We start from the raw sequence: 264,651 nt of genomic DNA, 5'->3' as shown, positions 1-264,651 counted from the left end.
TTCGAGGCTCGCGGGGAACGAAATAGGTATTCCCGTTGTTCCCGTTTTCCCGACGTATAGAGTTGAAAGAGCACAGTCAGAAATATAAGAAATCAAGAAACGAAAGTTGACATTCGGATCATTCGAAAATGTCGACGTTCTAACTCGTTTCATTATCGCGCGATATTAAATCTTCACCAATCCTGAACGCTGTAATTCGGGTCGCGGATATCTTTCAGACATTTTATTTGTTCTCATTTCTTCTAGAGTCAATCGATCGAAGTCAGGCTGCGAGAAAAATCGGATAATGTGCAATATTCGCATCGAATGGTTTTAGGCCGCTTATATAATTCATTTTGACATTAAATTGCACCGAAGAAACCCGCTGATACGCGAATGCAAGGAAACTACTCGACAAATATTTTCGCAAAAATAAAAAAAAAATTTAAAAGTTTCCGCGGAAGTTTCATGTTAATTTACATGTAAATTCATGCGCAATGCATTAATGTTAACAAGCGCGGTACGAGAACAGGAACAATTTATAGAGAAAGAAAGTAAAATTGCTAATGATCGTCCTACGCAGAGATTATGTAATTTTCTCATTATCAATGAATATGTATAATATACAAAAGAAATGCATCAAAATTATTTGTCAAATCACGCGTGATGTAAATCGTAAATATTTTTCCATGAATATACACATATTTATTAATTATTAAAAATATTATATATATTAATACTTATATTTCTTAATTCTTCCTATTAATATTTATATTGAATATTTATTGTTTTCTAATCTTCGGAAAAGTATACATATACATGAGCGCAATTCCCATGCGGATATTACACTTGAATTCCACCAGCCAAATTGGCTCCCGATAAACGATTTCATATCAATTTCTCTCGAGCCAACGTCCACCGCATGCTCCAAGACGGTTCATTTGTATGTGGATTCGCTTAATGGAAGCTGCGAGCCGCGCCGGGGTCCCGACGGGGATTAATGTACGAAGGGTAGCAGATGCACCACACGAGCCGGGTTAAGTATTACATTGTACGCGTTCGCGGGAAACGCATCCATCTCAGTAAAATATGCATACCAGGGCGTCGGCGCATCCGACTTGGCTCCGAGTGAAGACCCAACAGACTGCATCTATTATCGTCAAGTCTGTTACTGTGACGGCTTTCTCGATAGTAATTACGCGTGCCTACCGATTCTCGCGTGATTTTTTTTACCCTCCTTTCTTCTCTTTTGAACAAAGTCCAACGCTCTCCCTCGTAAATTACTACATGTCCGTAGGGAACGTAGTCGCAGTTACCAAATTTAATTATTTCGAGACTTATGCGCGAGTGTTTGTGTACGAATCGCGCAGAATATGATTAATTGTTTTACGTTATTATGATTCTTGCGAAGCCGAATCGAAATTCATTGCGTAATTTTATTTGCAACAATATATAATTCAGTCCGAAATGCAAATGTTTCCCTTTGCTCTTTTATCGGTGATCAAACACGACATATACAAACCGCGAATGCAGGTTTCTCTCCCTTTCGCGGAAAACTCGCGAGTACTGTTTCCTATTTAAAACTTGAGCGCAATCTAAGATTAATCTGACAAATAACAAAGCTCTACCCTAGCATTGCGCGCGATAAAAGCAAGGATTGTTTCGGAAATATTTCGAAGCGATAATCGAGCGATCTCGTGCTTCAATGCCGCATCGGTCTTTCTCTCTCATTTCTTTTCTTCTTTTCCTCCCGTACTGATATTTATACGCAGAGTTTCGCGGGGTTTGCGTGCTTCTTTCTGCTTACGAGGGAAACAGTTTTTGGAGCCAGTGAAATTCGCCGCGGCATGCAACGCAATTTGCGAGTTCTCTTGGAATTATACAGATACGTATCCACATATGTTCGCGTCGTCGTCGTCATTGGATGGTTTCTCCGATGTAAAAGTGTGTTTTTAATTACAATATTAAATTTCACGTTTGTCAAATATATATATATATCTATTATAATGTGTGCAATATTTTTATTTTATTTTATTTATCTTGTAAGGTTTATGTTCATCAAATTGAAACGAGGACTTTGTATGTGTGTAACTAAAGATATATTAAATTCTCTTAATACCGCGCATCATTGTAATATCGCTGCCAGATTTTAGCTTTTCGGTTGCAAATCAATGCGGTATATCTGCGCCTAAATATCGGCGGAACACAAAATTTACGACACTGTTGTCGACAGGCATGCACGATAAAATTATGCGGAACCGGAAGAGATCGAACGCTACATTACGTTGTCGCATGCTAGATAGCCTAAATACCGCAACAATCACGCAAAATAATGAAACTTTCGGAAACAGAAATTCTTTGCAATTCATGTTCGAAGTTAATTATCCGCCGGAGATATGGATTTATACCTATCTAAATAGCTAATGAGAGTGATTCTAAAAAAAACCAGGAAATTTTATCATTTATTAAATCCATAAGAGAATTATAATTATAAAATCTCCTACATTAATAAAACTCCAATTTAATCTAACCGTTGTAAAATATTCCACGCGCGCGCGAGCACGATTGATATAAATCTTCTACTCTTTATTGCACACGGATTCGAAGGTAGAAAAAATTCAAGAATCACGAACAAAATAAACATTCTGCCATTTACGAGTTTCAAGGTTCAAGTCGTTTCCTTTTTCCGCTTTTTACATTAACGATCGAATAAAGTTATTGCAAACAGTAGTGTATGTAAAAAATTTGCCTCATTTAAAAATATATACGCCTGTTTGCAAAAAAACGCACACTCACATCACAACATATTTTTCTTACAAAATTTACGGCCCATTAAAATAATTATGCGTGAAAACGAACATTATATCTTCGCTTCATTTTATTCATGACGTTTCGCCAGCTCTTCTCAGCAGCTCAATTAATCCCACGTAATTATTTATTAATCGCGAAGCGACAATGCTGCGCCTTGATCCTAATCGCTTCGTCCCAATCACGTCGCGCTTCGTCGATAATGTTATTTCGCAATCGCGACTCTTCCAAGGTATCTGATCACAGACACCGACAGCACTGCGAGAGAGCTCCAGATGGCTCGTTTTCATGAATCACGTATCTTGAACGGGAATCTGGGGCAATCGGATGTTTGTGTTATATAAGAGGAGAGAAAGAGGGAGAGAGAGAGAAAAATCAATTAACGACAGCAAAGGAATGTTACACGAACTTTACATGCATACATGCATACACACACACACACACACACACACACACACACACACCTATAAGTGCACCCATTTCGTTGCAAAAGTTCATTTCTACGTAGCCATTGTGCCACGAAGTTTTGATAACGCAAAATTTACGATTTGATATCGTAAAGTATAAAATGTCGAAGTTAAAGATGGATTTTTCTTCAATAATAAGGATAAAAAAATGAGTGCGAAAATAATGATGATACGAATATAATCATCACGGTGGTGAAAAGAAAAAAACAGTAATCGATAGGTCGTTTCTTAATCGGTATGCCATCTGTTGCATTCGTCGACACAGCGCGCTCGATGCATTAATGCAAATGCATTTTGCTCACCGTTGCGCGTAGGTGCTTTTGTTTTTTTAAACACGATACAACCGCGTGCAGAGCAATATAAACAAGTCAGAGTATTGCACAAATTGCAGTGAAAAGATGCGTAACGACAGAATTCTTAATTGTGATATACGTGCTTTCTATATCTGTATTTTTTATAGAATACGGTACAGTGAATAAGTAAAGGCTATCGTTCCAGAGAATATAATTACATTAAAAACACATTATCATCGGTATATAATATTAAAATACTTATGTCAGCTGAATAGACTAATTAATTAATCCATTTGACTTTAAATAGCTTTATATCATATTGTAGATAAATTTCGCATTTCGACGACTGAAAACTATATTTTATGCTCGGCTAGAATATATGTTTATTTCAATGGAAACTTTCCGGTTTTCCACAATTATTGAAAATCTCGTTATCGAGAGAAAGTCAAAATAACTGAAAAGCATATAAAGAAGAATGTGAAACATATATAACCGGGGAAAATAGAATGAAAACACACGGCTGTCGTTACATTGTTTCTTTCTCTCAACACGCGCATTTCACAAAAGAAAATTATAGCTTAAAAATATTATAGTTAGAAATTCTACTCGGTAATGTGAGACGACAGAGGCACGCGTCTGTTTCATTAATCGGAAATTGATAGAACGAACATTTTCGAGGGCAGACGATCTCGACGCGTGCCTCCGATATAGCGCGTTTAATTAATTATATGGGCACTGCCAGGCTTGCAAAACTTTAATCAAAAGATACACTGGCCCACGGCGCCGGTGTGATTCAAAGAACCTTAAAAAAAAAATCAAATCGAGCCGCGATTCGTCGATATAAGAATATAAACGTAGACGTTAAGCGGGATCGAGCAGTTATTATATACATATAAGTAGTGAGTCTTTTTCCTATATTATGCCGGTTGTCTCTCGGAAAACAACATCAAACGCGCAGGTATACTTATAGTATTCGCAAATTTATGCGGAACAAGTCCTATGCCTTGCATTTAATCAAGGCGACCTACGCGCGAATTGCAAGAGCACGTTTATCGTTAATGCATGTTCGATCGTCATTTTCCGACAGACAGCCTGCATATTATAATATCACGAGGAAAGCCGATTCCGATCATGCTACGAGGAAGACCGCACTAAATAAGGTCACGAGCTTAATGAAAAAAAAAAATAAAAAAAAAAAGGAAATTACTAATTATGTAATAAAGAAACGAGCGCGCGTAGATAGGGGAAACGCGTCTCGTAGCAACTAATGATCGTCATACCCTAGATATGTCTAACTAAATGAACGAGTCGAAACTTCGTTAAAAGATTTTGTACGTTGACTTCGCGAGCGACCTAAAGGGGTGGTCTTCAAGGTCGCCAAGGATGGAGAAGGTGGATTATCGGAGAGAGAATACACTTCTTTTACCCTCGTATAATATATATGCGACACGCGATTCTCGAATCTCGACGCCGCGCCGAGACTAGGACGAACCGATGCCGACGTTATATATTGTATAATCGAGGCAATCATCGACGATCGATGGATTTTAACTAGTAGTTCGCGGCGGGAAAAAATCACGTGGTATAAAGAGAAATAAATACGGAGTTAATAAACTGTACTTGTAATTAGTAGCGTTTTGAAATAACACACACAAAAGCGATATACATATACATATACTCTCTCTCTCAGACACACACACACACACACGTACATATGCGTCGCGAAATACATACGAATAATAATAAGCGCGCGCAACGTAAACTATAGACAAGCTTTAGGTTAATCAAACGAGTTTCGAGTTCGCGTTGAATGGAGCTCGCAGAAATAAAATAAAATTGCGGTATGGTATCACTCGTGACTTAATTAAGGACGTTAAATAGCCGCCCGATGTTGGCATTTAGCTGGTCTAAATCGCAAAGGGTTCGTTTCTACTAATCATAAATAGTACTGTTGAGTTTAATCGATTGTGAGATACTTTATTATACATACGTGTAGGTTATATATACAGGATGTTCTGTAAAGACCGGATTAACATTTAAGGGTAGATTCCTGGGATCATTAGGAGACAATTTTTCCTCAGCGAAAATGTCGAGACACCAATAATTTTCAAGTTATAAGCGATTAAGAATAAAGGATCTTTTGCGAATTATGCCTTGTGGAAATAAAATATTAACAAAACCATATTCTTCAATTAATTTCAAGTAGAATTTACTTTAATAGAATTTTTTTAGGCTTCGTTAACAAGATATATGGCAAAAATTGGGAACATGCAAAAAGTAATGATCTTCCTTGATTTTCTAACTGAGAAAAAATCTCCAAATGATCCCAGAAATCTACCTTTAAGCATCGATCCGTTTTTTATGGGACACCCTATATATATTATATATATATATATATATATATATATATATATATATATATGTCGGGAAATCGAATTTGAAAATCGATATTTCTACCGTGACGTTTGTAAGGTGTGTGTTCGCGTATTGCGTGCGGTAGCAATCCGATCGATGTTACTTGACAGTTGTCACGTGGCGATCGACAAAACAGACACGTGATGCCTTTTGGATCCTTCTGATACGAGATCCTTATAATAATCAATGTATACGAAAATCAAAACCTGTTAGTCCCTTAATTCAAATACATCGTCTAATTAAAATACATGAAAAAGATAAAGATATATAAAGAGATAAAGAAAAGGAGAGAAGAAAGGGAAATGATAAAAATTTATAAAATACGATGAACTTGAACTAATAATATAATAAATGAATTTCTGTACTTTGCTTTTTTTCAAATCGTATCTCTGCGGTATAGTATAGATGAAGAAGCAATTACTCATCCTTTGAATGAAACGCATGCATATTAATGACGAGTGTCTTGGAAAATTTTACGTCGAGTTTCGAGATCGACTTGAGGAGTGCAAATCGCTCCTTCAGGTTGAATGCATGATGCCCCACGCGAATGCAATCTGTTCCACCGTCTCTTCTCGCCTTGAACATCTTACCTTGTCGGTCTGACCTTAATTGTAGACTAACCTAGATTATAGAAGTCAGAGGCAATTCCCCCTTCTCCCTCACGACAAGCGAACAATCTCAGAAAGGCTCCTGTGCTTTGTCATTAAGCTTTGCAGATTACCTCGTCTTGTTGCGAGTTTTCAATATTCAACCGCTGTCTCTCTCGCCTTGAAATTTTCATGTACGATAACGGAAATCTTTAATTTTCCAAATTGACCGCAAATCATGTTATCAGTGCAGTGATAATGATTTAAAGAACGCCAATCATAAGAGTAATGGAATTATAAATTAACGAAGATTTGATTAAACTTTTCATCTCTTCGTAAATTACTTTAGATTATTTCAGACTTTCTCTTAAAATAATTTCGCGTGCTTATCTACTTCACACATATATATTTTGTTCATAATTATCATTCTACAAAAAATCTGAAAAAAAATTGAGGAGACAAGATACGGTCAATTATATACGCAATGCAACAAGTAAATACTCCAAGTTGACATAAACAGGAAATTTCTCGACAATTTGCAAAGTGGCCTCCTCGTCGCATGCATATATACGCCCAATTAAACCGGTCAAATAATTTGCAGAGTCGTCCATAAAAATTCTTTAAACGCTCGTTTGCAGTTTCGAATAAAACGTAATATTCGATATTAATATTTCTTTCATCGCGATATTGTTCTCTGTCGGCGCGTGTCGATGTGTTTGCCGGAGCAAAAGCGCGCAACGCGATTAGACGGCTCAATAACCAGCGATGTATGCTTCTAGTGACCCGGTCCGCATCGATCATCCGTATTCGGCGAGATATCATTTCCTCTCTCTCTCTCTCTCTCTCTCTGAAACTTTTCTGAAAATCTCTCGTCCGCAGATAGCGGATTGGACGGGTGTCACCGATACATTTCGCGCCACCGAAAAATCTTTCGCTTATCGCTGGGACACCTGTCCCCTTCGCTTGCATCAAAACGTATGTTTTCATTCGCCCAAACTTGTCAATACATCAAAAAGTTTGCATTTTTATTTCTATCTCAATTTAATTTTACGACGTTTTCCCGATTGTTTCGGAAAAAGTTCTTCCATCGCATAGTACATTGAGTTATTATATCGATATTTTATTTACCATAAGGTTTCAAATAAAATATAACATATTTCAATCATTTACTTGAATATTCATGAGTACAAAAAAATATAAAAATATTTTTTGCACAATGTTATTTAAAAGAAACTTCTCTTTTAAAATTCCTTAAATTTCCTAAATGTTTAATATTTATTCCCTTTTTATGCCACATTTTTAATTGATTATCGAGCTGCTAGATATTGCATTTAAATTATAGCAAAAATTTTATCATTAAATATTATTGTTAAAAAGGAATTTCTGTTTTTAACTTCTTAGTTTATCGAAACGACTACAAAATGGCGTGATAGTTTGTCGTCGCCACATAAACTGCCGCATAGTCAATCGCGTTTCCCCAAAAAAGCTTTGGAAAAAAAAAAAAAAGAAAATTGTCGATGGATTGCTACTTACCGCAACGCAGGATGTTATACATGTACGATGTACAAGATTCCTGATTTTGTAAAAGCAGTAAAACATGTTATATCTAGAATAACAATAAAAGTGATATATATGAGGTTTTATAAAATTCCACACGTCTTTCATCTCCTTACATCATAGTCGCTGGAAAATTTTCCGGGACGGCAGATTCGTAACTTTTGTAAAAGTTTCTTAGGAAACGCAGTATAAAACGCCCCGGGGGTTCTTTGGCAACGTGAAGAGCCCTAGGGTGCACTACCTAAACTGACCTCTCACTTGAATTCGATTTTATTTTGATTTCAAATCGTCCGTTCATCTTATATATGAGCCTGTATAAAAACAACTAACACAAAACTTTTGATTTTTCTTTTGCCAATAATTAATTTTATTACTCCAAAACAGCAATCTTTCAATTTTTGCAGCCCAACTAAATTTTTATTTTTATCTCGCATATTTTTCTCGCGTCTCACAATGTACAAAATATTAATAAAAATTGTTAAATTGAAAGTTACAAGTGTGATGCAAAAAAAAAACATGAACAATTTCAAATAATTTCTTTTTGATAATAGTAAAATTGCGTACGTTTAAACTGTAGTAATAGCTATTTCAAATATTATAATTTTATATTAAACTTTCAGTTAAAAAATGTTATATCTAAAATCTTCGCCTCAACAGAGTTTTCGTTTAATATGTAAAAAATTAGATTATTTACTGCTATTTCAATTCTAATCTCTATTCATGACGACAGCTCTATACACGATCTTCTTTATCTTTTCCGCGTTTCTTGCGTCTTTATGGTCGCCGCATCATGTACATTACGAGCAGTAAATCTGCACGTATCGCACGAATTTCGTGGAGAATGACTGTGGCTTTTGTGGAAGCACCGTTGTAGATCTCACCAGAGTTCTCCATTCTGAAGACGAATCCCAGGAGTACTATGAAGCGTAAATCGAGTGTTCGAGTTTCCTTCAGACTGTTATTTCTCGAAACAGCCGTGCTTACCGATTACGACGGTCCTCCCTCGTCCTTTATCGGTATATTAATTAATATTACAGCTGTTCCAAATTCTTGGCGCTTAGGCAAATTTCAGCCGCATAATGCCGCTCCGACCTGTTTAATGATGCGGATCTCGTTAATCTTCGCAAAATGATTTCTCGTAACACGCAAACTTGACGTCGCAGTCCGTAAATCTGAAAAAGATATTGTTCGATCGCGGACGCGAAATATATATCCCGCCTTCCCATTCACGTCCTGTTAATAGCGGCGGCACTTGAAATTGCATACACGTCGACGATTTAAGTCCTCCGGATGTTGGCAGTATAGTGGCGTGCCCTCGGTCGATTCCCTCATAATCGAGCTGTTTTTATTCCGTTCCCGACGACCGACCCAGAGCCATTGATCGTATATACCGCCCTTTTCTTCCTCTCCTATCGATACCTATCGCCGCGACCCTTTTCCGTTCCTGATCCTACCTAATCGCAGGGGCTTGCGTCACTCTTGACGAACGACTACCTATTTGCAAGGGCGTGGCACACCCGGTATATGTATCGGATACCATCGGCTCATTGAGTTCTTGAATGAACACCGGTAACTCTCTACATCATCGAACCTAACCATCTTCGTTCGTTAAATATGCACGAGATTATCGCATATGCGTGCGTATGTAATGTGTATTTCAAGTAGTTACATATACTGACGCAAGATTTTATACTTTTCATGCAATCCTTATCTTCTTCGCGTATAATAAACTGTATTTTTGTTCAGGTGCCTTTAAATTCTGAGAAAAATGTTATATTATTTAGAATAAAACCAGAAAACGGTTCTCTCTTGCCTACCAGGATGATGGATAGGAACTTCATGTATATAGTAAAATTTTTAAAGAACTGAAGGCTATTCGCGAGAGAGTAGATAGCACGAAAAGAGGATTCATTGGTGAGGCTTGAAAAGAAATGCGCGAAAGAGAGTGCGATCTAAATCTGGCCCCTTCTCGCGAAGACCTCGATCTCTCTTTTGTTACAAGAAGTTGGTCTCGCAAGTTAAGAATTGCGAGGAGGCGAACGTTTTTTTTTTCTTTCTCTTATCTCGTGGAACGTCAGATCTTTCTGCCCCAACAATGAATACTTAACGGCGATACTCCGGTAGATCTACTTGATAGTCACCTAAATTTATCGACTCTTTATGTAGAGAGAAAAATTTTATCTTCCCAGAATTTTCAATAGATTCTCGAAGGCAGCCGTTCGGCAGCTATAAGTAGCTGCGACCTTCCGAGGTTGCGGAATATCGAAAGTTCGCCAAGTTCATTATATCCCGAACTTTGCAGCGTATTGCGGCTCGGCTACTCGGTATGTATACTTTTCAGCAGTAATCGATAGTTCGAAAGTACCCGAAGCCCCTGCTTCAATATACGCGAGCGCTGTAATTTGGATCAGGCCGGTGAGTACACATTGCTGGTAAGAAGAAAAATTCGTATATTGAAAATAATTTGTCATGAAATCATTGCATAACAGCTGCACTATACATTATACGAAAGTGCATACCGTGTTTACCTTCGATTTTATTTTTCAATATATGTATATTTTTATTTTTTATATATATGACATCTGAATCACTGAATAGTGTGATGTATATTTATGAATAGAAATAATAAAATTCAAAATGATGAATCTCGCACTTTATGGAATATAATTAAAGAAGTGGCTTTACAACAAAAAAGTTAAATTAGATTATGATAATGAATCTATGTACATTAGTTAAAATTAACTGATGTTTAATTCATAAGTGAATGACTTGAGCTCTCTTCAGTTAACTCTAAATAATGTTTACGGCAATAATGGCACTTTCGCAAACTCATGTTCTTTCATAATGAAAAAAAATGCCTTATATATTACTGTAGGATTGGGATTATTTTAGAATATAATTATATCGAGCGAATGATTTTTGTGTATAAGCGAACGATAATATTTGTCTCACTTGTTATTTGCGAGAAACAAACTCTTTACAATAATAAGGACACGAACAAGGCAAAGTGAGTCAGCTCGCATGACTTTGTTTATAAATAAGTTAGGATTACCTTGACGAGGGCAGCAGTTAGGGAACTAACTGAAAATTGAAGAACAGTCTAGAAACCGACAAGAAGGGATATAAATACAGGCAATGGGCTGTCGAGCACAGAAAGAAGTTGGACAGTCCTCGCTCGATTTCGTTACCGTGAACATCACCGAATAATTACCGAATTCTCTTGTAATTTCTATTGAATATATCTTTATTTTATAAAGACTTGAAAAATTTTCATTTGATACCGTCATTTGATACTGTCATTGATACCGTACTAATATAAAAATAAGTTGATACTGTTCGTCTAAAAAAAAAGTCCTTACAATTTTGGGGGCTCGTCCGGGATTGACGCGAGTTGACGCTGCGTGGGACTGCGAGCGGTTGCAGCTTGAAGTAGGGAATTTGGACGAGTACCGATTTTTCAATGGCGCACGCTGAGAGAGGTGCGAATAGATTTACCGTCAACGAACTAAGAGAAATACTGCGAGAGAAGGGCTTGACGATAACTGGCGCGAAGCACGAGTTGATTGCCAGACTTTTTGAAGAAGATCCAGCGGGCAGTTGGATGTTGCGAGTGACGAATGAGGAGGAGCAGGACGGGGTGAGAGAGACGATGGAGACGAGAGGGACGAAGGAGAGCGGTGAAGTGGACGAATCGAGCATACATGATACTGAGGTTGAGTATCTGCGACGGTCAATGGAACTTTGTGAAAGAGAAAAACGATTGATGGAGCGCGAGCTGCGATTGATGCGACAAGAAAACAATTTGTTGAGACGCACCCAAAATGTGAATACTGATGGAGGAGAATTGAGAAATGAGGTGGCTGCAGGGAGTCCGACGATCTCTCACGAAGCAGGCGTAACCAACATAAACGCAATTGCAAGCCTGTTGGGATATTTTGAGGGCGACAGCAGCGCATTCGAATCCTGGAAGAAGCGTGTCGAATCATTGAGAGGCGCTTACAACTTGACCGACGACCTGACGAGAATCCTGATCGGAGCACGCCTGAAGGGCAAAGCACAAGAATGGTTGCATTCTAGCCCAACGTATACCGAGATTACCGTCGACGAGCTGTTAAACGAGTTAAAAAATATGTTTTTCCATGAGCCGGGAAGAGTGCATGTGAGAAAGCAGTTTGAGCAGCGTATTTGGCGAAGAGAGGAGACATTCAATGAGTACCTACATCAGAAGGTGATTCTTGGAAATCGAATTAAAATTGAGGAAAGCGAGATGGTCGAATATGTCATCGAAGGGATTCCGGATCCAGTCTTACGAGACCAAGCACGAGTACAGCGGCTGCGTACTAGAAGGTCGCTAATTGAGGCGTTCGAGAGGGTATCGCTGCGAGGGAAAGAGCAGTCGGGAGCGCGAAGGAATGAGAGGGAACGGCGTGTCCAGGGACGTGCCGAGCGAGAAGAGTCAGGGGCGACAAGGAATGCGATGCGATGCCATAATTGCGGAGCGCAGGGACATCGTGCAGCGAATTGTCCGTCAAAAGCGAAAGGTACGCGATGTTTTGAATGTAGTGAGTTTGGACATATTGCAGCAAATTGCGAAAAAAAAACTAGAATTAACGAAATAAAAAGTATGCACGATATTACGAAAACGGAACGAAAATATTTTAAAAACGTAAAAATAAATAACGAGAATATAGTAGCTTTGATTGACACGGGAAGTGATTTATCATTAATTCGCGAAGAACAATATATAAAAATAGGGTCACCGAATTTGACCCATCAAGAAATTGTGTTTCGTGGTATAGGCACACAGAATTTTAAAACTAAAGGACGTTTTGATACCGAAGTAGAAATTGACGATGAACGTTTTTTAACCAGTCTATCGGTAGTACCGAATGAATTGCTGCAGTATGACTTACTCATAGGGACTGATTTATTAGACCGAATTAATTTGTATGTCGAAGAAGGAAAAATTACGATGCGAAAACCTCGCGCAGAGATTCGAGCGGCAGAAAAGTTACCGGAAATATTTAAAATCGAATTACAGAGCGAGTCTAGCGATATCGATTTATCACATTTAACGAGCGAGAATGAAAATAAAGTAAGCGACATGATCAATAAATATAATCCTACCAGAAAATGCGAGACGGAATATAAAATGACTATTATACTTCGTGATGACGAACCGGTTTATCAGAGGCCTAGACGTTTATCTCCGTCGGAAAAAGAAAAGGTTACCGCACACATAAACAAATGGTTAGACAAGGGTATAATTCAACCCTCACTTTCAGAATACGCGAGTCCGGTAGTTCTAGTTAAAAAGGGGACGGGAGAGACTAGGTTGTGTGTCGATTATCGACAACTAAATAAGAAAATAATAAAGGATCGTTACCCACTTCCATTAATTGACGATCAATTAGATGCATTGCAAGGGGCGTCAATATTTAGTACGATCGACTTAAAAAACGGATTTTTTCATGTGCCGATGGAAAAGGAGAGTAGAAAGTATACCTCCTTCGTAGTGCCAGACGGACAATACGAGTTTCTCTACGCGCCTTTCGGTTTGAGCAATTCTCCGGCAGTATTTCAGAGATTCATAAACCAGACCTTTCGAGAGCTAATCAGGGGCGGCGTGGTTTTGACATATGTGGATGATCTGATTATTCCATCTACGGATTTTGAAGCCGCGTTGTCGGGTCTTGAGAAAGTGTTGGGCGTTGCCGAGAGATTCGGATTAAATATCAATTGGAAAAAATGTAAATTTTTACAGACTAGAGTCGAATTTTTGGGTGTAATTATTGAAAACGGTTCGATGCGACCGACAGAACATAAGACGGAAGCGGTGATAAGATATTCACAACCGAAAACAATAAAACAAGTACAAAGTTTTTTGGGACTAACCGGATATTTTCGAAAATTTATTAACAATTATGCGCGGATAGCCAGACCTTTGAGTAATTTATTAAAAATGAATGTAAAATTCGAGTTCGGTGCGAAAGAAAAGGAGGCCTTTGATAAATTGAAACTAATATTGAGCGAGAACCCAGTGTTGAGGTTGTATAAGCAAAAAGCGGAAACAGAATTGCACACCGACGCATCAATGTACGGTTTCGGTGCTATATTATTTCAAAAATGCGATGACGATGGTGCTTTACATCCGATTTACTACGCGAGCGGAAAAACCACGGATACTGAAATGAAATATACAAGTTATGAGTTAGAAACTTTAGCGATAATAAAGGCACTGCGAAAATTCAGAGTTTATTTACTGGGAATTAAGTTTAAAATTGTTACTGATTGTCAAGCATTCGCTTTGACAATGAATAAAAAAGATCTGTGTGTTCGCGTTGCTAGATGGGCTTTGTTGTTGAAAGAGTTCGACTATTGTATTGCGCATCGTCCGGATAAAAATATGATTCATGTAGATACCTTAAGTCGAAACCCGTTACCGCATAATATGCTAATAAGCGAATCGGAGGAGAGTATGATTGTAAGAATTCGTAAAGCTCAAAAAGAGGACATAAATTTGCGAGATATTTATTCGTTAGCAAATAAAGGAGAAAGAGACGGCTATGTAGTGAGAAGCGGGCTGTTATATAAAGAAAATGAAGGAGATCTACAATTGATTGTGCCAAAAAGCTTACAAGCTCAGGTAGCTCGACAAGCACACGAAAATGGTCACTTTGCGGCAGAAAAAACTGAGGCATTAATTAGACAAAATTATTGGTTTCCTAATATGCGTAAAGTAGTTGAAAAAATAATGCGAAATTGTGTAAACTGTATTCTAGCGAATAGAAAAACAGGTAAATTGGACGGCTACCTAAATCCGATACCGAAAGGTCATGTACCTCTCGAAACATATCATATCGATCATTTGGGACCGCTTCCTTCGACAAAAAAAAGATATCATCATATTCTTGTCATTGTAGATGCATTCTCTAAATTTGTATGGTTTTTCGGAACGCGATCGACCGGCACAGCAGAAGTAATAGATAAATTAGAGAAATTAGCTGTTAACTTTGGAAACCCGAGGAAAATTATTTCGGATCGAGGAACTGCCTTTACGTCCAATGAATTTAACGAATATTGTAAAAAAGAAAATATCGAGCATATACGGATAACGACGGGCGTTCCTCGAGCGAACGGGCAAGTAGAAAGAATAAATCGAACATTGATACCGGTGTTGACAAAGTTAGCCGCTCCGAGGGCGGGCGAGTGGCATAAATATCTAAATAAAACCCAACAATATATAAATGCGGTACCAAGTCGAAGCACGGGTAAAACCCCTTTTCAATTAATGTTTGGTACGCATATAAGACTGAGAGATAATCCCCAATTGAGAGAGTTAATCGAAGGAGAAATGGAAGCGATGTTTAGCAATGATCGAGATGAGTTAAGAGAGCAGGCGCGAGAATGTATAAAACGCACACAGGAAGAAAATAAACGAAATTATAATAAGCGTCGTAAAAAAACGAAACAGTATCGCGAGGATGACTTAGTAGCAATTAAGAGAACACAGAAGGGAACAGGATTGAAATGTGCATCGAAATTTTTAGGACCTTATCAAATTATAAAAGCTTTGCGTAACGACCGATATGTAGTCAAAAAAATTGGCGACCATGAAGGACCAAACGAAACCTCAACCGCCGCCGATCATATAAAACCACGGTTAGGAAACGACGACTCTTTCACTGACGATAACAGTCGGGACGAAATCTGAGGACAGATTTAATTGTCAGAACGGCCAAATGTAGGATTGGGATTATTTTAGAATATAATTATATCGAGCGAATGATTTTTGTGTATAAGCGAACGATAATATTTGTCTCACTTGTTATTTGCGAGAGACAAACTCTTTACAATAATAAGGACACGAACAAGGCAAAGTGAGTCAGCTCGCATGACTTTGTTTATAAATAAGTTAGGATTACCTTGACGAGGGCAGCAGTTAGGGAACTAACTGAAAATTGAAGAACAGTCTAGAAACCGACAAGAAGGGATATAAATACAGGCAATGGGCTGTCGAGAATAGAAAGAAGTTGAACAGTCCTCGCTCGATTTCGTTACCGTGAACATCACCGAATAATTACCGAATTCTCTTGTAATTTCTATTGAATATATCTTTATTTTATAAAGACTTGAAAAATTTTCATTTGATACCGTCATTTGATACTGTCATTGATACCGTACTAATATAAAAATAAGTTGATACTGTTCGTCTAAAAAAAAAGTCCTTACATTACTCTATCCCATCTAACCGCTTCTTCCTGTATCTTTATGTTCCAAATCAGGAAATGATGAAGAATTCAAGGGAGCAAATAAAGGCGTGGAAAAGGTTAATGTTACCGGATTTTATGCGAAGCAGGTCATTCGTGACATAACAAGGGTGACGAAAGGAGAGGAACTCACGTCAGCTGATCGTTTTATAGTTTACAGGCGTGATGAGTACAACTTTGACCTGGATTACACTGGCATTCGCCCTGCATAACTACCGGCCGCTGTCACCCTAAGTCCTCTCTCACGTCCCATCTCCCCCGACGCCTTCGTATCGTAAGTATGCCGGTTTGCACTGTCTGCGCCTCGATCCGTGTCGTGTACCCTGCGATCACGAATACGACTCTGTACTTATATGCATTAACGTATCGCGTAACCGCGACAGAGTCGTGCTCGATTTTCTCCACCCCGTCGTCGTTGTCATCGCCAGAAATACAGGGATACGTTTTATTGGAAATAGAAAATACATTTACGTAAGCTATATACCTTTTACCGCGCTAAGTAATTAGTGTGCACTCATATTTCACATTTATAAGTTAATTAGAATTTTATTATTTCACAAATCAGAAATAATTCAGAAATAAATTAGAAATAGTTCAAATACGCGCGTTCTTGTTGGTAACTTTCTTAAGTAATTAAAATAATTATTTTATATAATTAATAAAATATTAAAGTATTATTTTCGCATAGTGCTATTTTTAAAATATTATTTTCAATTTCTAACTATTCCATTTTCGTTCTTTCTTATACCATATTTCTTGAATCCATTTTTAATTCATGTTTCATTAAATTGTGTTAATTAATTATTATTATTTTTATAAATTAGCATTAAATGATAACGTTTTGTATTTTTCTTATTATGTAATAATACTGGAAATTGAAAATGTCAGATATTATTTAAAATAAAAATTTCTGATTTAAATTCTAATTAAAATAATTCAATTTTAATCAAATTAAATTTGCTATGTAATTATTTGTTATTTATTCAGTTTTATTTCACAAAAAAATAAATGTTTAAGTAATATAATATTTAAGCGAGACACACTACTTAAATGATTATTTTCAGCAGTATGCATTCGAAATGTACTCGGTTAAAATGGTTGTCACAAATAAATCCGCACTGTAGATTGTGTCAGATTAATCTCCACGGTCCGATGGAATATCGTCTCCCCCGCGTATAGATAAATCGATCACGTAACACTACAAGTCGGTCATGTTTTTAAAGCAGTCAAGGTAATGTGTATTGCGCGCGCGACTGTCCCTTTTCGTCGAACGACCAATGTGTTCTCCTCGAGACTAGCGTACATCCACTATTCACTTAATCATGCAACTGCACCGCAAATTATACAGCCGTTGACCTACATATCGTCAGGTATAACATGCCAATTCCGTTCCGATGCGTTCGCGTAAAAACGCGGGAGTTTGTTTAGAATCAAGGTCGTATACTCAAACGAAGTATGATTTATTTTTTAATCGTTATTGTAAAAAAAAAAAAAACCTGAAAGAAAATGTCAATTTTATATAATAGAGATGACAGCAAGAACGTATGAAACATTCATCATGTTTACGCGTTTTAAAATTTTATAAAATATTTCATAATATATTGTATTATATACGTACATATATAAAATATATAATGTTTACATGTAAAATTTTATATGTTTCATATAAGTTTCATATATAAATTTCAGTCGGTATAATAAAATATCAGTAATATAAATTATATGTACGGCACAATTCAATATGTTTCTGCTTTCGAATAAAAAGGAAAGCCAGAATTATCCAATTTGAATCGCATCTTATATTTTTATCATTTATAAGAAAATCATTAATAAAATATATGGGACATTATTTATATGTATATATATATATATATATATATATATATATATATATAGTATTCATTTCTTATTCATTTATGATAATGTTATATTGTAACAGGAAATTATTCGCGACGGGAAGAACTCGAGATTGCGGAAACCTTGCGAACTCTGCGCGTCAGTATCGGAGCTCTTTGTTTGCCTCGAAGTAACACTTGCATGAGATCGACATGAAGATTATCATTCGCGATGCGCGGGGCGTCAAATATCGATTTTAGATTTTATACTGTCATATAGCTCCGATGTCGCGTGCTCTACTTTTTCAGAGAGGGCTATCCAGAACCGCCAATCGACTGTGTATGAATTATCGATCGCCGACTGCGAAATTGAAAAAATAACGACGCGTTTGAACGTAAAACAGACAATCTTCTTATAACTGTTAGTATCTTTTCATAAGGGTGAACATTTTATGTACTTATGGGATTTTGACGTTTGAATGCGATGTGTCAAATTGAGAGAAGGAGAAAAAAATGAAAAAGAGACAAATATTCTGTTTCTGTAAAACAATGCTTCTAATTTCTGACTGAATGCATAATGACTTGTAATGTGAAAACATAAAAGTATCGACAGCATTAAAAGTATATTTTACCATTACTGTAAAATTGCAATCTGTCATTATAAATATACTTTTAATGCTGTCGATACTTTTATGTTTTCATTACAAGTCATTATACATTCAGTCAGAAATTAGAAGCATTGTTTCTACTGTCTTTAGAACCTAGGATATATGTATACACCACAGAAGTATAAAATGAAATGTAACACGAAACATACGACTATACAGTTCAGAGTTTAGAATTAGTGTTTTACTGACCTGGAAAGAACGATGTACACATATTGCTACACATATATACAAAGTAAATTAAGTGTTCGAAGCAGTGCAGTAGAAGATAATAATTAACCGCTTTTCTAGCATAAATTCACGAACCAACATCGTTACGTATCATGAAAATTCTGTTTCGTTAATAACATTGTGTCATAATATATGCCAAATGCTTCAGGAATTAAACCAATTAACATCATACTGTAATTGTATATTTTTATGCTGATATCCTTTGCACTCTTTCTCTAATTACGGTCTTCATTAAATATTAATATTTATATACTATAATAATAACATTTTCTATATTTATAAAAAAAATCGCTCTTTTTAGTTAATATTTCATAACGGAAAAACGTAGCTTGCGTGAGAAAAACGTCAAAGGTGTTATCGAAATACGAAATCATAATCAGATTTTTTTCGGAATATTACATGTCATTCAGAAATACTGTGTGCATGTCACGGATCTTTCCTATATGTGCGTATCATGTTTTTTTTAATTTTGTTCTTACAACTACGCTGGAAATATTGGATGGAATTCCGTAATTTAATATTCCGCCGGGAATTGAGAATGATGTCACAAATTTTTGCAAAACGGAGTGGTCGCTCCATGTCCCGCCAGCTTTATCTCGGTACTCCCGAGCGATAATCTCTCTCGGCAAAGTGATTTTCCGCGTCCCGAGCGCGTTTTTCCCTATTCTTTTTTTTTTCATCTTGCCGCTATGCGCTTCTCGATCAAGTTACGTGACGGCGATTGTATCGCTGTAAATAATTACACCGTGAAACTTTTTCAGGTGCACTCATTGATTGTTATCCTTTTAAAATATCTTTTATTAATTCACGACCGTATATTCGGAAAATAGATATTTTTACAGTCGTTACATTAAAATAGATAATTTTGACACACCGATATATATTATACAAAATTAACGATCATGTAAATACATTACTGACAATACTCGCAATATTCGACGATCTTCTTACACGAAGAGCAAAGATTCCATAAATCACCGGTGACTATATATTATGGATCTCTCTTGTTACAGCTAATGCCTTGAATCCATATTTAATCTCTCACGTTTGGCGAAACTGTTTCGGTGGATGCATGCCAAATGCGTTCGGCCTAATTATTTTCTGAGACACCTAGCAGATCGGAATTCGCGAAACGCGAGTGGATCCTCTCGAGGGATGAGGGTTGAAGGCTTCCCCTGGTGAAGATTCACCGGCTCGGCGCGCAGAAGATCGGGCTCGCTGCCAAAGCAATTCAGCTGCAATAATATTTGCATAAACTGGATTCGCATTGTGTATGGTGCATAAATCACGCAGCGACACTCGCTCTTTCGCTTGGCAATAACGAAGAAACGCCGAAGCATATACCATGCACGTGGTTCAGGTACACCAGTATGTCATACGAGGGTAAATAAATCGATACGGTAGGAAATAGAATCGTTTATCGCGTTCGCTATTATTCATTACGATACATTTTACTCGCCCGACAAGGGTAAGCAAAGTTTTATCACCGTATTCTATTGCTCTGTCATTTGTAGAATAATTTCATTTAGATATATTACATTATATTTTTTATGTGATATTTTACAAGCGCAATTAACGATATAAATGTTTAGATAAATTATTTGTTGTTTATTATTACATAATCTTCGCGCAAAGCTCTGTGAAAAGCCAACATTTCGAACGGATTAAATAAGAAATGCCGTCGTCTTGAAACTCTGAAGAATATAAATCTCGTTTATAACTTTACTTTTACGCTGAGCTGGTTGCTGACAGCGACTTTTGTATTGTTTGCAGCAGAGATGTAAACAACGCCGCCGTTCTTACTGCAATTCCCAACCAGAATGCCGTTCAATTGGGCGTATTTTTCGTGATCGACTAGAACGGAAAGAAGTTCTCCAGCGTTTCAAGGATGCAAGGAGACGGCAAAACACTCGATGATCAAACCGTGAGTTGGCCGAAATTGAAGAATTTGGTGCAAGAAGAGTACTAGTTTTATATCAGAAACTTTTTCAGAGGCCATCAAAAATTTATTTGAAAGTTGTACGTAGTCTATGCACCAATAATAATTTGTATTTATGATTTAAAATTAGAGAGATGCGTATTTATTTTTTGCTTTAAAAAATATAATTTTACGAAAACTATATTTTTTGCGCATTTAAAAATAACTTACCTATATATTTTTCTAAGTTAAATAATCAATAATTTGGCATTGTTATATACTTTGAAATCAATTGTGATATCAAAATTAAAAAAGTTGTTGTTGTTAATTGTATTTTAGTTTATTTTTGTTAACAATATAGGCAAGTATCTTTGATTATTTTTTAAATTTTATTCCGTGCAATAAATTTGGAAAATTGAAACAATACAAATAAATTAACATTTAATTATGTCATACATCCAAATTTAATTTCTCGTAGTGAAATTGCCAGATTAAGGAAGTTTGTGATTTCCGATTATTTTTTTATTATACATGCGACTTAAAAAAGCATCGTATATAAAAATGGTATGCTTTATTATTTTGCAAATTTTGAAATATTCTGTGTACGTATATCTTTTAAGCAATATATAAGAATAAATAATGCAGAGATTTCAACCGCTGCTGAATTTTTTCAAATTCAAATTTTTATTGGTATCTGTGATATAGTATTCGCAAATCCCAGAAAGATTATCTCGAGATTAAAAGAATAATTCAACATTCACCAGCACGATCACCGGCGCAAAGACGGAATTGTAAAACAATAATCAATATATAAAATATAAAGTATATAAAGCATTGTTTAAAATAATTGTATAAAATATGATTTTATTAAATAGTTATTATAAATTTTAATTCGTTCATTTAAGTAATAACTATTCAATAAATTTGTTTTTAGATGTAAGCTCAAATATATGTATACAAAATATGATTAATAAAAAATTTGATTCTTCTATATAAAGAATCTAAAGAATTATAAATCTTAAATAATGCTAAAAATATGTATACGTATATAGAGATTATTATTAAATTTTTTATATAAATATTTTATAATAAAATTCACAATATTTAATACGCATCGTATTACATAATGATATGATGTAATTTATATATTTATACAATGATGTAAACTGAGTCATTGTCGTAAAGATAAGCGAGTAAGTTACGTTCAGTTAAATAACAAGTAATAAATCAGCAAACATATAAATTACTTACCTCATAGTTGGCACCAATGTCTCTTTGGACTTCCTCCTACTTTTCTCTTGTTTGTCATTTGCTATTCCTTCGTGACACTTACTCGCGAAAACACGGTTAATTACGATCGCGCACTTTTCATTGGAATACGACGACGTTTTAGCATTTCTGAGATTAATCGCACACAACACACTTTATTTTATATCGCGATAAAACAACATGAAAATATCATGATTGTAATTGTTATCCATCGCTTTATTCGATCGAATCGCATGATTTGATAATATTTTAGTCAAATGTAAATTAATATGTAAATCATAAAATACATGTTTCAACAAATGATCAAAGCATAAAGTTGTGCTACACGATTGATAAATATATAAAGATATAGAAGATCGATAATGAGACTTATAGTCAGGCTTAAACGCGTCGCAATAATACTCGAGACAAATCGTTTTATGTGTATTGGCAATATTCGTAATGACTGAACAAAATCTGCCATTTTAACCTCATTACTGATAGTGCGTGATACTACGAACGTAAATTGAAACTATAATTATTGTAAATGAGAAAATGAATCGATTGCGCGGTCATTGATGATTGTTAAAATAACAAGTAATAAATAAAAAACAATAATCGCGTATTGTTTAATTGGTAAAATTAATTGGTATTTCTCGATACTTTTCGCAATCGTAACTCGAGAGGTAATAGATGATACGCGGAATGTCTCGCGACACTCCCTGCTCGTTCGAGTCTCACGACTTGAATGACAAGGTCACAGATGATCCGTAACGTAACCGATAGCATGCTCGTTATTGTTCACAAGTTGCGAAAAGCAAAGGCCGCACACATAGATGTAACAATATATTGAGAACTACGAAATATTTAATGCTATAAACTGTTACACACATGTTCTTTCATTTTCAAATTAACTGTTAATAAATAATTAACGTGTTTATCATATCTTCTTGTTACTTTAAAAACTATGAAGAATTAACGATTATTAGCTTGCACAATTAATTTTCCTTCACAATTAATAATTCGTCACTTGCAAAGAATATAATATTCTACATGTACTAGTTTGTAATATGTTAAATATTTCCTGATAGATTACTAATTAACTATCGTAGAGAATTATTTCTGAATTTCTCTCACAATCAGTCATTAAAATATTGAATACAAAATGATAATGATTCGCACGTTATTGCGACGTGTTTAATTAACTACAGTCATTATTGATTCCATATTTTAATCAACTATGTATATACAATGTAATATATATACAGTTATATTACAAATTTAGCGTTTGTGCATTGGTGATCTATTGAAATACGTATTTTATGTGATTTATCGGTTGAAATTAATCTTACGAGTTAACAAGGCGGATCGTACATTCGTAATAGTAATTTTCTTTTATCGCAATATACATATGTGTGTAAAATAAATAGACTGCATGTCGTATATGTGATTAACGAGTGTTATATAAAGTTTCAATCGATCGTCATTCTAATTCTAATTAATGCGCGATCGTAATTAACCGTGTTTTCACAAGTAAATGTCATGAAAAAGCAGTAAATTAATAAAAGAAGAAATAAAAAATATACAGTAACATTGGAATAACTATAGGATAAGGAATTTATAATTTTAATTTATTATTTTTATGAAACTTTAATAACTTGCCTATTTTCGCGATTTACTTCGCATCAGGCATAATAATGCATAAAAATATTTTCGTTCTTATTTTAAAACACTTTAAATATTTAATGTAATATTTATAATTACATAAGTTTAGATTATCATCTGTTCATCAATCGTATGAGAATATCGATGATCGTTTAAAGTTGTAACCTAGCATTTCTGTCACGAGAAATTTAATTCGAATATATGACATAATTATAAATGTATAAAGAGTAAATTTAAAAATTATCAAAAATAATTCAAAAATTTTTTAATCAATTTAAAGCTTGAAAAAATAAACTTATTGTATTATCTATAAAATTGATATAATAAGAAAGTTCTAAATTAAAAAAATTGATTATGACAATGCACTTTTCATAGCTAATAAAAAAAACAATTTTATAATATACCTGTGTAAAAGGATGGCAAATGAGAAATCGATACTCTGAGTGAGCTTACAAGGGAGCTACGCCAAATCATATAATGAGATTTTTATCGGATATCTTATAAAGCGGGAAATTACACGAACTTTCTATGCATTGTTACGTTATGCGAACTAAATTGAAACACGAGATTTTCCTGATCGGAATGTCACGATTATCACAACACATCTGCATGATCGAAAAAGAATTATGTAAATTATTTTTTGTATATAAATTTTGTATAAAGTGTTCTCATCGTATATTAATGGACTGAAAAAAGCACAATCTTACACAGAATTTTAAAATAATTTTAAAATAATCACTATAATATACATATTTGTACTTAACAAAACATACAATATTTATATTTAATATATAAACTATATGATAAAACATAAAATTGTTTGAATTTAAAATCATAAGTAAATAATTAACAATTGAAATCAAGATAAAGATTGAATGGCAAATGGTATTAAACTAAAAATTTTCAAACTTTTATGCATTTTTAAGATAAAAATCAATTTATTATGTTCGCGAATTTTTTTTCTCTACTGCTCTCAATCTATTTTGTATAGCGGAATATCGTAAAAGAAAAATGCAAGTGCACATTAGAGAGTCTGCAGTTTGAATAGGCTTTATAAATCCGACAAGCTGTAAAAAGAGGAAGGAAAAAAACTAGATTTCTCTTCCGCGAAGTTTTCCACGGAATCAAAAATATTGTATAAGCGTATTCGAGTTGTAAAAATTTAACGGAGCATTCGCGGAAGGCACAGCTCACTCTTGCGAAAACTGGCGGATCTGTCGTCTCTAAACTGCTCGGGTTTCGGAAATTGCAGCGTGATGCACATTACAGAATGTTACTGGCACGGAAAAGTCTCTCGGACAAGACAATTTGTCACGAGTGAAGATGCGGAACAAAGACGCATATCGAACAACTCGCCATTCCGTAGTCGGAGGATACTCGACCGTTCCTCTTTTATACGACGTTGACAGAAGTCCGCATTCGCTGACGAAGCGGGGGCTACAAGTATTACTGCTGGAAACGGAAAATGCATATCCGTTGTAAATGCCCTCTCACTGATGACACGGTTGCTGGTAGCGGTATCTTGAAATATCGGATGGATTGTTACGAACGCGGAAATGTGATATGAAAAACGAACGAGCAGAAGCATGTAAATATTATACTTGCGATTATTTCGTTAACGAGATTTGATAACACGTAGCGGAAAAAATGAAAAAATTGACATAATTCAAAAAATCTCATTTTACGCAGATAAAATATTATTTATATAAAAAAAAGCGCAACGCAATCAAAATATATCATTTAAATTCTATTGTATTAAAAAGAATATAATTTATTCGAGCGGTTGAAAAAGTAAGATATATAACTCTAAAAGAAATACGCAAAAATATAAAACTTTCGCATTATACTTCCGTATATAATATAAAGTTTTATTTTTTTTAAGTATAAAAAAAATTTCTTTTTAGTATAATAAAAAATGCTCTAATGTAGCAAGATTTACATTAAGTACTTGAACAAAGAGTTTTGTTTTTCAGAATGTAGAAAGATATGATTTATATATCGCACTACCGCGCCACACAATAACTAATGTCCAGGATATCTTTTGTTTCCAAAGTGAAGAATATCATACTTCCATTTATTCTACGTCCTCTGTTTGAAATTCAAATTCGCTGCTCGTTATAACGTTTTAAACTGTTATAATAGTCCGTGCGGAACATGACGCGTGAAACTAACTTGGCCAAGTCAACAGAATCTGCCGTATTTAGTGAAACAACATCGCGTAACATTAAGACCGATTATCTATTTGTTTTTTTCATTATTTCTCTCTCGCTCTCCATATTTTACAATTTGTTTTGTTCGCAATTTCTCAACTATTAGAGGTTATACGAATAAATCATATATGCGTGTCACATGCGAGGTGTGCAATTATAATGTTCGCAATTTCTATCGTATTAATAATTGTTTGAAGAAAGAATATAAGAATATATATTTTTTTTGCAAAAATACTTTACGGACGAAAAAACTTGTAAAACTTCGTGGGAACGCGATTTATTGCTGGTTTTCTTTCGGCCCGCAGATTGCGGCAGATTTAGAATACAAAAAGAGTTCTCCATCTCGCCGCAGAATTTTCCATTTTAATATTGTATATTGACGCGAACAATTATCGAAAAATATCTCGAGCATCACGAACTCGAATTATGGAGTCTTCGCCGACCTTTCCAGCGTTCGCCAATGCTTCTCACATAATAATGCTAATGTGCGTTACGCGTCAGGATCGCATATAGTGCGAGGATTACTCGGTACACCCACACAATTGCATATTCATAGCACGCCGGGCGACGTGACGTTTCTACGCTGTAATCCCTTAGACGGAATGTAGTAGAAAATATAGAGGAGAGGTTGGAAAAAATGAAATGAGAGAGAGAGAGAGAAAAAAGGGAGAAAAAAATTGAGCAAAATCTGATTATGATATGCGTTCCTTTTCGCACTGCGTGACGACGTATTTATGCACACGTCCGGCCTGCATAAGTCGCACACGTCGCTTACTATCATCACTTACGCACGAGCCACTTCGGACACACGAGTGTCGATGCAGGAGTGATCGAGGATGAGGAGAATGAATAGACGTTCGACCAGACAGGAATCTTGGATGGTGTATCGACCTGTGCACAAGAATGGGTGCAAGTCAATATTCAGTTTTAGAGCTAATAAAGCGGAAATATTCCACCCTGTCAGATGACAATTTCAATAATCATCGATATAAATTTGGCGCGACACATGTGAACGTAATTATATTAATGTATATATTATCATAGGACTATATATTGTTGAATCTATTGATTTTATATCCACGTGCCTGTATATTTTAATATTTGATGAAACATTACATATATTTTTTTCAATAGAATTTCGAGATATCTAAGTTAATGCTTAACGCACGTGTGCGCCAAGCTATCGACCTTTTCCTTCAAGCTGTGTCATACTAATGGTCTTATTCTTAAATCGATGAGATTGTGGGCGTATCATTTCCATTACTACAGCTAGCTCACGTAATCCGATACAGTCTGTCAGGCTGTGAATATGTGCGTGCGCGAATAATATACATATATACGCGTCTTTTCTCGCAGAACCCTCTTTGCGAACCCAACTTCCGAGTGTGTATGTTGTTCGTAGTAGTCCACTTACACTTTTCACGTATTTCATCTTGAATGTAATTCTATGCAAATAGTATCTTCAGCCTCCCTTCGCGTCTTATCTGCTTCGTCGCCTTATCCGTTCTTTTGTAAATCCAGCAAGCGGAAAAGTACGAGTTTGATGATTTGTTACGTCGTATCTCTTATCGAATTATTCAAAGTATACAATTCCGGAGCAAAAGTAAAAAGTAGTTTGTTAAAATTTATTCGATTTTCACGTTTTTTTCGCAATTAATTAATCACTTTTAATACGTATAATTTTTTCGAATCAATTCCCCCCGATTAATAAATTCCATGTTATTTAAAATACGTCATGGAAAGAAAGTTCATTATTTTTTCATAATGTTTCTTTCTACACAAATAAAACAATTTGTGTATTATAAACATACGAGTATAGTATATAATCCTTTCATTAAAATTTTAATTATTTTGTATTAGTTAGAAAATTGTATAAAATATAATTTAAAAATTAATTATAAATACATTTTTCTCTCTTCTTCTTCCTTGTAATAAATTTATTTGATCATTATATACGTAGTTCACTTTCTATTTTTTGCTATTGATTTATGAAAACTCCCTCCTCTTCAATCCTTGTAAACTTTGTAAGTAAAGTAAAGTGGGCCATGCCAGGTGTGCACCATGGCTTTTGGTTTAACTGAGGAACTTGGTCCTGTTTGATCCTCTACTCGGCAGATAAAATAAAATCTTTGAATATTTAACCAAGCTTTAGGGAAAGGAGTAAAATTTTATTCGTCGGGATCCGTCGGAAATTTTACTACATCATAACTTTGGCTATCGAAAATTACATTTAAAACTTGAATGACGCTTCAAATGATCAGTTAGTGAGAATAAAGTGCTTATAGTAAGAGTCCTACAATCCTAAACTAATATCACAGCAAATTTAGTGGAAAACTTGATTTTATCTGAATTCAATAAGAGATATTATCTATCATATATTTCTTACATCACGTAAAACACACAGAGAAAATTTTTAAATGTAAGTTTGAGTGACATTTCCGAAACTAATCGAATATCCTGTGAAGGATCATTAAATATGATAGAAGCAATTTAGAATTAAGTGGAATTTCGACGATTCAGCGGGTAGACTTCGAAACGAGGTCAAGTGTTTCGCGAAATATTATGCTAACTTTGCACTTGTCGTAACACGAGTACAAGTAATGCTTTAGCTGCTCGCGTAGTACAAGTCATCTTTTTCTTGCACTAATTACTTCCTTTTCAAGTAATTTCTAAAATAACTATCCAAGTACGTAGATTCATAAGTGTAGATTGTTTTAGCAATATTTCTAATTAATATATGATAATATTTTATTAATAATAATAAGTATGACAGTTGAACAGAATGTAAATGACAGCTGTTTATGGTTAAAATGAAAAGAGATGAAAATTGGACGATTATATATTATAAATCCATCTGATCACTTAGCATGTTATTTCTTTTTACACCATTCACAATATGTTCAATTAGATTGATTGATTTAGCGTCACGTATTTACGAAATGTTAACTCTTAATTTATAATCAATTTAGGATGAATTGAAAATAGAAGCACGTAAAAAGTATAATTCATTCATGAGCGATATAAAGTCTCGCTCGCGTAAAATGCAATTCGCGCCTCGATTTATATTGTTTTTCTAATTAAACAGCTCGCTATTGTCGTTGAGCGAACCGATCCACCTATCCCCTTCTGTCTCGTAATTTATGCGAGAATGCGCATATCGTTATTGACACACACGCAATTGTCGGAACGACCGCGATGTTATTTTACGGCATGCGGGTCATATTCGCGCGTGATTTAATCGCGCTACGGAACACATGTAAAATGTAGATCACTGACTTCGCTTATATAAAAATCATGTGTGTATATTATGTGCGTTCGCGTTGTAAATATATATACTTACCCGGGGGAGCTTTGCTGCGTTATTGCACGACGCTGTGTATCGGCGCTAAGGTATTTCTATTGCGACCGCGAGGAAGATGTCGTCGTCACGTAGATCGCCTCGAACGACGGATGTCGTCGCGAGGAAAGGAGCTTTCGACGTTTCCACGTTCTATACGAGTGACACGAGGAAAGTCCGGGAACGGACGGCTACGTATATAAACGGAAAAGCAATCAACGAGAAACGGAGAGAGAGAGAGAGAGAAGAAATCGCCGCGCATTGAGAGTCTGCGATCGCGTCCGCGCGCTTCCTGAATCATTCATCATGGAAAGAACGTTCCTCATTGCCGATTTCGACGTCGAAATTACATCTTCGATCTTCCGCCACGGCGCTCTGCCGGTCCGCTCTTTTTAATCGATTCAAAATGAACGTTGATAAATTAAAAAAATTCCTCGGATATAAAATGCAACGTCATCACATATAATGAAACAGAATTTTTTAATCGAGGAAAATTTAACGCGTCGCCGCACTTTTGGGGTCGTAATTTATACCAATTATATGTCACATACGTACGCGTGCTGCGCATATATAATGCGCAAATTTAATGCTGCCAAATGTCAAATTTATTCGAAATGTATTTTTACAAAAATGTAAAAGAAAAGCTATAAATGTTATAAAACAAGCGCAATTAAATTAAAAATCCAATAAAAGAAAAATTATGATTTCTCTGCTCTGTTAAACCAATTAACAAATATGCATGCTTGCCAAGTCGTTCTAAAAGTAATACAATGATTATTTGATCTGTGAACAGACTTGCGTGACGTGACAGAAAATATATCAATACATCAAATCGTGATCCCTTTTCTCTCATAGTGTACTTATTTATGTGAAAGTTTCATATCACATTTAATTATCCAGACATTATTTCATATAAAGCTAAAATTTAAATTCGAATAAATTTCGAATTTATTATACAATTTAATATAAAAATTAAAACAAATACTTATCAGCGTTGCAAATGATTACAAATCATTTTTGAATTGAATGCATTTTTAATACAAACTCTTCTCTTATTTCTCAGGGGAAAATAAATATGATATACGCACGTACGTATAATATATATTACCTATTTTCTTTACAGAAATATGACACGGAAAATCACGTGTGACTTACCAAGGCTGTGCACGTTGTGTCCTCAATTGTTACTCAGTATACAGACATGCATTTATAGGTCTGCAAATATGTGGTCTAGCGACAGCGTGAATTTTTTATACCTTGCATCCTGCTATAGCATTGCATAATTGCATTGCGTTTCATGTTTTGTGACCTCGTGCGTTCGTGTCGTCACGCGTGATGATATCAATTTCGTCACGTTTCGCATCACGTTCCGAAAAAATGCGTAATTTAATGATTAACGGTAAAAAAAATTCTCCCACATCTTTATTTTAACTTAATTCTTGTGTATTTATTGGAAGATAATAAAAAAAAAATATTAAAATTTTAACCATAACGTCGATCAATTTCATATATTTTACGAAAAAATAGAGAACTTATATATCTCAATTAATATTGGTCGTGACATAAACTTATTTTTTTTTATTTTTATTATGTTTATCTCAAAGCTTTTATTCTCTAAATTATTTTGAATGCTAAATCGTGCATCTCAAACAATCAATAATAATAATTTGTTCCGATTATCTAGGATCAGATTAATTAATTTTTCGGTTGCATGAAAATTGATTTCGATGGATTTATTATGTCGATAATTAAGTCCGCATAAATACGCTCTGTTGTATCAACTTAATTACTCGCGTAATGAATGCAAACTTGATCGAATCGCAAAAATATTCATCATATTACTTTACAATCTTAATTACCATAAGTTGGAGAAATAATTGTTTTTTACATTGTCCATTACGTTTTTGATGAAGTGTTATTGCCGCAATTCAGTAATCCAATAAATTACTGGCAAACATGACGACGGAGCGATTTAGCCATTCAAAATAACGAGGAACAACGATGAGAGTTTAAATGTTTTCAAACAGATTGCGATTCGTTAATCAAAACAAAATCGAACAGGAAAATTTAAATAAAAAATTCTTTAAATCGCATCTACGATTAAAAGTTAAACAATAAAAATCGCAACGATCTGTTTCGATAAGTTGAAAGGAAAGAGGAGAAGTTAAACCGATGCAAACGCGAATATTGATCAATTAAATTTTCCGATACAATTAAATTGGGTTCACATGGCGCGGAACAAGCAACAACAAATAAAAAAAAAAATAAAAAAAGAAAAAGCACACGCGCGTACACAATAACGCAAAAGTTTCAACGCAGCTGGTTGCGTTTTAGCGATGCAACTTTCTCGCGCATAATTATCTGGCAATTCGCGAGCAATTAACGCGTAACGAAACAAGTTCAAAGCTCTGGTTACTACTAGTTTATTATCGAGCGGTTGTATTTCCACGAGAGCGGTTGAATTCCACGTGCAACGCGTTTTCACCCATTATCGCACGCCGCCTAGCATATTGTTACGATTACAGCCGCTAATCCGTGTTTCGCGAAAGTGATTAAAGAGGACGATACGCTATGACGTATCGTGCCTGTAACTAAATATACTAAATCCTTAGTCGATAATATACGCGCGCATGTATATAGCTCCTTGGCTATTAATTTAATTGTGACAGAGGGTGTGCGTAATAGTATTAAGTTACCATTGTTTTCCCGTCGCGCATTGTATCGTTTTATGAATTATTGCTCGGTATTACAATAGCGGTTTTTCGTAAACTAGGAAAATGGCGGGAAGAAGGATTGTAAATTTTCTTTTCAATGGCGGTCATAATACTTGGCCAACAATTTTTTTCGTATATTTTTTTCGCTTGAAATTTTCCCAAAGAAACTCAACTTTTTCGATTTAGCATTAATCAGATGTGTTTGCCTATAAAATAAAATCCGCAACATAATAATGCATATAATAATAAAGGTCAAATCGCGATAAAACTTATTTCCCTGCCTCATTTATTATTCTCCCTCGCGTGTTGTGTTGTACTTTTTCATACGATTTTCATTATCTCGAAAACATAAATATTCCTTCAGAAAATAAATATCGAATTAATGAATTGTATAGGAGGTTGCATTGTGTCCATAAGTTCATTTATTATTAATTATAAATCATATTCAAGGGATAGTTACACAAAATTGAAAACATTAATCTTGAAAGTTCAAGAACCATAGTCGCTCAAAACAGTTAGCAGATGACGCGTGGCCCAAACTTCCCTGGCGACTACGATTTATCTATTTATGTGAACCTCCGCTTGGCTTTGCGCTTTATATAACAAAAATATTAACTCACACTTATATGCGTACATCATCGTTTTTATCTATTGTATTTTGTAGTAACAATTTATCGAGTCGCCGTTCGCAAATCAGCGCGTGTTCCTCGATTAATATGTAAAAACGTGCGATTCGCAATTCGGGAAAGAACGGGTACACGATTATTTATAGTACAACGATATTTACAGGTGTTGCTTACAAGTGATACTTACAATGAAAACGTCTTAATACGACGACACGCATACATAACTCTCTCTTTCTCTTTCTCTCTATTTTCTCTCGCGCGCTTTAAACACTCGTAACATCTTTATATCATTTCCATCATCTACATACAAAACATTACGTTTTATTTAACGCGAAGCAACGTGTTACGGTACGTACATGCACCACTTTGTCGCCTAAAACAAGAGCGCCTGAAGTACTCAGTCATTTAATACAAATATTAATTTAAAAATTCAGTTTCGTTTAACGTGAAACTCAGGAGATTTTGAAACTATTGCACTCTAAGCCACGATTTTCTCGCTCGCTAAGTTAGCGATACGAAGAAGAATCGCGTTTTTGTTTCCCGAGTCACGACATCGTAGATTCTCACTTTCTTACAAGGATATAAATCAAAGGGAATAAACTCCCGCATTGTCGCTATTAAGCGGCAACTGTTTTGTTTCGACGAGTCTCGCGCGAAATTTGCATGACGACGAGGTTGCAAATACGTACAGTATATTTATGGACGCTTCTCGTCAATTAATATCAGGCACTCCGAACAAGGTTGCTTCAACGAGAATAGACTAATTTAATATACCGAACGAGGTAAAAGGCATAATGAAAATTTGCAAGAGTATCAGCAAAATTCACACACGAATCCCCTTATGCTGTCCCGATTGTGTGTTGGTTAATTAACGTTATTAAAGTTACAAAAAGAAGTTGATCAAGCGGAGACTTATAGTTTTCGGTGTGTCTTGCGTTTCATTAATTTTAACACTCTTATCCGCTTCAAATATATCGCCGCATGCAAAATTCCCCGATGACGTTGCACGAACGTGTAAGAGGACATTAATGGACGTAATGTATACTATAATAATAGAAAGTAGCGGCGCTAATGTGGAACAAATGTTTATTACGAGCATTTATGATAAATGCTCGGTCCACATAATCGCATTACGTTCTTCTAACATTTCGCCCATTAACAAACCATTATTACAGTATTACGCATCATTGCATATAATGCACATTTACGCGCGCAAATGTAAATTTCATTTTCCATCAAATATTACCTGCCTTTCTTTGCTTTTTTTTCTTTTTTCCCTCGCAATGCCAGTCACAATCCGCAGTGGATGAGATACATGCGTAATCCGCTGCTTTACGTTTTCCCAACAGCTGATCGATCGGTCGCCTTTCAATAAAGTGTCTTTGGTATAATTCATTCGTCCCCCTGGATAAACGTTAGATGGTATATGAGGATAAATAATACAACGCTGACTACGATATACCGCTACCGATATAATGAGAAATTTCCAAAGATATTTTTGCTACCGAGAAAAAGGTGCCAACAGACGATGAAAGGAGTTTGCAAGCAGTTCAGCTGCTTGGAAAATAGGAAGACCGCGAGGCAATAAGCGTTAGAGGTATACATAAGGTATACGTAAAGGTAGATCGTATAAGCCATCCTACCTATAATGTATTTACACGAGGCTAATTTGCATCTCAGACGACGAGGCTTGCGGCAATTTGGGATTTGCATCTTGTCATGTAGATATTGACGGAAAGAGTGTCTCGTCACCTCGTTGCTGAGCAATAGAATGCTGGAGCATAATTTTCCGGGAGAAACTATTTTTTTTTCTTTCAACGCACTCAACGAAATATTTAAAGTAAGTTTTATTTTATTTTTAGTCATCGATTTCTCTGTGGAAACGTATCGGCGATATTTTTAACGCAACTTATTAATAAAACACGCCAGTGTCTGGAAATGAAACATTATCTATCATTTATGGAACGTTTAAAGTGGTAAAGAATGATATTATTGACGTCTCGTACGAAGATAAAAGGAACAAAAATAACGGTGTAATAATAAAAAAAAAGAGGAAACGCGAGATGAAAGCAAAAGTGGCGAGTTTTCGGATTTTCGAGGCGCGCCTCGAGAAAAGTATACGTGTTACATAATGCTATTTGCATAAATACAAGACGTGCTATCCCGCTGAAATTCCGCGGGGTTCCTCACAAAAGGAAGTCCGTGGAAGCTCGCGAGAAGTGGAAGAATAATAACGAAGAAAAGAACCATTCTCTCTGATGAGGAGATTTTCTTTCGAATGGCGGTTTCTCGTACGGCTTTAGGACACGTAAACCTTAATTAATGCGGACCAATTAAAAAAGAGATGAGGAAAAAAAAAGAAGCGCACACACCTGCGAGCTTACGTAATTGCATCTCGACCGCGAAAGAATTAGTTTCCAAGTTTTTAGATCTCGTTGCGCGATGATGACATTCGGTAATTATATTTTCAGTCGACGCTCGATTACACGTTCGGTTACATCGTCGCGATCCGAGTCGTAAATTCACGGAAATTGAGTTATCTATGTTGCTCGCGATATTTCTTCCAAAGCGGTCTTTGCTGTTATTTCTCGTATGAGTTGCACAGGCCAGAAATAATAAAATTATAAAGAAATATATTAAAATAAATAAATAAATCTCTTGAAAAATATTTTTTACAAGGTGCAATAAAGATTTTATTTCAAATAAATATAATGATAAAATATAAACTTTTTTGTAACAATAGCCAGTTTGGTCGTGTATTAATAAAAATATATAAAATTTAGAGCTGTAAATTAAAGCTATATATATAAAGTATAAAAAAAAACTTATTCTTACTTTACAAAACAAAATAATTTTTTCGATGTGTGACCAGTATAGTCTTTAAAGTTAAAGTAATCGGTCTACTTATTCATATTTATTTGCATAAGAGGATTCACATAAAGAGATTTTTTAAAAAAGATAAATAAAAAGTGAGAAATGTCAAGAGAATAGTACACAGAAAAGGAAAAAAGATGTGTCGGATTAATTTAATGAATCTCTTTCTCGCGAAAGGTTTCAAAAGAAAGACACAAAAGAATAATATATATTAGTCATATATTAAAATTAGAAAAACCTCTTGCGTAAAAGAAATATTAATGTGTTTGTATAAAGAAATATGTTTAATTTTCTCGTACGAAAAGCATACTGAGATGTACGTTTAGTCTCGAAACGGACGGTCACGAAAAATCAATCAAGCGAGAATGATATATATTTATATTTTCGACGATCGCGTTTCTCGTGCGAGATGTGTCAAATTATGGCATTTGTGATGCTCGTACGACCTCGATGTGTCGTCTAATTGATGGCTTAGAGCCCTTAAAGATAACGATCAGTATGGGCATTATTACGTTAACCACTTCGCTGATGTGTCGAAAATGCGACTTCGCGTCGCCGGATACCAACGCGAAATCGATTCGTCATAACGACGACGCTCCGTGTGCGCGAGCGAGTTCGGGGGAGATTACGATTTACAAACAAACAACGAGAACGGGAGGTTTCGCTGGAGCTCGGATTTGTTGTATACCACGAGCAGTTGAGCGAAATTACATTAATGTGGCTGGTGATGGAAAGAATAATAGTGCAGTTCCGTGGTAACGCAATCTATCATATTTTCTCACGTGGCATAGAATCTTGGATTCATTTTTCTCTACGAGAAGGTAGGATATAAATTATGTTATCGCGTTCGGTAAAATCAGAATGCGTGAAGAAATGCAAATTAAAACTCTCAATGTTTTCTAGGACGAGAAGAGATATTATAAGAAGCTTTCTTGGAAAAATATTTAATTTCAGATCTAATGTTTATTAAACCTGCAACATCAACTTATCATGTATGATTCGATCATCAAATTACCCTTATACAAATTTTAGGATCAATGGTTAATCGTGAGATCACAAACAAGATTGCGTATCCACGTTGGTCGAAATCCACACTCTCTTTACATGGAAGAAAAATCCGAACTCTTTTATATCACTACCTTATCCGCGATCGTCCGCGAGGGAGAATTTCCGCAAAGCTCGACAGAGAGGCGTGCGCTTCTCTCCCGTTTTCTCGCACGATTGCAAAATCGATTGTATGGCACAAAGGGCAACCCTCAGTTACAATCTCCGACCTCTTTCTCTTTCTAAGTCTTATTACGCGCATCCCTCTCTCTCGCTTACTTATCCATATATATGTATATATATGTTATATTACATTAGACGTTCCTATTTACAACGTGATATACATACATACGTACCAATATTTCTATAAAAATCGTCTCGCGACTATGGCAGCGTAGCTTCGGTATACAAAACCGCTGTAAGTTCGTTGAGAGATTTTCTTGAGTGCGGGCGTGAGATTATACGAGTGCGGCTGCTGTTTCTACGGTCGTACTGATCGATAATTTCCAGCCATCGCACATAAACGGTGATCGGTTTAAAGAACCTTGATTAATATTGGATTCCTTTTTCCTAAGAAGATTGCGTGATAGATCTCTTAAGAGAACTGACAAAAATCTCGTTTGACATAACGACGAAATTAGACATCAAATATTACTCATAAAGTACATCAATATTACTTTCCATATCGTTGACATTCTTCAGATGAATGCCTGACCTGGTGATTTCTTTCTCGCTGACTCACAGCTGATCACCAAAAACCTAGATAAATAAAATCAAGTCCCAGAAGTCTGTCGGCAAAAACGTTGCCGGCCAGTTATCGATATGCTTCATGGAACTCAGCTTCAGTTTAGCCAGATTCTGCCGAGGGTATAAGAGTCGTGTATACAGCGAATGTAAGGTATACAGTGCGAGTTCGATCGACGAATATATAAAGGTCGGTAACACAGTCTCCGCAAGATATGTTAAACTCTATTTATATAATATTAAACAACGAAACTGAAATCCGTCGATTTGACTTAGCTTAGTAATCCAAGAAATAAATATTATCAATAACTCATGTCTATTTTCTTAGTAATTGTTTATCAATTCGGAAGAATTGCATTAATTAGAGATCATTCTTTCTCTGTCGTGGCGATTAAATGCATAATATAACATAAATGCTTGCGGTGATCCTTAAAACTATTCCGTTCAGTTCAGAGAAATTTCTCCTCTTTCCTCTCCTCGCTCGAGCATTCTTATTTATACACATTTATAAATCGATTTTTTTTTTTAACATACCGCTATCGTTCTCGTTGCAATATTGCAGCAAAACAATGTCGTAACTATGCGATTCGTTCATTCCTCTCTTACACATCACTCCTCGAGAACTTTCGCGCAAATCCCAAAAAAATGGACGACACTTTTGCGGACTTTTATACAAATTCGCGCATGTGTAAGTCTGTATTAACGGTCATCAGCGAATACTTATCGTTAAACTTAGTCACAAATCTGAGTCTCTTGCACTGTCACTACCTACCGTAATTCGGTGCAATAAATGGCACAAATTTTCTCGTGTCTTCAACATAATTTACAGCGGCTCGGTGAAGACGAAGTAAGCCCCTGCCTTTCAGTCAGTCCGAGCACGTTTTTTTCGTTCCGTCAATTAAAAGCAATATTTTCGCGTGCTCACTTCCGGTACCGGGCTCAAGGACGGGGGTCGTCCCTCGCGCGGGACAACCCCTTCCTCTTGTCAGCCGTAGTAATAGCTTTTGCTGTTGAGGCTCCGGGGATTCTCCGTGCGTAGGATCGTGTGAAGATTATCCGTCCCAACCATGTGATTCCCGAGGTCGACGCGCATCCCCGTGTTTGTCGCGTGAGGCACCGACGAGGTGTGGATGCTCGTCGGCGACAGAGGTATCCTCGTGTCGGCATAATAACGTTCGCCGTGAAGCCTCTCGGCCAACTGAGTTTCCGGCAATCTACAAGAGATGAAGGAGCATCGAGAGTTAGTCTGATACCCGGAGAGAAGCGACATTTTTCGAGGCACTCAATTTTCCTCTCTTACCAAGAGTGAGAGAAAAGAAATCTTATTTATTCAAGATTAAAATATGTATGATTTTCAATCGTGTTAAAGTCTATTTTTTACGCATCTCATTAAGTTTATCCTCATGTAAGATAACAAAGATTATTACAAATTTAAATACGCTATTTAACAGAATTATTCAAATCTTATTAATAACAAATGCTTAATAATGAAAAGATTCATTATTCTTGTGTGAAAAAATTACCTTGCGTCTTGCATAGGTACTGCGACCGGTGTGGTAAGATCGATGTCGGCATCGATTTCGGAAATATCGTCGGTGAATCCATTTGGAAGAGTCTCGTTATTCGCATGGAACTTTGCATCCCTCTTGGCGCGATGCCGGCTGACTAACAGACGGCCAATAACCAGTCCCAGAAAGAGCAAGATACCGGCGCTGACCGATACGATAATGTAGAGGTAAAATTTTTCTTGGTTGTCTGCGGAGATCACGTTAAAAACGCACATCTTAGATTTTTCTCCCCGATTTTTTATTCTCCACAAAACATCGAAAAGCAAACTCAAGCATCTTCATAAGAATGGAATAAAACAAGATATAAACATCGATAATAATTTCTATTTCTGGATGATAATTTATTTTTATTCAATTATAGATCTACATTATGTTTATGTATACAGACAAGCGTGACGCGACATTCAAAGAAAGCTCGAAACTGTGAATCAAAAGTAAAATTCATCTAACACATGCTACATTAACTACTAAACACACTGCCAAACACACAATGCATATATATTTGCCAAACGGGGATCAATATAATTATATCTATCAGTTCAACATGACTCTACATGTATCGAAAAATCAAAAAAACTAAAACGCAAACCAATGATCAATTTCAATTTTACTTCAAGTTTAAGTAAAATGAGTATAGAAAAATATTTCCATACCATTTTCGTAGCATATACTTTCGACTTAAAAATTGAACTAAATTCGATATCAATCCATGCGATATAAAAATCCTATCAAGAATGATCCCTTCCTTTTTCACGCAAGATGCTCAGACAGTTAAAATATCATTCGCCGATCTCGCCTCGTGGAAGCGATAAGAAATTACCCTGGTAATCGTATCCAACCCTGGCGTAAATCGAGGTTGATAGCAACAGCATATTTTACCAGCTGAAAGTACAACGATCAACCGATGGTGTACTCACTCGTTATAAAGGAATATGCATTGATCCACTCATTGAGGTATCCCACCACTAGGTGATCCTCCTCTTCCGGAAACGAGTAGACGACGGTAGTGCAGTTTCCGGATGCGCCGACCGCGCTCGGCGTGGTTGCAGCATTACCAACCCCCTGGTGGTCGCTCGCCATCGCAACCCCCTGGATAACCGTGGGCGGTAAAGGCGATAAGGGTAAATGTTTCGCCCCGATACCGAGCGACTTTAACATGTTCAACGCGTCCACTGTGCACGCGAAAAAACAAACGTATTCAGACGGCACGCATGAGGGTGAAAGGGAGAGGAATTTGCGTTTGCATGAGACCACGAGAGCCGGGCATTGGAAACATTATAATCTGGCCGAATTCAATTTTCGATACTATATACGCATACATATATGACAAAAAGAAACTCGCGAAAATCTCATCCGTTTTATTTCTGAAAAAGTCAAGACTTTTTTATTTGTATTTTTCTTATAGTATATCGATATTTAAACTCGCAGAAATTATATTGAATTCAATGCCGAGCGGGATTCGAGAATAAAAGCGTCAAAGTGAAATCAGTGTAAATTATGTAGCAATTTTACAGCGATGATAGATGTAGGAAAGTGTCTCGTAAAGAATGAAACATTACGTATTGTTAAATAAATGATGATATCTCAAGCGTATGTTGTCAAATACATCGCGAAATTTTCCAGTTTAAAGAATTTTATAAAAAATATATATAATACGCAATATATAATTTTCCGCATTTTAGAATAAAAGATATTATAGTTAGATAATTATTATACAAGAAAAGAGTACAAAAAAATGATTAATCACTGTGTTATTTACAACGAAAAATACGATTAATCTTTCACCAAATGCAGTATAATTTTTCCACAATATTTGAAGCAAAAATATGAATAACAAACAATTGTTTGTATCGAAAATAAAAAATAAATGTTGAAATAAGCAAACATTATGATACACATGATATGGTAGTATTTATGGTTATAATTATACCAATAATACTAACTTTAGCGTAAAACTGGCTCACTTACAATAGCTTTGAAGCGAAATTGAAATTGCAATTTGTGTTCTTTGTAAATTTAATAAATCCTACATTAATAGCAGCTACATAATTGTGCTATCTCGTATTAGATCATGCTCTTCTTTTTAAACAAGTTTAGAATATTATTATTAATTAATGTTTGCAAAAAACGTAATATCTATACTTGACGCAATTTTGTAATATGAAAATTTAAAATTAACGGAGCTCTCTTACTTAATGCTTTGTTAAGATTTAGTATAAATATACATTTTGCGCGATCCGATATGCATAATGCAAATATGTTTTTCCAGCGAACTTCCACAGGGAGAATGATTGATCACATCGTAACACTCCCTAATAGTCTGCCGAATAAATCATGGCAGCTGTTCAGTGCAGCTCTCTCGTCACACCACACAGAGTACCATTATTATTTCACGAAAATTGCAATTTAAGAAAAAGGATTAGTTACTCTCAATCGTCATTAAAATTCATGATCTTTGTCGCGCTTATCGTCCGTAATTTGAAACACGAATAAAAAAACTCGGAGAAACTCGCGACACGTCGTTGTCTTCATTCACGGAAACTTAAGAATGGCACATTGTATCCGCGAAATGTTTCACGGTTTCCCGGCTTACTTTTCGCGGTTATTTTTCAGGAAAGAACAGCATAGAGCGTCTCCAAATGCCAATGGGAAATGGAAATGTAGAAGCCGGAATAAAATATACGGACAAAGTAGTCCGTGTCTTTGCGCCGCCGAGTATTGACAGAAGTATTCGGTGCAAAAGATCACAGAAATACGCGCGATTTATCTAAACTACTTTAATTTTTAAATATTAAAATATATCTAAGCGATCTCTTAAATATTAAAATTTTATTCCAATATTATATGCAAAATTTTTTAGTGAGATATTTTCTAATGTTAATATTTTTGAAATAAATTTGTCAAGAGATAAAAAAGTCACACGATCCCTTTGAACGCTATTACAATTGCTAAATATACTAATTAGTAAAACATATTCAAGAGATTACGAGAAGAGATTTTTAATTCCACTTACTACCTTGTTCTCTCAAACCACGCACGATATAAAACTTCGTTATAAAACCACTGATCCAAGCAGACTTGAAGGTGATGAATTACTCGGGTCTCGCGAAGCAGTTTTGCTGACACGAAAAAAGCAAAGAAAGAATCAGCATATTGCAAATGCTGAGACACACTTATCCAAATAATTTGTATACTTTGTCTAATTATTATCAGAATTATGTAATTTTCCTAAATTCAAGCTGAAACAAAGTTTACAATATAAGGACTTTTATATTATCTATTACTATATTTACTATATATTATTTAGAAGATTTTCGCATTGCACATTTATTAGTTAATAATGTACTGTATATTAAATAAGGCGGAATTAGTACGTTCATATCAGGAAGTTTCCGTTTCATCGTGGGTTTAATAATGTCTTAGCTTCGAGTTATTTACATCATAATTCAAACAATATGGTCCTAGTTCTTCCAGCTGCGTTGTTCCAAGACTACTATCTCTCCCAAACGAGATAACGTTCGCAGTTCCTAGTTTTCTAATTAGTGACTTGGGAATGCTTACAATTAGCCGATGACGGAATTCGATGTCGCGGAATTTCGCGTTGCTATTCTGTCGCACAAGTTTTCTTCTGTTATTTTACGGACGAATTATATCTGCTTGTAAAATTTGCATGACGAATTTAATTAAAATTGTTCTAATATGTTATTATCATAAATATGAATTCTCATTTGAAGATAAAATAACATAATTGTCGCAATAACATCGCGTTTGGCTCTATTGACCGATATGAATATATATATATATATATATATATATATATATATATTATGTAAAATAACATAAATTAAGAAAAAGGAAAAAGATAAAAATACACGTTTAATATTATAATTTATCAACCGTAACTACATAAAATTTTTATTTTTTCCATCTTAAAAATATGCAAATTATCAGAGATTATTTTCACAAAAATATTTAATTATAGTAACACAGCATCTTCAATTACATTAATTATTTAATAAAATCTGATTAGCATTTAGAGTTCGTAAATATTGTATTAATGTTCTGGAATAAATAAGTAAAGATAAAAAATGCAAAGATCGAATTTAATAAAATATGTAGTGCTCACTCTAGCATTCTTCAATGTTGATTATGAAATAAAAACGAGATTGATTTTTTTAGTATTTTCTTACATCTTTCCGCGGAAAAATATTTTGTTAGAGATACGTACACGAAGTATTGGTTAATTGTTAGACTATATATTCTCACCGAGTGTCTTTTGATAAACTTTACTCAGCCGGCCAGATAATAGTGTCTGACGTAAGCTCTTCAAACATTAGTTACGTAATTCTATTTGCGTCTTGTAACAGGTAATGTGGATATGAAATCAGTCGGTGTTGAGTAATTATGCTGCGAAAGCAAACTAAATTACAAATTTAGAATTAATATTCATGATTATGGTAATATTGCAGCAAAAGGATTGCGATTTCGTGAATAGATGTTCTTTGAAGTGACAATGAGTTTACTAAAACAATTCAAATTATCGTTTTAATTTCGAACTTATTGTTTAATATCATAACAATTTTTACTCATTAATAATACAGTATAAATCTAACTAAAATAATTATCGATTTTATATATAATCAACTTTCAAAGTAATGTGTACTTCCTAGCGTTATTAATTTTTTTGGAGTTTAAAGCGGAGTAAAATGTAGAAAAGTAGATTAAATAAATTTCATAAAGTATGCGAAAATATTAACGGTAAATGCAATTCGTACGCTTAAACGAGGTGTAAAAAATACTGCATACGAGGAAGCGACATGAGAATACGATAGCCGACTAATTTTAAGCATTCGTTAAATTATAGGAGTATATTGGGGCAAAATCGGTGTCTCGCTCGAGATAGCAATCGATCGTCCATGAAAGTTTAATTTCAGTACCGTGCATTTCACATTTTATTCTTCATAAAGTATGCAACACGCGCACAGCAGCGCGGCATATATACATATATACATATGCAGAAGGATGTTTCGCTCGGCTGTTTTTAACGCGTTTAAGCATATTATATCGAAAATAAAATCACTCTTTTTTCATTAACTGAATATATAAACTATTTTCAGTTTATCGCCAAAAATAATCTTTGTCGCAACAAGATGATCAAAAATTGATATTCACGATAGCGTAGCGATATTATTCGATATCGCAAAACATATTGTGCATGTGTGACGTTAAACGTAATCTACATACATGGAAGATCCATACATAGTATATTGTCGACAGAAATTAATTTGTTTATTATAACACCGCTGAAACAACGAGTATCAAATTATCAAGATATATTGTTAAAATAAACTGGCACAGAATCACATATACGTTGAAAAATAAATAAAAACAATACTCCATTACTCGCTGTAAATTCTTTGAATTCGCAAAACGGAATTTTGTTTCGTACGTAAAATTAGATATTCATGTACTCGGGCAGTGCAACGCGTTAAACGCGCAACCATTATTAAAAAAAGAGAAGAAAAAGGGAACTTTTTACCTCGAGAATTCCGCAAAACGGACGGACGGACGAATGAATGAAACGTATTCGTATGCACCGGCGAACGAAACGTGACAAAGCCGAAAAGTTATCGCGGACGAAATAGGAACGCGCGAATGCCGTTGCTTTTTTATAGCGTAAACATTTTTATTCCACGGCAAAATAATTTCTGTTCTGCGTTGAGCCGTAAAAACACGTTATGCACTCCCAACGCTAACGCGAACTATGTCTCGGAGAGCTGCGGCGAAATTATTGCTCACACATCCGCGAGTCGCGCGGAACTACGTATATAATGTGACCGAAAGAATCACGCGACCGGTCTGTACCGCCACCTGTTTCACACACGTCGCGAAAAGAGCGAACATTTTACGACACCTGTAATATATAAGTGTAATACACTATGTGCAATTTCGGGGACACGCTTTATATACGATACATGTAGCACAGTAAGACTCTTCATATATTTTCACATTTTACTTGAAGAAAAATCCCCCCCAAAATGTTACATGTACCTAATAAACTTTCAATTGTCAAATTATGATCAAAGTGATAATACTGACACTATATCCCTCTTGTATATACAATACATCTTAATAATGGAAAATCTTCGCCAAAAAATTAACGTTCGATTGTAATGCACTTTTTAAATATATCACGTGAGAATTAATTTTATTCAGTTAATATTAAATGACTTGTCTATAAGGAAGAGTAATTAAGTATTGATCGCACATTAATCACTTTCCCGATCTAAGACATGCACACATATACAGCATGATTAATTAATCGCGGCTTTGAAAAAAAGAATTTAGCAATTTATTATCAAGTAATCAAACGCGCGGCTCGTAAATCTGCATGATAGAAAACGTGGGTGTAAATCCGCCACTAAAACACGTCGGAGTTTGGAGGCAATAAAGTATCGCGCCGCGTTAAGCTCGTAAAGCGGGGATTTTCTGTCATCGTGCGAGTCAACCAAAATTTCAGGGAACCCCTAATCGACATTCGATGGTTCGTCGTGGTGTCAGTATATTGACTCTGAATCGATCATTGGTGAAGCAACCCCTAGTGAAATAGTCATATCGCTCCCAGTGCTGGTACTAATGTCAACATCAATCACTAATAGCGGCTATTAATCGTGTCGCAACATTTGCCTGGAGAAATTACGTCAGCAAACGACACTTTGTAAAATCTACTCTAGGATCTTCTCATACAGCCTGAGGTATCTCGGTCTTGGATAAATTTAAATTCTTTATTTAAAGAGAGTGTTCATTCAGGAAAAACTGCTTGTAATAGATTCAGTATTTTATAAAACTACAATAAAACATATTTTACTGTAAAACTGTCATTTGTGAAAATTGTCATAATATATTTTTCCTTCATTTTTATTTGATTGATAAAATAATTTAATTCAATTGCGATTGCCTGAAAAGCAATAATTATATTTTATTTCATTTGAGTATATATAATATGATACTAAGTACAACAAATTGTACTTTGACTAATTCATTAAAATAAATGAAATTATTGCAGTTAATACAATACGCTGTTTAAATTTTATCCTCCAAGTTTGCAAAGTTGATTAACGATAAGAACTCGATCGGAGAATCAACAATTTCTCTTTACGAACATAAAAGTTTCATTTCTAAGTTCACTTGGTAGATATTGATGTCGTGACAGCTGTTCGATAATTGCTTTTGCATAGACAGCTTTTCACCTAGTTTGAAGGCAAGAGAACAATCTCAAAACTTACCAACTACTATGTATAACTTTATTAAATGATTGGCATTGACTTTGTTGACGATTTCTCCGTTATGTCACAACATTCACCGAGAAATTTACAAATTATGTATCGTTATCAAATTATGCACCATATTAAATGGTAGTGTCTTATTATAATATTTGCGTTCGTATTTCTCGACGAAGGCGTACCGCATAATAAGTAAGTATAGAGAAGATGATAAAAATAATTTTATAATTCGTTTTCATTACATTCATGTTAAACAGAAATTATAAAAATCATGTCTCTCTCACGTACATCTGCAAAATTTTTATATTGTTTTAAAGATAATTGAAATTTTATCTCGGTTTTAAAAGGTTTTGTCTTTCTTTTATTATTAATAATACTTATCATAACTGAAAACTCTTTATACAATTAAAATAACTGGCAATCCTAAAGTTATATTATAATACTAAATATATATTCTTCTTTGTCATAAAGATAGTTCTGAATAATTGTTCTGTAGAATACTTTTTACACAATGATAAAAATTAAAGAAATTAAAGTTGCGGTGTACAAAGAAGAAAGAGCTGAGTATAAAACCAAATTTTGTCCCGTTCTGATGGTACAAAAGGATCTTTATCTTAGTCCGAGTCGGAATTAACAGGTCGTGCGGGGGAGGCTAGCAAGTTAAAAATGTAAATAGAAGGGAGAGTAAAGTTCTACTTGCCTTGAAAGCTCTCATCAAGCTGTGTAACTTTTACGTAAGCGATTTTGTTCTACGTGACACTGTATTACATTTTTGTAGCTGGCCAATGCGGGCTTACAAACGAATTTAATGAGCCATAGTATATATGTATACATATGTTATATAACCTATTTCCTTTATATGTGGACATACATATATATTTTGTGTACAGAGTTATTTAATGTATTTTTCTATTTTCATTCAAGTTTCCTTGCATATATTATAACAATAATGATTGACAATAAAAAAATCGTGGGATATACAGGAAGAAAAAGTAAAGCAAAATATTTTCGCATGTCTTTTACACTTATAAATGCAAGAAAATAGCGCTCTTCCTGATGAAATGTCACTCAACGTTCGCAAAACGTTGGTAGAACGTTTCAACGTCAATCTCCGCAGATACAATATCTAGCTTTTATAGGAAGACATCCCGGTAGTACAGCGTTATCTACCATGTAGAACCGTTATATCGTATCTCGAATAGCCATTTAATAGCGCGGTTAAATTTTCAGGTATGCCTAATCTGTGTAAGATTACTACATGTATGATGGGATATGCCGCGACTATCATTATATCACAATAATGTTATGTTGCGAAAATTGTTTCCAAAATAATATACATGTCATAAAAGATATAACTAATTTATTACACTCGAGAAAATTACTTCTTTTAACGACATTATATAAATAAATTAAATAATAATATATGATATGAGCCGATAAAAATATTTCTCATTTGAAATTAAATAATGTTGCTAATGAAAAAAGCAATCTATAAGTAACATGATAAAATGGTCTTTATCTTCGGCATGGATTTATATAATTTAAAAATTGCAGTGTAATTGACGTCTCCGTTTATTACCTCTCTAATTTAATATTTCAAATGCTTGAATCTTTTATTTAATTTTGCAGATATTTTTCAGTTAAAATTTGCAGAACTAAAGAAGATTACGTAACGAAGAAACAAGAGTACGCCATCTTACAGTGAGCTAACACGATTCACTTAATTAGTTACGTCAAGGCAACGGTGAAACACGATAACTTAAGATTGTCCCTAGACATTCCACTCGATTAAAGCCATCCAATTTCAGCGCTAAGTTCTATCATTGTTTGCCGGCTAAATGTACGGGAATGGGGCTGCGGCCTAACGCGCGAAAGGTGTCATTTCTTATCTTCGTTAATGACGAAATATGCGCTGATTCTCATTTGTCCGTGTCGGTGCAGCACAATTCCGACGATCTCTTCTTCATTCGCCTAAAAGGCGACACCGCAAAAGACGCAATACAATATATGTTCACCTCTATTACATCTGTAGCGGTGGATTTCAACGATAATAATTAGTAATAATGTCACGCGATTGAACCGTTCCGAATAATTACTAGTTCTATTGTAAAATCATTAAATTGTACGCAATTAAACGCAAATTTAAGTGCGTCCGAATATTTCTATATTAATTCATGAATTTTAGCATCACGTTAACGCGCGTATTTCATAAATAATTTTCACTCGAAAATAATCTTTACGTAAAAGTGATCTTTAATTAAATGTGCTCGCATAAAATGAAAAAAATATTTAATTGTTTTATTATAATAGTGTATATATGATGGAGAATATATATTTTTTATTAAACTTTATCTTGTTAATAAAATAAAATAATTTCCAACATTTTTAAAATATTTGTTTAATATGGTATAACTCTCTGATTAAATATATATATATATATATATATATATATATATATATAATTTTTATTTATTGAGAGAAATGTTTATATATAAAAATATAAATTTTCTCCGCGATTATCCCGTAGTTTCAATTTTCCCATCATCTAAAAGATTTAATTTAAGAGGCAATTTACATTTCTGATTCTAATTGTATGCGAGTAAAAAAATCCGATTTGCTAGCGGATTAACTTGATTTTTAATATCAAATCATTCTCGCTCGATAAGGCTAACCGTATCGCTCGCTCTGCGAGGAAGGCTCAATTATTAAATCCACCGAACTAATCACCCGTGAAACATTACGAGACGATGCTACTTGTCTGCGCCTGGAACTTTACAAAAATTTGTTCCACCTGAGTCGACAAGTTGGAATCGGAAGTGTCAAATTTAGATGGCGCGCTGGCATTCTAAAGAAAGTAAGACGGAAAAGTTGAAGCAGATTTTCCTCTTCGATGTCAGACCACGATTTATATAATCTTCTCTCTCGCCAATAGTTCTTTCAATGAACATTCCCAAATTCTTCTCACAAAAGTCTTACTACATTCAATACACCTGTCTGATCCGTATATTTTTGTAACTTGACAACGTAAGTGAAGAAGAATTCCAAATTCAGTCTCGCGATTGAAGTCTCTGTATTTTGTGAATATTGAGAAAAGAGATTGACTATTTCATCGCCTAAGCTCACAGTGAATCCATTTAGTTAAATCGCCCTTTTCCCCTGAATCTTTATCGTTTCTCGCGCAATACAGTATCCGTATAACGATTCATTCGCGGACTTTAATTCGTTTCTGATCTAACCTGGTGAAAATAGACGATGCAGTCACGTCTTTAAAGGGTAGAAGATACTCGGTCATTACCTTTAATTAGTGGCGCGATAGAATCCGCAGTATCTTCGATAAAGTTCGCAAAACCAGTGAAGTAAAACATGTCGTCGACAGCGATCGACGCTGAAATTGACCTACGAGAGAAAGAGAGATAGAGGGAGAGTAAGAGACAGGGATGAAGATTACTCTGCCAGACGCAAAGTCAGGTTCACAGGTTTTTCATCGCTCACATATCGTGCCCCCATCAGATGGCGTTAACTTTATCTGAGATTTTTTTTCTCCTCGATGGTTCGACGTCCCCTTTCACCTTTAATCTCGGTCGATGCACATCCGGCGCGCCCGATATTCCGCACCGCCGGCGCGATGCGCAACCTTTTCCTCATGGACGGTCGCCATTTCAACCCTTTTTGCGTAGACGGCTAGTAGAAAGACCCCCGGACGAAATCTTGATCAAAGGAAAAACCGACCCCGGAACGGAAGTTCCAACGTCGATAAATATAGGCTGTCGTAAAATTGCGCGATACGTTTTTAATATATATCGTAGTAATAAATATAGAAAATATATGAAAATATGTACACAGCGTCCGAATTTTCATATTTTACCTGGATATTTATTTTCCACAATTCAAACTTTATAAACAAGCCTGCCAAGAAGATTTAATATCTTTCGAATGGGAAAATATATGTTGTTCTGAATTTTTTGATCGTTTTAAACATTTTTTTTCACGTTAAGAAAGTTAGTAGTTAGTGTGTGATTTTTAAATGACTTTAAATCAAGTTGTAAATATTTTAAAAGTCGAGTGTAATGGTGACACTTTGAAATAAGATCAACATGTATTTTACATATAAATCACAATACGAAAAAGTTTCCGTATGAAACTGATACATAGAACAATCTATTTACTCATTGATCTCGAACATGTAACGCGAAACTTTCTTTCGGAAAGTATAGACGAACGTTCACGTTTGGAAGACGGCGAACGCGAAAGAGAGATTGTATAGCGACCTTACAGAATTGGATAACATCCGGGAATGCGTGGGATATTGCTTTTCGGTGGCGAGCTATGTGTCGACATTTCTCTTTCTGCGCCAGTGATATAGTTTTCAGGAACGTACACATAAAGCCCCTGTCATAATGTCGAGATTTCTTTTGCACTCGAATGGGGGGTTGGAATTCAAGACCCGATTAACGAACATTGCCTTTTCGCTTATACGCGCTCGCGAAAATTATACGGTTTCGGGATAGAGCCAGAAAGCCAGGTGTGAGCGCTTTTAATTAGAAGCTTGAATTATATGCTCCAATAGCGATGCGTGTTCCATTCAGAGGCCTCGCTGCGCAAAACCTTCTACGTAATCGGTCGATTTCAGCGGAACCTCGTGTCGCTGAAATTTGGTGAATGCTCGCGTGTTGTAGTTCAAACAGATGAAAGTTGCAAATTAACCTTTCTATTGTGCGCAAATCCAACAGTATAATCCGTTTCGTTTCTCAAAAAATTGTATACATGCAACGCAAATATATTAAAAATAAAAATATATTATTATAACATATGATTTAATTCATTTGTTAAAAAATAGAATAATTGAATATCAAAACGTTTAGTTGTAATAAAATAAAACTATAAAAATTTTTAAATTAAAATTTTTACACAATAATAAAAAAGTTAATAATAAAAAAATAATTAAATGTGTAAAATAATATACGTTTTTCTGAATCTGCAAAATATAAAAACTCATGTACATCGATTAATGTCATAAAATGTCATAAAATGTCGGGCATTATACTCTAGATTCTATTTTGTATCTTCTATATTCACTCAAAGAATGAACTTACACAGATTTTTTATATTACTAATTATATATTATGCTCCATTCCATGAGGTAGTTTTAATGAAACATATTTATATTCATCCTTTCTTCGCTTTTGTAATCTTCTTTTATTTTTTTTTTTTTTTTTTTTTAGAAAGAGTTTCGTTCTCTTTCTTTCGATTTATACAGGTTAAATGAACTAAACGTCGAATGTATGCTATATATAGCCCCCTCCCCGTTGTGTTTGTACGTGCCCGTGATTCTCTTGGGAATAATGGAGATGAAAATCGACGCACACGTGTCTTGCTTAAGGATGATAAACTTGAGAACTTCTCGTAATATGTTTTGATTATATTTCGAACAAATTTCGTCTTCTAAATAATCTACGAAATACTCTTAAGCTACCTTCCGCTCATTAATTAAATTAACTTTATCAATCAATTTTCTCTTATTCAAATTTTTATACGCCGATAAAAATTAATAAGAAAGTTCGTTATGGCCGAAAGTCGCGCAATTTTTACTTCACTAGTGGATAACAGCTCTGAACTCCGGGCACACTGCAGATTAAAAAATGGAAAAAAATTACGAAAGTAGAACATATGTTACCGTTCCTAAAGTTTAAGAAAAAAAAAAAAATACTTTTAAAGATTCTGTTATACCGATCTTATTGCACATTTTAAGACGTAAAATATAAAAACAATTGAAATGGAATGCGATATATGTTAATAATTATGCATCATTAGAAATTTTTACTTTTTTTCCGATGCAAGATTCCGATTAGTTCGTGCGGGCTCATTTTATTGAACGATAACGTAATTTCGATAACATGAGACAGGCATCAAAGCGGCACACGCGGCACAGTCATTAACGTACGGAAACAATGACAGAGAGACGAAGGGTCTCTTAGTACATCGCATTATATACGCCTCGTCGACGAACTCATTAAAGTTGCTGACCGTGTCGCGTATAAATGGAACTCGAAATAATCCTTCGAAAACTGAGTGGGAAAACATGGCGTGTTTGCTCTTTTTTTTGTTTAAATGAATCACGATGAAGATTTTCATTTATGTCAAGTTCTGCGGGTTTTAATATAACGATACAATATAAAATTATAATTTTGATATAACTTTTAAAGATTAATGAATGATTAGCGAATATATATGATTTACAATAATTTTTTTCTGGATATATATCTAGCTGCATATCAGTCGAGTTAAATCATGTGCTACAGCATTTTCTGATATTAAAAATATACACTAAAGGGTTAGCAACAACATGTCAGACAAAGGTGGATATTTATAAAATTAATAGCTATGAGGTATGACTATGAAGTAAGTATGGGCATATTATAAAAAAATATTATACGGGAGAGAACTTTAAATTTGCAGTAACTCTTTTTGGCGGCTAAAAGAGACTATTTTTTATTAATACAGTCACTCATCCTACCTTTTTATTTCTTGATAAAATATTTAAAATGTGATCTATAAAAGTTCTTTTATTTTTATATTCCATCGTATTCCCTCGTTTAGAGCTTTCTCTTCTACCAATTTTATCGCCGTTAATTAATATTTCAGCGCGTCTCGAATTGGCTGTGGAATATAAATACCCGAAACCCGTTATTGCTTCGAGGTTGAGTTTCTCATTTACCCGCATATTCGCCACAATGAGATAGCAGATAATATACTATGTACATGTATATACATCAAGATGTATTTCATTACTCTATCACATATTGATGTTACACTGAATATTGTTGCAATCGAATACAATGGATTATCGATGTCACATTTAATCTGCATTCGAAACAATTTAGCATTATCGGTTTTTATCTTTTGCATTTTCATTCTTTTGAATTCCTGTTTTAACTGGACGTTCAAATATATATATATATATATATAAGCAGATAAGGATATTAAAAATACAAATTATATAAATATGAGTAATTTTAATTTTTTCCAGGCAAATATAAAAATTTTAACGTAGAAATATAAATACCTATATATATATACCATCACATATGTGTTTATATAAAAAAATTGGACGTTGAGAATGTTATGCTTAATTCAAAAGAATATACATATAATAGATGTTTCGCGTATTACTTTATATTTTCTTTCTCTAGCTTTCTCTTTACTTATCTTTATACGTCTCTCTTTATCATATTCTAATGTATACTTTTGTATGTTGCTCTTCACTTTGTGGAAATTATTGGAGTGCATAGCCAAAGGCAACAGTAAATAATTCAACGGGCCACGAAGCAAAGGTGTCAGCAAGAAGTGTTCGAGTGAATGCATATTCAATTACAGAACTGTGCCCGGTCAAGCGATCTTTGAAGCCAAACTTTCGAACCGATCGACCCACCTAATTCCGCCTGTGCTTTAATGAGTTGGCTTCACCCCTCCGATGAAACGGTCGGTTTATCCCATTAGTCAGTTGGTCTTAGTGGTGAAGTTCTATATTCAGTAGGATATGTATTTACCAAGTTGGGGAGGAGAGAGAATGACACAAAGTGAAAAAGTCTGTTGTAATAGAGCTTTAAAACGTTTAAATGCGTCTCGAGATGCATCCGACTATAAATGTCGAGATGAATCATTCAAGTGCATTGGCCTAAATACTGAGCCGCATCACTGGCATACATGACGGATCGAACGTCGAGCTATATCACTGGAACGCCGGGGCTTAATGTCGAACAAAAATATTATATATAGGATTGAAATGCGAGATGATAATAGAGGATCGTAAAATATACATTCGTTGTATTTATTCAAAGCTAATAACATTTGTTTTCGCCGAGCAAAGAACTTGGCCTATTTTAATATCGGTTTTGCTGCTTCCACATGCGCAGAATTGCATTATATCTTAAATTGTAAGAGCATCAGACACTTTAGATTTTATTGACACTCGGATCGAAAACTTGACTCTTCCGCTTAAAAAACTCTTCAATATGTTGTTTTGAAAGAAGTATAAATAAAAATGAACAAAATTATTTATGTGCAAAATACAAACCGGAAGAGACGTATTCATATAAAATATTCATGAAATAAATATAAAGCGACTGAATGTCACTATTTTTTATCTCTTCTCAGATGTGCTTTTCATCATACTGGTAAATAAATTTCATTACAAATATTATATTTCACGGTATAAAATTACACACACAATAGGATATTTCCAATACGATACGAGTACAGATTTAAGAATACTTTGCCTTGCGAATTTTTATTATGTAGGACGCAACGCAATAGAAGTAGAAAAGCCGGAAAAATGTTTCAATGCGTCAATAGTCTTTTAACTGCCGTGAAAAGAACGGAAGCATGAAAATGGATTTTAATATCCCGGCCTTTATACGCGATGAAAAATTAACACAACGAAAACAACAAGAAAATTCTGAAATTTCCATTCACAATTTTGATTGTCAAAGCGTTATTTAAATTTAATTTGTTGCGTATTAAAAATCATATTATTGTTCATGCACGAACACATTATATTTTCGGACAATGCGCAATAAACATTTATTTTTGCTTTGCTTTTACGTTATATTTCCCCTACTCTTTCATCTTTCGGATTCATAAAAATATATATGATTTTATCACGAAAAAAAAATGCGTTATGCATATCATGATAACGCAGTTGTAGACGTAGCGAAATATATATGCAGTGGATCTCCCGACGCTCTTGCGCCAAGATTAATTAGTCATGGAAATAATAATTTACCTCGTCACTCGCATGTAATTACGACACAATTATGCGGTTATTTATAAATGAGCAGAATTAATCAACTGCTCGGAGCAACGTAGAAACTTGCCGAAATAAATTTTCATAATGTGGACATAGAAGTCAGCTCTAATCGTCTTTAATACACTCACGTGTATATTATTACCTGAGTGCAACTCTTCCGCTTGATAATGTCTGCTGTACGCACGTTCGATCGGTATTTATAAATGACGCAAAACAAGCATGCAAAAATACGAATCATGCGAGAGAAAAACGTGCAATAATTTCGCATGTATGCCATTCAGATATTAAAACGTCTTCGGAGATATTGCAAAACAGAAAAACTAGTACCTTTTTCACGAGTTTGCTTGTTAAAAATATGTAACAAAACTCAATACGCAACAATAACTGTTGTTGCGTTATAAAAACAGAAAATAAATACAATACTCGTACATATATATCTATATTCCTCGCGTTCTAAACATTATAGAAAATATAGATCTTTTTTTTTTTTTTCATTTTGAGAAAACTGTTTAAAAAATTTTTAATAAAAAAAAACTTTGTATAGAAAAAAAATTAAAATTTGTATATATATATCACAGTGCAACAGTATAGTTAGATATTATATTCTTTAAAATATACATGAGCCTATGTTACTCCCTCTCGTTCTCATACATAATTGAAATGGCACAAATACATGCTGCATGCAGTTTTAAAATGCACCCTCGTCACGACGTCGTGCATTTTCCGCCAAGTATTATATAACAGAGGAGCAAACGAACCGCTAGGCGGTACTCACCGTCGTTGTTGGTCCGCGCACGAGGCGGAGACGAGCTGGCGGTCGGAAGATTTCTGGAAACATTGTCCCGAGGCTGCGGCTGCGGTCCTTCGAGATTCGGACTCGGGCTGAATTCCGTCCTGAAGTCCACTCGATCGAAGCCCTCCTCGAACTCGTGCATCAGTTGCAACTCATCCGGCTCGATCTCGCCTTCGTATTGTTCCCGTAACACCGATCTCGGAACTGAAACGGAAAAAGAGTCGAGTTTCAGAGTCTGTTCGTTGTGTAATGGACTCCATCAGCGACACATCAAATATACATAGGGGAAGAAATGCTATTCCGTACAAGATTGCCGATATAAGGAAAGAATCCGGAATCGACGACGACGACGACGACGACAGGTGAACATCGTGATAAAATCATTTCCGCATCGGTATTGATTTCAGCTAAGAGCTTGGGATTGCTAAAATTCGAAACGGAATAGCGATGCATGTTTCATGAGTAAAGAACGAAGTAGAAAAGAAAAAAAATTTCTGTAGACCAAGTGTTAAATTTCGTTCTTTGTAGCATCAAAAAGAATGCCGTTCAATCATTTGTCAACGCGAATGCACAAAAAAAAAATGCAGGATCATTTCAAAGGCATTTCGGACGTTTTCTATCTTTCAAAGGGGCGAGAGCGAAAGAGTGAAAGGGGAAGAGAAAAATTCCACAGTCTATTCTACGCATTCTACGCGTATTGCATTGCATATCGACCAAAGTCCACGCGAGTTTGTGCGGTCGCTTCAGAAGCGGGTGGATACGCAATAGAGCGCGGATAAGCGTCGATCGGATCGAAACGTAAACGTTAACGCTATGCTCACTCGCAAATAAATCCGCTTCATGGTGTGTGGGTGCATGGCGGCTAATACTTGCCAGTAATAACGTTGCATTTGCGAGCGAACGCATACGCGGTATATCGAATCGGAATGAAATGCTACCCGATCATGATACGCAATCGTTATCGTGCTTACACGCTGCTATTTTTCATTGCACGTGCGTCGCTATGCTCGCAATAAACCTCGCGCATTCCCTGCTAGGAATATGCTCGTGAATCCGCGACATGAAATAGCTGGCGGGGAGCAATCGTGAAATAACATATACGTGGTAAAATGTTCGTCAGGTTGCGAGAAACAGTGTTGGTCGATTGGAGAAACTCTCGCGGAAAGGCAATCCGACAATAGCAAATACAGGTTATGCAAATAATTCTACACAGATCATCGTCAATATAATTCTTGCAATTAATTTCTAAATTCAAATATATGCTATGTATAACTTTCCTATTATTTTCAATATTTTTTAGATAAAAAAAAACATAAAGCATATATATAAGAGTTTTAACAAGGCTCTGTAATATAAATATAAATTTAACGTATAAGACGGGCAACAAGAGCCAAATCGCGGATGACAATGCGTTATCCTAACGAAACTAAATAATTTTTCGTTAGAATTAAATACCGGTGCACAAGGCACCAAATTTTTACTTGGACACGGCCAAGATTTTAAATATGAAATAATCTCATATTTTGAGATTTAATTTCAATACCCCTTTAACCCCCCTACGGAAAATAAATAAATGAATGCAAGAGAAAAATATAGATCCGAAAATCGCTGAATCGGGAAAGCATATATACTTTTTCAATTTTGAACAAGTTGCATTAAATCTTTAAAAATAGCTAGTTTTACGTATTTCAGTATGTATACACACAGAGAATTTTTTGTTAGAATTTATTCTAAAAATCATGATAATCGTGAGACAATATGGTATTGTAAGAATTTTGTAAGAGTTTCTCTGATTATTATTTACTACAATAAAAATATTAATACCTATCTATTACAATAAGATATAAAATATGTTCGATTAATTTTACTATGTACATATTAATATTTTTTTATTGTGATAAATATATTAATCAAAAAAATTCTTAGAAAATTCTTCCAATACCATATATTGTCCTATGATTACTATGATTTTCAGGGTAAATTTTAAGAGAAAATTCTTTCCGTGTACAAACGTGAATTATTTATTAATTACAAATTGGGCTATTTAAATTTATTGTTATCCTATATTTGCATTATTATTTATTCTCTTAAAAGATGTCGGATTACAAAATTTCTTTAAATTGATTAACATTGTCTAGAGTCTTGAATGCGTTAGTCAGTGTATTAACTTGCGAGGCGTTCATCGAAAAACCTCTGAGTTTTCTCTAAAATTTTACCGGCTCGTTTTAAAATAATTTCCGCCCCATTTTGCCTGAAATTTTTCGCACGTAAGCCCCCGAAGCACGGATAGTTGAATTAAAGGCAAATGACGCGACTGTACGGGTAGCGCGCGCGATGTAGCTTGTTTACTGCAATTAATAATTGTAATTTAACACCAATTTTGTGGCAGCAGTACATGCTGCAACGGGTTATATCCAGTCTTGGCGTTCATGCGCGTTCGCGCGCACGGAATGCCCATGAACACTTTAAACCGAGCGAATACATTATGACTCGCGTCCACGTATAATGGAACGGAGAAAATGTGGAGGGTGAAGAGAGAGAGAGAGAGACAGGGAGAATGAGAAAGAGGATGCGGCTGAGATACTAGCCAGTGCAACATTATGCGCCAAGTATCGTAAAAAAAATATCATTTTTCCCTTCAGCATTATAAGCATTAAACAAAGTATCATGTCGTTAATAAGGATAAAGACACTGCAGGTTGAAAGCAATTTCAGAACCATGTAGTGTCAAAGACATTTTTTTAAATAACAAAACAGATACATCGTGGTAATTTGGTATTATGAAAAAAAATAAATATATCGATTTTAACTCTCCCGGCTGCTGTCAACCGATAGATTTTATATATAAACACAGGTTGTTTTCGCAAAAGTTTTATTTTTTAAAAATATTAGCAATTTAAATGGATTGATATCATATAGGCAAATTAATTATTTTTCTCTTTTATTTTTAGTATTTGTATTAATTAATTAGTATATGTATAATACATATAATTAATTTTTCCATCACACTCTGTTATCGATATATATATGTAGTTATATTTTATTAAAATATTTACTTAATTTTTTTTAATTATTCGAGTTTTTTTATCGGTATTAACTATTTTAAAATAATATTTTAATAAAAATATGAAAAATAACAAAATATAATTTATGAGAATAATATATGTACTAATCTTTTCAAATTGTGAATATTAAAAAAATATAAAACCTTTGCAAAGAGGCAATTTATATATTTTTATACATACATACACACACGCACACATGTACCAATACAATTCATATGCAGATATAGATCGTTTTTTGATGAAAATTTTTAATGAAAAAATAGTACCATATTTTTATATAAAGTGTATTCTATTATTTTCAATCATTTATTTTACAAACATTTTTAAAAAATTTTATCGTTTTCATATGCATAGTTTGTTTTTCTATAAGTTATTTTTTAAGTTATTTTTCATGATTAATTATGTAAATCATGTTTGTTTATTATGGGTGACAATTTTGATTAATTCGGTGTGTATGTATCATTGTTTTTCCTTAATTTCCTTAGATTGTTAATTTATATACCGATAAATTACGGATTACATATGCGCTCAGCGCAGAAACATATAATAATGACGTACACGACCAAGGTGTAGCTTACTCGCGGCAATTAATTACAGTAATTTAATACCAATTTCGCGGTACAGCTTGCCGTAAATGCGGGTTAAATTTACTTTGTGTCGGTACACCAAAGCTTTAATCTGCGTGGATATATTAGAACTTCACAAGAGCGAGAATAATGCAACAAAGGAAATATTTTGGTGGGATGCATCCATAGAATGTTATGCAAGTGTACGTAAGTTAATATATAATAATTATACTTATCGCATGATCGTATAATTATTGCAATAGACTGTACTGTTTGAGATTATGAGCTACTGAAAATTATAAGTTAATTTTTATTCAAAGAAAAATGAAGATACCTCTAGTTATTACTCTGATATCAACACGTTAGACAATATCAGAATCACCAAAGATCCTTAGAGCGTACTGTAGTTACTGTTAACTTAACACAGCTCGTCGTATAATTACGCTACAATCGTTGGGTTACAGGATAGAGAACGTTTAGCTAGCAATAATAATTACGAGAACCAGCAATTTACGATGCGAAAGGCTTTTACTAGTTTCGCCCTCTTGAGCAAATATTAATATATATATATTCAGGAATTGTCTTTCTCTCTCACTCCAAAAATATCGTATCGCTCGCGTGTTCAAGGTTAACAAAAACCAAATACAAGTTAACCACTATATTTAAAAAAAAAACTTAACAATTCTGCTTCTTAAATTTTTCAATCTTTTCAAATTTTTCATTAACATTAAACAAAGTATTAAGAAAAAGTATGATTCAACTGATAAAATAATTTAAATTCTTTAATTTTAATTTCTTTACGCAAAAGAATGAATTGAATTAATATTTAACCATCGACATAATTGGAAGATGAAAATCGAGAAAACGTGCCAAGGTCGCTAGCGGTGATCCACATATTATAGTCATTAGATTCAAGTATCGCAAGTAAGCGTCACGTCAGAGATCGTGAATCACGACGCTCATCTCGTCGAATCGAGTTCGTTCGCCGGCAGTAAAGCCTTCAATAAGTTCATTGTGGAAGGCGGCCAGGAATGAGAGCGGGAGGGTCCAGGACGACAATAATTGTTCCCCAAAGTCCCATCAGTGAGATATATATCGTGTAGACCTTGGCAAGACTGGAGGCGTCCTAAATTCTACGACTCTCTACGCCGCGATTCGCTAATAAGACTCCCGTAATGCGCAAGGAGAGATTCCACAGACCCCGAATGTAACTTGGCAAAATCGACGGAACGATGAGAGTACCTCGAAATCAATCTAAGTTCTCACACAGTCAACAGAGATTCCGCGAATATTCCAAACGACAAGATGCGAATTTATGTGTGCAGATATCTGTCACTACAAATGGATCTTTTGAATTTCGACATCGAAAAATCGTTCAATCGATCATTAGTTTCTTTTTAAATATACATATATGGCTCTCTGAATAAGTGAAAATGTTACTGAAAAGTGACAAAATTTCGTCAAAGATCACGTAAGTATTTCACTGATCTTCAGTGAAACACTCAAAGATTTTACTCAAAAATCAGCCATTATTACTAACTATTTTCTCAGTGAGATTTCAAGTTTGTATTGCTATATTTATAATTAAAACCATATTTGCTATCAATGATAATATACTTTCATTTGAGAAAGAATTTCATTTAAGAAAAGAGTAGAGTGTTCCTTGAAAACTTTATCAAATTGTAGAGAATTTCAAATAATGACGCAAAATGTACGTTTAACAAATATATAACAACAATTATATAAAATTAATTAACAATTATATAAAATAATATTTGAATAAAATAAGAAAATTAAACAATTAAAATTTCAAATTTCAAAAGTATAAAACTGCAGTATGTAAACTAATGTATTTTTGAACGATACAGAGTAAATATTTTTTTAGAAACTATTTTTTCTTTTTTTATCGAATTTTTTTTCACGCATAAAAGTCAATGTGCAGAGAAGCGTATTAAACAAAACAATAGTAACAACATTGACGTATAAAAAAAATCTATTTTTATCACAAATAAAATTCAAGAAAATTGAAACGATATATACGACATTGTTAAGTCAAAATAAATAGCTTTCTTTATGAAATTTTAATTACAACGTTGTATTAATGTAACTCTGTGTGCAATGTTTAAAATTTCAAAATTAAATATTTCAGTAATTACAGCGCTTTAATTAAATTTTTCTCAAGTTAAAGTCGATTGCAATTTAATTGAAAGCTAAGCTTTCTTTTCACTTTTGAAACTTAAATAACTCGCTAATTAAGACATCGATAAGATTTCTAATAAAAAAAACAAATATAAGACTTAAGACCTGCTATTGCTATAAACATTAAAATAATCTATGAGGCTAATAAACAAAGATGTCTGAAAGATATCCTAATCTTTTCTGCAGAAATGTGTATTCATCTCTTTCTTTTTAATTCTTCAATCTCTCTAAGTGAAGTTAGTACGTAATCATACAATAGTCGCCTTAAAACGCACACATTCTGCCGGTTCTTTACAAGCAGTAAATGCAACACTTTCATTATCGCGATGCGCCTCCAAGAGGTATTCTCTCCATTGTTTGTATCTGTTACGGACACCGAACATATTCAGGGAAATCGGATTAGTATGAGACGACACTTGGTAACGGCAGGCTCGCAGATGATCTTGAATGGCCAGCGGAGACTGAAATGTACACTTGCCGCGCCTCCAAAATTAGGAACACACATGCACGGACAAAAGGACGCTTCGCTTGCATCGGTGCTACAGTTTACTTGGATATTGCATACAAGCACGTAGCTTCGTACTTCATACCTTTATCATCCGTTCCACTGTCAGCGCCGACGCCGATGCGAAAATTACTTTAATAACTGTCTGAAACTTCGCAGAGAACAAGGAGCAATACATATATTACAATATTCTAATTCATACATTAATAAAAATATCACGATATGATGAGATATTATGAGAGTTTAAAAAAAGTAACTGTTTACAGAGATAGAATGGAAGGGAATATAATTTTTTAATATAATAATTAGTCAGTAAATTTCAGTAATTAGAGAGATTTAAATATAATTCGTATACGCGACTGTATATTTTTTGCGCGCTTTTCGAGAAAGCAAGTTGCAATATATTTTAATAACGAATTCGCTAAATTTTATTTCGTCTATCTCGCGTCGCGCATTTAAACACGTCGGCCTAGACGTGTCAGCTAAAAATCCATCAGACCTGCACAATGCCCGCCTGCGCCGTGTTTTTTAATTGCGCACAAAAACGAATTGAAATCCACGACGGGCGAGGCGCGGTCGTCCCTTCAACGTGTGCGCGAGAAGGATCCTGAATGACATATCCGATAAAATGGAATCGCGATCCTTCGGAAGCGATCACGCGAGCGCGATAAATCTTTCCCAAGACTGACAAACGAAAAAGTTAAACGCCGTAATCGAAAATGTAGTATGTAAATCCCCGTGCGTTACCCCGTGAAACACGGACCTCGACGCTCGTTTATACATCGCTATCGAAAATTTCACGCCTGGTTTTTTTTTTTTTAATTTTTTTTTTAATGCCCCGTGCGTTCCGTCGTCTCTCGTTTTGTACTGTCACTGCCGGAACAGGAGCGTTGACCGCAGGAAATGCAAAATCGTTTTGTCACGCGAAAAAGTGCTAACCAGTCGACAATGGTGACCCTGTTTCATCGACCGACCTTTCGCTCCATCGCTTCTCCCTCTCGCACAAATTATATTTACATAGAAATATAAAAGAGAAGAAAAAAAAGGGTGGAAAAGAGGGATGAGAGACAGCACGCGGATGCGGCTGCCAGGCGTGTAAACGTGCTGATGATTAATGAAGAGCGATGGATCGCTCGCTCCGCTCGCCGAAGGGCAAACGCGTACCCGGTTGCGATTATTAATTACACGCTTTGCGTGAAGCGATAAGAATAAAACATCAATTGACTGTCGGCGGAGAGAAAGAAAGAGAGAGAGAGAGAGGCGGGATAAAGAAAAGTTAATGTAAATTACGACCGGAGATTAAAAAGCGCGAGGCTCACATCTTTACCGGCGGCTTTCTCGCGCGGGATCATCATAAAAGTTCCCAGTAAATTCAAATATAACGACGCCCTTTGGAAGAATATATCATAATTCATTTTCAAATTCTTCACATATCTATTCCACGAGGTATTAAATTCCTCGCAGAATTCTGAGGGATCTAATGACTTTTCTTATCTTATTAATCGAGTCAATCATCTATCCCCATTCATCATGTCGCATAAGCATGTACCATTATATATATATATATATATATATATATATATATATATATATATCTACATATAAATAAAATAAAAGATGCATATTGCTTGAATGCGAGATGCAAATGAAATGAGAACTTTTTTTTACAAGTATCAGCGTTTCACGCTATACCATATATAAAACGTCTCATTTTATTTATATCTTTCCTTTAGCATTATCCCTTATTTCCCTCGTCTCTCTCCTTCTCAGCAAATCCTCTGCAGCGAGATAAAAGTGTTTTTGTTCCGCTTCGTCACATAAGTCTGGCATCGCGCCAGATCTTAAAAATGCGCTCAAGTCCTTTTCATTTACTTCTGGCCACTTTGTTGGCTTAACAAACTTTTATGAACGTTTAAGAGGCTCAAGTCTTTTTCTTTTCCTATATTATAAAAGTTTATGTAAAAATTTAATCGATTTATTCAACACAGAAATCATTGTTTCACAAGAAAGAAATATTGTCGTTTTAATTCATTTTTCGGTAATCTTTTTCCATTTTTGCATTTTAAAAGAAAAATATTGTAGATATATTTTTTAAATGCGGAATTCTTTTTTCAAATGCTTAAACAAATAATGTCTTCCTTCTTTCCTATTTTTAAAAATAACAAAACTATTTAGAAACATTAAATCCGATATAATCGTAACAGACATGTAGTTGTCCTATATACTAAGAAATTTTTATACATATCTCTTATATTTCTTGAAAAAAATGTATTCCAGCTAAACTTGTAAGAATTAAAAATAACTCGAATATCCGATATTTATTTGTTGATTTTTTGTTTCAGTAATGCAAACATTTCTCTGTGCACTGATTTAGAAATACCCTGAGGGAGAACGAAAAAGAGTGTAAAATAACCGAAAGCTTGAATTGCAATTTTCGCACAAAGGCCACGCGCGAGCAACAATATTGAGTAAAAACTGGACTGCAGGTTTAAATCCGGTCACGGAATGTATTACAATACATATGTAGTTCGAACGAGTATGCAAATTCATTCGCGGTTGACTGTACGCAGGCATAGCCTACTTGTCCGATCAAGCATCGAGGCTTACTACTGGCGCGCGGTCTCTATTTCTATTAAAATGTACTCAAGTAACTTTAAAGTAACAAAATAATATTATGACATTATTAAGATCTGATTATAGCATCAGATCTATAAAAAATATTTAAATTAACAATATATTTAAATTAACAATATATTAATTAATTGGATAAATTCTTATATCGTGAAAAATATAACGAATTAAATGCACAATTCAAACTAATCGGAACAAAAAAAAAGCAATTTTGTATTTTCACACTTACTGCGCCACCGCCATTTATGACACAACGATAAAAACTTCCTTGAGAGTATATTTTACATCGAAACGAGTTGTATTCATAGATAAATGAGGATTATTCCTCCACCGCTGCTCTTAGCGTGTTTCTAGCTGGATTCCCACATTGTTTTCTTTCCGTCTTTCTGCTTTTTTTTCTCAGACCCCCTTTATTCCTTTCTGTTTTCTCCTCGTACTCGAATTGTGATGTTTGCATATTGTTGTTTGCATATTCATTCCGGGTCCACTTCGTTCTACAATTACTACTGGCACGTATATATACAACTTTATACTAGTATATATGTATATATATATGTATATATATATGTACGGCTTTTCTCTCCCTCCGCCCACTACCTACGCGAAATTGAATAGAGAGAATATACGAGAAAGTAAAATGCAATTGCCTGGTGAAAAGGCCGAAGGCAGTTATTACGTGGGATGCGTTACGCGTAATAACTTTGTAATTGTCATTGCTAAAGCACAAAGTGAACGGACATTATCAGCTTAAACCTACTGCCATCGTAACACATGGTCGATTACTAGATCACGTGACTGCATCGTGATTATTTATACATACGTACGTTTGTATGTATCTTTTATTTTTCAGCGATGCGTTGTTCGTTGTAATAATATCTACTTTTCGAGGAAACGAGATGACTTTTTAATTTTATATCGAAATTTTGCAACTTTATAAAGCATAACATATCACGATAGAAAATTAAAAAAGAAATAAAAATAAAAATCTAAAAAAAAACACTCAATAATAATACAATTTATTATATTAATATAATTCCAGAAATTTATTCAGTTCGCAAGCTCTGTGTAAACGTAATATAAATTTTGTTATCAAATAAAAAAAATATAATAAAGTAACCAAAAAAAAAGATATAAAATAAAAAATACATCACTGTATAAATAGATTGACAGAATACGCTAAATATTCTCAAATATAAAAATTTTCATATAATATCTAGCATCAATGAACTAAATTGATAGTTAACTATCAGTGCTATGTGACGATTAAAAGATTTTTAAAAATTCAAGAGAGAGAAAGAGTTCAAAATACTTCTATTAACTACGCGTATAAAGTAATGTCGTCCTAGATTTGGAGACAAGTCGAAAAAATTATAGTTAAATTATTCATAATTATTACAAATTCGAAAGCTTTCTTCTGTTAGAAATACGAGAGAGAACTATAAATTATTTATGTAAATTATTTTACTCTCATCGATTATGTGGAATAAAGTCAATTTGCATTGGTTTTGCGTTTATAAATTATGTGAAATTAATAAGTTTTCATTACGCAAAATAAAACATAATATTACTGTGTGGCGGTACTCTTTTTTAGTAAACTGCAAATTATGCAAATTTGCGGAACACGTGCAGAGGACGCGGAGTCTGCACGCGAAAATGCATTAAAGATGCATTCTGTAACTGGCGGAAAACGCGGGAGAACAATTTTTCGCTTCACTTCAACCACTTAACGGCCCCAGCGTTGTAAAGTCCCGCACGAACCAGTGAGCAGTTTCCATCCCGTTTCACGTAGCTAGCGAGGGTGGCAAGCGATACACACATGTCAGTCACCACCATCGTGCCAGGTGCGTTCATTCGGTGTGTAAAGGGAGGGAAAGCTCGAGCCGTTAATAAGCCGTTGGATCTCCGCCCTGGCTAAAAGTGTACACCAGCCCGGATATAGTTGTCACTCCCGCGAATAACGACACATAGGTAATGCACTGACATAATATGTTGATTACATGCGAAACATGTTTCGTACAATAAATTGCATATATAATAAAAGTAAGTTCGAGTACGAGATTATCCGATCACTAGTGTTTTTTAATATTCCTAATTACCATACAACCATAATAATAAAAATAATAATAATAATGTAATACAGAAATAAAATTTACATTGTAAAAAAATATGTATAAAATTAATGAAATGATATACATTCATTATTTCTATAACTTTTGCATATTTTTATGTAATATATTAAAAAATATATTGTAAAATTTTATACATCTGTATCAAATATTTTTTATAATTTATTGTAGATAAGTATTATTTAAAAAAATTATTTTTAATCATAATGAAGTTGAATACAGAAAAAAAATATAAAAATTCTAATTGAAATAATCGGAATGAGAAAGTACGTCGTGGTCTCTTCTACATTTATTTTTTACAATAAAAAGCAGGCATATAGAATTTTCTTCTTTGCGATACTAATTCAGACGGAAAAGCAAAGAGAGATGTAATCCCTCTTCTCGCTTTTCTCTCTTCCTCTTTTTCCTCTCAAGATATATACTATATGCATATATCTTGAAAGCGACTACAGCCGAGCGAACCGAGGGAGCCGCCCATGAATTCATTTGCAAAGGGGCTTCGTAATCTCGGCCGGATGCGCTTTCTCAATTGGTGGTCGCCTGTGATTGAGTGAACGAAGAGGAGTGCGTAAATCGAGCGTGCATATGTCTCAATATTCGCGGACGCGTGGGATCACGTGTCTGCGTGCATTGTGCGCGCCGCACGGTTGAGCAGCAATACAGCCGCGCGGTACGAGACACCTACGTCCCTTGATCAAAGTGCTGCCTGAGAGTTGCATGCTCGCACGCATCGTTCAGGCCAGGGTAATACGCTCTCGCTTCATGGGCGTCGACACTGATTTTCGTTTCGAACGCATTAAACGCGAAGCTTCAGAAAAATCTCGTGAATCGTTTGCGTCGTGAATAAAGAAAATACGATATCGTCGATTATTCGAATTATTAATGATCCAGCGTCTAATGACGTAACGAAATTGCGAAATATGTATTCCATTTTTATACCATTCTCGTTTAGTATATAATAGTTACGTTTCGATGATTTACCTGTTGTGTTTTTTCGCGAAATGGCATAGAAAAAATTTGATGCGTCTGATTTTATTATCGGGTTTTAAAAATATTTCAGAAAAGAAATCGTATATGCATATGCATTTTTTATTTATGTATTTGTACGTAGCTTCTAGCGCGTATACCCCGATGCCATTCTTGTTTAGTATATAGTTTCGATGATTTACCTGTTGTTTTTTGTGAAATGGCACAGGAAAAATTTGGTGCGTTTGGTTTTATTATCGGGTTTAAAATATTCAGAAAAGAAACCGTATATGCATTTATTTCTGTATTTGTACGTAGCTTCTAACGCGTACCCTGACGCGATGCTTTGAACCAAATTCAAATCTATTATATTATGCATTTCGGTTGCGTCGCCACAATTCGTATATAATCCTGAAATCCGATATTAAAACGAGACGATCTATCTCGGCTGGAGTATCTCGTTATCCCGGGTCAAAGTAGCATTGGTAATGCGATGCATCGGTGGAAACGCGGAAACCTCTGAAGCGTGGCACTGCAATTATAATGCAATTGCAACGGATGGTCCTACTGCAGAGAATTTCAACAGAAGGGAGGGAGAATTTCACGTGTAGCGACCGCATTTATTTGGCAAACGCGACAATCTCGGCCGTTCCCCGAGCCTTATTCGATCAGAAGAATCTCGAAAGGTTCGCCCGAAGGTCCGTCCGCGGCGAAAAAGTTCGATGGCTGAAATTCTGTAGTTTGCAGCCCTCGGCTATACGCTGCAAAGAATTCAATTCCCGCGTCAACAGAAGCGAATTTATCGCGACCGGATAAAGGAAGGACGCGCGAGAGAGGTTTGGAGAAATTGTATGAATACAAAACTTTTCCCGGGTTACTGGCGGGATTCGTTGCTACGAGATTACTCCTCATCGCGTCTATTCGCATAATACCTGCTCCCTATTCCCGCTAGTTTGACGCAGGAAAGTCATTTCCCAGCAAATGTAACATTAAGAGTCACATGAAGAGTGCCGGGAAAACGCTTGTTCCATCAGATCCATTAGATCGCATTTCGGTGCCTAAAGGGAAGGAGTTAAAATAAGTCCATCTCGCAGAAAATTTTAATGATAAGAGAAAGAGAGAGAGAAAGAGAGACGCATTATCTCCAAAATGCAAGTTCTGACTAGGTTCTATTTTATCTTCGCTCTCCGACCTGGCGGACGGACTTCGCCGGATGAAAACTTTAAGAAAAGATAGTGGCTAGCTGAAAAATGGCACGCTCTCTTAAAAATAGGGACCGAAGTGGCCGTTTTATCTATACTGAAGGGGCTACAGCGATATTATCGCAATCGCAAATAGAGTTTTACGGCGAAAGATCTATCTTATTTAATTCCCAGAGCTCACGATCTTCACAAAACCGCTAACTGATACTTTTAGCAGAAATTAGTATTGTATATTCTTAAAATGTTATATGTATAATAAAAATATATCCCAATGACTACTAAATAAAAATATTCGTCTTCACTCAAAATGAAAATGTTCTGATTTAGTAAACAGACTATTCCTTATCCGCGTTACAAATTAGTAGTACAGCTTTTTTTCTTATTTACGTCATTAGAGTTCAACAAAAAAAATCTTATTCTCTAACAGATGACGCACTCTCGATAATTAAGTATCGTTTTTTCACGGACCGGAATAAGCGAGATGTTTTACCTTTGTTTTCTTCTAGAATGTGCCAGCAAATTTTTCCTTTTTCCTAACCGACGAATATCTCCGCGAAAGAAATCCACATATTTAATCACTGTATACTTATTTATAAATGTACAATAAGTAAATAAAAAATAAACTTTTAAATGTAAATTTCTTCTTTAACATCTAATCAGATAAACCCTAAAATATGGATTAGTTTCCGCATGAATTTATAAATAATTTACCGTGGTGTCATTTTAAAAAACGAATAATAGTGAGATTCCTGTATTTTCTATGTGAGATAAAATGCAACATGAAATGATGAAAAATGTTGGTGCCATGAAAGAAAAGCACAAACGTCGAGATGAGTTATATCTTGCTAATCTTTCTCTAACGTCGCAGTACAGTTAAAGATTGATTGAAACGAATCGTAGCTGCCGACGTGAATAGAACCTAGAAACGTGTTTATCGTGATGTGCGCATTCATATACAAAATAGTGTGTTCATGGACAGTGCGAGCTCTCGAAACTCGATGATTTTCAAGCCGCACAAACAAGATAAACGTAAATTATTTTACACAGATTTTTAAAAATAAATAAATAAATAAAATAAAAAACATCAAAAAGTCATAACTGAAAAACGCAGTATCAGTTTTGGATCACTTTAACATCGTGCAAACGAGCGTTCATAGTTCATGAATTCAATTATTAGAGTCGCACACGAACAAACACTTGATCATAGCCGGTAGCGCGTCGGTAAACGTTCAGTTTGGTATTACGCGCAATAGTGTACATCTGGTCCCTGAAGTTGATAGACATCTAGCCAAGACTCGGCCACTTGTTGAGAACTTGGTTTCGTGGCAATTTGTAAACACCGCGGCAAATTGCAATATCGCGCCTTGCAATATTTAGCGAAATCAAATCGGAGGTGAGAGAGAAGCAAGCAATAGAAGCAATTGACTGACGGCTCGAAAGGTACTTCCCTTCATTACAAATATATTTATTGTATATTTTGTTATAAAATAGGCACAGAGAGAAGTTTAACGATACATAATTATAAGAATTTTTCATTTCCTAAATATTATTTTTTTCGATCTTTTCGATCTTGTGCTTTTTTAAAAACTGCTATATTGATTCAATCAATATATATACTTTTATATAGAAAAAATTAACATATTTTTTAAATACATATTAAAAATTCAAATTAGGTGCAAAAAGTATTATGTACTGCGTGTGCATGGTATTTCCAAAAAATAAATTTTCTACAAAGATATACCTATAAAGCGTTTTATAAATATTATTTTCCATAATTATAAAATCAATAAATATAAAACAATTTTTTCATAAGAAATAAACCAGAGAAATATTCTTTTAATATTTCTTTGTCAACACATAAAAGTTGTATCTCACTTTGCAATATACATCGTTCAGATATAATTTATTTTATTAATAATAATTGTTATAAAATAGGCATAGTTTAATGATAAATAATTATAAGAATTTTTTATTTCCTAAATATTATTTTTTTCGATCTTTTTATTTGTGCTTTTTTTCAAAATTGCTATATTGATTTGAAAGTATAGAAAATTCCCGCATTTTTTAAATGCATATTATACTAGAATATTTTAAGAGTTACAGAGCAATCCCGCGAATGAAACTAATCACGGCTATTTGTTGAAAATTGCAATAAGTTAAATATATTGTTCTAGGACAATTGCAAGTAGAATAGCATTTTATAATCTTGGACAAGTCCTGAAATATTGGACAGGAAACGATGGAAATGAAACACTTAATCCCCAGGATAATTCCCTACGTTTTCGATCCCAAAAAATATTCAACCGTACCGAATTTGGTAAAGTTAACGAATTTAAAATATGCAATATCAAAATCAATGGGTTCGCCTGCGGGACCCTGTGTTCTGCTATCTTGAAATATTCAACGATCAATGTTCTATCTTTGTCTTTCGATTGCGTAATAAATTCCCGAATGTGAGTAGCTTTTCGACCAAAAAGGGATGGAAGGATCAAATGTCAAATATCGAAAGAATAAAATCCCAAAAATAGGAAATATTGAATGATCCATATAGAAATATCCGACTGAGATGTTATCTTTAAGCTTCGAAATCGGTACGCTTATCTGCATTCATTCCATCTTTGATTTCCTCTGTTTAATCTGTTCATCATTTCCGAGTTTTTTATAAGTGTATAAATTTAAATTTAAAAATTAATATTTTTTATTTAAGCTATTCGTAAATAATGTAATATATGTATTATCTTTCTCTAAACTCAAATTTAATCTCTCAATTTTTAAAAGTGTATACATACATTTATTTGTATATTGTATGTGCATGTCTAATTTAAAAAAAAATTAATATTATATATAATATATAAAATTATTAATAATTATAATCTATTAATTCACTGAGTTCATTAATTACGACAATTTATGAGTAAAAACTGCATAAAGCAGGTCAAAAATAAATCGATTTTTTTTATTTTTCTAACAATTTATACTCGAAGCAATCGATTTCATATATCTCACGAAGAATGGATCACAAATATTTCGGATTCTATGGTATGTAATGGCACGATTTACAAAAGCTTTTCATCACGTAATAATCGGACGCATATATGTATGTAGATTAAGGCATTTATTAATATGGATGTCCGAGTCGCGTGAAACCGTCACCGCGCTCGCGTGAACATTGAAAGCGATAGCGATTGATCGGCGCCGACCTGAATTGTTAAACGTAAATCGAATAATTCAAGTGTCGACAGTACACAGCGCGCAAATTAGCGCACGTCGCACTGAAAGACAAATTATCCCTGCGCTTGAACGTAGAAATCCTACTCGCCCACAATCCTATGCACGCACGATGCGTATAATGGTTAAAAGCGCTTCCGGCTACTACGTGCGCCATTACATATACATACTGTCGGAAATTGTTATAAACACACACACACATATACGCGTCAAAAAGCAAAGAGAATCGGCAAATGTCATTCGAAGAGAAGTTGAGAGTTGAGAATTAACTTTCTGCGGTGAACATTGATTGTTTAAAGTTGAATAAAATTTATTCGCGCTTATATGCGGCTGAATATGCGGTGTTTTTCTTTTATTTTGCGACTGGTCAATTAACTATACTGATAGTAGTGTATGTATAGCGCCTTGTTTTTTCCGAAGGCATCCAAGGTTGAAAATCGAGATAAAAGGTCAGCTTCGTAGGATTAGTTCATTAATCTTACATGAGGCCACCACGTGGCGCGTAATCCACTCTTTAAAATGGAAATCGAGAGAAAAAAAGAGGAAGAGAGAGGAAGATTCGTAACAAAGAACCTTGAGGGTATCGTACATTAGAATATATCTAAAGGCAGATTTGCTCACGGTTGGTTTCTTTTTCGTTCTGTGCTCCAAGTTTTAAAGTAGGCAAAAGTTTTAAATTCAGTTTTTATATATACGCTATTATTTGTCGTACATTTATAATTACAACTATTAATTATAAACTTTATATTACGTTAATAAATTGCATTCCGAATTTTTTTTATGGAATCGTAGATTAATATAATTATTCACATTCAAATGGATGCTAAATTAAATTTATTTCGTAGGGCATGTTTATGTGTACGCCTATTAAAATAGTATAATATTACGAACAGATATCGCACTTGCCGATAACATTTTTCTTTAACAGATATAATCAACAATACAAATATTTCTTCTCCCGTAAATATTTCGCGATAACAGAAAGTTCTAGAAATAACATATATTTCTAAAACATGACACACTAATAACCTCACGTGTCCCTTCGTTACTTATTAATTAAAATACGTCTCTCTGAAGCCGAAATAGATTGTGATGTATTAGCCTGCGGCAATTTTAATGAAAATATATCGCAGAACTATACAATGCCATAAATACTAAATACATCGTCGTTGATTATGAAGAAAGATAGCAGGCAGCTCTAGGGAGTTAACAAAGAATTTGTAAATTATACTCCATATATACATATATATATATATAAAACACATACACTCGACATATAAATTATCAGTCAATGTCAAATAACGAGTTCGTACCAAGCGAATTGAATTGATTATTCATTCGAAACGAGAGAGCGGATATTTTTCATTATCATGGTTCGGATTAATGGCTGAAACTCGAGGGATCATTATCTCGCGGTGAATGCTGTGATGTAAAGTAGCTATATAGTCATACGCCATCGAGTTGGTACTTCGATCCCTAATTAGCTTCGTGGCTACGCGAGCGCTTGATTTTCTATCGTTGATTGACATGGCTCTTCAGCCACGTGTCAAAATTCAATTGAGACGAATTGCCATGATGCATAGATGCTTCGTTAAGCGGCGTGAAGCGTATCAGTGACTCCTATTATTGTAAATCGAAAGGATATTATGTAAATGCGACAAAATGCCGGTTTTAATTAATTATCTCGTGGAAGATACTTCAAAAACTCTTAGGTCTTAAAAATATTTATATAAAGAAGAAAAGTAACGGAAGAAAAAATGTTCGCTAACTCGTAAATTTAAATAAAAAAGTTAATAAGTTTGTGTGAAAATGCAGAATAAATCCCATTAAAGTTTTGTCGAAAATAACTTTCGATAAAATTATCCAATTAATGTCTGAGAAATTGTTTAACTCACTTATTGCGATTATAATTAAATTAAATATTCAATAATTTAATTGTGAAGTATTTCCTAATTAAAAGATATTTCCAATAAATTTTGTATCAATAAATAACGCGTATAAAAATATAAAAATCAATCCACGAGTAATTGTCTTCGCGGAAAAACAAGGAATAATTAACCGCGACTGTGCTTGCGAGACAAAAATATATCGTGAGCTTTTTTCGATTGACCCATATCAACCGATGTACACGTCTCGTGGGATTAAGCGACGCATTCATACGCTATTAAGCGTCGACTGATTTGCTTTCGAGCATAGGCGACGTACGTATATTCACTTTGTCAAGAAGATCCCATGTGTGAAATCAAGGGGTGATTCAGTTTCTACCCGGGAAATGGATGGTGAGATCGGATGAATTCAGTTTCTATCAGAGAGATGTGGATAATAATTGATACAACGCGTATACACTAAACAGAATTCTCAAGTTACTCATCTCTAATATCATTCATAATGTCAACTAATAAACCATTGTGATTTATGATTCATGCAGCGAAATATTTTCTATGAGAGTCATGTAACATGGAGTAGAGAACATGGAGAAGAGAATCTCATTTGCATTAATCATTAGTCTCTTGTGCTTTTAGTTTGAGAAAAAAAATTAAAATAATTTTATTTTCGCTCAAATCAATTACAAACTGTTTTCTTACATAAATGAGAAAACATTTCTAATATTTTTTACATAAATATAATAAAAATTTTAACCACATAGAGATGAATCAATACACAATCAACGCCAAAGAGCCAGAATAAATTTGCGGTTGATGAAGCACAACTCTAAATAAAGTTGACAAATGAAATCAGAAATACAACTTTATGGCTGATGCCTTGTTTTGCATACAATGATTTATAAAAGTTCGCATATCATCAGAAATGCTTTAAATATTTTTCCTCCTGAAGTTTGCTTTACTTTATCCCTGGCGGCACAGTTCTTTAATAGCTTCTGCTGTAAATAACTTTTGCTTGAAAGAGCGACTTTTAAGTTTTAACTTCACGGATATTACTTTGCGGAAAAATATGTGTTTAACGTAGATAGATTAATCTGTGACAATTAAAACTTTTATATCTACATACATATATATCAAAAGAGCAAAATAGAGTATTTCATTCTTGACTTTATATTCACATAATAGCTACAAATAATTCTCACAGATATTTTTATTATCTTCAATATATATTTCATTTAATTTCATACTTATACATATATAAAATATAAATTACATGTATATATATATATATATATATATATATATATATATATTATATATACATTGTATATAAGTAAATTATATTTTATTATGCATAGAAAAATGAAGAAATATATATACAGAATTAGAAAAATTAAATGTTGCAAGATAATTTTGATTTTTGTTCAAAAGAAATAAAATATTTCGTAAATATGCGATAACAATTTATATTCATATTATTCTTAAAATATGTATAAGTAAAATAAGACAAACACATAAACCGTATAACAGAGAACATCTATTTTTGACAAGTCTAGAACAATAATGCATATTGCATATCCCCTATTTTCTGCTCTCCAGCAATTATGTCACACAACAGTAGCAATATTATCCTTAGGCGTATTCGATGTATTGAAACTGATTAGCATATTTCCAATGTCAATGATCGATCGAGATTCGGTCAGAGCCAGCGGATTTGCAGAGCTTCACTTCCAGCACGACTGTCTGCGTTCGTGTCGGGTCAGAAGGAGGGACTTTGATGTACATTGATAATTCATGCGAATCCAATTACACTCTGAGATCACCCGATAATTGTTCCGGGTCAATGCTCCAGTGTAGAGAATTCAGCGAAGAAGCCAACGAACACGCTTTGCAGATATAATACGAATAGAGTGGGAAGTACGTTTGATTTCGTTCTGGATATCGTCATCCGATTGAACGAAAATGTAGTGGAAAGAATGTTTCCGGCGCCGCCCATCCGCTATACGATTAATTTTATACACGAATACTCGCGATTGTTTCCGCATATTTATATATCATATCAATTATATTAATATTAAATTAATTATCTTAATTGTTCTGTTTTATTAATTTTATATAACGTGCATGGATAATAAATAAAAAAATATAAAATACAAATGAAAAATCTTGTGTTATTTTGAACGCGAATATGAATGCGGTAGTCCGTCTAATTTGCGTCTATATCACTGAAAAGTATATAAAATTAAATATTGTTAGTTTTGTTAATTTTATATAACGTAGATAATAAATAAAAAAATATAACATATAAATCAAAAACCAGGATCATTTTTAACGCGAATATAAATGCGGTGGTCCGTCTAATTTGCGTCTATATCACTGAAAAGTATATAAAATTTAATATAATGAATGTAGCTTACGGAATGTAATAACAAATCAATATTCTTACTTTTTTATATCGTGTACATTTAGTAACAATCTTATTGAAAAAATGTTGCGACGAGTAAAATAATTTTCGAACGATCTACTTTTAAAGTAAAATAATATCTTCTTGTAAATCTCAAGATTCACCGCGAAAAATTCACAAGAAAGAAATCTTATTTTCTTATCTCTCAGTTTATTATTCCTAAGGTTTTTTCTCTATTGGCAGTGTGTGCGCACCCATACATGAACAAAAGAAACGTTTACTTTAACTTCAGAATACTTCAACTTATCTTGAATATAATTTGACTGAATAAGTATATCAGAGACTTTTCTCTCGATTACTTGATAAAAATTCGGAAAATATATGTTACTTATTTCAAAGAAGTAGATACAAAATTTTTTATTATTATTTGCGAAAGCAAATACATATATCCTTCCCCGTTCTGAAAAAAATTAATCAATCATATATAAAAAAAAATTCAATAAATCAATCAAATCTGTAAAATATATTGACACATTTATAGAAATATCGTTCTTTTCATATATATACATTCTTCATATATATCATTACGTTTGTAAACTATTTTATCGATAAATTCATAACTATAGGCGTCTATTTTTCTAAAGATATGTTGTCTCTTGCGATAAATTGTTATTCTACAATATATTCAAAGGCAAATCGATCACGAATAAAGATGATCGCGGATAGTCGGACGTTTATTTGTAGAATTTTTTCACGTATCCTAACGAATGCGCATATTTTCCTCGCAGCTATTGGGAAAGCCGCGTGCCAACGAAAAACTATGCATGACTCGCCTCCAAATTAGAATACTGAGAGACGATTCTTTTCTCTCTCTTTCTCTCTCTCTCTCTCTCTCTCTCTCTCTCGTAAGTGCTCTCGGTCGGTTACAGGAACCGAAGTGACATTGACTAATGAGCTCGCATCGAGCATTCACAGGCACATGCAAATGCGTTCTCGAGCTACGTCGCGCGAATCATAATCCGTGCACGGTCGTTTACGGCCAGTAATTTGACGTGCGACGAGCCACGAAAGGGCCAGCGCGATCCTCCACTGTCCTTCCATCGCCAAGGGGTACTTGCCATTTTAATCGTAACTGATTTTCCGCCCGAAAAATGCGAAATGTGGCTCGAAAATCCTTATAATTGAAAAATATCGATATCCTATATTTTATCGAGTTATATTTTAAAAACGCGAATATGAAGGATAAAATTTTTGCATGCAATCGCGTTATATCTGATGTAAGCGAATATGATTATATTATCACGCCAACTTTTTTAAGTGCTATCAGAGTAAGATCAAAGAGAAATGTTTTAAATAAGATTTTAAATAAGATTCAATTAAGAAATAATAATATTCATTATATGCTAGATATATTCAAATAGTCTCTCAATCTTCTTCCTCCAGTTTGTTTCGTTACCGATTTTCAAAGTTTTATAACAAAGAATTTACCAAACCAGTGTTGTTCCATAGTAGAAATAAGTTTTACATACTTCAAGAAAAATTACAGCGTATTTTCATAACACTGGTGGCTTCTTTTTCTTCGTTTTCATTCTTTTGTTAACGAGATAAAAGATGCTTACAATTAATGTAAACGAAATACCTCCGCAAGAAAGTAATACTTGTTTACAAGAGTCTGGACTATGTTGACAAAATGTACGTGTACAGAATATGCGTAATTTTGCTCGCGAGAATAAAAGGGATTGGAGCGTGGAATAACATCACGAGATGAAGGATCAAGCCTTGCTATTCCGTTGCTCTCGCCAGAGAGTGTCATGTAAGCGTCCCGTTGCAGGTGTAGTAGTGTAGAATAGAACTTTTCCCCGAGTTTATAAGGTCTCTCAATTCGTATGCGCGACTTTTCGCGAAAAAAATGTCGCATTTCTGCAGTTTCGTTGAAAAGATCGGGGGACTTTGCCACAAGAAGACGAGAATCTATACATATAAACACGAGTTTTTTCCGCTAGATATATTTACAACTGTAAATTCATTTTACATGTATATATGTATATTTTTTTCTCTATACCTTTTTATATATTTTTTCTCATTTCGTTCGAATTGAATCGAATTGAATATAATTACGCGCGAAGCGAAGTTATATTATTCTTTGACAATAAAATCTGGAAAATTGCAACGCATGCATAAAAATTATTATTCCAATGTACGTATAAAATATATTAATTAATTATGCAATGCATAAAAATGCGAATATAAAAAAATATGATTTTCTACAAGAATCTTTTGATGAAAATACCTGTGCTTCAATTAGAGTCGCACATCTCCACATGTCCGTCATGCTGCACACCTCGCCCGACTGATCCTCACCGAATAGTGATGAAGTTAGGTTTTGTCGTCAACTGACGACAAAACCTAACTTTATAGCCAAGATTAAACATCGGCGATCAGTCTCACGCGAAATGCGAAGCGTGATATGGACGTATGGAGACGTGCTAGTCTAATGGAAGCGCAGGTATTTGATCAAACGATTCTTGTAGAAAATTCTATTCTTTTGTTCGCATTTTCTATTAAGGATTTAAATGTTGAATTTTGGTGCATTGCACAATAAATATATTTTTATACACGCGTTGTAATTTTTAAAATTTAATCATCAAAGAATAATATAATTTCGCTTTGCGCCCGTAATTATATTAATTAATAAATTATAATAATTAAAAAAAAATAAGAAAAAATATATACTGTATGTAAAGGTTCTAGAGGAATCTTCGATTAGCCGAGATAAGAGAAGTAGCACCATCCAACGAATAATTAAAGCTCGCGTGAAATTATTATTATGAATACATCCCGACCGAGTTTCGCGTAAACAAACAAATAAATTCACGGACTAAAAATTACATCTCGCAATTTGGATGGAAATTATAGCTTCGCCCGTAAAGGATGACTTTCCTTTGCGCGACGTCATGCTCGAAATACGCTCCGGTGATACCGCCCGCTAGTTTTCCCGTCGACAGTTTTCCCAACAATTTTCTTTCCCTATTCTTCGCGAAGTAACCGGTCCCTGGTGGAGTGCCCATTAAAAATGTCGAGAAGGAAATTCAGTACGAATCCCATCGCCAGGGTCGAGACGGGAAGATCCGTGACGACGTCATTCTGTTTAAAGCTGTCGCTAGCTGGCTGGCTGGCTGCTGCCAAGCCGCGCCGAACCTCGCAATAAAATAACTTCTCTTCAAAGAGGAGCGTTGCTACGCTCATTATACGCCATTGTGCAACGAGCTTCGGATAAATCCCCTCCCAAACACGTTATTGCACGGCACGTAATATCACTTTTTCTCACTACTTTTCAAGGATTGCAACGCTCTGAATCGCTGTCGGCCACACTCTCTTGGAAAAGAAGCGTTCGTATAATTTTTCCGCTTAAATAAGAAACCTGACTGCGTATTACTTTTGCGTATATATATATATAAATGATTTTATATCCTCCACTATTATTTAACATATAACATTGCCACTTAATTATCTATATTTTGTTTGCAAGTAAAATGTAAATATGACACGATATATTTTTAATATCAGCCAAAGATTATTAACCTTCATTGAGGTTTCTAGCACGGAGCATATTTATTTACAAGAAATAATATGTGCAGATTATTCGCGATTGTAGCTTTGAATCATTGTAATCACGACATGGTATTGAAACACGCTGCATATGCTTAATTATGTCGATAGCAGAATCGAAAACATGAAAATTTCTCGGTACTTACCACAAGTGTACACGACTTTGAGATAGGTCTTGCTCATTGGGCTGCAAGGATCGGGTCTACCGAACGTTGTACTGTTAGCTATCACCGAGCATCGTCGTTTACCGTGGCATAATTGCATTACGGTTTCCGTTGCAAAATCCATCATGCAATCTGCAACAGTAACAATGTAATTGCTATAAGAAAAAACTAAAAATATGCTGAAGAAAAATCACATTCTTAATGCATCTCTTATACAAAGCAAATTATATTCTGTGGAAGTTATATAACGTATAAATGCTATAAAAAATTCCTATACTACATGCAATTATCTCTCTCTCACTTCATTGCAAAATGTATAAAAATTTGTTGAGCTCCGAATCTTTTATTTCAAACATTTAAAGATTTATCTGAAAGATTTTTCTTATACATATTACTTAAAAAAGGATACTGCGTATGTTGTTTCCGTTAACAGACAAGAGAATTTAGAAAAGCTGATCGACAATATGTGTACAATCGTATTAGAAAAAGAATGAAAGACGTTATCGATCCGACTTGACGCAGAATGATAGAAAAGAAGCAATTCAAGAAGAGCAGGAAGTCTCTGGAGAGAGTTTCCGATACTCTTTTGTGCGAGAAGATATACGTCCCGCGTTCGTACGTCTTCGTGAAACGTGACGACGTAGCGCGTCTTCTGAAGGGATATCAAGACGACCGCGTGGCATTCAAAGTACAGAAGCCCGAAAAAGCACTACCATAACATAACGCCGTGCACTATTCCGCTGATTTTGTTCCTTATTGTCATCACTTAAGCGGCAAGCGACCACTCGACCTACTCTTAAAGGATACCTCGTTCTACGAGTTGGCGGATGATGACCAGACGAGTGGACCAAGGAATTGCAAGGAACGGAGAGATTTATTGGCTCATCGAGAGCAGAAGCAAGCAATTCAGACAGCTGTGAAACCAGAATTTCTTTCGCTTCGAATAAAGAGGGAAGAAACGAAATTTTTCGTCAAGTATAAAAAAAACAAACAAATAAAGTTTCTTCTCAAGTTAACTTATAGAGTATACTTTGCTCTCGAGTTCTGTCCACACAGATGCAATAATGAACAGATTTCAACTACAGATTGAAAATAATTGTTTATATAACCATATATTAAATAGTGCCCTATATTGAAATAAAATATTATTTTAAAATATTTTGACCCGCGAGAGTAAAAAAAATATACTTGCAACAGAAATATTTATATTTAAATATAATACAATAATTAAAATAATATTTGTAAAACAAAATATTTAAAAAATGTTATTTAAATATACTAAATAATAATTTATTTAAATGTAATATAGGTATTTATTCATTTATTTTAATGTAATATTTATTTAAATGTAAAAGGATTAAAAATATAATATTTAATTTCAATAATATACATATAACATTTAAAGATTTCAAAAGAACACGCTATTGATTATATTTCATAAATATTAATTTTCAAATATTATTTTAAATTTTACACAGAGAGAAAAATAATTAAATAATTAAGAAAGTATGTATTTTAATAATTTAAAAGTATTTATACAATTTGAATAATTATTTTAAAAGCAGTGTTTATATAATATTGACATTAACTTAAAATGATTTAAAAATATGACATAAAACAAAAATAGATCAAAGCGATGGAAGTTGCACAAGAAAAATAAATAGAATACAGATTTGTAAAAATATTTGTAAATAACATTTTCCAATTTTATCGCTCATATAATGAAAAAACATTATTTTAATTTATCCTTTAGTTTCTCTAACGAGAAATATATAATATATTTTATACATGTATAGTTTTTTTACATAAAAATACATGAGATATAGATATTTGAAATATATATTTTTGATTTAAAAAATATCAGTAAAAAATATTTGGAATAACTTTTGAATTTTATTAAGAATAAATGCGTTATTATTTTACATGAATCTAACTGAGAAAAAATGCTTATATGTAATTATTTTCATTTTCTATTTTAAATGCTATTATTATTCTCTTTAACCTATCTACTTACTTATATCCATTGTATGCATACACACATAAAAGTTTATTGACTACGCAATAAGGAAATCTCAAAATTCAAGACACGAGGTGATACTAAAGATAAAAGAATACGAAAATCGACCTAAATGAATAGGAACGTTCTTAAACGTAAACTGATGAACTAACATTTAAATGTTTCACAGTTAAACAGTATCGTCAGAACAGCACTTCACCAGAAATACGACAATGGTCTTCGTGGTGACCCATTCTCGTTTATGTTCTCTCGTTCAGCGAGAGTCGAGCAACTGTGCGCTCTCGTAGGAATCGATTGATTGGACGGGACAAAAAGTCGTTGCGGGAACACGAGCGGTCGACCGGAGCATTTATTCGTGAGTTAAAAGAATTTACTTTAAAAAGTTAAATAAAACGGCGTCCCTATCTCTCCTCCTTTGTTCCTTGAGAAACGAGAGAAACAGGTTTCCGCGTTCTTTTCCTCTAAATTTAAAATAATGACAACGTCGTCTCGTTTCAAATACGATGCACAACTTGCACCTCTCGCGTCACACAAGCAACTGTTAACAAGCTACAAAACGATATAGAACGTCATATTTGGTACGCGAAATGCATCCGGTGCCATCCGGTCATTGAATTTGCGCGCCTCGCTTCATTCGGAAAAAGCAGTTCGTATTTTTCTATTTTTTTAACCTGCGGGAAAATCCACTTTAATTTTCTCTCTTCACATCGTGCGAACCTCATCGTGAAACTTGGACAACCGCGGAGAGGGAAGAAGAGTCGCAATCTCGTCGCCAAGTATGACAATAAACTAGGACAAACATCGACTCGGAGAGGCACTTCGGCCGAAAAACTCATCGGCAAGTAGAAGAAACGAACGCGGCAGAAGTTATCGATCGATATCCCGTGTATAACGTCCGGATGAGCGAAAGTATTGAAAAATGTTGTAATCTGTCGCCTCTAGGACTCGCCGAGATTCCTATAAAACGACGCTGTATATATACGATAGTGCGTCATTACTTTAATGACACGCAATATTTACGCCCGAATAAATACTTAACGCCGGACCATAACTTCGAAGTGTCTGCGCGTTATTATTTTCTGCAAGGATGAACGACGTATTCGAAACGGGAGGTATAAAAGCGGGAGACGATATCGAAGTGGGAAGAGCACGCGAGAGTTCACGACGCGTTTAAAGATCGCGAGTTTATGTTCGATCTCTTCGCTGGCTCTAATAACGAGCAATGAGATGTCGAACAGACTGACAAGTGTCGCAGGCGTTGCATATAACCGAAATAAAATATAACAAAAAATTAACAATCGAACAAAACAATTATTATACATATGTAAAAAAAAACGGAGAGACGCAAAATCACTGTTGATTTATGAAAGAGTGTACTTACTTTCTTCTTGCACGCCCAGCGGCTGCGGACACTGCAGAGATTCGTATTCCGTCCTACCAAAAGACGCGCTGAAGATCGCGACCCTCTGGGTCGGGTGGCAAACGAGATTGACGACATCGTTCTCGCAAGCCACTTTACTCCTGAATTCATCTGAAATCACAAAACTGACTTTTAATAAAGCTTCCGTCGCGGTGTAGCGCACAATGCAATTATGCTCGCACAATGCAGCTTATGAAGCGCGCTTTATTAGCGAGCAACCGCGCCGTTGATTATCTAGATGTCTCGCGCGGCGAGAAAAAGAAAAAAAATATAAATAATAAGTATAAAGGAAAAAGGGAAATAATCTTTTATATGTCTAGAGCTGCGCGTCAAGAGTGCGACGAATCGTAAATTCTGCGATTCGAGAATTCAATTGCGGAGGACACTTCTTCTTTTTTACGAACGGATGTGCCCTCGACGAGTGAAACAGACGCTGTCTACTTGTCTCGTTACGAGTCACGTAATGCATTCGCGAATTTCAATGAACCGGAATGGCTTGCAGCTGCCGATAGAGTACGTTTTTGCGATCCTCGCGACGCGATTCCCGCGTCGCGCTGCAAAGTTTCTTGCGACTGATGCAATTTGAGACCTTACGGATTGCCGATGTAAATGGTCTTACGCCAATATCTAACTGCGAGTTCGTGAGTAAATCAGAGATGGATGGAACTTTAACAAATTCCTGAAATGCAACATTCACTTACACATTTACTTCATTCGAATATTCTACGATGGAAAAACTTAATCATCGATTTTAGCACGAAATACAAAAATGGACTAGTCGAAATTACGAGATTAAAGGAAAAAAATTCCAGGAAAATACAATAAGAAAATTTGTAAATGCAGCTATTTAAAATAAGTTTCTTTATTGTATTCGTTTAAATTATTGTTAAATTAATATTTAATTCTTTATTAAGATATATTAGACATAAGTTTCTTAAGTGCTAAGAATAAAATATAAATTATAAAACAATTTTTAAAAAAAATTCTCTGAAGCTTGATCAAATTTCAAGAGAGAATTTCCTGATTTTTCAAGGTAGTATAAAATTCTGTAAGAATATCAGATTTTCACAGTTTTTCTCGGGAGTATACACTCTGAATATTTGTCGATCGAAGGTCTGGAAAACATCATTAAACTCTAAATTTGCATAAATTTGATAAACAATTTCCGACGTTAAAAAGAACCGTAACGCCCGCTCAATTGCCTCTCTTCTTTATACAGTTCCAAATACGATAATAAAGTATTTCTTTCTTCCCAAAAACAAAAGAGAATTTCCCTTTTATTTTCCACTATCCCGCCCTCGTAAACTTGCAATTAAACGTTTTATTAACCGCGGACTCGTTACGGAACAATATCGGCGATAAAAATTCTAGATGCACAACGTAACTATCCCGCCCCGGCAAATTCATCCGCATTCGAGTAGCAGCGAAACTCGTACACGCGCGGTAACACGTTGATATATCGGGGTTTTGTTGCGGAAGAACAACTTTGACCATAACCCACGGACCCCCGGCAACATCTTTTCATACCGCGACCGTGTTTCTTAGCCACGCACGGAAGTCGGCGGGCGCACTTATGCTCGAGATAAAGTGTTATGCCCTGCTTTATTGAGTTGGCGATTTACGATGGCTCGCCGCCGTTGCGCCTTTCGAAACTAACTTTACTCCTCCGACGAACCCCGGAGGGCCGACGCGGCCACTCGCGATTTAGGGCGAAATTACATGCGTGCGAATAAAGTTTGATGCACAACAGCGTTATGCCAAGATCGTTAGCATATAATAAAAAAAAAAAAAACGATACCAGACACCGGTTAGTTTCGTCTTTCGTTCGCGCTACCATAAATTCGTACTATACCATCGGTTGACCTATTTTTAGTTTCACATTTTTTTCTATTCCATATTTTTTCGCCTCCTAACAAAAAATGGCCTCTTTTATATATATTTTTAGTTTTCATGTGTGTACATACATATATACAACTAACAGAGAATTTTAACTAAAGAGAGAGAGAGAGAGAGTAGACTGATAAAATCTTGTTATATGACTAGAGATATAAGGTAAAAATATTAAAATGGTTTCTTTCTTTTTTTTTTTTAATAAATATAAATTTAAAATACGATATAATTTTTGTTGTAGAAGATATTACGTGAACTCACGTTCTTTTTACTAGTCTTTTGTCGTATAATATTATAAACATTGATTGATCAAATTTTGAAATCAAATTTTAATTTAAAACATTCCTTCCTCCGACATATAAAGCATATTTTTCTCGATCCATATATTTTTTATTTTTTAGATCCTATATAATATACAATAATGAATATTTAATTTAAAAAGTAATGAACACAAGTTATATTGACATCATTTTCCTTTCGGAAATAACATTTTTAAAATACAACTAGAAGAAGTATGTATTCTTTTCATCAGCGTATTTTATCCGTGACAATTAACAAAACGTTACAATTGACATAAGATCCGTATTTGGAATTCTTTCGATCGTACAATGTTTAAAAATTAAGCGAATTGAAATTAATCGTCTCCGTCTAATAACGAAGGATAATATCGCGTATATAAACGCAATATTAAAAGATGATTTTACGAAGCGGAGAAAGGTCCAACCTTCTCCAATGCATACAATTTTCCGCGTTATCAGCATAAAATTACGCCTTAGCTCGCACGTTTCCAAGATTTCCCTACGTATAGAATCGCGGCGCTATTACGGTCACGTTACATGCAAAGCAAAAATCGCCATGCGATACCCGTCGGAGAAAAGCTCTTCCTCTCCGGAGACTTGTATCCACCTAGCGGCGTTCTCCAGTAGACATATCAAAGACCGGAGCGTCAATGGTCCGTGAAATTTCGCTCGGAAGAGCGGATTCACGCTATAGGCAAGAGAGCTCGCGGAACTTCCTTATTGCCGTGGAATCCTCCATGGAGTACGAGAGAAAGAGAGAGAGACAGATGGAGGAAGACGTCCAGTTTGGAGCTTTAATTGGCAAAAAAGAGCAAGCGCCATCGGAGGGGATGACGGGGGGTGGGAGTGTAAAGAGAGGAAGGAGGTAATTCCCTTGACGGTGGTCCACTCGAAGCGACAATGGAGCCGACTCCTCGCTTTTTCAGCAAAAGGCCGGAGTTTCGATCGACCTACTTTTTGCCCGCCACCCTCATCCAGCCCATTCACCCGATGAAATCTGCAGTTTCCACATATGTATGCCCTCTACTCCCTGTGCATGGGGTGAAAGAAAGACGGAAAGGGAGGAAAAACGCGAGGATACATACTCTTCTCTTCCGAGGTGGCACGTCGGATGCTCGACGACACGGCCCATGTAACGCCATCGAATGGAATTCTTTTCAAGGTACGTTCGACCCTTTTCCGACGACTCTACTGTGATAACATATAGCGCGAAAGCGACTAACGGGGATGAGAAATAGGTATTAGATATCGAAAATGATCGATAAATCCAAAGAGTCGGTGAGGAATGATTTTAATTGATTCTGAGACAGAGAAGCGCGTGTAATAATGGTTCATTTCGAGAAATAAATAGAGATGACTAAATAAGATACGGGGGTACAATTATATGGCGCGAAAAATGATTAAGCCACGCGTTAAATTCATTAATATTATAATAAAACAATCTTATTAATTCTGTGCAACGCAAAGAGATTTTTGTTGCAATAATTTTTTTACGTTAATAGTACGAATTGCAATCGTTAGCATCTCGTCGAAATGGTTTTTAAAATTTTATAATTGACTAATATTATATGACTCCACTGATGAAGACTGCGTACAGTCAAAACGTTTGTGATTTAATTGTATTAATATGTTTTAATTGTTTTAATATGGTATAATTGGGAAGTAATAAAAATTTATAATATTCACTAACATCCTAATAATTTATGCTCTTGAGTTGGCCTGTTCTTACATTAATTTTACAATTTTATTTCAATATATAAGAGCGTTACAATTTTTACTAATTTATTATTTTTTACGTTAAATTGCATTAAATAACTTGAAATTACTTATTTGCTTCTATACGATAGAAAATGAAGAAAATAGATACCGAAAAATGTGTTGATATTCATCTAGCAATCGATCTCGTGCATTCAGGTACATGAATGCTATCCGATTGCAATCCGATTGTCCATTTGTACGCGTCGCGGGTTCCATCGCGATGCGGCGAAACATGAAGCAACCTCGTTTACTCGTCATTACATCGATCATCAGACGAATGAAACGGGGAAAAAAATTAATTAGACAGATTAAGCACGTACGTATACGCGGCGCTTATTGTGCGTATATAGGCGGCGCAATAAGTGGCACATGTTGTCGTCGGATAGATTTGCGGGTGGCGCGTGAGGTGTCGGCTGGCTTTGGCACGTAACGCGACACATGTAATATGTAATCGTCCAGCTGATGTATTACAAGGGACAACCGCGTTAGCCACGTACAAGCGTCATCCCAGCGCGCGAGCGCGCAGCTTCGCGCTCTCAGATAAAGTTGGATAGATCTATGGTATGTACGCAAATACGCGCGAAACGGATATATATATATTTTAATGGATTCGCATGAAAACGACTTTAGATGATAATGGATTTCTTCCTTCCATCTCGATAAAATCGTACAGTTGTGAAAACATCATGAATATGTATATGTCATTTATACATTTTAAAAACGCATTATAGACAGAGAATTTCAAAACGTAATATACAATTTCATCTATTAATATAAATTTATATTCAAGTTAATATATTTTATATACTGTATATTTTATACTTATTGTTAGAGAATAATATGTTAATATTTTGGGTTGTCTATGAAAATATAATATTATAAATAAAATAAAAGTATGAATTCTGTACATTTGTTTGCGTATATAAAGCGTATATACAACAAATTTAAATGAGATAAAAGTATTATGGATGTTAATAGATAATTTGTACAGCTGCAATGAGAACACACATATGTGTTTGCGTCGAATAATAAAACACAACTACATTCAAAAAAAATGTGTTAACTTGACCACCTTTCAACTAAATTATTATTTTGTTAGATTTAATATATTATATTTAAAGTAAATATTTTTATATGTTCAATCAACAAAATAATATTTAGTTGAAAGATTTAGTTAACAATCAATAAATTTATTTTTCAGTGTATAAAAAAAAATAAATTATGACACAATATCGTCGAAAATATCGCCATTATCGTCATATTTCCTTCGAGTCCGTTTGCGAATTGCAAGCGAAGTGCAAGCGCATGCTTTCTATAAACAGCTGTACGTATGGTCTTTATTTCGCCACTGCATGTGACACCATATTTTCACAAAAAGTGATACTGCGATAAAAGTTTTGCGAAAGTGTGCATTTCACGGGACAGCGCTGGATTTTTCCATTTATAGTTTCCTATCTTCATCATTTTGCAGCCAGAAATTTACGTGCTATAATTAAGCTATATCCTGCAAAACCATTAGCGCGAAAAGCGAATTAACTTGTATCATGTTTTGAATAATTTCTTTTAGAGAAAAAGAAAAAGAGGAAAGAAAGAGAAATCTAGATACGTATATTCCATTTTCTCTTATATATACAATAAAGAAATTAATCAAATGTTCATATAAATTTACGTTATAAAACTAATGATAATAAATTAATGGAAATTTACATGAAATATAAATGAATTTGTTAATAAATGATACAATGTTTGCCTGAGAGACGATACTTTAAGAATTCAATATTTAATTTTCTTTAGAAACTAATCCATCTACCAACAGTCTGCTATGATATTGACTTGTACTACTTGCCTGCCCGCTTCGTTAAATTTGTTCATTCACTCTCGTGTCGAAGAGATTATATCTTATAAAAATTTTTTTTTTAAATGCTCCTTGTATTGAATCGAAATCTTTTTATAGACGTTAAAAATTATTCTAAAAGATCTTAAGACAAGAAAGCCCCCGAGGCGGTACTCAAAGCCATTGTCTTCTATATTACACGGCGCAAATACGCCGGGAAAACTTCTCTACCTCGTCCGCCATAATATGTACTCTCGTTTGCCAAACTTTTCCTCGTATCCGCTGAAGTGTTCCACGTTCCGCTCGCTGTTCTTCTGAAAACGATCTCGCGGGCTGATTGCAAAGCTTGTTAAGCAAAAACTATCTTGTAAGTTGCTCTACGATAAGATAAGAGTGGGACGCTTTCACAAGTAGTATTTTTCTTTTTATTTACTAGATGTTAATCTTACTGTGTATTCTCACATTTTTATATCGATTTGTTCTTCGTTAAATATAAAAAAAAAAAAAAAATACTAGAAATACTTAATTCTAGAAATTAGTAACGCAATATGCTTGAAAATTGAAAATATGCATATGACAATTTATTCACGAACACATATATTATTTGATTTTGATAAAGATATGTATGTTAATATTTTTAATTAACAGATTTACCCAATTCTTTAAAAATGCTTTCTTGTCAATTGTCACTTATTACAACTGCATTAATTTGACGTTTAAATTCTACTTTATGATTATACTCCGTAAAATCAAAATACATGTAATTATCACATTCATATTAATTTGTATCAATGTTATGTAAATTTATACAAATTTATATTAATAGTAATTATACAAATTAACCTTAATAGAAATAGAATAATTATACATATACAATAAATAGAATATTCATATGGAGAACTATTGGACTGTTACAATCCTTAATAAAAATTTAATATCAATGAAGAATAATACTATACAAGTCATTTTGACAGAAAATTGATCCGTCACACTACACTACAAAAATGTAACAATTTTTATTTCACGATTTTTAGCAATGCTTGTAGGGGAGAAAAAAAACAAGCAAAAAAAAGAAACATTTTTATAGCGTTAAACGTTTTCGTTTCAAAGTGTACGAGCAACAAATATGACATTTTTTAAAAATTAAAATAACTTTTATTTGGTGAGTCTTGTTAACGATATATCGTTACATGGAAATAAAATATAGAAAACAGTACATTTGGCGTACTTCAATGTTATCAAATATGCATTCACCTCAAATAGTATAAAAAAACATACTCGATATTTTTTAAACATATACACACAGCTTGGGTAAATCCGTTTAAAGCGCTGTAAGCCTCCATCCCCATAAATAACCAAACTACTTTAAAAGAACCGCATCTTGTTTTCCTCTGTACAACGAAAAATAATAAATTTCACACACGCAATATATATTTTTTTAATATAATCTTTTTATATAATTTTATACAAAACCAAACGCGTCTCGTAAAGCTAAAATTTTTTAGATAACGAAGCAAAATAAATCCAACTTCTACCATTCAACATTCTCGTATCGTATTGAGTTAAAACGGAACCGGTTACGAAACTGTGTTTCTTACGCTCGCATTCCACTCTATTTTCTAGGTTTTTTCCAGCAGAAACTGATACACCTTTGTTCAGGAGTGATTTAATGTTGCCAACAGTGCCCCCTCCCGAAAAAGCACCTGGATTTACCGTGTGTGCAGTAAATAATGAGATGGCTGTGGCTTAAGCGTGATTGTAGAAACCAGCCACGGATCTGCAGAATGTAAAACCCGCTGCGATAGAGTTACACTACGCTTCGCAGCAAAAATTACTTAGAGCTTGTTACCGCAACAGGTTGTCGTCATTGTGCTCTATGCGACCGCGTGTGTATAGATCTCGAATATCACCGCTACGGTTCAAACTAACGTTTTTGTTATTCGCGATAAGCAGGTATATATAGGACGGAAACTGCAATGGAATCCTCCAGCACCGCTATCCCATAATTCTTCGTATAATCTTCGTAATTCTAGACAAGCCCGAAATTTACAAAGTTCGCTTAAAGACAAAAGTAGTATCGAAATTAATCCCACTCAAGAAGAAATACAAACAAATTGTTATTACTTAATATAAAATTTAATTTTCTAGTATGTGTTCTCATTGTCAATCGCCAATATCTCATTGCAAAAAAGTATACTTGCTTGTCAAAAATGTAAAAAATAATTGAAGAAAAATCAAGCGAACCTCGATTTAAAATTATATTAATTTAAAATTGGTTGACTTTATTAGAGAATTTACACGAAGGGTTTGAGGATAATGGCAAAGTTTCAGCCGCAGTAACTATTCTTGCAACCTGTTCGGGATTAGCCGCGGTTTACCAGATCGCATCGTACCTGAAAATTGCCTGCGAATCTCTCACCGAATTCGTCGTGCGAGACATTTCATCCTCTCTTATGGTCTACTTTTATGCAGACGGTGAATCGACCTAATGCACGATTCGCAATGTTCGCGCGTAAAAGGAAATCGGATGTCTCGGAGAAAAACAATCTTCTCAAAGGTTCGATCTCACGTTTCCTCGTGCACGTTCGCGCATGCATCCATATAAATGTGTAAATCTACGTGTACATACAGATGAGAGAGTACTTACAGGGACGGCATTTGTAGGCGACTTCGAGGTACTTTTGCATTCCGGGGCAAGGGTCGCCGAAAGTCTTCGGGCTGGTGTTGAACTTGCACTGCCGCTTCTTCTGACAAATTCCGACCACCCTCTGCAACAGTGAGTGCTAACGCGTCATTCAGAAGATCCGCTCACTTTGCGATGAGGAGCGATAAATATATATATATATATATATATATATATATATATATATTGTAAAAAACAGAATTCTATATCTTTTATATAACTGGATATCAAATCGAGATCTTAATCAAACACATTCGAAATAATAAATTATGGAAACAGTGTTTTATGTATTTTTGACGATACGCTCTAAATGTTGTTTCCAAAATATTTTCAATAAAAAAAACTATTCTTTAAATCTTCATTTTTTAATAATCGAAAAAGTGAACATTATATATCATTACGAATAAATCATTTTCAATCAGATATCACGTTGATTGGAATTATAATAAAATGTATAATAAATGTATAAAATTAAAAAAAGCGAATTATTTTAATATGATAAGATAATAAGGGATATTGTACAAAAATGTAACATTAATTAATTGCACGAATGAGCAAAGCAAGGAAAGACACATTTGACATAGATTTAATAAAGGAACAAAGCACAGAAAACTATCTATCCCGATGACGCTTTGAAGTCGAAGCTTGAAATTACAGGATCCTTTACCGCAGTTTATTGCAATCGCTATGCAGAATATACGTAAAGGCAAAAAGACACACACACACACACTTACACATACAACGGTGGACAAGTTATGACAACTGCAACTGAACTAATTCGTTACTACCGCGGCTTAATTTTACGACCGATCCTTTTGACCGACGAGTTCGAGTTTAAAATGAGATTAAATTTGCCTTTTTAAAAAAAACTCTTGGAGATGCGAGTGAAACCAATACCCGCTGGGATTAATCTGCATATAAAATTATATGACATGTGCCAATATTTGAAACGCGAGAATAAATCGGCGAAATGAGCGACGAGCCATTCACGAATAAAATAACGAATAAAAAAAAGATATCAATTTTGAACTCTCGCGTTTTAAATATCATATCGCAAAGAATACACAACTATCGATCGCAAGCCTCGAAATGGCTGAATAGAAAGCGTTGAAATAAAAATCAATGACGGCCACAATTTCATGACAAAAAGATTAAAACAAAAATCGTGTTGCAAAGCTTCCACGGGAATGCATTTTCGACGTTGCCCGGAAATGCGGCAACTGCATTTCTGCGAAAGCCGAAGAATGAAAGAAAGAACGGAAATCGCAAACAAATGCGTGAGGGAAAAGAAGATTCCAGCTTTTTAATTAAGAAAACTTTCATTCGAGCAGTAAATACATCAGCCGTAAAAAGAGCGAGTAACATTAGGGAAGAGTCATCGGTTACATGAAATTGCCGGTCGGTGATATCCGCACATTGTCGTGGATTCCTAGGATTCCACTTTCAATCGGCTAATTGCGTGCAAGGACTCGAGTTACACGGCTACGTCCGTGCTTAATTACGTTAAACGCAATCTGACAATGTTACACGGGCGCATCTTAATGAAGCGAGCAGTAATTTTAATTGCTATGATGTAGTAATTGTGTGTAGCCACATACACAAACAAGAAAACAATAATCCATTATTTATGTGATTAACAAAAAAAGCACTCCTATTTTTCCATTTTTCATAAATTTTGTGTATAAAATAAACAAGATGCAATATTTTCAAAAATGCAAAAAATGCAGTAGTAGGTAAGCTATTTTGAAAAAAAATTTAAGTTGAAAAATAAAAATCGTAGAGTTGAAACATACCACACATTTCAGTTTTCGTTCACATAAAATATGACATGTCAAAAGTATACATATATGACACTTGGAATATTTGCGTTTTCTTTTACTAATATCAGTTTTATACTACTAAAAAAATATTTTTATTCCATATATACATTATCGCATTTTTTCTTTCTCTCGGTCACATTAAATTCACCCGTGCGCAGTAATTGAAAACCGATGAATTTTCTCGCTCGCGAATACACGAGGAGAAAAAAAAAAACTGCTCGCTGATTGTAATATTTCGCGTACACGGAGGTGAAGGAAGAGATCCGCCCTCCCTTCCCCCTCCCTGTGCTGCCTGTGAGAGAAATGTGGAAATTACATTTCCGCGTTTCAAGCTACTACCGACACGTCCGCGTTGGATTCCCTGTGCGCGCGACTCGATCGCCTATATACGGCGCACTCGCACTATGTACGTACGATATCCATCTAATTATCAGAGTTCCCCGGTCTTGGGGCCCCGGTTCTTCCTCCCCCTCCCCCAACCCTCCCCGCATTTCACGTGCACGCGGGGATTCTCCCGCGGGAGAAATCGATTTTCCGCATATGTCGATACATTCTACGTCCGTGTCGTCCGTCACTATACGTAAACGTTTACTCGGTACTCCGTTGTGCAAGTTCGCCCCAGAGACCGAAGTCAGGACGCGTAATTCCCTCCGTCTGCGTTGTTGCGTTTCTCCCGCCGTCGCAAGGAACCGATGATACCGGAAACTAACAATGGCTAATCTCGATATCGTCGGCGTATATGGCAACCCCTTATCGTGGCAATAGAATATTAGTCGAATTAATTCAGATTTATCTCAGGAGATAACGCGATTAATTATCGATGGACATAGATCTCTGTATTTTCGAGAGATTTGTTTGTTAGATATCTATAGACGCGCTATTATTTATACAACGGTGGTAAAAAAAAATATACATATATATATATATATATATATGTATATTTATATATATACATATATATATATATATATATATATATAGTATATATATATATATATATATGTATATTTTTTTTTACCACCGTTGTATAAATAATAGCGCGTCTAGATGTCTAACAAGCAAATCTCTATGGTATATATATATATATATAAAATGCGCTAAATACACAAAACCGTCGCGAGTTTTTATATCCGATAGAAGATCAAACTATAAACCGAAGGATCATCATATCGCGCGTCTCAATCTTTAAGAAGGTACACACACTTGCAACGAAAACTCGAGTCGTAAAACAAATCTGATTCCCATAATCCAGCCTTATCCGTCACTCGATCTCGATTTGTTCGCGCGTCCTTCATTTATACCCGCGCTTGTTTCAAAATAAATACATCTATATTCTTCCGTCGTTCATCCATAATTGCTTTATTCTCGCCTCTCTTCGAGCTTCTTTTTCTCAATCGTCGCTCGATTTACATACATACGTTTTTCTCTCGCGAAAAAGGAGCGCGTTTATCGACGTATACGCGCGACACTTTTATTCCGACTATAAGTCGCCGACTTTAAATTCCTTCCTCTTTATGGAAGCAGCGACGTATGTCGCCGAGAAGTTGCTCAGGAAGGAGGAAAGGGAATCCGAAGGGTTGGAAATAAGCACTCGCGCGGAAAAGCCCTTTCGCGAGAGATTCGAATCGCTCGGCGGAGCCACTTTCGGGTCGAACCCTTCTACAGGGAATACGCTTTTCGTTCGCGGATACGCGTCTCTCTCTCCCCTTTGAGAATTTCCGGGTGCAACCCGTGCAAAATATACCGCCGCGCGCTGATTCCTTCCCTTCATGCACAGGAAACGAAGCTACGAGAAACGAAAGGCATTCCTCGCGCGCGTTGGAGGAGCAATGACGCGAGCGGAATCGCGTTCTAGAACGAATTATGCCGTTGATATTCCTTCATGCTAGACGTATATTAATATAGAGTGAGTTGCAGCCGCAAGTGTAAGTGTATTATGCGCGGAGATGTCTCGTCTTACTCCAAAATCGAATTAAAGAACGAAAAAGGATTCTTACACTGAAAGAATCATGTAAAATTACTTAATTATCGCTTGTGATTTTAAATTGAATATTTTTACTTCGTTAAAACTTTGTTTTATTAGTATTTTATTTATTTAAATAAATTTAAAATATTATTAAATAATATTATAAAATATTATTATATTCGAAATAATATAAAATAATATTTTATTATATTTTATGATATTATATGATAAAATAACATTAAACTTTTATTTATTTAAATTTAATAGGGAGACACTCCGACGGCCGGACGGTTCGAATAGGGAGGAGAATGATATTTAATTTATTTGCGGATTGTATGTATACGAGTTTTATAATTTTCTGATTGTACCGATTATCTTTTATTTTTTTTGTTTCTTTGTATTTTGCAGCTACTGAAGAAGACCCGAAGTGGGTCGAAACGTTTAGAATTTAATAAATGAGTTTGACTTGAGATCTCATTTTAATTTATTAATTTTGTGCATGTCATCCGCACAGGCTCCGATTGCCGTCGAGATTTTATTTTTATTGTAACACAATAATTTGAGCCGAGATTAACAGTTTTTTTTTTATATTTAAATTTAATATTCAATTATGCTCTTCTTCCGTTGTAACAAAAATTTTTGTAGCGTATTGTTTCTTTCCCTTTACGTTGTGAGATGAAACATCCTGTGTATGACACATATATGTAAATAGATTACATATTTTTCTCAGTATGGTTTTCAAATGATCATGTTAATACGACTTTGCAACCGCTCCCCACTTCCATTTTGTTGAATTTATGTTCAATCGAGTTGATTTAAACTCCATCTAAACTTTCATTCTAAAGTAAAAAGCAACAAATGGTAGATGAAAGTGCTTTAGAACTCTATAAATCGTTCGCAGTTAACTGCGATCGTGAGTTGATCCGATATGAGAAAACGCAGTAAATAAATTACGCACACACTTGACTATGTTGGACTTGTTTTATGGGCCGATCTTTTGTTAAGAGACCAAATAAATCGTTCAGGAGAAAGATTCCTCCACGATGTCTGACCCTTCGGATTGTCGACCATATCATTGGTTTCGCTCGACAATATACAATCTAGTTATAAGACAAATTCTAAAGTACCGTAAATCCAATTGAAAACGATTACGAAAAGTTATTCTTACCACGACTTGTCGAATGCGTCGCGAATTTATATTTATATTTGAGGCTCGATCTCTGTCTGATTAAAAGGATCCTTTTAAATAACAATAATAAAATAATAAATAAATAAATAATAAAAAAATAAAAACGTAGATATTTGAGAATCGCCAGACAGAATTAAAAAAAATAAAACTCTTCTAATTTATAAAATAAAATTATAAATTTATTTTTATTTTCACAAATCACTTGATTAGGACTCAAAGAAGGGTCGAAACGTTGTGATTTAATAAATAATAATATTTGCCAGTACGGTCGAGAGAAGAGTTTTACTTAAATAAATAATAATTAAAAAATTCCATTCTTTTTAACAATTCTGGTAATAAAATGTACATACGAATATTATATATTATATATAAATGAGGAAAAGATTTAAATATACTACATAATATTTCACAAAATTGCAATTTGAGAAGTTTGGAGATTGTACATCTATCCAGCGACTAAAAAATATCAGGAAATGTTCGCGAGAGAAAGGGTGGATTTCGTGAAAAGCAAGATTCTTCGAAAAGGAGGATAAGATCGACGAAATAAAAAAGTTACTCCATTTTCAGATGCGGGTGAGATCGTACAATGGCTCCTTCCTAGGTCGGTGGAATATGAAATATGAAATCGATACCTCTGGTCTTGTGAAAACCGCAAACCGATGGATACCGCGGGAGATTTTTATTGTATGTACCGAGGGTAAGTTATTATACCGCAATGCTGTGCGAATAACGCTACTTTTTTCTCCCCCATAGAATAGAAAGCGGAGATCATTTTGGATCGCTAAGAAACGAGTTTGATCCTTCCGAAAATCGTTGTTCGCGATAGTGCGGGCATAAATTTAAAAATTTTCTTCCCCGGAGCATACATGCTACGCGAGCGTTTGTAATATTTAAAGATCCCATGGAGAAAAAAATTTCAATCGCGCTAATCCTATACTCGATTTCCGGGATGAAATTGCAAGCTTCGTAAGTGGATAATTTAATATCGAAGGAGAAGAGATATGAAGCGTCGCGTATCTCTAAGAACATGTTACTCAACCAACGACAACCTTGTTACACCGCCAAGTCGCTTTCTCCTCTCTCTCTCTCTCTCTCTCGTTCTAATTCAATCCCTCTCTGTCTCTCTCGCTGCCTTCCTTCCGTCTCTTTTTCGCCGGCGCGACCTCAAACGAATTTGTCAGTCGCACGCTTCGCGAAACACAGGGGGTGCGCCGTTTTCAGGTCAGTTGCCATTATTCCGCAAACCGCAAGATTTTAACCCCGACGCGACGCGGGACGTATCTCTCTCTTTCCGCCCTTGCGCGAGAGATCCGTAATTGCCAGTGAATTAAGCTCAAAGAAAACAAGTTTTCGTGCGGGCACATTCTCAACGGTCTTTTCCCCGTGGAGTTTCTCCTCCTTTCCGTACTTGGAGCCTGCTGTATATTCCTGTTGAGAGAGTAAATCGTGTGCCTTCGCGCGAATGTTTCTCCCCCGGGCTTTCCGACTTGTTCGATCATCATCTTTGCGAAAATTTCAACGCAACCTCCTTTGATGATGTTTACAGTTACATTTTAGTTGCTACACTTTCGTCGCCTTTGACGAAAGCTTCTCTGTCTTTCTCCTTCTACCTCTCTCTTTCCTTTCGGCGCGCTTAAAACGAACTCGCTGGCAATTTTGAAACTATGCGGAATGAAATGCGGAAAAGGAAGCGAGAGTATAAAATATATATCTCCACTTTACTGTAGATCTATAAATTTATATAAGATGATTTAAGGATTTTTCGACATGTGAGAAATTTCCACACTTTTAGTAACATTGTGAAAAGAATTTTCAAAATAAATATATTGTGTGATAATTATTGCGAGACGTTTTTATTATGACACGTAAAATTAAATGCAACATTAAAAATGTTAAAAGTGATTTGATAATTTTTATGTATGCAGAAAAATTGGATCGCTTTACGTGCAAAAATTATTACTTCCTTTTAAGAGTTATGATTGAAAAAGCTACACTATATATTATATATATTTTCCAGCAATACACAAAACATTCAAAAAAGTATGTTAATAAAACAGCCGATTTTTGCCCCCAAACCGGCAAGTAAAATTGATAATGTTTTTTAGTCGTAAAATGACATGGTAATTTTCGTTTGCTCTCAAAGTGGAGGGAAATGAATATTACCATGTTATTCTACGGCCAAAAACTATAAGAATGACATTGTTAATTTTACTTGCCGTCTTGGAGGCAAAAATCAGCTACTTTTTAACACACTCCTTTATCTAATAAATGTCCCAAATCATCCTTAATGCAATAAGAAAAGAGAGCAGTTTATCTTACGTTATCAGAGAAAATAAATTTAGTATCTTTTTCGTTGAACTATAAGTTAAATAAAATTATAAAAAATGATTTATTTTGTTTCGAGATCGTGAAACATTAAATTACTAATAATCGGTTAAGCCAAAGCACTATTATTTTTGTGTCGACAAATCGAGATGTTTCTAAATGATCGTACGTAACTTTTTGCATTTATAAGAGTACGTAAAGTAGGGGAAAAATAATCGGGATAGGAAGAATTGCGGCAATCTGGAGTCTGTGAAAATAAATTTAGTATCTTTTTCGTTGAACTATAATTTAAATAAAATTATAAAAAATTATTTATGTTGTTTCGAGATCGTGAAACATTAAATTACTAATAATCGGTTAAGCCAAAGCACTATTATTTTTGTGTCGACAAATCGAGATGTTTCTAAATGATCGTACGTAACTTTTTGCATCTATAAGAGTACGTAAAGTAGGGGAAAAATAATCGGGATAGGAAGAATTGCGGCAATCTGGAGTCTGTGAAAATAAATTTAGTATCTTTTTCGTTGAACTATAATTTAAATAAAATTATAAAAAATTATTTATGTTGTTTCGAGATCGTGAAACATTAAATTACTAATAATCGGTTAAGCCAAAGCACTATTATTTTTGTGTCGACAAATCGAGATGTTTCTAAATGATCGTACGTAACTTTTTGCATCTATAAGAGTACGTAAAGTAGGGGAAAAATAATCGGGATAGGAAGAATTGCGGCAATCTGGAGTCTGTGAAAATAAATTTAGTATCTTTTTCGTTGAACTATAATTTAAATAAAATTATAAAAAATTATTTATGTTGTTTCGAGATCGTGAAACATTAAATTACTAATAATCGGTTAAGCCAAAGCACTATTATTTTTGTGTCGACAAATCGAGATGTTTCTAAATGATCGTACGTAACTTTTTGCATCTATAAGAGTACGTAAAGTAGGGGAAAAATAATCGGGATAGGAAGAATTGCGGCAATCTGGAGTCTGTGAAAATAAATTTAGTATCTTTTTCGTTGAACTATAATTTAAATAAAATTATAAAAAATTATTTATGTTGTTTCGAGATCGTGAAACATTAAATTACTAATAATCGGTTAAGCCAAAGCACTATTATTTTTGTGTCGACAAATCGAGATGTTTCTAAATGATCGTACGTAACTTTTTGCATCTATAAGAGTACGTAAAGTAGGGGAAAAATAATCGCGATAGGAAGGATTGCGGCAATCTGGAGTCTGTGAAAATAAATTTAGTATCTTTTTCGTTGAACTATAATTTAAATAAAATTATAAAAAATTATTTATGTTGTTTCGAGATCGTGAAACATTAAATTACTAATAATCGGTTAAGCCAAAGCACTATTATTTTTGTGTCGACAAATCGAGATGTTTCTAAATGATCGTACGTAACTTTTTGCATCTATAAGAGTACGTAAAGTAGGGGAAAAATAATCGCGATAGGAAGGATTGCGGCAATCTGGAGTCTGTGAAAATAAATTTAGTATCTTTTTCGTTGAACTATAATTTAAATAAAATTATAAAAAATTATTTATGTTGTTTCGAGATCGTGAAACATTAAATTACTAATAATCGGTTAAGCCAAAGCACTATTATTTTTGTGTCGACAAATCGAGATGTTTCTAAATGATCGTACGTAACTTTTTGCATCTATAAGAGTACGTAAAGTAGGGGAAAAATAATCGCGATAGGAAGGATTGCGGCAATCTGGAGTCTGTGAAAATAAATTTAGTATCTTTTTCGTTGAACTATAATTTAAATAAAATTATAAAAAATTATTTATGTTGTTTCGAGATCGTGAAACATTAAATTACTAATAATCGGTTAAGCCAAAGCACTATTATTTTTGTGTCGACAAATCGAGATGTTTCTAAATGATCGTACGTAACTTTTTGCATCTATAAGAGTACGTAAAGTAGGGGAAAAATAATCGCGATAGGAAGGATTGCGGCAATCTGGAGTCTGTGAAAATAAATTTAGTATCTTTTTCGTTGAACTATAATTTAAATAAAATTATAAAAAATTATTTATGTTGTTTCGAGATCGTGAAACATTAAATTACTAATAATCGGCTAAGCCAAAGCACTATTATTTTTGTGTCCACAGATCGAGATGTTTCTAAATGATCGTACGTAACTTTTTGCATTTATAAGAGTACGTAAAGTAGGGGAAAAATAATCGCGATAGGAAGGATTGCGGCAATCTGGAGTCTGTGAAAATAAATTTAGTATCTTTTTCGTTGAACTATAATTTAAATAAAATTATAAAAAATTATTTATGTTGTTTCGAGATCGTGAAACATTAAATTACTAATAATCGGCTAAGCCAAAGCACTATTATTTTTGTGTCGACAAATCGAGATGTTTCTAAATGATCGTACGTAACTTTTTGCATTTATAAGAGTACGTAAAGTAGGGGAAAAATAATCGCGATAGAAAAGATTGCGGCAATCTGGAGTCTGTGTAAAATCTTCCTAAAGATAACAACGAGTGTACTGCGATTCATGCACGAGGTCACGCATCCGAGCAAAGTTTACGAGGCTTGAAGCGTACGGAGATTCCTCCAGGAAGGAGGGGTGGATCCGGTTTACGATTCTTTCCGGTTTGGTAACCATGCGAAGTAGAAGGAAGACGAGGATGCGCGAGAAGAATATATATCATCTATGTATGTGCTCCTCTCTGGATTAGAAATAAGGAACCAATAAATGTAAAACGTTGAATAAAGTTTCGAAACGAGAGAGAAGCTCGAGAAACGAAAAAGTGTTATCGCGGAAATCGAACAGATGTGAGCAATGTAAGTCTCTCACAGTTATGGTAGGTACAATGAGCAATCGTGTAATATGTCAGTTATAATAAAAGGGATGTATAACGCGTTCTGATATTTGATCGACGTTTGGATTCTTTGAAACTTTCGAGTTTAGGCAGCTCGGAGTTTAGCCCGTGAAACTTCCTTTCGGCTGCTGAAGAGGCAGAATCGGGAGATAATCGGAATCTAAAGTACGTCCAAATATTAAACTTTCAGCGGAAAGATAGGATCATGTCTTACCAAGTCTTGCAAATTTGCAAAGTTCGCTACGTTATTACACGAGAAATACACGAGAGTTTGTGTATGTTTGTATGTATACGTGTGTAATCAAGCTTTTAACTTACGAAAGAAACATGTCACATTAGCGCTTATTAAATTTCAAGATTTACAATTATTTAAGACGTTAGGATTATATACATAGTTATTCATATGTATAGTTATTAATTGAGAAAATAAATCAAATTGTTTTATTAACAGGATGCTGAATAATGTAATTAGAACTTTGAAAAGTTTTAATTACTCTTGAAAAACAAAGAAATAAAATATAAATGAGCAAATTAAACTTCTGTTTTCGCGAAGATGCGCGATAAAACTATATATATATATTTCGAAAGAAGAAAATCTCATATATATAATCGTCTTAAAATTTTATTCTCAATTTCTTCCTTCATTTCTCTCGCAAGTCAATTAAAACGATTAACGCGTTACGATGCGGCAGCAATTTTCGGCTATAGAACTAGAAAACGGCGCGCGCGCGCGCTCTCGCTCAATCGGCATCCACCAGCGGGAAATGAGAATTTCATTGGCACATACCTGCACTGATTGCGGCCAGATGCACGTGTGATTCGTCGGCTCGTCTTCCGCAATCATCGGGGCAACGGACGAGTTGCATTTGCTGATGCCGTGCATTCCCGTTCTTCCGTATTGAGCGTGTTCGACTAAGATGGTCGTGCCGGGTGGACATTTCAATGTCATCGTTTCTTCGTCGCAGGCTGCGCGTTGATAGGTCTTCAGGGTGCCTGACAACAAGGCTATCCAGTTTAAAAAAAAAAAAAAGAAATCCACGCGACGCGGCATAAAAATGGAGAACGTATAAAATTGCACACATAATTGAAATATAAATGTTGGAGAAATAAATGGTAGAAAAAGCGTGCGTTAAAATAAATTGCGAGGTAACGTGGAAGCCGTATATAAATTATAGTAGGATATAAGAGAGAAGACGCGCGGAAAGTTGGAACGGTCGGATATCGAAGATCGATCGATAAACCGTAATGACGTCGCCGCCACAACAGTGATTAATTTAAGAGGATCGGGAGTAATTAATGAGTGGATCAGCCGAAGTGGATTGGTTTGGTGGGAGCGGGCACGGATGTATCAATGGCAACAATTCGCCAGCGAAAGCAGCGTCGATTCGTTTACACACGATACGCGGTTTAACATAGCGAGGCAAGGGGAAGCAGCCAACATTTGCGGAATTTAACGCGGAGATCGTTCGTGACGATGGAGTTTGCGGACGGGACCGCAGACGTTTCAGCATGTAAATGCAGATTCGCGCGATAATTTCGCGAGCGGGGGCCAATAAAAGGGACGGGCGGGAATAGTCGCAGAAGTTTCCGAGGAAATGGCAAAATGATTGTAGCAGTGCGTGGTAACAGTCCGCGTGCGGAAATAACGCGTGACGAAACCGTAGAATATCCCGTATTATTATTCCGCAGTATAAAGTTTGCGACAATTAGGGCGAGCAATTTCAAATAATGTTAATATCAGGCATTCGAACATATTAATAAACGACATCATTTGCAAATTTCCAATATTTTTCCAAGCAAACGCAAAAAACGCAAAATGAAGCGAATATATGGTAAAATATGTACGTATATAATCATGTATAATGTAACCATCACCAAGTTAGTGTATTACCGCAGGCACCATCACCGTAGTTAGAGAGAGACAGAGGAGTCGCCATCACCAGTATTATCAGTAGTCATGGATGAGCGCAGCCAGCCGATGTTCCGATGAGACATGAAAAATAAAGCAGATAATGATGTCTGTTAGTCACGTCCGAGAGAGAAAGAGAGACGCGAAATATGCAAATTCTTCAATATTTCCCAAGCGCATCCCAGCGAAGAGGATGGAATTGCGCGCGGAGGAGTAAAGTCGATAATTCACGCGACGACGAAGGAACATCTGACCCGGTATCGGTAGTTCCTCTCGCGAACGAGACATTCGTGGTAACGCGAAGGTAAAGTGCGGGGATACGCTTTCCAATTTTGTTGAGTAAATTTGTAGAACCCCAAAGAAGAGCGCAAAACTCAAATTCCGATTATTCTCGCATGTACTCGCAATTGTGTTGCCAACTGTTACGCTCCATCGCAAATATTTGACGCTCTCGAAGATTTCATTAAAGACACGAAGATCCCTTTTCTTGTCTTTTCAAGTATTATTTATATGTGTACTTTTGTGTATTCTCTCGTTCACGCGCAGGAATTAACTAATGCAAAACGTTTCGATTAATTTTACCAAAAGCCCAAAAATAATGTATAAACAGTAACGGAATAATAATAAGAAAAATAAATAATAAAAGATAGTATTTAAAATTTAAAAGGTAGTATTAAAGAAAGTAATTTAAATTTTCGTGAAAGTATTATTTATGTGTACTTTTGTGTATTCGTTCACGCGCAGGAATTAACTAATGCAAAACGTTTCGATTAATTGTACCAAAAACTCAAAAATAATGTAACGGAATAATAATAAGAAAAATAAATAATAAAAATAGTATTTAAAATTTAAAAGGTAGTATTAAAGAAAGTAATTTAAATTCTCGTGAAAAACGCGACGTTATAAATTTTTCAGCAAAATGCGATTATGTGTTAACAAACGGTTGCATAATTTGTGACGTTGCATTGCATAATTCGTCGTCCCATCCATCGGCAAGATTCGCGCAATAAGTGTCGAGACACGGCTTGTGAGAGAAAACACGGCGTTTTCCCGACGTGGTTGGCACATCGTCTTGGTAACGACCCCGTCTTGAGAGCCCCGGCTCTAGATTATATGCATAAAGCCAGGCACCGCAAAGAGTAATGCATACAAACGATTGTTGTGCACCGGCAATAACAAACCCCGGGGTCCGCTATTACATTCCGTGGCCCTCTCCTCGTAGCGCACGTTCGTAAATCAACGAGTATGCAAACTGTAAAGCGCTGAGCTGCGCCGGCAACCACTCGGAATCTTCTTCAGGCTATAGGAGGACTCGCGCTGTAACTCGACTACGTGATTGGAATGACCGAGCGATCCGATATGCCTCCCTTGATCTCCGAAGAATGCGCGTATACAATTCACAGGGTAAAGAATGCAGGGCGAAGTTTCGTATCGCGATCTGATTAGATTTAATCGCCCAAGTTTCTTCCAGTTCTTACGTACGCCGGTGTACATACCGATGTTCTCTTTCGCCCCCGTTTATCGAAATGATCAGACCGCCGATTATGTACAAATTATCGGAGAAGAAAAACGCAAAAGAGCGCAATAAAGTTAGGACAACGCTCGAAATATTTTTGTAAAATTGCTGATTAACTTTGCATCGCTTATTTGTAATATATTCGTGTCGCTTGTTTATTATTTAATGTTTTAATCCAATTTAAAATATATATATATATTTTTGTATGAAATATCGAAGGTTGAAACTCATATTTCACATAGCTCTAGGGAAATATATATAATCATGCATTCTTTCTTTCACACGTACTATTTCATGTATTTGAAAATATACATTATTCTCCGTTTCTCTCTTCGTCTAAAAATTTAAAATTATTACATCACTTAGTTTCTATATATGTATAGTAACGTTCGCTGTGTAATAAAACGAAAAAATTCATGGCACCTTGTCATAATTTGCTTGTTAAAAATGAAGTCATTTCATACGAAATATTAGCTATTCTAATACACTTAATCAACGTCTATTCGCCGCCTTGCATGTATATGCAAGTAGATAAATAAAAGTATATGAAAATCCTACGCGCGAGACATGCTCTTATATTACCAAAACTGGGTTAATGGTTATCTCGAACAACAGCTTATTCTGATTTATCTTCTATAATTATGATGAGAGCTTGCACGGAAATTAAATGCCAGAATATCATGGATTAATCAAACTTAATGACATTTGCGTTTAATTATTGCATTTCAGATATTCAAATGATAAATACGCATATAAATCGCAAAGTCATGAAAATTATTATAGGACATTCGTTAATTAAATGAAATGATTAATGAAAAACCTATTTTATATATTCACATGTGTATTATATAAAAATCAGAATTATTGTGTATTATGGGAAAAAAGATAATAATATTTAAATGTATTAATCGTTAAATTAAATATGTGCTCATAATTATTTATATAATTTTATTGTTCAAGTTTTAAACTGATTTAAAAGTCCTATGTCTTTAGAGAAAGAGAGAGAGAGAGAGAAAACAATTATCTTGGAAAAATCGTAACTTATCTGCAGCTATCGTTCTATTGGGAAAAAAAAATAAAACAGAATATAATTATTTCGCATTATATTTATCGAAAATTTTCAGTAAAAATATTTTTTTTTACGCAAATACTTTTAAACAGCAGATGTCCTCAAGGCGATTCCGTTTTTACCGAATGCTCTTTTCCCGAGACATTCAATTTCGCTCTCATCCTACCTCTTCGCTGCACGAACATCGCGCTCACACTTTTATGGCGACAAGCTGTAGAATAACTCACGGTCGCGGAAGTAAATTGTTGCGCTGGTAACGGATGAACACACGGCGGAAGTAGAACGGTGGATTCGAATGTTTATTCAGTTGTAACCTTACGAGAGCGTGACTTCCGCGGAGAGCGCACATTATTTAAAAGGTTCATTTATCCGATAGAATCGTGTATCGAATCGAGATGGCGAGAGGACAAAAGCTGGAAAACAACTTGTAAATTCGCATAGCTTGACATGAATGGCACGTCGATTTCTATTTTCGGCATGTTGCTTTTTTTTTATCACATGACTCTCATCTAGATCAAGTATCACTTCGTCACGCATATCGCGTTTAAAAGAGAGAACCAATACCGTTATTTTATAACAATAATACGTATAATTACATTGTTCACTAATCATTTCAATTGCAAGTGCAGTGATTTTAAATACAGATATAATGAAATCTGTCCCATTCACTTGATAATATATTAAATATATCGTTTCTATTCTTCGTGCTTTATAGTGGACGGAAAATGGCTAATCCGATCTAAATTTTTAGTTCCGACACATTTTTACTAGACAATTGTGTTAAGGATGACGCAATATTTCGCGATGAAAGATTAATCTAAATCGAACGCGCGCGTAGAGATCGACTTAATTCGTCCGGCTGTAATCCAAGGTTTAAGGTTCCTCGAAACGAAAGCTTACCAGAGGATTAAAGTATCGTTGTTCCGATAGCACGAATACCATGAAGCAGTGTAAACATGTCGGAGCCCAACAAGGAAGTTTACGAATAATGATTGTACAGTTTTCTAACAATCGTGCGCAATTACAGTGACACTTAAAAATCATGGAAAAAATCTCGTTCTAAAATAAACGTAGTTAAATTTTTTTAAAACTTGCTCATCCTTATTTACTTTAAAATTCTCACTATATTTATAATATTTTTCAAGATTTTATCTAATAAATAATACACATAAATATTTTGTTAAAAAAAATGAGTAAATATTTCTATCAGTAAATAGTAATATAAGATAAAGCATGATTCAAATAAAATTGTACGTCGTGTAATAATATAACAATTAAATATAATATATTAGGCCAGCTGAACGAGCAAGTTAATTATTGATTATAATTAATAGATGTTATAACAAAATGTTTATTAAAATTCTTACAAACATTACGTTCAGTAGTTACTACAAACGGCTGCAATTTACGGTGAAACGGGAGAACAACCATTGTTTGAATTTTCTTGACGTATCAATAAAAAGTATTAATAATATCATTCATTTGGATTGATACCAAAAAGAAACATTCTTAGGAAAAACTTGTTCGTTCAGCTAGTCCAATATATTATATTTAATTGCTATAAAGCATGATATTTTGTAAAATGTGATATTGTCTATATCGAGAAATATCACGATCACAAATTTTATTTCATTAAAAGATAATGATTTGAAGAATGGTATAGAATATGGAAATAACAGGAAATGTTCTCTGCGTATTATTTATTGAAAACAGCGCTTTCATCGAAATATACGCAGAAATATTTCGTTTCATTGTAATCACAATTACAATAATGTCTATTTGATTGCTACACTAATTAAATCCTTCTAACTTTCATGACATATGCGAGCGATTACATTTTGCTGCTCGTACGAAACTTCTCTTGAATCTAATTGTGCATTAATGTGCGTTTACGAAACCGCATAAGCACGATTTACGATATTCTAGATTAATTTAACAACCAATTACACCAACAAAAACTATAAACTATAACACTTGATAAGCATGCCGCAAAACTTATTCGCAATGCTAAATTATCCAATAATATTATAATAATATTAAATATATACAGGGTGTATCTAAATAAGTGCAAAAAATTTTAGGAGATAATTCTTTGTCAAAAATTAAGGGGTGTTTCTAATATGTATAAACATATATTCTTATATCCTGAAGAGGAGTTACACTTTTTTAAAAAGGAAGGTAAAAATTAAGTTTTTATCTTTTTTCTCAAATTTCAGACAAATTAAAAAAATTAATTAAGAGTTTAACTAGGCTCTGTAATATATAAATATAAATTTAACATATATAAGATAGGCAATAAGAGCCAAATCGCGGATGACAGTGCGTTATTCTAAACGAAACTAAATTTTTTCGTTAGAATTAAATACCTGTGCACAAGGCACCAAATTTTTACTTGGACACGGCCAAGATATAAAATTGGAATAATCTCTACAAGAGATTTTTAATTCCATGTATCCCCTATTCCCCCTAAAGAAATAAAGTGCGAGAGAAAAATATAGATCCGAAAGTCGCAGAATCATCCGCGATTTGGCTCTTATTGCCTATCTTATATATGTTAAATTTATATTTATATATTACAGAGCCTATAGTTAAACTCTTAATTTATACACGCTGGCTTAAAGGCGTTTATTTACCAACATTAATATATATAACAGAGAAAAGTATAGAATCGAAAGGATCTGAATAGCTCAGTTGGAAGAGCAGTCGCCCGGCAAGCGAAAGGTCTCGGGTTCGATTCCCGATTCTGCGACTTTCGGATCTATATTTTTCTCTCGCACTTTATTTCTTTAGGGGGAATAGGGGATACATGGAATTAAAAATCTCTTGTAGAGATTATTCCAATTTTATATCTTGGCCGTGTCCAAGTAAAAATTTGGTGCCTTGTGCACAGGTATTTAATTCTAACGAAAAAATTTAGTTTCGTTTAGAATAACGCACTGTCATCCGCGATTTGGCTCTTATTGCCTATCTTATATATGTTAAATTTATATTTATATATTACAGAGCCTAGTTAAATTCTTAATTTATACACGCTGGCTTAAAGGCGTTTATTTACCAACATTAATATATATAACAGAGAAAAGTATAGAATCGAAAGGATCTGAATAGCTCAGTTGGAAGAGCAGTCGCCCGGCAAGCGAAAGGTCTCGGGTTCGATTCCCGATTCTGCGACTTTCGGATCTATATTTTTCTCTCGCACTTTATTTCTTTAGGGGGAATAGGGGATACATGGAATTAAAAATCTCTTGTAGAGATTATTCCAATTTTATATCTTGGCCGTGTCCAAGTAAAAATTTGGTGCCTTGTGCACAGGTATTTAATTCTAACGAAAAAATTTAGTTTCGTTTAGAATAACGCACTGTCATCCGCGATTTGGCTCTTATTGCCTATCTTATATATGTTAAATTTATATTTATAAAAAAATTAAACTTAATGGATATTTTTCATTAATAAAAAGGATATTTATTAATATTAAAAAAAATAAAAACTAAAAAATGTTTACTTTTCTCTTTAGAAAAGTGTAACTCCTCAGGAAGGGCTTATATAAGAAACTCCTTTTAATTTTCGACAAAGAATCATTTCCTAAAATTTTACGCATTTATTTAGATGCACCCTGTATATATGGGTGAGTGATATAATCTTAAAAAATTACATATTCAATATATGTATATTTCAATAAGTAAAACAAAATTTAAATTAAAAAATAAAATTTAAATAATTCACAGGGAGTTTAATTGTGCAATTGACAGTTTCTTTGAAGAAATTCTCGATATTAAGCATGCTTCTATTTCATTGTGTTAGTATTTTATACACATAACCAACTCTTTTCTGTAACACATAACGCTGTATAAAGCTTTTATATATGTACAATTTTCAAGCTTTTATTCGCTGCTTGAACTACTGAAAAAATATGTTCAAAGCTATCACGATATGTATCAAGTTTATTTCGATGTGCAAACGTATAAAACATTTTATTGAAATACGGAATTATGGAATTAAGCTGAATTGTGTGTCCCGTATTCGTGTTGACGAGTATAGATCGTGAGAGAGAGAAAGAGAAAGAACCAATGGCTAGTTCAGATTTGCAGCTAGATTCGATCAATGCTCGTCCCGATTCCATCGTAACGGAAACCGGAAGACGTGCTGCTCGAGCTGCTTACGAGGCAGCTTGTACAAAACTCGCCCCGTAGCGCTCGTTCTGTAGAACAACTAAAATCTGGAAACGATGCCAACTTTTCAGAACTCAACCAGCTAGAGCATCGCACTCGTTTCCTCTCTCTTTCTCGCTTCTTATCGTTATACGAGTATAGCCACTCGGACTTTTAGCTTTTTGTGCTTTCCACATTAAGCGATCGTCACGAGTATCGGACAGCAATTTTATAAAACATCGCAGTAGGAATTTAAAAAATCGAATCTTAAGAAATAATTTGCAAATATAATCAAATTGAAAATTATTATTACGTTGCAATGTATATTTAAACTTTACATTCGCGAATGTGCGATGTTTCATTTATAAGATATCAAATAATTTTATTATTCTTATTTTTTGAAAAAGAAAAGATGCAAAGAAACTTTTAGAGTTTTGATATTTAATGTAATTAATATATCTTGTCGATAAAAATTGTATAATATTTATACGATTTTTTATTATCATATTATTTCGCTCAATAGCTTATTTAAAGTAGGAAACTGTCTCGAACTTTAAAAGCCTCGTTTACGAATCGATCGAAATTTGTGTAACGAGGTGGAATAAACTTTTCTCTCTGTAACTAGACGTCAGATTATAAAACTAATATAATAACATTATGACATTCATCAAAAAGTTAATTCTATGGAGATGTTCAGAATAAAAAAAATGTCACTCGAATGCTACCATTTGATATTTTCTACAAGTGCGTTTCGAGAGATATTTATTATACTATTCTCTTTTATATAATTAATACCAAATTCTGCGAAATATTATAATATGCAAAGTAATATAATTAAAATTTCGCGGCACGGTAAACTAATATTCCATTTTGTTCATGCAACAATTAACCGAAAGATATTTATTGACGAGTTTCATCGGCGCGTTTTTGTACGCGTCCATATGTGACGCATACAAATTTAAAATTTAAGGCGACGCATTCGCATTCGGATATTTTCAGAGAGAAAGAGAGAGAAACAGAGAGAAAACACACGGACGAATAATTACTGATTATCATTTAGCCATTGTTGGAATTAATGGATATTTTCCATGAAAAAGTAACGCGCAATCGATTTTGCGCTTGTATGTATGCTTGTACGACACACGTTTAATCTGCACTTCTGTATTTTTAACAGTTCATGTTACGCTACATACAACCCGTCCCTGTAACATGGGGGATAAATGGCTATTATTGGATGTACTCAGAGAAAAATAGTAACCTCACCGCGCGTGAAACTTGCGCACAATTTACGAACTAATTGAAAATAAGCGCCTATATAAACGTATTTTATCGACAACGTGAGTTTTAAGCTTGATACGTCGGGACAACGCGCGTATAAATTGTTATTGATCTACATAGTCAGGGTTAATGGATATTTTCCAGCGGAGTATAATAATGAACGCACTGAAAAGTATGAGTGCGCTACGCTCGGATATATAATTTCATTTCTCCAATAATATTATTTCTACAAGCTGATATAATTTTAAATATTAATCATCGATTGTAAAAACTGTTAATAGCATATTTCTTCATAAAAAAAAATCTATCACGTTATAATTATAAATACAATAAGTGAAAATCCTTTAAATATGTATTATATAGCGATAAATTTGTCAGTGAATTGAAGATTTTAAATATAATCTTCTTGCAAGCAAATGAAAAAAAGAGAAGATTATTTCGAATTCTGCTGTTAAAGCTTGCGGAATATAATTGAATATAATCGGATTTTTATTCTTTAATTTGTTGACGTTATCAAAGTTTTAATAAAACTTTCTTTGAATAGTTAAATAATTATTATGTCAGCAAACAAAAGGATACCATAATAAACCTGAAATTAATATAATTTGAAAATTAGAATATTGCACAAATAAAATATAATTAAACTACTTAAAAGGCTCTCTAAATATTATGAAGTATATAAAGAAATGCTTTCCTATATTGAAGATTTTGTTTCTACAAACAATTAATATCTTGCAGATTTTGTTTCTACAAACAATTTTCTCCACAATTATATAAAAATCTTGACTATATAAAACACCCGGCAATTAATATTCAAAACTATATCAGCTTTCGGAAATAATATTCCAATATAAACGTTACAAATGTTGGAATATAATATTGTTAAAATACACGGCCAATCATCCATACCCACATTTACCCTACACTTACAATACACACTACACGTCAACATATACATACATAAATTCAACTATTATATATCCTATCAACTACTATTTATTAAATTAATCTATAGCAAAATTAATTAATATATTTCACCACATTCTAATGGAATGTATGTATATCGTACTCAATATGACCTATTATTCATATATACATCAGTCTAAAGATTTAATTAATTGCGCAATCGCCGGCACAACCATTCTCTCGTCAGCAGCAGACCGCATTTAAAATTGATAGACTCGACCTGACAGCGCGCACAAATTGTTATCACTTATTATCCGCCGGATAATGATATTCTTCCCAACGGATTTAATCAGGACCTACATCCTCCCGGTCGGATGCCGCGTGTGAGGCTCTGTGAAGTTGGCACGGCTTTTTTCGATTTTCAAAAAAAACATATGAGTTCTAGTAGCACTTTTAAGAGTTCTAGAGTTCCTGATAGGTTTCGCAAATAGTTCTGTCAATTTGAGGTCAAAAAACGAATTTTTTAAAAATGTCGTGCTAACTTCCCGTAACACGACACTTATGCAAAAAAAAATTTTTATTCGTGTATATCGATAGATTTCGACGAGATTTAGAGTTCCTGATAGATTTTAACAATAGTTCCAGCGAACTATGCATTCTACGAGTTAAAAAACAAAATTTAAACGATATTTATAAAAATTTTATCTTGTTGTGCTAATAGAAATATTCATTTCTCACGGCGCAGTTTGCGAGCTCTAGGATAGTTCTGACCTCCAAAATAATGTTCGACAATAGTTCTGTCGATTAACCATAATTAACTTAATTAATTAATAAGCTATTATAGCACGACATCGCGGAAGAGTGTCGTGCTGGTAGAAATATCTATTTCTTTGGGCGCATTTTACGAGTTCTAGGATAGTTCTGACCTCCAAAATAATTTTCGATAATAGTTCTGTCGATTAACAGTAATTAACTTGAATAATTAATAAGATAATTATAGCACGACACTCGAGCAAAGGGTGTCGTGCTGAGTATATATCGCAGTTCTAGGAAGAGTTTTGGCTAGTTCTCGTAGAGTTTTATGCTCTGCAATTATTTTTAAAAATAGTTCCGGCGATTAAACATTTTTTAATAATTTTTAAAATTTTTTAAAGTCCGATTTCAACACGACACTCGAGCGAAGGGTGTCGTGCTGCGTATATATCGCAGCTCTAGGGGGAGTTTTGGCTAGTTCTCGTAGAGTTCTATGCTCTGCAATTATTTTTAAAAATAGTTCCGGCGATTAAACATTTTTTAACAATTTTTAAAATTTTTTAATATCCGATTTCAGCACGACACTCGAGCAAAGGGTGTCGTGCTGAGTATATATCGCAGTTCTAGGAAGAGTTTTGGCTAGTTCTCGTAGAGTTTTATGCTCTGCAATTATTTTTAAAAATAGTTCCGGCGATTAAACATTTTTTAATAATTTTTAAAATTTTTTAATGTCCGATTTCAGCACGACACTCGAGCAAAGGGTGTCGTGCTGAGTATTTATCGCAGTTCTAGGGGGAGTTTTGGCTAGTTCTCGTAGAGTTCTATGCTCTGCAATTATTTTCAATAATAGTTCCGGCGATTAAACATTTTTTAATAATTTTTAGAATTTTTTAATGTCCGATTTCAGCACGACACTCGAGCAAAGGGTGTCGTGCTGAGTATATATCGCAGTTCTAGGAAGAGTTTTGGCTAGTTCTCGTAGAGTTCTATGTTCTGCAATTATTTTTAAAAATAGTTCCGGCGATTAAACATTTTTTAATCATTTTTAAAATTTTTTAATGTCCGATTTCAGCACGACACTCGAGCGAAGGGTGTCGTGCTGAGTATATATCGCAGTTCTAGGAGGAGTTTTGGCTAATTCTCGTAGAGTTCTATGCTCTGCAATTATTTTCAATAATAGTTCCGGCGATTAAACATTTTTTAATAATTTTTAAAATTTTTCAATGTCCGATTTCAACACGACACTCGAGCAAAGGGTGTCGTGCTGAGTATATATCGCAGTTCCAGGAAAAGTTTTGGCTAGTTCTCGTAGAGTTTTATGCTCTGCAATTATTTTTAAAAATAGTTCCGGCGATTAAACATTTTTTAATAATTTTTAAAATTTTTTAATGTCCGATTTCAACACGACACTCGAGCAAAGGGTGTCGTACTGAGTATATATCGCAGTTCTAGGAAGAGTTTTGGCTAGTTCTCGTAGAGTTTTATGCTCTGCAATTATTTTCAATAATAGTTCCGGCGATTAAACATTTTTTAATAATTTTTAGAATTTTTTAATGTCCGATTTCAGCACGACACTCGAGCAAAGGGTGTCGTGCTGAGTATTTATCGCAGTTCTAGGGGGAGTTTTGGCTAGTTCTCGTAGAGTTCTATGCTCTGCAATTATTTTCAATAATAGTTCCGGCGATTAAACATTTTTTAATAATTTAAAAATTTTTTAATGTCCGATTTCAGCACGACACTCGAGCAAAGGGTGTCGTGCTGAGTATTTATCGCAGTTCTAGAGGGAGTTTTGGCTAGTTCTCGTAGAGTTCTATGCTCTGCAATTATTTTTAAAAATAGTTCCGGCGATTAAACATTTTTTAATAATTTTTAAAATTTTTTAATGTCCGATTTCAGCACGACACTCGAGCAAAGGGTGTCGTGCTGAGTATATATCGCAGTTCTAGGGAAAGTTTTGGCTAGTTCTCGTAGAGTTTTATGCTCTGCAATTATTTTTAAAAATAGTTCCGGCGATTAAACATTTTTTAATAATTTTTAAAATTTTTTAATGTCCGATTTCAACACGACACTCGAGCAAAGGGTGTCGTGCTGAGTATATATCGCAGTTCTAGGAAGAGTTTTGGCTAGTTCTCGTAGAGTTTTATGCTCTGCAATTATTTTTAAAAATAGTTCCGGCGATTAAACATTTTTTAATAATTTTTAAAATTTTTTAATGTCCGATTTCAACACGACACTCGAGCAAAGGGTGTCGTGCTGAGTATATATCGCAGTTCTAGGAAGAGTTTTGGCTAGTTCTCGTAGAGTTTTATGCTCTGCAATTATTTTTAAAAATAGTTCCGGCGATTAAACATTTTTTAATAATTTTTAAAATTTTTTAATGTCCGATTTCAGCACGACACTCGAGCAAAGGGTGTCGTGCTGAGTATTTATCGCAGTTCTAGGAAGAGTTTTGGCTAGTTCTCGTAGAGTTCTATGCTCTGCAATTATTTTCAATAATAGTTCCGGCGAGTAAATATTTTTTAATAATTTTTAAAATTTTTTAAAGTTCGATTTCAGCACGACACTCGAGCATAGGGTGTCGTGCTGAGTATATATTGCAGTTCTAGGGGGAGTTTTGGCTAGTTCTCGTAGAGTTCTATGCTCTGCAATTATTTTTAAAAATAGTTCCGGCGATTAAACATTTTTTAATAATTTTTAAAATTTTTTAATGTCCGATTTCAGCACGACACTCGAGCAAAGTATTTCTACCAGCACGACACTTTTCCACGATGTTGTGCTGGTATCGTACATTTTAAAAAATGTTTACCCGCCGGAACTATTTTTAAAAATAATTGCAGAGCATAGAACTCCACGAGAACTAGCCAAAACTCCCCCTAGAACTGCGATATATATTCAGCACGACACCCTTTGCTCGAGTGTCGTGCTGAAATCGGACATTAAAAAATTTTAAATATTATAAAAAAATGTTTACTCGCCGGAACTATTATTGAAAATAATTGCAGAGCATAGAACTCTACGAGAACTAGCCAAAACTCCCTCTAGAACTGCGATATATACTCAGCACGACACCTTTTGCTCGAGTGTCGTGCTGAAATCGGACATTAAAAATTTTAAAAAATTTTAAAAAATGTTTAATCGCCGGAACTGTTTTTAAAAATAATTGCAAAGCATACAACTCTACGAGAACTGGCCAAAACCCCCCTTAGAACTGCGATATATACTTAGCACGACACTTTTTGCTCAAGTGTCGTGCTATAATTATCTTATTAATTATTCAAGTTAATTACTGTTAATCAACAGAACTATTATCGAAAATTATTTTGGAGGTCAGAACTATCCTAGAACTCGTAAAATGCGCCCAGAGAAATAGATATTTCTACCAGCACGACACTCTTCCGCGATGTCGTGCTATAATAGCTTATTAATTAATTAAGTTAATTATGGTTAATCGACAGAACTATTGTCGAACATTATTTTGGAGGTCAGAACTATCCTAGAGCTCGCAAACTGCGCCGTGAGAAATGGATATTTCTATTAGCACAACAAGATAAAATTTTTATAAATATCGTTTAAATTTTGTTTTTTAACTCGTAGAATGCATAGTTCGCCGGAACTATTGTTAAAATCTATCAGGAATTCTAAATCTCGTCGAAATCTATCGATATACACGAATAAAAAATTTTTTTTGCATAAGTGTCGTGCTACGGGAAGTTAGCACGACATTTTTAAAAAATTCGTTTTTTGACCTTAAATTGACAAAACTATTTGCGAAACCTATCAGGAACTTTAGAACTCTTAAAAGTGCTACTAGAACTCATATGTTTTTTTTTAAAATCGAAAAAAGCCGTGCCAACTTCACAGAGCCCGCGTGTGACCATTATTAATCGCATCTGCAAGTGCGGTAAAAAAACGATATTTTATTTTTTATTAGCAATTCGCGCACGACGCGAAACGTCGATCATCGAACTCGTTTCCTTCGTCATTTCACGCGTTGGCGGCACGGAAGTAATTTCTCTCGACGTTCGCATCAATGATTTTCTCTCACGCGTAGTTCAATTTTCCTGCGCACATCCCGGATGGATTAAACAGAGGAACGAGCAGCATTGCGCAGCGTTTCATCGTGCTCAAAACGCGAACCGTGTCAAAAAACGTAGCGTGCAACAATGCGACGTACTGTCGCGTCGAAATGCATTGAGCTTTCGAAATTGTGTTTCTCTTATCCTTCGATAACTTTCAAAAGACGTGTACTAGTATTTATTAGATACACTTTTTTCGATACTTTATTTTCTTATACCGTTTGCGAAGTTAAAGCAAATATAAATCAAGCTTTCTCGAAAGAGAACGAGAAGAGAAAAAAATTGCTGAAAAATGCAAAGCTGAATAAAACAGATTTCTTAATTAGAAAAAAAAGAAATTATTCTTCGAGATATAGAAGACAAAGGAAAAAGGTACTGTTGAATTATACAATTAAACATGCATTACACGGAATAAAATTTCTTATAAAAATATAGCAGTAAAAAATATTGTAAGTTCTGTATTCGATACGATATTTATTTTTTGTGAGTAGTAAATTTTCAGTTTGTTTTCTCAATAACAATCGGAAGAAACTAAAAAAATCACGAAAGATACACACGCGCACACACGCGCGCACACACACACACACACAATGTATAAAAACAAATAAATTGGAGTACAATAGTAAGTACAGTGTAATTCACAAGCATTATTTGATGAAATTCTTTTTTCACATAATTATACATAAGTTATGGAAATTTATATGGAAAAATTTTAGTATTATAAATTGCTATAAAGGATAATTAACGCGTGCTTCTGTTATTTAATTATTCTGTTATTAAATTAAGAGGAAAGACGACAAATAAATTCTGTAAAAATTTCTGTGTCCTTTGAGAACAAAAATTTTCACTGATTTCATTTTTCATTTGATTTAGTTTGAAATCGCGTTTATTTATCACAACATACGATCGAAGTAACTCGCGTCTGCCACTGACATTAGACACATTTCGCTGAAAGCACATCGGGAAAAGGTAAACATGTTTTATGTAGACTTGTACGGAAAAGACGCTCTGTCAAAATCCTTTCGTTTCTTTATAAAGAAGAAAATATCGCAGTGCATTTGTTACAATTCTTGTGTAACGCCTCAGAATTTTAAGAAGATAAACGGCGGTAATCCTTGAACTGCACTTCGTACAATATACTAATAATATTTGCAGTGTAGTAAACAGGAGCAAGTGCATAATTTCATTCAATAATCTAATTCGAACGCGTTTGACGACAATGTAGAATAATTCTTTTCGTATCAATAATGATTATACAATACAATATTGAAGACAAGTCACTCAAGATTTCGACGATTAACGTGAAAGAAAAGATAGAAATGTAAATGTAAAATCGAAAATGTATAATTCTTATTTTGCTTTCAAAAATATAAAAATTCTTATGTGTATAATTTATAATTATAATATTAATAATATATATATATATATATATATATATATATACATTTATAATTGCTAAGATAAGTATTATATAAATATATAAATATAAATTTTTTAAAGATCAAGTTTATGGATTACATATATATATCGAGGCGTATATAAAATATTAAAGAAATGAAATGGATTCATATTTACACCCATTCCGGTAGAATCCAGTAGATAAAAATGTATCTTTGCAAGGAAAAATGCATGACTATGACACTAAAGAACTGCAGCCCGAGAGAAATCTTCCTACTCTATCCAGCACAAAGAATATAAGAGAATCAGCGCGACCGATATAGCGTTGACATTTTCGATTTGAAATAACATTCTCTCACGATGGTACGCGTCTTTCTGAGTATTACGATGCACAGTATTTCTTGGCGACAAGAAGAAGCGATTCGCACGAAGAGAGTCCGCTGCAGGAGGCACTTCCCGTCCACTTACAAAGAGAAATACGCCTCGACATAAGAGCGTCGTTTTACTTTCTGGTCGGTACAAGGTTGTGTAAAAAGATCCTTGTATTTTTTAACATGTGTTTTCAGTAGACTCGTCTTTCATCTCACCCTGTATGCATCTCTCTTTTAATTCATCTCTCTCTCTTTTAGCGAGATGAGATCAATACACGATCAATTATTCGCTCGTGAATAAAAAAGCTTTTAAGCACGCTTCTGGAGAGTCGAAAATAAAGTATACCTTCAACTTATTGACGACTCGATGTACTCAGACAGTTCTCTCTTTCTCTTTACTTTTTTATCTATAAGCTTTCATTAAAATATGCGCAGGCATGACGCACAAATGCCGCGGATATTGCCCGTCTGTGCTATTTTCGATGGAATGCAGTGTAAAAAAAGCTCCCACTAACCGCAAAGTCATTAATAATGATTTCAAGAGTATGGAGCCTGAGATAATATTATCACAAGTGTGCAAGATGTTCGATCTGAGATAAATTCATGGCAATGAGATAAAATTTTCAGAATAAATGTCGGAATGTAAAATATATGATGACTAATAAACAGGAAATCAAACTATAAAACGATTATTAAAGGTTTCTATATTAATTACATTATTTTTATCAACAATGATCACTCTATCATAATACGCATCCGATATGTATGCATATATGTCATATTTATCTTTGCTAATGAACCGAGTATCGTTATTTGATTAAATATGATTTGATTAAATATGATTGGTTCAGTTCATATACAAATTAAATAATGATATATACAAATATATACAATTATTTATATATATATATATATATATATATATTTAAATTAAATTCTGTTAAATTACTATTAATGTTCGCAGTAACTAAATAATATTATTCGTACGCAAAGTATTTCAAAAATTTTCCTTTTATAAAATCCAGCTATTTGGAAAGTTTTTGTGGTAAACCAAAAGCTTAACGAACACTGCTTAAATGGGAATTACTACACTAACCACTATGTAACATTCTGCTCGAGTAATACTCGTTAATTCCCACTACAATCTCAAGTTTGTACACACCAAAATTTCCCGGTTTCCCTCTCCTACTACAACACAATATAAAACAATAAAATATTTCAAGAGACCGTAACTAAGATCGTTAATCGCGACTGTATTCTTCAATGTATCCTTTGCTCCTCCGGCTGAAGTAGCGATTCGTCGGAGGTCAAAGTCGAATTGTTTCGGATAGCGTGTGCACGTATGTAGTTAATTTTCGACTGTGGCACCCGAGACAAAGTGCCGTCTCGATTGTTAAAGTGAGAGGCACTACCGGTCGTTCTCTCATGGAAAGCACGGTACTCGCCGTATTTACGACGAAGTGGCTTCGTACGCCTCCTATTCGGGTCGCCTGGTACATTAAAAGCTCAAGCTCTGTAAAATGAAAGGAAAAGAGAAGTCAAAGCGAAAGGAAGTAGGGAAAACCAACGAGGTGATGGACGTAAAGTCGAACGACTCGCGATAACAAACTCACGTAAATTTACATAGCGGATAGGGCGGGAAATTTGCGTTGCAGAGGTACACAAGGGAACCAATTGTGTTCTCACTCGTGTTCACGTTCGTTTTTCGCACATCTACGCGATTGCATCTCTTTTTCTCTCTTTCTTTCTTTCTCTCTTTCGCGCGCAAACGCGCCGATATATACTATTATACTTCATTCCATAATATAAATGTAAAATTTTCTTTGTGTATGCCTCAGTTATTTCTCTGACGACTTTTCCTTGATCTATTCAATGCATCAAACGTTGAAATTCAACGTGAAAAAAATTAAAAACAGACACAAGAACTATACAAGAATGAGCTGAACAAGAAGAGGAATATCTAAAATTCCGCGTTGCATAATAAACTTTAAGCATTCGATTCTTCAAAGTATTGCGAGTTCGATAAAAAGGGCTAATCATGTTATACCGTTCTCTCTTTCCCAAGCGATTGCAGTAATTCTAATTACGCACGATCCAACAAGTTCTTTGTCAGACTCAACTAACTGTAATAGTTCACATGGTTGGTGGAGAATGTAACCAAGCCTAGAGAACGGTAATAGGGATGCTGAAAAACTGCAAACTCAGATCGTCGGAGAATAAACTGGCAAGGTTATTTTTCTCCGGTACTTTTTCACACAATTACTTTCGTGAAATCGCGTTTTCGCGCGTTTCACGATTATCTATTATTTCTTGGCGTATTAACGTTTAATGTTAATGTCACCATTGTAAGAAAAAACTTGTGTGAATTTGAAAAAGAGCAGAAATAACAGAGCAAGATTGAAAATTAAGATGAGATAATAATTATAATAAGTATAACTATTTTCTGTTAATTTTTCTATTGACGATAAAATTCACGCTCTTATTTTCTCATACCATATAATGTAGTTATAATAAATTTTTTGCATCAACTATATTTTATAATTTATGTGTGAGATTATGTAATAGCTGATGCACATAATTTATTCTCTCGCAAATTTTACGAGATTATGATTGCACAAATAAATCAAACTTGAATTTTTATTAGAGAGAATAAACTTGTTATTATATTTTTATATTAAATAAATAAGGAAAGTAAGAGCAATGATTAAAAATTCTATATAAGATTTTTGATAAATCGTCAAGTTTTGCAAGTGCACTTAAACCGTGATTTTCGGAACTAACCTGGCTTTAAGCAATATGCGATCATGTTAATCAAACTTCCGACACACGGCAAGGTGAAACGTTTACTATACTTAGTTTACGTTAGTTTACTGTGTGTGAGATTGAACGGGCCCTAAAATATTCACACGGCGGCGCATCGAACGACCACGACACTAAATTGTCGATAGGACTCAAAATGGTAAAAGCTTTGATCAGGCTTACGTCGTGCTTCGTAGAAAGCTTTTAGAAATTAGCAAATCCCTTTTGAAGCTTTATCTTTGAGAAGAAGAGCATACAAAAGAGACCGTTAAATCCGCGATGAAAATTATCGATAAAATGCCAAAAGCAAATTCTGCATCAAATTCAAGAAAAGCAAATTTATATTTTAATTAATAATTTCGTTTTCAAGCACTAAAAGACCATTTACCATATGTTGCAATATATATTGGCAATAAAAATTATATATATTCGATCAATTTTACTTGTAAAATAAAAAAGCTTTTCAATATTGATAATACAAAAGAAAATTTTTTTTTATTCTCTTTTATTTTCAATGCGCATTTTATCGGCAAATAAATAAAAATTAACGCCATGTAACACACACTTACACGGAGGATTATCATCCGCGAGCATAATTCGTTCGTAATACACGATACCAGGGGAATCAAGAAGGAACAATGTATTTGCTGCTTAGTCGTCGACTTTTTGGCGCTTTGCCCGGCTCGGTTTCCGGTCTCGACATAATAGCCACCAACCCGAATCAGAGAGCTCGTATCCGGAAATTTTCACGCGTCTCGGAAACGAGATCCGCAGATCGCTATCGACGTACCCGGTTATTACAGCGCGGAATTTTCGGTGTGATCGTCTCCTCCTGCTCCGACCGAAAATCCCTTTATCCGCGCCTCGTTTTCTACGCGCTGGAATATGTAGAACAGCGAAGTACCCGATCTATCCTCTCGAAACTAGTGGAAACTGGATTATCCGGCCGCGTTTTCGGCCGCGCTTTCAAATTCGGATCGATCGTGCGGAAGAATCGATCATTTTGTACCGCTGCACGAACAATTTACGATTCTTTCCGTCGTGAAATCGTGTATAAGAACCCGTGGAACAACTCGCGAACGCAGAACACGACCGAGACGACGCCCAACGTTTCACTGCAAGTCTGCATAAAACGAAATCGAGTATCTGGCGAATTTTACCGGCAATTTTTCATACGAAAAAATATGAAATGCATCTTTTATCAGCAAACATTTCATAAACGGATGTTGCATTATTACTATTTTTTATATTCCTATCTTTAATCAAATACATTGAAATTACAAAACCCCTGGATGAAAATCTAATTATCATCTTTATTCCACAAGAAACTTTATTAAAGTTATTCAGTTCGTATACATAATTTGTATTTGAGAAATTGCTAATTGATTTCGCAATCTGAGGAATCTCATCTGTCACAACTCGACAATGGGTTTACGCCTGTCACATAAGAGAGCTGAATCGTTAATATTTAATACAAAGCGAGTATACATAATCATAGTTGAAACTTCTTGAAGACCTCTCAGATATGTAATTAATGTCGTACTCAGTCGAGAGTTACGCTGAATACCATATCCGGTTAAATATGCATCCTGGTTTATACTCAGCCGTTTGACGCGATCGTCAACGAAGAATAACTCTCCGTGCGGAACTAAGTAACGAGATTGTCTATACCCGTTGTATTTTATACTAAAGCGGATGTAAGGCGTGCCCGTTTATTTCGCGGCGTTATATGAGAGATTCTACCCGGGATGACGTTAACATGCACAGCGAACGGAATAGTCGATAGCACGTCTCCGCGCTTGTCTTTACGGATAAATTTAAGTTGGACGTGGGTGCAACGACAAAGAGCCATTGCGTCCTTCCGGAACGTCGAATGGCTGTAAGAAAAATGCGAACGTAAAAAAAATGTAAAAAGCCTTTATTGCCGGATGAAATCCTGAATAAGTAGCAACAGTCTTCACATCGTGCAAACTCCCACGCATATGATTACTTTATATTTTATTGTTTATAAATACTTATCAACTTTTTATAAAGATTATTTTTTTAGCCTTTCTTTAAGAAATTATATTAATCTTATTATATAATCTTGCGTATAAAAATCTTTTATCAGAAGCATTGATGCTATGTAAATTCTCCTACGTTTTGTTGTGTAGAGTTATAAAATATATATTTTTTATATTAATTTCACATACATACATACGTAAAATCTGGTAATTTAAAAACTCTAATGCAATAAATTCTCGGTTTACTTTAACAATCTCATGTGCACATTTCTGTCTACGTTAATTAGTTTAAAACTTTTAATGAGCTAATACCCATTCTGTTATATTTTGTCTGTCTGTAATATTTCAAATCTGCGATTGCATTCAACAATGCTGATATATTATGTCACCAAAGTGCAAAGTTATTAATGCAATTCTTATGTTTTACAAGGAAGAAATGTGCGTTGCATGCATAAAAGTCGAAGCCGTATATTTTGCAGGTATTTACTAAGTGCAATAAAGCGAATGAAAAAGTTTGGGAACAAACAAAAAGTAGTGTCTGAATGGAGTAAACTCCTTCTCTCCTGAGGTGTCGAGTATATACATAAATTCATGTCCTACTTTTTCCCCTTTCTCGGCAATTTCGGAGGCAAGAAATTACGTTCTTCGACTTCTATCACCGCTGTTCAGAATCCACTCCCGCCTCGTTACTCAGTTTCGTTTCTACAACGAAGCAATGCATTTTTATATGAAGGATATTCTACGCGTCGAGTTTTATCCCAAAGATACCTTCGAATATACCTATATATATAGAAAGAAGGGTAGATTGTAATCCAAAAATATATGTATTCGATTACGTGCGTATGCATAAATTTAACGTGATTTCATTTAATCTCGATGCCAGGGACATGTTCGAGTTTAATTTATTCAATGTCTACTGGATAAAAAAAATATACACGAGAGAAATAAATTTTATGTCACCCTACATTATACAAATTAGAAATTCCAAACCAGATTTTGAAACGCATCATTGCGTATCAATTTTAGGACGAGTTTTTGTCCCTTTTTTTCGAAAACAAATATGAACTGAAAACTCACCCCACATCGATCATGTGGATTAAATATTTGAATTTAATATTGTTAAAAAAGAACGGTAATTCGCGCGCACGTGGATAAAATAGAAATTTATTGAGATGATTTTGACGCTCTTGAATAGAGGTAATTCCCGGCTGTAATAGAAGCCGATGGTATCTAGGAGACTCACCATTTTCCGAAGCCTTCTAAGACAGCAGAACCCTTAATTAACAAACATAATAGCTTAATTTGGTCTACAGCTCTTAATGCCTTATCAAGCGAGGTTACTGGTACTGATTAAACAGATTCCTATGCTCTCTGCCATGAGACGTAGGAAATTAATTTTCACCGCACCTGTTCAAGGTGTTCGATGCGCTACGATAAGAGAAAAGGGAGAGAGGCATACAATTATCAAGCTTCCTCATTTTGACAAAGACATATTGGAACGACATATTTAACAAATCATTTAACATTATTTAACGTTGTAACTTGTATTACGAAATACATAATGACAATTAAATGTTAATTAAGCGTACGCAATATAATTATCGAAAATATATTATTTCACGATTCTCGATGTCAATATTTTTTATCATTTTAATTACAAATTTTAAAATCAGTTTTAAGATTTGTGATGTGTTTTTGTTATACGTTATTCGCTTGAGAGAATTAATTTTCTTGTTTGTACGTAAAACATTGCGCAAGATACTTAATTTATTTGCGCGTGAAAGAAGCTTACATATATTTATGAGAAAAACGATGATGCTCGTTTATTTCGGTGACGTTAGTGGACGTTAAATAAATTTCGAGGTAGTCGTTTACGTTGCTACGACGAAGGATGGACATGAATTACATCTGTTTTAGAATTCAGGTCCTCGAAAAAGACCTTGGAGAGGACGCCAAAAAAGATGCGACAGTAGCAGGAAGGGAAACCTCGAGAAAGACGACCGTGCTCGTTACGGAGATTTAATTAAATTGTTTCAAAGGTGGCATGTTTAAGCGAGAATCATCGTGTGATCTTTCAACTGATTAATTAACTTCTGGAATCGACAGAACTCTTTCTCTCTCTCTCTCTCTCTCTAACGGTTATCCGATCTCTACTGTTAGAAACATGAAAGGATATAATGATTCATAATCCTCTCCGCTGACTCTTACGCGATCGCAAATGATAAGCCGCAGCGTCCTTCCGGGACACTTAATTACGTGCCCACCCGAGAAGTTTGCGTGACTCGCCTACTAAATGGCTCCCAATCCGAATGTCACTTAAAATAAATCGCATAACTTGTTCTCGATCTTTTAATTAAGTTTCAATTTAATTTAATATAAGTCATTACTTTTCGATTTCTCCAAGTTTTTAATTCTTTATAGTAATATCCAAAAATTATTTGATATCATATTTGAGTTAAGCGAAAACACAGAGACGCGTTAAAAAATCTCGATAATATAGTTCGTCATATTTATTTGAAATGTAATATCTAATTTTTTAAATTGTATTTGTTTTATGCAAAATTTTTAATATTCCTCTCTTTATAAATCACAAAAAGTGTGAAAAACTATAATAAAATATGAACATGAATATTTTATATAAAGTGTTTTTACAGGCTGTTTATTTTTGCAAATGAAAAAATACGTTCATTATATTTTTTTTTCGTCTCCATTTAGTTTATTTAATATTATATTATATTATATTATGTTTCTCCATTCTCTTATCATATAATGCTACATAAACAAGTAACAATACTTTATTAACAAAAATGATTTGTTAAAAAATAGTATTCGCAGTTTGGCTAATTAATGTACGTTGGAAGCGTGTTATTATTAAATATTCTTACATAATTTACTATTTTATTTGCGATTTCTCTCACGTTCGCGCAGAAAATATGAAATTTCGTGTTTTACGCATGTTTTTAAAGGCTACGTTGAAGGCGTGTTTAAACCCACCCACAATCGCATTTACGAGATTAAACGATTCTTGCAGGATAATCTCATTCCCGTGAATGTTGCGTGGTTAGGTCAAGACATGCAGAAGATGCGAGTCTTGTGTTACACACAATAAGGTTCAAGATTCTCGCATATTCCTAAAATCGATACGCTAAAGCACCGTCATTTTATGATACATGAAATTTCAATCTGCGGCACTATCTCATTAATAATAATTATAAAACTGCATTTGCAGTTATACGTATAATAGCATAAAAGTAATTAAAATGAAAACGATATATTTGTCATAAAATTTTTCACCAAAGAGGTAAATAATAGCATGAAGTTTTAATTTTTCAGTTTTTAATTTCAAATACATAAAAATATTATATGACTCGACACAATGTAGAAAAATTTTACTTACTATACCTATTTAAAACCGCCGATAAAATATATCGTGGTCGAGAGAAAGAGGATAATTTAATTATCTCTTAAAAATTAAAGAATTAAATAATATCTCTTTCGAATGTGAATCGATAATATTATAAAACCGATAGAAAGAATGTTATCGACGTCAATGTAACGAGTGTTTAAATTGTCTGTAGGTAAGAGATTTCCTGTGTTACAATCCATTATATCAGGCGCTAAAGAGTAAATTCTAGTCTCCAACCTTAATCGCTTTCCCGTGTTACCGCACGACATTATTCCGGAGCAAATCGCGGCTACTTTCGTAAAACGAGACCGTGGAACAGAAATAACTCTCCCAGTTAAAAATTTCGCTATTTTTTCCACCTTCTCGCCCTTTTCGTACGATCCCCTGTTTCTATCTTCGCGAACCATGTGAACGAAAAGAAAGAAACGGATAGACGAATGGCGCAAAAGCATCAAGAATATGGACCGTAAGTCATCGTGCCGATGAGACCTTGGATACTTTCCAGGAGAGACACGCGCGCTTATATGTACATACGCAGACACGCATATCATTCTCCCGGCGGTAAGAGGAATAATAATACGATAAGCGAAACGAGTGTCGCGAAGGGACGATTTTTCATCGTGAGATTAAATAGATTAGGTGCCACGGTGTCACGCGTCTCGCGAGAAATTTATGTGCCCGGCGATCGCGATCGCCGATGGTGTAGTTGCGCCGCTACCGCTGTCAGTCAGTACATCCCTCGCGCTCGGCATTCCCATTACGGGAGAACACCCGGAATGCTTAGTCCACGACAATGGAAGCCAATATATCTGCAGCCGAGATCAGCTCCTCTCTTCGGAGTATATGTATCTCGGAAAAATAGTGAATTAAATCCACGATTTCGCGAACAGAAAAATCGGGGAGAAGAATCGACAAACGATACAGAATCTATCGCGTATCCTGTCCCTAAAATAGTTGGAGCTTTTAGATAATTTTCTGTAGAGAGAAGTCATCTGTCTTGCTTTTAAAAGGTTAACGAGAAATAAATTTGGAATTAAAATAGAGAAACATCTCGTTAAACGATTTATTAAGAATAATGACGCAACGTCATTACGGGAGAACACTAGGGATGCTTAGAGTCCGTGATAATGAAAGCCAATATATCTGCAGCCGAGATCAGCTCCTCTCTTCGGAGTATATGTATCTCGACAAAAGAATAAATTAAATCCACGATTTCGCGAACAGAAAAATCGGGGAGAAAAATCGACGAATGATACAGAATCTATCCTGTTCCTGAAATAATTAGAACTTTTAGTTAATTTTCTGTAAAGAGATGTCTTTTAAAAGATTAAGGAAAAATTAATTTGAAATTAAAATAGAGTAACACCTCGTTAAACGATTTATTAATAATGATGATGCAATATCGTCTGTTTAAAATGATTAAAAGATTAACCTCGGTAAATCAAAGTAATATACTCGGCATAATAAGCCTTTTAACACGAAATACTCGACGACCTTCAACGTCCTTCATTGATATCAAGCTCGTCGCTTTCAAAGTAATCGCGATCTATGTCGCTACATATTGTTAGCACAAGACTGCGCTCGCTCGTCTAATTATTATCAGTTCCAGAGAACACAGTTTATCCAGCATCTCCAGAAACGCGAAGTCTACAGATACGTGCAAAATGTGCTTGTGTATGTGTGTGTGTGTGTGTGCTCCATTGCTCTCCTACCTTAAAGTCATGCACTAGTCACGTGCACTCATCCTTCGTGTCGTTTCACCCTAACCTACTACCATCTTCTCTCTTTCTCTCTGTCTCTCTCTCTCTCTCTCTTTCTATCTTTCCCTGATTCTACCAAGCATTTCTCTCGTATCACGCTACACTACGTATAATATGCGGCTGTATGCATGGCACCGTGTCATACGGCGCACGTCTGATCCCTCCGGCGCGAATTACCGCCACGCCGTCGGCAAGGAATTGCCAGCAAATTTGTCGTGCCGGTTTTATAAAATAAACCTACAGATATATGATTCTTTCTCAACAAAATATATATGCGCATATCCTTTAAGATATTAATTCATTTCTAAGCAGTAACATTTTTTTTTTATTTTTGACGACCCAACGTATAGTTGATATTCGGGCCACTATCTTAAAGAAGAGCAAAATGTCAAGAAATATATAATATTGAGAATTTTTGACATTATACTGACTTGTGGTAAGAACGTAACATATGAGAGTAATTTTCCGGCGAGATGAAAATTCTCGCGAGAGCATTGTGTCCCGAAAAACACAATTTTGTCGGTACTTTAAAAAAAGAAATGACACAATGCATCCTCAAGATAAATAGTCACCAAAGATATAAAGTTGCTCCAATTCCCTGGAGATAGAGAAGCAGAACTTGATAAATTACTGTTTATAAATCAATAAATATATTCATACGCTAATAAATAAATCTTTCATATTTTATATTTCGTATCTACAAGTATCGCGCATCTCTCCATGAAAAGAAAATCTTATATAAAATTTCTCAACTACATAAATAACTATACAAAAAGTGAAAAAATCTAGTGATTTTATTAATATCTCGAGCAATGTTCGACCGGCTTAAAGTGAAAGTTTGCGCTCGTAGACCGCGCTCGCTAATAGAATAAAGGTTTATTTTAGTCGACACGACGTCATTTTTAATGAAGAGATCGCCGCACTCTCAAGCATGTCCCAACAATTTCTCGTAGCTCCCTCCATTATAAATAAAAAGAACCCATCGTGTAAAATCAAATGAGATGAAGGGAATTAAACTCTACGTGAGAAAATATTTCTCACGAAAAACATGAATGCATTCCTCACACAGTACTGCTTCTGATATTTTTATGACCCATTTTATTTCACGACAGGCGTTCTAAAGCACAGCGAAGCAGTTAGAAGAGCTTCATCGATCAGTCGCGTTGCCACAGTGCAACTATGACATTCGCGACTGCTATCGATAACAAGTTTGGAGTGCTTCTCGCAGTTCCATCTGCCCAAAAATAACGATCCTTGTTACTGTCGAGTACTAGAATAGAGTTAGGAATGTGTGCATTTAGGCGGCCAGAGAAAAGCACTTATGTATGCATATACGTAAAATGATAAACGAATAGCTGCATACATATTTAATAGTTTGCTAAAATTTATGTCTTATGAATTAAAACCGTATATTTATAATGCAAAAAGCGTAATATAATGTACAAAAATTATCGTTCCCGAAAAAATTAATATTTCAAAATAAAATATCTTTCGCTATTTGATATACAAAAGTCTGGCTTTTCTTTCTATTTATATTCTTGCTTTTGCATAAGCTTTGCATAGTTAAATTAAAATAAATAAAACGTTAATTTTCAAAGATTTAATTGAATAAACAATAGAACATTTTCACGTCTTTCGTCGACAACTACGACAACCAATGTATTATTGTTACAAAAGACAACATCATTGTTTCCTGTACACCAATTGAGAAGTTAGTAGCACTTCGTTGCGCGAATTCCAAAAATTGAAACGGAAATCGGAATGCCGTCGGAGATAGCAAAATCGCAGTTTCGCGTGCCAGAGTTTACTCAATCGATGTACCGTTATCGAAACGACGTTCGATAGAAATTTGCGTCGATTGCAGCCGGCTGACTTCGCACGTATCCATAAAACTCTCATTTCAGACAACATTTACATTCATGATCAGGAAATTCTATAAAACGGGTCGCAATGGCAATTGTAGTCAAATTACATCCGATATAGCAAAAAGCTAAGTTTGTTTTTCTTTATTTTGAATACGTGTTAATCATGTCGGGAAAATAGAAATATTGCGCAAAAATTACAATCAATTCTACAAAACGAGCAATAAGTTATGGAATGCTTTCCCGAAACTGTTACTACAGAGAAGTACATATAACGGAATCGTGATCAAGCGCGGCAATATCAGTGCTGCAACTTTATTGTTTTCCCATGAACGATATTCCGGTTACCGTCTGCTATGAATGATCCTGCAACGCACCGTATGCGCCGAGAATTAACTTCCGATTTATAAACATTACTGTGATTTCGTTCAAACATGTAAAGCTTCGTTTTTTTTAATGTCAAAACAAAATGTTACTCTCGTTATTTCTCTGACTGATTTGCTATTTCGCTATTTTCAAGCAGTACGGGCTTTCAGTTTTACTTGACGTTTCATTAAAATATATAAAAATGCAAAAAGTTGAATTAAAAACTTAATTAGATATAATGATTATTATTAAATAAATAAATGATTTATATTCTAAATTATTTTTATTCAGGTATACTGATATATCGCTCGAGGGAAAATTGATCACTAAAGTTAAAAAATTTTCACTAAAAACTCGCCTTTGCATCAAAATAGCAACACGAGTATAAATAGAAAAGTATATAGGTTAAATTATTTTAGAGAAAAAAAATATAGAGAAAATTCTCTCAACTTCGACAAAGAAGCCTGACGAGAACAAATAAAAAAACAATATCATCGATTTTTAAAAAAGTCATATATGTATATTATATATTTCTCGATTTGTTAAAACAACAAAAATATTCAAAATAGATCTCAAGAGAATTGCGTTTTCGCAGGCATGCAAAAGCTGCCTCAAAATAGCATCCGTGTCATGAAGACAATAAGATGTTACCAAACAGACCAGAAAGCAAGGATGTTTTCGCATGACCACATGCAGCCAGTAGTGGATTAAGATTCGTCGGGTTCTATCTCTTCTGGCTTCCTTCGTATTCAAAGCCAGAAAAGAGCACAGCGTATAAGAATAGTACACTTCAAAAGCTGCATTTACGTGGCACCTAAGCAGCTTTACTCTATTCATTTCACTTCAATAAAAATACGACCAAAATTTCGCTTCTCAAAAAATAAAAAACCTATTAATCCCTTATAAATTTCTTAAATCTTTTCCAAATATAATTATTATGAAATTGTAATTATTGTAAGAAGCACATTTCAATCGCATCTTACAAAATAAAAATTCTTATAAATAAAATTAAATAATTACTAATTTAATAATTAATAAAATTAATTACTCATAAAAAATTATATTACAATAAAGATATCCAGACAGATATATTACGAATTATAGAATAAAAAATACTTCCGGGAAACCAATTGTACATCTACACACGCACACAAAATATATTATAAATGTCGCTACATTATTAAGCACGACAAGGAATTACTTTGAAGTTAAGCTTATAGTAAAGATAGTCCGCTTATACTGTCCCCATAATACGATACTGAGCGCAGTACGCCGAAGATTATTTCTGTGCGACTAAAAACGACTTCGAAGAACGTAACAGAGAGGATAGGGAGTAAAGGAGCGGACTCGAGGGATAGCACGAGGGAATGCAGAGAAGAACACTGCGCAACGCCATACTGGAACGTCGAAGATGCGAAGTACCAGGTGGTACGTTGCTCCTTTCCTCCTGCTCTTTGATTTTTACTCGTTTCCAGAGTGTGAGTGGAAAGAGGAGAAGCGGAGGAGAAGGAGAGATTTTCCGCGCTTGATGCTGAGCAATATACCCTTTGACTCTTTAAGCTTTTCCTCGTAATACGACTTAACCTGACGCGATTGAAATTTCTATCATTTTTTTCCAAATCAAATTAAAATGACTAGCGCGTTAGCATTGCTGACGAAACTATACATACTTATATACGTTGATTTTGCACGTTATTCGCATATCGATATGTTGAAAAAAATTAACAATTTTTAATGTAAAAAGTATTTTAATGTAAAATACTTTTTACATCAAAAATTGTTAATTTTTTTCAACGTATCGCGCGATTTAATGCTTGTAATATATTATGTTATAGTAATTAACTTATTAATAACTGCAAAAACAATTTAATTAAGAATAGTTATGAGAATAGTTTTCATATTAAAAAACCAAAAATACATAACAATTATTTAAAGTATGCTTTGTTGTATGCTTAGCACAGTGTACATGTAAAACAGAGTATATATGTATAGGATGTTTGCAGCTGATAAATATTTTAGTTTTATAAAAGTTCTTCAATTTTATGGTACATGCCATTTTATTTGTATATGAGTACTCCAGTTGTTACTATTTTAATTTTAGAGAAATGTGCTACGTAGATTATTAGAGATTATTGAAGAGTGTTTTATAAAACACGATACATATTTTATAAAATGCTTTGATTAGTATATTAAATTTTACAAAAGAAATTAGCACAAATGCAACGATAAAAGCTTTCATATTGCATCCCTTTCCTTGACAAATGATTCTATATATAAATCGTAAATGTTAATTTATTATTCGTTTGTTAATAATTAAAGTTAATTTTATTTTCCAGATTACATATTTAATGAAAAATATAAATTTGATCTTTTATTATCCAAATATCTTTTTTAATACATTGACTTATCTATCATTAGAGCATCATTAAGGCATAAAATATTTTAATTATGTAAATATTGAAACTTTGTGTTGTTAATAAACTATGTATATATAAGCTTAAAAGTTTTACATATTCTTAACTCACAAGCTATATATAATATTTCGCAATATTTATAGTTCTTGTGAAATTAATTTTATCTTATATTTCATAGAAAATTAATATTTGCATCTTATAAAAGTTAACAATCGTTTTGTAAAATTTCTTTTCAAAACTTATTCTTTTCAATCGATTATCTACAATATTTTTTTCTCTTCTTATTTTTTCTCTATGTATTTTTCTCTTTATATTATTCTTGTAAATACAAAAAATATGTATTCGTGTGAAAACAATACATATGTGTTGATATAAAATAAAATGTATGTCTATACAATGAAAAAACAAACCTTTACAATAATTTTTTTTTCTTTCTCTGTTTTTCCATGTATCTTGATGTGCATTTTTTTCATATTCCATAGCAATTTTTAGTCAGATATAGTTTTAACTAATATACTTTCAGTGAACTAATAAAAATATTTTGTATCACACGAAATAAAATTATTCAATCGCAAAAAGAATAAAAATATGAAATTAATTAATTTAGAAACTAAAATTTGCTAGTGTGTTTTTGATAACTTTTCTTTTTCATATACAATGCTTTAAATATTCAATAAAATATAAGTAGTGCTATCTTTCGATACTGTTGCTTTATTTTATTGTAAAATAGAGTTATGTTAGATTAATTGTCAATTAGTTACTAAAATAGATTGGTCCATAAAGAAACATATTTTTATAATGTATGTTTCATTCAGCTCGTGGTCTACGTCATTCTTGTGTTCACAAATACTGTGTGTATCAAAAGTAGGGTATGGCCTGATTAGAAGAAGGCAACGTAGCGTGCACGTATGTTATCGTGCGTGAACCGGTTATACTGTGTACGAAAAGAACGCTATTACAATATGTAAGGAGGTCGTGTAACATCCCCTTACAAAATATTACAAAATATGATATAGAATATGAAATTAATCGCATCGTCGCTTTCTTAAGTGATATATTCAATAAAAAAAGATTTTTTCTTCTAGGCTATCATAATATATTATAATATATAATTTTAGACACATTTAAAATGTGCTCTATTAAAAATAATATGTATATTAAATAATACCACACATTTCAGCAAAAAATATTTATAAAATTTTATAAATATATTTATACAATCTTTAGATTTAAAGATAATAGAAATGTATAAAGAACATAGAAAAATTTATTTTAAAAAATTCTGAATCAAAGTATATTTAAATTTTTCATCTATTAAATTATCATTTTTTGTATTTTCTTATTTGTATTTTTCATTTCAAATATTATTTTATGTATTTTATAAATATTACTTTAAATGTTGTGTAATAAAGAATATTAAAAAAAGTAAATATATATTCATCTTATTGTTAAAAGTAACTATTTCGTTTTTTATGATAATGTGAAACAATGTTATTTAATAAAATATAAACAAAAATATATATAAACACATCGTAAATATAAATACAAGTTAAAATATCACTTGAATATTTAATTACCTATATAATTGAGAGAAATAAAGATAATTAATTACTTATAAAATTGTTAATCAAAAAGTACATATTTGGCCTGTATGAAGTTAGCCCCCCATTTTTCGAATTTTAAAATTTTAAAGGTTGTTCCAGGTTGTTCTAGACTTGTTCTAAATTGTTCCAAAAGATCAAATTTAAAAAATAAAAATTTTCGGAAAAATGGAAAAAAACGATTTTTTGACCTGGCCCCCCATTTTTCGAAAATCGAACTTTTAAAGGTTGTTCCAGATTGTTCTAGTTGTTCTAAATATTGTTCCAAAGTGATAATTCCCTAAACAAAATATTTCACGAGATATAATAAAAAAATAGTTTCGTGCGCTAAAACAGTATTTTTACGTTTTCGGCTATAGTTATTATCTCTTAAACACCAAACTGTATATTTTAGCTAAAAACGAACAGAACAACCTGGAACAACTCTCAATTTTGCTAGAACATAATTTTAAAGAGTACTTTACTCTTGGAAATAAACACATTTTTCTTGTTTTTTTGTGTTTTTCGACCGATAACGTCGCGACAGCGGTCCCAAACTATAGAACAATTACGTACTGGCATAGAACAACTTGGAACTACTCTCAGTTTTGCTGGAACATTATTTTAAAGAGTACTTTACTCTTGGAAATAAACACATTTTTTTTGTTTTTTCATCTTTTTTGCCCGCTAAAGTCGCGATAGCGGTCCCAAACTATAGAACAATTACGTACTGGCATAGAACAACTTGGAACAACTCTCAGTTTTGCTAGAACATTATTTTAAAGGGTACTTTACTCTTGGAAATAAACACATTTTTTTTGTTTTTTTCATCTTTTTTGCCCGCTAAAGTCGCGATAGCGGTCCCAAACTATAGAACAATTACGTACTGGCATCGAACAACTTGGAACAACTCTCAATTTTGCTAGAACATAATTTTAAAGAGTACTTTACTCTTGGAAATAAACACATTTTTCTTGTTTTTTCATCTTTTTTGCTCGCTAAAGTCGTGATAGCGGTCCCAAACTATAGAACAATTACGTACTGGCATAGAACAACTTGGAACAACTCTCAATTTTGCTAGAACATAATGTTAAAGAGTACTTTACTCTTGGAAATAAACACATTTTTCGTGTTTTTTTGTGTTTTTCGACCGATAACGACGTGACAGCGATCCCAAACTATAGAACAATTACGTACTGGCATAGAACAACTTGGAACAACTCTCAGTTTTGCTAGAACATTATTTTAAAGGGTACTTTACTCTTGGAAATAAACACATTTTTTTTGTTTTTTTATCTTTTTTGCCCGCTAAAGTCGCGATAGCGGTCCCAAACTATAGAACAATTACGTACTGGCATAGAACAACTTGGAACAACTCTCAATTTTGCTGGAACATTATTTTAAAGAGTACTTTACTCTTGGAAATAAACACATTTTTTTTGTTTTTTCATCTTTTTTGCTCGCTAAAGTCGCGATAGCGGTCCCAAACTATAGAACAATTACGTACTGGCATAGAACAACTTGGAACAACTCTCAATTTTGCTAGAACATAATTTTAAAGAGTACTTTACTCTTGGAAATAAACACATTTTTCTTGTTTTTTTGTGTTTTTCGACCGATAACGTCGCGACAGCGGTCCCAAACTATAGAACAATTACGTACTGGCATAGAACAACTTGGAACAACTCTCAGTTTTGCTAGAACATTATTTTAAAGGGTACTTTACTCTTAGAAATAAACACATTTTTTTTGTTTTTTCATCTTTTTTGCTCGCTAAAGTCGCGATAGCGGTCCCAAACTATAGAACAATTACGTACTGGCATAGAACAACTTGGAACAACTCTCAGTTTTGCTAGAACATAATTTTAAAGGGTACTTTACTCTTGGAAATAAACACATTTTTTTTGTTTTTTCATCTTTTTTGCTCGCTAAAGTCGCGATAGCGGTCCCAAACTATAGAACAATTACGTACCGGCATAGAACAACTTGGAACAACTCTCAATTTTGCTAGAACATAATTTTAAAGAGTACTTTACTCTTGGAAATAAACATGTTCTAGTAAAATTGAGAGTTGTTCCAAGTTGTTCTATGCCAGTACGTAACTGTTCTATAGTTTACGATCGCTGTCGCGACTTTAGCGGGCGAAAAAGATGAAAAAACAAAAAAAAATGTGTTCATTTCCAAGAGTAAAGTACCCTTTAAAATGATGTTTTAGCAAAACTGAGAGTTGTTTCAAGTTGTTCTGTGCCAGTACGTAATTGTTCTATAGTTTGGGACCGCTGTCGCGACGTTATCGGTCGAAAAACACAAAAAAACAAGAAAAATGTGTTTATTTCCAAGAGTAAAGTACTCTTTAAAATTATGTTCTAGCAAAATTGAGAGTTGTTCCAAGTTGTTCTATGCCAGTACGTAATTGTTCTATAGTTTGGGATCGCTGTCGCGACGTTATCGGTCGAAAAACACAAAAAAACAAGAAAAATGTGTTTATTTCCAAGAGTAAAGTACTCTTTAAAATTATGTTCTAGCAAAATTGAGAGTTGTTCCAAGTTGTTCTATGCCAGTACGTAATTGTTCTATAGTTTGGGACCGCTATCGCGACTTTAGCGGGCAAAAAAGATGAAAAAACAAAAAAAATGTGTTTATTTCCAAGAGTAAAGTACCCTTTAAAATAATGTTCTAGCAAAACTGAGAGTTGTTCCAAGTTGTTCTATGCCAGTACGTAATTGTTCTATAGTTTGGGATCGCTGTCACGTCGTTATCGGTCGAAAAACACAAAAAAACAAGAAAAATGTGTTTATTTCCAAGAGTAAAGTACTCTTTAAAATAATGTTCCAGCAAAACTGAGAGTTGTTCCAAGTTGTTCTATGCCAGTACGTAATTGTTCTATAGTTTGGGACCGCTATCGCGACTTTAGCGAGCAAAAAAGATGAAAAAACAAAAAAAATGTGTTTATTTCCACGAGTAAAGTACTCTTTAAAATAATGTTCCAGCAAAACTGAGAGTTGTTTCAAGTTGTTCTATGCCAGTACGTAATTGTTCTATAGTTTGGGATCGCTGTCACGTCGTTATCGGTCGAAAAACACGAAAAAACAACAAAAATGTGTTTATTTCCAAGAGTAAAGTACTCTTTAAAATAATGTTCCAGCAAAACTGAGAGTTGTTCCAAGTTGTTCTATGCCAGTACGTAATTGTTCTATAGTTTGGGACCGCTATCGCGACTTTAGCGGGCAAAAAAGATGAAAAAACAAAAAAAATGTGTTTATTTCTAAGAGTAAAGTACCCTTTAAAATAATGTTCTAGCAAAACTGAGAGTTGTTCCAAGTTGTTCTATGCCAGTACGTAATTGTTCTATAGTTTGGGATCGCTGTCACGTCGTTATCGGTCGAAAAACACAAAAAAACAAGAAAAATGTGTTTATTTCCAAGAGTAAAGTACTCTTTAAAATTATGTTCTAGCAAAATTGAGAGTTGTTCCAAGTTGTTCTATGCCAGTACGTAATTGTTCTATAGTTTGGGACCGCTATCGCGACTTTAGCGGGCAAAAAAGATGAAAAAACAAAAAAAAATGTGTTTATTTCTAAGAGTAAAGTACCCTTTAAAATAATGTTCTAGCAAAACTGAGAGTTGTTCCAAGTTGTTCTATGCCAGTACGTAATTGTTCTATAGTTTGGGATCGCTGTCACGTCGTTATCGGTCGAAAAAACACAAAAAAACAAGAAAAATGTGTTTATTTCCAAGAGTAAAGTACTCTTTAAAATAATGTTCTAGCAAAATTGAGAGTTGTTCCAAGTTGTTCTATGCCAGTACGTAATTGTTCTATAGTTTGGGACCGCTATCGCGACTTTAGCGAGCAAAAAAGATGAAAAAACAAAAAAAATGTGTTTATTTCCAAGAGTAAAGTACTCTTTAAAATAATGTTCCAGCAAAACTGAGAGTTGTTCCAAGTTGTTCTATGCCAGTACGTAATTGTTCTATAGTTTGGGACCGCTATCGCGACTTTAGCGGGCAAAAAAGATGAAAAAACAAAAAAAATGTGTTTATTTCCAAGAGTAAAGTACCCTTTAAAATAATGTTCTAGCAAAACTGAGAGTTGTTCCAAGTTGTTCTATGCCAGTACGTAATTGTTCTATAGTTTGGGATCGCTGTCACGTCGTTATCGGTCGAAAAACACGAAAAAACAACAAAAATATGTTTATTTCCAAGAGTAAAGTACTCTTTAAAATTATGTTCTAGCAAAATTGAGTTGTTCCAGGTTGTTCTGTTCGTTTTTAGCTAAAATATACAGTTTGGTGTTTAAGAGATAATAACTATAGCCGAAAACGTAAAAATACTGTTTTAGCGCACGAAACTATTTTTTTATTATATCTCGTGAAATATTTTGTTTAGGGAATTATCACTTTGGAACAATGTTTAGAACAACTAGAACAATCTGGAACAACCTTTAAAAGTTCGACTTTCGAAAAATGGGGGGCCAGGTCAAAAAATCGTTTTTTTTCCATTTTTCGCGAAAATTTTTATTTTTTAAATTTGATCTTTTGGAACAATTTAGAACAAGTCTAGAACAACCTGGAACAACCTTTAAAATTTTAAAATTCGAAAAATGGGGGGCTAACTTCATACAGGCCATATTTGAGATATTTACAATTTGTAAAATCAAGTAAATATTTCAAATGAGATTTTAATTAATACGTGAATAATTACTTTTTTATCGTAACAAACCTTTCATAAAATTACATTATTAATTAAATAAAAAAATATTTTAAATAAATTAATTATTTTAGGAAATTACATTTATATTAATTAATTTATATTAATCATCTCCTTTATAAAATTTATATTTTATTAATAATTTAGTGGAAAAAGGGCTTACATAAATATTTTTACTCTCTATTTTAAATATTATTTTGTTCAACTCTGCACCAATAAAATTCAAACAATTTCAAAAAGTCTGCATATCGTCATAAATAACAATAAATAAACAAATTAAATTAAAATTTTCGTACGTTTAAAAAAATGTTTGAAACAATAATTCTAAAATTATATAAAATATAAATACTATATTTAAATAAAATGCTCAAACTGCATTGCACAAAATTATCATAAAACACAGAAATATGTAAATTTTAGCGTTATAAGATTAACAAAAGCAAAGTAAAATTGGTACATATATTTATATAAAATAGGAATAAAATATTCTGATTATCTTATTCCTCCTAATCTCTCTCTCTCTCTCTCTCTCTCTCTCTCTCTCTTATTATATATATTATAAAGTAAAATTCAAATAGAAAATTTACTGAATTCTCTCTCTCTCTCTTTCTCTTTCTCTAACACACACAACATGTACGTACAGAAGCACACAATTCTGAAAAACAAAATTCAACATAAAAGTGTATACGTCAAATAATTCTACCGTTATAACTTTCAGCACCGTCTGATGATATGAGCTTTCTATGATTACAGAGAGAAAATACTTCTTCTTTAAGAGAAAGAACTTAATCATGTCAGGTGTGCGAGAATACTGTATAAAACTTTGCTAGAGTGCTTTGGGATGCCGACCGCGCGAAAAATAATTTTCGTGAATAATAAAGAGTTACAGCGACACGGTAATGTAACTTTTCAGATACGTGAGATAGTTCTCTCCTTGAGAGTGCAAATCTCTCATATAGTAATATAGCGGAACAATGAAAGTAAAGCAATTTTTCAACATTGTAGCACATTACATCTTTGATATCACATATTCTTATGTATCTGATATTGCGAAAAGCTTAAGTGTGAATAAAAAGATATAAACTGTTTTTCTCAACTTTATAAAGGAAAATTTATGAAAAGCTCTCATCACAAATACAATTACTTTATTCCAGTAATATTTACATTTTCTAAATGCAGAAAAAAGCAAAAATATATTTTATTACTAATAAATTTTGATATAATAATTTGACAACAAATTATCATATTTTACTCACACTTTACTCATCAGCTACATTTTTTATGTAATCATCAAATAGATATTATACTCTTTAATGATTCAAGAAATTAATTTTGTAACTTACTAGATTTAAACAATTTGCCTTCATTTATTTGATTATAGAACTAGGTTTACTTTTATGCTGTAATAAATACGAATAGTACAAATCGCTCATACTCGGTTCATTTGAACCAAAAAGAATTAATTTTAATTTATTTTTATAATCGAACTCAAAATTATAAAACACACAACATAACGCGTAGTGTATAAAGAATCGTAATAAGCATAATTTTATAGCAACTGCTAATAGTGTGAATACGATCCCGTATAGGATTAATCTTAAATTTATTCCGACAAAATATTTGAAAGACACAGCGTACTGTACATCACAAGAGATCGATGGATGGGCGCATGACCTATGAACTTACGTGAGCCAGTCGCGACCGAAAGCCACAGGATAAGATTAATACGATCACGTCAAAAGTTTTTCGTAGCTACTAGTGACTCACGGCGTAGGATATTCTGAACGTTCCGATTCGCTTCGCATCTTTCGCTTTCTTTTCTTTCTTTAGCTTTTGAGAAGAAGTTTCTTTTGACCAGGTTCGATAAAGTAAATCGCCATCGGCGAATCAAGCGGGGATGGGATGACAAGAGAGAAGAGAGAGAAGTTTTCGGGGCAACGACCCAATGCTTGCTCCTAAAACGCGTATGTATTGTAACTACTTGTTTCAAATTGTAGATACAATCGAAAACGAGATACAGCAACAATCGATTGCAACCTCGCATATATATATATATATATATATATATATATATATATATATATATATATATATATATATATATATATAACCGTATAACATTGCTCAATGTAATATGCGATCTGTATTTATAATGTAATTCAATATCAATTAAACAAATCATTATCATTGTAAATCGTTATTACATTAAAAAAGAAGTATTTCAATGCTCAATTATTTAAATTGATCTTACATGCTAAATTCATAAATTTTAAGATATTTTGTACATAAATGTTTTCAGTCATTAGCCGCTATATAAATTGCGAGTATATGCAAATTAAATTTATCCACATGATATGAAACATTTTGCTACATACGTTCATCATTCAATTGCAATGTTAATGCATAATTAATGGCACATAGTAAGATACATGCTACACGTATATAATTGATGTATAGAGAAAATCGATGGCTTGATAGATATTCGACACATATTGCGTGTGAAATACGAATTGTATATTTATCGGAGAATTTATCGTCGCTCGCGAGGGATGCGCGGTGATCAAATTCGTGTAAAAGTTATTACTCCGCCAAAATCATCGATGTGCATCAATGGTGATATCCGTTGATTTATATTAACTATATAGAATGTAGTTTTTCGACAATAAGCCGCTATATAGGTTACACAATGAATAATATTGCTTTCACGAATGATATGGAACGAATAAACTGCTGCGCAATGCAAATTTGCACATTTGCAAATTATGAATGCACCATCCATGATTCATTAATTTCAGTTGTCAACAATTTCATGATCTGTTAGTCTATACACTGAGCAAATGGTTCTAAACTAGGATCTACAGGCTGATTTTTCGCGTTTCCATCATTTACTAATAACATATAGCGATATGTATCAAAGCATATAAGTGCAATAATATCACTCGTGTTAAATAACACTTACATAAATTATAATCTATTAGTTTATATAAAAATACTTTATCATAATTAATTTGCATATTATTGTCATTACATTAATACAGATAAATTTATAATTTTGTAAACTTTTCTTCCCCTCCAGTAATCAGATATTTTTCTATCCGCTCATGTTAATGAAATTAGCAGAATCCTAATAACCAGAATTTTTAGAAATAAAAGCATCACACAGTGTAACATAGCAGAACTAATAAGAACAGAGGAATTTAAAAACACAACTTCGATGTATAACACAAACAAATACCCCATCTATAAGAATTATTGATAAATGAATTTATCAACGATAAACCCTCTCTGCTTTCGTAACTTGCAAATAACAAGAAGAAATGTAAAAACTTCACTCGTAGTGCGAATAACAAACATGCGATAAAAATTGCAACATATATTCGGCTAAATAAAATAGTGTATGTGAAACTTGGAAGTCTAATTTTCTTTTAAATTTTGCAAACATTATATTTTCCCTAGTAAACTTATTACAATACATTCTGCGAAACTTTTTCTTAATTTTCTCCAAAGATTTTTAAGCATATATATTTGTTACATTGTTAAATTACAATTTAAATTAATAAGAAGATAAATCAAAAATGTTGTATAAAGGTGAATACGAAAAATATAAAATTATATTAATTGAGGACGAGATGTCACATCAATTTCGTCACAATGTTTGCAATTGTTAAAAAATCGCCTGTTCGCATATTTGACGATGCATTCTTAATCGCATTTTCCGGCAAAATAAAAACTCGTCCCAACGGGATAGTTTTTTTTATTTTGTATTCTATACGCGCATGCTTACACCTGCTAGTAGACGCGTGAATAAAAGTGACGTACAATTCTACCTTTTTGTTTCATTTGCGAATTGTTAACCCGCATGACACGTGACACCAATACAAATTTAATTGGCGCCACAAACAAAAAAGTCGGCCGCCATGACGCGAGAGCGAGAGAAAAAAATATGGACGATACATTGGGGAAGGCAGAAACGTATGTACGAGCTAACACAGGGAAGAGAAACTTGCACGAATGATGCGGCATGCTGAAAACAATGGTTTGCAGAAACGAATGTTTCCCTTCTGACCAACGGATAATGGGAAAAGCCAGATCGACAGAGACGTTACTGGCTTCGTCGTAAACCGAGCAATTTTCAAACGTTTCTCATTCTTGGTTTGCGTGTTTTCGCAAAATTCATTTCAGCGTTTTTTCTCGCGCGCGCACACACACACATATATACATATATACATATATATATATATATATATATATATATATATATATATATAATATATCTCTCATTTAAATTATATTATCTCATTAAAAAAACCGCACGCTCTCTTATAGCGAAATCTCTCAAATATATTATCCGATCTCTGAATTATATTACTTACCACTTCAATTATTATGCAAGCTTCGCATTGATGTAAGACAAAACAAAATTTGCTTTCTCTAATTTATTAAGCATTAATTATAATATATTATTAAATATTTTTTCTAGAACTCAAATTAAAAAATTTTTCGATATAAAGTTTTATCGATAAAATTATAAATGTAAACACCGTCATTTTTTTAAATTCCTCTTTATCCGAGTAGATTAGTATAAATATGGATCCGTCGACAATATGGATAGATAAAATGGAAAATTTAATACTTTTAAATGTAATGCCGCATAATTCCATATTTCTACATACAGATTTCGCGCAGCTTTTAGTATTTAAATGTAAAATTACACAGCAAATAATGAACTGCGTACGCGTATAAGTTGTTCTGCCGGAAGTAGGAAACGATCGACCATAAATACCTATCGGCCATCAGCAGCATGCCGTCTATCGAATGGACCCGGACATATCGATAATCGAACATGAAAGCCGCGTGATGACAAATGCCTTTATCAGGAACGGCTGCCGCGCGTTGCAGCCCGACAATACTGTAAATAATTCGCAGACAGTGATTCGAACCACGTATTGTCCTATATATGTCATAGCGTTAGTGATGCGAAGTCTGAGGAAATTACTGCGATGTTCCGCCCGGCGTATTCCTTCGAACCATGATAATTAACGCTTAGCAAATCAATACGTTGTTATACAGCCTATCGAAACTCTCCAAGAACACGCACTAATGGAATAACAACATTGCAATGCAACAACGTATATATAGACCTATGTCAAATGTACCGATCAGAGAAACGGGGAGAATTAGGCATTATTTAATTAAACCTATATATACCTCGTTGCGAGAGTTTCATTCAACGAAATTTCCAAGCTCATCATTTATATAAGTTTATCCGATTGTTTGCTTCCTCTAATTATAAATAAAAAAAAGAAACTGAAATTTTAATGCGATCATCTATGTTTAGAATTTTACTGAATTACGTATAAAATTATAAAAAGACAAAAAAAAAAAAAGTTAAAAATTAAAGTACAAAGCTTTATAAAACTAAATAAATATTTTATATTGCTGCATCTTATCTAATTGCAGAAAAAAAAACAAAATTATAATTAAAATTAATTAATGCTAAGCTGATTATCATCAATTTCGTGCGTTATATTTTTCCTACGCAAATTAATTCCGCCGCTGACAAGAATTTAACACATTCCTGGAAATATTTCGCCATGGTTATCTAATCGTCTGCGCAGCTATTTCTTAATTTCACAATTCTCGAAGCAGCTACCAACGAGGTCTGTCGAAATCTTACACGAAAATGAAATTTTATACCTCCATAAGTCCGCCGCGATGGAACTCGATTCGAATCTCGTATCGGCGCGTAAATTTCATTCCCATCGAATTCCGCGCGTAGTCGGAGGATCGACTCCAAGAAGCGATCGTATCCCGAGATGGCTGCCTGGGCTTCCTGAGCTTTTCGCGAGATATTGTGTGCGCGTAACGGGAATACCGGTTCTCTTATAAACTTTTTCGAAAACCTTACACTACTGTATTATCGAGCATTCAGAAGTCTTATCTCGATGATTCAGACTCATATCTCGCCTCGATATATCGACTATCTTCGTCTGATCCGAAAAATGCATTCAGAATATCATTCACAGAAAATATTCCACGTTCGTTAAATAATATTTCATCGATAAAGTAAAACCAGCCCGCAAATAAAATTTTAAACGTGACGATAATTAACAGCACTTTGCTCGTAGTTTAATATAAAAAGCAAATTTAATATAATTTTGATTGGACATTTATTTAATAAATTTATTTAATATATTAAAACTTCAACAGTTATGACAATGTCTTCTCGAAAATGTAAATTGTCAACCAATCGATCTCTATAAAAATATCATTCGGCACACGTGCGTAACAGCCTGTATATCTTTACCTATGTGACGTAGACAAATGTATCCCACGTAACGGAAAACCGATACGTTTTATTCAAAGGCGAAAAGTAAGACTTGCGTCCTTTCTCTTTTTCTCTCGATTCAAACGCGCCTGTCCGATCTACCGGCCGTACTTGAGAATCGATTATCCGCAGAGGGTCCCTCCTACATTAAGGAGAAAAAAAAACCGATTGAAGACACGATAGGGACGGAGCAGAAGAAAAGGTAGAACGGACGAGAGTTCGTCGCAAGGCGTAATCTTTCGTAATTAATCGCTAGAACGCTCTCGCGTCCTGCGGTTCAACTGACGTAGAAAGAGAGAAGCGCGCGCCAGAAAGATGGGAGTGGTTCCGTGTCTGAGAGTGCCCAAATCCGCTTAATTATCTGGCGCTCATTTGATTCCCGCCTGCTCGCTCGCCAACCCTCTCTCTCTCCTTTTCTCTTACATTTCCCTTTGTGCCTGACAGCGGGAGAAACGCCAAAGGGGGCCATTTCACCGTCTCCGACGTACACGGCGAGAAGATAGACGCGAGCGTAAATGCGGCGATTTGTCTAGCTCGTGAAACTTATGAAGCGATCTAGCTTTTAGGAAGATTTTGCAATGCTTCTTCCCGGGAACTCGGTAATAGGTAGGTATGTTTCTTGTTTCCGGATAAGGCTGTGAGGAAGAGAGAGAGAAAACGTTATGCGGATATGAAGAAATGGATGATCTGTCTCTGATTTATTAACTCGCTGCACGCTTCGGCCACTTCGTATAAATGGTATTCTATGATATCGAGAAATTATTCATACAATCCACGAGAGAAGGAACGAACATAAATTATCATCTGTCTAGTTTGTAAATTTTTTTTTCGTCGCGTCAGCAACACGCAGATATTTCGGGTTAGCCGAACATTTGTACGCGACCTACATTTCGACCAATATGTCTTTTCATTTATTGGTTATTCGAATACGTGTGAAAAATTTATAGAGCTCTCTGTATATTACGTCCTTTCATATACGAATTCTTTTATACCTTCCTGGTATTGATCATTTGTACCAAGTACCACAACGGTATCACGCGCTATGAGTGATTAAAACTAAAAAATTTATTAAATCGATAAACGAAACTTTACTTTACATTTAATTTTACATCAATTTTGACAAAATTTGAGAAATTTAGGGTTTTAAATATATAAAGTTAAAAATAATTAATGTTAATACTCTAAAATATATTATAGAAAAAATATATATATAATCTACATAAAATAAAATTTGTATCCTAAAAAAATTTATGAATTCATTATTGAAAGAAAAGACACGCTAAATTTAAAGTTTATATAAAATGTCTCAAATAAAATTTATAATATGTATATACATATATTTACTCGAATAAACTTTCTTTATAATTTTCATTATTTATACATAAAAAAAGAAAAAATCTATCATCATAAAATAGCGACTATTAATATGAAACTCATTCAACTGATATATCAACACATTGATATTCACATAGCAGTAATAATTTTGTTCACTCAATTGAATAATTATGCAATTAAATTATCATCGATGATATCGTTTTTAGTGTTAGATCAACTCGCAATTATATACATAGGTATATATATATTTACGTGTCACGATAGCACTGTTATCGTTCTATTCACAGCAGAAATGCTGCAAAATATCACTCGCACAATCATACTTTACAATTCTTCTCTCCATCTTTGAGCATACATATATGCTCCCTTTCGTAAACCAGACAAAACTTTACTCGAAAACCCATAGTATATCAAATCGATAACCGGTAGGGATCAAGCATCAAAGAAGTCAATTGCGATACATATATATACGAGCTCCCTCCCTTTATTGCAAAAGTGATTGTTTCTCTTTCTACAACTATCTTTCGACTTCTTTCCTCCGCGCATTTCTACAACTTTGCTCCATCAGTTACGATATCTATGTACGACTGCATCGCAACAAGAAATGCAACGATCGATCTAAACTTGATTTCCGAAATTTCCGAAGACTCTGCGAGAAATTACTTACTTCGAGAGATCTAATAATTTTCATCAGTTTCGATGCTAGAGCAAACGAGATCAGCGGAACTTCTCAAGAAAATTGTACGAAGCAAGTAAATCAACAAATTTAATGTCAACGCAGCGCGATATCAATAACGAAATCTACACAATTTCATGTAGTAATATTTACAAATAAATTATTAATTCACGAATAAGTGAACAAATATAATGACAATTATTATGACATATTCAGTGAACAAATGATGACAATTATTATGACATATTAATTTTAACAATCAGAGTACAGGAAAAGAGCGTAATTCGACTATATAAAGAACTATAACGTTCAAACAATTAATTAACACAATTCTTAATTCTAATAATTTAAATTACTCGGGCACAATTGCGGCGCGTAATAAAATGATAGATATCCATTAGAAATGACTCGGCTGATGAACAAAATCTGGGCTAGCTGTATTCTCGATATACGCAGGAAAATAGTTTATTGATCGCAGGCACGCGCTTTCCCATTTCGACGAGCACGGTCAAACATCAGAGAAACTATTTTTTCACGGAAAACGTGAGTCATATAGAATTTTGATCCGCCCGGAGGATACAGGTGCATGGTAACAGAGAGAAAGAGACACGCGCTCCGGAGGCACTCCGCATTCTGTATATATGCGCGGGAATAGCAGCGAACGAAAATAGACAACCCGTGCGCCCTGAAATACCGAAAGATCGAGGAATAGCTGCAGACTCGAGAGGTTGCTAACAAAGCTCCGACGAGAAGGGTCGCGGACGATCAACCGCGTGTTATTAACGTCCCGCCAAAACGAGGAGTGGCTGTTAACTGTATCAAGAGGGAAAAGTCTCTAACCGCGGCGTCTCATTAATGCGAAGCAGACGCCGCAAATAGAATTTTATCATCTTGCCGGATCGCGATTTGCAGATCGCGCACGGTGTGAATCATCGACGCATTCTTGACATACGCCGCGAATGCGAAGGAGAGAAGGTAGAAGCGAGCGATCAGCGCTCGTTTCGTACAATACCGTCAGGATAAATACAATTTTTATCGCACAATTCGTTTTTCTCCCATGCAAAAGCGCGCGCAGCGTGATTGGTTTTCTCCTCGCGTCACTGGTCAAAAGCTTTATTTCTATAGCGCGTAACAGCGATTAAGTGATTTCGCCATGTTTTTTTTTTTCACCTGGCTTTTACCTCAGTCGATGTGTATGTATTAGTTAAATTGCAATTATCGAGGTATACATATACGCAACTTTGTATTTGACTTTGTGGTGCGACCAGGAAAGGGCTTCCTCGAATATGTCAGTGTACTCAACGACGATTAATTAAATATTGTATGTTGCTTCTACTTTGCACATTTCAATGCTTTCATATATGTATAATTTAATTACATTTCAGAAAGAGGAAGAGAAAAGAGAGAAAGAGAAAAAGAGGGAAAAGAGGAAAGAAATATATATGACAGTTTTACACTATATATGAAGCCCGATGTATTTCTCTCATTCACTTGCATCATTTCTGATATTATTAGAATAAAAAAACAAATATTTTTTAAAACAAAATTTCTAAAATCTTTATCTAAAAGTAATGAGTATATTTTAAATATTATCATAAATAATTGTTAAAAATTTTATTTGTAAAAAATAATATTATTAATGCTAATTTATAAAAACAATTAATATAATATAAAATAAAACAAAAACAAAAATATCTTTAAAACTGATTTACGAGATTGAAAAAAAAACGAAAATATGATTTATAAAAATATATAGTATTTAAATATTTAACTGTTGATACAATGAGATAATTATTTTAATTAATTATTTAAAATTTGTGTAACGAGAAATACATAAATAATGTATATTTCCTAAATTCATAAAACATAACTAAATGAATATATTTCAAATAAGATTTATTATATAGGAAATTAAACAAGTTAAATGATTTAAATAATATACACATATATATATATATATATATATAATTGATTTTATTTTACCCGAATCACATTAATATAATCGAGTAGGAAAAATACCTTATTATGTAAATATTCTTGTTTTCAATGCAAGTTTATTTAAAAAAATTTAATAAAATAAACTACAATATATTCTAGTGAAAAGAATTAATATTTGTTTTACTTACAAATGCATTAATTAAATTGCATAATATTATTATTATATATTTTAGTTTCATTCAGAAATAGTTTAAAACACGATTTATTCAGAAATAAATCTAATCAAGAATCTCTACTGAAAGGAGATCACTTTATAACATTGCAAAATATCTCGTCTACATAAAAGGTTATTCTAGTAGAATTATTGATTGAAACGTTCCGTCATGATACGAATAGGACACTCCGAATTGACATAAATGAAATGTGATCCTTGTATCGACGTCCCTATTATTTCGTTTGAAATCCTAGATATTCATCGCATCGCGCGATGAAGATGGACGTGTCAGATATTCGTGGAACATAATCGATAGCGCGAATCGTCTCCCCCCTTGACAAATCAACGTCGACGACAGATCATTTTCGGATATCGCGTCGTGATTCGTTTCTACTCGCCTGACAGACTCTCGCCACGAAATTATTGCACCTCTTTATCTCCGTTATTTTATTTATTCTCACTTCATTTTATTTTATTAATGACTCCCATTAACTCTCCTACATCACAAATTCTATACGAACAAATAATATATGGATCATCATTCGTATGCTTAATTTATTAATTATATAAGAATAAATCTATTCACAGAAATTAATGTTTCAATATCCTTCGATAAATGATGATGTCAAATCAGTTTCCTGCTTTCAAATTTTGATATTAATAATTAGTAGAGGTTGACACAACATAAGAGCGACTGACATTATTTCAATGAGTTCAAATGTCTGTGTCACGTATGAATCATCGTGTTTCTCTTCTCTTATAAATGTACATATTATATATGTGTGCACTAAATCTGATATCAAAATGTATGAATTCAATATAATTATATCGATTTCACATAAACTTTAGACTGACATATATTGATCATCAAATCGTTTTCTGTCATGTTGTACATTATTGCAAGAATACGTTTAGATTATGAATAATTTATGAGAGATTCGATCACAGCAAAGACAATTTCAGATAGTTCTGTCAATCAGGCGTCGAGAATCGCTAGTCTTGTCTTTAGTCTGTTCTTGCAATGTGAAGACGTCCTACATGTCCGGAAGTTCAATCGAAACTCCATCAATATCGATCGTAAGTTACCGCCAATATTCTCTGTTTGGCTAGTCGACATGGCCCCGTTATAAGATCTGATGGGATATCTTAGACAGAGAGAAAATCAGACGGGAAAGTAAAGAAGAAAGGAACGACGAGAGACCATTTCGCATAGATGTCGAGAGGGTTGATACCCCTTGAAATAATAAAGATTTCCGACAAAGCGCGTTCTCAAGTAATCGTATAAATATTTACGCTGCTTGGCCAATAAACAACGATGTTTCTTTGAGAGAAAAGTAAAGAGAGTGAAACAGAGAAAAAGAGATGCCCGGACTTCCAAATTTCGATCTCAAACCACCCAATATAAATCACGCATTTATTTATAAAGGGACACATGAAAAATGGCTCCACCGTTTTTTATTCATTCACTTTGCAACGAGGGAATTGTAATGCGAAGCAAAGAGATTTAAAATACACATTTGAATAAAATTTTTATCCACGAAGAAAACAAAGTAAATGTTATCATGATAAATCGCTGAGAAATGTTTCGTGTTTATCCCTCGAGAGGTAAAAATTTTTATTCGGACAGATACCCTTATTCAAATCCAACTATCGATATATAGCTACTACAAAAAAACTGGGAGCTGCACCGCGAAAAGAACAATCACGCCGTGTCAATAAAAACGAACGCACGCTCTGACATGTCCTTTACACCTTGCGGCGCGATGCGTGTCGCTCGTAGGACATACGTCATTCGCGGACCACTCGATTCGAAGATCGCGGCAGGTATGACATGACGTGGCCTGACAGAAACAAGCGGGGAATCGCATTAGCGTGTCACGCCGCATACGCGCGTGTCTACACACAAGGCTACGTATCTTGCTCGAGAAATGTGGGGAAGGATATACGGGAACGAGGCACCTCTCCGGGATACGCAAAGTGGAATCGATCAAGATGCGAATATATATATATATATATATATGCGCGAGAGAGCTCAGGCAGGGAGAGGAAAGATCTCGTGGTACGAGTATAATCGAATCTCGAGTTCTAATCGAATTCCATGCTTCAGCCGGGGAAGTCTTGAGCCCTCGCTTAAAGGACCTCTTTCCACGTTAATTTTTGTGTACTCTCCGCTCCCCGGTCAGAGAGCCCGGGAGAATATTTGTGCGCGATCCGCTCGAATGGAAAGATGCTCTCGCAATTTATATTTAATCCATTCGATAATACAGCAAATAACAAATCTCTATATCGAAATTTAATAATACAAATTATTGTATTGTTTTTATATCAAATATATATATATATATATCTATTCGAGTAAGAAAAGATTGCTTTTAGCGCCAATTAATGTTTAAAAAAAAACTACACCTCGATAACTGTGAAATAATTTTCAGATATTAAAAATTTCTCTTCAATATAAAATGAGATAAAAATGACATATACGTATAAACACGACGACATATACAAGAATTGCTAAAGCTTCGTGATGATTACACGCGCATGAATAAACGAACAAACGCATCATCCGTGGTTACAAAAATCGCGACGTTTCATACATGAATGGATTTTCAACACTGCCGATGCAGTCGACCCACGTACAATCGCGAGCACGAGCGAGCATTCGACGATGGATCACGTTTGGCTGTTCCTTGCGGCCACAAGGGATACTCTACTGGCTGGCGCGATACCGTCTTACTCTACTTCGAAGGATGGATTGGCACTTTCGTCCGCTTTGGCCGCAGGGATTTTTTTTGGGCGCGCCGCATTGAGTACCAAAGCGCTTATTTACCTTCCTAACCATGGTTCACGCAAATCTTTACGTTTTATTTCAGCATCGATAAAAAATTGTTTCAACGACGAATCAATAAAAATGACGCCAATCAAAATAACAAGACACAAAAGACTTAATTAAATGTCATAAATGTTCTTCTTATAATAAACTTGTGCTTTTATGCACTGCAATTTTTTCAAATTAATAAAATTTATTATAAATTATATAATATGAAAAACTTTTATGTGTATTTAATATTTCAAGAGAAAATATTTTTCTAATTCGTATTAAAACAAGATAAAAATTACATCGAAATTCTTTTAATATAACTTTGAAAACAACCAGCGACATTATTATCGAAATGATTCTAAAAAAGAAAATTGACTGAAATTAAATGAAACTAACTCAAAAGTACAATTAAACTGCAGGGAACACTGCGTGAATTTTTTTTATCGTTCTTTTTATCGGAAAGTTTTGCGCTGCGACACCTCCGAGATCGAACGTCGGAGATTAAAAACATTTATGATTTTTTTACAGTTTAACAGTGCTTCCCTTACAGTTTATATATACTTTATTGTATGGGTCAAGAATCGAAATACAATTTAGCTAAATGTCATCTACAGCTGTAACACATGGCCGTTAACTTCGACCGCTCGTGCGAACAAGATATCCGAATCGATAAGAGATGTCCTATTATCTATATATAGGACACATCCTTCTTGCACTTTCCTTCATAGACAATATATAGCACTAATTTGAAAGATTTATTTTTAATGAAAATATGAAGATATCAATGTACATATAGTTTAAGTCTAATCGTAAGTAATTTATACGTGAAATTAACTTTTAATAATAAAAATAGACAGAAAACAGAATTAAAATTTACTTTTTATTACATTGTAAGCAGATTTAATGTTTATCGATTTTTAGTTTAAAAGTTAATTAAAAAGTTATTTATTTAAAGTTTCCTAATAATGCATATAAAATTAAATAATATAAAATTATATTAGGAAATTTTTATTAAAAGAAAATCAAGTTTAAATTGATTAGAAAATCCATAGACAAAACAAAAAAATATAACATGAATTTTTAGCTGTGTCGTAAAAATATAAGTAATTTTAAATTTAACGTATAAGACGGGCAACAAGAGCCAAATCGCGGATGACAATGCGTTATCCTAACGAAACTAAATAATTTTTCGTTAGAATTAAATACCGGTGCACAAGGCACCAAATTTTTACTTGGACACGGCCAAGATTTTAAATATGAAATAATCTCATATTTTGAGATTTAATTTCAATACCCCTTTTAACCCCCCTACGGAAAATAAATAAATGAATGCAAGAGAAAAATATAGATCCGAAAATATTTTCGGATCTATATTTTTCTCTTGCATTCATTTATTTATTTTCCGTAGGGGGGTTAAAAGGGGTATTGAAATTAAATCTCAAAATATGAGATTATTTCATATTTAAAATCTTGGCCGTGTCCAAGTAAAAATTTGGTGCCTTGTGCACCGGTATTTAATTCTAACGAAAAATTATTTAGTTTCGTTAGGATAACGCATTGTCATCCGCGATTTGGCTCTTGTTGCCCGTCTTATACGTTAAATTTATATTTATATTACAGAGCCTTGTTAAAACTCTTATATAAGTAATTTTGTTCTTTCAAATGAATAAATACAACTTTCCACACAGTGAAAGTTCGACGAACTGTAACAGATGGCTTCGTGACTAGGGCGTTAAGTTTCTGTGAACTCTGAAGAGTGCAAGACACCTATTCCCCTCTGTGTTCGCGGTTCAAAGAATTTAAGAGCTCTCTAGAGAGAAGAGAGAGAGAAAGATTGCGCTAAAAATTTAGAAATACAGATACTCGAGACAATCAAATAAATAATAGAAGAATATTAGTAAAATTTTGATAAAATCTAAATCGTCAATAATTTCTGAATAAAACAAAATCATAATAAACGTATAAATAAAAAAATAAATGATAAAATATAAAAAGTTTTTATATCATACTGCAGTAATAATATCTTCAAGAAACATATAAAATACATTTAAAATAAAATAGCAAATTTTAAACGAATATTTTCATTTTAATATAATAAAATAAAAATAATATATATATATTACACACTGAAATATTCATTCGATATTATATTTTATTTCCGATAATTAATTTACTCGATTGAAGCGGCTCAGATTGCTCTACTTTATTACAGGGCTTTCAGTTTTTGTATTCATTACGGTCACCGGTCTACCAAAAGGGACAACGATTCCGAAGCTGGGAGGAACGAACCCATATCAAGACGGATAGGTTTCCTTCGAGAATAATAGTCGATCTCATCAGAGGGAGTTATCTCCCAAGATCGACGTTAAGCGCTGTTCGGCCTTCTCAAGTATCGGAGCCACTTCCATCGTCCAACACGCGCTAGTGACCCTGTGGTTGCAGCCAGAACTGCACCAAACTTCTCCTCATCTCTAGTTTCATCCGTTCTCTATCCCTCTCTCTCTCACTCTCTCTCTCTCTTTCTCCCACTTCCATACAGTTTGCCACATTCATCCATGCGCACCTACGTTTCGCTGTAATTACAACGCCGGACTATTGAAGCTCTAATCACGAGGCGACAACTGTCCTCTCGCTGTCTCCGTTTCTCTCTCCTCTCTCTCTCTCTCTTTCTTGGCCATATCCTTCCGGACGGATCTCCTTTTCCCTATTTCACCCTTCCGCCGAATACCGACAACTTGGAACAGACGTGGATGACAAGCTTCCCAAGCGTCTCTTCGTAGACATGTGTATCCGACCCGCCAGTGTCTTTGTGATACGGAAGATCAAGCGGACCATTCATTAAATGATTGAAATTGTCATAAAGAGAACGGTCGAACTTGTCATCGCCATAAGCTTAGAGAGATCTCTGAAGCAAGCTTGCAATCAGTATGCCCGATTTATGCCACCGTGTAATCAAATCGCTACTATTCTGACTAAATAAAAGATGCTATACTGAATGAGAGATCGAGACAAATCAGAGGCGCAAATTGTGACAAATTACGTAAATGCTTTGTTTTCGATTTAATATATACGGAATAAATTTTTCGAAACTTTTTCCCATTCGTGATAAAACAGCTTCCGCGCAGATGTATAATCATCTATATAATATTGCATTTTAACAGTTTTTATAAGTAGAACTCATGCTAAAATGTATAAATAATTACATAACTACACGGAAACTATTTTATAACAAAACTTTGAAACTTAAGTTTGAACGTAAGTTTTTTATCTTGGTATACAGATATGCTTGTAACAACGTTTTCTCGTCGTTCGTTTTGATCGATATCTTTTACTTCTAAAACATAGAAAAAGCTTTCTAAAACTTGTATAAAACTATAAATTCTTTAAAATCCTAAAAATAAAAAATAAGACATTTTAGCAAAAAATAAGATGCTACCTACGTGAATTTACATCTTAAGTTTGTCTTATTATTCTTGAGATAATTTCTTTGGCATTTATTGATTTAAATTACCAATAACTTAAAAACTATTAAAAATAAAGTTTAGTAAATATTTTTAACAACATATTTTGCAAATATTATCAATTTCATATATATTATATAGTATAAAAAAATATCTTTAATAATATCTCATAATTTTAATTCAGTCAAACATGAGTTAATTGATTATTATCTATGTCTAATTAAAGCTAAATTAAATTAATTGTAAGAATAAAAAACTGAGAGAGAAAAAGAGAAAGAAATTGAGAAAAATATAATACAGTTAAAGTATTAGCCAAGAATTATAGATTTAAATATTAAGTTATCAAAATGGTACTTATAATCGCATTATAAAATTAGCTCGACGTTCTATGATCAATCGATTTATTGACATTCTATGATCAATCATGTTATTAAAGTGCGGGAAGCAGTAAGGTATATCACATATTATTCAGCGACAGTTCGCGCGTACGGTGGTTATGCATTGGTCAATTGTATTAATGAATAATTAGATCATCATAATCGCTAATGGACATAGCCGGAGGATCCTTTTTGCTTCTAATTGCCAACAAATAATAATGAAGTCATATGTGAAACAGATCGTATTATCCATTCCACAATACTTGAGCAAAATTTACTCGAGATTAGTCATTTTATTAAGAACGAGTCAAATGTAATAATATACATTTCCAGATAAACTAAGTATTTATATGCGTTCAATTTAATGATAAAATTGCGTGCTGCATATAAACAAGTTTTTTCCCTTTTTCATAAAAATTGATTGCTGACTGAACTAAACGGGAAAGAAGAAACTTTCAATCGTGTGAGCAAAAAAAACCGAGATTCTTTCGAATCGCTATTTTTAAATTACGAAAAGAGGAATTTAGCAGAGTTCGCCTCGTCTATATTGAAAGACTCTCACTTTGTTTTTGTTCTCAAAATTCCTTTTGCTCAAGAACACAATTAAAGTCACCGTGATATAAATAATTTCTACAGAAAAATTGGATTACCATCTATTATCTTATTTCCGTATCTTTATAATTCATACATTTCCGCAAAAAAAATGAGATATAGAAGAAACGCGGATGAGTTATTTCAAGAGACGATAAAAAAAGAACAGATCTATATATATATATACATATATATATATATATATATATATATATATATATTCTTTAGTATGTTCTCGCAAAAGACTAAAAAGGAGAGAGCAATCATCCGAAATTTTTTTATAGACTGCTCGACCTTTCCGATCACGATAATGTATTCCAAGAAGAAAAATCGAACGTAAAAGATAGAACTCTTCAAGATTCATCCAGCCTTTTATCCAAGTCACCCCTTTTTGGATTCGGAGTCTCTGTCGAACGACCCCTTTTTGTGGAAACGATCAGAAAATTCCCCCATTCGATGACGTGCGCTCGACGAAAAACAGTTCCAGCGGCCGATAAAGTTTTGGCGTGAAACCATCACGTCGACGAAATGTGAGACGTAAAACCGGATTAAGCCGATGGTGGACGATGGGAGTCAATCAATGTAATTTACATAAATCCGAAGTGACGAAGCGGTAACACCGACGTGAGATTCGACACGTCGTTGAGATGATTTACGCGCTCGGCTTTATCGCAATACATCAACAAGATCTGCATTCATTTTTCTTGATACGTCACAACAAGGCTATCTATATTGTCACAGCTTTGTCGACGTACATGTCAATGCAGCTCTCTCGCCGTGTTCAAAATCGCAAAAGCGTGTATCCCAAAATAAACGTGCGACGCTCAACCCGAATGTTTGCGGTGCAAATGGAAACTTACACGTCATACCGGTCGAATCGCCATACACATTACACGACGTTAACTATTCAACGCATCCCTAGTTTACGCTTTGCGTATATACATAGTACATATGTAGGTATACACACGCGTCGAACTCTCGCAATCTCTTTTCAATTGTAAATCTCATTATTCACGCTAGTGGAACGAGCTGATATTGCAGATTTCAATTTCCAAAACGTACGTTATCGCCGATCGTAAAACGCACAAGAATACTTTCCGCGTCATATAATTATGAGTGGCGTCGCGTATAAAATATCAGCGGAATGAATATAAATCGAACTATTAATTGTTCGCGCGGTGAAAATTTTTCGCCAACATTTTTATCTCTCGCCGACGTTTTCCCTCCGGGATTTTTTATATTCTAACACGACCGGTCGGCCAGAAACATCATGTTTTATATCGCCCGTACGCGATGTAAAACGGATTTGGAAATTGCAGCCATTCGTATCTATGCGGAACAATGCGCGTAGTCGTTAATAAACGAAAATGTTGAAAAATGTGTCCTGACGCGTCACATTTTCTAAGTACGCACGATTTTAAAACTCCGCGTATATGCATCGCGTATTTCATCAGCCAGAGAATTTCGGCCGTCACAAATTAACACGAATATTTAATGCGAGAGTATATACGAGGTACTTATCACAATGTCATTAACCATTAGCGCCATTACTATGATTATACCATACGCAAATGCATTATTCGACCGGTAATGCATCGTACGACCATAAAAAGTAGAGATGCACGTCGTTAAATTTGTATCTTTTATTAACTCAAGCTCAAGTATGATTACAAAGTAGCTATTATAATTATAGTGATATATTTTATATATTTTTCTATTTTTTAAGTATATAAAATTAATTAATTCCACTTTTTTAACTTTTTATTTAAATATTGAAAAAATGAGATAATTTTTCTAACAAGCAAAATATTGCTGAAAAAATACATCCGTTTGTCACGCTTTTGTATATAAAAATTAAAAACTTACAATATATTATTACATGCTTACACACAAAAAATACATAAAAAAAATTACTCAAGATTAATAAAACTGAAATTATTCTATATATCAACACAAAAGACAATTTTCGAAAAAATTAGAGAGCATTTTTTTTAAAACTTCTGCGTTTCGATAATCAACACCGATAAACACATTTGTATGTCTGTAAAATTTTCTCTTAAGCTTCTAAAGTTTGGTATCGTTACGTTATTACTGTTTCCATAAGCTTTTAATGAACAGCGTTAAATATTGAAAGCAACGAAATTAGCATTTAGATAATATCCATGCTATTATATATATGTATATATGTATACACACATATATATATATATATATACACACACACAATATATATATATATACATATATATATATATGTATATACTGTGCACAAGGATATCTGGTAGTGACTTAATCCTCCTTCTAGGAGCAACTTGGAGTCCTTACGCTATTATATATATGTATATATGTATACACACATATATATATATATATATACACACACACAATATATATATATATACATATATATATATATGTATATACTGTGCACAAGGATATCTGGTAGTGACTTAATCCTCCTTCTAGGAGCAACTTGGAGTCCTTACGATGTCTTGGCCAGAGTCTTGGCCAAGTTGCGGGCAAAGTGGTTAGGAGTTTCTGGAACGGTCATGCAAATGTATTAGTTGCATTTCGGAGCTGAGTTTTCCTTCAACTTGACCGGATATTTCCTTTAACAAGCAGAAAGCAAGTTACGCGCGACTCATCTCGTCCGATTGGACTGTTCTCTATGCGATTGGATTACATTCGAATTGTGCCGATATTGTGGATATAAAATTTTATATCCGCAATACAAAAAATTTCAAACTATTTCCCGATATACCAATTTGATCAACCATTCCGTTATTTGAAATATCGGATTAATAAACTCGCACAAGAACGATTAAGCAAATCGTCGACACTCGATCGAATAAATACTATCAGTGCGCATAATCGCCGTTCGGACATGATAGAATTTAAATGGATTAAAAGGCAAATTTTTGAATCTTCAAAATTTCATGATAAATTGTAGATGATAAGTTATTACAAAAGTTATATCTTTTATTGACTTTTTATAATAATTATCAGATCTAATGCGTGCACACGTGTATTTGTTGAAAATCTACTTCCATAAAAATTTTAATAAAAAAAGAAGATATTCGATTATTTTTTAACTTTGGAATGCAAGTTATATAAGTTTATAAATTTAAAATTCTCAGTATCAAAAATATAGAATATTTCAAAAAACTTTTAAAAATTCATAATAATGCATTATTAATTAAAGTTGCTTATGATTGTCTAGCAGTTTCTCATTATATTGTATTATAAAAATAATATTTGGACTCGTAACAAATATATAGATCTAATTATAAAAAATATATATATTTTTTATATATTTATAATATTGTACGCGCGGTGGATTAAAGAAATATTATGACGAGATTACAAATAATTAAAATATTTAATTAGATTTAATTATAATTAATAATAATTCGTGATGTGAAATTTCATCAAGCATCGACAAATTGTTATACAAAAAATTGTATGTGTATGATTATCCGCGTTATCAAAGAAACAAATCAGAAATATTTTACATTACATTTTATTAATGCATATGTGAAAATAGACGAAAAAACAAAACGCTTTTGTAAAATAAAATTATATAGTATATTTAATATCAAGATAAATATATCATCGAAGAGGCACTTCACTCTCACGTGTCAGCAAATGACGATTGCCTATCGACGATCGAATGGTATAATTCAAGGTGATGCTCAAATAATTTTAATAATTTTAATGATTTTCGTATCAATGACACTTCTGACTGTCGGATAACATTTCGACCATCCACCTACTATTTTTCCAATGCATGCATGCCGATTTGTCGTGCATCATCCGTCCCGATTATCGATCGCTCTCGGATTTTTTTAATATACGAGTTTCCTTGGAGCTGACAGATATTGATGACATCAGAAATAACAAATGAGATTTTGATTCTAACAGTAGGATTTCTGACATATCCTTCTCGTTGATTATTTTTAACTCTTCTACTGCACCAAATGTAAGAAAAGATAGGAGAAAAAGTAATAATTTCCCTATGAAGTTAAAGCACGTCAGTTTTGAAATATTATTGACAGAATTCTGATTTTTCTTCGTAAACGTTATTGTATGTTTTCAATTCCTTTAAATTTGTGCAGTCTTTTTTAATTATTTAAATACAAAATATATATTTAAATATTTTTTTAAATATTGTTTTATCTCCAATTTAATTATAAAAAAACTGACAGTAGATTTTGTACATTTAATTACGTCAATTTTATTCAACCTACTAAGTTTGTTGCATTTCTCGACTCGACATATATGTCAAGACATATGACATGCTCAATCTTCCCAGAAGCGACGAACAATGACTACAGTATTTGACTCCTTGTAATACAACGTCATAATAGTCGCTCAACTCAACTTTAGCTTAGCTGTTTTACGGCTCCCTTTGCAAATACGCGAAATCACGCGCGTGTGTGTGTGTGTATGTGCGCGTTTTATCCAAACGAAAGTTAAAATATCACGGATTTTAAAATACGATGAACAGAGAAGGTATCGGGGTATTTATTTTTAGGATCAAATGAAAAGATCGTTCTCTTTACCCTCTTATCTCATTTACTTCACTGCGTCGTGGAACTCAACAAAATTAAATATTTTCCTTGCGCTGCAGATTTCGTTTTCTTCGTGAACTTCTGAGGAAAGGCAATTACCGCGAGATGCAACCAAATATACCTAGTCGCAAGAAGCACGATGACACCGCGTTTATATCTCTCTCGCTGATACGACTAAACTAAATCTTACCCCGATTAAAAGCAAACTACAGAAATTAAGAAATGAAAATTTCTTGCGAGTTTTGCATTGTAAATAATGAAATTTTTCTTGAAAGATATTAAAGTATATCTTTCGCTCTTGAAATAAAAGATATTAGATATTTCCATATAATATTTCTCTCGCGTGTGATATGCGGTTGTACACTAGATATAACAATGGTTGATATTAAATCACTATTAGCGCAATATCAAACCAATATTAGAAATAATATCTATGCTATTGTGGATACTACATCATCGATTTTGAATCGTATTAAAATGATACGTGCGCTAAAAGCCAGTGCTGAGTCATGATAAATATGAGAATAACATTGATACTGAATTAGTAGTGTACCGATAATTGTAACATTCATTTAAATTAACAATGTTATAATACTATGCAATACACTTCAGTTGAAAATAGTGATCCAATTTAGTTTACTAATCTAAAATTTATATAAATATTAGATATATATTTTATGCTACTATTGGATTATATTATCGATCACAATTTAATCAATATTTTCTTCACGGATTTAAAAAAATTTATTGTTGCTGTATTTATATAATATATACTATATAAATTAGTGAAAAAATCGCAAATATTATTAACAAGTTTTAAATCATTGGTTGACAAGACATGTACATCTGCGAAACATGTTTTAAAATATGCACACAAAGTTGTCCAAGTTATATATCCGGAGTGCAAAATTTGTTCTTTATAAGTTACGGAGAAACCGAGGGAAATTTAATCGAATTTAAGAAAATCGACGTTCACGGCATACCGAACTCCCGCGAGAAGACGGAAACTTCATGCTAGAATGGGAGTTTAATGCGACATTTCGGTACTTGCAGCTGCAACGAAATTCGGGCAACTTTTGTTCCATTTGCCAAGAATTGCCGGGCGAGGATATCTTCATCATGGAGAAAAGCGCCCGAAACGTGCGGGATATTGGACTATATGAAAACTCAAACGACCACTTGTGCCTCCCTTTGTTCTCTTACGATCAATGAAAGAATAAATGATCCAGAAAAATTATTTACCATCTAGAAAACGCACGCTAGATCTAAGCACACATTCCTAATTAATGCAAACACGTTTCAAGTAATTAATTCACGTAATATAGAGAAGTATACACTTTCACACGGTCACGAACTGCTCCGAAACTTTGGCATTGTTTTCATAAAATATGCTTTAGACTACCTCGTTACGAAACGTCTTTGTTACGAAATATTAGGAACAAAATCTATCCTTTAATAAGACGAGAGAGAGGAAGGCGACGAAAATTCCTTCAAATTTAGGAAAACTTAAATACTGCAACCTGCCTGGAGGCGAAAGCAAAATTCTTGGAAATTTGTGAACCGTCTCTAGCGACATTGAGCTCGGCGCAATTATTTCTGTGCATTGTAAGCCGGAATGTTCATTTCTCGTTTTTGGAAGAAAAAAACAGTATCGGTTTTTCAATTAAAAGTCACTGCAATAATCATTGTAATAAATGTAAATTCTGCAAATTGCACATGAAAAAAGAGACATTATTATTTTTTTATGTTAACAAGTCCTACAATAAGACATAGCCCATTTACCATCTACAAATAAAAAGAGTTTTATGCATTCCAGCGACACAAGCACGATTTATATGTATATCACGCAATTTATCAAATTTTTTAATTCTGAAAAAATAAGAATTATTATTTTGCACGTTATGATATCTCATTTTTATATTTTTACGTTCTATTTTAATATTATTATCACAATCGAAGAAATAACCTCACGCTGCAGGAAGATAACGATCTTACGGTAAAATACGGCTGCGAACGTGACGCGAGGGACAAATTCTATATTGCGGTTTCCCAAACGTGCCATCGTGTAGTTGTTCCTTTCTCGGTCGCTTTTTGTCATTATAACAATGAACGGCAGTATAAGGTAGCGTGAATAAACAGCCGTAAAACTAGCGTAAAAATCTACTCGTCCTAAAAAGAAATTCTAAACGTGTATTTCCCGTGGGCTCCGGTCATAAAGGCGGACACGTAAATTGAATGTGTGCGAAATTTGTCATGTTATTTCGCTTTCGATCCCACGAGAGCAATCAGACCGTCGTAGGTTTTACTACGCGACTTACGAATATCTAGGAAAAAGTGCGTACAAAAATTTAAAAAAAAATTGAATTGTATAATTTACACACACATATATGCACACACAACATATCAAATGTAATTTTAACTAATCAAAATTTAAATTTGTAAATATATACTGTGATTTCATGGTAATTAATTATTTATGGCATTCAATATATCTTTTGCAATTCAATTGCACGCACATGCATTATAAATGCCACGTACAGTATAAAATGAATTTTGTCGCGAATGCAAATGTTCGCGATGACATGTTATTCAATATTATCTTATTGAAGGAAGTCGTGCGAAAAATATGAATTTCTTACTACTTCAAGGACATTCTCCTATGGGATTCGAAAATTTGACATTGGTAATACTTTTCTCTCCTATTTGAATCATATAAATGCCATTTATGATTGTGTGTACAAGTGGATGGTGTGTATATGTATTTGCGCACAGATGGGAAAAAAGTAATGGAAGAACGAGACTATATTGTGTACGGGAAAGTAGATTTTCACATGAGGAATATCCAAAACAGTCCGCCATATTCAATTCGGCACGTAAATATCTGCATTTGAATGACGACGCGGGGGAGTATAAAAATCGATTTTCCTTTATCAACTTCATATTTCCGATTTATGCGGTCGTTTAAAAACATTTCCACAGACCACATCCTCAAAATTTCGTTCGTCCGAACGAGATATATATTTACATCATTATATATCCGACATTTACATTGCATTTGTAATTTATGAACGTAAATCATTTTATGATATTTGCGATCGTTAACATTTTATGCGCGTTATGCTTTCCAAATATACTTGAAATATTGTATAATGAAGTATAGTAAAATAAAATGTAATTTTGACATATTATATGTGCCAAAAGTTGAAATATTTAAAAATATGTATCTATCACACGTTTCACATAAAGAATCATAATTTTAATATAGATAAATCGCTGAGGATACACATACACATATACATAAATGTTTTTGCTCGATGAATCCCGAAAAAGAATATTTTCCAGAGAATATTCACCTCTCGGTTAAAAGGTGAAAGACCTTGGAATACGATTGTATTTGTCATCTTGATATCTTCACACTTGAAATAGAAATGGAAATCTCATTAATGTCACAGAAAGCTTAACACGGGTATCAGTTTAACGAATTTTTATCTTAAATATAGAACACAATCTGAACACTTTACGGATTCGTCGCAGCTGAAGCTGATTAATTATTCATCCAATAATTTCACTATCCGACACTCGACTCGTTCAAACTCGCGACTTTCCGATCCGGAAAAGCAACTAATTGACGTCATGAATAAGCGACCAATTCAATAAACTTTCTTAATATATGTCCGAGTGCTGCCTCTCATTAATAATACTGACAGCACTAAATAACCAATCACTCACGCTCTCAATTTAAATCCCACTCTTTCAAGAGTATATGTTGTAACAAAATTTTGATATTTTTATATTGAAAAGATATGCACCAGTATAGTAAAAGTTTAATTAAACGCCATTTTTTTAATAGTTTTTTAACATAGATATAACTTTAAATAACTTGGGGATATTTTTTTTTAAATAAAATCAGAACTTAAATCAAGAAAAGTTAAATTAATTTTTCATATACTTTTCATCTATAAATTTTTCTCACGCAAAAAAATTGAACACTACATTGAAGATGTACCTCGTATAATTATTATCTGCATGTTCAGATCTTGTTAATATTTTCCAAACGATTCTTATACTTTTATTATAATCTTTTTATTTTATATTTATACAAAAAATATTTTATTTTATTTTATTTTCTTAATTAAACATTTCCATTGGCAGAATAAAACTTGCTAATGCTTTAGCCAAGAATTGGCTCTTTTTTCACGACATACATCGGAAGTCACGTCAACCGGTGAATGATTAGTAATCATCGCGTATACACGACAGCTAAATCTCTTCATGGCAATCTTTCTTCAATATCCACATAAAGCTACAGTTCATTGCCTTGCTCGCGCACGCTTTAACTTTTTTTCTCTTTGTCTCATTCTTTGCAACCATTAGTGTGTTCTCGTCGTATTCAACACTTCCATTTCGAAGTATCCCAACTACCTTACCACACCCTATCCATCAACTAATTGCCATAGATCCGCGACACACCCTTGTTCGTGTCGCTCGCAAGTCCTGGAGTTGATGGCAATCGCATTAAACAATTGCAAAGGATCATATAATTTACGGTTCAACGCGCAATTCGTCTGCGAGATCATTATCGACGTGTGAGAGAAACATAGCTATTATCTTCTAACTGAACTGCTGACGATAGTAAGTTAAATGATGCAGTCACATGATTATATTATAATAACACGCAAAAGTGCAATAATATGAAACACACGTATAATGACACAGATAAATGCTTCAGATATTAAACAAAGAATACATCGCAAATTACATGCAATGTATGACAACATTATATCTTGTATAAAAAAAAATATAAAATGACGATACAATTATATAAATTCTTGAAACTTATGATGATAAATATTAAGAAAGAAAAGTATCGACAATATTTATTAAGATTCACATATATTACTCGCAGATAACGTGTATGTATTTTTTACAAATGCTCATAGAACGCACCAAACTTAAAGCAAAAATCATGTTTGAAGTTACGCGAAAATATCATTTACATGCAAAAATATTAGACACGTCGTATAAATTAAAGTAAGAAACAAACTTTTAATTGTACTAATTATTTTGAACAAATAAACAATTCTGTTTCACTATACACCGTGCAATCGATGAAAAATTTTTCTCACGGAAAAAGTACTCATTCACTTGAAAAAGCTATTACTTCATAATAAAGTTTCTATTACTAACTTATAATTGCTATTGTCTTGAAAGAGCGTCCTTAATAAATTTTGCCGATCAATCTCAAAATAATTAGGCCACACAATTTATTAGCGATATAATAAATATCGGCAAAATTATTCCAATTCTCTATTTAAATTAAGCAACACTTTGCAATGTATAATATGGACTTTCTGGAATAGGAAATGCTGGATGTAGGCTACGAAAAATAAAACGTTGCAACATTGACCTCATAGTACTTATTGCACATGTTCTCTTATTGCATTTCTCGTTTTCTCTCTTCACTACTTCAGTTTTACTATGCGCGCACAATGACTAACAAGAAAAACTTCGCTATCAAAACTGACTCCTATCTCCTATGAGTAATTTGTGCGCGCGTCATAAAAGCCTATAAAAAGTCCGAAATGGAACCTATAAAAATTCGTACATTCAAACTCTGGGTAGATAACTAAGCCAACTTCAGAAAATGAGATCAAAGCTCTTTTAACAGTATAATTTTTGCGGAAATAAAAATGTGTCATAGATAAAAAAAATCGATTAACGTAGAAAGTATGTATTAAACAATCTTTAACAAATATATATAGTCGAATCTTTTGAAGACAATTCTATGATATATATTTCAATACCTGTAACCTACTAGATTTTTTCTGGTGCATTTCGAACTAAAATGAAAATCACATATTTATTTTTTTCGAGATCTATTCTTAAATTTTTTTCTACATTTCTCTAACTTCTACATTAGAAGAAAGAATAAGTATAATAAAAGAAAATCGGAATCATGAGTTGCGATAATATCAAATTTTAATTATCAAAAAAACATATATCACTGTCTGATCGATTCTGTGTGTACCATAAAAGAAATTGCGAAGAAGTCTATCCTAACTTCTTTCCCAATACGTTTATAAGAAAAGAGAAGGAAACACTGAGATAGCGGCTACCTGCATCGTAACTGTTTACTGAATCGTTATCGCGTGAAAGAGAAGCTGCGGCAAAAGTTTGATTAGAGAACGTGCAGGCTTCGTTTCGATCTGTACACAAACGTGCTGCTGATGTTTGGTTCTCACTTGTGTGCGGGCACATAACTGCATACATGGTGTGTCAAAACCAAGCAAAACTGAATGAAATAACGTCCTGATCTTATAAATCTTTAGAAAAATAATATGCATAGACATAAAGAAATATCGAAAAGACGTCAACGTGAAAATGAAAAGAATCGTATCAATACAATTTACTTCTTCTGCAATGCGCTTTCTTATACCCTCCCCCTTCTCACTCTCTCTCTCTTTCTCTCTCATAAAATTAAAAATTAACTAATTTAATTAAACGAATAATCTTTAAGACGATGAAGAAGATGAGATAATTTTGCGGCCCTCAGAAAGTTTATTTTATGCATTTTATATATACATGCTCATCCTATATAACTTTCCTATGTCTCTCTCTCTCTCTCTCTCTCTCTCTCTTCTTTGATTTTATATGACCAAACTACAGTCGATATATAATCAACGATTTTGTCCTATTCTCTCGAGAAGAAAGTACACACTCGACCGAGTTTCCCAAGATATCGATTCAGCCACATGTGTGTCGCTACGTGCTCCTTGTTTCGAGTTCGTAAAGCTTTCAATGAAGTTAATCGCCACGTTGCCCTTAGCATTCGAAACCCGTAAATGCATTTACTCATTCCTTGTTCAAATTATATACAAGCTGTTCCAAAACTACCATCATTTTTTCATCTACGAAATTGTGAAAAAATTTATATCGAATCCTGTACTAAATAATTCAAATAGTATCTTAAATTAGATATATAATTTAATATTTATCAATTTTTCGAAAATTACACACGTAAAATTATTGTACGATTATCTAAGATATAAAATACGCAAGTTTTTTTCCAACGACAGAAAATCGCTATATAATATCATATGTTCATACTGCTTGAAAACAGATTAAATGATTTTCGCCAATTTTCAAAGCGGATAAAACAAACTGTCAAATTGCTTGACAGCAGGTTGAATCTAGCGTACGTCGCTCAATGCATCGATTACTATCAGAATGAAGCTGAACAATCCTATTCGAGTCTTGTCCCATATACATATGCGTAATTTTCAGTGACTTTACATCATTAAATTAAAAAAGGTGACCATGTATTATGTGTCATTTTCTTGCTAATTTCATATATATGTATAAATCATATATATATATATATATATACATATATATATATATAAAACACATATATTAGAAGAATGCATGTGATACATAAAAATTATAGATATAGACTCTTGTCTTGAATTTTATCATAAATTATAGATTATGCAAACTTAATATTAATTCATATAAAGATAAGTGCATCTCACACAGATGCAAAGTTTACTGACAAGCGTCGAACGTGAATGAAATCAGATATCACAGTGCAATTTCAGTATATCACAAACGCCGCGTTGGGAAAAATTCATACGACGAAACTAACCGCGCGTATTCTCGATATCTCGACTAAATCCTGTTGTTTGGACAAACCAGAGCGATCGGTGGGCATTTGTGGGTACTCCATTTGTGGGTACTCCATTGTCACTTTTCCGCGAGAAGAAGGGAAAAACAGATTGGAAAAATGTTCGATTTTTATTGCCTGATTGTTTAAACAAAAAAAAAAATCGAAGTGCGGGCTTGTTCCAATATTTTACTGACAACGAAAGAACGTCATCAACGAATTCTGCACGTTCCGTTGTCTGTAATGCGCCCCAATCGAAATGCCGCGAAGCTCCGAATTAAACGCAATTGGAAAATGTACCTACCTACCTACCTAGGTTACGTGTTTCACGTAGCGAATAATTAAACGCCAGCTACATTCTCGAGGAAATAAGTACATACGATTACCGGAGGGGTTTCGACCACGTCCGCGCGAAACGAGAAACATCGGCCTCATTTCCGCGTTTTGGCAAGCAAGCAAGAGGCTTCCACTCTAAACCCACGGGCGGTTACCAGATGCTTTCGAAGTACTGCCCGCATCGAGCGAGATTTAACCCATTAGCTCCAACAGTCCGATTAATTTTGAGAAATTAAACGTAACCAACATGCCCCGCCACAATGTCAACGTACCAATTAATTATATATCCGAGACTATTTTCAAAAATAAAAATTTCATCGGTTTCTATTTGATTTCAAGCGCGAATTAATATTTCTCTGAAATAAGAAAAATTAATTTTTTACTTTATTTCTCATTCGTTAACTCATGCGCAATGATTCAATCGGCGACTTGATTGAAGGTAATTCACACTGCGCGAAAATTAATTACTTGTAGGAAGTAGACTTTTACGTGAAATGGTAGCATTTGAAACGTAAATTGGAAAGCCCCAGCTGCTTCAGATGATACGACGGCAGGGAATGAAATTTTCTACACATCGACCAGGTGAGCTTTTACGGCATGTAAACTTTTTTTCAACTCTATATTTTTCCGTCGCTAGGTACCTGGCGAGGAAAACTGCAAAGTCAATTTGTCAACCACGACGACGATTCTGCTGAAGTCGACGGAATATGAAATGGTTACCATAACGAATTAAAGTTATGGAATCCAGGATGAAAATGTTAAATAAATGAAAATTAAATAGCGACAATCTACGTTTCCCAGAGATAGAATGGACTTTCATATTGCAATGCGACAACTATTTTAATTTTAAGTAAGCGTTTCAAATGCGAGAACTTTTAACCCCTAGATAACCCCTGTACTTGAAACAAGAAACCGCAGAGATATAAAGATACGCTTCGCGTATCAAAGTAGTATGAATTAATAGTTAAACAAAACCGTCGAGCACATGCGAGATCTAGATGTGCATTGGCGCTATTAATATTTATTTAAAAAGTGTATAATCATCGGATTAACTTTTGTTAGATAATGAAATATTTGTCGTGCATCACTCTACACGTAATTTAATCCGCGCGCGCGCGAATATTTATTAACTACGTAAACTTCCGCAACTTCAAAAATTGAATGTCATAAGTTTTTCACGCGTATTTTAATGAAGCTTTTTGCGGGGAACAAAAAATATTCGATTAAAATCCTTAACTAGCGTGCAAATTGTATTAACGTGAGAAATGTATCTATCTATCTGAAATGAAAAGTTGAGCGGCATCGAGAAATGATTAATGAAAATGTATCCATTCCCAGAGTATTGCAGCCGCGGTCAAGTAATTCGAGAGCGAATATCAATTCGCGTTTTATAATATAATTTTTTCGTTTTTCCGTGCTCGTTTAACCGTGCATTTTCATTCATGTACAATCAAGGAACTTTGAATTGCGGGTTACATTTCCATCCAGATATAGTTACACAAGCGCAGTTAGAAATAATAGTCTTTCTGATGTAATAGCAAATTGAGAATTTAATTAAGCCGTGAATGTGTTAAAGAATTAATAATAGAGTGAATTAGTAATTCTTTTTCAGTTCTCATAATGTACGTTAGATGCCGTAATCATACTAATTATTTTTGATGAAATACGTTTTTTTTATATTTGTTAACTCACGTCAAGCTTGTAAAGTTATAAAAAATGAATTACTCAGAACGTTATTCATTTCATGTCTCTACATATTTATAAAATATGTCCTACAGAGTTAATCGCAAAATAAAAAAGATTTCATCACATTAATGTGATATTTCAGATCATTATCAATAATAATTTGTAATGATTTAATAAGTACTAAAAATTGTTAACATACCTTACATATCCACAAAAAAGGACAGATAAAGGATGAATAAAAATGAGAAGAATATTGCAGTATACACATACCTGAAACAAAAAGAAAAAAAATTCATGTTAACATATAATTTAAAAATATCAATTTTTATCATAATGTATAATCAACATAATTCTTTAAAATGTGCAATTTTTTTCTTCACATTAGGTAAGATTTATTTGATCAATCCAGTACGCGGCCGAATATAAATAATAGTAACTTAATTCTCACTCACAATTTTCACGAAACGAGCTACATAATTCGACGATAGAAATCTAAATAAATGGTAGAACTAACGAGCTACAGTAGGTTTGTCCGGAAAGTAATGCGTCGCATTTTTTTAAAAAAGAATTTATTGATCGCATAGGTAAAACAACTTAAAATTGTTCGAAGTATGACCCTTTTGCGTCAATACATTTTTGCCAACGCGATTTCCATGCGTCATAAGATTTCTGGAACTCCTTGACTGGGATGCTGTTCAGGGAGGCCGTCGAAGTAGCTTGTACGTTGTCAACCGACTCGAGCTGTTGTCCTTTGAGCTCCCTTTTCAGCCGAGGAAATAAAAAAAAGTCCGCCGGGGCCAAGTCGGGACTGTAGGGCGGCTGCGGCACCGTTGCCACACCGATCCGGGTCAGGTAGGCCGTAATAACAAAGGCGGTGTGAGCCGGCGCGTTGTCGTGATGGAGTTTCCATGAAGCGCGGATCTCCTTTCGGACGCGGGCGATCCTGTGATTCAGTCTCTGAAGCACTTCCTTGTAAAATTGAGCGTTGACAGTCTGGCCGGGGGGTACGAATTCATGGTGCACTATCCCCTTTGCATCAAAAAAATTGTCGTCCGTTCGCGATGTTGACGGGCGTCCTGCGCGGGCCTCGTCGGCGACCTCCTTCCGACCTTCTCTAAACATCTTGTGCCATCTGTTTGACTGCGATTTGGAAAGGCAATCGTCCCCGAAAACTATCTTGAGCATTTCAAAAGTTTCCAGCGGCGTCTTGTCCAGCTTCACGCAAAACTTTATCGCATAGCGTTGCTCTATCGTTCTCTCCATCACAAGTTCGACGCGACCACTAAGCAGAGGTTCACAGAATAAGCCGTCCTAACCCTCCAAGCGCATGGAAACAATTGAGCGACCTACCGTTGGAAAGCTAAGGGTACCCCCCTTCCTCCCCAACCGGTCCCATCGCTCTGCGATGTATAGTCGCGTCACAAAAAAATGCGACGCATTACTTTCCGGACAAACCCTGTATTAAAAATGGCAAACGATGCATTTTAACTGCCGCTCAGCATTTTTGCGAACAAGGAAAAACGATCGACGAGGAGCACACATACTCACATTCCTTCATCATCGAATTACGCGTAGGAAGGAATAAAAAAACGGATCAATCTCGAAGAGTACCAGGCGTTTTTCTCCGGATAAAATTCATTGACCGGAATAATTCGATCATTCTTCGCATTTTTCGAGTATCCTCACACCTTTTCCGAATCCCATGCGGATTCCGAGTTCGTGCGAATCGTTGGTCTATTGATGCGAAATCGTTTGTAGAAATTTAACGACCACTGTGTGGCGCGAAGTGCGTGGCGACCGTGAATACTTTTTTGTTCCAGCAAATCAACGCTTTTCAATTCGCGCGAAGCATGACACACTCAAAAGACTAATCAACTCTAAACACTAGACAAAAGAGTCATACATACATCTCTGGTACTAAAAAAACGCCAATTTCTTTTCTCTATAAATTATTACGGATATTTTTCAATATTCAATAAAAATGTTAATATCATATCCTGAAACCGCTAAGAGTAATGCGCGTTAGTGTGTTTAAGATTAATTTATGTTATCTATGACACTCCGTACAGCACATCGTGCTAACTTTCACGCGAACCTGTTTGTCTTTTCAAACTGCTACAAAACCTCGGCTGATAATCCGTTGTAACGTTATAACAATTACAACTACGTCATACGAAAGTAAAATATTTGCTGCTTTAATTAAAAGTTTATTAATGTTACAGATACACACACACACACACACACACATATATATATATATGTATGTATATATATATGTATATACATTTTATGAAAGAAAATAACAATAAAGTAATAATAATTAGCAGCGTTACTATCCATTAGACAGATCGACAATAAAAATGTAGACTTCCAATTAGGGATACGATAAAAATTTAAATTCAGAGATACAACTTTTGAGATCCTATTTTTCATGAAACATCTTGTAAGATAATTCAAGTAAAAAATTCTACAGCTCTCTCAGGTATGTAAGGAGCGCTACTTTCCATAAATCCTCGTAAGAAAATGTTGATGGTGGATGATTCATTCTTGACGGCACCGCGGCTATACATTCACCCCCCATCTGTGTCCGTTATACATTGCCCTCGTATTCATAAGCGTGCATAAATTCGAAGGCTCGTATACACATGCACCTGCACGAGCGCACCCGAAATATATTAGCTCTGACCAAAATATATGAGACGCGTGTTACCCCAGTTGAATAACAGTACTCCGACAGTAGAAAGGATTGAACGAATTAAAAACTCGTTCCGAAAACAAAGAAACAAAGCAAGGGGATGCATAACATAATCATAAATCCGTTAAAACAAACAAGATTACGATTGTCGCGAGAGAAATCTAGGATTACAGGTCTTCAAAAGACTAGAAAAGCAAAGCTTCCTCTATGAATGGAAGCAAAACAAGCTAAATTAAGCATTCTCAAATAATAATGCTTATAAAATAATATAGATTATAGTAACATTAAATATAGAGGAGTTATGTATATATATATATATATAGGAAAAAGTTAAACTATTTTTTTATAAATAAAAAACTAAAATAAAAATAATTTTAAGGTAAATAAATTCTTTCTAACATGCCTTTAATTATAAAAAAAACTTTCATCAATCCATCTCTCCTGAGAAAATTTTGCCGATATTCTGCCAAGATAAACAAACTTTTAGACTATAACAATTTATTTTCGCTGTGCCTTCTTTACGTACACAATGATCTATGACAAATAAAAAAGCTCAGATGTCATTTGCTTAATGGGGCAAGGTATTCCAGCAACGTTCGCGTGCCGCGTCAATATATCGTGATTTTCATTCCCTTGCGACTCGTTACATCGGCCGTTAGTATTGCATCGGTGTGGAAGAGTGCACTGACCGCGGTTATCAGCCCTTTTCCCTTTCTCCCCTTCCCCGTTGAAACGCTTTCATTCGCTTGATCATAAAATTCTTTTACTTTTCTGCGATTGAGATTTAACTGTTTTTTTCTCCCAGTATTAATTTTCTGATTTTTTAGAAAAATAGTAAAAATAAAATTAATTGTTATCGTAACTATAAATATAAACTGAGATAATATTTACACCAGATATAATAATGACTTTTTAATAAATATTTCTTATATTTCGATCGATCTCATATATGTATGTATATTATACATATTACATTAATATCTCATAAATTACATTTCCGTTGTCAAACACGTGATATTTATGCATAAAATATTGCTAATATCGTAGTAATTTATATTTATATCTTTCGCAGAGAGTTATATGTAAAATAAAATTTATAATTGCCTGCGTTGTACTAAATGTACAATAATATATATAAACATGTTTAATTTTTTAAAATTAAAGATTAATTTATATTTAAATGGAAATTATGTACTCATTTAAGTACTGACAAGTTAAAAAAAAAGAGGTATAAAAAGAATCTATTGAAAATGAATAACGCATAGAATCCTCTTTGACGTTTTACTGTAACGTCGAATGAAGATGGCACAACTGCAGATGACAATTTATATACGACGCGTTTGGATTTACGATCGTTGACATTCAAATAATGAAATATAAATCCGAGACTTGGATTCCTCTCTCGTGAGAAATATGATTTCTAAAAAAGTGACATGCGTTATTTTATAAAATGATATTAAGTTGTATATATGCACACTTTCCGTTTCGATCATATTAAAATAGCACACACACACACAATCATTTTCGAAAATAATCATTAGAATCATTACACAATAATGCAGAATATAATATATTTATATAAAATAATAATTTTTATATATACTATCATTCATTATTCAATACATCCAAAAAAACCATCATTCAACATATACCATAACTGCAAAAAAATATAAATATTTTATATTAATTATTAATATTATTATTATAATATTTATTATTTAATTATTATAATAAATTAAATTAATTATATCATCAAGTTGCGATTAGCCACGTTCTCCATCAAGTACGGTTCTGTCAAATTGTGTCATATTTAATTAATATGACAATCATCCAGTAAAGAGTTCTATCGCGTGTAACGATTTGCGAAACTTTCTACCGTAAAACTTCACGTTTTTACATCGTTATTTCGAAGACGAAAAGATTCAAGAGCTACATCTTCGAAGTGAAAAGTTTTTGTTATAATAACAAGTACGTGATCAGAAGAACATTTCGTGACGTACAGAAAGTCAGATCGTTGATAAACGTGACATTTTCAATTTTATGCAAATTCGTGGCATAACTGTGTCAAATTAAGCCGCATCATACAGTCTCTCATTTAATCTTTGATTTAGCGATATGAGAAAAATTAATAATATAAATAAATATACATATATTATTTTTGTTCAAATATTCTTTGAAAAATTACAATCAAAATTCTTCAATATGCGAGAAATTTTCTTTGCAATGGAAAAAGTGCTCTTTACAATTAAAAACAAAATTTATATCTTTTTGAGAGATACCCTTAAAAAAATATCACTCCCGGAAAATTAAAAATGTCGGATCACTGACGATTATTATCACACGGAGGCATTATAACTGATTGAAGTACTAACTATTGAAACAAATTCATTTAAGCGGAGACAGAATTCTGAAGAAGAGAAAACCAAGATGAAAGATGCGCCTTCCCTTTTATGCGACATCCTTTCCTCGACGGATAATTAAAACGGTCCTTCTTGTGCGGGAACTTAAAATGTCCAAGGCGCATCCTTTTGTCCAACCCTCAGCGTCTCGTTTCGCCGGCATTGAGGAATAAAGAGTGAATCGCGGCGGGCGACATCGCGACAAGATTAAGGCGTCGTCGTAGTATAGCTAGCACAAGGCGGATAAAAGGTGCGCTCGGCGCATCGTAATTGTTCCCTTGGCACGTGACTTACTCGCGCAATCGGTCTCCTTAGCGCCGATGATGGGAACCATCGACGCGCCGTTTTCACTTTGAAAAATAATTGCCACGGTCTCTACGTGGTAATTACGTGTTCTCGATGGCTCTAGATAGATCTAATAGCAATAGAATGAAGCCAAGAGATTGGATAGAATTACTCCATTAACTTCTTTGCGATCGATAAAATCTCCTTCTTTCTACCACACTAACACGCTTAATTTATAAAAAGTTCAATCAATATTTTTATCATAAAAACGATTTATAGTTAATTAAATTAATTAAGTGCTGTATCAAAGTACAAAGGTTTTCAATTGTAAATTTTAATTAGAATTTGAAAATGGAAGATATACATATAATGATGATAAAAATAAAATGATTCATTTAAACGAACAAAACTCGCTTTGTCTGGATGAAACGAGATTCAATTTCAAATTATTAATTATTAAAATTAAATTATTGGAAAATTTAATTATGCAAAATAAAAAATAAAAAAAATCACTGAACATTTCCATTATACATGATATTGAATTAAGAATCTATATTATAAATATGTTAGCCGGATTTTCGATTTTCAATGTCTTGCGAATCATTTTCTTATACGCATATACAACAATTTTTGTTCAAGAATTCAAACTCGTAAACCGATTTCTTAATTTTCTCTATTCTTGTCACACTGAGATGTCGTCTGAGATGGAAAAGAATTCGCTCGCGTATTTGGTAATGCCGCTTATATCTGGCCAGACCTGAGTTCCCGATATCGGAAAGGCGGTCAGCATAAATTTTCTTCGTCGAGCTGGTTCGTTTCCTCGAACAGAGCGACCAAAAAAAAAAAGAACTACTGATCCTCCATATAAAACACAATTCACCATTATTCGAAATATACGATCGAACTTGTGCCGATCGTATTATTGTAATAAATAATTTTAAATAAACAAACTGACACTACACATTTTTTTGCAGATATCGCAATATCCGTATTAAAGTGTCGTAATGTTTTTTAATCGCACGTACAATTTATGGGAAATATTGCTTCCTCGAAAGAGCATTATTTTACCTTGTATCGGTTACGTTACTTTACGTAAGTAATATAATGCAAAAGGGATTGTGCATGAGAGGGTAAAGACTAGAGATACCGTTCGGAAGTTTACTTCTATAACGATTGCAACGATAGACAAGTTCGTGCACGATTTCGGACCACCACCGTTGCACCAGTGCATTATCCTGAACTTCGCCTGGTACCGCTTTGAATTATATAGCCGCAAGCGAATGCAGTCAGCTCTATACGAAGCTTTCTCTCTCTCTCTGTGTATCTGTCGACTGCGGTAACCTCTCTCTCTTTCACCCTGCCCCTTTCACGCAACTCTTCGCTCTTGCTTGTTGGGAAGCACAAGAAGATCTTCAGGAACGTATATAAACTACTGCTATAGTAAGAATCTTGTCCAGCCGTTATGACTCGCGAAGGTAAGCGAAGACAGGTTTATATCTCCGCGCCTTAAACGCTGGAAAGAATGAACCCATATGTATTCCGGAATGTGTAGAAACGTATGCGGAACATTGCAGCGACCCATCGCTTTTTTGGGATGCTTCGAAATCCAGACAGTCCATTCTTGGAATCTCGTGATTCCGCGAACGACAAATCAAACAAGAAAAGGACTCGTACGAGATAGATTGTGCGTGATCGTCTTTATATATAATGCAATTGTAAACTTACGGCACTACATTTTTTCTATCACGATAAATAAACGCGATATACTTGCAACTTTCTTTCATATAATATGTATATTTAATTATTTTTACGATCTAAAACAGACAATTAAATTAGATATGTTACACAAAAAAGTGTAAAAAATTAATTTAATTCTCTTTATGTTTCTTTTCCTAGTTTAGTTTCAGTTTTTTGTTGTGAGATTTAATTCAGAGAGATTTAATTCTTACTAAATATTAAATATAAAAAATATATATATTTCCGGGTATAGTTCCATATGTGTGAGACATGACATACACTTAAGGTGACAACAAATGAAGAAGCAAATGGTTTTCAACAGAGAGATCGACAGATTATAAAAAGGTTTCAGCTGTAGGAAGAAAAGGAGTGTAAACGATTTCCTATTCGTATATCTATGTCGAGATCTTTGGCGATAACGAGCTGGCAGACTGTCACGGGAATAACGACGTGTTAACTGCTAAGACCGCCAGCAACGACGACAAAGAGTATCGTGCCCAAGCACTTACGCATGCGGAACATGCACACTTTACAGTCAATGAAAGCGCGTCTTTTCTACAAACACATCGTTTTTGGAATACAAATTTATTGAACAACGTTAGATATATACGTTGTATTTTTTTCTCTCTTAGTTTCTTTATAGAAAATTTTTAATTAAAATGCAATCAGTTTTGTAAAAAATATAATTTGCAAAAAAAATTCATATTGTAAGAGTTGTTATAAAATATGGTAAAATATTGCGATTAATTTCACAACTAACGCTATTCTATTAAATTTGCATAAGCAATAAAAAAAATAAAATAAGAAAAAAATATAATATTAAATATATATAATATTTAATTGATAGTTTCTTTCAAAGCTTTTTCTTGTATTATAATTAAAAAGCGAAACATTATTGTACGGATGTGTGGCAAAAAGATATTTTCTTGACGTTAAGTAGAGAAGCATTAAGATAAACTATTTGTAGAAGAAACCGAAAGAAAAAAAACTGTAAAGGAAGCAATGAGATTCCAGATCCCCTTAAATGTGTTACAACTGCATCTTTGTTTGTCTTAGCACTCCCTATTTCTCCTTGCCTATATGTTGAATCCCTTCCGGGAAACTGGCAGTCGAAGTAGTCATCGCTTTCAATTTTTCGAAGTCGAAACGGCTCACGGCTATCAACTTACTCTTAAAATCACACAAGTATAGAAAAGCGAGACTAAATATATAATATGATTTATCGTTCAGGTAATAAAGTTTACTTTTACGAGCGATACGTACGTTTTACGATTATTGCGAAAAAAACTAGAACAATTTTACTGTACGTCTATTCGAGAAATGACATTATTCCCGGGAAAGAGTATATAAGTAATAATGATTAGCAAATTTCGTAATAGCATATTGAACGTTCCGTATCGACAGACACTTTTAATAAGGAATACTTGAGCGCGGAATGGGAAGATGAAAGATATGAAGAAGAAGATCCATATAGCGGCTAATGACGACGAGATTACAGTGATTAATTTATTATTCCTTACAACGTACTCAGCAAGCACGATGATTACGTGCACGTCCACGATTAGTAACCACGCTTATATCCCTACGGCAAACACACCGAGAGCCGATAGAACGATTTAATGGAGTGTAGACATAAGGATTTTTCCGAGAGAGACGTGACGTTCGTTCAGAGCTTTTCCCCGCTAATGGCGATTTCCGTTTTATACTGTTCCTCACGTATACATAAATCGCGCATTAATGGCGCGTAAGTACGGCCATCTCTCTTGCGAACGCACAATCCCTTATTTTTATGATGAAAAAAAATTGAGGGGACATACAAAAAGAAATTAAGCTATATAAAAACGTGTGCCGGAAGAAAAATTTGCTAAAGTAAATTTACGTGATTCTGTATTCAAAATCAAATTTCCTGTAAAAAATTTATTAAGTTCGAATTAAACGTTATTGCATTATTGCGTTATCGCAAATAAAAAATGTTAATTTGCTGATGAAATTATGTAATGTGACTAATTAAGAATTTTTTCCAAATTGCATTTTCTAGCTAGTGTATTTCGTATAATGCATATGTGGGTGCGAATAAAGGGTGTCTTTGTTTGAACGAAGCTTTGCACATATTACAGCATGAGCGAGTGTAACTTCAGGTTTTTACTTTTTTTTGAGAAAAAAACATTGTGTCTGGATAAAAAAATTGTTCTGCAAAAAATATGTATGTGTGTGTGATATTCGCGACAACTTATATTTGCTAAATATATAAAATTTATACATTTGCATAAACATGTAAGATTTACATATATTTTATAAGGTTTTTTATTTTATAAATTATATTTAAAATTATTTAGATGAGTATGTAAATAAAGAATAAATAAATAATTCCCCTTATACGCGCGCATTTAAAATTCTTATATTTTTATTTTAAAAAATTCAAATTATTTTTTTTTAACTTTAACATTTCACAATTTATATATTTCTATTCCCCTTTACAAAATAAATTCAAATAAAAACGTTCCCTTTCTGACAGACAAGTAAATTTCATAAGAACTGGTGCGCGAACTCATGGGAAGCGTGAAAATGCATCGTACATGCGCGCCATACGTGCTTGCAAAGAGAGAGAGAAAGACAATAGCGTCTGAAAGCCGAGAAGTTCGCCGACGAGAGGCATCACTCCTCTCGTCTCTTTGTCGACCTCCGCTGCGGCGTGACAAAAGTCTTAAAACAAAAGTCAGCCCCGAACCGGGCGGCCCATGTGAATGCCCGTCCGCCGAACTTTCGTAACGTTCGTTCCGTTTCCTATGACAAAGTCATCCGTTAAACACTGTACAGGCCCGCCGCTATTGTGCCGCGTGCGTGCATTAGGCCGTCGTACCGTCATACCGTACCTGCATGCGTATGCCGTACGTAGCACAATGCCGCTCGCAGACGATGTGATTTAATACCGGTCACATACGGTGAGTAAGGGAGTAGGGAAATGTAAGGTGCAACTGGCAGATGAGAGATTATTTCGTCGTTATATATTATATATAGTCATAATCCTATATAAGTCTATGATTTTTGGGAAATTTATAGCTGTAATACTGAACGCGCGCACAGTGTAACCAAAATTTTCCACCCCGTTTATTGTCAGATTTATTATACCTGAATCAAAATTTCTTCTTTATAAAAATTTCATAGACATCTTATCAGTGGTTAACGCGTTTATTAACATCACGAATTTCAAAGTCAGCTTTGAGGTTTCTTCATTGTGCATGTAAGTACGAATATCCTTACATCATGATTATGATGGTGGAAAAACTGTGACTCTTTGGTTTGTGAATATTATGAAGATAACTTTTGTTTTTAAAGGGGATAAAATAAGCACAAATAGGATTTAAATCAGAAAAGAGAAGAAAAACTATATTTCTAACTATATTTCAGTTATAGGTACTAATTAGATATTTAAATATTGATTAAGAAGAACTATTTTAATTACCATAAATTATTCAACAGACAGTATTTTAATTAACATCCGCAAATACTGTAAAAAGAGGAAAGCTATACTTACATATTATTTCGTTCGCCAGGAATGAAATACTAAGGTAGTAGATATTAAACTGACTACACTGGCTGTCTATTAGATTTGTTAAACTATATTTATTAACGTTTCGACCATACGGGTTGTGGTCCTTTTCAAAATTACAATAGAAGCATTCTAGAAATTAATGTACATGCAATCAGAATCAACATTTAAATTGAAAACGTGAAATGTAACAAATGAGACTTACAATGAGTTACTGCATATCGTTATTGACATTTAAAAGTACGCTCCGGTGAGACTTAACTTAAGATCGGATGGTAAATTAACTGCGTTTCACTTGTGTCATCTTGCCACGACTGAGCACACTGTACTAACGAATAGACACGCCGAAAATTATGTCAAAGTTAAAAGTTAACAATATTTACATTCTCGCTAAATTGTGATGTACCATATGACACTGAAAGCTTTAGTACGATATATGACAGTTTGTTTAGAAATTGAAGTAAAAAAATTTTCAACATACATTGTTGGGAGCTATTATTAGTAGTTTATTATTGGTATGTTAAGGTAGGATGACATAAGCGAACCGAATATATCTATTTATTTATTTATTTATCTTTTATTATCTTATACTTTTTATATTTTATTTTTTATTTTTTATATTTTATTTTAGTAATTTGCCATATGGTACATCACAATTTAGCGAGAATGTAAATATTGTTAACTTTTAACTTTGACATAATTTTCGGCGTGTCTATTCGTTAGTACAGTGTGCTCAGTCGTGGCAAGATGACACAAGTGAAACGCAGTTAATTTACCATCCGATCTTAAGTTAAGTCTCACCGGAGCGTACTTTTAAATGTCAATAACGATATGCAGTAACTCATTGTAAGTCTCATTTGTTACATTTCACGTTTTCAATTTAAATGTTGATTCTGATTGCATGTACATTAATTTCTAGAATGCTTCTATTGTAATTTTGAAAAGGACCACAACCCGTATGGTCGAAACGTTAATAAATATAGTTTAACAAATCTAATAGACAGCCAGTGTAGTCAGTTTAATATCTACTACCTTATACTTTTACTTCTATTGTAACATATAACAGAATCATTAGCTTTTATTTTAATTACTTAAGATTTCGTTACAAACAATTCATCTTGTTGTTTGTGGATAAATGTAATAATTATGTAAATTCTTCATTTCTCAGTCATTAAATAAATAAACACATTATTACATCATCTCATTCTACGATAATAATTAAATTTTGATTTACGTTCAGTTTGATCATTAAAATACACCCATTATATGAGAAGTGATTTTTCAAAAAACCACTTTTTCTAAGCCATTTATCTTGGTAAATTAAAAAAGATAATCCAACGTTAATTGATGATCGCAGAAAATTATTCCAAAAGAGACACGTGGCTCAACATAACTGAAAAAAAAATTCATATTACGTGCTTGAAACGCGCGCGTGACGGTCTGTGAAGAATATTGTAACTCACACGCACGTAATTTGCACGTAGAAGAAATAATACTTTTATGGAGCCAGACTGTAATTAAGAAATTCTTAGTTTCTTCTTATTTTTAAAATCTCATTTTCCGCGCCGCAAGAGAGAAAAGCTGCAAAATTCTTACGCTACTTTTAGTGCCACGCAAATGCTTCTGCATATACCCTCCCCAAAAAAGTTACCGTGGGTTATATTACAATATCTCATAAATAAGTCTTAGTCAAATATTTTTACAAAATTCAAATTATCGGAATATTTCAAATTTTTATTAATTTATAAGAAAGTTAAAATTTTTTGAAAGTTACAATTCTCTTATTGTTAAATTTTTTTCTATTGTAAAATGCTGTGTTTTATATAATTAACTCACTATTTTTAAATTTTTTAAAAATATTAAAAAAGAATTTTTAAATATTCATAAAAAAGAAATTACTTGCAATATTTATATAATATTATATAATAACTTTTAAATAATAAATGCACATTTATATGGAATAAGGCACTTTATAAACGGAATAAGATTTGAGTAAAGCAAATAAGTATTTTTAAATTTTCAACATCGATTTTTATAAGTTTATTTTATTTGTCTGATTCTGCGAGAAAGAGAGAGGGCGGGAAGGCAGTATGTATATGTATATATGTTGGAAGTTAATTGCTTTCCCTTACTTCTCTATAGAAAATAAACTCACCTAATTTTGATGCTTGCTTGTGATACTCACAGTGTAGCGCACCATTCAAAATTGTCCAAACAACGCTGTCCTGCAGCCTCATCGATCAAAGAAGGCTAACATCTACGTGTGTACACAGTCGGTTGTTGCGTATGTTCTGTGAGCCTTCCGGGATACGCCGACATTTAAATTCTGGCATCCCGGTTAATCCAACGCGATTTATGGTCCTATTACGCCCGAACATGTTACGATACGCTTCTCATTGACAGATCGGCGAATCGATCTTTCGCGATAGCCAGCAATCGATCATCAGCAAAATTACTTCATGTAGAATAATTATGCAATTGCATAATCGTGACGCCCGCAAGAGAAATACTTGATTGCTATGGATTTATACCATTAATGTATGTGTTTATATGTGTCTATATATTGACATATATACAAACATATATGTTGACATATATTCTATGTACTGTATTCATGTCACACGGAGTAAAATATGGATATACATATAGCAATATATATATGATAAACTACTAAACCATTTTATACGATAAAGTTTGTGCCGGAGTCTCTCAATCAGGGTAATTGTGACACCGAGCTATATCCCGCGCTCACATTGAAGAGTCCTAGAACCAATCCGAGCGAGACAGAAACGGTAAAAGTAACCATAAAGGGAGGCAACATTGATGCGAGTAATTTTTGTAGAACGGCTCTTTTATGCGCTTGGCATAAAAGACCACGCCGTAAATATTTCAGGGTGACGCGAGGCTTTCCCACCGCGAATTCGGCCACTTGTTTGTCGAAAGTAATGACGTTTCCCGACAGTAAATGGGAAACAGGGAACGTGTCAGAGAGAACTGATCGAATCCTACCACCAATCCGCTACATTAAACTCATTCCACGCCGTGTAACTTTTCGCTTTTGGTTACTCAAATGAATGAACAGCTAAATGAGTCTCGTCTGTACAACTTCCAAATGATGAACCCGTAATTAAGACGAGAAAGCAGCTTAACACGTCGTAAATGCGTGTCAAAGGAAATATACGAGAACTTATAATAAATTGAAAATATTTAATTTTCCTCTTGATTAACTCTTCATTCATTTAATTCACGTGGATACAATATCAATTCATAAAAAACGCAATTTATTAGTTATTTAATTAATGAGTTATCATTGGAAAATAATAAAATTTCTAACTAATATATATTTCATTAAAAATTTAATTAATGTAATATAACTGGAAAAGATGCTTGGCTTTATTGATCAAATTATATTATGCAAATGTATCTCAATAAAATTCTATTTTTTATTTTTATATAATTCAATGCTAGGCCATATACAAATATAAAATGTATAAAAGAAATAAAATTTTTATTAAATTTTTATTAAATCGCTCTTTTTATAAACTGATTGAAAATTCAACATTAAAATAAATATATAAAATCAAAATAAATGTGTTTAAAATATATATCTTTATTTATAGCGTAATCTCAATTAAAAATCCATATTACGCGCAAAAAGTGTATTACATTTCAGAAAATTTCGTATAAGCAGGGGGTTATTAATATTGAAAATATAATAATCTACCTTGAGGCATTTCGCGTCGTACTTTGCATAGGATATTTTATAAGCAAATTGCTCCTCGCCGGATATTTGCTTCACGTAATACGAATACCGATCAGGAATGATCACGCAGAATCGAATCTTTGGCACACTACGGCATGCTATGAGTTATGCAATGCCCGCCTAATGTAATCGCGGCTTACGATTATGACCTAGCTAATGCTAGATAACGTATTACTTATGTGCACGGCATACACATGCATGCATTATGCATAATATCTTTCGTGTCCTGCTCTCATCTTCTCTTCCGGCCGTCTCCCTCCTTCTCCTCCTCCTCCACCTCCACCTCTCTTCGCGCTATTTTTTTTCATTCCGCGTTCTTATTTTATCTCCGATCCATTTTTCCTCGCGTCTCTTCTCGTTCGCCTCCTCTCTCGTTTTGCTTTTATCACGAGTCTGCTTGTATTCTTAGAGATTCGCTCTCCAATTTTTTATCCTCCCTCACAATCTACATGGCGAACGGTAAATGCGAACTTGGAACGTGGCCATGATGGAAAAATATCAAAGTGCACGAAACGTATATATATCGAGTACACGATCAACGTGTTATGCGCGACAAACATTTTTTTTTCACCGATATCAAATAAGTCAACCCATCCGTTTTAACAAATCCTTTTAGCATACAGGAATATTGCATGACGAGCAAAACGATGTAGAATTTTTATCTCCCGGTATCTTTCGCAAGCTTTAGAAGCGCAAATCAGAGCCGACCATAAATTCTTTCTGCGAAAAATCTCTCATCTTTAGAAATATAAAACTCCATAGTTCGTGAAACATATATATCGTCGCGAACAACGGCAAGCCATTGTGTCACGGACAATATTGCAACGGGTAAGTTGGTAGATGCGTTTACATTTCTGGTGAACCAGTATAGTGATTACGACTGAGTGATGCGAGTAATTTCTCTAGGAAAGCTACCCACTTATGGAAAGTTTCCTCGGCGAGTTTACGTCCGAGTAAACATTCGATTTTCGTCGTGCTAACAAAAGAGCTTACGAGCATCTAGTCCGTGCATTCCAGCGGAACAATCATTATCCAGCTGAGAAGGGCGACAAAAAATTATCGCGACGATAACGAGAGCAAGATAATAACGACACGATAATAATCATCGTACGCGAATCGACCTTTTAAAGGAGCCGAGGCGTCTTCTCTCGGAAGGGAAAGCGATTGGTCGTTCACGATGAAAACGTCGGGAAGACTAATGGTGGATTTCTTCCCATACCATCTGCCCTCGAGATGGCTCTATCCGGCCGACCGATAAACTTTTTCCATTCGCCTAGCGAACGCCGAGACCTCTTTTAACGCTGTACGATTTATATTGTTCCAAAACGAGTCCGACGAAAAGAAACAGCTTAATTGCGCGATCATGTATACTGCAAATGAGCAGCGCGGTTCTTCTAAATCCGCTATAGATGATTTCAATTTGCAGATAATTTGTTATTCTTTGAAAGCCGTAAGTGCTTCTATCATCGCCGTTTTCTCTGCCGTGTAAATCTATTTACGCTTCAAATAACTTTTCGTTCGAATGGTTATCGTTTGAACGGATATAAATGTCTAAATGGCAATTTTCTCACACAATAACATAATAAAATATATGTATAATAAGATCGAAATTGTGTTACAAGAGTACAATTATATTAAAGTACCTATTCTGTGAAGCAATAGAGAAATTGAAAGTTCAAAATGCCGTAGATTAATAATTGATTACGGATCGATTACCGATAACCGGAAAAGTTGAAAATGGAACACGCGAAATTGGGTGTGGACTTATTATTAACGCGTGTCCTATACTTTATCGTGAGTTTAAATTTGATTTAGTAAAGCGCGCCGTAAACCGCTTCGCCGCCCTGCACTTTAATGGCTGCAATCGGGGGCAGTCTCCGACCCAACTTAACAACGTTGAGCGGATATTGCCGTCGACCCCATACCCCATACCGCATCAAGGATGACCAAGCAGCCACAGGGATGCTTGCGACACCACCGTACCATCTTCGTGCACATAAATAGCTAGAGTGATTGTTAGTTTGAGAGAACTTATGCAATATACAATATACAAATATATTTTGTCCCTCGATCGGTCACACATATCACGATACATATTTTACATATTTCAATTAAGATAGTTTAACGACATCTCGACATAAAAATAATAATAATTTTGGATTAACTAGCTAATTTAATTCACTAAAATGAAAAATCGAGAAATTTAAAAATAAATTCGCTCAATACTTATAAAAGCAAACTCTGCTCTCTTTTTGTTTCACTACAAGAGATCTAAGTACAAATAAAATATTGTTAACATTTTATGAAATAACGTATTTTTGCTTGCAAAAATAATATAATACTCTCTTTGAATTGACGTAAAAATCATGTTATATTAAATAAATAAATAAATAAATAAATAAATAAATAAATAAATAAAAGCTAAAGATTTTTTCACAAAATTCAATTATTCAACATACGCGAAAACTGTCGCTTTTTGTAACATTACTTTGATATCTTCCATATTTATATTAAATTTTAGATTTCATTTACATCGACATAAAAAAATTGTAGAATAATTATTAATATTTCTTTGATTCTAGAAACTTTTACAATGTTTCTGAATTATAAAAGTGTCGAGATCTCTCAAATGTCGAAATGTATTTAAACTATCTTATCATTCATATATGCAATTAGTACGTTAATTATATCACTTTAATCATATGTATGCATCATTATGTATAACAGAACTTCCATTCTTAGCATCTAACTTCAAATCCCGGATCGTACAATTTTTCGTTAACATGAACTCGTGAAACCCGTCAGAGCTGTCGGGATTTCCTTGCTTCGTGCGTTAATCCTACGAGGTTTGTGGGCCTCGAGGCGATTTTCCGGCTTACAATGAGATTAGCGAACTTGCTCTTGGTTGATTTCACCGACGAAACCGCAAGGTATTGCGACATATATATATGCTTAGTCCAGGAGATCCGATAACACAAACGGAGTGAGTTATGTATATAGTTATGTATGAAAATAATAATGTAATGCATCATGCTAGGTATATATAATTTATACATCTTTGATTTTACATTACATATAATGTATTATATATGTATGTATATACATCAATTTTAATATCTTTCGAATTCATATCTAATATATGCAATGTCAAATTAAAGATAATACTATATATGTAATGTATGTATGTGTGTGCATTCATATTCATTTCATAACTATATTTCGTTTCTCCATATACTTATATTGTAATAAATTTAAATATATATAAATATATATTTGGCAACGATTTATAAAGTCTTAATCCCTCAGTGGCATATGTAAAAAGAATAAATTAAAAATTAAATGAAAACAATGTTTTGTGTTGAATATGAACAGGTCAAGGATTTCAATGCGTATAGGTGAGTTGCGAAAGCTACTATGCAAAAGTCATATTAAAAGCGGATAGAAAAAAGCATGATAAATAATTCCACGAGTTTTAATATTGAAATAGAAGTGAGGCGCGCGATGGACGAAGGAAACTTTAACAAACGGATTTACGATTTGCGTGGCTAGAATTTCGCGGTTTATTCGGCTATGCGCATATCGGCGTTGTTGAGTTTTAGCGAAGCGAGATGCTTCGCATCACGCGTGGCCACGCTATTACACGCCACGTATAACATAATTAGAGTTCGGGCTATGTATAATTCTCGCGCTGCACCGACTGCACTATCATCGCATCTATCACTGCGCGAGCAAAGCTATGTAAGTGAAATTAAATTTACCCGACATAGTAATCGTCGTCTTAGCTATAACGACGCATGCGGACCTCAGAAATTTATATTTTAACAACAAACTAAATAACGTAATTTTTAAAATAAAATTTCAACATGATTGTAACTTTCACGTAATTTCATTTTCCTTATTTATGTCGCTTCTTATGTACGTTAAATATTCTCAAAGTTGTATGCATCTATACAATCCGAGTATTTGCAAATACTTCACATTTTTTTCAAATTCCATTTTTTTAAACAAAATATCGACTATTTTATTTTGTATTTATATAAAAAATTTATCTTGTAATCTTTTTTCGCAGACTAGAAAACATCGCTTTTTAATCGAAAAAATATACGTAAACATATGCGTTTAAAAAATATGTAATATTACAAACTATTATGTCGAATTAATAATTCCTAAGCCACTTTTTTGGAATAAGAATAAATTTTTCTGAATATCTATATACTTAAGCATTTATTTAATGCCTGCGCTGATTTAGGAAATTTTACTTGTTTCACTGTGCATTATGATAAAGGATAAATTCTTGATAAATTTTACATTTATACAAGATTGAGATAATTATTATAAATAATCAACTAACAGGAAATGGGCTATTATGAATTAGTAAACATAATTTAAAGTTCACAAGCCGAATAAGCTAAAATTAGCAGGTATTACGGTAAACTCAGAAGTACCGTCAAGCCGCAAACATTAATAGAGCTATTATTAAATATCACCAGCGTTACTTCAACAATGTTAATCATTTAATGTATTCTCAAATAATCCTTAAAGCACGTTAAGAGATAAACAGCTTAAATACACCTAAATTTAAAACAAAAATTGACTTTACAACATATATATTTCCAAGCAGAAGACCACATACAAGCTTCTCAAAAAAAACCTCGTAAATTCCGTCAGAACGTACTGTTTTCCCAAACAAACAATTGATCGACCAATCATCCGGCAGGCGATGCGGGTACGATCGTTTGTATGCAAAGCGTCCAACGAGATAACGACGAATATTTCGCAAATTGCAGACTGAACGTTTACGCCTCAAGGGTGGCAAGTGCCGAAGAGCATCAGGGAAACACGATAAACTTTACTTGAGAGAAACCGGATCGATGCTTATGATTACGTCGACGCTTCGGCGAACCTACGGTCGGACACACATCCGGCTCTTTATCGCGTTTATGGCTTCATATCGTTCAGGTAACTGCGAACTGGTACTCCATTGACCAATGAACTCGACGTGGTCTACCCGATTCTTCTTCTATGGACGCCCCTATTGTCACGCGTCACTCTTCCGCTCTATCGGTCACGTGTCACCTTACATTTATCACGAAAGGCTATACAAGTTTAGTCTATTTAGCCACACTTTCTACACTCTTCCACGACACGCTTTTTTCCTACCACGAAAACCTGAATAAATATTCGTTCTCTTTCAGAGTACACGAAGAGCACATGAAATTGATAATCAAGTCAGTGAGTTCGCGACTTATTGTATTATAAAATTTCAATAAAACAAAAATAATTGAACTATTTCAATCAAAAAAGCAATTACATGTTTTTCTTGATTTTTATAAATAATAAAAGAAATTGGTTCATCAACTTTTTATCGAGTTTAAATAGAATTTAGATAGAAATTCGTAGAATTAAGTATACGCGAAATATCGCAGAAAGCTATCAAATCTATTTTCTTAAAGTAATATATCTTGTAAATTCATATCGTTTTAAATTAATGTAAGACAAATTATATCAAGTATTGTTTCACACATATACGAAAAAATACGTATAAAAAAAATTCAATGCTAATTAAGATTTTCATTTTAAAGAGGGGGACGATTCTCGTAGCTTTTCGTTCCGTTTATCGCACCAAAATGTCTGGGAAGATTCTGGCAAGTCATGAACCGCTGCCAAGGAAGCGATATACGAGAGACATTCAAGGCCCACTTATCTTTTGCGCCAGGATTTATGAAATGCTCCCCGCCTTCCCTTTCGCCCTTCCACGAGCACAAGGATAAGAGCTTGAAAGGATGTGCCTGCCTGACCCGTAGACACGTAAGATAATGCGAGGATTAAGAAGCATCATCGTTGAGATAGAGTTTGTTACTTCTGGATTAAGCATAGATGCGCGATATTCCAGCGCTTTTCGAATCCGATTTGCAAGCAAAAATGTTCTTTCGATGTTTCTTCAAAGTATCTTCCTACGCGCCGTTAAAATCTATAAACGTAGTTTAAGACGTAACGTAATTTAAGAATATTATAATATTTAAGAGTGATCTCTTATTAAAAAATATTGAAATATTGGAATTGTAAAAATATCAATATCGTTTATTTTATATTTTGATCTTCATGTGAAAAAACAATTTGCGTAAATATAGAAGTATTTTTATACCGAACAAACTGTATTCTCGTATTTTTACGCGGATTACTGCGTTTATGTATATCTAACATAAACCAGCAGGATACTCAAATGAGCTAATCCACAGAGACGCACAATACGGGATTAAGAATCCCGAGGGTGAAGCTCATTATTCACGGATTACGAATGAGCTAGAGCAACGCCGAGCTAGTCTCGTAGAAATCTTTATCCTACGGATAACTGTTGGAACGCTATTTCATGATCTTAGATCTCATCGTACATCCTAAAAGATATTCTCTCTATTCCGCATTTACAGAAAAAAAACATTTGTGCAAGGTTGAAATTTAGAAAGCTTAAACAAGATCAAAAGAAAAATTTTTAGGAAATTGGTATTATTTTTACACCATATCCAGAAATGTTAATGATATACATCTCTGCTTGTCGTTACATAATAATCTTTTATGCTTGTTTAAATTATATTTGCTTATTTATTATTAAGGTTTTTTTTATTGTACGCGAAATATTTCATAAAAAAATCGCATTTAAAAAAAGGAAAAATTATTCATAATTTTTCTGTATTTGTGACAAATGCATCTAAAAATCTCTAATCGAGAAAAAGTGTAAAATGTCTGGCAATTTGAAACTACATATTTCCTGTGATTGTTTTCAAGTCTGTGCAACGCGGATCTCATTTCCCAGTATAAATGGAAGCGAGATAGTAATGAAGTATCTCACGTACATCGAAAGGGAATCCAGATGGCAAAATTTTAGTCGAATACGCCCTCCGCTGGGAAAAAGGTTGATTTATAACACAGACACGTTTTTTCCATCCACATTCAGACCAATTTCCCTTCGCATGTGAAGTGACCCATGCACTCTTTCAAACACTCTATCATATAAAATATTCGATATAACGACTTAACTTAATCAGACAATTTTCAATCCAAGAAAAGAAATCTAGAAAAAGATAATTATTGAAGTAATGTTAATATTATCATAAAAAGTTTGTTAAAATCTTCAACCCTCCTTAAGTATATCTCGATTTCGTAATAAAAAAAATATTTTTTTTAAATTAAAATATAATACCCTTTTACAATTAAAATATAATACCCTTCTCTTAAATATAATTTCTTTTTCTTTGTTCATCTGTTATATCTTTATAAGTAGAACTGCAAAACGCAATTTTTCTCAATTGATGCATAAATAATAAACACTTAAAAAGAAAGTAGAGAAAAAAAACTTAATCTCAAAATAAAATAATAATAATAAAAAAGATCGCAAAAAGATAAAAGTAAAATTCACCGTGAAATATAATACAAAAGATAAAGTGATCGGATTTGGAAAAAGTTTCAATATGTTCCTTGCAATATGCAGAATTTCCACTAATTCAGAATTTAGAGATATAAAAATATTCAAAGTCGCGAGAAGACTGCCTTCTACTTGGTGACTTTTCATTCCTTTCATTCCTTTTCTATCATCCGTCCTTTTTGTGGCACGACGCCAAAACGAAAATCTATTACCCTGAACACTATTTTGATAAGATTCAAAAATTAAATGTAATATAAAACATATTGAGAGAGAAACAAAGTAAATTATTGATTGACATTGTGTACAAAAGCAAACATTACATTTCTATATTATATATATGTTCTTATATTTATAATATATAGATATTTTAATTTTGATTCTTTTTTATGAACATTATACAAAGTGTATTGTTATAATACTGCATATCGTAATAAATGTTTCATATTTTTATGTTTTCCAAAAATAGATAAATTTCTATGCTTATAAATGTATTATATATTAAATTCGTTACTGATTAATGAGGATAAAAACGTACATGATATTTGCACTGTTGCGTTTCATCAAAATAATTTGTGAGATATTTATGAAGAATATATCAAACATATGCCATTTATTCGTAATTACTATAATTCCGGGATGTTCTCTTCGTATCGTTATTGCAAACATTTACATAATTAGCAGTGATTATGTATTATTATAACAAATAAAAAAACATACAGAGCTGCGTACAATGTGTATTATTAAATTATTCATAAATGATTTTATAAGATTTGTAAATGTGTAACATTATCAAAAAGCACTCTCTGGTAATTTATTTAATTGAAATCATGTAATCTATATAGAACACGCAGGTTGCATGAAATATTAAAAAGATATCAGCTATTATTTTATTAATTTCCATTATTTATATTAAAATATAAAATCTATTTGAGATTATTAAATTTAGTAAAGACAACATATTTGTTGAGAAGAGCAATAGACTTGTTAAAAGAGTAGATGAGAACCATTATTTATAAATAAGAATAAGAACAGAAAAATAAGAAAAATATCTATATATTATATGTATATATATATACACACTATATACATATAATATATAGATATTTTTCTTATTTTTCTGTTCTTATTCCCTATTTATAAATAATGGTTCTCATCTACTCTTTTAACAAGTCTATTACTCTTCTATATATATATATATCTATATATATATAACACTCTATTATCTCATGAAGCATGAAATCGAAGTATTGGTCAATGAACTATACGTTCATACACCAGCAGCATCTTTCCTTTAAAAAATTTTACTCGGCGAAAAATCCACAGCAAATATAAAAAACTAATTAAACAACACTAAAATCTGCAGAGTTCTATTTATTTTATTATACATATAATATAATCGGTCTTAACCAATGCAACTATTGATTTTTAATATTCTGTATTATTTTTCATATTATTGTACATGTAAAATAATAAAAATATAAATAAATAGCAATAAAAAACAATTTATAATATTATTTTAAAGATACGTTTTTATCCATATAAAAAAACAAAATTATTTATAACAAAGTGATAAATATAAGGCCAACTTATCGAGCTGAATATTCGAGATGTTCAGTCAACTACCATTTATTACATGTATAAATTATAAAACTACAGTCATTATATTATATTAAAACTAACGCAAATTAACGCAAATTACAATCATTCTATAAACGTTTCGACCGCACGCGGTCTTCTTCAGTATAATTATTAAAAAATAAATTCTTACAATTCACATGATATCGAAATTTAATTATAGTTATTCAGAATCGAGAGTTTTTGAGCAATTAACGCGTGTTTCAATCCGTCCTGTCCAACAATGTTCGCCTCGATATGATCTCTGATTTTGTTCAGATCTCGGATGATTTCATCGTTAATATGCGAGAAATTAACCCGTACCGTAGGCGCTGCGATTAATAAGAAATTACCGATCAACGTATGTCCAAATTATAATATATATCCCCTACAATTGGTAGTATGCTTACCTATCATCGTTCTTCTTGACTGGCTTCGTTTTTACAAAACACCTTACGAACTAGCCTACCCAAAGCGAAAAGTCATATTAATAATAGTTTTGATTTGTACAGCATATTGTCTGGTAAAAAGATTGATGAGAATGATAGGATGTTTTCCTTGGATGTGGTGTCTTTGTTTACGAACGTTCCTCTGGATCTTGCGATTGACGGTATTAACGATAGATGGGATCACATTGGAATAAATACTAAAATACCGAAAAACGAATTTTTGGGGGGTATAAAATTCATATTGACTTCTACATATTTTACATTTGATGACATAATTTATAAACAGACGTTTGGGACCCCTATGGGGTCACCGTTATCACCCATTATTGCAGACCTGGTTATGCAAGATCTTGAGGATACAGTTCTCAAAGCGTTGAATTTGGAATGTTTGTTTTATTTTCGTTATGTGGATGACATAATAGTGGCCACCTCTATGACTAATATGACTCAGATTGTGAATAAATTTAACAACTATCATGAAAGACTTAAATTCACGGTCGAACAAGAGGTTAATCATAGCTTGAATTTCTTAGATTTATCACTTAAAATTATTAATAACAAAATATATATAGACTGGTATCAAAAAGAAACCTTCTCAGGAAGGACGTTATCATTTTATTCAAACCACCCATTATGCCACAAAATTGGAATAATATATAACCTTGTAGACAGATGTCTATTGCTATCACATCCACTATTTTTTAATAAAAATTTGGAGTTAATTATTAATATACTCAGAAGCAATGGTTACCCTCTTGATCTGATTTTTAACAAAATTAATCATCGGATAGAACACATCATATCTAAGGGGAGCATTTTAGAGAGACAGGCCAACATAGAAAGAATAAAAAGTATAAGAAATGACTCGGTTAATAAAAAATTCTTTGTCATTCCGTATATAGATAGGGTCTCAGAAATGATTGTTTCCTCGGTGAAAAATAAAAATTGTATGGTAGGGTATAGATGTCTCAACAAACTGGATAATATTATTAAAGCACAGAAAGATAAAACTAAACATCCATGCAATTCGAATGTGGTTTATAAGATCAGTTGCAATAATTGTAATGCATCTTATGTAGGCCAAACAAAGAGGCAATTGCAGACGCGAATAAAAGAACATAAAAATAATATTAGGTTGGACTCAACGAAACATTCAGTAATTTCTGAACACATAATAAATGAACATCATACTTTTAATTGGGACAATGTTAAGATCATGGACAACGAAAATAATTATTATAAAAGACTCATTTCTGAGATGCTACATATCAAGGAACAAAAAAATGGACTAAATTTAAACAAAGATACTGAGTTACTTAGCGAGTCGTATTTTGATATTTTGGATATATTAGCGAACAATAAATAATAATAGGACAAATAGGACATTAACGAGTAAAACATAGATATTAGATCATATATAAACACGCACGCTCTCCGATCAAGTAGAGTTTAAAATGAGCTGTCTTTCTGTATTGTTGTTTGTTAAGTGTCATCCTTAATAACTGTTAATAAGTAGCAAAATTGTCAAGAAGAACGATGATAGGTAAGCATACTACCAATTGTAGGGGATATATATTATAATTTGGACATACGTTGATCGGTAATTTCTTATTAATCGCAGCGCCTACGGTACGGGTTAATTTCTCGCATATTAACGATGAAATCATCCGAGATCTGAACAAAATCAGAGATCATATCGAGGCGAACATTGTTGGACAGGACGGATTGAAACACGCGTTAATTGCTCAAAAACTCTCGATTCTGAATAACTATAATTAAATTTCGATATCATGTGAATTGTAAGAATTTATTTTTTAATAATTATACTGAAGAAGACCGCGTGCGGTCGAAACGTTATAGAATGATTGTAATTTGCGTTAATTTGCGTTAGTTTTAATAATATAATGACTGTAGTTTTATAATTTATACATGTAATAAATGGTAGTTGACTGAACATCTCGAATATTCAGCTCGATAAGTTGGCCTTATATTTATCACTTTGTTTTCAATACACGAGCGACAATTTGTATTAATTTAAAATTATTTATGCATCAATAATGTTATTTGTAAAATTATCGTTCTTGAACAAAATGTGTTTCGAAGAACCTATAGCTGCTTTTTACAGCAATAGCTACTTAAGGTTAAGTGCAAACTCTTGTAATTTAGTCAATCGTGAGAAAAACGAGTTGTCAAATGAGAAAAAAAGATATAAATAATGCAAAGAAAACTGACCATCGCGCAAGACGCATTTTATCCATAATTGCATTCTTCATGCACATAATAATGTAAATTCGCCGACCATGATAACGTTCTCATATAGTTATTACGATATGTATACATATATTTCTGTTACATGCTCTGAGATACCACAAAAAGTACTCTTTTCCACAAAGAAGTATAATATACTGGTCCGATCTTTCTAGTTCATTAATTTAGAGGCTTGAAAAGTACGCCGACTCTTCAACAAAATTCTATGTCTACGCTATCTTTCTTCTTCTATACGCGTACTATCTTTTTTCTCCCATTCAAATTCACGTCGCGATGCACGTCGTCAGTGAATCTACATATACGTCGTCATTCCTAAATGTACTTTTCTGCCATGAAATAAAATACGCCGGTTATTCTTTGCCAGAGAAAATCGAAAAGTTAAAGATAAAGCGCGTAATTTATTTTCACTATCGCTCGATTGGAAAGCTAGAACGTGCTTGAGCGTGCAATTATATAAGAACTGTCTCTATTTTTGATATCTTTTGCGGCATTCGACAACCAATTAGACAAATCCTACGATTTTTTGTAAAATATACAACTTTAATTATTTAAATTCCTGATATATTCGCTGTGTTCAGAATACAGTAAATTGAATAATTTTCTAAAAAAAAAATATCGCAGAATTGATTCCGCTTAAATATATCTCCATGCAATAAAAGCTTATCTCTGTTTCTCCTCACGCGCTACAATCTTGTGAGAATGCTTCTCACGATAGTTCTTTATAATGCTTTTACCCCGACTTTCCTTTCATGAAAGTGTCATCGTGCAGACTATTCGCGGAAAAGCAGTCGCAACATTGGCTATTAAAGGCATTCAGGAACAACGGTATTAGCTTTTAGAGACCTTGGAAGATACCTGGAGTTTTTGAGATGGCTGATTTTAGGAGATCATAGCTGACAGATGATGAGTATATGTGCTGCAGCACTGCTATACACACATGTATATATACAAATCACAAATAATAATTACGAAAAATACACGTAACAATTGAATACAAAATTTTACATCAGAGAAAAGAAAATATCTCTATAAAAATTTTAAAAACTGAATCGTTCATAAAATTTCATAAAACATTTATTGAAAATACGCAAAACGGCTGCCAAATTTAATAAATGAATAACTTTTCGATCTCTGTATGAACCAGGCAAAGTTAGCCTCCCAATATCAGAAATTATTAATTTTTTTTACATGATTCGATTGCATATTGTTTGCATTTTTATTTTTATTTGCACACTTCTAGTACAAAAATTATTTCAAAAAAACTCTTGGGGAAATCAAATTCACATTAACCCCTATTTTGTACAAAATTGGTTTTTAATTAACTTTTTTAATTAATCCAATTGATAGATTTTTATTTGCATATTTCTAAATAATTTGAATTTTCGTTAGATATGTACAAACACAAAAATAAAAAAATATGCAAACATATGCAATGTGCAATTGAATATGTAAAACAAATTAATAGATTCTAATATTGGATGGCTAACTTCACCCGGCTCTCCGTATGTGTAATTGCAAATAAATAATAGCGATTAAGTAAAAAAATTTGGCCATTATAAAAAGCATTTTGCCAAAAGACTGTCCGCTGTCCCTATTTAACAGTTTAAAATTATCGTTATGCTAAACGACTCTGACAATTTTATTCGCCCGACGACAACAAAACATACGTTGTCGTATTCGCGTAAAATGCGCGTAAAAATTAGTTGCTGCTAGTCGGCGGTGTGGAAAACCGCCGGATGAAATTCTCCACCGTGCGAGGAGGCTACGCGCACGAAACAACCTACTCCGTACAGACCATCCACGAGCATAATTAGACCACTAGTATCTCTAATTAAGCAGTTGCTAGGATATTTTTTTTTTTTAGTTACGTAATGACGCCATGCACGGAACAACCTCGTCGCCGCTTCCGCATGTAAACGGGAAAAGCGTGAACGCAGATGAGCGCCGTTCAGGGGGAGGAGAAGAGAGGAGCAGAATTCGAGAGTTGGAGAAACTGAAATGGAAACTAATATACGGCAGATGCAGCCGTGATTCAGAGCAGCATCCCGGCGGCAACATTGCGCGCCACCCTGCTCTTCCCGGTTTTCGGGAAGTTACTGCCCCCGTTTCCCGCCCGCATGCTCCACCTAATTCTTTGTGCAAACTCTTCCCGATGTTCTCATAGAAATAGCAATGTTACGTCCAACTATGTTCATGTACGTCCATATAAGTAACACAACGACGTCGAACAAGTATTTAAATAAAATTCTAAACTGGAAAAAAAAGAGATGAATACGAGGGAAAGATAGAAGGGTGTGCGTGGTTTAAAAATATCTCATCAATTTACAAAATATTTTATAATATAGAACTCTTCCTGATGTTCTCATGAAAATAGCAATGTTACGTCCAACTATGTTCATGTACGTCCATATAAGTAACACAACGACGTCGAACAAGTATTTAAATAAAATTCTAAACTGGAAAAAAGAGACGAATAAGAGGGAAAGATAGAAGGGTGTGCGTGTGTATTGATAAATATCTCATCAATTTACAAAATATTTTATAATATAGAATTTTTTCAAGTGTTGCGTTATTATATCGTTACATTATTAATGAGAGTAGAAGTATGGAAATTTGACGCATTAATAACGTATTAGCGCGAGACATTACCGTGTCTCTTGATAAAATATATTTTACAATATTGCAGAACTTTTCAATATGACATATTGATGGATGACGAAAACCGATATAAAAGCCCGATCCGTATAGTAAAAGTTCATGTTACGCGCGGCGTAATTTTTTTTTATTTAATATATGCACTTTTAGTCACTGCTGAATATTTGAATATTTCCAACTGTTTTAGGGGAAATCTGATTAATTCGACGCGATGTGACGTCATTAAATAACAGCATAGCAAACGCATGGTGCGCCTGTGTGAAAAGCTTGACTAGATCTATAGCCGCAATAAATTTGCGAATAGCTTACAGTAAAATGAACACGAAATAGCGATACGCGGTTATCAAGTACGTTCAGATTTATAAAGCGATTGACATTGGTTAATTTGTCCTACGAAAGGATATTCTGCCAGCTTCAGCTTTCAATTTCTACCATTACCTGTGTAACAAATGTGCATTTAATGCGATAATGCAGCTTTTAAAACTGTATCACGTGCACGGATTTAAAACAATGAGCCTTATGGCTTGTTAAAATCGCATTATTTCCAATTACAAAGTAACGCAGTGTATATAACATGTATAAACAATAGAAAATAATATATAAAACAATTCGTGATACGCCATTGTTTAATTGCATGAACAAAATTTGCCATTATTTTTTGTTTTTATTTACATGGTTCATAGACGAGTAGCATTTGACATACTAAAATAAATCAGTCGATATCATACCAAGTTCTCTAACCGAAAGTGGTAAACAGTTTCGACTAAAACACCGTGAATTGCGTAATCTTTTTAGCTTCCTAAGTTAGAAATCCTAATTGAGAAACTCGCTCCAGCGTCAGCTGAGCAGAGCTATTTAACAAAAGTTACGGAATTTTGGATGCCTTAAAAAGCCAAGTGCCCAATATCAACTTCTCTAATTAACAGCGATCTAAGTTTCAAGCCGCAGAGATTATGTTTAAAATGCATAGAATAATCTTTACTATAATTCTATTTATTTTTCCAACGCATCTAATTATAAATTTAACTAAATCTGTACAAACAGTATTTAATTTTCAACCGCTATTTTCTTGGCATGAGCGCGTTAAAACAATTGGATTGTTTCTCGCCGCGATAATATTTAGAATAAAAATAAAAAGAATAATACGCGCAAAGTAAATATTAATGAAGGTATTTCGAAAGCACTTCGTAGAAATCACAATTTGTCTGTTAATTGCACAACTGCAAGACAAAATTTACATCAGGTGGATTTATTCCCCAAATTCTGTTGACGAGCATGTCACGTTTACTTATGCATACATTATTATTAATAAATTATCAAGTGTGCGGAGTGTGCATATATGATAGGCATTAGGCAAATAGCAACGATTGCAAATTAACGGCTAATAATTATCTCACGGCAAGCACACCCCATTCATGTTTAATTCGTAAAGTTATTCGCGTGTTACGAACGCCACCTCATCAATCGTAAGGGATATAAACGCGACGAGAAATGATCCGTGCGATTGCTACGACCCGAATAATTTCTCGTTAATTACATGCATCGCGAATTATATCTATCTATCTATCTATCTATCTATCGATCGTAGATGTTGCCGCGTGTGTCGCTAAATAGATAAACAGATACGGTCAGTTGGCCATAAATTCCGATCAACTGAAATTACGCTAATTTGCGATGTACGAGCGATGATGTGCCAATCTATAGCAACAAACTGCACTTCACACATGTATGTATGCGTGCGTAGGTAGAAAAGCTCGCGCGACACTTTCAGAAAGAACGATAAAATTTATAAAAAATGTAAGCAAAACGAAATTCTATTCTACGTCACGTCGATTTTTTATCTAACAAGACGGATTTTGATTATCGCAAAATCGCGAATCTACAATAGTTACCGCGACTTAGTTGTAACACATCCGTTGCATCCCGAGTGAACTTTGACCTCTTGCATTCTAATGTTTAAAACATGCGGCTGCGCGCCTTATCTCGCTCGCCAGAATCGCAGAGAAACTATAACTTTTGATTCCAATCTTTCTATTTGTTTTCAAGAATATTGATAGAAAATCGGAATTAGTTCGGATAAAATCAAATAACAAATCGCGCGCGAGAAATTTAATTTTGATCGATCGTGCATGGCAAAGTGATAAAAATTTTATATTCAAAATGAAAATAGATAAAATATGTAAATTAAATCCACCGTTAAAAATTGAAAAAGCGAATCGATTAATTTCAGCTGTGACGTGTCGATAATTCGCGAGATCAGTTTCAAAAATAATATTCGCTATTATATGTGATACACGAAGAACTTGTTAAATAAAAGCACAGATAGAATGCACCGCTCGAAATCGCAACTATCGAACATGTATTACGGAAAGCAGTATTGACATTACAAATAACGGTGTAGAAACGTGTATGCAAAACCGGATATTTACACGGGGCCAGATACGTAGTTTCGGCACGCTTTCAATTCGGAAAGAGAGACGAACCGGCCCCGACAATAGGTAAAATGCACTTCCGCGAAGTGTAGACCGCTACTATAAACCGTAGCAGAGCAGTGCTACCTATTCCTATGCGACTTGCTGAATCGGGAAGTCGAGAAATAGGCGTTCTGTTGCGGCGACCGTAAGGCGACGAGGGTGGAAACGGAAATGGGAAAGCTTGAAAACGAAGTGCTCTCCCGTCGAAACTTTTATCCCGAAAAGAATGTGCGAGATTGAATGTGGGAGGGTGAGAAAGAGGAGGTGTCAATAGGAAAGTAACACGACAAAAGCGCGTTTATCACGTCGATCATGAATTCACCTGCAATACCTACGCACGTATTGACAAACATGTATGTACATCATTCAAAAGAATCAAAAACACGATCTATGATACGATAAATAATATTGTTTAACTATATAAAATAATAAATTGAATTAATATTATATAAAATGTCTCAAAAAAATTTTACAAGGAATCATCTTGAATTTTTTGACTGATACACGATTCCGAATAATTTCTTAAATAATTATAATATTGTATAAACATCATGAATTTATTTTACATTTTATTTTATTATTAAAAATATAAAAAATACGTGCACAATATAAGCTAAATGATGAAAGACAATCGAAATGTCAATAACAAAAAAAAAAGCTCAAAATAGAATAGATTTAATCATATTCGATTTTCGAAACTGTATGATAAAGTAGCTAATTATGCATGCAACCTATTATTTTACTTCATACAAGCATCTGTAGCTTCATGTATATTAATATAAACGCTAAGTGATTTCCAGGGCAATCTGCTACCACTTAGTTTAAATAATAAAGAAATTAATTATACACAACGAATATTTAATATTAAATTAAAATAAGTAACTGTGTACCAAGTTATCTGTAATTTATGCAATATTTGTACCTCTCTCCCCTTTCTCCAATGATATATAGGTACAGAGTAATCCATCGTAGAGATATCGAGATGAGATGAAAAGGAAATTTCAAGATTTCTCATTCGCGCACAGCTTTCGACGCGAAGCGCACAGCCGGACCGATCTCGTATTTCATCGTTGCGACTGTTGCGAAATATAAAATATCTTGCATTAATTTTCGAATATTCGAATCCATTTCACGAAAGAGTGAAAATTACGACTTGTCCGTTTTTTTCGTTGGCAGCGCTGAATTATGGCTACGGAAGAATTGTTCCCGGCGAAATGCAGATAGGTGCGCATTCCCGCCTGCAATTCGTGACCTCATTTCGTACAGATTTTATGCAATTTATAGTAGAAAACGACAAAGATATTCAAGCAAGATAATCAAGATTACGTTATATATATATAAAGTATAAAGCATTGTCCGAGAGCAGGAATCTTTCTCGTCAGTTATATCGCGACATACATTTTCTACAAGTTTATGTTTAATCCGGCACGCAAATCCCATTACGTACATATATACCTGATTCAAATAATCTCTAAAAGACACGATTCAAAACTATATATAGATTTCAGAATATCTATCTCTACAGTCTCAGATAACTCTTTCTTACAGATCGTTACGTCGAGCCCTTTAAGCTGAATGTTCTCGCATTACCTAGCGAAAGCTCTTTCTTCGTTGGCTCCTCCTAGCTTTTCTTTTTTTCGTCCTCATGCGAATTTGTAAAACTTCAACCATACGTAAAGCCCGCGGGCGTCCGTCGTTTCTGAACGATTTATAGAGATAACGCGAAGACTTTTCAAACTATTGAGGCAGCCGCAACGACGATCGTCGCCAATCGCGATTTCCGACCGTTGCTACAATCGCTCCAATTATAATAAGAATTTACGAGCGAGATCAAACGCGCGGACTATCGATAAAGTGCCATCGGCGAGGACTCTTTTTCTTTTCTTGGAAAACATCCGATAGATTTACGAGCGTAATTACGCGCTTTCTTCCCGCGGCTATTCGTCGTCTCGCGTAAATGCACTGTCCATTCTTTTCCCGTCTTTATTCGCCTTGTTCTTTTTCCTTTCTCCCTTGCTTTTCGCACACGTTAGCACCTACATGACGGTGCACCTCCGACCAACTTTACGATCGCGCCCGCTGATCAATTGACATCATCTAGTATTTCAGACGTAACGGAGAATACTTCTGGTTTCAACGGTACTCCGCGTTACAATCGAAATATGAGCCAAATGTGCATTAGCGAAGAATCGAAAAATCTTAATAAATCGCAAAGCATTAATCTGTACACTAATCCCTATACTATCCGAGCAGCAGATAATGATAATAATAATACGAATAGAAACGTGTATTTCAAAATATTTCTATCGTCTCGTGTAATTTTTCAAAAATAAATTATTAATTAATTTAATTGTGTAATTTATATAAAATTATAAGTTACTGGAAGCAATATCTCAGCTCCTATGTAACGCTTTTGGAATTCCTGCTAATAACTTTAACCTATAACCCTAATACTTCGACTTTGTATACTGAAATTCCACAGCGGTTTACCACTCAATGCTCCAACATTCCAACGGAAAATTCGACCAGATTCATAAGTTTATAAGTTTCCGTTTAATAATCATGTCGCTTTATATACAAGAATTTTAAAAAAAATTAAAAATTTTTCGAATACCGCCGCGTTAAATTTATCTATCTCTCTCAGTTTTAATTATTACGAATTAATCGCTAATCCCCCAACAAATCGGCAATCGCGATATACGTACAGTCGTAAATTGTCATAGTAGTGGCCGGATACAACTGGATGGTTCTTACAAATCCCACGATATATTCGTTTAATTGCGAACGTGTGCGCAGACAAAACGCGCTCGACAACTGTTATCTATATGTAAACGATTTTACATGCTAGAATTAATTATACGAGCGGTTGAGTCGCAACTAATTCACGTGTCAAAATAATTCATGATTTATGATGCGAATTTGTTCAATCGAAAGAGCGTAATCGCTCAATTCCGCCCCGATGCCACGAGACGAGATATCGATTTTAACATCATTAAGACTGATTATACTAATTATTGCAGGACTACGTGCATAGCGCCTTAGGCAACGGGAAAGAGGAGGCTAAACGCAAGCGATATGCAACATCTCCCGTACGGCAATTCCCTCAATTTACTCTCTAATATCTTAATTATACGCATATGACGTTACCTCCAGCCAAAGTAATTAGTGACACGATTTAATTCGGTTAATCTAAAATTTTCACATTAAAGCTGAACAAAAATTTTTATTCTACATTCCCGCACTTCTATTTTATTTTATTTTCTTTGTTATCTTTATCCGAATTAAGAAGCAAAAAGCTAACATAAGTAGATAATCAATTTTCTCTTTAAAGTAGTTTTTAAAACAAAATAGCTTATATAGTTTTTATATTTTAATATTAAAATATAAAAATTAAAATACGAGTAAACAAATTTTATTTCAGGATGTGTAATATGATTTTTTTATCAAGCGAATTGCACTCGGAAAATTTGTTTTTGGATTTAGAATTACTTTTGAATAAATTTACGAAATCTCTTTTAGAGTTTCCTCTCGTTTTTAATATAAAAAATTATAGCATACTATATTTAATAACTTCTAGATAAATAAAAGTTGATTATGTAGAACTTAATTTCGCTTAATATAATATGATATACATATAATATAAATACAAATAAAATAAATATTTTACGTGATTATGATTTACATACATATGATATTCGCAGATAAACATGTGAAGAATTATTATCGCATAGAAAGCATTTTAGAATTCAAATTTTTTCCTCGGTAAACTCTTTTTTTAATATATTTAATTTTTTTCGATAACAATAAAAGGGAATATAAAAACATTATTAGAAAAAAAGGAACGTCCCAAAGTTAAAACTACAAATTCGCACAGTTTGTATTTGTTACGAGTCAAACACGCTGGCGTGCCTGCCAGCGTCAAAATTAAATTTTATAGAAACTACAACAATGTTGTTTCATTCACAGAATTCCTGAATTTTAAAGATATAAAAAAACATGACTCACCCAAACGGTCGGTGGCCGCTACCCGATGAAGAAACAGGAATGACACCGCCAACAAGAGCATCATTATTCGCTGCCTCCTCACTGTTGCACTGATTAAAATCATCGTCACACTAATCAGTCAACTTTTAAAACGACACCGCACAATCGTATGCTGTTGCTAGCGCACCGACATGCCGCACCACCCGCACACTTTGGTCATCGACTCCGCGCGCGAGATCAAGATACCAGCCGTAGCCATCCAACGTCAACGGGTCACCCGCCGCGAAGTCGTCGAACTCGGATCGATCATTCCGGCCGGTCTACTTCGATCAAGCTTGAAGGCACAAGCTAGTTCCGCGATACACCATATTGCCGAGATAGTCCAGCCACGCGTTTTCGTCAACTTGCACTCGCGCGAATTTCACACCGATGCTGCCACGGATTCCCGCCAATTCAAACCGCGTGACGTAATGACGTCTCACTTCGATCGGCCACAACAATGCGGGCCATAATCCTGCACGTACGCATTATCCATATCACCGAAATCGTTAGAATCACAGAATTGTACGATCACACGCGATAAGAATCTAACTGTTCCGTTTCGATTCTCGATATTATGCGCGATACGCGACCTCTTAACACATATCGATTGCGATACGCGCTCGCAATTCGATCACGAAATATCCAGGCGCAAACTTTGCATCGCCGTCTCACCGTTTTATTCACATCGCGAGATCGTCGGAGTTCACACTCTCCAAAAACGGATCGAATTCGGCTTATTATCGGAAAGTCAGAACGACCGCGATCAACCGCGCGAGCGTAAACACCCTCCTCACTCGATGGTCAGGCGCGCGACTGAGCCGGGTGGTGGGGGACTTCTGAAAGTCGCGTCGAGTGGGGCGACGCTGCGACCGATCGGCGCATGCGCGCGCTTTCGCGCGCCTCGCTAACTCGGCTAGCTTCACTCACCCTTCTATTCGAGATATATGTATATTTTCGACGCATCGCATCGGCGAGATGATCTCGTCTCCGTGCGCGACATCATACATTGTCAAAAAATATATTAAATCAATAGATATATATACGGATATAATTGCGTGAGAATAACAGAAATTAGATTTATTATAATTGAGTATTTCACGATCCAAAGTACATAAAAAATGCATGAATTACACAGCATCCAAAAATGATCTGGTATATTTAGTTTTAATTAATTATCATTATTAATTATTTAATATTCGTATGAAAATCGAGACGCATATATGTTGAATTGCAATCGATTTGATGGCACACCGGTCAAAATTATCGACAAGTCAAATGAATAATCAATCATACAAATATATGAATATATGCATCAACATTCGCATAATTGATGAACAAATCATAATCAAACGATTATTATCATTGTATTCAAGCTTATTTTTAAAAGCACAAGTTTTATATCTACATAATCCGTTTTTTATATTCTTTTCATTATCATTAATCAATTTAATTTTTTAATGATTTTATTTTTAAAGTATAATAATCACTAATTAAGGATTATTTATCAAAAACAAAAGATAATACGTATCAGATGATATTAGAATGATTGAAGGTAATATCAAATATAAAATAAGTAATATATTCACACAAATTATGCATCGTACTTTATATACGTTTTCATAAGACATATAACCTTAATTTTGGTTACAAAGTGAAAGATACTCGTTATTTTCTGTCTGTATATTCTATATTATTACTTTGTGCTATAGTCTCGCAGAATTTCCGTAATTATTTCCCATTTTTCATGTGTTTTATCTCATTGAGAGCGAATCCGGTTCACAAATAAAATACTTTATTTAATGTCAAATCAGAGCAACGTTCGCATTAATTAATATACGTGATAGTAAATAGCTATTTTCATATATGGCCAATATTTGCACATCTTGAAGCGTTATTTTATTTTTATTTACGAGACGACATTTACGCAATAATATAAAGTTTAAAATTCATGTTCAATAACAGCAAACATAAGAATTGGCCTTCTTGTTGTTTATTTATTTTTAAATATGCATACCACGTATATACCGTAATTATCGGAAGTGTCGTACGATGTGACAGGTGATTATCGTGTCACGTTAATTAGAACGCGAGTGATTAGTTGCTTCTTCGATCGATTTGTATCTGCACAAGTGAATATACGGAGCAATCAGAAAGCAAGGACGGTGGTTTACTTGGAGAGTAGTTTATTTATTATAAGTTTATTTATTAATTCCCTCTCTTCTTCTCCCCCATCTCTCTCTATTTTTCTCTCTTTTCTTATTTATTTGTATTTAAAATTAACAATATTCAAAAGTTTTAAAAAATAAAAATAAAAAAAGAAAGAAAAAATATACAAAATACATAAAAATGTATAAAATATATAAAAATATAAAAAAAAAGAAAAAAATATAAAAAATACATAAAAATGTATAAAATATATAAAAATAATAAGATTTAAAATTTTTTTAACTGTAAGATGTGGAATAAATGCATCTCAGAAATGATAGTCATATAACACACATGCCAAAATAGTTTGATATTTTTTGACGCATTTATATGTGTAAGATATAAAAATAGAATAATAATTTAAATTCGAATTGTGATCAGAATTTTAAATCAAAATATAAATATTTTCATATACTTACGTAGCATTTTCATATTAATAGATACTTTTAATGGCGTGGCATAAAATCATTGGATAATATTTAATTATCAAATATTTTAATTAATTCAAAAAATAAATTTTTCTTAATGAAAAAATTGTCTTTTGTTAAAATTATTTAATTTTTCAGATTTCGTATTATCTTTATAAGTAAAAATTTTGTTAAAACATAAATTTTAATTTTAAAATTAGGATAAGTTTACTAACAGAATTATTTAGTTACCTCTATATCTGCATCTCTGAAATTTAATTCACTTAGGAAAGTGCTTGCTTGCTATTCAATCGTTTATAATTCAAAAATCATTGCCTTAATATGTTCTTGTTGAAGGAAAATAAACTTAAAAATTATTTCAAATATTTGAATAAAATATACAGTTTTTTGTTTTAATAAGCGTGTGTTTTAAAAATTGATAGCATGGTAACATGATAGCAGGGAAAATAAAAGAGAATTTAAACTATATAACTATTGAAACTGTAGTCGAGGAAAGAATATGTGATGAACTTTCTGAAACTGTATTTTAAAAATGTTTCGAAGAATTCTGAAACCAATCTACTTACCTTATCTTATTAGAGACACGTGTCTTCGTATTTCAGGATGTAATTCTTACACCGCATTCCGAATCTGCAACAGAATAAATATAAAGAAAATTATTAAATGGTCACAAAGTGATTTACAGTTGATGCAATCGTATGACAGTAAACGCGATGCTATTTATTATTTTATGCTAAATTGTATATTCAATGTTATTAGTATGTAACTTTTCCTTGTAATAGATGAAAGTATAAATAGAATAATAATTAATCTTTCATTATTCTTTCTTTCGAACAATAATAACTGACAAATAATTGTTCTGTATAACGATAAACTGGAAATTAATTTTTTTCCATTGTAACTCTAACTTTTTTCTTTATCAAACGAGTTTTTTCGTTGTAATTTTTTATTTTAATTTATATATTCTCTGGTTATCTCCTGCATTACTTTCACGCATACGCCACAACACGTGATAAATAAATGGATGTTATTTGTATTTGAAATTAAAATATTGAAAAGCCATTTTTTTTTATTTTTACATATGTATACATATACATATAATTATAACAATATATATGTATTAAAAACCTTATTTTTATATAATTCCTCGTATACAAAAAGTAATGAAATTCCATTCCAATATTCGTTGAGGTTTTCTATCAACCACTTAAATGTCAAAGAAAATATTAGAATCAATTAAATGAATGTCTGTCTTTTATAAATTGTACTTCTGTACTGTACATGCTATGCATTAACTACGCATGACAAAAATATAAGAATAGGCTTTTTTTCTGAATGCATCGCGGCGTGGTCGAAAGATAACTTTAGTACCATCGAGTGTAAGAGGGCCATGTGCATCGGAGCATAACGTAAAAGAACGATCTAAGAATACGCGAAGAGAAACGTCTGGTCGTATATCGATACGTATGAGCTTAATTTCATTCACTCGGTTGCCCAAAAACACATACAGAGAAGAAATGTTGCGAACAAACTTTTAAGCTTCGAGACGTGTGAAATGCGAGAACGCGACTGTGTTAAAATTCTATATCTATTCTTAAATCTTAGTTACTGTTGACTTGTCTACAAATGTCTAGGTAATTGCGTAAATTACTTCGCTCGAGACATTTTGTTTCTTGTTATTACAAACTTTGAACAGTTGACATGTGCTCATTTGTCAAAACATCATAAATTATAAATAATTGTATTTTCCACAATAATTCTTGTAAAACAAATGAGATATTTACATAACTGATTAATATAATAATTTATTTTAAAAAAATATTTATCCAATTTGGAAATCACGTTAAACCTTTTTTAATATCATAATAAGTCAAATATTTTCTCTTATTGTCAGTAAGCTATATAGTAACCAATATTGCCATTGTATAATGTTAACAGTGTATTCCAGTAAATATAATTAAAAAATTCTTAGTATTGACAAGTTCAAGATAAAAAAAGATAAGCAAGCGATTTTGGGAAAATTGTTTGACAATGTTCGAAGGATGCAGACGTAATAAAGTATAAAGAAAAGATGAAGCATATTATATATTCTACGTTGTAGAGAACGTAGAATAAACCTCTCGAACGTGAAAGATGCGTTTTATAAGTTTAACGTTCCAACACCTTCAAGAAACTTTATCGAACATACCTGACTATATTTTTTTACTATTTTATACTTAGTATAGTCTATATGAACTCTTTTACTCTTCAACTTATCATGTCTTTTTTTATCTAATATATCGATACGGCAGAACAAAATACTAATAAATGTATATCAATATTATTCCACATAAATATATTACTCATTCGATATTTAAATTATATAATTTTTCTTTTAATAAAATTTAAAATTATTAATATTTATTATGCACCAAAAATACAAAATATTTCAGTTTTTTGAGAATTAAACGTTGCTTGAAATATACAAATTTAGAATTACAAAATTTTTAAAGCACGGAGTAAAATGAAACGGATTCATTTCCAACAGTATGTTATAAAGTAGGACGACAAAAATAATATTATTAATTCATAAAAGTTAAAGATGTCTTTCATGTTATTATACTAGTTTTGTTAAAGACATTGCCATAGCAACCTCATAAAGCGCATTCTGAACGCTCGGAGTGCTTTCTACATTATTTTACCGAGCACGGTTCGACATCCTGGCTTATTACTTTTCCATCCTTTTACGAATAAAATGTTACATCCAGAAATCGCTTATAATAAGTTAAATAAATAACTAAAGAAAAAAGAACTGATACATTTATTATTTTATAATTTAAAATCATAAAATAATCATTTAATAGTTTTTGTTTATAATAAAGATTACGTAATTTATATTTCATAATCTATTACTTAGTAACAATATTAAAGAAAAATTTTTGCAAAAATATAATTAAACATCGTGAGAACAAATATTATTTTCTACTGATCTCTCAATTTTTCAGTTGATTTACAGTCTTAAAACAAAGATGCAACACATAATTTTCTCTCACACTTGCTTTTGTTCCTTAAATAACGGTATTGCGAGAGTTTGCAAAAATTTATCGATACTTCGGAGAATACTGTGAGTTGGATAACGATGCAACCTCAGTGCGCATATCAAAGTTCCTTCTTCTAAACAAGGCCGAGATACAAGGCAAGCTCGTAAAATACACTCCACGCATTCAAAACGTCCGATGCAGTGTTTCATTTGGTTTCAGCTTGCGAATAGAACAGTGAAACGATGATAAACGTGTCTCCTTGATAGACAACATGCTCATTGATTGAGTTTGCTTCTCTGAAAGGCTTATGGCAATCAATGTTTGGCTACTTGTTTAATGTATCGCATGCTACTCTATTAAACTACAATTGAATTTCGGCTGAGTATTGTACGCCATAATCTAGAAAGGATTTACAAGATTACATGCACAAACTAATGAATAAATCGTTCAACAGTTCAAAACAGAAGGTAATAAAAAGTATACAAATATAGATATATTTAACTTTTTGCCGATGGATGTTGGATTATTCATTATTTTCAATTATTGTCAAACTACCTATTTTATAAAGTTCTTGTGCGATAATTCAAAGATAGATAATATTTTATTTATACGTTTATAAAATTACGACAAATATCATTTTGATGTCAACAATTTATTAACATACTTTTAATTATTAATACATAATTAAAAGTATATATTATTCTTTTTAAATATCTGATTTATCTGTTTAAATAAGAACTTTTACATTAAAACGTGTATAACTCAAACATATAAAATAAATAAGTCAAACATTAGTTATATCAGTCAGCACACTAAAATTATGGTAATTAAAGTTGTGTAACTAAATGTACACTAAAATTATGTACAGTAAAGTTATATTAATATTATAAATAATTATTTACAAAAATTACTTCATATACTGAATATTGTAATAAAATCAAAATCGCATATAAATACATATTTTTATATTTCCCATTCATATGTATTTATTAAATATTTATTGAGAATATGTAAATCAACAAATTGTATGATATTAAAATTTGCCGTTATTTTAATGCTTTAATATATATTTTTCGTAAATATAAAATTTTTTCTTTATGTATGAAATATTTATCAGCTATATTATCTCTGGAACTGTTTGTAATTCATTTAAATACAATACAAGTGATATAAAATATCATAAATGCAAATACCACTTCTCATGATTCATTTATTATAATCTCGAAAAAACGAAACGTTTTTTTGCAAAACGTGTTCCGCTAAATCCGCGTTGATTATTCGCAAAATCTTTTCGTTTTGCAAAAACGTCAACAGTGCACACTATCTGGCTCGATATGTCAATTACAAAAAGCAAACGAGACACGTAAATCATCGTTATGACTAAACTCTCGCGATGCCGGAAACTGCCGCACTCGCGAATAAAAAACGCGAGAAAAAAATGCTCTCCATTCGTTTTAGTATTACACGTTAATCCGAAATACGATGATTGGCTATCGTATTCAAATAAAACAACTGCGTCAAAGAAAGCTTTTCACGATTCCGAGGTCGTTTGCCAGCCGTGGAATTGCAAGACTGAAGGCCTTCCTAAAATAGCTCGCCGCAAGACTCGTGAACGATTTCATCTTAATCGTTTCTCGTGTCAATATTACTTGTCGCACTTCTAATTTTTGATGTTTAAAAGTTTTACAAGTTTTACAAGTATGAAAATTGTTTTTTATTTTCTATATCATTCTATCGAAAAAATATTTCTTCCTCTTTCTCTCGCGCACGCATTCTGTCTTTTTCTCTCTGAATAAGATCGATCAAAAGCAAGACTGCATGCGTCAAGCAGAGAGTGCACCATGCACATCATGCACAAAGTGTCGATGAGCTTTGAAGATGAAACGCTTAGCGTACAATGTATATGAAAGAGCATTTGTAAAATCCATTTTTACATGGCAAGAATTTCTCATCGGAATATTATCGAAACATTTCAATCGAGATGCATGCAATCATATTTTCATATATAATTTCGTTATACTTGAGGAACATTGAGATTAATTTAATTGTAACTTGTTAAACACAAAATATAGATTATATAAAAAAATAAAATAAAGTTAATAAATTAATAAATTAAATAAATTAATTAAAGAAAAATATAGCAACTCATAGAGAGAAGAAATACTTCATAGCCAGTATGAGAAATATTCTATATATTAAAGATGAATCTAATTAAATAAATTATTAATAAAGTTATTATAGATACAATTTTCAGAAATCTGTATATTTGACTCTTCACCGTTTCTAGCTTTTATTTTTCTTATGTCAAATTGCAATTATGTTCTATAAGTATAAGTATATTATAAAAATAAATAAATATATATATATGATTTAATACATCAACTCTCTTAATTTCTTTAAATTATCTTATGTCGACACACAGTAAAAATAAATATTTACATAATCCAAAAACAAACTGTAAATTAATTCAATTTCAAAAATTTCATTCCTCTTTCCATAAATCAATACATTACAATGTCAAAAATATTTAATAATATTAAGCGATATACATATATTCTTAAATACGCCAAATCTATTTTTCATTATTTTATTGAATTAAATTAAAACTCATGTAAAGTTTTTAAAATAAAAAGTAGAGTATATTTTAAGTAAAAATATTAAGCACTACCGCTTATATTCATAAATTTTTATCCATCTTTAAAATATTTTAATATTTTTCGTATTTAAAATAATATAAAAATATTACGATGAAAAATAAATACACATATTGATGCTTATCAACGCAGATAAAAAATGTTATACCAGGAGCCAAACCGGTATGCGACAGTAGAATTAAATCATAATAAAGAGGAGCAAGAACGTCCGTCTCTCTGTCATTCTCTTCACCGTACATACGGAGATCTACGTCTTCACGCTCCGTAAATTCGGGCCTGGGAATTTTTCATAAATTAGACAGGTGACGGTGGCGTTAAAGTCCGCGAGAAAATTCCGAGAAGCCCATAAATAAGGAAAACGCTCGCTTCCACGTCGTCCGTTCTTTCAGCACCTCGGTTAGTTTACATGGCGTGGCATTGAAAAGGATGGGCTGCAAAGTCAAAAGATGGGAAAATTGCGGAATCGAGAGAGAGAGAGAGAGAAGGGGAATAAAAAAAGTGAAATGTGTCAATAGAAAAGTTTGCACTCTTTAAATTACGTTTAAATCTTCTGCTGTGCAAACAAAATGTAATTAAAAGTCGAATTGTTTGAATAACTGAAAGGAAGACATATGTATATATTCAATAAATGCATTTAAATCGAATTTAATGAATTTTTCAATATGTTTAACATATTATTATTTTGTTTCGCGTTTCGAAGCTACTTTTTTGTAACATTATTTCATATTAATTTATATTCTAATATCCTTGCGCATACAATGAAGAAATAATGTAAACCCTTCAAAATTAACGAATTTTAAAATAGTGGACTTTTAATGAGTTCTTGAATAAACCGTAATCAAAATGTCTCAATTGAATTGCAAATATAACTTTCGAAATATCGTTTAGTAAATTGCGCAATTAACGGATGATGTCGCTCTCTCTAAATTCGTAGGATACGTACGTAGGGAACGCACGATTGAGTTGCAGTCGCGCGCACAAAGTGCCAATTATTCTTGCTGCAACGCTAGTTACGATGCATCGGGCGCCGCGACGCCTGTTTTCCACGAGATGCGGATCCACGTGAGCACTCTTGCGAAAACTAGAGCGAAAGGAGGGTGTAAGCTTGGGGGGCGGCATATATCGGCCCCGATGTATAAAGTGTCGAGGGGGCACCCTTAACGAGAATGCTCGTGCGAATTGCGACTCGTGCGGCGAACCGCTGCCTGGCGAGAATTTCGAGTGCCCTCCGGCGAATTCTTTCGCGAAGGGAATCCGATCGATAATCGCGGAATACGAGATTCATCCGCGCGAAAGTGGCAATTATTTCGGATAGAGTTGTTGTGTATTTTTATTTCGCAATACCAAGCAGGCTTCCCAATGTAAACAATGCAGCGCTACGTGTTTTCCATCGACGGTAACGTGACAAATTACAATATAACCGTCATTAATTCTGACGCGAACAAATTTTACGCGAGTTTCGCAGGAACAAAACAACTGAATTAAATAGGTAATAGCATTCGGGATATAATGGAATTCATATTATCACGGTGCGATAGTCGCCTGAGTTAAAGCGCAATATTTTTTTCAAACAGTACGCTCAAAACACACACACGATGTTCGCCGATTCGCAATAATATGGACGATAAATTCCACGCGCTCGCACCTCTTGGATCCTCTAAGTAAAATATTTTCTCTCGGGAGCCCAGTCAAGATTTTCCTGACGTCGCTACGTGTAATGCCTCTTGCAACACTCGCCGCGGTTGCTGGTGCGTCGTATTTCACGGTTCCTCCCGAAGCGAGGTCTTAAAGAGTGATATATTACTGCCGCGCGGGGACGTTTGTTGGGTTTGTGCGCGTGTTTGTGTGGATCGATTTCTGAAAGGGTACCAGTAAGAACCGTTCGACGCCCGTAGGAAACACATGTGCCCGTTGCGGCCTCCGCGGAATTATAAAACGATCCTTTCCGAAACTGTTAACCCTCTCAATCCAGATTTATATCGAATACATAGCGCGCTGCGCGAGTGAAATACGAAAAACTAAATTAACCCCTTAACTCGACATGTAATGATTACGAATGAATCTGTGTGCTACGTGTGCTTCTCTCCTTTCAATTATTTTATCCATAAAACAAGCTAGAAACTTGATATTTGTTTTCTTTTCTCCCTATAAATTTCTTTAAATATATAATATATGAAAAAAAAATATATATAAATATTTTTGTGTGAGAAAAGTTTTGCACATTCCATAGACTTTTGCATTATATTAATCGAGCGAGAAAATTAGAGCACCTGCTATTTAAGGGTTAAGCGATCAATAAAAATATGTCTTTTTCTACGCATTATTACAATTAAAATTAATTAAAAAGGGGGGAGATATGACTAATGACAGTTGAAATTAACTTTAAAGTTTCCTTCGGAGGGGAAAAACTTTTTCACATTCCGTAAACGATTCGATTTTTGTTCCGTCTCGCTTTCTTCCGCTAGTACCGGCTATGTCGTATAATCGAATTCCCCATTCCGTTCCTTCGCGGACGGTGGTTTGAAATATATTTGTTTGTCAGATTGCGTCGAGTCGGGAAGGAAAGGTAAAAGAAACACGGGATGGGAAAACGTCCGTGTCTCACGTGAGAAAAGCGTAAGCCGTATTTACTGAAGCGCGACTATCCGCAACATATGTAGCAGATTCATGTACATATCTCGCAGCTTCGACGTATACAGAGATTATATATTTCGCGATAACAACTTCATATTATTCGCTGATGAAATATTTAAAGATTTGGCACCAAAATCCTTTATAAATAAAAATTTATATTCTTTAGGTCACACGTGCACAACTACTTTATCAAATATTCATTCAAATATAAAAAAAACTTATTTTTTTTTATTGAGCAGAAATATTTCCAAGTAATAGCAATTTTTGTACAAAATTTAACTTGTTTTAATATACGAATATTCTTATCTACTGAACTCTCTCCCTTTTTTCAAGACATATGCAAAAAACTTTTCATTTATAGGTGAAAACTTTATTTATATATCATTATATGTATTTACATAATCTATGTTATTTGTGCAATATATATAGATTATATTGAAAACAAGAATAACAACATCAACTATATTTGAATAATTCAACAGTGAAATGATTACAAGGGTTGGTTGTATATTATTAAATGTAAACCATACATTACAATACTATGCAGTTCAAATCGGTTATTGTTACGTCATTAAACTAATAAAGCCCAAATCATTATCTCAAATAGCTTTTGATTTAGTTGTATAAACCTGCATTTTGGTGTAGTACATCAATCCTGAAGCTAAATCGTAGCTCGTGGCAGGAAATTCACGAAGGAATATGAGATAGCAAGGGAAAAAAGGAGGTAAATTAAACGAGAGAGAGAGAGAGAGAGAGCGGAAGAAATGCGCACACACGGCGCGTGAAGAAATAAAAAATTAACGAATTTAATTTGGGTTTACGAGACCGTTTTAACGATAGTCGACGGCGGAATCAGGTATTCTAGTTATACCGACGACGGCGCGATACGCGGGCGAGTATTACGTTTGCATCGAACGCGACAGCGTGCATTCCAATTTGAAAGACCGATTCTCGCGAGGATTCGTTTCGCGGTTACCGCGGATGCGGTTTAATCTCGGTTGCCAGCTGCGGAAAAGATGTCGCCTCGCTCTTTCCTCTCCTGCCGGGGCTGCGGAATTATTCACAAGTATTCTGACGGGGAGAGACACGACGCGCAGATGAGAGAGAAGGAGCATTCCTGCATGGTAACGAGAATCAAAATATCACCGATCAATAATTCCGCGAAGGTGCTGCTACTTCTAAGATCAGTATACTTAACTAACGAGCGCGCTTTCTGAGAGAAATAACGCTTTGTGCTTGCGCATCGACGGCTGTTCCTCAAGTATCGCTCTATGAAACGTAGATAATCTTGATCTTTCGCGTCTTCTCTGCCGCTTTGAAGTGCAACAAGCGGTTGGAGTAGTCAGCGAACTTCTACGAGTGCTCGAAGAGAAACATTCGAGCTGACGTATCAATTTATCTTGTCAACCCATGAAACAGCGGATCATCTTGCACCGTAAAAAAAACACGGGGGAAAAAAATTCCTGCGTTATACGAGATGTCAGACTTTGAGAATGACGGGATCGGCAATCCTTAAGATTTCTGTAAAAACCCTCTCGTTAGTGACTTCGGTTACCAGAACCGCGCGAACAAGGAACGCTCTTTCAACCACGGCGGTGCCGCTCAAAACTGTTACAAGACCCTTTAACATTGTCCAGAGATATAGTGTCAGCTCGGTTAAGCTCAAATTCAGCGAAATCGTTACCGTAAAAGTATATCGACTATATAACCGATAGGTCGGAACCATAATCGATGACGTACGTGCTTTTATCACTTATACGAGTATAAGTCTCAATAATAATTGACACGTTTTTCAATAATAAATTCAATTATTTAAAAAATACTAGAACAAACTACTAGAAACAGATATATAAATGTGCATTGAAAAATTATATTTTATTATATGAAAAATTACACAATTTGAGATGCATGAAATTATATAATTTTTATTATTATATGTATTATGTTGAATGGAAGATATGTATGTATGTCTGTTTATTTTATAATGTAAATACTTTCAAAATATAAATTCAAAAAATATTAATATAAATTTAAAAAAAATATCAATAAAAAAATTACAATGTGCTCCCAACATCTGTTGCTTCATATTTAACATGCAATATTCGTAACAACAAATGATAAAAATGCGCACAATTTGACTTGCAATAGTGAATTATTCCGTGTTTATATGTATTTCGTGGCAACGTTCGCAAAATATTCGGAAAATGGTAGCTACTCTTCAGTAAAGTTGGTGGGTCTCGAAAAGTTGAAAATAAATCTTTCGTAAGGTGAGTGACATAAATGCATGTCACGCAGAAGGAACTCGGCGCGTTCCTAAGAAAAGATTGTGCTTTCTATTCGTCGCCTCTGAATCGTTCAGTTTCCATTTTACATCACGCGTACATCGTGCGATCAAATAAAATAGATGTTAAGTTGTTTGCCAAAATGAACTATAAAATGAAAAATGGAAGATGCGACTATATTTATCGCTAATATTTTCTTGGGATAAGCCACATTATAGAGACGGTACACTATAGGTATAACATGTATAATAATATTTTTATATTATTTATTCACTGCACAACAAAATTCTATATATATAAAAAAGTAAAACTCTTCTCTCGACCGTACTGGCAAATATTATTTATTAAATCACAACGTTTCGACCCTTCTTTGAGTCGTAATCAAGTGATCTAGATATACATAGAGAAGAAATACAGTACAGAGATTAATACAATAAAAAAATTACTTTACTTATTGTATTAATCTCTGTACTGTATTTCTTCTCTATGTATATCTAGATCACTTGATTAGGACTCAAAGAAGGGTCGAAACGTTGTGATTTAATAAATAATACTTGCCAGTACGGTCGAGAGAAGAGTTTTACTTTTTTAAATTCTGTCTGGCGATTCTCAAATATCTACGTTTCTATATATATAAGTTTGTACTAGAATAATTAACGAGTAACTTTCAATAATTTATTTTATCTAATTTCTTATCTCTCTCTCTTATAAAGATTATATCATCGAAAAATTGAAATAGTAATTCACTATTTCAAGCAGACGTACGACGACTTGTAATTTATTACTTAATTGATTTACACTCGCATTAGAATGCTGAGCATCGACTCAATTTTATTTCCCCACTTCGAACTTTTGCTACAATTTTCAGTTTCGGACTGCGTTCGCCAATCGATAAGCATTTGAGCGCAGCCGCTCCGAAACTTCACGCGCAGAGAGAACGGTTTGGAGTTCGCAGCTTTGTAGACAGATTGCAAATGGACGAACATGTTTGAATACAGAAAGCACACCACAAGTAAATCGATGTTAGGAGAGAATTCTATTAAGGAAATATTAGATGCGGTAAAAATAATTTAGCAATGTCAGCAGTGTTTTTGTCAAATAAATGCTTTTCATACATCTTGAAACATGAAATATATCTGAATTTTAGAGAAAGATATTGTGCTATTTCTTTAAAAAAAATCGTACATGTGTATCAATAAAAATTCAAGGTCTCGCAACTCATCAAGCATACCAGAAATAAATTCATGCAAGTCGATAACCTATATTTTTTGTGCGGCTTTTACAAAAACCCTCCTTCACACGAAGCATTAATAGTCATCGATTTCGCATCGCGTGCTCTTCGCGGCAGTCAGAAGCACGCTTGCTGTGAATAAATCGTGCGATATTTTACGACGACTTGGAGCACCCTTCGCGAGGGAGAGGCTGGAAGACGAATCCATTCGAAATCGTCGAACCCTTTAATCTACTGGCTCAATGGCGCCGGGCGAGGATGCGGTAGCTTCATTGCTTTTCTCGGTGTATCGGCGAATACGTCAGCCGTGCGACGGTTATGATTTACTGCTCCGCCCTGGTAAATGTCACCAGATTATCCAAAACCGATAAATCGGGTCCGCCACACACGGACCGTTTGGTTATTGCCAGGTGTGTTTTCGTGATCTCGCGTTCATCCGCACCACCCACGGTGCTGGGATTAGATCGGGAAATGGTTGCCAACTGATTTGAATATTGGCTATACCGTCAGCTTATCTTTGCACGATGGGAAGCACTTTACTTGCAAAGTTTAGATTTGGTAATAGGTTCCGTCTGGTACGTGGACACGAAATAGCAATATAAAGCTCGGTAGTAATAAGTCCAATATTGTAATTTAGGAAACTTATTAGAGAAACGTCCAATTATTTTTACCATAGCTATAAATATATCTCTTTATGCAATTTTTTATTTTAACTATGAAAATGGATACTATAATGTAAAGTAATTGATTTTTGTATTAAATATTCTCAAAAAAAGTTTCATCTTGTTTCTAAAAATAAGAAAAAATGATACCTTTTCCATTCAGATCAAATAGAATGAAACAAAATAAATTTTGTTGATGTGCGAAGATAATTCATGATATACTTATGCGCATTTCTATTTTAGTATTATGCCAAGATGGTATATGGAAGATAATGGAAAAGAAAATAGGAAATATAAAATATCTATTGTCTTTTTGACCTATAAGCTTAAAAGCTTGCAATTTTATGCGATTCTGTCCATTGCATCTTTCGAATCTGTGATACGCGCTACAATGAAATAAACATTTTTCTTATACAAATCGTTCTCATACATTTAAAATTTTTATACGTTTTAAATTTTATTTTGAAAAAAGTCAAATTCACATTTCGATGATGAAAAGTTCCATCTCCTATTCCTATCAGCTTCTCTAGCGTTTAATTAAAGATAGAATATGATATTATATGCAATAACAATGTTAAATGATGTCGTTTATTTCTACAATATCGTTCCTTATACAGCACAAAATGTGAAATACTATGCGCAATTTGTCACGCCGTGGTAGCACTTGTCGGCCAGCACGGTAAAACTTGTTGCACCTCACACTTCCTCTCGAAGCACATTCTGGATAATCGACGAAATCTGCTTTAGGGTGGAATTTACAGGGTGTCCGCACCCGGCTAAACCCGCCGTCCGGTCAGCCGAGCGTATCCACGTAACTTCAATAGGGGCGACAATATATATGCTCTTCCTATACACATGCGTGTAACCTACCTCCCATCGAGAAAGAGAAAGAGAGAGATAGAGAGAGAGAAGTTTGTAATTAACGAAGCAACATCGGCGCGGTCTAGAAACATAAAACACGTATATATCTGCATCTCGTGTCGATAAACTCGTGTCTAATATCGAACTTTGGTCCACGCTCGACCGCGTATTTTGAAATGAACACCCGTTGGACATGGCATGTGCCATGCGCATATAAAGACTCGAATGGATGCGACTTTCGAGATGAGAAGCCGCAACGACCCACCGAGGGACCCTCATCAATCTCACGTGCGACTTTTGACACGTCACTGCACTCTGTCGTACGCCTCGTCCTACGTGTTCGCACCTCTTTCGCGAAATGAAGCCCCCATTCATAAGATCGCGTCATTCACTGTCGATACTTTGAACGTATACTTCGTGCATGTTATCCCGAACTTTGCTGCCACCCGAAAGAATCTCGTCAATGGCAGGGCCTTCCAATTTTTCGCGTATAACATAAAATAACTACGTTACAATCGTACGTAATGATTAAATCGTGACTCGATGTCAGATATTATTAGTCAAAGTGCCAGGAAAGTGATGCAAACTGAGAAGCATTGTGCTACTTCTCCTCGCTTTGTTACCTTTTGCCATTGCTCTCCGCAAGATTCTTTCGAGATAGGCGCGTTCAAGCTTTTCACAATTCACGCTTTTCTCGTTCTTATCGTTCCCTCTCGAGCTTTGCATCTCATCTCACCTTTTTCCCTCTTCGATCCACGATAGCAACGTGAATACACATCAACGTACAATATAGCGCAACTTCCGTGAGATAATAACATCACTATCAGGTTACGAACGACTAGGTGAATGGCTAAGGTAGATAGTCTATTGTTTAGCTGTATATACTATATGCTTCTCTGAAATAAGAGAAGAAATTGATCTCTGCCAGGTAGGTTAATTTATTTTTTTTTTTTACTTTCTTAAGTGTAAAAAAAATAGTAACGTTATTAAATTTACAAAGGATGCAAAATTATATATGTCAGATAAATATTACAACACGGTGGAGAAATTAAGCAAATATTAATAATTTGATGAGTAAATAAAATAGAAAAAAATTAATTCGATAATAAGATATAGAATAAATGATATTTAATTTAAATGACAAAGGAAAATATTTTAATTTAAGATAATTTCGATATAATCACACTAACGAGTTTACAATTCACGACGTCGAATTTCTTATACTTGATGCAAAAGTAATATTAAAACGCATTGTGCTTTTCAACCCCTTCACGTTGCGGCAATAAATTCCTTCCGTTTACTGCGTCAAATGTGGAACATTTCCGTTTGTATCTGCGCAAGGAGAAACTGGAGATTCTATTACTTTTGAGTGCTTAGAACCACATGCGAGCTGCAACCAGGCCGAGCGGACGGCTCTAACACCGCAAAGTGAGTACTTACGGTTTACGGGAGATGGTTTGTTCGTTCAGACACGTTTGCTTCTGCAACGTAATCTTCTAGCGCATATGATAAAATATCTCTAGCGATGATCACGACGAATAACTCAAGCAATATCGATAATTAATATAAGATCGAAATTTTAACCGATACACGTATAGCTTCGTAGAAATAAAGCTTGTAGAGTAAAATATTAGATTGTAATACCATTTCAAAATCAAATATTCGCACAAGTAGAATATTTGGATAAGAATTTTCGTTATCTACATATATCTAAATTTATTCACCGCCAATCATAATACAAAAAAATAATTAGTATATCTAACAATTCTTGCTTGAGACTCTTTGCTAAGAGCATCATGTATAGTAAAAAAACTTCAAACACTTAAATTTTGAAATAAAGTTAATATGAATCTGGCTGAGCCCCAATACAATGTACATGCTATTATGCACGTGCAATATAGTTTTTCCTCTCAGTATTCTCTTTCTCTTTTTCTTCCGACCTTTTCATCTAAATTTTTCAAACATTGGCATCATCGCCTGATATGAATGACGTTCGACCGCCCTGAATCTGTGCCTGCTTCGTCCAAGAATGCAAATTTATGCTAAGCGAGTAAAGTAATATGACCCGGGAGAGAAAATCTGTAAGCAGCCAACAATTTAGAGAGACATAATTCGTCGTTGAAAGTTTAGCGTTCGAAAAAAATTATTTTTTTTTTTTTACTAATATGTCAAAATTATAGGAAGGTTGTACGATATAACTTTAGGCTACAACGTTAGATCTTTGTAGTATTATATTTCGCTATTATATTTATTCACGTTCTAATATGTTTTTTTTTCTTTTCACGTCAGTAATTTCTAAAATTATATTAATAAAAATGACAGAAACGCTATTTATGAATTATTATATAATATATGATATAATACATATGATATTCATTAATTTTTGAATTATATTGTAAGTAATTTCTAATACTTTAAATCTAAATTTTTCAAATTAACTCACTGAGTGAAATAATTAAATAAAAACATAAAAAAGATGAATAACTTATTAGACTACAAGTAATATTTATGAAAAAAGAAATTGCTGCAAAAGAAAATTGTGTCAACGCTAAAAGAATGAAAGCGTGAAAAAATTGACGAAAAATGTAAATGCTGTCGAGACATCAAGCGATGTTCACGTGGCGTAAATCGTTTTTATTATTTGTAGTCAACCTATAATACTATTAAGCTTTCTATGACAACACGCTCACAGTTCGCAGCCAGTACCAACTCCGGGATACCCATATCGCAGAAATGACCAGCCGCTACGTGATTAATGTTTGCACGTAATTTCATCTGCATGAAAGCACATCATATCCCTTCTCTTGCCCACCCCGAGAGGTTAAGACTGATACACGATAAGAGCATATTATCCAACTAATCAATTCGCACGTGATACACGAGATAACCGACCGGTTGACACTGAATAATGCTCATGGATCATCCGGTACTGGATGATCGCTATATGTAAATAACATTATCGTTATATAAATGATATCATTATTGGAGCTAGCGTTAATTTATAACGCAGATTTGTCAGTTACTCGCTTATTAACTCGTGAGTGATCACGTCATAAAATGTGCGAAAACGAAAAGTTAATAAAATTTAAGGAAAGCTTTGTCAAATATTTGTAGAATATAAATAGAGGAAAATACTTGTTAATTTTTTAAAATTATGACACAGAGAAGAAGATTGTTAACTTCAAAAATGAGTTTAGACAACTTATTTACGTACTCCTGATAAAATATCACAGCATTAATTGCCGATTATCAAAAGCTTTCATATTAATTAGACAAAACTTAAAAAAAATTCTCGCGAGAGACATTTTGCAAGAAAAATATCTTATTTTTGACATATGCGATATCGCGCCACATTCCTTTCCTGCGCATCATAGCGCACTGAAGTGTATGCACACACGCGATAAGCGCGAGAAAGCACGGATTTCTTTTCTATGACAGCGTGAAGAGTCTCTGCGAAAACCTAGCACTCGTAAAAACGATAGCGGCGCGTAAACGCGGTTACGCTACTGACAGATTATTGGAAAACAGATATTTTCAAGCGGCCGTTGCGGATGGGATTGCTCTCAATCGAAACTTGGTTGCTATACTTTAAGGACAGCGATGTATTCGGATTCGTAACTCATCGTTTCTCTCTCCACTTGGGTAATCAAAATCCATTCGTTTCTATCGTTTCCATCAAATATCCGAGACGTTTTTTTCAATACCACTGCTTTATAAAATAAAATTGTAATACAATGTCACGAGTTTTATGAGTTAATTTTATTATTCGTTACTTCTTTTATTTTGCTTTGACAAATTATACTTTATACAAATTCATATATATTTTATATATATTTTATTTTTAAAAAGTGATTATTTTAAAGATGAAAAACATGAAAAAGCACAAAATACATAATTTAATATTATTTTAAAAATACGTACTTGTTGAATAAAACTAACAAAAAATATTAACAATTTTTATATATCTAATATTTTTATGATTTTATTATTTTATAGAGTGCACTTTGTATTATAAATTTTTAAATCATCATAGTACTTAACGCATCTATTTTTTAGTACAATAACCGTTTTGAAACAACTATCATTTTATCTCCAATTTTTACAAATAATACTTATCAAAATGCGTGTAAAGAGTAAAAATTTCAAGATTAACTTTATTGTACATGTCTTCACATAATATTTTCAGCAGCATCAAAAGGGTAAGGAATCGATTTCTTTAATCGAACAGATAGGTCGAACGTATCAGGTTCTTGAACATCCCCCAAGGGGTTAGCAGGATTCGACATATCGAGAAGTTAGGCGAGTGTGTCTGACATTATTGCAAGTAATTCGACTGCATCCTCTTTCTCCCCTTCCTCCCCCCCCCCCCTCTCTCTCTTCTTTCTCCAGTAATACATTGCAGTTCGATAGATAAAAACATATTCGAAGCTGATGTATTTGATAACTGGCAACGAAAGCAAGAGTAAAGTGGTTCAATTGTTTTCTCAAATGGATAATGTCAAGGAAACTCGATCTAAAGCTTCTCGTTTTACTTTTCTTCAAATGCAATCTCATCGCTGTTTTATTTAATTGTCGTGCATATAATAAATCAGGCATAATTTTTGCAAGCACCAAAATTAGCCTTTTTATCCAAAGTAATATTTTAAATAATTTTAAATGACCGATAAGAAAGGACAGACTTCCGCTTCCATCGTAAGCTATGGACAAAAAGTTGTGACGATCGCATCATCTAAAGAAATCACACGAGACATATATACGAAAGACATGCGATTTACTGGAGATTCATCTTTGTCGTACGTTTACATTTCTACACAGTTCTTGCTGCGCGATTTATGAATGAATGATTGCCCGCACGCGCACGCGAAGATGAAGGGAGTAGGATAGGTCGTGGCTACTATGCACGTGACAATACGTACACATACACCTTATTGTTAGTCACGCAATCGCGCGCCGCGCGAACACGCGAGTCGACAATGACAGCTCACGTGTTCGCTCACGTGTCTCTTCATGTTGTCATCGCGTTAAGCTATTTATCTACGTGCGGCGTCTCTGCCGATCGATGACAAACTGACATTAATCGATGACAAATTGATACTAATTTAAAAAATCTTTTTCTTTTCTCTGTTCCAAAAATAAAATAAAATAAATTTGAAAAATTTATAAAAAAAGTTTAAATAAATTTAAAAATTAGTATAAATGTATAACATAATTTCTAGCGCTTATTTTATTATAAATTTTAGAATCATAAATATTGAATCATAAGAATAAAGATATATGAAATAAGTTATTTAATAACTTTCTTATAAGGTTCGTTTCTTTAAAATGCACTGAAACTTAGAGCGACTTGTTAATCGCTGTTAAAAAACTGTGAATAAATTACCGCCCAGCGTTTATTCACAAAGAATACTTTAGAACTAATTGTGAATATTTTTTTCTTAAGTATATAAACTTGTAGAAACTTTTATAATATGTTACATACACAATTTTTTTATAAATAAAAAATATCTCATAAATTATGCAATTATCATACAGATTATAAAAAATAACGATTATTATATCAGCATATAGAATAAATTAACTCCATAATTAAAGATTTGCAAACGTATTAAGACGACAGCTATTTACTGAAACAAATATTTCAAAGTAGTTCGAAGTAGAAATCGAAGTAGTTTCGCGTACTTCGAAGTAGAAATCGAAGCAATAAAAGATGAAAATAAACTGTTATTCCGTTGCGAGATGTGAAAATCATGTATTTTTTTATACATTATTTGTATATACATTTCTTGCTTCGAATATAATTTCGAAAAATCGATCGAGTCATTAATGAATTAATTATATAATTAATTAATTTTTACTGCATTAAACATTTGAAATTATATAATTTCACAAAATTAAATAAAATTTAATAATTAGTCTGGTTATTAAATATATATTTTGGATTTTGTTTTGCTCTTGTTAACACATCGTATCCTGTCAGAAACAGCAAATAAAGATAAGTTTATTATTGAAGTACTTTTAACGTTACATATATAAATTGTAAGCATTCTGAATTTTAAGAAAACAAAGAATTATATATAAATTATTATTTCTTTTCAAAGTAATTAAATTTCATTACATTCATTTATTAAAATTAAAAAAGAATCCTTGATTTATTAATGACACAACTTTAGTCTTCTCAAAATTACAAATAAAAGTTTTGTCATAAAATATTAATGGATAATAATATTATTAATGTAAATTTATTTAAATATTATATTTATTATTTAAATGTTTATAATTTAAATTATAAATAATATTATAAATGATCATATTAATTTAAATAAATAGTTCTTTTTTCTCTGTCTCTCCCTTTATCGATCCAATAAAGATAATTATATACTTTATAAATTAATATTATATTGTATACACAATAATATGACCCATTATCAAAATTAATTTAAAATGCAAGACACAAAAGATATAAAATAATTAATTAAATAAAGTAATTAATCGTATAATTAAATTTCTTATTTAGATTATTTAACGCGTTAAAAAACGTGTCGATCATCGATAACTGATGATAAACATAAATAAAAATAAACATAATTCGACGCTTAACGTATTAAAAAGAAAGAATTAAAGAAGAAGATTATAAAAGTTATAATCTTATAAATGTTTAAACTTTTAAAAGATTATTGCTTTTATATATAAAATTATTAATAAAATCTGTTCAATTTATAAAATTATTTTATTAATTTGCAATTATTTTATTATTATATACATCGGATCTAAAATTTAATGCATATCATAATACTTTTTTGAAATATTAATTATTTTGAATGCTGCTGTAATTTAAATTTTATTTATATATTAATTTATTTATTTGTATTTTACAGATCAATCTAGCAAACGATCTTGACAATCTGACTGAGAAAATGAATATATCTACAAAAAAACATGGGATATCGACGAAACTCTGGAATGAATACTATTTATGAGTATTATTTATATATTAATTGTTATAAATTCCGTACGCGCATTAATTTGGTTTATTTATTTGTTTTAATAATTTAAATCAAAGAGATTTAGAGAGAAAGATATTAATATAAATATTTAAAAATATTAAAAAAATTAAAAATATAAAAAATATAAAATATTAAAAAAATAAATATTAAAAAGTTTCTATTAAACATTTTTTTTAGAATTTATAAAATTATTGCATTACCTTGTCTATATTTGTGTATAAATTTGTTTATTATTATACACATTTGTTGAATATAAAATTCTACAATAATAATTTTTTGAAATATTAATCATTTTAAACACTGTTACAATTTATAATTTTATATTTATATGTTTCAAATCAACGTAGCTTCAATATCGTTAATTTCGCTGTTGTATATGTCAGTAAATGACATATTTTATTATTTTATTTTGAGATAATTGGTAGAGATTGTAGAAATAGTTTATGTATAGATTATAAATTGTAGATAAACTCATTATCTCAAAATAGAGATGGATTAAAACAGATTAGATATGATATTTCATCCTAAAAAAAAATTATTTTTATAGTTATTATTAGATTTTATCTAACAATAAAATTTATTTTATAAAAAAACGAACTAATAATTATTAATTGTACGTATGATTAATTGTGTAAATATTATGTTTTAGTATTATATTATATAATTGTACTATGCAAAATTATATAATAATTTATTTTATAATGCATCTATTTTATTTTAATTCTATTCTGCTATAACTCATCCGTTTTAATTGAGATATGATATCGCTATATTAATTAAAATAAAATAATATTAACTTGATATGAGATCCAAGACATTTTGCAAATGTTTCATTGTGAAGAAAAATTGAATTAGAGAACTGATTTGTTTTGCATAATTATCTCTCAGCCTATTTAATTTTAAAATACTGGCCCGAAAAATAGATATTTTAGCAAGATAGATGGCCAATATTAAATATATTTTAATACAATTAATATATTTTTATAATAAAATGTATATGTCAATATTATAACATTACAAAACAATTTAATTATTAATTAAATTGCTTTTTTCTTCGTTGGTTGCGAGCTGCTGCGCGAAATTATAAAATTATATAAATTGTATAATTTATAATGAACATTTTGAACGTAGTTGTAAACTACATTTGTTGCTGAGCTATGTTAATTTTGCTTCTGATTACATGCTACCGATTTATAACAATCTTGCAATGCAAGACGTCATACGGTGTTTTTACGACCATGGTTATAAATAAAATCACGGTGTTAATGCACGCCCCGTCGCGCGACTGCTTATTAATTTATCGAGACGTTATATAGCAAACCATCACAATTAATGGTTTCCAATCATGGCTCACTCCTACTAACAAGTTAATACAATGCATTGCAATGGTCGTGTTAAATATTTGCCGCACAGTGCTTGTAAAATTCAATATTAGTAAATTGTTTGTATACATAATGATTTCAATTCAATTATATAATAATATCACTGCACGTTTTCTTTACACTTTGATTTTTTAATTGAAATTGATATTCCACTATATACATAAGAAATTTAACAGATGAAATATTTATTACATACATCGCGCTTGTAATACGTATCAAAGCGATGTCAATATCTGTCTGACAAGATAAATCATTGAAATTATTATGAAATATTAATTCTAATATATGAGAGATTTAATCAAATTTTTAATTATATATAAGCGATAAGATTTCAACAATAGATATTATATTATATTAATATGCAATTCAGCACATATCAGTACTGTCATCGCGTGCCCGATCGTTTCAAAAATAATCACAGAATCTGAATATTCCAACCGGATCAATAGGAAAACTTGGCAACTATCTTAAGTACTCTTGAAACTATCGACTTTGTTAACTCTACCCTTTGTTACTTCTCGGATCACGTTCGCTTTTCGAGATCGGAGCGTGATCGGGAATCAAAATCAATCCGGTGAAAGGCTCATATCGTATATCCGAAACGGATCAACGATCGTGAAGCAAACACAAGTCCCCCAGGTTTACTTCGAGCACTCTGTAAATCCAGCTGCGATCGACTTATTGTTAGTTGTTCGGTAAGATAATTGCCGGTGTGTAAGAAAGGTTTCAGAGAGTCTCTCTCTCTTTCTGAAGAGCGCGCTTGCAATTTCGGAGCGCGGTTGCAATTCGATGAATAACGATGAATCTTGAAAATAATTGCGAAGTGAACTTTTGAGAGCTGATTTTCCGCGCAGTAGATAGAATTACGATCAAATATGTGAATATCAGGAAGCGAAATAACTTACTTATATATGATCGCTTAAGCGAGAAGAAACGTTCGTAGGTATAAATTTATTTAATATGTCGATAATTGTGCGCGATATTCTTTGCTTTGTAATATAATTATATTATATTTAATATTTAATATTTAATATTCTTTTCTTCAATCATATCAATCTTGTCGTATTTCTTTTCGGTTTCTTTGCTAGTTTATAGCACTCATCCGTTGTTTCTACATGCAAAATGATGTATTTATCGCATATTAAAACCCACGGCAGATAAGATTCACAGTCGCCTACACATGTACATATGCACATGCAAGCATATCTTTAATGTGAAACATTTCCAAAATGAGCTTTTTCAATCCGGTCGATATTATGTAAAAAGTAGACAACGAAAAACTGCTTACAACGTGTGAAATTATTTTCTGACAGTTGTGCTCAGAGAAAGAGAGAGAGAGAGAGAGAGAGAAAGAGAAAAACAAACTGAAATAAACAAATAAATCGATACAAAGTTAATGACTTCTCTTTTGCGAGAATATTTTCAGAGAATCTCATTCGTAAGTTGCTATGTTAAAAAATCCATCTTTATTCATCTTAAACTCATTATTGCGTGACTTTCCGTGAAAAAAACTCAATCAGCGTTGTGTAACAAAATCCGATATAAACCACATAAAGAGACATGTGCAAAGTCTTACCTTACACGAATATGAACAATAGAAGTCAAACCTTACACGAATATGAACAATAGAAATAAGCAAAATCAACAATGTAAGATTAACATGTTTATCTTAATTCTAGAGATTATGATGTTGATTTTAATTTAAACATTAAAATAACTTCAAATAATATTTTGTTTATATATAAATAATTTTATTTTCTGTTCATACTATATAAGAAACAAGAAACTATAAAAAGAGAGACTAAGAAATTTTGCGTTTGCGTTGATGTGTCTTCGTTGAGAAAACGAAAGAAGAAAAGAGTTTTGCTCGTTAAGTTGTCATCTTTATGTAAAGTTTATTCTTAAAGCGGCCATGCTTTGTCGACACAAGGCGCCATTTGTTGGCGCCAAGAGTACTGAAATGCGAAAACAAAGCCGACACCTTTGAGATACCTCGAAGCAACGAACACCTGAATAGCCTTTATATATTCAAATTGCATGACAACTTGATAAACGTACTTTGTAAATAATTTTCTATTAACAATACAAATTTTTATGTATTATTAATAACAAAATAAAAAAAGGAAATACAATTCCGTTTAGATGTAAAAGTTTTATGAATGGAAATCTGGTATTTTAAAAAAAGAGATTACAATGAATTAAATTGATATTGTATATTTTAATTTAAGGTTCAGTTATTAAAAGATGTAATGTTAAAAATAAATTGTTTAGAGTTTCTTTGCGAAAAATTTTCATCGTAACATTCGATTTCTTATGATAAAATTTTCCGCAAAAAAGAAACTCTAAATGATTTATTTTTAACATTACATCTTTTAATAACTAAACCTTAAATTAAAATTCCATTAAAAGTCCATTAAAGATTAAATGAAAAATAATATTATGCAACAATATCCATAATCTCTTTTATACACGATTCTCCAGTGAGATTAATTTTTTTTTATAGTTTTCTCACTTATTTAATATTATTTTATAAATCATATTTCTTTATATTTGTAAATTAATATATAATTGTGTATCATATCAAGAGCCTGTCTTGTGTAAAAATATGTAAAATATGTTTTACATTTTCTTCAATCAGCTATGTTCCATTAAAATACATCTTTTTGCGTCTGTTATACATTATAATGTTTACGTCACTCTATTATTCGTACTTCGTGAAATTTATAAAGCAAAATATATTATACCGAAACTATCTCGGCAGAAAATCTATTTCTCTAACCGCAGAAAATCTATTTCTTTAACCGCCGCACGTTTCTCAGGTTCGCGTTTACTCCTAACGTTCCGTTTACACGGCATTGACAGATGAAATCCTCTAAGACGCATGCGACGCTTACTAAATCGAAACCGGGTGTCGGAAGACAGATCAAAATACTATTTCGAATTCGACAGAAACGCCCCATCGATGCCGGACGTGAAACAAACGATGGACGTGATCGCGTTTGCAACTGAGATACAGAGTACGCAACATTTGTTTCAATTTTTACTCTCTCTCTCTCTCTTTGCTTTTGGACAGATTATTCGCACCACCATGTGAATAATAAATGTAAATAATAAATACATATAAATTATATAACGCATGCAGAGTTAATTGTCATCGGATTACTTTATTACGATTAATACTCGTGAACAAACAACTTAGCTATTGATTTGATTCTTTGCAATTTGACGTTTTTCATGCCAGATTATTAAAATTTATCATTCTTTAATACGGTCAGGGGATAAAATACACGTGCATGAATATTCAAGACTGATTATCACGATTACGTCAAATATTTAATAAACTGATTATTAAAATTTAAAAACTTACACGCATACACGCAGGCACGCACACACACGTAAAAAGAAATTATATTAAGTATTTTAATAAATAAAGATAAAAAAATGTATATAAAAAAACCGATGCTTTTTTATTTAAAAAAATCGATTTATGTAAACTATGTTTTATTGATTGTTGTTAACTTTCTATAAGCATTCACAAAATAATAATCAGTGCTCAATCTCAATTTTAAGACAATATCGTATTCTCTATACAAATTCATCCGATTTGCGACACTAACGCAGAATCAGCTGGTGCTAGTGGAAGTTATCTATGGGACCTCAAATCATTCAAGTGACGTGGCCGGATAAAAATAGGGCAGATCGAATCTCGGCTTCCTTTTACTCCCTCGAGGCTAGGCCAGCTGGCGTAGTCTGAATTAGAAAAGACACCGCCACGAAGGAACGGAAAACGGAAGTGAATTCGTTAATTAAAGTGGAACGTCGCGTCGTCGAGCAAAATAAAAGTCAAATTTTTTTGTTTTTATTTTGGCACGTCATAATGAATTAACAAGACATTAAATAAACAAGCTGGATAGTGTTCTCGGTACCGTCTCAGTTAACATCCGTGATTATAAGATCCTTTATAGCTTATACGCGCGATATATATATATATATATATATATATATATATATATATTTTCTTTTCATAAAAAAAATATTACAGAATATTACATGGACAATAAATCCAAAAATAACACAGTAAATAATAGAAATGTATCATATTTCTATTATTTATTGTGTCATTTTACACTTATGGTTTATGTACTTTTATATAATTTTTTGTACAGTACGTGTGAAGCGAAACAGTGACGATGAGTTATTTAGTCACAGTCTCTAACCGGCAGTGATGCGTATTTCCGAGAGTTGTAACGAGATTCAGTGCACCTGGAAAATACATAGACGTGAGAGCAAAACCGCGAGAAAAAAAAACTCCAATACACAGACGAAAATGGTACTCGTTGCTACCGCAGTTGTGTGATTCTATATTATGTAAGAGCTACGGAATAATAGAATAAGCAGTGATGTACATAGCATCTCTTGAATCGTAGCTCCTTGGATGAGAAAGTATAGTGAATAAAAAGAAATAAAACGTGGGAAAAGAGATAAGAAGAAGAAAGGAAGACACATATATAAAGAAAGATACATATACATATATATATATATATATTTTTTTTTTAATTTGAAAAACTTTCTGTTATAATTAAACAGGAAAAATATTGCTTATTCACGTAAAACTTTTTACTTTTACAGCATGATTATTTTGTGTAATGCCAAAATTTTTATAAAGACAAGAAATGAGTATATTAAGATGTATACTTTTTTGTAGATTATTTTAAATAGTACATGACACATAAATGCGCAAAAAATGTGTACGATTATACATAACAAGAATCATGTATATTAAATTTTTTTAATTCTAAAAAACTCTTCCAGTTTTTCCTATAAGTAAAATACTGAAGGGCATAAGAATTGTAATGAATTCTTGAATGAATATGTACTACATTTATTATCGTTCTTCTTTGAATCTGAAAATTTCATAGAAAAACTTTTGAAACACAGTAACGTACCTGTATGTATATGTAATGATAATGAATAACTGATAAAAATATAAATGGTCCCTATTGTTAGATTTCTATTAATAATTAAAACTTTATTATACTCTATATATAGACATAAAAACTTATAATATGCAATTTTATGTTTTTCATTTACAGTTCCTGGATTTTATTAAAATATATGTAACTCATTATATCACCTTCATTAAGTATAATAAAGTTGAAATTGACTTTTTATTATTTAAATTCTCATTACTGTCGTACACAGTTTTCTATTTAACTGCAATTGTACGTACGATTTGAAACAAAACAATAGATTGTTATAAATTTTCAGAAAATTAAATCGTCAATAACTATGAATTGAGATTCATTAGTTTCTAGCTTTTCGTTTTTCGTGTCTTCATAAGAAATGGTCGATTGCGAAAATGAGTGAGTCCAATACAAATAAACACAAATCAATACAAAAAAAAGGACTGGTAAAAATTTCCGCCTAAGAAGTAAATCCAGTATCTTTCCAGTATCTTCCGCGTTTGAAGAGAGAAAAATAAGGGAGAAAAGAAGGAGGAGAAGAGAGAGAAAGAGAGAGCGACAGAGAGAAATTGTATGCACATCGTGTACATCGTCATGGATGCGGCTGTGATGTAGCCCGATACAGAACGTGGTAAGACGAACAACACGTTGACGGATGGATGGTTAAAGCAATGTGCGAACGACAACGACAACGACAGCAATGACAACGACCGAATCCACGAACAGAAGCAGAATAGGTATATAGATATACAGTATATGCGCGACGCTGGCGAAAATGGTAATTTGATTACGAGACGCTACTGCAAAGCGCGGTTTTCTTGGCTTTCTTTTCTTTGAAACGCTTTTCTTTTCCAGTACAATCGAATCTGATCGCATTTTGACACCCCATCGATACTCCATTAGTCTGCTTTTATCCTATATACGTGCGCATGGATTTTGTTACATGTTTCCTAATATAATAATCATTACGCGAAAGGAGGATAATCAAAAAAAGGAACGGCGAAACGCGAGTTTATTATCGAATTTAGCAAACATTTCGAGAAATTGTAAAATTCATATTCGCGAAAAAACTTGGCAAATTGCAGAACGCAATGTTTAAGCAAAAATTCTGTCGATCGTAAATATTCTTTCATTTTTGAATTATAAAGCCAGTGCATTCCTCGAAACGAAGAAAACTAGTCATTTTCATTTTTTGCAGAAAGTATGGAAAATTTTGAAATTAAAAGATCACCAACGCTCATTAACTAAATATTGTACATGTAAAATGGACTATAAATGGAGCACAGGTGATAGAATGAAGAGGATGGAAGATGCGCGGGAAGAAGACAGGAAAAAGCAGAAAAAAGTGGAGACGTAAAGCTGCATGAGCGAGAAATAAAGAGATCCACCACGTTCGCACATCACGGGCGTCAGAAGATTTCTTTTTTTCTCATGCGCGGGCGAAAGAGCATACCTGCTCTGCCCCTTTTGAAGAGACGTAAAAGAACCCTCCTTTCTCTTTACATCCCGTCTCTTTAATTAACCATCCTCTCTGTCACTACTTGCAGGAGATAACTTCGAGGTTCGACAGAAGTCTGTTAAACGCGCTATAAATTAACTGACCCATCTAATTATTCAAGCCATATATATATATATATATATATATATATATATATATATAAATGTAGCAACGACATTCTATGTATGAATTGTTGATATCAGTGTTGGAATGAAAGTGTGAATGTATGTATATATATATATATATATACATTCACACTTTCATTCCAACACTGATATCAACAATTCATACATAGAATGTCGTCGCTGCATTTTATCTCATATATTATGTTTGTTTTATTTTACACAAATAATACCTTAAATTCATATTTTTCGTTTCAAATGTCGTAGATATAAAGTGTGTACACAGCAAAATAATTAATTATAAAAAATTAAAAATGTTTGGAATACAAGAGGACTTTGTGATTTTAGAATAAATTTTTCCCCTCGCAACTTGAAATATTTTCCAACAATAAATTGGAATCCTATCACACATACGCAATGTAAAAAGATATTCATTTTTGCACAATTTATACGAAAACTCGTTACGTATAGAATAATCAAGTTCAACAACAAAAAATTTATGCAACTTTACACACACAAACATTTGTTACAGAATTATTATATATATAAAGAGCACGCGTCTCTCAATGAAAACTTTTCAGAAAAATCCTTATATATGTTAAGCGTAATTTGAACACAGAGAATACACGAGCCAGATCAGAAGAGAAGCCACTTTAAAACGAAACTTGTTGAATAATTCGGTATAGCGTGATTGCATGTAAAGTAAATTACTTTTCCTAGTAGCCACGGCACTACGACAAGGTACGAAGACGCGTATAAAAGACTGTATAAAAAATTGCGAACCGCTGTACGATCGCAGCTGTATACATATATACGATGCGTGTATACATGTGAGTTGTCGGACAGTAAAGCATACACAGAGAATGGATGTAAAATCCTTGGAGACTTCCAGATTATTGAGTACGGTCGATTGAATTTCCGACATTTGGAAAGTCACGAATAAACACAGATTGTGCGTCAAGGGAGACTCGAGCGAAACATCTTGATTTATTAAAATCCATTTCGAAAGTGAACCCACAGGTTTACATGCAAAACGAGATCCAGTCGCAATTTTAAGCTTAACTTTGCAAACATAAAATAACTCATATTCTTGCATAAACTATCGTAACAGTTTCGAATGTGCTATATTAATGATATATGCACTAAAATCATCTTTTATATAATATATTATTTGGGATAACAACATCTATTATAACATCTTGCGAGTATAAAGGTATTTTTTTAATGCTAAACGAGTCAATCGTTACAGTTTAGATAAAATAAAAAAAAAACAATTTTCATGACAATCGAAGCATTACATTTAAGTTCTTCGAAGTAGCAAATCGGATTATTAGTACTTAGCTTACTGCTGTAAGCGAAAAGCAAAGTAGTGAAACACTACTATAAACGAAAATCAAAGTAGTAAAGTACCGAAACGATTGTTCAGAGGCAATAATCGATCGTGAATTCGTTATCGGTAAATAACGGGAACAAATATAATCCGCGATTCAGAATTTGCGCGAGAAATGTTTTTCTCGTTACGTTGTACATATAGTACATGCAAGATTCAAAGCCTTGTTAAAAGCGCGCGAGTTTACTGGCCGCCGTATCTTTTCAAGAGTATAACGTATAACATTATGACATCGTAAAAACCAATCTTTTTACAAATAGGCCGCACTGCGGAATATTACGATGCATGCATCCTATTGTCTAATTGTGACTTTACAGCAATCTCTTCTCTAGTCTAACTGCCGCTTTAAAGTTTTAAAGCGAAACCTTTCAACTTTAGTACTTGCTTCTTCATAAAGCATTTAATCCTTTGAAGTTACTTTCATTCAAAAGGTGATCTCTTGATTTCTCTCTCTTCCTCCATCTTTCCTCATTTTCTCTAAACTACTACAGTATCTTTTGGATGTATCTATTTTTAATTCATTATGTAAATTTTGTTATCCATTCAATAATTGTTTTTTTTTTTACATTTTTACATTTTATTTTTATATATAATAATTTAGTTATTATTTGGTTACCCATATAAAATCGCCTCGTTTATATAAATAATTAAAATTGATCTATCGAGCATCTGATGAGCTGGTGCAAAATGACATAATTTTCAACACATATTGAGAACTTTCCTCAATGGTAAAAGTCGACCAAACTGGCAATTATTTATTATAAATAATTAGTTAAAATACAACGTTTCGGCTGTCATTGCAGCCCTTTTCAAGTAAATCAAACGTAAATGCATATATTAATACAGTATGCAATAAATTAATACAGTAAATCAAATTCACTGCATACCACCGACAATATTCACCATTGTTTTAATGAACAATGTAGAATTGACAGAAGTAAGCAAGAAATAAATAGATGTTAACAGTAAGCAAGAATCTTAGTCAATACGCGTTAAGAAAATCGAGACAAAACACTTGATTGAATGGTAAATAGAAATAGAAATTTCATCATGCAGAGAATTAAAAAATTAAAAGATGCTTTAGATTTGAAAGAAGAAGTGTTGGATTTTGACCTTCATATAGAGAAGGAGGCAACGAATGTGGAAACAAATGATGTCGAGACAACTAATACGTCGAACAAAAGCGAGAATGTAAAGAGTGAGTTAATGAAGAACAACAAATATCTTTGGTATATCGCGAAGAATCATCAGGAAAAAATTAATAGAGTTTACGTTGAGCTTAAATTGTATTGCGACTCATATTATTCAGAAAAAATATCAAATGCAGATTTATACTATATAAAAACGAAGTGCACTGATAGGACCAACATACCGGGGGAAACTGTTTAAAAGAGAAAACAGCGGAGTAACATTGTAGCTCTTCAACTTGTTCAAGAGAAGTATAACAAAATGTTTATTGATATGTATAACAAACTCAAAATATATTGCAGCAAATTTGATATGCCAAACGTAAAGATTGATATGAAACCGAAACCGTACGATAAACCTATGAAAATGCATGACGATGAAAACGAGCTGTTGAGGGATAATGAATATCTTGCATTGGTCGCAATGATGCATCTGGAAAAAATTAAAGAAGTATATGCTTTTTTTGAAATATATTGCAACAGGTTCAATGCAACAATTGGAGGTGATACCATGAATCATCGTTTCATGAAACATTTTCTTGCGACTGACGAAATTGATTTTATAGAGACGGAAGTTATAATACTGACTGACGAATTGGAAATAATAAGAAAGTATGAAAAAAGTATAATAAACGACATACGAGACGAAATCTTCTTACTAATGCAAAAGAAGAAAAACTGTTATGAAAGGCTCTGTCATCGATTTGATAATTTGAACAATAAATAAACGTAATAAATATTATGGCATAAATAATTAAATATTTACAATTTATTATATATAAAAAAAATTATCTTAACAAATTCTATATTCTTAATTTATATGTCATGTAAAGTATATTAAATTATATATAAAATAACTAATCATAAAGCATACATACACATTAACTTTAATGTTTAATGGGATTCATTTGATACATATTGATACTATTTCTTGCATTTTTAGCATATCTAACACAATTATTTTTAAGCATTTATGTGTATGTATTTATCCATAATAGATTTTAACCATAATCATAATTTCGATAGCTATTTATTCTTTAATAAATGTTTAAAAAATTTTAACACAAAATAATTTAAGAATTATATCGTGTGATTAAAAATTGATATAATATCTATATAATATGTATATTCTAAAATTTTTGTTGCGCTAAAATTAATAATTTTCGATTTTAAATAATTTATAATTTAATTTGTTATTCAAATTTTCTTAAAAATATATCTATTCTTTTAAATCATTTATAACTTTGTACATAAATACGTGTTATATATTTTTATATGCAAAATTATACGATATACTTAAAAAAACCATAAATGCTTAATAAATTTAAATAATGGTATTCTCTTATCTAAATGTGACAAAATTAAAATAATTCCTAAATATAAGTTACACATATGTTGTATACTTATATACGCATAATACATGCGCATTTACAAACAGATCTATTTATTTTTAATTTTACTAATCATTATTAATAGTATGAGTATTTATTACATTCGTCATTTAATCTTTACCTGCAATTAGAACAAATATTTATCTCAGTAATATATTTAAATTAATCTAAAAATTATCGCAAATTTTATGAATTTCAATACATTATAAAATATATTTGGAATTTAAAACAGACAGCTGTTCTTAACAATAATCTTAAATGTCAAGTCACTGATGTTGTTATGGCCATGTGTTCATTTTTTCCATTCTACTGAACAGTCGTCTGTCAAAACGTGTAAAGGACATACATTGTCAAAAATCTGTTGGTTGAGTGTGTTTGAAAAATTTTCCACTGCCACGATGAGCGAGATTCGACATGACTTTTGGGTAAGATTTAATTACTTTTATTAATTCAATTCTTCGCTTTTTTCTTACACGTAAAACTATTTATTCTTTATATTATTGAATTAAAAGGGATTTTAGAAAATAAATAAATTTAATAGAAATATGTCAAGACTGAGAGAACACACTATTTGTAACATCGTTAAATTGTAATTATAAAATAAATGTTGTTACAATCTTATATAGTTTTACAGTTATTCTTTTCAATAATTGTAATAATAATAAAATTTAAAATTAAAAAAAAATTTCGACACATTTTCTGTATAATAAATAACAAATACAAAAGTTATTTTTATTATAATTTTTTAAAACAACGTGATATACGATTTTTAAGTAAAGACACATAAAGAGAGATTAAATTACATTAAAAATTAATAAACAATATTAATATAACATACAGTAATTATAAATTAAACAATAACATTTTTATAAATTATCATTATCAGATGGTAAAAACAAATTTAATAACTCATAAGTATATTATAGCAGAATTTATAAATTTCATAAATTTAAAGGTTCGCAAAAAAGAAATGATTTTAATGACTTTTAATAAATAAAGAAAAAAATATATTATTTATCTTTATAGAATTTTGAAATCTTAAAAACACGTAAATTAATATCAAATTTTTTATAAAATCGAATTTTCTTAAAATATTAAAATGCAAAGAAAAGTTTAAAATGTAAATTAGACATATATATATATATATATAGGTATATGTGTCCAATTTACATTTCAAGCTTTCCTTTACATCTTGATATTTTAGGAAAATTTGTTTTCTATAAAGATAAATAATTTTTTTCTTTCTTTTATTGTTATGTGTTATTTTATATATATATATATATATAACACTTATAAATTTACAAAATACTTGCTATTATAAAGCGCGGATAGCAGCATAATTAGCCCAAAAAATATTCTTTAAATCATGAATCATAATAAAATATACATATGTCGTTTGTCTAAGGAATAATAATGTACAAAAATAACCTTTTCACCGATTGATTTCTCTTCATGTAAAATGTTGAAATTTGTTTATGATAGTCAGAAAATAAAATATGTTTCGAATTTATTGAGGTACTGCTGGTGGACGTCTCAAACCGTTCGTCATAACATGATCCTCTCACTTACCACAGAATTTATTCCAGATCTTGTAGGTAGAACTAAAGTTGAAACCACTCGTAAAAAAATTATAGACACAATCATAAATTAATTAGGCGGAGGCAAAACAAGTTACTTTTTGTAATTTAAATATAAATCCGTAATAGGATGATGCATTTCGAGACTTTGTGACGACGAACAGATACAAAATAAAGTAATGTTAGTAGAGATGTCCACCTATATACACGATTAGAATCGCGAATAGAATCAATGGAGAATTGAATTAGTTTTTTAACATTATTCCTTAGATACATGATATGTACATTCTTATTGCGACAATTTACAAAATTTGCGCAAATTATAAAACTCGCAGATTAATATAACATTAAATGACTTCTAACTTTTTACAAAGTTACAAAATATTATATTAATATATGCACATGTCCACAAAGATTTGCATTTGTAGCTTTTTCTTTATGTTTTATTTTCACAACTTTATTTATATTATTATAATACAAGATAATTATTGAAATTAACTTCGAAATGAACAAACCATGAAAGTCGACGCTGATGTTAACAAATCAATATAATTTTAATATTATTAGCAATATTAATATTAAAATTATATTGATTTGTTATATTTTATCATAAAAATTTACTTAAAAATGTAAATTCCGTGTTTTATATATCACTTGACTTCAAAATAGTGTTTAAAAAACTATAAATTGTAACTGTTCTTCTTTTGAGTTACAGTAGCATAATAATAAAAAGTTCTGTTTTAGAATCGATAATAAATAACATAGATGAAATTATATGTTTATAATTGTTAATAAATAATGATAATGAATTACATTTAAATATCGACAATAAAATAAAGATTAATAACTTATTTTTGAAAATACTTTTCAAGCTTGAAATATGTATATTTGTTAGTTCTTTTTTATAATTATAATCACTTGTATGAATAATTCGCATAATTATCATATAAATATTATAAATTTATGAATATATTAATAAAAGTTAAATATAATATTTTGTTTTAAATTAAATTAAATAAATTATTTTATTCAAAAATTTAATAATAATAAGTAATCTAACCGAAACTTTCGTCTACTACATAAAAGAAGCAATTTTAATTAGTTTGAATTCTATTATTTTCAGGAGGAAGAGATATTCCCATTGTATGAATCAATTAACCCGCTAATGTTATCAACGCTTATTCAAAGAGTCGAAAATTTGAGAAAAGAGTTCTCATACATAATAAATGAATTTTATAAAGTAATAGAACAAAATCACAAAAGTTCCGAGACAGCCATAGAACAAATAAAGAAGGAAGGTATGTTAGAAGATATTTTAGATATTACGACATCTACAACTTCTGACATTCAACAAAACACTGGAGACGATGTTAAATCAATTAACCCGCACATATTATCAACGCTTATTCAAAAAGTCGAAAATTTGGAAGATCTTTTAAATATACATGATGAATTTGAGAAAAATGACACAAGTTCCCCGACAGCCATAGAACAAATAAAGAAGGAAGATATGTTAGAAGAAGTTCTAGATATTACGACATCTACAACTTTTGACATTCAACAAAACACTGGAGACGATGTTAAATCAATTAACCCGCACATATTATCAACGCTTATTCAAAAAGTCGAAAATTTGGAAGATCTTTTAAATATACATGATAAATTTGAGAAAATAAATGACACAAGTTCCCCGACAGCCATAGAACAAATAAAGCAGGAAGATATGTTAGATAAAGTTCTAGATAAGATGACACGCACAATTTCTGACAAGCAACAAAACACTGTTATATCTGAGAAAACCGGTTATACTAAAGCTTTTGACATATTTTTTGACAAATTGAAGGAAAAAACAATTCTGGAGAAACATAAAAAAATAGATTTGATTGACGAAGCAAGAAATGACGGATACGCCAAGAGAGTTCGAAGATTACCAGATTGTAGATATTAAGTATGATCAATTTCACGAGATAATTTGTCAGAATGAGATTAGAAGAATTATTATACAACTTAATGATCATGGCAAAAGACACTTTTACACAAGAATTACAGACGACAAAAAAAAATTAAGACTAAATTACAAAATGCAGTTCGCTACAAAAGAAGAATACTTCCTCTATCGAATAAACCTAATAAATTTATTTTTAACCTTAGAAGAACACGTGTTATCATTGAAACTCAAAAGAGAGCATTTTACAACAAATATGAAAGCAGGCGTCGAGATGCCTAATTTGATTAAAATTGATAATGAACTGAGCAGGCTAAAAAGGGATTATGTGTATCTCGATTTTAATCACAAAATGCGTCTAGATGAGATTTCTAAAAGTTTTATTTACCTTATAGACTATTGCTTGCTATACAAAATGCCAAATAAAGAAGAAGAGATTATTAAGTTTAGAAATTTCATGCAGAAACTTGAAAAAATAAAAAAGAGTTTAGGTCTGAAAAAAGAAGAAACGGTTTTTGTCAAGTTAAATCAAAAGGCAACGAATGTGGAAACGAATAACACCGAGACAACTAATATGTCGGACAAGAGCGAGAATGTAAAGAGTATGTTAATGAAGAAAAACAAATGTCTTCACAATTTTGTGATGGAGTATTTCAATAAAATTATGAGAATTTGTGATGAATTTACCTTGTATTGCGATTTATACATGCCCGACGAATTATCAAATATCGGTACAGACACAAATGTAAAAACGGATTGCGCTGGGAAGACCAACATGCAAACGGAAATTGTAATAAATAGCGAGCTGTCAAAAAACATTCAAGCTCGTCAAGTTGATAAAGCAAAGTTTCAAAGAAAGTTTTGTGATATGTTTAATAAACTCAAAATGGATCTGCCGAAAAAAATTCAAACTCGTCAAGTTGGTAATTCAAAGCTTATTGATATGTATAATAAACTTAAAATGGTTCTGCCAAAAATCATTCAAACTCGTCAAGTTGGTAATTCAAAATTTATTGATATGTATAATAAACTCAAAATGGATCTCAGCAATTATGATTTACCAAATTATAACGTAAAGATTGATATGAAACCAGAATCCTACGATAGATCTACGAAAACACATGACGAGCTGATAAAAGAACATGAATATCTTGGATTCATGGCTATAAAACATTTGGAAAAGATTAAGGAAACATACGCTTTATTATATATTCATTTAAATAGATTCAATGATAATATTGAAAATGTTACTAATTGCAACAATTTCATGAACCAAGAAATTTTCGTGGCTCATGACGTATTTGTGCTAGAAGGTGAGATTTCTCAGCTGAAACATGAACTGTTATGTTTCAAATATTATTAAAATCATAATAAATGAGGTAATATGACGTGTATAATGTTTAGTTTATAAATAACTTGAGACAACGGCAAAATATAGAATTTGAAAACAATGTGATTCCTTCATGCTCACTAATTCAACAAATCCAACGTTATCATATTGCTTCGATAATTATAAAATTAAATAGATAGAACGGAATTAATATTTTTGCGTGTAATTATTTTATCAATTCTATAATTTGTTATGTATCATAAAGGCTATTTTAATAATTTTTATATAATTAATTTAGATGTCATTAAATCTACTAAATTAAAATAACTAATCGTAAAGCGTATATATGTATTTACTTTATCGTCGCTCAATGTAATTTAGTTGATGCATATGATAGAATGTTGTTTCTTGCATTTTCAGCATATTTCAATAACACAAATATTCTAAAGTTTCTATGCATGTATCTGATAAATTTTAATTTCATTGTAATCATGTCAATTTCAATAATCATTTTTTCTGATAAGTGTTAAAAATATTTTAACACAAAATAATTTAACAATTATATCTTAAATAAAAATTGATATAGTATTGTCTATTCATATTATAAAATCTATTGTACCAAAACTTATAATGTTCAATTTTTAATATTTTTATAATAAAATTTGCCACTTTAATTATCTTAAAAGATGTCTATTCTCTTAAATAATTTAGAATTTTGTATACATATAAATATATATAGATACGCGCACATACAATATAACAACAGCGTATACAATAAAATTATACCATACATATATTCTATATATTTTTAAATCAATTTTTGGATAAATGCAAAATTACGACACTTCGAAAACCGTAAAAGAAGCTTGATACTTACAATTAGTTATTCTGCTAGGGCGAAACTCGAGCGATCAGAACTACATTGCAACAAATTTTATTTAACTTCAATTATCGATGTGCTTTAATTAAATTATTCTTAACTTGTGTACTTAGAAATTTGAACTAAACAAAAATTGCTAGGAAAATTTCAACTAAACGAGAATTGCTATAGTAATTTGATGGCTTGAACAATATTACTTTTCTTATCAATAAAGTTAAAGAATTCCAATGTCGAGATGCAGAAATTTTGAAAATAATATTTATATATATATATTAAAATATACACATTTATCGTTTATTAATATGCAGTTTTTTTCTTATATTTCTAATTTTTATGTATGTAATGCATTATTACATTCGATAAAATTACCTAATGTTATTATTAATGACCTTAATCTTGTGGAAAATTATAAATTGTAAAAAAGAATTTGTATTTTAAATATTAAATGTAAAAAGGTCGTAGAAAATAGAAATTATTATATTATATAAAAATAAACCATTACCATTACACTTAATAAGAATAAATATATGCAATTTTTAAATGTATTAACTTGATTAATTTCATGTTTAAACATTTCATGTTTTAGTACGATCGAAAAAGCCTGAAAACTCTTTTGCGTCCATTATTTATAATGTAATTAATATTTATATTATTATTGTTTAAATACTTCAAAAGCAGTCAGTTTACAATAATAATTTAACTGATAACAAGGGCTAAACAAACTCTTTCATATACACGAACTTTTAAAGATACAAACAAAATTAAAATTTTATATCAGCGTTGTGTCTATTGCATTAATTAAAAATATGTAAGTTGAATGTTATAAATTTAAGCAAAAATGTTTTTTATTATTTTAGACAAAACTTTAAACACATGCAAAAATAGTGCAACCGAAAAAAATTTAACTTTTACTCGAATAATAGTCTAATAACATCTTTTCGCGTCGTTACGTGAGAAAATTTATTAAGTACTCCGAGAGAATATGGCTAATTGTATTCTTGCCTCGTGTTCTTTAAGATTTTAGTTTACTCATTCATGACATCGATCTTTCGAAACTCTCTCTTTCTTTCGCTCTCATATTCTCGTACGGCGTGTTTCAGGTTTCCATTTCCGGTCAGGGTCACTGTGAATTCCGTCAATGCATCTCGCGCCTACCCTGAAACCCGAGAATCGAAGCGAATTCGCTCGGTATGATGCACAGCTCGTAAAGCACCCCGTGAATCCATTTCCTGAGTTCTACGAAGTTCTCGTTTTCTCTCGTACGAGAAGCGAATTCGTGAGAAAATTTAAACATAAAATGAAATGCTAATGTACACTGCATTATTAACGAATATATTGGTCCTTTGATTATCGATTATCGATAGTTATCGATTATAATTAATTCGAACGAGGAGAAAAACAGTTTGGTCGGTGAAAACGTCGGTCGATGGGTCTTCTAAACGATATATATATATATATATATATATATATATATATATATATATATATATATGTATATGCGTTATGAATATTTTAGAACGTCTTTCACGTAAATATATACCTTTAAAAAAAGGTAAAAAAAGGCGACCAATTAAGGGCACGCCATTAACAAAAATTATCCATTGCAAACCCATGTACAATAGAATTGTATGAAAAATTATCGATTATAAACCCATGTACAATCGTAACAAAAGTAATGAAATAAAAAAAAATTGCGCCAAGTGAAAGTAGAAACTTGTACCAGTGGAAAATTAAAGTTGCAGACATATATAGAGTCGTATAATGAATCAATAAAAATTTAAATTTGCAAATGTAGAATTGTACCATAAAAAAACTTATCTTTTAAAAAAAAGATAAACAAGATGCCAAGTCCATGCGCCATGTGAAAAAGTGTTAAACAAAAAAGTATTTTTAAGTAAAAAAATCTATCAATTGACAAAAATTTATGTTCTAAAATTAATATCTCTACAAAAAGTAATGTCCAATTATTGCGCGAATAAATAAACATTTTTATAAAAAATTAAAATTTAAAAACTTATGCAAATTTAAAATTAATATAAAATAAAAAGAAATAAAAAAATTTTAGTTAAAAAAACTGGGCGCGCTGCAATGAGTTTAAAAGTAACAATTTAATTTTAATATCATTAGAATATTATTTAGCAGCGCGCCCAGTTTTTTTAACTAAAATTTTTTTATTTCTTTTTATTTTATATTAATTTTAAATTTGCATAAGTTTTTAAATTTTAATTTTTTATAAAAATGTTTATTTATTCGCGCAATAATTGGACATTACTTTTTGTAGAGATATTAATTTTAGAACATAAATTTTTGTCAATTGATAGATTTTTTTACTTAAAAATACTTTTTTGTTTAACACTTTTTCACATGGCGCATGGACTTGGCATCTTGTTTATCTTTTTTTTAAAAGATAAGTTTTTTTATGGTACAATTCTACATTTGCAAATTTAAATTTTTATTGATTCATTATACGACTCTATATATGTCTGCAACTTTAATTTTCCACTGGTACAAGTTTCTACTTTCACTTGGCGCAATTTTTTTTTTATTTCATTACTTTTGTTACGATTGTACATGGGTTTATAATCGATAATTTTTCATACAATTCTATTGTACATGGGTTTGCAATGGATAATTTTTGTTAATGGCGTGCCCTTAACTGGTCGCCTTTTTTTACCTTTTTTTAAAGGTGAGTTTTTAGAGATTATATCCTTCATTTTTGTATATGATAAGCATCTTTAAATAAATAAGCAAATTCAATTTTTCTGGCATTTTCTTATTTTAGTTACATATATATCCAATAATTAATATACAAAATTAAATATTATTCATCACACAATTTGTATCAAAATAATATATTTTTAAAAATTTATTTTAAATTTATTTAATCATTTTTATCATTGTGATTGTAGTGGCAAGGATTTTATTGCTCAGTGTCATTGCAAGCATCTGGCCTGTATATACCATAATATATTGTGTAATACATTGGCTAAGTATGACAATATGGATTTTGATAGATTCCCATGGAATATTGGAATTTTGTCGGACTTGCAGTCATCCACCACATATGCAGCCTACAATTAAAGAACGCATTTATTCCATATTATTTGCTTCCGTTATTGGCATAGTGCACATTTTTATATATCTCAATGCTGTAGATAGCAAAACATTTTGAAAACATCTATCTTTCTATGTTATCTGCTTTTTTGAAAATATTGCAGCGAATTTATTATGGCAATATGCTTGTTCTCCTGCAGTTAAAGGGGCTTAGTACTTTAATATAATCTTTATTATTTGTATCATTTCCTTTTTCTTGGGAATTACAGCAATGCTTTTGTACTATATTGTCTTGCATCCCTCAAAAAGACAACATACTTCAAACGCACCAGTTCAAGCAATGTAACTTTGATATTTATTTACTTTAAAAAATGAGAGATAAACTATACAATATGCAATTAACCTTATCTTATGACTTTTATAAATCTTATGATAAAATCTAACTCTCTCTTAATCTTTATTATGAAAAGAATCTCGGTATTATATGAAATAATTTCATTGTAATTAATAGTTTAACTTTCAAAAATTTTGCAAAATAAAATAACTCATACATTGTATTTCTACCATATATATAAAAAAAAGATAGGTAAATATAAATAAATAAATATATATTTATGATATACAATAAATAAATATATATTTATATTTATATATATATATATATATATATAAAATGTTGGATTTTTATTATATATATATAATTTTAAAAAATCTTTTTTATATGCTATTGAATTTTAATACATACAATTTTGATTATATGTATTTTAATTGATTATATTTATAAGTATTTTTATATTATCTTAAAAAGACTGCATAGAATTATTTGTGCGACACTCTTATATGTATGTATAATTAATAGGGACCAACTACACATTTTTTTTTCCACTGAATAAAAACAATCTCAATATTAAAATTAAATTATAAAAAAGATACTGTGATATTTTATTGATGAGAAATGTACATTTATAATTGTATTAAATACAAAAATAAACATGCCATGAATTACTATATATACATATTTTCATAATTATCAAACTTAAAAATATAATATTGTTACCAAAGAAGAAAGCACTATTTAAAAACTCTAAAAGTTCATAATTTGTTAAATTAGTAATTAAATACTGCATTTTGTATAATTTTTAAGCTTTATTCTTTTATTTTTCTTTATTTAATTGAATAGATATTAACATCCAATGTAGCATACAGATTAAATTAACAACCAAAAAAATAAATCTTAACTTTGAAATATATTTTTGTTTCTTTTAAATATCAATCAACTGGATTTTGTACTACTATTAATATGAATTCTTTATCTGGTGCCATCATAATTTTATGTTTTTTGCTACGTATGCGCAAGAAAGTTAAATCATTTGTTGGATTCAAGTCACGTACGACAGAACGAGCTTTATCTGACAATTGACTTATCAAACCTGCGTATTGAACTGTTGTCGTATTATCTAATGTTGACTTTATAGGAATACCTAAAACAAATATAATTTTATAAATTTTTGTTTACAACTACAAGTAAATCATGTCAATGATCTCATGTAATACCTTCTGCATTCACCACTATTGTTCCAACTACCCTTTTATGAGACTGAATTTGTTTCATAGTTTCTTCAACCTCTTATAAATTATTTCATCGAAATTTATTAATAAAATTTTTATTTTAAATATTCCAATAACGGAAGCAAATCATATGGAATAAATGCGTTCTTTAATTGTAGGCTGCATATGTGGTGGATGACTGTAAGTCCGACAAAATTCCAATATTCCATGGGAATCTATCAAAATCTATATTGTCATACTTAGCCAATGTATTACACAATATATTATGGTATATACAGGCCAGATGCTTGCAATGACACTGAGCAATAAGATCCTTGCCACTACAATCACAATGATAAAAATGATTAAATAAATTTAAAATAAATTTTAAAAAATATATTATTTTGATACAAAGTGTGTGATGAATAATATTTAATTTTGTATATTAATTATTGGATATATATGTACCTGCAATAAGAAAATGCCAGAAAAATTGTAAAATAGTTCCTATAGCACTGATATTAGATTTATCTTGTTAAGCTAATCGAATGCTGCGATGATAACTAGCCATTGCCCAACCCATGCTCACAAGTGAGCTGATAATGCTACCTGCTTGATGTACAACTGAAAAAAATATAGAAGCTAATTAAGAAAATTATTAAAAATATATGCATACTCATACATAGGCATTTATATAATTGAAATATTATTGAAATAATAGCAAAATATCTGATTTTGTATCACAGACTGTAAACTTGCACATAAATTATTATGACAATAAATTTGCAAATAATAACATTAAAATTGAATGTAAAAATTGAAATTGAAAATTGAAAATATCTAACCCCGCACGCTGTCAATATAGCGGAGGGCAACTATCGCCGTCTGTTGTAAAACGTGCGAGATGGACATTTCCAATACATGCATCTATTCATGTGTTGTGTACGTGTGATATATGTGTGCGCATGTGTTGTATACGTGTGAATACGTGTAGCACGATACTACTATGTTTGCGTGGTCGATGATGATAATAATGATGACGGAGACGTTTCTTAAAAGAAATTTTTCATATTTCGACTATGCAATTATATATCTCTGCTTACAAATCACGTAGAGCAGAAATAAAGACACTTTTATTATATAATTCAAACTCAATCTATCGATTAAGTCTAGTATAAACTCGATTGCTTCAGCCGTTATTGAGAATTCGAAATATTATAAAGACTCAAATGTCCGACTCGCGTTAAGATACACGGTGTCTCGGCTACGCCCTTAACTGGTCGCGAGACACTACCGTGTCTCTTGATGTCTCGCACGTACGGATTTATCACAAATCACAACCCCAAATGCTCCGGGAGATTGTCGCTATATCGATCCTCGAGCAGAAATGTCATTGACACGCTCTTAACCCGGCTGTTAGTATCGCTATCTCCACGGATTCGAAACAGCTTCCGTTATACTAAGTTGGAAGGCGAATATATACACGCGCATACCACGTTATACATAACACATAAGAACGCATACGTATGCACATGGCCAGTATGGTATTACATACCTCGCGCATATATGTTCCACATTGTGATCTAGAAACGGAGGGCGAATGTGCATCGTCAAACGTACCCCTAGTACCTTAGTTTATCAGTTAACCGTAGTAAGATCATCAATGTAATACACTGGAATGCGAAACTTTGACAACCGTAGATCTAAACTAACTTTTAAAAAAATTATTCGCATACTTAAACGCGTCTAAAAATATATTTCTCTTCATTTCCAAAAAAAAAAAGACAAATTAGTCCTCTCCTGAAAAATAAGCTTATCGATCTCCATAATTAACTAGAAGTGAGGATAGAAACAGTTTGGTCGATGAAAACACCGGTCGATGAATAGAGATCTGCTCTGGCATGGTCTTTTTATGTTAGTTACACTTAAGCTAGGAGTTGGCGTCTAGTCTTACAAAAGGCAGTATATCTTCCCTACAATGCGGTAAGTCTTAACACGATCAACTAGTAACCTAATGTACTATCGCGTACATTCGCTTTGTTGCGAACTAGCTAGGATTTTGTATCATATTGTAAAACATCACCATAATATGACACACGTGTATCTCTTTTACGTAAAAAAAATTAACTATTTAAAAGATATTCGGAAATTTTTAATTGCTGATTTAATTCGATAGCTGAATTCAATAAAATTTATGGATTTTTCGATATTTTGCAAACGTTTAAAATAATATTAATAAACAGAAAATTTATTCAATTTATTAATTTCTCTTTTTTTCTATGTCAAAAGCACAATCAATTAATTTCAAATGATATCGATTAGAGGCTATATCTTTGAAGGTTAAATTTGTCTTCCAATTAATTCTGTCGAAATTTCCCGAGAAATTACACGTAACAATGCAATGTTTTATTTTTGCGAGAATGCGTTAACCAAAATTTAATATGCGTGAAATTACTTTTTCCGGAAAAGCGATTTATATATAATTTACTTTTAGCGAAGAACAAAACGTCATTTTTTTAACAGTAAAACAATTTATCGGTTGATGCATTTAACTCATTTTCGCAGAGAACTCATTACACGATTTATATAAAATTGGTTCATTTTCTTAGCTTCCAATATGACGACAGAATTTTATCAAAATAAAAGAGCGCTTCGCACTGCTGCTTCGTTTGACACGGTCATCACCGTTTGAAATAAATGAATAAATTTAACGTATTTATGATTTATTATAAATCTTCCCCTATGTCTCTTTCTATATCTCTCTGCACAGTTTTACGCGAAACATCCCTTTTGTGACTGTAAGCGGATCTCGAATACAAACGCGCAGATTCCTTCGATTCATTCTACGGAAAGCAACAATGGCGCACGTGCGCTATTTGATAAAACCGAGAGATTCTGCCGCCGGTACTTTTTCTCATGCATGCGCTCGTGAACAAAGCTTCAAGATATACCGTGAAGGCGGAAGGGATGGCAGAAATGTATAAGAGAAGGTAATATAAAACGAGCGCGGCCGGCGCGCGCTACGGAAATGCGGATTACAGTATGGAATGCAATTTAAACTGCGCAAACGTAATTATTACCCTCGTCGGTTTTATCACTGTCACGGTAAATAATTCAACACATATTTCGCGCGTATCTAATCATTTCTCCGCAGCTACTCCGCGGTATACAACCACCGTAAAGTTTTGCGGATGTATTATGTCAGCGAAATATGTAGCAAGAACGCGCTTACGAAGTTGAATCTCAATATTTTCAACAAATTATAACCATTGTAACGAGAGAAAAATATTTTCCGTAGAATGCATATCATACAGAAATTTATTCATGCTTGCAATTTTTCAATATTATTTAAATTTGCATATACATCATTTTATCATTATTTTTTTCAGTCATTACATCACTAATTTCTGCAAAAAACTAATTATATCTCATGAGAAAGACTCTAAATCTCATATTTCCGTAATTGATGCTTTCGTAAAGCACGCTTAAGTGTCATTTTACATCCTTATGTAGCATTTAGAGTAAGACGAGAATCTGCAAGTGGGGAAGAGCAGAAGCGTTTTTGAAATATAAGGGTAATGCGGCGCTAAAAAAATGCTACCGTAGAGTAGAAAACTTTTCCACGTTGAACCAAATTTATTTTCCTACGCAGAGAAATCCAGTTATAATCTCTGCATCGTACCGAGATTGTGGACTGGGAGAGATGCAAAGTGAGCCGTGTGGTTTGTCGTCGCAAGAGACTGATTTACATAACATTTTGCATTACACGATTGCATTTTTAAAATTGTACAAGTCTTTTCGCAAGCGATCTAAGGATGCCATAATTTATTATCCAGAGTTTCGAAACTGCAATATTTTTCCCGTTGCGATATGCATTATTTTTAAATTAATATATATTTAATGTAATTTATGATAATACTATATATGACAAATTTTTCAACTTTACGCGAACATCAAATTTTCCATATTTCCAGCAAAAAATCTCAACGAGAAATTAACTATCTAGAAAATCCGCTTTCTAAGATTCTTAAGGCCGATTATCTACTTACGATGCATGAATGCATCGCAGTAGCAAGGGAAGAAAAAAGTCTACGGAACTCACATATATAGAGCTATTTATAACCGTAGGAGTTTGTGAGACGCTGCCTCTCCGGAGACGAGCTGTGATTTCTGAAGAAAAAAAATCAGGGGTGGCAGAAAATAGATGTCCTGGGTCAAGTCGACAATTAGAGCATCCGAGTAGACCGTCGAGAAAGAGAAGGAAGAGAGCCCGACAAAAATATTCCAACAAATTGACTACACTCGTAGTAGGCACGCCATGCATGCACGGCCGACTGCCATCGGAAATTGGGACACGTGAAAGCGTTTAGCGCGCGGCCAGAGAATTTCCAGATTCTCGGTATAACGTGATTGATGAAGATGCTCTTCCTCGAGCGGGCGCCACGAACCACCCGTTTTCGTCCCCGCGAATTGTTAAACCTAAGGGAACGATAGATCTTCCTTTGAAGGCACGCGTATTTCTCCCGTTTCCGTGTCGCGGTCTGTCAAACGTCTCACTTGCAGCGATGAATACAGTTTGTGAATGTGCGAGATAGCTTGAATATAATTTATGTGATCTTTTTTTTATATTTTTAAATTATTTACAGGGTTTGTCCGGAAAGTAATGCGTCGCATTTTTTTGTGACGCGACTATACATCGCAGAGCGATGGGACCGGTTGGGGAGGAAGGGGGGTACCCTTAGCTTTCCAACGGTAGGTCGCTCAATTGTTTCCATGCGCTTGGAGGGTTAGGACGGCTTATTCTGTGAACCTCTGCTTAGTGGTCGCGTCGAACTTGTGATGGAGAGAACGATAGAGCAACGCTATACGATAAAGTTTTGCGTGAAGCTGGACAAGACGCCGCTGGAAACTTTTGAAATGCTCAAGAAAGTTTTCGGGGACGATTGCCTTTCCAAATCGCAGTCAAACAGATGGCACAAGATGTTTAGAGAAGGTCGGAAGGAGGTCGCCGACGAGGCCCGCGCAGGACGCCCGTCAACATCGCGAACGGACGACAATGTGACTCGTGTGCGCCAATTATTGAATTCAGACCGTCGAATGAATGTTCGCTTAATGTCGGAATTATTGAACTTGCCGAAAACGATTGTTCACGAGATTGTATCGGAAGACTTGGCCATGCGGAAGATTTGCGCAAAACTTGTGCCCAGAGTGTTGACCGATGCGCAAAAGCAACACCGAGTGGAAGTTTGTGAAGAACTCAAGCAACTCTGTGCAGATAATCCCAATTTCCGGCGGACTTTTTTTTATTTCCTCGGCTGAAAAGGGAGCTCAAAGGACAACAGCTCGAGTCGGTTGACAACGTACAAGCTACTTCGACGGCCTCCCTGAACAGCATCCCAGTCAAGGAGTTCCAGAAATCTTATGACGCATGGAAATCGCGTTGGCAAAAATGTATTGACGCAGAAGGGTCATACTTCGAACAATTTTAAGTTGTTTTACCTATGCGATCAATAAATTCTTTTTTAAAAAAATGCGACGCATTACTTTCCGGACAAACCCTGTATACTGCTAAGAGAAAAAATTAAAATTACATCAGTATATAGCATTGGAATTTTTTTTTTTCCTCCCCTCAGCAATAAATACTATTTTTATTCCTTGTGATTTATTTAATAAATTCGAAATACTCGAGCATTTCCCGATAGAAACTCCGAAACCACATTCGGAAGATAATTCTAGATATTCCGTGATTAAGTTAATATCGGTTTTATTGTCTCTTAGTTTCCGGTCGTATGCGCGTCTGGAAAGTTTCAGAAATTTTCTGGAAAATTTGCCGCACACTCTTAACATACATAACAAAAGACTCTTCTCATACAATACTTGCACAATTTATTTCAATCGCTATACTGTATTTCCATTACGCTTAATCTCTTTTATTTTATTAATATTATCAAAGAAATATATATGTATATATACACACACAACAATATCAATAATAAACTTCAATAGATGATATACAATACTTAAATCATCATTAATAATAATATTAATATATAATTAATATTAAAAATTTTTGAGATCGCAGACTTTTTAAATAAAAAAACAATTACTTTCCATTTGGTTCAGATTTTTGTTAAACAAAAAATCCTAAAATGTATACGATTAGTTAAATTGTTACTGACATTTTCTTCCCGAAATCATTATAAATTGTTTCAATAAATCTTAAATAGGGATCAACGTCGAGAAACAGATGTCAAGACAATTGTATCTGTATCCAGGGAACCTAGTTAATCACGGTATCAAGTATATATTTGTTCCACGAGTTGTCCGTCTGTCGAGATCGAAGTAACACCATATCTCAAAGTCACATTCGATTCATGTTGAGCAACGAATGGACAAGGCGATAATCGATCGGGCGTTATCCGAGAATCGTTATACGGAGCCTGAGTATTCTCCGCGAACATATCACGGCGCGAAACCGTGGTCCGATGAAAGACGGATTACTGGAGCTGAAATGTAATACGACCACAGTCCCCGTTTGGACATTGATGCCATTGAGAGTTGCTGCGGACATTGCGAAATTTCCAAATTAAATTACTACGAGATGTACGAAAATTTATGGATCGCTGACGTTGAGTAACTACCATAACTGTGCACACTCTCCCCGCATATCGGAAAACAATAAAATTCAATTTCATATTAAATATATTTAAATTTCATGTTAAAAGGCTAATGATAAAATATTAAAGGGACGATTAAAGAGTGCATTAAATGAAAATTATTCATTTAATCCGTTCATTCTTTCGGAATTTGCTATCACCTCGCGGAATTTTCACGTGACCAAAAAAAAAAAAAAATAGAGCAACTTGTTATTTCATGTACTATGAGAGCTCTTTATCCGTGTTCCGTGTTCGCCACTTATGACTAGACAACGTCGTCTCCGTTCTCGGGAGCAGCGCAGTGCAACGCCTTAAACTGTGCGCGTTGGCGTTTAAACTGAAATTTATCATCCGCAGCAATTTCACGGGATCTTATCCTTTTCGAGGGCACGGTGTTCCATATCCGTCGTAGCTGTGGTCCGCCCCCGCGTGGCATGAATAAAACATCCATGTTGAACGTACGCCTCTGTTTCACAGCGCCGTCCTAACGATTTCATACGCTTTTCGGCATATATGACGTTACGATCAGCACGAATGATCATAAATTCGCTCGTAATAAATCTCCCGGTCTTTCCGAGTTCATCTAAATTCGTCGAGCGTGTAACAATAGTAATAACAGTATTTTAACGCGAATTTTACGTGTATATATATACATATATGTATAATTATATTTGCAAATTTTGTTAAAACGTAATGTGTAATTACGCAAGTTTTACGAGGATGCGCAATAAAAAATAAAATGTGTAATAAAAATTGCTGTATGCGTACATAGTATATATATTGAGTATATTAGAATAGAGAAGATTTTTTAATATCAATAATTCTGCAACGCATACAAGTTTCTATAACACATTATCTCTCCTTCATATCTCTCTCGCTTCTCGAGAGAGCTTTCTCTCTCCAGAGGGTTGAATTAATAAAAAAGCACAAAGGTTGTTATAAGCGTAATCAGGAAATTTCAAATTGCAAAAATCGTATATATATTGCAGCATGTTAGAAAGAAGACGTTGAAAGACCCGTGTTAAAATTCCGTCTTTACGACTTGGATTTACGAGGCGCTTAACGGTCTCCGATAGTGAAAAAAGAGCGTTTAACAGCCAAAAATAATATACCGTTCCTTTATCGCTACGAACGTAACGATAAGGAGAAACCTTAAGATTCTAGATAATAGAAAATAATTATATTATACTAGATAAAAGAAAAATAATTGTTTTTAAAAGCTGTCCTTGCAATAATAAATTGAATAATTGAATAAATTGATTAAATAAATAACATTAAAAAATTGTAGCAATAAAAAAATATAAATGCAATGCGAAAATATTTTCAAAAAGACATGAATCTCTGAAAAAGAGTTTCGATATTGATTCTCCCCTGTTCCCTCTCCTATTCAAATTTTCCTTATATCACAAGAAATTTTTGCTATCATTTTAATTGTTCTAATTTATGATATATGAAGCTTGATTTTATAGTTTTGAATTCATAATATCTTTTCATTTTTATATATTTATATTTCGTTAATCGCGAGAGTAAAAATAAAAACAAAGAATTTCTTTACTTAAAATATTTTAAATTACATTCTTTCTTATTCCACATTCAATATCTACAGAGTAATTCTATATAGTAACTGCCATTATGTGTTTCTATTCATGACTTTTATTATCAAATTATCGTAAGTGCCTTAAAAATCATGGTGACCGTCTCGAGAACTACTCTGTATATAATAATAATCAGAAATATATTATGATTAGAAAATATGATTGGAAATAAAAAGGGATAAAAATATTGATTAAAAAATATTGAAAGCCAATATATATTTTATTCCAAAGATTATGCAACTTGCGTTTCACGAAATCGGTGCTTATTCATATTTATTTTAATCCGCATACCTCCCAAGACAACGTGAAAATGAACGGTAAAAAATGTTATATCATCCCGCAGCATTCATCCCGTATAAGACTTTGAAGTGATTATGAGTTACGTAAAACGCGACATTGAACGTGGTCTCCGCAGCACAAAGCTGGACCACTTCCAGGCATTTTGTGCTTCCCTTCTTTTCAACTTCCATGCCATTTTTACACGAGAGTCATTGCCTTCTTTGGCCTTCTACATCCGCCCGACGAGAGAAGCATTCGGAAAACTCGGTTTCCTCCTTTCATTACTTATGTCCGGCGACCAGCAGCTCCCGGTTATCGAGCGCTCGGTATAAGGACGATCGTGACTCCATGGAGTGGAATTACTTGAGCTTATTATGTCGGCTGCAACTGCACCGTAGACGTTATAACAACCCGTTATCTTTTGTGCCCGATCTCAGCTTTCGCTATTATAGGACCGGACCTTTTTATGGCAACAGTCTTACATCTTTTGAACAGACTTATATCTTTTTACTTTTCTGTTATAAGACTGGATATAATAGTGCTCTCTTGAATGAATAATATATTACACGATTTATATGTCATTGAGAGAATGAGGGGGAGAATACGTTTATCTTGATACACAAATTTAGAATAAAATTATAAAGTCTAGTATTCTCTTTTATATCCACGAAGATGTGCATTTAATGCTTTTCTTGTTGCATTATAATAAATAAAACATATACAAATTTCAACTATTATCTATTCTATTACGTATTTTGTATTACCTTTTTATTAAATAAAAGTTCAAAATTTATTCAAACGATTCCGCTCTATATTATTTATTGTTATATAAGAGATCCTTCTCGTAAAAGGGATTCTAGTTATATAGAAAGAATTGGAGAGTCAATATTGAAACTTTCTTTCCGAAAAACTCACAAATTGTCACAAATGTCGTAGTGGATACTACTTTTTTCGATATTCCAGAGATTGCACCTGTGCCGGCACGTAGCTGGACGTGATATCGGTACCGATCGACTCAATTCACGTACCACCGAAATTATTGATGCGCGCAACGAGCTGATTCAGCCTGCAGAAATGGATGACGAGTCGACTTTCGTTACATTCGAGGCGACCACCTTAATCATCTTCCCAACAATAAAGATTAAATCGATCGCTACCGGGCGCATCTACCCGCGAATGATGAAGCGGTGAGGTGAGGTCGCAAGCGGATTTATCAGGCAAAATCGGGGAATATATTTTCTCGCCGATTGAGACGTATCGCATCGTGTTCCATCATGATAATAAATGAACGCTAGATAGAAGAGAGAGAACGAAAGATGAGAGACGGGTGCAATAGCCGGATGTAGAGTTAATTATCAATTTAGATGCAAACACGCTCGTATATTTTGTCAAATTTCTATTTATAGACCCCGATGCATAAGAATAACGGTAGAACATATCTCTAATTGCATTTTCATTGCAATTTTCATTTATATATACTACGATCAAATAAGCTACATTATTTTCTTTGCAAACTGTATAATATATATGTATGTATATTTTACAAAAAAATATTCTATACAAAAGATTGACGTTTAATCTTTAAGTTTTGAATTTATTCAGGCGTAAAGATACCGAAATGCTATTTTTCGTCTAATATCTCAAATAAATGGGAATTTACTGAACAGATGAAACTGCAGTTATGACTGTGTATGATATATTATAAGATATTACGATACCGTAACAGATATTTGTGTCATTTACCAACGTTCTGTTGCTTGCAAGACAAGGAAAAAGGAAATTCATTTATAATATTCAAGGTTTGCCAGAACTACTAATCTGGGGATTGTTAATCTGCAAATCGCGATAACAAGAAAACGTTTGGATGATTAAACGTCACTTGAATTTGGTTTCTTGCTAGAAGTTAAACTAGCCGTATTTAACCCGTTTAACCGCTTATATGCTCTCTTGTACGCAAATGTTTGCCAAGATAGACGAATACTTTATCTTAAAGGACGTGCGGTTCAAAGTAATTTGCGTCCGGGAAATTGCGAAACATTGGTTCTCGCCATTAATTATATGCGCTAATGAATCGGAACTGTCTTGCACGTCGCAGGAAAACCTGCAGGTATTTTAAAGGATTATATACATTTCGAAATAAATAATTTAATAATATCTAATTAAAATTATTTCAAAGGTTTTCTGAAAATTTTCCTATATATGATATATATTTTATCTAAAGATAACAAAATAATAAATATTCCTTAATTATATGTAACACAAAGTATCTTTATCATAGTTTTTCCAAAGTAAATTCAGATGAAAAACACTTACAAGAAATATAAAATATAGTTTTTCAAGGATTGGTTCATTTTATTCCGCGCATTTGTCTGTCCATAATAATATAGTATACGTCTGAGACAAAATATTCGATCCGAGGGACGGCTGTATTCAAACTGGAGATTGGATTTCGTGCAAGGTATAAGGCTACGTTTCTCTCGCGAGCGCATGCTTGAATCGCATTATGCAGTCCGCATTATATTTGCATCTGCTCGATCAACCATCACACCATATCTGTGGCATACATACAGTTGTCCGCAGGAAAATCGAGGTGTGCCGGATGCAACGTTTCAAATTAAACTTCAGGAAAACTTCAATAATCGATATTCAGCGGATACAGTTTCGCGCGATGCGTAATTTCATCAGA

The 264,651-nt window shown here is 33.2% G+C and overlaps 2 protein-coding genes and 1 long non-coding RNA gene across 6 annotated transcripts; 1 reads left to right on the top strand and 2 right to left on the bottom strand.

Moving 5' to 3' along the window:
* Positions 1-32,598: 32,598 nt before the first annotated feature.
* Positions 32,599-208,984, bottom strand: LOC114946141 (uncharacterized). Of its 4 annotated transcripts, none has more exons than XM_029322571.2 (9): positions 208,166-208,984; positions 103,325-103,542; positions 92,350-92,485; positions 83,883-84,032; positions 80,467-80,616; positions 55,920-56,141; positions 39,973-40,227; positions 39,011-39,242; positions 32,599-38,701 (listed from the first exon to the last, which is right to left on the bottom strand). In XM_029322571.2, exons 1-9 carry the CDS (start codon positions 208,266-208,268, stop codon positions 38,473-38,475), a joined length of 1,695 nt encoding a protein of 564 aa, XP_029178404.1. In that variant the 5' UTR covers positions 208,269-208,984; the 3' UTR covers positions 32,599-38,472. The 4 variants fall into 4 exon arrangements, with proteins under 4 accessions (XP_029178404.1, XP_029178405.1, XP_085345310.1 ...); XM_029322572.2 differs by having other exon boundaries at positions 92,350-92,470; XM_085489184.1 differs by having other exon boundaries at positions 103,325-103,530.
* A 34,449-nt stretch (positions 208,985-243,433) lies between these two features.
* LOC114946143 (uncharacterized) lies at positions 243,434-248,385 on the top strand. The gene is made up of 2 exons (XM_029322574.2): positions 243,434-243,526; positions 245,802-248,385. The coding sequence occupies exons 1-2, from the start codon at positions 243,500-243,502 to the stop codon at positions 246,624-246,626; spliced, it is 852 nt and encodes a 283-aa protein (XP_029178407.2). The 5' UTR covers positions 243,434-243,499; the 3' UTR covers positions 246,627-248,385.
* Positions 248,386-252,944: 4,559 nt separating this feature from the next.
* LOC146719996 (uncharacterized) lies at positions 252,945-254,472 on the bottom strand. The gene is made up of 4 exons (XR_014926269.1): positions 254,281-254,472; positions 253,904-254,059; positions 253,442-253,776; positions 252,945-253,368 (listed from the first exon to the last, which is right to left on the bottom strand). It is a non-coding gene; the product is annotated as an uncharacterized LOC146719996 (long non-coding RNA).
* Positions 254,473-264,651: the final 10,179 nt, after the last annotated feature.

Source organism: Nylanderia fulva, unplaced genomic scaffold, assembly GCF_048542155.1.
Source record: "Nylanderia fulva isolate GAGA-0341 unplaced genomic scaffold, ASM4854215v1 Scaffold8, whole genome shotgun sequence".
Taxonomy (NCBI): domain Eukaryota; kingdom Metazoa; phylum Arthropoda; class Insecta; order Hymenoptera; family Formicidae; genus Nylanderia; species Nylanderia fulva.
Note: the sequence above shows the minus strand (reverse complement) of the source record. Positions and strands in the feature narration are given on the sequence as shown.

What these genes read in the sequence shown, in the direction of transcription:
- LOC114946143 (XM_029322574.2), top strand. Translation starts at nt 243,500, where the DNA reads ATGAGCGAGATTCGACATGACTTTTGG. An exon ending in AGATTCGACATGACTTTTGG is followed by an intron (nt 243,527 to 245,801) that starts GTAAGATTTAAT and finishes TATTATTTTCAG; the next exon opens with GAGGAAGAGATATTCCCATT.
- LOC114946141 (XM_029322571.2), bottom strand. Translation starts at nt 208,268, where the DNA reads ATGATTTTAATCAGTGCAACAGTGAGGAGGCAGCGAATAATGATGCTC. An exon ending in TCTGGCCGCAATCAGTGCAG is followed by an intron (nt 92,486 to 103,324) that starts GTATGTGCCAAT and finishes ATGACGCGTTAG; the next exon opens with CACTCACTGTTGCAGAGGGT. An exon ending in CGCCTACAAATGCCGTCCCT is followed by an intron (nt 84,033 to 92,349) that starts GTAAGTACTCTC and finishes TTGTGATTTCAG; the next exon opens with ATGAATTCAGGAGTAAAGTG.